The 244,073-nt window shown below is 45.6% G+C and overlaps 8 protein-coding genes across 41 annotated transcripts; 5 read left to right on the top strand and 3 right to left on the bottom strand.

Annotated features, from left to right (window-relative positions):
- The first annotated feature begins 5,247 nt into the window (after positions 1 to 5,247).
- LOC121597477 (neurogenic protein mastermind) lies at positions 5,248 to 9,838 on the top strand. Its single transcript, XM_041923257.1, has 2 exons — positions 5,248 to 7,760; positions 7,860 to 9,838. Exons 1-2 carry the CDS (start codon positions 6,333 to 6,335, stop codon positions 8,193 to 8,195), a joined length of 1,764 nt encoding a protein of 587 aa, XP_041779191.1. The 5' UTR covers positions 5,248 to 6,332; the 3' UTR covers positions 8,196 to 9,838.
- Positions 9,839 to 45,910: 36,072 nt separating this feature from the next.
- Positions 45,911 to 49,165, top strand: LOC121596540 (transmembrane 9 superfamily member 4). The gene is made up of 8 exons (XM_041921578.1): positions 45,911 to 46,070; positions 46,206 to 46,612; positions 46,680 to 46,835; positions 46,900 to 47,177; positions 47,253 to 47,462; positions 47,532 to 48,133; positions 48,201 to 48,339; positions 48,429 to 49,165. Exons 1-8 carry the CDS (start codon positions 46,047 to 46,049, stop codon positions 48,527 to 48,529), a joined length of 1,917 nt encoding a protein of 638 aa, XP_041777512.1. The 5' UTR covers positions 45,911 to 46,046; the 3' UTR covers positions 48,530 to 49,165.
- Positions 49,166 to 49,233: 68 nt separating this feature from the next.
- On the top strand, positions 49,234 to 52,913 carry LOC121596539 (DNA topoisomerase 3-alpha). The gene is made up of 4 exons (XM_041921577.1): positions 49,234 to 49,829; positions 49,898 to 50,531; positions 50,595 to 50,852; positions 50,914 to 52,913. Exons 1-4 carry the CDS (start codon positions 49,665 to 49,667, stop codon positions 52,881 to 52,883), a joined length of 3,027 nt encoding a protein of 1,008 aa, XP_041777511.1. The 5' UTR covers positions 49,234 to 49,664; the 3' UTR covers positions 52,884 to 52,913.
- A 4,318-nt stretch (positions 52,914 to 57,231) lies between these two features.
- Positions 57,232 to 92,142, bottom strand: LOC121595488 (phospholipid-transporting ATPase VD). Of its 6 annotated transcripts, XR_006005182.1 has the most exons (13): positions 91,938 to 92,142; positions 79,494 to 80,942; positions 62,976 to 63,156; positions 62,702 to 62,881; positions 62,489 to 62,613; positions 60,181 to 62,395; positions 59,938 to 60,108; positions 59,655 to 59,840; positions 59,366 to 59,566; positions 59,086 to 59,273; positions 58,924 to 59,009; positions 57,709 to 57,848; positions 57,232 to 57,503 (listed from the first exon to the last, which is right to left on the bottom strand). XR_006005182.1 is itself a non-coding variant. In XM_041919511.1 (12 exons), exons 2-12 carry the CDS (start codon positions 80,585 to 80,587, stop codon positions 57,458 to 57,460), a joined length of 4,728 nt encoding a protein of 1,575 aa, XP_041775445.1. In that variant the 5' UTR covers positions 80,588 to 80,942; positions 91,938 to 92,142; the 3' UTR covers positions 57,232 to 57,457. The 6 variants fall into 6 exon arrangements, 2 of the variants coding, with proteins under 2 accessions (XP_041775445.1, XP_041775446.1); XR_006005180.1 differs by lacking the exon at positions 57,709 to 57,848 and having other exon boundaries at positions 58,527 to 59,009; positions 91,828 to 92,142; XR_006005179.1 differs by lacking the exon at positions 57,709 to 57,848 and having other exon boundaries at positions 58,527 to 59,009.
- Positions 71,210 to 73,061, bottom strand: LOC121595490. Its single transcript, XM_041919514.1, has 3 exons — positions 72,947 to 73,061; positions 71,598 to 72,872; positions 71,210 to 71,506 (listed from the first exon to the last, which is right to left on the bottom strand). The coding sequence occupies exons 1-3, from the start codon at positions 72,986 to 72,988 to the stop codon at positions 71,321 to 71,323; spliced, it is 1,503 nt and encodes a 500-aa protein (XP_041775448.1). The 5' UTR covers positions 72,989 to 73,061; the 3' UTR covers positions 71,210 to 71,320.
- Positions 73,279 to 75,458, top strand: LOC121595489. Its single transcript, XM_041919513.1, has 3 exons — positions 73,279 to 73,506; positions 73,629 to 74,918; positions 75,006 to 75,458. Exons 1-3 carry the CDS (start codon positions 73,444 to 73,446, stop codon positions 75,195 to 75,197), a joined length of 1,545 nt encoding a protein of 514 aa, XP_041775447.1. The 5' UTR covers positions 73,279 to 73,443; the 3' UTR covers positions 75,198 to 75,458.
- A 2,355-nt stretch (positions 92,143 to 94,497) lies between the features above and the next one.
- On the top strand, positions 94,498 to 99,558 carry LOC121596289 (rab GDP dissociation inhibitor alpha). Its single transcript, XM_041921094.1, has 3 exons — positions 94,498 to 95,260; positions 96,535 to 97,010; positions 97,100 to 99,558. The coding sequence occupies exons 1-3, from the start codon at positions 94,867 to 94,869 to the stop codon at positions 97,559 to 97,561; spliced, it is 1,332 nt and encodes a 443-aa protein (XP_041777028.1). The 5' UTR covers positions 94,498 to 94,866; the 3' UTR covers positions 97,562 to 99,558.
- Positions 99,559 to 108,980: 9,422 nt separating this feature from the next.
- Positions 108,981 to 243,828, bottom strand: LOC121597665. Of its 29 annotated transcripts, none has more exons than XM_041923613.1 (81): positions 243,035 to 243,828; positions 217,416 to 217,449; positions 196,100 to 196,155; positions 183,695 to 183,908; positions 183,517 to 183,618; positions 183,324 to 183,440; positions 183,125 to 183,256; positions 182,681 to 183,052; positions 182,022 to 182,264; positions 178,954 to 181,338; positions 178,590 to 178,883; positions 173,869 to 178,491; positions 173,053 to 173,235; positions 172,845 to 172,976; positions 170,960 to 172,774; positions 170,792 to 170,884; positions 167,201 to 168,007; positions 164,218 to 165,519; positions 162,792 to 162,935; positions 162,565 to 162,714; positions 152,242 to 161,946; positions 151,740 to 151,958; positions 151,297 to 151,479; positions 150,719 to 151,210; positions 147,297 to 150,629; positions 146,780 to 147,106; positions 146,268 to 146,585; positions 145,764 to 146,087; positions 144,813 to 145,133; positions 144,381 to 144,695; positions 143,964 to 144,287; positions 143,530 to 143,853; positions 143,128 to 143,442; positions 142,702 to 143,022; positions 141,932 to 142,261; positions 141,511 to 141,822; positions 140,964 to 141,287; positions 139,836 to 140,792; positions 138,770 to 139,735; positions 137,675 to 137,995; positions 137,117 to 137,428; positions 136,022 to 137,032; positions 135,283 to 135,933; positions 134,725 to 135,036; positions 134,308 to 134,640; positions 133,630 to 134,241; positions 132,891 to 133,541; positions 132,333 to 132,644; positions 131,916 to 132,248; positions 131,238 to 131,849; positions 130,499 to 131,149; positions 129,941 to 130,252; positions 129,524 to 129,856; positions 128,846 to 129,457; positions 128,107 to 128,757; positions 127,549 to 127,860; positions 127,132 to 127,464; positions 126,454 to 127,065; positions 125,715 to 126,365; positions 125,157 to 125,468; positions 124,740 to 125,072; positions 124,062 to 124,673; positions 123,323 to 123,973; positions 122,765 to 123,076; positions 122,349 to 122,681; positions 121,671 to 122,282; positions 120,932 to 121,582; positions 120,374 to 120,685; positions 119,957 to 120,289; positions 119,279 to 119,890; positions 118,885 to 119,208; positions 118,320 to 118,652; positions 117,085 to 118,227; positions 116,777 to 116,989; positions 116,093 to 116,488; positions 115,032 to 116,000; positions 112,659 to 114,926; positions 112,143 to 112,580; positions 111,532 to 112,044; positions 110,947 to 111,429; positions 108,981 to 110,864 (listed from the first exon to the last, which is right to left on the bottom strand). In XM_041923613.1, exons 1-81 carry the CDS (start codon positions 243,035 to 243,037, stop codon positions 110,623 to 110,625), a joined length of 55,233 nt encoding a protein of 18,410 aa, XP_041779547.1. In that variant the 5' UTR covers positions 243,038 to 243,828; the 3' UTR covers positions 108,981 to 110,622. The 29 variants fall into 29 exon arrangements, with proteins under 29 accessions (XP_041779547.1, XP_041779546.1, XP_041779526.1 ...); XM_041923612.1 differs by having other exon boundaries at positions 133,630 to 134,640; positions 136,022 to 136,633; positions 136,700 to 137,032; XM_041923592.1 differs by having other exon boundaries at positions 121,671 to 122,681; positions 136,022 to 136,633; positions 136,700 to 137,032.
- Positions 243,829 to 244,073: the final 245 nt, after the last annotated feature.

Below are 244,073 nucleotides of genomic sequence, written 5' to 3'. Positions count from 1 at the left end.
AACTCGAGGGGGTCGTAACTCGGGGGACGCCTGTACTTCTTATCTCTTAATCAGCCACAAAGTACGACATCGGAACGATTTTTTGTTAGCCAGCCTCAAATCAGCTATAGAGTTCGAGCTGGTTATTTGGGAGATAGCTTGCTGCCATTTTAGCTTGTTTACGTACTGGTTTTGGTGATGTCCCAAGTAGCCTTAAGAAACTTTATTTGGGGTAACTGCCAAATAGAGCAGTGACAACATTTTTGGTTCCGAACCGAGAAAGCGTGGGTTCAAATCCTGATTTTCCATCGTTTTTTTCTTATTCTGTATTTGTTTCTATTTAAAATAATAGTTCCTTGCTATAATTAATATAAACAAAATTTATAGAGAAGCAAAATTAAAGTGCTACCTCTTCAAAAAACTTTATAATTTCATTATATTCACCATTCATTAGCAGAATGTGAGAAATATCCCAAGTGCCACAAATCCACTAAACGACCACTAAACGGCTTCTAAACGCCTCAAATTCTCTACCTAAACGGAATATAGAAAGACTTCGTTTAGCAGACGGCAAACGACTCATGCATTCTAAAAATAGCAAAAAAGCTGGTGGCGCCATCTGTTTGTGGGATACCCAACCTGTGGAGCTTCCTCGCTTGGAGGAGAGCTTTCTCATTTCCTCTGTACTGTTGTATGGTTTCGCATTGAAGTTATGCATCGCTAGAACTAGAACGGCGATACGATTGTTTAAATACTAAACTCCAACGGAAACCACCAGTACTGAAGCAAGTGAGATTTGAGTAATGGTCGTTGGTGTTGATACCCACGTATCTGACCACACGACCATTCATATAGATTTTTGCTCAGAAAGTTAGAAGGCTATATAGGTCATTATAAGATGAAACTTGTCGAAACACATTGCAAGAAAAGGATAGCAATATAATGATGAGTTGTAATACGCCATCTATTGATCAAACCAATGAAGCTGTGAAGCTTTCATTTTTTTCCTATGGATATTCAATTTTCCAGTCGTTTAAGCTTAATCTGTGGCGCTTGGGTGCTATCGAGATGAGTTTGATATATAAATACCATTCAACGGGTGGATATTTAAGAACTTAATAATGCAATCTATCTTTAATAAAATGAAATAGCTCAGAGCTTAAGGCAAGAGACCATAACACGTAAATTGTGCTATCAAATCGAATTCCCACACTTATCTGTGGGAATCACTACAACAGTGTAGTGTTGAAGACGCTTGTAAGTATTTCTTTGGCAGTTACAATTTCAAATTCAGAACGAGATTTTTCATGGAAATATTTCAAAGGCATTTAATTACTGCTAAATGCACTGCTAATCGTCTTCAATTCGTCGGCGATTAGAAGGCATTTAACGGAAATTTGCGGGTAGGGTTCTCTTTGAGAACTTTATTCTTCCTTCTGTACTGTTGTACAGATTCGCATTGAAATTATGCATCGTTAGAACTAGAATGGAATTAGAGGGGCAGTTTGCGTGCCACAAATCCACTAAACGACCACTAAATAGGTTCTAAACGACTCAAGATCTCTACCAAAACGGAATATAGAAAGACTTCGTTTAGTAGATGGCAAACGACTCATGCATTCTACAAATAGCCAAAAAATCTGGTCGCGCCATCTGTCGGTGAGATACCCAACTAGTGAAGCGATTTCCTCGCTTTGAGAGCTTTCTCCTTCCTTCTGTACTGTATGGTTTCGCATTGAATTTATAAACTAGAGGGCCGGTCTGGATATAAAGTCAGCGGTGAATCTAACGGTAGGCGGACTAGGCGGTCGCCAGGGGCCCCAACGATTATGGGGCCCCGAAGATTGTGTATGTAAAAGTGGACATATTACTAGCGCCAAGAGCATCCAAGGGGAAGTATGGATGTTGAGGCCCCGACGCTGGCGAATCATTAACATAACCCCCCCCCCCCATCAGCAGGGCTACCGCCTAGGGCCCCCGATACCCTAAATCCGCCACCAGCTGGAAGGCAAAAATTACACAAAAAACGTTCGTTGAACTGTACTCGATTTCCCGTAATCATGTGAAACGGTGACTGGAGTTTTCAAAAAGAAATCGTTCCATAGAAACAACTCAATATCTGAACCTAAACGGAATATAGAAAGACTACGTTTAGCAGACGACAAACGACTCATGCATTCTAAAAATATCAAAAAGCTGGTGGCGCCATCTGTCGGTGGGTGTACCCAACCAGTGGAGCTTGGAGAGCTTTCTTATTCCCTCTGTGCTGTTGTATGGTTTCGCATTGAATTTATGAACTAGATGGCCGATCTGGAGGTACAGTCAGCGGTGAATCTAACGGTAGGCGGACTAGACAGTCGCCAAGGGCCCCAACGATTATGACCAAGGGCATCCAAGGAGAAGTATGAAATTTGGGATCTCGAGGCTGGCGAATCATTAGCATACTCCCTACCCCTCCCCTCCGTCGGCAATTAAAGTAGACTGTTCAATACGACTGGCTCGCAACAGCAAGTTGAGTGTAACAACCACCTCTCTCCCCTCCCCACCAACTCAACTCGTCTTACCGCCTAGAGCCCCCTATCCCCTAATCCGCCACTGCCGCAAAAATTACACAAAAAACGTTCGTTGAACTGTACTCGATTTCCCGTAATCATGTGAAACGGTGACTGGAGTTTTCAAAAAGAAATCATTCCATGGAAACAAAGGTAATCAAATTTTTACTAAATATAGTTTTAAATTGCATATTCTCAGGCGCATGCCCAAATAGCCATAATTGCTTAAGCAGCTCATTTTGGCACGCTAAAGATCGCTGCTCTAATTCTCCTTTTGCAGTAGATAAACAGCATCAAAGTTCTATGTGGGTCTTTCAAACAGCGCCTAAGCAGCTTCCTTATGCCACGATGCCAGGGATTATTTTTCTTTGTGTTTTATTTTCAAGCAAGCGTCATTGGTGAAATAAACAACAAGATTTGTTTCGTTTAAACACATATGTATATTTTTAAATCCTTTGTATTGATGAATAACACAAAATTTTAAACAATTTACTGATAATTCACAATCACTTTACTCAATATTCATTCTTCAAATAACGAATCTAACTTGTGCAGCAGCAATGAGATTATTGCCGGCGTCCGTCTTTGACACTTTGACAAGAGCCACCTTGAACCGATATCATGCATTAAAAAGCTATAAAGTTCCACCAAGTTCAGTACCCTTTCTTAACAAGCCTTCAAGTTCCACCATGAACCCTACACATAGTGCTAATCAGCCGCAAAGTGCCAAAGAGTACCATGTGCCTGTTAAAAAGCTCCATAGTTCCGCAAAGTACCGTCTATCTCTTAATCAGCCACAAAGTACGACATCGGAACGTTTTTTCGTTAAACAGCCCTAAATCAGCTATAAAGTACCAGCTGGCTATTTGGGTGATGATTCTACAACTAATCCTACTAAATCGCATTAATCTGCACAACATCTAGTACAGACAATTCGAACTCGCTCTAGCAAACGGAGAGATTATGCTTTCGTGCACCTATTCGGCTCGTTTGGCTAGATTCGAGTTCGTTTCACCCAAGTATCGGACTTATTTTCAACTGCGACCTAACTCGCGGGTCGGAATCGATTTCGATAGGCTTGCATCTGACTCTGGTTCCATCGGTTGCATAGCCGTTCATTAATAGTGCAGGCCCTAAGCGGTATGAAAAGTTGTTTTACCCTTTTAGATGTCGGAGGAGGAGTGGAGGGAGGGATTCCTCCACGAAGTTCCGATTGGCCGCAGTAGCATGTACAATTACGGGCCCCTTGTGAGACTCTACCCACTATTCTACCCACTATAACATATGGACTTACTATGCACCATTCCTTATCATGAATATACCGACGAGGATTCCTGGCGGCACTTACCGTTAAACCCGATACAGGTTTGCAAATCCAATAGGACCAGCTGTAAATATTAATTTTCTCAACAGTTCAGATAAAACATGTTGGATACTGACAGATGGTCTAGCTATGTAGCAAAAATATGAATAAAACAAACCATACGTACGAATAGGAACTCGAGAACCATAGCGAAGTCTCGATAAGCTGTACCCCATGACCCCATTTCAACATTTTCCTTTCCTTTCTATACGTGTCCCATCAGACTAGGTCTAGTTAAGGCCTGACCAACCCAACCATAGGGACATTCTATATCCACGGGGACCCTGGCGGCTGCTCAGTCCGCCTACTGTTAAACCTGCCACCACCACCACGCCTCGGGGTGACTAGCTCAAATCTGCTAACCAAGAGTTCCATAAAGGAAGCTGTTGCATAAGGTAGATCTTTGTGAGCGTGGAGCATGCCAACATCAACTCCACTGAGTCTGTGAAAAGATGAGCTTCAGCTTTTAATGAAACGACACATGACAAAAAATCATCTATTAGTCCAAATTCATCAACAGTAAGTCATTACTTAATTGCTAATAATTGAGTGGCCAGAAAGGTACTAGAAACATATACTGGATGATTAAAATGGTTTTTTTGTAGTAGCAAGGTAAAGTAATTATTTTTAAACAAGACAAGTTGCATGTTAGACAAGTTGCATGTTACTTGTGTTAACATGCCAAGACAGCGACAGATGTTTTTTTTACAAATCACTCTAAAGTTTTCTCTTAACAAAAATACACTTACATAATATAGTATTTAGAAAATCGAGTGTTACACGAAAACATCACATACTGTTTACTTAATATGTTCTCCCCATGCTAAGACGGACAATTAAAGACGGCACCAAGTGTTTCCATCTGTTGAGCTGTCGTTTTTATCATACAACATATTACACCTCAGTTAATCACTTGTTATCTCATGTGTGTAATAGTTCGAACAGCTGATTGCATAGGAAGCGGTGGTTCAAAAAGTGGGGCTGTAAAAATTACTATTAGCAAACTCTTTCGAAAGATTATTGGTTGCTGGAAAGCTTGCTTTTATTATTTTAATTTTTTGTTCTGTTTTGCTACAACCAGACGGAAAGACATTTTCACATCCATCGGCTTGCGAATAAGACAAGTGAACTGGAAAGGAAAACACATCCCGCACCAGTGAAGGAATTTTGGTTCGTCGTCGCAAGCATTGCGCAAGTCCGCAAATCATCTCAGTGTGCTCAACGGCTCGGATGTTGTTGCTTGCTCCTTCTTTCATTCGCAGCCAAACCGGTTCGCTCCTCCCCTACGGGGTTGCTATGGTGGTCGAAGTGGGCGGAGCGATAAGCGCGCGTCTAAAATCGCATGTTCCGCGAAATCGGCGCACAATCAATGAAAAATGCCGGCAGGATTCTATTTGTTGCTGAGTGCGGACGGAAGCACATCATCTCGCAGCGTGCAGCGAAACCAGTAGTAGAGAGTGTTGTTTTGTTTTTCACACAGTGACACTACAACCGAAATACAATAGAACGGCGCAATAAATCAATAACGGGTTAGTTGCTTGCTCGGATCACGCACAAACTCACGTAATTCGTGTCGTACAGTGACGATAAGCAGTACTGTGGTGTGATTTGTGCGAGATGCTATAAATGACTGCATGTGGTTCGCTTCCTGGTTGGAATCACTGTTCGCTTATGCAACTTACGGTGGATGAATCACACGTTGGAGGGAGGGGATCCGAATAGAGTGCGAGAGAGGTAGTGTGAAAGTGGAGAAAGCAGTGAGCGTGTGTGGGGTGTTGTTCTTAGGCAAAAACACAAACAACCGCTACAAACAGCGTCTTCTGGCGGGTGGGCCCAGTGCCGTCGTTCTCAATTTCGCGAGATTGTTGCCAGTTGGATCGGTTGGAGCTGGCCGGTGGTTGCTGTAGTTCGGGGCTCGCGCACCCGCCGTGTTATTGTTTCCGTGTGTATTCTATTTGTTTTCGACGGAAGACACAAAGTAAAGCAAAGTGCCATTGTGTGCCTTGCAGAACGGCGAGGCACTGTGCAAAAGGGAAAGCTGTGTCTCCGATGTTGACCGTGTTGGAGGATGGTAAAAAGTGAGCTGGATGTCTAGATATTGTTTTCCCTCAAGTAGTGTGTGTTGTTTGTGTCCACAAATCTTGGGAAACTTCTTGGGCAGGTCTTGCGTACCTAGGACCCGTTAATGTCGGTCAGTGCTTCCGTGTGTATGAAACTGTGCGACAAAGTGTAGCCTTTCGTTTTCAAACTGGCCAAGCAGGCGAACTGTTGTAGCGTGAACGCGGGTAGTGAAACCAAAGTCTCGGGCGTCTTTGATCGTTAAACTGACATCGGACAACGGATATCAGATCGAACCGTTCTAGAACTTTTAAGGCGGAACGCCGCAGCTCTGTTTAGTGTAGTGGGTTAATTTTGGAGCCTGTGTTGAGTGTGATTCTATGCGGCACCAGCTGGACGAAACGAAATCATCCACTTTTATGAAACTGCCGTTCGATCGACTAGCTAGAGTGATGAATCTGGAAGAGCCCAGCTTCGGAGACAACTACATACAGGAGTTCGTACTTGAACACCTGGACCACGACACGGGACCGAACGTGAAGCGTGAGGACACTAGCCCCACAATCCTCGGGAATGGTGCCGGCTCGAAGCATCTGTGGAACGGTGCCACGACGATGGACGAGAACGGTGGCATCGTGCCGATCAGGTTGAAAGCGGTCAGCAATGGCGTAGTAGCCACGGGCGTTGGCAACGGTTGGCATCTGGAGGATGCTCGCAAATTGCATGCCGCCTGTTCGCCCGGTCCCGGAGACCTGTTCACACACGTCGGTGCACCGACGCACGGTCAACCGATGCTGTTCAATCCCCCGCTCAGCGGTGTACCGTCGACACCGCCGGAAACACCTCCGGTAATCGGATCTCCCAACTCATCCGGCGGTGTTGGTGGCACCGGTGGAGTCGTGAGCGGCGGTGGAGGCTACGTTAACGGCCCGTACTATGGCACTCGTTCCCAGACCGGTCTGGTCGAGGAGATGATGTTCCTACCACAGACGATGCGGGGTGAGCAACCGCTCGACCTACGACCGCTGCACTGTTCCATCGGTCCGGAAGGGGACTGGATCGATCGGAAGGAGTACACCGGCGTGCTGACCGTAGCAGGCGGTCCGAACGGGCAAAACGGTATGCTCGGTGGGGTTGGCGGTGGGGGTGGAGGCGGTGGTGCAGCCGGTCCCAATGGAGGAATCGTAACGGTGAGCAATTCAGCTGCGAGTGGGGGAGGTGGCGTTGGCGGACCGTTCCAGCATCATCATCACCATATCACAGCGGCCCAGCTGGAGTTTGGTCCGCTGAGCATGCACAATGTGTCGCATCAGCATCCGCACCACCATCACAGCCACCATCATCATCATCATCATTCGCTACACACGAACCGGCCACACTCCGTCAGCTCCACGAGCTCCACCATTTCACCCCGCCACGGTACCAGCAGCAGTGGTGGAGGTAGCTGCTACAACGGCCTGGGCGGATCGGGCTCCGGCAACGGGCTCTCCTCCGAGGATCTCATCAACGATGAGCTGCTGATGACGCTGTCGGTGCGCGAGCTGAACAAACGGTTGCATGGCTGCCCGCGGGATCAGGTCGTACGGTTGAAGCAAAAGCGGCGTACCCTAAAGAACCGAGGCTACGCACAGAACTGTCGATCGAAGCGGTTGCAGCAGCGCCACGACCTGGAGATCACCAATCGCCATCTCCATCACGAGATGCAACAGATGAAGATGGAGCTGGCCAAGATAAAGCAGGAACGGGACGAGCTCATCCAGACGCTGCAGATGCACCAGCGCGACCAGTCAACACAGCAGACGGCAGGCGTGTTGCAACATCAGCAACATCCACAGGCACACCATAAGCAACAGCAACATCAACACCAGCAGCAACACCAACACCAACACCAGCAACAGCATCAGCAGCATGCACACTATCAGCAGCAGTCTCGGCAGCAGCAACAGCAGCAGCAACAACAGCAGCAACAACAGCAGCAACAGCAGCAGCAGCAACAACAACATCATCTTCATCATCAGCAACAGCAACACCTAAGCTCGTCGCAACACAATGGTCCCTGTGGGGGCAGTGCCGGCAGTGGAAGTGCTTCCGGTGCCAGCAGTGCCGGCAATGGTGGTGGTGGTGGTGGCAGTGGAGGAAGCGGTAGTGGGGGCAGTGCCGGTGCTGGAGTTGGTGCGGGGTTAGTTTCCTCGGTGAAGCAGCTGATCGCAGAGAGTGTTACATCGCAGGAGTACTACGTATGACGCCAGACGACGCTCGGTAATCATCAAACACCTTCATGGGTTGGGCGATATGCCTGTTAATTCCGAGCTGCTTAGATTATTGCGTGCGCGTGGCCGCGTGTGGCCACACGTTGATGAGGTGAAGGTGAAGGGGAACGTGTATATAGTAGATGTTTTTGGTGTCTGAGGGCACACAGCCTTGGGGACTGTGAAGTGTTGACTTAGGGATCGTGTTCGTGAGGGGGAACTGTGGGCGCAGTGATGAACAGTGGCGATTGATTCATTTTGGGAAGCATTATCCTAAGGACACTTTTTTTATTTGATTTTTTTTATTTGGTTAACATTTCATTCATCTCACTTTGCGATTTTAACAGGATGTACTCATCTCATCTGTAATCTCATAAATATTTCCAAAAAAAATTGTTTGTTCATCATTTACTGACATCGTCGCAAATAATTTTGAAACAAATCCTCAAAAATTGAAACAGTCATTATATTGTGGGAAAGATTCAAACATATTCGGACCCTGGGACAAAATTAATATTTTTTGTCTGTGGGGAAACAGTAAGAAATATTTAAAAAGTGTTAAAAAAACTACGGGCAACTCTGTAATTTAAAATGAATCAAGGAGTTTTGTATAGGGATTTCTATTATGATCATCAATATAAAAAATAATATTTCGGTAATTAAGCTGTTAATTTGTTAATAATATGAGGCCAAACAGAAGTTGCTGATGATCAACGCTTGTTTGAAAGGGTAGGAGATAACTTTAGTTGGAGCATGTTGATTTTGTATTACTTTGTATGGGATAAGGGTTAAATACTGTTCACTTTCTTTCATTTGAAGAAACAATTAATTTTCAATATTAATCTTACATTCAGTGGAAGCCAGCATTGATAGATAAGCATATTACTAAACTTTAAATATTATCATTATTAATTCTCAGTTCGGTTTGATTTGTTTACGTTGTGCAAAGAGTACACCATACCTAAAAAACGCATACATTTTGTTGCATTTAAAATCACTTCACCACAGTTCCGATCTGGTGTATACGAATGTGTTGAAACGATCTTCTAATACTGCAAGTGTTGCCGTCTAGTGTGTTACTATGCGACAAAAGGAACACATTGAGCATAACGAGATAGGATAAAACCCCGTGTATAAACGAGCACGGCTACGAACGAAAGTAACTAACAATTACGATGATAATAATGATAATAACCGTAGCAAATGAAATACGTTGTAATATTCCCAGCAAAAGCGTTCGATAATTTGTCACTGTAACAGATAGGACAGCGATCGTAATAACTAAAAAAAAAATCACCTCGCTCGACTCGACTCGAGACGATGAAGCAATAATTAGATCATCGAAGCAAATATCATGTTAATGTAAATGAAATAAGCAAACAAGCGATCGATAGGGAATTGCTTTGATCAGTGTATTATTCACACCGTTGGTTGTATTCGCGATTGTGTTACCTTTTGTTGTTTGGTTTCTTTACGTACAAGTACAACACTGTAAACAAAATCGATCGATCGCTAACCTACCACTGGTGTAAAATATGGATAAGAAGTCAAAGCACGGCGACGTTTATCATTAAATGATGTTGAAGCAAAGTAAAACAAAGCAAAACAAAAAAAAATATTACAAAACATAAATACAACAAGCTGCGTACTGGTTCTTATTTCTTCTCCAATGGTTCTTCGATTCCAATTGTTCGATATTTTGTTGGTTCTGTCCCACTTGAATTTGGCCGCCCGCGTGTTTTATTGCGTATTCGATTGGCCACCACAAAGTCGACAGCGGTGGCAGGAAACTTGCGCCGTTGTTTGTTTACTCTCTTTCCATTGTTACGATGAGGATGCTTCGTGTGGTTCGCCTTTTACCATTCGCATGCAGGAGGTCTGCACTGTATGTTTTCTTAAGGCACTTTCCAGCACGGCAAATGGTAATCGTAAAGCGGCAGTTTGCCAATACAGAGTGAACGTATCGAATGAAGATTTCGCGCGGGTGGTATTAGCATTCGGAGGTCCTTCCGGCATATTCCGCCCACCACAGAGCACCGAGACAGAGAAACACCAAGCCCAAGAGGGTTGCTACCATGGTAGTGGTGGTGGTGTTGGTAGTTAGATCGGACACATAACTCTTGGATTTGTCAACAAGGATGGCCGATTCCGAGAAACCCGAGCGAAAACATTTCGCCTGCCGCAACTTGTTCGTCACTTTATTGTTTGTTCGGTGTCACTTCTGATGCTTACACATTGGGAGGTTGTGCAGTGTCCACTGCTAGTCTGCTGGTCTACCATCATCTGGGGAAGACATTGAAGAGCATTTCCTTTCCAGCGGTATAGGGCGTAACCGACCATTTACGACCTTTCGCATTATCTGTGCTCTGGTTCAAAGCACATTCGTTTAGTATCGTAAATTTGGTGTGACTGTAGAATAAAATTAGCTTTAAGGCTTTAAAGGCCGTTCACAAAAGCGCTTTAAAAATGAATACAAATTGCTTTTTTGTTGGATTGCAGATGTACGTCGATTTGTTTTAGAGTTGTAAAAGGTTTAGAAGATATGAAATCTTTTCATTGGGCTTTAGATTACGCGATGAAACCAAATAACAAAATGGAATCCCATTTCTGCATGGAGAGATTTAACATGGTTTCTTACATTAGCGTGGTTTTAACAGTAATATAAACACTAGACGCAAGCCGTATTCGATTGCCGTCTCTAAGCTTGAACGATTTGGCTCACCTTGGTGACTCAATTATCTAGCTATTTGTTTATGTCTCCAAACAGAGAACCTATCGTACTCCGTTCTTCACTAAATTGCTTAGACAAAGAAGTATTGTGAAGATAAAACAAACAAATACACTGCTCCATTCCATTCATTCCAGTGCCGTTGATTATGCGAGCGTTTAGTGGAGGATTAAAACTATTTCAAAACGTAAATACACCGATCGGATTGTGATCGTTTGTTTGGTAGCATAAATCAATGACACATTTTGCATCGTGAATGAATTCTTTTCCTTGCCCGTACATCGTACATACTCCGATCTTTGTTCGTGCAGCTTCGTTAGCTCGTTCTAAAAGAGCAATCAATTTGAAGTGTAAACACACGCGCGTAACTTAAGCAAGTGCAGTCGATTCAAGCGACATGAAGATTTATTGAAGCGTTTAGATACTGATTGTTTGGGGACTGTTTTGGGGGGAAATATTTGTACCGATCCTCAATCCCATCGATAGAGTGGCGTGAAATCAATTATAAACAGTTGCTTATTATAATTTATTCCTCTACTGCTCACTTGGGATAAACGATGGTTTGTATGACGGAGCTTCATTGAAGAGGTTTTCGAGTGAGTGTGACTATTGCCTACACTTATGGGAATGCAACCAAAGAGTTATGTCTTAAGTTTACGAGAAAACTTCCGTAAATCATCAACTTGTTAGGTTGGGCAAAGATTTTGAATACAATCGCTTGTGTAAGGCAAAGCATACCAAACTTCATCTCACCAGCCCTTACCAATTTGCAAAAAAAAGACAACATGAGTATCCCTAAACCAAAGTGCTAAACACCGGCTGGGGAAGATATCATATCACCCGATACGCTGCACACTCAAAACTGACAAGATAAAGTCCAGTCGGAAGCTAATAAAATAAAATAAAACACACATACTCAAACACCGACCCAAAAAAAAATCTCACAGTGGATCAAAGCGACGACTGCTCTACCGGAAGCAAAATGTTGCTAACCGTAATACTTCTTCTCTTCCCTTCCTTCTGATAGCACCCGCGTAGACACACACACACACACACACACATGTGAGGTAAATGGGTCGAGATGAAAATGGTAACGAGCTGGCCATTCTGGGTGGCCGACTGGACATGGCGGATGATGTGTTTCATCAGATAGCACATACACGCAGACCACTGCCGACAGGCAGTGACCAAAGGCTGCGTGATATTGGTAACGATGTACGAAAAAACGTGACCAGGATAATGATCGTGATCCGTTGCGGCAGGCGACGTTTTCACACCCCTTTTTGCCGTTGAAAACTGGGAAAACTGTTTAAGGCGTGGGTGGGGGGTAGGAGAGGGTGGTTGGGGGAAATGATATCGAAATTGGAAAAAGGCCAAATCAAAGACAGAGAACACTTGTACGGATTGTAGAACATTTGAATGCATCTGTTTCGATCACAGTTTTAGGAAATTGGAGCTAATGAATTTTGGAAGCACGAAAAAATCACATAAGAATTGTCTTCCAATTGATGAAATTATGCTATTTCATCAGAGCAATGACTAAAAAAACTCAACATGAAAAAAATCATTAAAAAAAACAATAAAAACCTACACACTCATAAATCATCCACTATTGAAGTCTTCCTTCCTGTAGGACAGCTTGGATTCGCGTTCCAAGAATAATAATAATAAAAATAACAACAAAAAACAAATATATTTGCTCGATATGTACCCACCACCCGCTATGAATGCGAGTTTTATGAAGATGGCTTTTAATCAAACTTTAGTACGGTTATCGTTTTATTGGTCTGCCTGCAACCAAAAAATGGTCAATCGTAACAGCTTAGTCGAAACATTGGCGAACGTAGCGCGCCGTTTTGGATCATAAAAAACGGAAAACAATGAAACAACAGCATCTATATACATCATGTTGACGTGCGGGAAACAGTGTAGCGTTTAGTTTTATTTGATTTCCCATCTATCTTTTCCGTACGGCTCGAACCCTTCATCCCACCCCTCCAGGGCAGATTCGATCGATGGAGCACGGTCGAACACAGTTTGCGGTGCCTGATAACGGGCTATCTATTTCGTAACTTTCCTACGCCTACCACCAGACAGCGACTACGGGATCTCGTCGCTTGCTTTGATGGCAATAAACTGCAACTGGAAACAACTTTTGCAACTCTGTTGCATTGCGAAAAGTTCATCGCTTCACTGATCACTGATTACTCGGTCACTAATAACGATCATGATAATGATCATGAGTTCTAAAGTGGGTCTGATTGTCATCAGCTGTTGTTTGACGTGGTGTGTTTGGGTTTGTTGAGCAGAGCAAGCCAGCTAATACAGCCACGATGAAGATGCATTTGTACAAGGGAAAATTAGATTGCGTCTGATTCACACTAATTAATGCTGTTTAAGCGCATGTTTAATCTTGTGCAATAAATCGTTGTTTTCGAAAATCGTATTTTACATTATGTTGTGCTGTTTGTCCGGCAGTGTATAACATGGTTTGAAGTACATTTGTTGGTAAGGTTTGTTATTATTATAGTTTAATTCTGGATGATAGATATCTAGGGGAACCTGAAGGCTGATGTGTTGTTATTGAAATATCTACCTGTATGTTTTATATTAAGAACGTAATTTAACTACGATATGAAACATCTCTTCAATGTACCACACATCCCCAATAATCCACCAAATTGTACAGAATCAAAATTTGAGTAGCCCGTTATTAGATATTATGCTAGCTTTAAGTAATATTTCAAACACAATCACAGGTTTGTTCATTTGCAGCATTAAAAAAAGAGGTACTGGCCATAACAGTGTTAATTTCTGGATTTAAAAATACAAATAAAAATCTAGAAATACATAATTGAAATCCATTTATTATAAACCTTTGCCTTGGATGCTGCTTATTATCCGATATTACGATACTTATTCCTCACAAATGATAGGTTTCAATGGGGTTGTTTGGACTGTGAATGTTACCATGCCTTTTAGAGTTAGTTATCCTTTTATTGTTTTTTTAGAATCACTGATAAATCAGAAACATATGGTTAGTTTGTGATAGTCTATATTCTACTTTTATTTGGCTGTTTTTTTGCTAATAAAATAGATTACGAAATTATCAGCATTGAGAGGAAAAAATGAAGACGTTTTGTAAACATGCTTTTGTTTACACATCAATAGCTGCAGACGTTATGAACAAATCTCATGTGGCGTAGTTTTTAGTTTTTTTTTAATACAGGTCACTCTAATAAAAATGTTTGCCGCCTCGTTTAAATGCTCGCCTGAATAATTTAAATGCTCGCCTGAATAATTTTTAGTTTTTTTTATTATTCATGTGCAGAGGCGGATTAATTTATCCTGATCGGGGCCCTAAGCCCTAAACGGGGCCCCTAGTTTCCTTATAAGTCCCCAAAATGTGTCAATATCAACAAACATTACACTATTCGCAATTTTAATAATATTTCGCATAACCAATTAGGACCGCGGAAACCCTACGTTGTGCTTTTTTATATTAGATAAGCTGGATTTATTTTATTATTAATTTTCACGAGATTAAACGTACGCTAATATAATTCGCAGCTCCTGATGGTGTCGTTACAATTTGCTGTGTACTAAATATATAATTCGACGATACGATACGATAGTCATTGACCTGTACATGCGTATTTGTGGACTTTTCGTACTTGCAATCGAGATCATCGACAAAGTTCTTAAAAAAGTATAAACTTCTTAGGAGCTTCTTCATGATTTATTGTAATGAGCGGTTTTATTACTGATATGGAAGAGTGCGAAAGTACGTCAAGTTTGTCAAGGCCTAAAACAACGATCTCCAAAGCTCGTAACAACTTTTGGTAGCTATAAACGTTATCAACACATTCCACACACTTACATTGTTAGAATGTACTACTTTGAGAAATATTTAGTTTTTCGTTCATATGTGCATTATTTAACAAAATCAATCGCTTATATAAGCGAACAAACGTGTGAAGGTTTCCTTATACCCCCCTTTATACCGGGGCCCTTTCCGTTCGCCCAGTCCACTTCTAGGAAAATCTGCCTCTGTTCATGTGTTTCAGTACCTATATTAAGCTTTCCAATGTCCAGTATACAACGACGCGGTTGCATGCACATCTGTTGCTTTATATAGCAAAGCCTATAGAATGCACTATTGTTAACGTAGAAATCAAAGCGTAAAATATCAGTCACCACCATCCCACCACGAATATTGATGATTGGATTTGAATGAAACAAAAGTATCTTAAACCATGCTCAAAAACGAAGCACAAAATCGAAACCCTTCGACCGATAAGCGCCAATGTACATTTGAGTTGTTATTCGCTACAAACTGCTGCTGCTCGCTTCAATAGAACTAGCTCTGGCAAGTAATTCCCGAAGGATCATTCAAACTGCCTATCCAATCTGGGGACCTGTGCTTTAAGACAGTGCAATTGCCCAGCGTGCCCTTCACCGAGGAGCATCATCGAATCATCGGCCATAACCACACGAACGCTGTACGCTCTCAGCACGTAGCAAACGTCGAAAACCTGATATCCAATTTGGTAAAATCACTTTTTATTGTTTAGTTCGATTTTTTTGTACTATCCTACTCGAATCTTTTGTTGCTACTGTTGGTACTATCCTATCGGTAGCGCTGACCTTCATCTTCTGTCTCATCATGAGACTGTGGCTGGCAGTATTTATCCACTCCCCCATTGGCTTGGTTTACTGGTAGGGGGCGAATGTCATGAAATGACTACAGAACGAAACGAAAAGAAGAAGTACTGAATCGTTCCGGGGGATTTTCCACAGCAATGAAGACGTTCTCCTGGTTACGGTTAAGTTTCCCTTTTTTTGCAGATGACCAAAAAACAAGAAACTGAAAACTATGGACAGCTTTGTAGACCTCATTACGGCAATCAACTGAAGAAGCGACCGATCAATGGCCGGGATAGGTTTTACTATCAGTCTGGGACGATAAAACTGTTTACGCGTTGCCACAGGACTTTAATAAATACTGTTTTTTTATTCTTCTTCACGGTGTCCCCGGTCACCCTAGTGCGATTGCGAAGGGCGATACGCTAGGGACGGGGATTTTTGTTTAGTTGCGTAACCCACCCAATTTGTTGTAGACAAAAAAGAGGTGTCATGATAAAAGTCAGTCAAAAGTACAAAAGTTTATCGTGTTCTTCATGAAAGAAATTTTGTATTATTGTTTAAATTAAAGTTGTTTCTTGTTTGTTAGTTTATGAGGAAAAGATATTTATTTATGTTTACCCGCATACGTAATTTAAAGATTGAAACATATGATCCGTTTAACGAAAGCATAAGTAGTAAAATGCTAAGCAAAAGTGCACGTTCGATTGAAGACGAGTGATTACACTCGACAACAAAAAACGAAGCCCTCCACCATTGTTACACACTTTCCTTTTACAGAGCCCACCATTGAATTCTGCCTCTCTGTCTGTACGGGATGCTGCCCGGATGGGACGCGGTGGCATCGAACCTAATCGTCGCCGGGGGGGAAGAAAGATGGACGGACTGGTCGGTGGACTGGTGGCGGCAAAATTAAATTCATAAAAGTCACGTTTGGCTCATATAAAGTGTCACAGTACGATACACCGAGGACAAACTAAGGACATTGATGACGAAGGCGCCGTGGGACTGGTGGTAACGGTCGGCTGTCGCATCGTTCCAGCGACGAAAGGGAAGAAGCGAGGGTTTAGAAGTACGTTCACACTTGTACCCTATTCATAGCGCGTGTGTGTCGTTTTTATGGCACGGTGTCCTCCTTTTTCTCGTTATTAGTCGTGCGATCGGTACTGGTCTCACTGACCAAGATTTACGTACCCCACCACCAGCAGGCAGCATCGCGACGAATCTGCTATCGTATTTTCATTCTGGGGAGAGCGCAAACCCTTATCTTTGGACACTTTTACTTTTTTTATCAACGCAGAAACAAAGCATATCCCGCTTTTTCATAGTTTTTCACTAGCCATGCTGTTGTTGTTATGTGTGTGTGTTTTTTTAAACGAATAGAAGTGGAACGTTTGCACTTTTTAACTATTTGATGAGCTGTTGAAAATGGTCGGGTGGGCACGTCGATCGATACACTTACGGCCGATGAACTCGAACAGGTGCACGGTGGAAAATCATATGCTAATTGGTTCGGCTGGCACCTTTACAGTGGACACAGTATTGTTTTGTTATGATTCAATTTCAATTTTGATGTGTAAAGCATTTCCACGATCATACGGGCTGTCGCGTGCACGGGTCATTCACCTTCAGTTCGATAGGAGTGTTGTGAAGCTAAACTGTAATGTTCTAGAAACGAGTTGAATCAATGCAAAGCAGGATGTTTTAAAAAATCTTATTTTATAATGCATTTGATCAGATATTACTACAAAATCACACCATTTATTTGTAAATTATTGAAATCTGCTGTTGTGAAATTATGTTACTTTTGTTCATTTACCAAAAAAAAAAAAAACATTAAACATTTTAGAAGAATAGTTGGACCAGTTATGTTTTTTTTCCTATGAATAGAATAAAAATTCTAACATGCTCACTTTTTATTTGTTTATTTCATTGAGAATTACGGCCTGGCCGTATTGTCGACGCACATGCTCACTTTTTACTGGTAAACTATTATACAAAGCTGTTATCTTCAATTCATTTTGAATGCATTATATTTGATTTTGGCAAAACTAAACTCTTCCACAGTGTCAGGCTAAACTGTGCCCAAGAAGAGAACCACATATGATGATGCTGTTGCCTTTCTTTCTGAGGTTTACTTGAACATTTTTTGAATAGTATGAATTAAAAGTATTCGAATTTCTTTCACAACAAATGATACAGCATTTAAAGAATTTTTTTTCAGACACGCACATGTGCTTAGAAAGAATAAAATTGGTATTAGAAGCTAGAATTATGAAAGAGCTCAGCGGCATAGCTAATGAGAAATCATGACTGAAACTAACTTTTAGCTAACAATTTATAAATGAGAAGACACTGACCAGCTAGTAAAGGTCCAACAAGACAAAATCAGTAAAATAAATGAATCAGTTTGAAATGATTTTATATGCACCTATTTATTACTAAATCCATTGCAAATCTAAGAAACTATTTTTGATTATTTTTCAGAAAAATATATTGAAAAAATTAGTTGAACTGTAGTTCAAATAAAAAATTTAATGCAAGTTCAAATTTGTGTGTGTGTTGGAAATGTCCAAACCATTTTCAATCCCAATGCCCCATCAAATTGTGAGTTGATCACCAGTGTAGGGTCAAACACGCTCAACTAAAATGAATTGCTATATCCTTTTTTTATTATAAATATCGTTGACAGGTAACACCTTTTGACCTCGTTATGTTATCTCGCTTTACGGCGGGGGTTACTAGGTGCTGTTTGGTTTCGCTTATTCTGGGAAGATAGCGAACCCAAACTTTACCCTCAAACATCAGATCTCTGGACGGAATTGCTACCACCGTACGCACAAAATTCGTAATTTACATACGGAACGCATAAAAAGTGCAGTAATATCCAGTGTCCGTGCGATTATGTTTCGCTGCTACCAACCATAAAGCCCAATTGCTAGGTTGTTTGGTCAACCGCAATCTCTTCGAAAATCGTTCGTGAAAGCTGTAGTGAATATAAAATCGATCGGTACTGCTACAGAGGAACGGCATAAAGGTGGGCGAGCAGCTTGAGCCAGGGGTGGAACAGTAGCGATGAAACCAATAAATAAAACGTCCACTAACCGCAAACGGTCCAGCATGTTTTGGGATTTGATTTGGATAGCCCGTGTGCCTGGTTTTCCATGTAGCTGGACATTGACTCGTGTGCCAATATGCTGAACTGCTTCCAGGGGTACGTAGAGGCACGACATCCACATATGTGGTGTGGAGATCATATTAAATTTTTGGAGTTCTGTTTTTTATTATATTTTGTCATCCACCATGGCCCGGATGTTCCCAAGTACGAGGAAAACGGAAAAAAAAACAAACAGGAAAAAACATAGGACACAAAAGTGTCAATAAATAATAAAGCATATAACGGATTCGATCTGGTCAAATGAAGCAAATTGCGAACTATCTTGACCGCGCGGAAACGTTTAGCATGAGGGGAGAATCTTGAAGAAACCATTGAAAAAGCCACTGGAACACTTGGTGAAGGAAATTATGTGCAGTAGGTTTTTATCAATCTACAGCCGCTTTGTGCGATACGAACAGGACCAAAAATAATCCCCCAACTCTCCGTTCCCTACCCACTGCGCAGGGAAGGTGCGGAACCTCCCGAAATAGAACAGAGGTTAAATATTATGATAATGGTAAGGGACTAAAGATAACGAGCACTAATAGAATCTTCAAAGATTCCTCTCCCTGCTGAAGCAAGGAGAGGACAGTTGAACACACTGGCCAGTCTGATAGGGGTACAGTGATAGGGAGCATTTAGCTTAAAGATATATTTAGCCAAAAGCTAGTCTGCCGGACACGGTTCCAAACAACGCGGAGGTTTATCATGGAAGATTTATGTGAAACCAATATGTGTGTGTCCTGGATAGTGTTCCTGCCCTTTTGTGTTCTGCTAGAAAGCATACGTTCTGTTCATCTGACGCTATCGTTCATTTGGGGATGTTTGAGGAAATAATAAAAAAGGTCAGTGATGTTTGTATATGCGTTAACACTGTCAAACTAAAACTCAAATTGTTGTTTTTGTATTTTATTTGTATACAAACATCACACAATACGTAAGTCACAGCTTTAAGCGACGAAAGAAATCTAACATACGACGATCTTTATTTGCTCCTCTGGATACTTTTAATAGTGTATGCGTTCTTGATTGCATTACATGAACATGGCTGTATTAAAAGGGCTACAATGAATTAATTTTAAAGAAAAAAATAAACATTTCAGATTGGCCATTGAAAAATAGGGTACAAATTACCTATCAATAAGTGTACAGCCATTCCTCGAGTTACGCGAATGATGCGTTCCGGGGACATTCGCGTGAGTCGGATATCACATTTTGCAGCCAATTTAGTTTTGTTCTTGTATGCACTTAATTACGTATTTTATACAGTTTGTGTAGAAAATTATGTTATTTTTGTAATTTCGCGATTTCAAGCTCTTAGCATAAATGCATTTTATTTTGCATTTGCCAATTGTTGGAGAAATTGTGCTGATTTGACTCGAATTCGCTCAACTGTACCGTGTGACTCGGGTAAAGACTGCATTGCAAAGTACGAGGTTAATTAACAATTATTTAGATCATTTGAGTGCTTTCTAAACATCGTTAAAATAATTCAATATATTATTCTGTTTAAAATCATACACATCCCTTAGGTGTTGTAGTTATATAATTTTTTTCGACATAGAACAGTGGCGGATCAAGGGTATCGGGGGCCCTAGGCGGAAAGACGAGTTGAGGCCCCCTGTAAATGGTAAATGTTGTTGTTGGTGGGGGGGGGGGGGGGGGTAGCGGCACTAAACTTGCTTGATGATTCGCCAGCCTCGGGGCCCCAACGGCCATCCTTCCGGGGGCCCTTGTCGCTAGTACTCTGTCCATACGGCATACTATAGAATACTATAGGGCCCCAGGCGACCGCCTAGTCCGCCTACCGTTAGATCCGCCACTGACATAGAATGATTTTCTGAAAATTTGATTTCGAAAGCACCTAAAATGAATAGTTTAATAAACTAGCAGAAGGGGATCTTTATTAACTATTTAGTGTTATGAAGATTATAAATTAATTTGCATTGCTTATGCTGTAGAAGAACTACGGAATAAATTCTTCTGATGCAAATAAAGATCAAACTAGATCTTTTTTTTTATGCGCTGCTTCTTAAAAAAAAAACAAAATACAGCAGCATGCCTTGGTTTTCATCCTGAAAGGCCTCTATAATTGACTGTTTGGTTGTACCGATAGTCCCAAGATACGCAGTCATACACAGTGTGTATTTTTACATAAGCTACTTAATGGATCTATTGATGCCCCGTCCATTCTTGAACATACAAAACTTTCGTGCACCTAGTTGAACCCTTAGGTCATGACCATTATTTTGTACTGATTTTAGATCGGTAGAGTTAACCACTAAAACAAACTTAAATCAAGTGCATTTTAATAAGATTTTGTTTAACGTCTTTTGTTGCATGTATTTTCTTAAATCTTTATCTTATCTCTATCATTTTATCAGTGATGCAAACTAGCGTATAGAAATAAGGAAATATACAAAAAAATAATCAATAAATACGCAGTACCACTTACATGCCAAGGTCAAATCGGGGACCGCCTGTATTGTGCCTATAATATAATAATATGTGCCTTGTTATTTGGTGCAATAACAGCAGTCATTTCTTGAGAATCAAAGAGAGGCAGTACCTACCAATGGCAACTAGAACCCAAATTTTGCTTGTTCTTTGGTCGTACAACTGTATCACGCGTACAGCAGGACTTCTAGAATGCTGACATGAGTGCTTAGCTCGTAATCAAAAGAAGAATATCCGCATATGAAACTTTAGAATGTTAAGGTATAACTGTTAGTCATCAACTATTATATTTGTTTCAATCAGTTATACATCAACTGACATTATCATCATCATCATCATATTAAGGAATTAGATCATATTAAGGAAGCGTAATATTTATATTTGCATGCGCCATAATAATTAGACAAAATTTAGAAACAATCGTAAAATAAAATAAATATAAAAAGGAATATTTAATTTTATATCATTTTTGAATAATTAGTTTTGAATTAATTTGGATCTTTAAAACAAACCTTACATATTTTTTTAATGTTTATTATTATAATTTTAAACATATTGTGCAGACTTTGGTCGTGAATACTCTTAAATTTCATGAAAAGATTGTGTTCATTTTACATTAATCTAAAGATTTCTAAAGAAAACGAAACCTTATATTTAAGACCAGACGTATCTTAAAACTTTATCTCCCTTCACTGTAGGAAGATTACATGTTTAAAATATACTTTCAACAAGAAACTGTCACAATTATCACGTACCGAGTGAAATCCCCACGGTATCAGGCAAAAAATGATTGATAATATGCACAATCCAAGATGCTACTTTTCACTTCGTCGGGTGGACTGCTGTAAGAAAATAAACTCTACATCTAGGGCGCTGAGTAAACCAAGTGTAGCGCAATGCATCACAACGTGGTGCTTAAAATAATAGCAGTAGGTAATGCGCATGGAGAATGAAGCGTGAAATTTGTACGAAATCAAAATATCGCATGCCTTTTTGCTATCCCTTTTTTATCGATCGAGAAGTTTTACGGGAAAAGAGTTGATTTGGTGTGTACAAGCGCCAGACGCGTAAGACACACTAACGCTTTGAATTTTCCCATCTGCTCAGGCCCACCCACGTGGCAGAGCTGGGTGTATGTAACATTGAGCAAATTTATGATACGTTTAAGATGGTAACTTTTTTTAAAAGAAAAAAATACAGAGTAGGGAAATAATACAAAGCACATACCAGATATTGACCAGAGATAATAAATAGATTTGAATTTAAATTCAAAAACATTCACGCTTCAGCGAGTGCGTGCCTAGGCTCGCGACCCACAACCACGCACCGGGTGGATTGTTGATACGGGCCAAAAATTGCATGCACACTTTATGATAAATCGGATTCGTTTGCTTTGTAAATGTGCCATTCCGGAGTAGAGACGGAAATGTTATTTTGACCAAAGAAAACCCACCACCACCACCATGAACAACAAATTACTTTTCCTTCCTCCCCCCATCCACCAATGCTCCCGTGTCCTTTGCTGGGCCCATTGGAACGGTTCGGTCCGATCGGGTCTAATGCAAAGCGTTTAAAATTTTAATGAAATTTACTTAAGACGTCTATTATGTGTATCATTTCTTAAGACATCTAATCCGTTTTCGGTTTGCTGGCGATGGCGAGCGGATCGAACCATTTGACCACTCACGGGTTTTTGCGGTGTCCGCTGTACGCTACTGAACGGTACGGTTTGGTATCGCCCGGCAGCCCTATTTACGACTGTTTACCATCATCTTCCACGCCTCTCCGATGTCCACCCGTGTATGTGTGTGTGTGTGTGTGTGTGGAGCTTAGTTTTCCTTGTTTTTTCCTTGTTTTGTTTTCGAGGTAAGCCTTTTTCTTCGATATGCCCGCTCAAAGTGTTTGCTCCGAGGGACTCTCATTGCCCATTGGATGGGTTGATTTTTGACTTCTAATGAGTGAAACGTGACATTGCAAGCATCCTAAAATGTCCAGCCAGCTGAGAGAGCTCGGTTTACAAAACGGTTTACCATCTCGGCCAGCGTTAGGAAGATAATGGGAGGATGGTTATGTGGTGTGTGGCTGGTGTGTCGATTGGGATTTCTTGTGCGCTAATGTGCATAAATTTGTCGGACAAAAAAAAAACGTTCATTGTGCTGCGATCGTATCGGATTTGATGGGTGACCGGTGGTCTTCCAGCGTAAACATAATAAAATATCAACCAAATGGACGACCGTGTAATCTAGCACGGTCCGGGCGCGAATATGTTTGATAAAAGACCCTTTCCCTAGTGTGTCGCGTGTCGCCAAGGGGCTGTGGCCATTAATCCCTCCAAGATACGACACAGATCTGTTGTTTACATTGATTGCCGAAATCTGAAGCAATCACGCCGAGGCGTAGGGAAATAATTCGGGCTCAAAACAGGGTAAACACTTTTACACTTTTGCAGCTGTATAGCTTGTGGGTTATGTTGTGCTACGAAGCAAGACAAATTGTGACAACTTTCCGAACAATGCGCAGCCTCGCTCCCAGCTCTACCAGCGTTGTAGGGTAATTGGATTCCTCTATGATATGGATTTGATTGGAATCAATTGCCCGTCTGCGAATATGACTGCTGATTGAAACAATTTGCAGTGCTGACATTGGTGGAGACAATTCTCCGGGTGCAGTGACAAAAGTCGTGTAAACTTTTCCACAACAGTACAATTTCTCAAACATCATCAGCAAATCGGCGACGAACGTGCCATCAGGAACGTGCAACGCGTGGTGTACGCGTAGTGTATTAGCGAAAGCGCTAACGATTTGCGCGAGGATTTCGGGGCACAATTTTATGCTCCACTGAACTGGCGCAACGAATGATGGTAGAAAGGATGTTCCTCGGTTTATCTTGCTTTGCATTTGATCGGCCCCCGGGGGCTAGGTGACGATTTCGATCACGTAGTAAGTATGCGGGTTGACAAACCAACCTGGACATGCAGCAGAGTGCAAGGGTGCGTGTGAGTTAGAAAGTATCCTTTTTTTGCTACTATAACACCCCTGTAAGAGTTTGCCTTGTACCCACGAAGAACGGGTAACGACGGATTCGTAGGGTGATTCTTGACTGTCTTAGTACACGCTTGAGCATGTTTTTTTATTTTTTTCCTTGCTCCTCTCCAAATTACCACAACAACTCGAAAAACCCGTTCGATTACTTCGACACACCGATACTCTTCTAAAAAACGAAAATTTTCCGATAGGGAACACAGATTGAGCACGAATAGGCACAAATCCAATCGGGCGGAAAATAAATTGGGAATCGCGCCAGGGGTTGAGTGTTTCGTTCGGAAAATTTCCCAACGAGTCCTTTCTTGGCCAAAATTCACCTGTGTCTTGAACAATACCTACCACTCCAGATGAGGAGTTTTGCATGGAAGTAGTTAAATTAGATGACAGTGTAGAAATGGAATGCTTTTACACTTCCAAACAACACATCTTCGTATTTCAAACAAGTTATAGTGTAAGGAGCTGACTAGTTTGTCTAGTGGAAGACGTAGAGTTCGATTTCTATCTATACCGCCTGAACCAGCATTTAAGATTGACCATCTGTTAATGTGGTACAATAAAGCTCGGCAAGCTTGTATTGTATCATCGAAAATACGACGTAATTCAAAAAAGAAGATGTAAGAAGTATAATAATATATCCGTTTTACAACATCCGATTGCCATTAAGCATAGAATTCAATGAAGAGAGAACATAGTTTCGTAATTCGAAATTTAAATATCGAAATAAAAGAACTAACTAATTAACCTACGCGTACATGCCGGTCCTAAACAGACTTTCGAGACTTATTCACTACCACGCAACCGGACAGTCAATCCTTACTAGAGGGGAACGGTCCTTATGAGGCTTGAACCCATGACGGGTATGTTATTAAGCCGTATGAGTTGATGACTGTATTACGGGACGGACCGCCGACATAAAAAATATTTAAAAAAATATCTTAACTTAAAGACTTAAAAGTTATATAAATGTATCTGTGTGGATTAGAAAACTGATCAAGAATTACACATTTTTTTGGTCTGTCTGGTGCTTACGACATGCATATTTAGAGATATCTTTTCTACAAGTTGCAATTACTGCTATTGCCAAACATGAATATATATCAATAGCCCAAATGTGTATAAAAAAGTGCAAACGAAAATATTTTTTGCTATTAAATGTATCTACCAAATTGAATACTCTAAAAAAATTAAGAGACATAACTAAATCTTCCCATTTGCCAGGGTCGACCTGGCGCAAAACTCTTCCATGGGACATGAGCATCAAATTACGAAACGGCTGCACATTTAACCTTACACGATACACACGCCAGGCAGTCAGTCAACCGATTCGCGTGAGGAGAACTATCTGGAAATATTATCTTTTGGTTCCTTTTTTGACGCCTAGCGTTCAGTTCGGTCAACGCGACCCGAGGCACGTTGCCGGCCGTGCGTTACCAACGGGAATTTTGAAATTGCCAATGTTGCAGTTAGTAACAGTCAGTATGCCGGCTACGAGCGAATTATTTCGCTTTTTTAATCCAAGCTGATCGTAAGTAGGTAAATGACCCGAAGGGTATGCTGCTGCAGCACGATGTACGCTACAGTAGCAAACGTACAGTCTTTATCGGTTAAATTAAAAGTTAATGCATAGTTTATTTATTTGTTGGATAAATTATCATAAAATTTTATGATAGGGAATAAAGTATGTATTGGTAGTGAGCAAAATTTCATTTAAATAATTTAGATTAGTTTATGAAACCAATATGGTTGTCGTGTAATGACGGCTTTTAACATGAGTCGTTTATCAGGCGTTCAACGTCATCATTCATGTGACGTTTATGAGGTGTAGTGTTTCGTCAATCTAGCAAAAGTTTAAGAAACTGACGCACCTACCGACCAGGGAAGACCAGCGGTCAAATTAGTTTTTTGCCTTATGCTGGCGCATGTGTCGCGTTCAGTTGTCAGCTCGGTACGCATTTTTTTCTAACGTTCGAAAGGTTAAAAACAAGCAGAGCTTTCAATTTTACGATGTATTCATATGAGCATTTCATGCACAGTCGGTATATTTGGCGTATGTCTAGGCAGAACAGCTGTGGGTTGCTCGTGCTGGATTGCCGGCCTACAACCTTTCCGGCGTCATTGGTGAATCATGCCGAAAATAATTTGGTAAAGCAATTGCACAGAATTATTCTAAATTATTCTATTCAGCAGTGTAATGGAGGTTGATTAAGGAGTAAAATAATATAAAAATGCAAGGATTGTAATGAGGGAATTATTGAAGGAAAGTTATGAAGTTTTGTGTTGACTTTTAACATGGCAAGGCATTATATCGTTGCACCCGATGCTCTTATCTAAATTAATATTCATTCAACCATAGACCAGCAAACACCACTACTATAACCTCCCAGTAGCGTATCTTTGCGGTATAGTTGAGGTATGCTAATTAGAATCATATGCTAACGATTTGCTCTTAAATTGAAGCAGTCAAAAATTTCACCGGCAAGGTTTTCCCACTGCAGTCCATGGTTGAGCTCACCAGGAAGGGAAGGTCCTTTCGGTTAGAGAACTAATCGCCTTCATTCTCTCCAACCAAGAGACGGCCACCAAATTCAACAAGCAGATGATAATTAAATAAACCCCTTTGGCCGTCCACGAGTGCGATTGAACTCCAAACTGAGCTCTTGTCGAAATTTAACAGTAGGATAGTGCCTAGAATCGTTTGTTTATCATTGTCTGATTGATTGCTTCGAAAGTGCCAGCAGCTGGCACGCTTACTGATGAAGCTGATAGAAATGACGCGAAAATCCCTGGAAGCGCTGGTGGACGATTGGATGCAAACGGTACAGCAGCGTAACGGTCGGTGGCAAAGGGTTAAAAAGAGTTTCCGTGACTTCATGCCTGCCTGCATTGAAGCGAGAGTCCTGGTCCTAACCTCAACCTGGAACAATGGCTGGGAAATCAAATATTTAATGACAATTATTTACACCCTAGCGATTTGCGTAAATACTCGTCGTACGTATAATGTGCGCCACAAATTGCACGTGGCACGTGGTTTTGGTGGATCCGGGAAGTGATTTGATGAAGCTGTGAGAATGCCTGGATGATGCGCAGTGATCCAAAGGGCTGAAACAGGTCGTGGGTATGCGAGTCGCACTCAGGTCAAAGTTGAAAGTTGCAAAGACAGAAACCAGGCGCTCGGAATATGAGCAGCAGGATGCGCCTTTTCAATTACGTTAATTGTTAACAGTCGTCGCAGGTCAACAATTACTGGCGAAATGGTTGTTGATTGTTTGCGGCGTGCATGGAAGCGTTTGGGTGGGTTAGCATCAGTACACATGTTAGCTATGCAAAACGCCTAAGAAACCCATTAAAATGAATCAACAATTACTACAAAAGCAACTTTTGTAAGATCTCTTCTTCAAAGTGTATTCTAAAATGTATGTAGATTGTGTACCTAATTTTTATTATTAAAAAAAAATCCTCTATAAATTAAGAAAATTGTTCAAAGATAGGGTTCATATTTTACAACAATAGATTGAACATTCTGGGGTATTGTCATTGCCTTTTTGATCTGAAATATTTCTAACACATACACATGTTTCATTGAGTTTCATTATTTAATCTATTTTCGATTTTTGTTTAGTTCTACAGTTGATGATTCACTATTCTCTACTAAACCTTATTTATCGTGGACCGGTCTGGTGGTACAGTCGTCAACTTGTACGACTTAACATCATGCCCGTCATGTGTTCAAGCCCCAATAGACGTGCCCTGATACGTAGGACTTGACTATCCTGCTATGGTAAAAATAAGGCACTGAAAAGCCAAGCTCACTTCATTAGTGGGTACAGGCAAGCCTTGACCGACAACGGTTGTTGTGCCAAAGAAGAATAATTAATTCGTCCTTTGTTGTAATCGTAATACAAATTGCATACGATTCTGGTCCCGTGACATAATTCTTTCGACAATATTAGAACAAACCTACACTACCCTTTCCTTAACTTGGAAATGCCGTACCACCAGTGCCCAACAACAACAACTGGTGGTAATTATGATAAAATCAACAATCAGCCGTTATGCAGTTCCCATTCCCATCGCTTCAATAAGCATTGAATTGTGGTACGAAAAGTTGGTAAATCAAGTTCGATTAGTTTCGCTCGTAGCCTAATTGCTAGGACGTAAAAATTTCGCTTCTCACAGAGCCGGGGGTTGGGCGTGGGCCTTTTGCTCAGCACAACCCAGGAAATGGATGCTATCTGTTGTGGCGCCACTCGTTCAGCACGGGGAAAAAAGCATAAATTCATACAAATCATATTAGCCAATATTGGAATCGCTTCGAATCGGTAGCAAACGGAATTTAGCAACGGAAATGAATTAATATTTATAACCGATTCGGAAGCTGCTGCGAACCGGATAGGATAATTTCCGTTCATTTCCAATGCTGCTTTTGGTTGCCAGCAGCGTGGTTGTTTTATTTTTCTCTGTTCTGCCCTTTCCACGACACCGAACTCGTTTTTGTACGACTCCAGATTATACTTTCAAATGGAGGTAGAATTGTCCTGCTATTTATTCGACATTCGATTTGTGGACCTGCTAAAGTAAGATGAGAAGGAAACAACCTAATGAATGGTACCAATCTAGTCGATGAACAATTAAATGTTTCACTTGCTTACCGTACCATATTGGATAATGGTGCCCAGTTGGAAGAAACACACCGCCCTCAGTATATCTCATTTTTGGAAACATTCCAGCAACAAATGTACAAGACGCTGCCGGTACCGATCGACCAACGTGCTAAAGTAATTGATGCATTTGTGCCAAACTTTCCGTGGGCGAGACATTGGATCGATTAGTTTGCTCGGACAGAAGAGTCACCTACGCTGGTGCTAACCTTCCGGGCCTGAAGCCTGAAATGGAGTCCTGTGCTTCCCCCTCCTGTGCCTATCCGGCGCTGAAGGACATTTTCTAATCTATATAAATATCAATGACACACAACAGTACCAAAACATAGCGAAAGAATCGAAGGGAGTTTTCCACTGTATCGATTCCCATAAATAACTCCGCGTGCAGTATAATGCCACACTTGCGTCTCGAGCATAAATCAAAACGGACAATTCCGTACACTGCCGCCTCGTTCTGGGACGGGAATAGAAGAACCTTAAACAGTGCGCAACATACGGGATAGAAGTTGTGAGAAAAATCCAAGGGAAAGAGGATAAGAAAAAAATACGGAACTCAGAGACAGGATGGTCAACTGGACACCAAAGTTACCGGAAGAAAAAAAGTAACCAGGCGTCTCGTTGGTGGTAAATGGGAGGGGCGAGGAGGGTTTCGGAAGGGGAAACAGTAGACAAGCGCCGGAATTAAATCGCCGGGACCGCCTTTCGTCACGGTAGCTGCTGACCTTTGGGCATAGCCTTTCGGCAATCGTTTATCCGTTAGATTTGTGTAGAGAGCACGGACAAGGGGAAGGATAATCTAGTGCTTACAGTCAACCCCCAGTCAAAGCAAGTGAGGAGAAGACCCCGAGAGGATGTTTGGGAAGCAGTCGGGAGACGGGTAGCAAAAAGGAGAACATAATGAACTAATTGTCCCAAGGGAACCATTTATTTGCTTTTACCATTTCATCACAAGCACCTTCCTGTAGCACGCGACAGTCATTGGAACGCGTAACCGATGGAAGTCAATCGCCAATCGTTTGGTGATGAGTTTTGATTTCGTTGCGGAGTTGTTAACCTTCTGCATCCGTCTCATTGACCGCAATTTGTTTAGGGGTATTGTAATGACAATGTAAACTTTTTTTTCTTACCCGTAACCATTATCAGAATTGTGATGTCGATGTTTTGGAAAGTACGCAAAAAAAGCAATCCTTTTACAGACTATTAGTTTGTTTTCACCGAGCTGGAGTCATGGCCAATTAGTTTTGCATAAAAAAGAGGACAAAGCATAAAAAAAGGTCGTAGCTCTAAAAAAATAGAGCACCATAGAAATATGGGACAGTTTTTACGTTTCCGTTCATCCCCGTATGTCTGGTACGGTTGAGAACGCGTGCCGGGCAATAAATTTCCACGTCAGTCTTATCATCGGCTATTGTCCAGCGGCTGACGTTCTCCAACTCCCCCCCCCCACTCCACCCCTCGGTTGGGATGCAACACATTAGAGCGGTGGCAAAGCGGGCGTCCATCAAGTCTGGCCAGGAGATGGTCAGTTTTTATGGAGTGGAATGTGATAATGCCCCCCCGTTGCCCTTCGTTCTGTGCCGTTTCGTTCCTTTGCGTTCCCTGTTGTCCGGTGCGCTCGTGTGGCATATTTTGGGCTGGCGAACCCCGACCTGCCACTGTCATTTCCCTAACAAAGCGTACCTTCCCGGCGATTCCCGACCGTTTCGAATTCAAATGGATGGCTGGGAAATTTCTGAAATGCTGCTACTCGTGCACAGTACAGCGCACAATCTATTTATTGTTATTTAGTGAAGTAAATCGCCCATATTCCTTGCTGCTGCGTAGTGAAAGCAGCAGGGCAGTCTTTTCTAATCAGTCGTTATTTATTTTTATATGTGACTGAACGCATTAGTTTGACTTGGCATTGAATAGCGATGATGGTAATCGAATTTATAGCATTTCGGCCAAATGAAGCGTGCGGGAATGGTTATTTGATTGTACCTTGCAAACAAATGACCACACAGGGGAAGGTGTTTAAAATTATTTAGAATGATGTAAAAGGTCAATTCAGAAAAAATATATCGACAATAAACTATAAAAATGTGAGGTTAAATCAATATGAATAACTTTTGTTTTACAGAACTTGTACACTTAAACTGCTTAAAATAGGCTAATTCTGGCCATGTAGTGTTCTGTGTAAAACATCTGTATTTTTATTTAGCTTTATTATCCACTGTATTGCTACCTCGCAATCGATGTACTACTGTGTAACAAACCTGCCATTTGTCAACAACCGGTCAAACATGTCACTTTAATTACCCATCTAATCGGAGCCTGCAGCAGCAGGATTCCTTACTTGGCCCTCCGGCCAATCTGGATATGTTTTGGATAGGAAAACGAAGAGAAATAGAAAAAAATACCATCATCGCCAATGGGCACCGAGAGGTAGTGGACGTGCTTACACAGGGTTACAAGCACGAGGACAACACCATCTCGCAACCTTTCAACAACATCTTTCACTTTTTTCCTCATGTGCCTTCAGGAATGAGTCGACAAGAGCAGAAGAACTACTAGCACCGAAATGTGCTCGGAATAACAAACACGTCTTCGAAAAACGTAGCAATTGACGTCCTAAAACGGGCGGTCAGTGCCTGAAGGTGCCTCGCGTCCTTGTTGAAAACGATTCCGTACCTTGCCGTGGACCGGTTGGTCGGTCAAGTCGGTCGACGCTAGAGCGGCGTGGATTGAAATAGTGGCTACCAATAAAGTGATTGGAACCGATAGCGAATCTTGTACAAATAATGAGGGTGCAGATAATGTTTTATCCATGATTGCGTCCTTGCTGGAGTGGGCCACTAACAAGGAACATCATCCGTGGGTAAACAATTGCCACAACCGTTCGGTATCGGTGTCGCATCGGTAGGTGGAAATGTTTCACCTGCAATCGGACGACCCGGAGTAGCCCTGGGTGTACTACTACAGGGTGCAGGGGCCAGATTAAACGATGTGAACAAAGATGTGGCGAGAAAACACGGTTCGTGAAGGCACACGAACGAAGCGAAATTGTCGTTTGCAGAACTGACCGCAGCTTCCGGACGAAGGTTCGACAAATGCCGTCGCAAACCCCCCCCCCTCCCCCCGGCCGCCCACTCCCGGATGACAAGCGTTTGACAACGTGCCGGGAATTACGAAGGTGGCAATTATTTCTATTTCATCGCCCGATTCATCAATTGCATTATCTCAATCACGGCGAACACGATCGGAAACGGAAGCATGAGAGAACTAAATTTAATTGTCAGTGAAGGCAATTGAAAGAGTTATCACTCACGGCGATTGATGCGTGCGGAATGCGGATGTTTATGGGACGGCGCAAAGGATGGTGAAGTGTGTTTTATTTCCTACAGTGTCTTTCTGCTTACAAGCTATCGATAATGGTACACGATGACTTCATCAACATAATAATATGTATTATTTGTAAGAGAATATGATATATTATGAAAGAACTTACGCATATTATACCGCAGTTGATTGATTTGATGAGTGAGAAGATAATCATGATTTGAAGATTTCTTTTCTCTATAGTGCATTCATTAAAGGATGATGGTTTTAATGAATAGCCCAGCGTTTAGCTACTCGTTGACATCTGGCATCTCTGAAATGGAACCTCCTGCGGTGCTCTTAGCGGAGACAATCTGACAATCAGATTTTGCCGGAAGATTTTTGTGAACCGTATTTATCGTTAATTTTTTGAAAGTCATTTATCAACATTTGTGTGTTTTTTTCTATTTTTCAATTTCAATTTTTATCAAATGACTATAACATATTAGCACAAATGTGTTTACACATACGTCATGCCTACAGGTTACATCAACCTATGGCTGTAAAGATGCAGTTGACAAGCTTGATATTGTGCACTTCTTTTCTTCTTTATGATAAAATCGTTCCCGGGGTTTATTGTCTCAAGTATAGCTACAATGAGACGGGCAAAAGATCGAAAGGAGACATTGAAATCGTAACAAACGATTATGGATGCGTTCGACATTTGTTCTGCACTTGATTTTGCCTCTTGTCATGCGTAATGTTGCTATATTGAATTCTCATTTTGTTTCTTCCTCCAAACATCTTAGGTCAGGGGTGAAAGCAGCAGGAGGTCGGTTAACGTTGCGGTTAAAAATCTCTGTGAACAAGTATGCTAGAAGTCGATGGATGATATTTGGCGTACTATTTGATTGCATAAAGCAGGCTGAATGAATGTTGCAATTTGTTTATTGCTGTGACAAAAAAAGCAATTGTCAGTTTAAATAAATAAAAAAGCGATAACATCATAGAAAAGTAATTATAAAATTGATAAAATATTTAGTAAGAATAATTTTTTATACAAAACGAAAGAAAACAAAAACAAACAACATAAATTTATTCGTGTTTTACACGTCTCCACATTGTTTTTCATGTGTGAGCAGGTTAAATAATTAAACATAATTAGTTACCTAGCCTTGGATTCATGGGTTCAAATCCCATATGGACCATGCGCCCTATACCAGCGGTTTTCAACCGGTGGGGAATTCGCTCCCCAACGGGGTATTTTGACTTTTAAGGGGAAAATTTTTATTAAAAATTTCGCTAAATATCATGGGTTGCCACGATCTTCTTCCCCCGCTTTTGACATTTTGAGTGGGGAATGAAATCCTACATTCGCCCTCCAGGTGGGAAAGGCTACAAAAAGGTTGAAAACCACTGCTCTATACGCACCTGACTGACTATTATGCAATAGTGATAAACAATTAGTCGCTACTAGCTAGGCCCATCAGTGCTACATGCTTCGTCTGTTTTGCAAATAAGAAAGATTTAAAACAAGTAATTGAACATAAAATTGCACGAGCAAATGTATAACATTGATTTGAAAAAGAGCTGTGGGATATACAAGCATGGGTTTACTTAGTAATCCTTTAAAAATCAGACAAAAATCTTTAAAAATTACACTTAATAAAAAAAGAGTTTGCAGCATCATTAACCCATTAGAGTTGATACATGAATGATCGCTGATTGAAACATATTGACAGAGAGTTGATAGCTACAAAGCTTGCATGAAACAAAGTATTCCATTGGCCATTGAGTGCTTTTCTAAAGAGAACAAAAATATTCACTAACAAAAAAGGATAATGCTAACGCGGCAAACCCCATTCTTGTTGCGTTTACCCGCCGATTATAAATTATTCAAGTATGACAACATTATGCTAAGTGTATCATTGTAATTGAATTAATTATCCACGCTGCTGTCGATGTCTTTCAGGGTGAGGCAGCCCGTGACGAAATCGCTATAACAGATAGTGTCGGTGCATGCTTTGCATGCGTATTTGCACGCCTTTGTCCTTGTAGCCCTTTCACCAGTGTCGACTTTTGCCCTCTTTTTCTCCAACGGCAAACCTTTTTCGCCGAGGGCAAGGGAGTCGCCCTTCGGTCTAAATTATTCATTTGTTGTTCCGGTTATGTCCCTAGATTTCCGGAGGCCCTTGGTGAATTAAAAGATTGCGTGAATTTGACCGCAAATCCGATAACGTTTGTGGCTGTGCTGGCATGGCGGGAGAGCAGGGCTACAAAAGGATGGCTTAATATCTTGGAGATGACTCTTGTGTTTCTTTAAGAAATTTTTATCAACTGCAAGCATACCGTAGAAATGTTCTCGTAAGACATAACACCGACAAGCTCAAGTCGGTAAGTAGCTACGAAGGATAGGAAAAAAGCGCTCAGGAAGATATCGGCTACGGGCAGTCTTGAGCAGTGTAAAATATCATCACTCTATAACGCTATCATTGACGTGCATTGCTCCGCTTACGAGCCACGAGCCCTTTGAAATTTATTGTTTTATAAATAAGTCTTCTCATTCCTTGGGAATGGAGTTGGGGTGGTAACACGCTTCCCCGTTTTTGGCGTTGATGAGGGTAAGGCTCTTCCGGTGGTTAGTTAGTGCGACATCACCGTCACCCTCCTGCTCACTACTATCGCGCCAATGCGTGCCGTTCCAGTAGCCGCCAGACAATTAAAGTCCTGTTAAAAGACGCGTTTATAAAATCACTTCATCAGTTTAGGGACAGGAAATCCTTCGAACCCTCGCCAGTGAAGGTGATTCCAGGGAAAACATGAATGGGATTTTCTTTCCTCCGTTGGGATTTTCTTCACCGCGGTTACTCGGTAATGGTGTTGGTAATGGATGGTTGACGATGCTGGTAGTTGATTCCGGAGTACGAAATCGTAAGGGAGCCCCGAAGTACTTCAAAGCAAATCCAATTTGGATCAATGTTCATTTTGTTACGTGTTCGTTTTGTGCAATTTTGTTCTAATGTTGCCCATTTAATAAGTTCGGTATCACAGCACGATTTAAGTGTAAATACCTTTTTTGAACGATCTTGCATAGATTATTGTTGCACAATAATGAAAAAATTTTTTTAACATATTCAACAAAGATTCAACTGTTTGAGGCACAACAAAAACCTATATGAAATAGTTATTGATTAGTTAGTTTTATATTAAATAGTTATTGATCGTAGTACAGCCGGTCTCATGGTACAGTCGTCAACTCGTACGACTTAACAACATGCCCGTCATGGGTTCAAGCCCCAAATAGACCGTGCCGCCATACGTAGGACTGTCTATCCTGCTATGGGGGGAAATCAATAAGTCACTGAAAGCCAACCCCACAAGTGGGTTAGCAGGCCTTGACCGGCATCGGTTGTTGAGCCAAAGAAGAAGAAGAAGATCGTAGTACAATAATTTCATCTACAGAACAAAGCGAAACATTCCTTTAGCTCATGAGTGAACGTTTAAATCTCGTTTTTGAAGTTACTATTAACTGAATATATCTTCAGTTCTCCCTTATTAAAGCTTGATTTACATCTTCAAAAAGTAAAAATTCAAATGTGATTTGAATAGTCCAAAAAATAAATATTTATTTTATCCTTCACAAAGTCATCGCGGACGGTATTTTAGGCTCTCGAGGGCCGTAGATTGGACCCCTGATGTATTCCATATATGCTTTGACTCCTGCCGGACGAAATCTTTTCCGAATCGGATCGTTCAGCCGTAGTAAGAACTATCCAGTTGGGTCTTGGTTCTCAATCTAGGTCTCGAAAGCCTGTATAGACTGGCATGATTGCGAAGTTCTTTAGGCCAAAAAGAAGATGAAATGTTTAATAAATGATTCACAAATAAAAATCTCTACAACAAGTAGTGTGAGTATACGAACCCTGTGTAATACGTTCACTCTATTATCGGTTTCTGCGTTGTTGGCTCGTTTGAATCATTTGTAGAATTCAAGAATTTCATCAGTAAATGAGTTATTCTCCTTAGCGGTACTTTGGGGAAGGAATAAATCAATTATGCTATGTGTTATTAATAATAGAGCCTAATAATATTGTTCGTGATCGGCCCTACGTTGTGATATTTTATGTTAAAGTGCAGTGAAAATTGCTCAGGGTTTAAAGGTGACCGTTTGGCGTACGCGTCAGTATATTACGAATCCATTAACGACAATTTTGTTATTAGCCTAACGGACCTAACACTAATACATCGACAATTCAAAACGCAACGCTAACGCTTCACCCAATGAAAATACGCACACAATATGATGGATGAACGTAGCCCTAGCTGTCAAGACGCAACAATACAAAAAACGTAAACAAATATCAACTACTTTTAAAAATTATTAACATCTAAAATTTTCTAAAAAAAATCAACAAAAACAGTTTTAAACTCCTGAGCAAGTTGAGGGCGTGCAGTATGGGGTGGATATTTTAACGCCATAAATTCTGATTTGGATCGTTTACGCATCGCGACACAAAGGGGAGGTGGAAAATCACACCGAAAAATTTACCAACTCTGTCTGTTACTTCATTTAGCATCCCCTAGCACAGAAATGTTCTTCGCTGCAATGATACGGAGGTAGATCTGTAAGATACCAATGCCACTCAATGTTACAAATCGTAAAAATAAAACATTTTTAAGCAATTCTCCAAAACTACTGCAGCGAGAATTAAGTTTTGGAAAGTGAAAATAAAAAAAATCGAACCTAACGCTTTCAGGACAAACAACGTGACCAAAACATGCGCAAAGTACTTTTCAACCAACCCACTAACGTAACACGGATTGTCTCCTCATTGTTCCCGTTTTGTTGCCGCGCGCCGGTGCGTGAACTGTGACCAATGACTTGGTAGGAGGAAAATTGTAGCCTCGCTTCCCTGTTGGTGGATGATAAAACGTGAAAATTGGACCACCCACTGGGCAGGAAATCGCTCTTCAACGAAGGAGACAACCGGCTTTGTAGTCCGGTTTGTGTAAGGTCACCCCGTAAGTAGGATACTTCAGGACTAGTTACGGCACCACCACACAGCAACAGCACACTTCAGTTTTTACTGAAAGAAAGCCGGACCACACCGACAACATGGGACGCTTCGACCACAAATCACATCACTTAGCCAGCGATTTGTTGTTTTAAATTCGATTGCTCCTCTGGTCGGTGCCATCGCTTGTTGCCTTGTTACTTTACCGACTTCTAACTAGCGGAGTTACTGGGCAAGGGGCGTGGAACTTAAAAACACCCTCAGCGTTGTAGCAACTGAATTGCCACTGTAGAAACGGATTATGTCCAATTATTAGAACTCAATCATCTATCATGGTGGCAGCACGCAGCACTCATTCGCGTTAGCTAGACTTTAATGACACCAGGGCAGTTCATCACGTGTTTGTTGGATTTGAAAAATCAAACAGACACATGCTCCTTGTCACAAGACATCATCTGTAAATCTTTGCTCTGTTGTTATTATTAATGGTTCAAAAATTGGTTGTATTGTTTCGAATACGTACTTTGCTTATCGGTGTATAATGTGTTTTAATTATAATCGTGGCGCGTTTGGTACGAACGGTCACCTGAAGAGCTATGTTCCAATGAAACTTAATTTGTTTATTATTTCATTTACTTTTCATTAATATTTCAGCCGATCAAAAATCATAAGCTACAAAATTCGGATTTGTATTCGGATGCGGATTAAAAAATATCCTACTGTCCAAGTACACCCGGGATAAGGTGTCCTTCCATAATGGCGTGAAGGAAATGTCTCGAAACTATTTGAATTATATAATTCTACTCTAAATTTAAGCAATACGGCCGAAGCCGTTTTTCCTGGATAAAAAAAATCCTTGCCATTTTGGTCAGTTGGGGAGTTTTGCAAACAAAAAAAAAAGTAAGAAAAATTTTTGATTAATAATTTTGGAAACCTTTCTGCAGTCATAATATATAGATATTTAGGACTTCAATGCTTCGTTTTGCAAAATAAAAAATATCAAAATGATTGTTGTCATCCGAAGGGGTCATCCATCAATTACGTAACTTATATATGTTAATTGTTTTGTTTTGAATGGTACTTTCTTTTGAAATAATTAAAAAAACATTTATTTTGTAAGAACTGAAGACTGTCTAAATAAAGTGAAATCTCTCTAAACCGAATCTTCAAGGGACCGTCAGCTTAGAGAGTTATGCATGTTGAGGAAAACTGGTGAAGGTGTTGCTATGAAGTATCCAAGAAACTGCGGGGAAAATATATCCTTTGACCAATATTTTTATGAACAATCATCCAAAAATTCATTTTAGAGAGTTTGGGCGCTCAAATAGCATATGCAACATAAAAAATATTCGAGAATATGAAGGGACCGTCAAAATGTTTATCTTAAAGAAACAATTAATCTTGAAGAGACTACATCTTACAGAGATTTCACTGTAACGTTCTAAATGATTAGATTAAAATTTTAAGAATAGCATCAAATTGGTTATATATGGGTAAAATGTTTGTTTTTTATGCGCAATCAATAACTTTAAAAGTTGTACTTCTTGAAATGTTGTTTTGTTATCGTTAAAAAAACCAGTTCAAAGTTCGAAAAAACATAATCAAAGTTTTTTATCCTAAATGTTTTATAATCGAAAGCTGGTGTTTTTCATTCCAGTGCCCTATGGATCGCTTCATCATTGCTCCCCTTCCCGGTTGTAAGACACATTCCGATTGTTTTCTGGTGCCAGCTAACCTTAGAGCGACAGATAAGTTCACGCCTTGCCAGTTCAAGTACTTCCTGTCGCTTGGTCGAACAAAAACGGCTCCGCAAATCTCAAGACGACTCGCCAAACAACGACCTCGAAAGTAAAAAATACCAACACCAAGACAGCGTTCTGGCTGGCCAGAGCGAGCTCGCAGAATACGTTCCGCTTAAATACTGTGTGTGAGCCGGTCTCATGGTACATGGTCTCATTGGTAGGCCTTGACCGGCATCGGTTGTTGAGCCAAAGAAGAAGAAGAAGAAATACTGTGTGTTTGGACACATGGTGTGTAGATTTCCCTTCAATAGATATACGATTATACGGTCCATTTGAATCAATAAAGTTTATCAATTTATGTACTTGTTATCCTTGATTTTGTTCCACTTTTTTCTTGTTGGTTGTCGCAATCCTCTTAGACAGAACGGCTTTGAGAGGATGTGTGTGTGTGTGTTTTTTTCGAGCTCACTTTCTTTTACTGTTTCTGGCGCTTTTCTTTTTGCTTCAATCTTGCCCAGTTTATGGAAGATTTCAAAATTCCACGGCAATAATTTTCGTGACTTCCTCCTTCGCCCGTGATATCCGCTCATTTTACCAGTCGAGTGTGTGTGTGTGTCTCCCCTTCCTTGTCACCGTCCCTTCGTCACAAAACGGAACCAAAGCATGTCTTAGATGACATACAAGATTGGATGTTCATATAGGCATGTAATATGATGACTGTATCTGTCTCTTCGGTGCCGTTCTCGCCTTGCACCACAACTGCGCCATATTCGCGCTCAACCCCCTCATAGAGCGACCCCTTTCTAAGCGGGGTAGCGTATGGTTTTGCGGAATCTATGCTCTTTTGGCTCCCTTTGGCACAAGAAGACCGTCCACGCTGGAGAAGTGTTTTCCTTTTTATTGACATAATACTCCCATAAGTAATCCGCCTTAAACGGCACATACTTGTTCATATTTCTGTGGCGGAACCCATTACCCACGGGCCGGCCGGGACTCAGGGAGCAACGCGAGGGAACTAGATACCACGGGCACGATTGAGATCCGGCCGCACGGAAAGATGTGTCACGGGCAAGGATGGGAAAGATTTGTAACTTACTCCTCCGTCGCGTTCGTCTAGATTCCCTCAATACTGTGGGAAAGTATAAACATTCCTTCGAGCACTCGTGTTTAAAGCGAGCGCGTATTATATTGAAGATTGTTTCTTCGTTTTGGCTCAATCCGTGGATGCCAATTCCAATGAAATCCACCACTCATCCGTTGCGATTAGAAACGATGAAATGAAATAGAATGGAAAATATATTTTCCGCCACGAGGCGACATGGCTCTCTGATCGTATCATGCGATCAATTTGGTTCGCCGATTTGATGCGGGTTTTATTGGTTTTCCTTGGCAGAGCTGCACTTACCATGCAATTAAACGTTCACATAAACATAGCACGACGTTTGTGTTCATTTATTTAAAGCTTAAACTCTTTTTGGAATGTGAAAAAAATCAGAATATTCTCTAAACTCTCATTGAAGGCAAAAATAAACAAAAGGTTACTATACTTTACGGTATCATTCCCCAATTTAATTGTTTTTAAAGGAAAACATTCTCCAAGGACTGCTCCCAACAGAGGTGAAAGTGATGTATCGTGCTAATAATGATTGCTTCAAAATGCGCCACCTCGTACATCTTGCCAACAGCTAGCAGAGGGAGCTCTTCTGTCTGGCAAAAATCAATGTCCAAATGTCCCAACAGTATCGTCACATGTCCCCAGATCGTACGATGCCATTGCAGCGATAAGCTACTGCCCTCCACTGCCAAGCGGACGCCTTGTTCAAGCGCACGAACAAAAGAAGTCAATGAAAATCGATAACCGAAGTATCGAAGACTGTGGATCTGAGCCGTTTCCACCCATGTCCCTCTTGCATCGCATGCACACGGCACTACCTCCTGGCATGCGGGTGGTTGTGCGACGGTGCTTATGTGCTTAAAACGGCACACAGTGAAACACGCAGCAGGATACGAGCTGGCTCTTGGCCACCCTCTAGGAAGGCACTGATAGCTGTCTAATTTATGGATGACAACCATCCGTCCAACGCCGCCTCCAATGCACCGACCTGCTGCTGCTGCTGCTGCTGCTGCTAGTACTGCCGCCACCATTTACCGGCAAATACTATACACTAGGGACGAGATGAGGAAGTCGATTTTTAAGAAGCGTTCCCGTCCTTCCAACATCCCAGTGACGTCACTGATGAAAGGTCACTGGGCATCACCGTGTCATAAAAGCGTAATAAAACTCCTGATTCTACTGCTACTGGTAGACAGAGAGAGAAAAAAAGAACGCCGGAAGGAAGATTGGTCGATTGTCGGACAATTTGTAGCGCTAGGGAAGTGCGGAGACGGTGGGACAGGGGGAGAAACCGGTGTGGCAATGAAACGTGTTCAATGTTCAATGGGCGTGCAGGATAGATGTCAGTCAACGTAAATGAGATATAACCAGATCCGTCCAGATCCTCAATGTACGGAAAGTACGCCAACGCCGTACACTGATTGGAATAAAAAGAAGCAAGGTGAACGAGAGCAGTCCCATTTTAGACTTTAGATGTATGTACATCCTTTTTCATAGCACCAAAGTTGAATCAATGTAGAAACATACAATTTACATTGAGTACATAATTACATGTAAATTATACCGCGCAAAGGTTAGCAAAAACATACACCAAGAAAAAAATCCACTTTTTTATAAAAAAACAAAAACCTCAACTGTTTCAAACGTAGAAATTTTTTACTTAATTTTTCATCATCTTATATTGTGAACTCAGTTCACACACTCGCTTTGCGATTTAATTGCACATGTCGCAATCTACAATTGAGCCATCAACGCGACGAACATCAGACCAACACTGCAGACACTCCACCGCATGGCGTATGTGGTGGCGTATTGAAGTATTGATCGATCGCGAATAAGAGAACCGAGACGATAAATTCATTATTGAAGTGAATCAACTGAATTCATTACGGCTTGCGGTTGGTTGCATCGTAACCATCGTCCTGGTAGAACACTGCACGATGGTTGTTGTACTGCACGATGCAAGTTTAGAAATGTGGTTGCATTTAAAAATTACATGAAATATCTTATGTAGAATTATATTTAATATTTCAGTAAAATTATTTTTTTAATGTAGAACGATGTTAATAAATAAAGGCTATTAGTATTACACATAAGTTAATGAGTTGATAAGTGAATGATTCTAGTACCGTTCCTCTTGAATAAAAAAAAGTTAATGAATGAATGTAGCTACAATGTCAATCAAAGAAAAAGTTAATAAAAAAAATAATGTTAAAATATTAATTACTGTATTAAGAACTGTTTTTGATGGCGTTTGTTGCTAATTAAAAATGTTTAAAATAAGAAATTTTTATTTATTTTTGTTAGAGCATTTTTATCTTAAAGTTAATTCATGGATTCCTCATTAGTAGTACTTCAATAGTTAAGCACTTTATTCTTTTTATTTTAATGCTGCAATGCCTGCCAAACAAAATGTTGATTATGATTGAAAAATAATTAGACAACTTTTTTGGGTATATTTGTTTAAATACTCGGTTCATGATTTGATTTTTTTACACACTGCAGGATACTCCGATTAACAAATGGTTCTTTCTTTGAAGGAACAACGCGTGTTTGTCCATTAGTTTAAAACAGGATCGATTCTATTCAACGTTGCATTTTGAAGCAAATAAGCAAATAACAAAATCATTCTTTACATACATCGCAAACTGTAATTACACTAACAATAATACATACAACTCATTCAAAAATATATAAAAGAAACGTAGAACAGCGAGGTGATTTGTACTACCAATAGTGTTCAAACATATCGTTGAACTAAATTCACTGCTCTTCGTCCAGATGTTTGTAATGTAATTGTAATTATTCACAGTAAACGATAAAAGTGTACCTTTTTGCATGCATTTCAACTGATAAAAAATTCGATCCTTCAAAATATGAAAAAGTCCCAACACAGACAACCTTCATAACTGTTCGCTTTTCAGCCAAACAACGGGCTGAATGTCGTGGAAAATTGTGGGCGGATCCTAAAGCGAGTTCGATTACGAATGGTAGTGTGTGTAGAAATAGCAAGTAGTAGTAGTAGTAGTATTACTCGAGTTGGTGTTATTAGCGACAGTATTGGTAGTAGTGATGGAAATGCTGTGAATCTCGTGTCCATGATAGTGATTTTGTTCTCTTCTGTCGCTTACTGCAATCAACGTTGTTGGTTTCGATTTTTATGAATAATGGGGACACAGGTGCTTGATTCCCGGAAACGTGAGAGCTGGTATTAAAAAAAACATAGATTATACAAACATGTGTAGCCCCAAGCAGACATCCAATGGATGGTTAAGATCGAAACCAGAACTACTGTTAACCGCAGTTGTTGCTCTGCATTCCTTTGTGGTCCTGTTTCCTCGCTATCTATTCCGTATCGGCCGACGGTTCACATTCCAGTGGTATGCTTTCCCCAAATCATAACAGGGAGGATCAAATATACATAAACAGTCGCTAGGGGGCCGCACCCGTACCTGATACTAGGGCGAGGCAAGTCTTGGCGACACAATCAAATGTTATTGTTTGCGGTTGAGATTTCCTGCCATTTTTTTTTTGTTTTCTTCTTCCAAAGGCTGCATGCAAAATAAGCTTCCGCGATAGCATGATATAAGAACGCGCGCAAACATTCAAGCGAATCTACATGATGCGCCGTTCCTGTGGGACGACTCTTGCTCGTCTCTAATGAACACTTGACGACAGTTAGATGATGCTACTTCCAGGAAAGCCGTAGCAATAGTTTCGTAAACCGTACACTTGCTTCTAACCCTTTGTCCATGCATTTTGTCTGGGCTCTGGGATGGTAACAAGATAGCGAACACACACACAAAATGTGACGATAGGAACAGGCCGTCGAATCAACAGGAAGTTGCTTAATGAATGAAGTTTTGCGGAAGAATTCTAATTGGTACTACATTTATTAAATGTCACTTGTATGCATAAACAATCTATTTCATATATGAACGCATTGATAATGTTCCGAATAGGTTCATGAAAGTGAGAGGATTATTATGGAAATGATCACCAACACTGTTTCGGGTTTGAATGAGATTTAAAGAACATTGAGATCCATTAAAATATTGTTTAAATTGGCGACGGTTCTTTTTGATGATCTACCTGACCCATAGCACCAATGTGAACCATAATTAATGTTTATAAACTGTTTAAAATTAATGGTGAGAATTCCCCAGCAATGGCACCCAAAGTAGTAGTAACCGCGCAACGTTGAAAAATATGGGACACTCTTCGCTAAGACGGCCAATTATTCGTAAGATATCTGATGAACTTACACACCTTCTTTAAGGTTGCCGTACCGCCATTTAGTATCCCGTGGCAGAAAATGAGAAAAGCTAGGACCATCGGAAGGGGAGGCTTGCTTTCGAAATGAGGGTAGCGCACTATCTGATTACGATTATTCAAATTGACTGCAAGCACCGGACATAATTCATTTTCTAAGGAGACTTAATTGTAAATTTATAGACTTGTCTTGAATATAATTTTCTTCGCACCTCTCGGGCTGCGGCTTAGTTGGTGACATTGGAAATAAAATCGGATTTGTATGTGATGATCATTGCTTGCTATCATTGCTTGCTGCTACCGGTTGGTTTTGCTTATAGTCATAAGAATGTATTGTTCGTTTTGAGCAATATAGTAAGACATGCTAGGAGAACATCGTATATTGGCTTAAATCAAATCTAGAGGGAATAAAATTTAGAATCATTCTTTATAAAATATGATCTTCAGGATACAACTTTATCGCAAATAATACATCATACTTTCAGAAAAGATCTTATGATGAGAATAAGCTCAGTGTATTCTTAAAAACAAAATTGTGGTAGCAGGTAAAATTACATATTTAAAAAAAAATTAAGAGGCTAACAGAGAACAGTTGAAATTGATACATAGGGTGTCATCAAAAACAAATTTACGTACAAGAAGATTCTACGTGCTGAATACATATGGGGCCTCGATGCCCTAGTAGCCATCAAGCTTCAGTTATGGGTGGAACGGTGAGCGACGCGATTTAACAGGGTTTGAGGTTGATCGATGAGCCAGTCTCGTGGTACAATCGTCAACTCGTACGACTTAACAACATGCCCGTCATGTGTTCAAGCCCCGGAGTCAGTTCCGTGTACCTCCGTAAGTAGGACTGACTATCCTGTTATGGGTAATGAATACGTCACTGAAAGTCAAGCCTACTAGTGGTGCAGGCAGGCAGGCCTTGACCGACAACCGTTGTTGTGCCAAAGACGAAGAGGAGGATGATTGAGGACTCAATGGGAAAAGGAGTTTTCTCTTTCAGTAGGATCCCGAGAATCAGAATACTAGCGATCTCCTCCCACCTCCCCTCCACGTTCATCGTTACCTACCCATCCAAATTGTCAAGCGAAACTTTAGAAAATTCAACTTGATCGTGGCACGTGTGCCTTTCATCAGTTGGCCTAGGCTTTTAGTTTAATCTGAACCAATGCATAATTGCATGTCGAACTACTTCGTATAGATGTGTTCGTTAAAGGTGTGATTTTCTTTGTTTAATTAATAAGCTTCAAGTTGAGTAAAACAACTATTCACAGACCACAAAACCACAAAAATCACTATCACTATAAGCTTCAAATAGAATACCCCCTAACACAAATTGTTACTGCTCAGAAGATAACAATGTGTGCACACGAGGTCATTTTTATTTCACCAATATTAAAATGTGCCCCCTAGTGATGATGATAAAACTCAACCAGCTCATAAATCATGATATTTGTGATCAACATCCTTCACTAAATTAAGAAATTAATAAAAATATGAAATAATTAAAAGACAAATTCCCACAACAAAAGTCAAATCTTCCTACTGTCATTCTTTATGACAAAAGTAATGACCAAAGGGCGCGAACGTAGTGCTGCGTACGTAAATTGTTTTTCTTTTCACACATCGAAAAAGGACCGTGCAGTGGTGGAAATCCTTGTTTTCGGTCGTTGGGTTCGGTTTTCCGATGTATTTCTTGATTTTTCTGGCTAGATGAAGCTAAATATGGAAAACCAGGTACGTAGTACAGTGTGACCAAGCGCACTTTGCGCCTTTCGGTACGAAACGGCACGTGCGATTTTTGGCGACAGAAAGTAAACATTTGCAGGCAGTGAAATAGAATAATGTTCCTGTTTCCTCCCGTACCTACAGAATCGACGATGGACCGTGCAATGGTTGTTGGGGTTAGTGACCCTCGTGCTGGTGGTTGGGCAATGTTCGGCGTTCTACGTTCCCGGCGTAGCCCCGGTAGAGTTTAAAAAGGGCCAAAAAATTGATGTGAAAGCCGTCAAAATGACCAGCACCCACACGCAGCTGCCGTACGAGTATTACTCATTGCAGCTATGCTTGCCAAAGAACGGCACGTTTGTGTACAAGAGTGAAAATCTCGGCGAAGTGCTTCGTGGTGATCGGATCGTCAATACACCGTACGAAGTGCGGATGGCGGAAAACGTCCAATGCAAGCTGCTATGCAATGCCAAGGATCGGCCTATGAACTGGGACCACGAGCAATCGGCCAAGGTGGCTGAACGTATTCGCCATGAATACTTTGTCCATTTGTATGTATTGAATTGCATCTAACCGTGCTGCAAGTCTATTTAAATTACTCTACTTTTTTTCTCCTAGGATCATTGATAATCTTCCAGTGGCCACAAAGTTCGTGAATCCAGATACGATGGAACTGCAGTTTGAACATGGATACCGTCTAGGGCAAACCAATGGGCCAAACGTGTTTATCAACAATCATTTAAGATTCCGATTGTTTTATCATCTTCACAGCGAGTAAGTTGAAACATCTAATTTAAGAATCAATCGTGCCTGATAAACTCACCATTGTTTTCTACAGAAATCAGTATCGCGTGGTTGGCTTCGAGGTGGAAACGCTTTCGATCAGTAAAAATTCACTCTCTTTCGATGGTGATACTTGCATTTTCCCGGACAATCCCAAACCACAAGCGGTAACACCGAACGGTAGGACGGAGCTATACTTCACCTACTCAGTAGTTTGGCAAGAATCTTCCGTAAAGTGGGCTTCCCGATGGGATATATATCTTGGCATGAACGACGTGCAAATTCACTGGTTCAGCATCATCAACTCGCTCGTTGTGGTATTTTTCCTGTCAGGTAATTAACAATGATTGCTTTGATCGAGTAGTTTTGTAGCGGACTAAACTGTTGCTGGTTTTGTTGCGGTTTCAGGAATACTGACGATGATTATGGTACGTACACTACGTAGAGATATTGCCAAATACAACACCGATGATAGCATTAGCATCGAGGATACATTAGAAGAAACCGGATGGAAGCTGGTCCATGGAGACGTGTTTCGCCCGCCCCGATATCCAAGGCTTTTTGCGGCTGTTATTGGCAGCGGAATACAGATATTTTTCATGGCACTCATCACCATCTGTAAGTTACATAGTCGTTCAGATGAGTTTGAACTTCTTCTACTACTGCTAACCTTTCCTTTTCATCCAGTTATTGCAATGCTTGGCATGCTGTCACCCTCTTCGCGAGGGGCGCTAATGACGGCTGGCATCATGCTGTACGTGTTTATGGGTCTAATTGCTGGCTACTTTTCGGCTCGGCTGTACAAAACGATGAAAGGACGCAACTGGGAACGAGCGGCCTTCCTCACGGCCACTTTTTACCCGGGTTTGGTCTTTGGTACCTGTTTCTTTTTGAACTTTTTCATCTGGGATAAAGACTCGAGTGGTGCCGTTCCGTTCGGCACGATGGTTGCGCTGTTGCTGCTGTGGTTCGGCATTTCGTTACCGTTGGTGTATTTGGGCTACTATTTCGGCTACCGCAAACAAGCCTATCAGCACCCGGTGCGTACGAACATGATTCCCCGTCAGATACCCCATCAACATTGGTACATGAACGTTGGTCTGTGTATTTTGATGGCCGGCATACTACCGTTCGGAGCCGTGTTTATCGAGCTGTTCTTCATATTCTCGGCAATCTGGCAGAATCAGTTCTACTATCTGTTTGGGTTCTTGTTTCTGGTGTTTTGCATACTGGTCGTGAGTTGTTCGCAAATATCAATAGTAATGACGTACTTCCAGTTATGCGCCGAGGTAAGTGCAATACACACATGAACACAGCGTGAAGTGATTTTTTGATTACATTTACCATGTCACACAGGATTACCGATGGTGGTGGAGAAGTTTTATCGTTTCCGGAGGATCTGCCGTGTACATACTGTTCTATAGTATATTTTATTTCTTCACAAAACTCGAAATAACGGAATTCATACCAACGCTACTGTATTTGGGATACACAGGTAAGTAGAGCTATCAAAGTGTATTGATACATTCATTCTTGACTGTATGCGGGCGCAACCGTTAACTGTTTTTAATCCGTATTCAACAGGTCTCATGGTTGTAACATTTTACATCCTCACTGGTACGATAGGATTTTTCGCAGCGTACAGCTTTATCAGAAAAATTTATGGAGCTGTAAAAATTGATTAAACCAACATTAAGGTCACAGTTTTCGTTTCAACATTTTAAAATTTTAAATCAGTTGCTACCCATAACTTTCACTTTTAACGTAATGAAATTCAGAAAATACGATGCCACTACTGACTTTTGTAGCCCTCAACGCCGGAAATCTTTTTTTGTGATAGTACATCGAACATACCGGATGCAGTTCAATTTTTAGCGCGTAAGATCAACTCGAACGGAGAAGCACTTAACGTATTGGAAACGAATGGATTAAACGACAAGACTCTTCTCGAGTAAAGGATAAACGTTTCATGTACGTTGAGCAGCTGCAACTGTCATAGACCAAAATCCAAACGAAATGAATGGTGAGTGTAGTGTTTCGATACAAGTAATGTTATACATATTTGCTATGCGTCATCCATGTACGGCCATTGTTGCTGGACAAACTCAGTTCAGTTATAACGCTCTGGGCAGACAGACAGACAGAAAGACAGATGCGCCCAGACAATCGGTTATCAGTTTGCTGAAATAATGATAAACTATCATTTACATCTACATGAAATTACGTCAAGACTCTGCAATTTTAGTTAGTTGTATGATATGCTAAGACTAAATGTAACTAAACGATGAAATAGATAAATAAATCACAGTCTTGAATGAGTAGTACGAGCTTTTACATATCTTAAGCAAAAAAGCAAAAAAACACAAAAAAGAAACATCGAAAAATAAGCAATACGATCACTTCAACTAGTTTTTCTCGGTTTGAAGAATTGTTGATGACGATTCATCCCGATCCTCTTCGAGCTATTGATTACTGCAACGATATCTCTACTTCAACCTCATATTTTGTCGCATGGCTTTTTCTACGATATGTGCCCAAAATAACACCATCTTACATGTCTTCCACTAACCAATCATCCTGAATGCTTGCCTGTACATTGCATCTCCAATGTATTTCCAACGGCCACGAGCCGCACCGATTCAAATGTTTTCCATTTTTGACGTTTGAACTGTCAACGTCGGTGTCTCGAAAGGCGCACATGGTGAAAAAGCGGCAACGTCGGTGCTGTCCTGAATATTTATGTTATGTTGTGTGTACAAACAAGAAAGACTTCCCCGCCGATAGTGCCCGTGAATTTTTCGATGTTCAACTGGAAGTTGAATGTTGCGTCTCGCAAAAGCCTCGATTTCCTTCATCCGACGCTACCCCCAAACACGTGCTTTAGCCAGTGCATGTAGTGCCAATATGAAATACTTGAACGTAGCAGAGAAAAATGATGCAGCGAAAACGATTGCCGGTTTGTTATCGCGAGGATCGTCCCAAAGGGTGAGTTGTCGGATAGTTGACCTTGTGCTGTGAGCATGTTAATGTGTGTTTTTTATTCATTTCCCCAGAGAGAAGGATACTCGCCGTACAACAAAATATACGAATTCAGCTACAATCTGCACGGTCAAAGCATTCAAATGATAATGACATCCGTATCGGGCCATCTGTTGACACACGAGTTTTTACCCAGCTTCCGCGGCTGGCACAGCTGCAGCCCGGAGGATCTGTTCGACGCACCGGTACGAAAAAATTGTCCGGAACAGTATGAAAAAATCAAGAAAACACTCGAACGAGAGGTACGCGGTTGCTCAGCCCTCATCATCTGGACCGATTGCGATCGAGAGGGTGAAAACATCGGCTACGAAATCATTGAGGTGTGTCGTGCGGTGAAACCACAGCTGCGAGTTTTTCGGGCGAAATTTTCCGAAATCACTGCACCATCGATAAAGCGCGCGATTGAAAACCTGGTCCAGCCGGATGCTCGACAAAATGATGCAGTTAATGTGCGCAGTGAGCTTGATCTGCGAATTGGGGCCGCATTTACTCGGTTTCAAACGTTGCGGTTGCAGAAATCATTCCCTCAAGACATATCGAACAATCTGGTCTCTTACGGGAGCTGTCAGATACCGACGCTTGGCTTTGTAGCCCAACGGTACAAGGAAATTGAAAATTTCATACCCCAGACGTTTTGGAAAATCAAGCGTAAGTAATGATTCATACAACGGCAAGTGTCCATAATATTAATTCAAAATCCACACATTTCAGTCACACACACGATCGATGAATTAACGGTCGAATTTCATTGGTCGCGAAATCGGCTCTTCGACAAGCAGTGCTGTGAAGCATATCTGATGCTTTGCCAAACCAATCCGACCGCGAAAGTGGTGAACGTTACGCAGAAGCCGAAAAACAAATGGCGTCCCACGCCGATGGATACGGTAGAGTTGGAGAAATTGGGCTCCAGGAAGCTAAAAATGAATGCCAAGCAAGTGATGACTATTGCGGAAAAACTGTACACCCAAGGTTAGTGATTGCGGTAATCAGGAACGAACTCAATTTTCAAACGAAATGGTCAATTTTTCAGGTATTATCAGTTATCCGCGTACTGAAACGAACATGTTTACCGGCGATATGAAGCTAGCGCCGCTAGTGCAAGCCCAAGTTGCCAGTGATCAGTGGGGCTCATTTGCGGAAAAGGTGCTCCAGTGGGGTGTCAATCCGAGGAACGGGAAAAAGTCCGATCAAGCCCATCCTCCCATACATCCCACCAAACTGCCTACCAATCTTTCCGGCGATGAATGGCGCGTGTACGAGCTAATAGCGCGACACTTCCTTGCTTGCGTCAGCCGCGATGCAACCGGTTCCGAGACGATCGTAAACGTAGTCGTTGCCGAGGAGGAAGAATTTACCGCTTCGGGGCTTTGCATTCACGAGCGAAATTATCTCGAGGTTTACCCGTACGATCGGTGGAATGCGAAGGAAATACACTCCTACCAGGTCGGACATACTTTTGAGCCGACCGAGTTGGGTTTGCACGAAGGTTCGACGACAGCACCGAACATGCTGACCGAGGCGGATCTGATTGCGCTCATGGAGAAGCATGGCATCGGCACGGACGCAACGCATGCTGAGCACATCAACACGATCAAGGAGCGTGGCTACATCGGTGAACGGGATCGTGGATTTCTGGTGCCCGGTACGCTTGGCATGGGGTTGGTAGAAGGGTACGAAATGATGGAACTACGGTTGGCCCATCCCGAGCTCCGAGCGGGTCTCGAAGCCGACCTAAAGCTGGTATGCGAAGGGCGTAAAAATCCCAACGACGTGCTAGCGGAGCAAATTGCCAAGTACAAGGAAGTGTACCGAATCATGTCCCAGAAGGCGAGAGCGCTCGATAGAGCGATGGGACAGCGGTTAAACCAAACGCCGCAAGAACCACCGCCAGATGCGGGCGCATCGGCTGCAACCGCCACCGGCACCGCACCTATGCGAGAGGTCTGCAAATGTCCAAAATGTGGCCACAAGATGTGCCTTCGAACGAAGCGCGATTCCTCCGGGTACTATCTTGGATGTGTCGCCTTTCCTGAGTGCAGGAACAACATCTGGTTCGACGATTCGATGCGTGAAATCAACGTGCTCGACGACACTTGTACCCGATGTGGCAGCAAAAAGATGACCGTGAAGTTTCGCAGTGTACGCTTTTATGCCCTGCTGCAAAGTACGGACATGAACGAGTATCAGTTTTGTATCGTGTGCGATGATAAGTTTCGAAACTTATTTAACATTAACGAGTCCAGCGTTCGCGTCGCGGCCGGTGCACGCTTATCATCTAATACGACTACTGTACCTGTAGTCCAACCTGCTCGCAGCTCGACCAGTACCTGGGGTACCGGGAATCAAAGCGAACGACGTCCAGCTAACACTGCACACAACACAACCAGCAGTGGAATTGGGCGGTCGAACAGTTCGGCAGGCACATCATCGTCTTGGGGAACGGGACAATCCACGAGCAACAATTGGGGAGGAAGTCAATCGTCTAACCGTGGCGGTGGATCATCCACCACTTCCTGGGGAAAACCAACGAACAATCGAGCTGATGGTCCAGCTAAAAAGGGTGGTGGATTTGGCGATGCGGGAGGCGCGAAGCAAAATTCTTGGCACAATCCTTCAAATAGCTCACGCGTTGGCATAGGCGAAGAGGACGGAGAAGTTATGTGCCGTTGTGGTACGCCGGCATCACGTTTCACGGTGAAGAAGGACGGACCGAACAAGGGAAGGCCTTTCTTTAGCTGTCCCAATCAGGCAAGCTCCTGTGGGTTCTTTAAATGGGGCGATGAAAACATGCCTCCAGCTTCGTCGAATAATGGCGGGACGGGCGGTGGATCGGTCAGTTGGGGCTCTGGTGGCGTCAGTAACAGCGGATCGAGCTGGGGACGCAGCAGCAATGACACCACCAACAAAACATCCAGAACGACTCGAAAGTGTGGCCTTTGTCGGCAGGAAGGACACACGAAAAACAAGTGTCCACAGCGTGGTGATTCAACTGAGTTTTGAGCCAATAAAGCAGAAATGTGTATCATTTTATTCAGCGTTTTCTCAACAGATGCTCTAGTTGCATGGCTGAGATCATAGCTACTGGGCCGTACTTATTCCGTTAGAATGGGCCCTATCTCTCTAGATCCCTTCGTGCTTCATAGGGTGTCCCTCAAGGCAGCAATCTGGGACCCTGTCTATTTGTCCTTTACATAAATTATGTTTCCACGATCCTTCCTGGGGATAAACACCTGCTCTACGCGGACGACACCAAAATCTTTCGGTAAATCCAGGAACCAGACGACCATCGGATACTCCAGGCTTCACTGGAAGACTTCGATAACTGGTGCACGCGAAACTCCTTAAGCATTTGTGTTGATAAGAGTGTAACCATTACCTTCAGCCGTTCGCGCTCTCCAGTGCATTTCAACTACACGCTAAGCAGGCAAACTTTGCAGAGAGCCGATTGTGTCAAGGACTTGTGTGTTTCGTAGACACGAAACTCACGTTTGAGCAACACCTTGATCACGTTGTGACAAGATGCAGTCAATAGCTAGGTTTAGTCTTTAACAGGATTCGCGAGCTCTCTGACCCAATCTGCACCAAAACTCTTTATTGTGCTCTTATTCGGTCAGTGCTGGAGTATGGCAGCGTTGTTTGGTGGCCCTCCTCTGCTCGAAGGGGTTGCGCGTTTGGAGTCCATCCAGCGTAGGGCTACCTGTTTCGCGCTCCGTTCGTGGTGGAGCAACAACGACTACACGATAAGGTGTTTGTAGCTCGGCCTACCCCAACTCGACGACCGGATACGACATGCTAGGCTGGCTTTCATCGTTGGGCTTCTCAACGGTAGCATCGATTGTCCGGCTTTGCTTTCGTCATACAGCTATACTTGCCTGCAAGAACCCTCCGCCCGCGGGCGATGCTGGCCCGATGGGTCAGGAATCCGGTAAAATCTGAACCATTTGTTCCGCCGGAATCGGGCAGAATCGGAAACAAACTGGAGTTGGAGTCACTGATTCCGTCACACTTACACGACATAGGCTCGAAAGAGCAGCGCATCGATCCGACTCAGAAAAAAGGTATTTTACCTATCACTACTCCGGATGACTCCGACTCCGCAAGATACCGGACTGGTGGGATCCATCCTCCACAGTCGGATCGGAGTCGACTCGGTATTTAATAATATCCTTATATAATGCTAATAACCAAGCCCATTAGTAGTTAAGGCAGGCCTTAGACCATTTATGGTTGTTGTATCTAATGGGCTGCTAAGGATAAATAATCAGTCAAAGCGGCCACCGACAGTTTAGGTAGGATTCGCTATGTTTGTTGCGTCAAATAAGAAGAAAAAGAAGAATATCCATGATCATACGCGGCGATCTCTTTTTTTATGTTTTCTTAAATTGCAACTATTTCAGCACTAACCGCGGTGGTGGAAGTTTGAACTACATAGTACATACATGAAAGCCGCACCATACTCAAATCTTAACGAAACTCTTTTTGCTGAGTGTGAGAGGAAGAACAATGTAAAGAAGCTGAACGAGCTGAACGAAGATCTCATTGTCGAAGCACATTCCTTCGGCTTCGGAGAGCTGGCCATGTTGTACGGTACTGGACGAACTAGTAAGTGAATTCTTTTTCATGCCGGCGAGGTAAGCTCAAGCTGAGGTGGTTAAATAACCCGGTTGCCCAGCGATCGAGATAACGGATTAACATATTATTTGAAAAACCCTAAGCCGTCTCCAGTCACTTCTATCCTTTAGGTCGTGGTGGAGCAGCTGTTATTCCTTTATTTCAAATTTTGGGTTGAAACAGTATCGGAAATAATCGAACAATGATCATAATCAGATCCCGATAACAGTTCAGCAACTTCAGTATTGGTGTGAGTAGATGATCAGTTAAAAATGAGTTAAGGATTAGTTTCAAAAGTTTGGTAGACTGGATGTTAGTACTAGTGATGGGCGTTTCGGAGCGCACCAACGGCTCCGGAGACGGCTCCGGATCCGGCTCTGCTCCGACGGCTCCGGAGCCGGCTCCGGACTAACGGCTCTGCTCTCACGGCTCCGTTCCAACGGCTGCGGAGACGGCTTCGGGCCCACCGTTCCGGAGCCGGCGACGAATCAACGGCTCCGGACCAACGGCTCCGCACTAACAGTTCAATAGAGACATCATTGTATAATAGCGTGATAAAAAAACGAATATATATTCTCGCACGTGTGGAAGCTAACACACGGTATGATTGCAGTATTGATATGCATGACGTTCTGTAGCGTTTTTTTTTGATTAATTCTTTTAAACATGACCTACTCCACTATTTACGAATTTCCTCGATTACAACTTCATTGAAAAAGTTATTTTGGTCCTTTGTGTTAAAACCGGCTCCAGAGCCCTTGGAGCGGAGCCGTGGCTGCGAAGCCGGCTCCGGAGCCGTTGGTGCGGAGCCGGCTCCCGAGCCGTTGGTCCGGAGCCGGCTCCGAAATTGTCTGGAGCCGGTCGGAGCCGGCTCCGGCTTCGGAGCCATTTTGCCCATCACTAGTTAGTACCAAGACCGTTATAGATTACGAATTTTAGGACCGATAGAGGTACTGCAATCGTCCTGAGAACCATACAGTTGCATGATCATTTCGATGTGTTAAGCTCATTTGACTTTGAACATTTGTTGACCCAAAAATCCATTCGCAGGCCGAAATATCAACGTCGAATATTGATGCCAAAGGTGTTCAAATATGCAACGGCCCACGGTCACATGCCGCCCGTGGGCCGCTAGTTTGACATTACTGGTTTCCAGGACCGAGAAAGGTTCAAAATTGATATGGGTCCACGGATAGTTCAAAAACTGTATCAATTCCTGTACGATTCCGGTACTGAGATGAGTTTAAGTTTAGTTTTAAGGTCAGTTCATTGTTCATTATCACACATCGTTATGTTCAGGATTAGTTTAAATCCCGCTATAGGTTTCGTTCCAAAACCGGAACATGTACAGAATTAGCTCCAATATGGGTTCTAGATCCGAAGTGGATATATGTTTTGGGATCGATTCAAGGACCGGTATGAGTTCGAGATTAGTTCATGGACTGAAATAGGATAAGATCGGGATTATTTCGAAAAGAAAAAATGGTTTTCTAGTTTTTTTTTCTGTTGGTTTTATTTTTGTCACTGTGTATAAAAAATATTTCATCTTTTAACGGTGCAATAATTCCCAGTTAGCCAGCGTACACACACGTTGCAATGCTGCTGGTCGTCTCATCGTACAATCTATCCATTTACAGATATAAATATACATATAATGAAGGGTTTTCATTTTACTTTTCTTTTCCCATTCCTACGGGTGAGGATAATTTTTGCTATTCCTTACTATCTGTCCATACAGAAATAGAGCTATCCAGGTGTGTGCCCGTGTGCGCACCAATAAATTTCGAATAACCGCTCAACCGTCCTGCATGAACACAACAATCTGAGCTGTACGAACAAAAAGCTCAAGAAGCAAGAAATTCGCGCAAAGTATTAACATTTCTACAATTTAATTAGCTGTATCGGTTTGCATATCCTTGCGATCGATGTTATCAATCGTTGTTCCTACCTATAACTCGTTAAGCTTACATTTGTTTATTTGTTTCCTAGTATCTTCTTTCCAGCATAGACAGTAAGCCACAGTTAAATTATAGATGTATGTGTAGCAATTATGCACATTAGTCAATATAAAGCGCGTCCTCATGAACAGCAAGAGGCACTTGGTCGTCTTTTCATTTTCCATTCAGCTATACTAGTTCTGTGTTATTGGTCTACATTAAATGCATACTTCATTCTATACAAAGGGTTTTCCAGGATGATGCGACCGCTATTTTACTTTTATTGTCATCTAAGATAGATTTAAATTATTGTATCTTTCTCCCTTCCCACAAACTCCAATAAACAATCATGCTCGTGTGTCGCAAAATCGCAGTTCTTTTCGGGAGCGCTCCAGTTAAGCATTCACATTCACAGCCGTGGTCGCAGCATTTACTTTTACCTATCCGCGCTTGCGTGAGCTCTTTAACTCTCGCAAACAATGAAACATCAAAAATTTTATTGAAGCATTTACTCTTCTACCTTTTTGCTCACATGTAAAACCAGAATTTTGTTAATAAATTACACTATTGCTCTCACGCAATGCTTCTTTTCAATTATCGTATCCCTATAAAGTGTCTCACTTACAAGCGTCCATTGTTATGATACATAAAGGGTGTTAGGATATGGACGATTAGTTCATTTTGCTGTATGCTCTTCTTCTTTGAGAAAGAAATTCAGTACATGTAGCATATACTACGTGATAAGGCCGCCAGAACAATGTTCCTTTAAAGTTACTTTTTGTTTGATTGATTGTTTTTTATTTTTGGGTATCACTGGAAAGTAGCATCGTTTGTTTCTATGCGTAATTTGACGTTCTATCAGCGTAGAGTTTGTGTTATCTATGTTTATCCCTTTTAAACAGCCATTGGACTGCAAAGCCGCCCGAATTGGAAAAGCTTTTGATACCAATGCAAAGAATGACAACGGAACGGGGCGATTGGCAAACATTTTATATCTGTATACTTAATTTTGCTGCAAGCGCCATGTTATCTGCCGTCTACAGCCTTATGCGAAGTCCTGTAATGGGAGGTTCTGCAACGAAAATACGTTTTACAATAAATACAAGAACATACATTATTATGATTGCCATTGAAGTGTGTAGTTCATTTTGTGAGATTGTAAAGCATTGAAAAATTGAAAAGCGGAAACACATCGTTCGAAACATTTGCAAAAGAACAAGCCAAAAACGGCACTCACAGCAACATATAAATTAAAAAAAGAAATCATTCAAACACACCCCAAGTGTCCCGTGTTTGCATCTAATATATTTCACTTGTTTTTGTACAATCCGTGTAGTGGTTCTTTGCTCTCCGAGGATAACACACACGAAAATGTATAGAAAGTGAAAAGTGATCCTAATTATACAGTGATTCTAATCTAAAAGAAAGAAGTCACAATGTGAACGAAAAAAAAACACACTCAAAATATAGTGGAAAAGGAAAACAGTGTAGGTGTAATAGTGTATACGGTGTAGTCGACTGTTGAAAGACTTACCTCAGCCATATTTAGGGTAACAAAACATCACAACACACACAACTTCAACAAAACTCATATGCTACAGGTGCGTTCGATGAAAATATAAACAAATGCAAATCATATGGTAAGTGGTTAATTTTAGCTAGAATTTACATTATCTAAATGAGCATGCAAACGGAAGTTTAGTATAGTTAGGTGTCTCGCATACCTACCGTGTATAATTGAAGAAGAAGGATTTTGTATTAAAAATACAATGTTAGTGTGGAATGTTTGAAATATGTTTAAATATAAATATGTCCATAGACTTAATAATCAATAAATTAATGGAAGAAAGTGAGTTGAAATAGTACCTAAAAAAACTGTAACAGTATACAGACATTTTGTCGAATATGAAAATAAAATGCATGAAATGAAATAAATGCACTAAAAAAATAACATACACCAAACACTACTCGCACAGTCCACCACCAGAGTGATACACACACACATAATACACACACCGAATAAGAAACCAACCATGGAAGCACAACATTTAAAACATTTGTGAAAAGCAGTACAAAAGCATCAAAAATTATTTACCCCCAGGCCTGTTAACAAATCGCTTTCTACTGCAGACTGCTTGTAGTGATCGAAAATAGACACAGAGATTGAGGATTGAGGACAAATGTGCACATGCTGATATGCGCGCGTTTCCAATTCGTTCCCAACATTCCACTGACATTTCATTGGGATCTGTTGCTGGGTTCACGCTGGGTAGAAGCTATGGCGAGACCGACATCGACATTCGCCTAATAGCCAAATCGCTGCCGTGGAGCGTTGCGCTCGAGTATTCCACCGACGGCAGTGGTCGTAGCGGAACGCTTTCTCGTGATCAGCGTACTGGATTTCGAGTGATTGCTTGAGGTTGTGTGTGTTAAGTACCTGAATATGGATGAGGCAGACGTCGAACGAGACCAGGTTACCAGCAGATTCTCACCTCTTCGTTTTTCTTCTTTGTACTGCAGTGTCACCCGTACACCTTCGCAGGGCCAAATGGTATTTTTGATGACACGATACGTGAATCTGAGGGAAGGAAAGGCATCGTATCAATTACATTATTCAAACGCATTTGAGCACGCATCGGTAATTATACACGTACCGTGGTAGCAGGGCAAGTACGGAAGTAAGCAGCGTAATCAGATAATACTGTATTGTACTCATGCTCATATGAATAACCCAATAATTGGACGGCAACCCGAAGCAGTTGACACAAACCGAATTGTACGCAAATGCAAACGCATAGAACGACACTAAACTAATCACTATCGATAAGACATGCAAGATTGTCTGTTTGGAGTAGATATATATATATATAAAAAAAACAAGAAAAAGATTAATTGCATGAAGTTGATGTACATAGTTCCAATGCGCCTACATACCCATGATTTAATTTCTATGGCACAGTGTAGCAGCATCGTAAACAAGCAGGAGGACGTAATCGTTGTGCCAAACACCCATAAATCCACGTCCGATCCCCAGTACGCTGCCTTTGCTACGAAAAATATCACCAAACTCTGGTACACTGCATCGAGCATCACAATCCAAAAGGTAGACCACTTGTAGCCTTTCCCCCGACGTCCCTGTGACACGAAATCAATGAATGGTGGTAAGAAATAGATCGTGAATAATTTGTCAGTCCACCACGCGGCAGCACAGCGGTACACTTACATGCTGATACAACTGTGGATACGCCAGAAGAAGGTCGTCAATAATCTTCTTATCGTACACCCCAATTGCCAGCGGGGGAAGGGCCGTAAACAGCAAATTATAGATCATTAAGTACACTTGATCAATCATGACAGCACCGGAAAATCCACAGTAAAATTGGTACCAGAACAAAAGAAACACGAATGCCTGGCGAATGGAGTGGAGGGAAGGACATTAAAATAATTTAACAATGAGTTATTGCGCAGCCAGCGCATGGCAAATTGCACAGACAATCTATACGTACCGCATTTTTATAGAAAAAGTAGATGATCATGCGCGCCAATCGATCGTAATTCCAGTGTCCATGTACAAGCAACAACTTTTCCAACATTTTAAACTTGGCGATTGAAAAATCGGATGCCATAACTGCTTGCATGCCTTCCTGTCCGCAAATACCCACGCCAACGTCGGCCATCTTTGGTTGAAGAGAAAATAAATGCATGTCTTTGAGATCTAATAACAGCACAAATGTACAATAGGCACCAACCTGAATCATAGAGACATCGTTTGCACCGTCACCGATGGCAAGCGTGCTGATACGAAGCTCCTCTTTCACCACCTTCACGAGGAACGCCTTCTGCAGTGGTGTCGCCCGACAGCACAGCACAGACGAACAGTAACGGGTCAGTCTTAGGAATGGCTTGGTGAGGTTGGATCGCAAATCCAGTATAAAGGTGAGCGTTTTCCCATCCACGACTAGTGCGCGTGCTTTATCCAGCTGATCAAACGCATCGTCTGCATCGCTGGAGCCACCGTTGGAGTTGAGCTGCTTTTCTATTTCGTTGAGGTAAAAGTTTATACTCGCTTCCGCCGAATCGCGCGATCGGGCAGTCAGTTTAAGGATGTCCATCTGCGAGTTGAACAGCTTCGCCGAGTAGGCAATGTTAATGGCCGTTTCGGCTTTATCGCCCGTCAGCACCCAAATCACGATACCGGCTTGTAGCAGCGAGGTGATTGTCTCGGGAACGCCCTCCTGCAAACGATCCTCAATGCCGGTGGTCCCCACTAGCGTCAGGCCTCTTTCGAGCAATCCGAACGATTCTCGAATCTTGCGTTCCCGATTCTCCATGCTTAGTTCGCATTCCTCGTGCTTGCTGTACCATTCGCTAAAATCGGTCGCATCCAGATTGCGCTTGGCCATGACTAGCACACGCAGCCCTTGCCGTGCGTACACATTCAACTGATGCTGCGTCTGCTCTCGCAAACGATACTCTTCCGAGCCCGGCGTGCAAGGTACCAGATTCGGGATGATGCTACTGTCCGCACCCTTCGTGTACAGTACCACATCCTGCGTCCCCGTTCGCCGTACAACCACGGACATGCATTTGCGGGCAGAATCGAAGGGAAGCACTTTCAGCACCTCGTACTCTATGACGCCTTCACCGGGCACACTGACGAGGACGTGGTTTGGGCTTCGGTTCACCAAACAGCAGTCGTAGCTAAAGGCGGCATTGACAAGCGCCAGCTCATCAGGACTCTCTGCTTCGTAAATTGGTCGACTGGAGGCATGCGATGAGGAGCCCTGTGAAAAGGACTTTTGGAATTTCGATGCGCCACTGCTGCTGTTGTTCGAGGCGAATCGATTCTTACTGCTACTGGTGCTGCCCGTACTGCTCCTGTCGGCGCTCTTAAAAACGCCACCGCCCTTTGCGCTGCTCGCCACGTTGCCTAGCTTTGCTACGAGCGATTTCACCTTCGCCGTAGGCGTAGTCAGCGATTTTATCCGCATCGGCGGACTCTCGGACATGGGCGACGTTTCGGCCGAACTGCTAATCGGTGACAGCGATGGCACATGAGCCGCCTTCAGAGGCAACGAGGATGGTGCGTTCGGTGGCGGAGAAGGTGTTATGGACCGAGACTCCGTCAATCGGGCATACCGATCACCGATGGTTGGGTCGCACGCCGTCAGCGGGAGACTGCCACCGTCCGTGTCCACCAAAGCAGGCCGCACAAGCGTAACGCTCGTATCGCTATCGTTCATTTCGATCACGCCGCTCGCATTCATGTTATCTCGGTGCGGAGTCGCACTAACCACCACTGTATTGCATATAGCCAGCACCAGAAAGAATTCCTGTATTTGATTGGTGACGGTTTCGCTTCCACCATCGCCGGTATTCCGACCACCCACCGCTTGGTTTGCTGCCGTTTCTAGCGAGGACTGGGAATTTCCGCGGAAATTCTCCAGCAAGTTCAGATTGGGCTGAAGAATCGGTACCGGTGCACCGATTTTGTTCAGCTCCTTTTCTTCCTCCGTTTCCGGATGGTTGTAGTCCACGCCGACGATCGTGCACCGTCGGAATATCATGCGATTTTCTGTCAACGTGCCCGTTTTGTCCGAGAAGACGTACTGTATCTGACCAAGCTCCTCCGTGATGTTCATTGCACGGCATTCGGTTCGCTTGTTCGAATCTGGATCGTAAAGCTCAATGTTGTTGTGTATGTGGTATACCTGCATCAGTTTGCACAGCTCGATTGTAACATACAGGGAGAGCGGTATCATAATTTGCAGAATAATAACGAACGTCCAGAACGCTAGCAAACCCTCGTAGTCGGGATTGATCTCGAACGGTAGGAAAGGTATGCGGAATGTATCGTTGTTCGTACCACTGGACGTACCGTCGGAATCGGTTGCATAGAAGGAAAGCCACAGCTTGCATCCCACCGCACCGACGATGCACAGCACAATCAGTATGATAACGCACCTATGGAATTAGTGCCGCAGTGACATTAGTAGTGTAAACCGTGCTTACGTTAGGAGTTTCTTGTGTTGAAAAAAGACTTCGGGGTAAACCTACCATATAACATCGATGTTCATCTGCTGCTCGATACGGGATCGCTTATATCTAGGGCCACTGTTGTTGAGCATTGCCTTCGTTTCGTGTCCAGCGTACACAACGATTCCTTCTGCGTAATCCGTGTTCTAGAAGTGGCAGAAAATAAAATTCAATGATACTAATTTCTATGTATACTGCCAGCAGTCACATCATCGTTTGTCAGCATCTCCGTACCTTTAGTCGACTTTCTCTAAGCAGCAAACTCTCCGTCGAAACCGGTACTCGCTCCCCGGAAGGATGTATCACAGCACCGTGGAAGCGGTAGATTTTCGTTGACGGTGCATCGACTTCGATTCGGCTGGTGAACTTGTTCGGTGCGAAGCTGTGCTGCTTCTCGACGAAGCCTCGTACCACCTTCGAGAGTAAATTCAGGGCAATTGTTCCAGATCGTTTAGAATCAGCAAATGGAACGATAGAGAATGACATAAAAAAAGGTTCTACAACTTACCTGGCGTCTTTTCAGATTGGTTTCTCCGTCCAGATCACAGGTATCGATGTAGCACACACCGTGCGGATCGCTCGACTTGAGCAGCAGTATGTCAGCCGGTACACATTCGTTGTTGGACAAATGTACGAGATCGCCCACACGAACATCCTGCCAAAGGACTTTCTTGTATCGTTCTGATTCACTGCAATCATGGAGAGGAAAAAACAGTTATCATATGATTAAAACTATAATATCATTGGTTCATTGATAAAACTATTTCCACCTATGAAAACTATGTAAAAGTCATTTGACCAAATGGATCAAAATGATACTCAAAATTTTATCGCGAGGTGCACACTGATTTTTTGTTGGAATAAAAAAAATTATATCACTTCATACTGGAATTACAGATTTATAACTACAGTAAATACTTTTATAAGACACGAGCTTTCCAATTTGCCATATTCTGATTTCTTCAAAACTTCGATCGAACGCTGTTTGTGTTTATCCCAGATCGTCAGAAATAGGAACTTGATCTCAATTGTATTATTTTATACACAACTTAGTATCTTCTTCTTTGGCACAACAACCGCTGTCGGTCAAGGCCTGCCAGTACCCACTAATGAAGTGAGCTTGGCTTTCATTGACTTATTGTTACCATAGCAGAATAGTCAGTCCTACGTATGGATGCACGGCCTATTTGGGACTTGAACCCATGACGGGCATGTTGTTACGTCGTACGAGTTGACAACTGTACCACCAGACCGGCCCCACACACAACTTCGTATAGCTTGGTAAAAATGTGATAAGTTTGTATGAAAATCATGTTTGTTTAGGAAACACTTTTATAATTTTCATTGAATTTTATTGTTTTTCGTGGTGATGGTATTTTATAATAACTTTTTTTTCAAACCTCCGAATTGGCGTACCATGTCACTTTTGCATTTGTATGTAATTTATTGAACAATCTATATGTAATTGGATATTTGGACAATCGGTTAAACGCTCCACTTTAAATTGAGAACGCATCATTTCCGCATCTTCCTTAGTTGGCACCACTGATAGATAGGCTATGGTCTCTAGAAAAAGTTACTGAATATGCTGTTCTTCCGGCCTGCTGCCTCATCGAAAGCTTAGGATTTTACAAATGATTCCATCATAGGTGTTTTAGCTGTTTTATATTTCAGCTGCTTTCCAATCATTTCGTCCAAGTCCAAGTCTTCGTCTATACGTTTCGTATTTTTATTTTTTTGCATGAGCCATGGTGTAAATTTTTCCAGCCACACAGAACGTCCCCGAAAACTTGAAAGCGCAAGATTGACATTTCTGGATTCTATAGCATGTGCTGCCTTTTGTTCCTTTTTCTGTACGCAAACAACATCATTTTACTTGTACGAGGGGCGTCACAGTTATAGCTGACTGGAATTTTCAATGTATATGCTAATGGGTTAATTCAATCTGGTCAAAAGTTCAATTCAATATTTTTCCTCAACTACACGCGAGCGGGTGCGCGCGCCACTTAACAGTCACTGTAAACGTGGATAGTTCCTACTACAGTTAGAGCTGTTTACAGTATCGTCACCTATCCGATAATCATAATTCAAGAGTTGACGATTAAAGAGGCGTTTGAAACAAAACAACAAAAAAAAACCGTTCAGTTGTTACGCTCGTTGCAGGTCAGTGGCCAGTGGTGAAGGAACGGTAATAACAATTTCAAGCACGTACTACTTGTTATTCAACTTTAAGTGTCAAATGGATCAAACGTAGCGTTTCTTTCTATTGCAATGAATCAATGCATGATGGAGAGCAAAAGAGGCGATTGTCCTACTAATACAATATGATACATTTTACTCAACTCAGCGTTTGCCGCATTAATTGAATCCTTTGTTTTATTTACAATTTTGTAGCAATTCGTACAATTCAAAAAATACATTTAAAAAAACGTAACAAGTTCTATGACGAACAAATGAGCGCGTTTTACGGCCTTCGCATTGTACAATTATCGCATTCATAACCCTAATGCCCAACTATTTACTTCCAGATGGTTAGAAACATCAACGGTTGAATGATACATGTCAACCTTTAATTATTCTGTTTGTTGAATTATGCTTCTGATAACGGCGCGTGTGTGTACGGCAACATTACCGTAAAACGCATGACGAGGTCTAAAAGTTATACATTATTTATGTCTCCATTGCTTAGAACCCAGTCACTAGTCACCTATTTACCCAACACGACCAAATACTTAAAGCTTGATCGTTTAATGGCACAACGTTCCAGTAACCGTTCGGCAGTATTCACTCGTGCATGTGTATTTGAACTTCTGGACAATGAGTCCTTGTTCGGTTGTACCGCACCACCCATATAATACCCCCTCCCCTTGCTATTCTGAGACACGCTAGATGTTTTCCTTTGATTACTTATTCAATCATTTACCGAACGTTCTACCTCCCTCCCTTCCACCCGGGTGTATCGTTATCAATAATTCATACAACCTCGCTGGCGCGGATTTATTTGCTCGAGCGGAACTTGCCGAGACATTTTACCGTCACATCTTTACCGACTTTCTGCGTTGAATGCTTTCCAGGCGTGTGTCATTCCCCAACCCCCAAGGTACAGGGCGAAAAGCACATGTGGCCAAATGAAAATTCCATTACATATGGTGTATGTGGTGTGGTGCACGGGGTCTTATTAGCGCGAGAATCCAACGTTCACGTTGATCGATATCGATAAAAGATGTATGTAGCTTATGATGGAGTAACAACACAAAAAACATCATCAAATGAACTAAACTTCTCGCACTGCAAATGCCATTTCTTTCCAATGCTACATGGGAAACATGAAATGAAGCAATAATGTACTAGAATTATTAATAACACACTGCGGGGATGCAACAAACACCAAAAGGTCTGTGAAATCTGGATCATTCTAGAGACTGCAGGAATCAAACCACTACGCCAATCAAACTACTCTTCCCATAGGAAGGTTCGTTAGCAGGGGCAAAAGCCTCAATCAAAGACACAAAGGCCGTGATACATTGGCACGGTTCCATCAGTGACGGAACAAGATATTGTGCACATCGTAAAAAAAATATTTTAAACTTTCCTGCAAAAAAAAAAACGAAGAAGGCAAATGACATAAAACCGAGGTAGTATCATTACCTCGCAAGATGCATCAGCTTTTTGTTTTGTTGGCAATATGGACCCAACACATATCGCTGCATGGCATCATATGGCTTTGGTGGAGGGCCATTCTGACGCCATGTCCACGCTGCGGTTGCCATTGATTGATATTTACTGGTGACATCGTGTGTAAGCTTTCATTTGGCCTAACTTTCCCTTTCCTGTGTTCCTCGCATTGCTCGGGTTGCTTTCCATGTACTGGGGACTTTTCTACACGTCTTTATTTTATTGTGTGGGCTCTGACCCTCTCGCACCTCGTAGGAATGTCACATTCAGGCGGCGTGAAAATGTGTACTTCAGCGCGTACGATAGCCTTACTACCGCGGCAAGGTTTCGTCGTGCATACATAGCCCTTCAAGGACAATTTACGGTTGACACACGCTTAGACCCCGTCCTTGCAATCATTCGCACATGATACGCGTTATGGAACTGGCTCTATGTCATCGGGTTTTTGTGTGTGTGTATGTTGTAGTCTAGTGAATATAGAAAACAAAAAACGATTCCAACATTGATTGTGCACATTGGCGGTCATACGGGTCAACGTGGAGTGGGTCTACGAGAAGGTCGTGATTGAACATTCCTTTCAAGTTAATTGACGCCAATTGATTATAAACTATGTTGTTACATTAATGTCACTTAAAACCGGTATTCAGAACAGAATTAAAATAGTTTATTAAAAATAAGTCACTACTAAGATGTAGCTAGAATCAGTAGACGCAATCTTTCAAGTAGTATAGACGTTGATAATACGTTCATTGATAACATCTCTATAAAGAAGTGAATGAATTTTTAGTTTAAACAAAATAGTTTTTGAAATCTAGGATCACTTGTAATAGAAATATTGTCAGTGTCTTAAAACTGAAAGTTAAATTAATTCTAGAATTGCCGTTGTCCCAAATAAAACGACATATTTAAGGTCATCTTCATAGCATTGCGAAGAACATTGTTTTACCAAGTGCAAGCCTAAATTCGTTCCCCCCACGTTTGTGTTCCAAGTATTCAATATTAGATGGCCCCTTCCTTGCGCCTTTAATAAATATTTATGTGTCAATAAAGCAGGTACGGGGGCACGTACATATGCACGAAACTTACGATGTATCTGATGATAGGTGGACCACCACACTTTACTTTCACTCACTCGCCATTGACCGATTGACTGACTGTAGAAGGATGGGAGGCAAGTTGGCCCTCTTTCCTATGTTGATTTCTTGCGGTCGGTGCCGGAAGCACGATACTCGCGTGATCGCCCGTGAACATAGACAATTATGTGTAGGAATTGGTGTCCAAGGAAAGCAAAGAAGACAGCAACAAAAAACGACGCCAACATGCCCTTCCAATGTCTGTCCTGCCCAGTGTTGAAAACTCCGTCCGGTCATGGTCAAATCGCCGCGTGTATTTTGCAGCACGGTGTTGAATGTGGTAGTGCCCCGCATGGTGCTGTTGTGGTGGTGGTTATGGGGCCTATATGAAGGTAAATTACTTTACACCTGCGTTGCCACCGTTCGTCGGGCCCCAACCATCAGCTGGATGTTCGTGTGTATGCGTCGTCGTATGCCCATTTAAGCGCAACCGCAGCCAACGATGACAATCGGTGCTATAGCTCTAAGGGTTTGAGATGCAACACTCCATTTCCTGTACAACCAGTGAGCACAGTGTGAAGGTGCACGTTTATTCGGTACTGGCTCACGTTCACTTCCGCGAGCGGAACAGAGCAAAGGATAGACGCGACCTTGAACCTTACCCAGGTTGCCAGTTACTAGCCGCGAAGGCACCTCTAGACAGCCGTTCGCTATATCATTGGGGCCCTGGGGAACAGAAAACTGGTTTGTGGTACAGTTTCGAGGTTCAATTCGGGGAACGACTATGTGAATATGAGCTGCGCTTTTTGTCGTTATATGACCGAGCAGGACGGCGAGTGAAGGACATGCCAGAGTAGGGCCACTCCACTAATTACGGGCAAACACACTAAAGCGATTGTACTCGTCACGTGCATGCTCAGTACACCGTACCTCTAATCCTTTCGTCAGCTCGATGCACGTTCGCACATACATGTGACAACAATGCGAGTGCAGTGCACACACGCAACCATCTGATCCGCCATCTGGTCAATATGCGCATACCTGACGCTGAATCAAAAGCAACTGCACGAACTGTATGCACAGCCAAACTAACCGTCGCGATAGAAAAAGCAATGAAAAATCCCAGCTTTAGTAGACGCTAGGATGATGCCACTTGACAAAGCATTATTGCAAAAATTAAACGATGCAAAAAATTTACACAAAATAGTACTTTAAATACCTCGTCATGGTTACACAGTTACTCATGGAGCAACAGTTCATTAGAAGCGGCAACTTCATTGTAAATACACGCTCTGTTCATGACTTATTGATGGCCGGTCAGTAAGCCACACTAATTGACGGCACAGCGTGGGAGGTGTAGAAGCCGAAACAAATGCGCGTCATCTTTGTCAGATCTTTGCTCCAAGTTCATGGAAATTCCCACTACTGCTGCTCCTGCTTCTGCTAGTACTAAGCGCTATTTTATAATTCTAAGAAAACTGTAACTAAATTTACAAAACATTATTCGTTTTAGTAAAGTCTTCTGTAAATGTAGTAAAATCTTCCTCAAATGATGGACGCACACTATGGTGTCACGAGACATCGTTGTGGGTATCAGCAGCTCAAAGAGCTATGAATACATTATGCTACTCCTGGTATTGCGAATCAAACATAATACGATTTGTCTAAAAGCATCGCAACACACAATATCGACCATAACGAAGAAGGGTGGCCCTTGAAGAAGCAGGAAAAGGAAAATGTTTTTCCTCCCCCAGAAGCATCGATGCGCAAACCGCTTTTTCGCCACCAAACGGAACTGAGAGAGACGATGGTTATGGCGATTATACTGATGATGATGAAGCGTACTAACTATTCACAAACACAACACTTTGTTGTTATGGTTATTACTCTTCACCACACATTTCCGTGGTGGTGGTACCACGTTAGCGCACAACACGGAACCCGGACAGCATCGGCAAACAGGCACACCACAAATGACTTATTTTGTAATTTACCATACGGTAAACAAATGATCTCTAGCTGTCCAGGGACGATCCATGCCTAGTTTCAACACCAAACACAAACCGTATGTACAGCACACAAATACTGAAAATGGTGTTTTGAGTGCAGTTGGTGAGACCTTTTCCCGAACGTTCGGGTGTTTTTCTTTCTTTTAAACTCCAAAGATATTACAAAATTTTTGACACACCATCCTAATTGTAAGGAATGTTTGTAAATAAATCGATCTTGTTGCATCAGTTGTTGTCTATTGAAAGTGGAATCAAATTCGGGTCATTTTTCTTTTCCAACCTCATAGTGGTATTTATTAAGCCTAACCAAATGCACCACCCCGAATTTAGCGGTTGGCGACAAGCGAGACAAACGCACACCATAGCGGAACTTGGGGCAAGTGTGCCACCTTAAGCATTTCAAGTTATAACTCGCTAAAACGTGTTTTTCAAAAGCCGATTTAAATCTCATAACCATTTTACATCTATTTCCTCACTTATAAATGAGTTTCGCTTGAAAAAAGTGCAAACAAAACAGTTTTTGAAGCGTTTTAAAAAGGGTCCAAAAAGACGTTGTTTTTTGGGCTATGGGGCAAGAGTGCCACTCGTATGGGGCAAGACGGCCACCTGGTTAAAATAACCGTGTTTCTTAGATAATTGGAAATTATTACGTTTATACCACTAGTATATGTATTCCTACATGTATTTAGTCCTCAATGAACCCTTTTTGACCACCAACTGTACCACAATATGGTTTGTTACTGTTCTGTTTTTCCGGGGTGGAATCCGCTCACAATAGCGCACCATTCTGCAGCACGCTACAACAATGTTTACATTTTTGACAGCTCGCGCCTATGAAAGATGGTGGCACACTTGCCCCAAACAGAGATGGCACACTTGCCCCAAAAGCTGTAACTTTTTTGAAATTGAATTTTTCAGTGACAAAAAGAAATTTTTTTTCAACTAACCCCACAAAAAATTTCACGTTTTCTCAGCTATACGGTGGTGTAAATATTTTCTCGGTTGATTGTTCGCACGATTTTTGAGAGCTTATTTGGTTGGATTAAAAAATTATAATATTCTGCTCACTTTTGAAATTCAATATAAATCAGTTTAAAACAATGGGAAATATCGATTGGTCTATATGAAATTAGGCTCAGAATACCTAGTCATTGGAAAGCAACCAACTGTATACACAATTGATCATTAAATTAAAGTTTTTATGGAAAAATGCTTGGTGGCACTCTTGCCCCGTATGGCACACTTGCCCCAAATTCCGCTACCAGTTAAGGAATTGCTCTTGCGTCATAAAGGTGTGGCCAGCAGTTCGTCTCGTGAAGATTTTACTTGCACGTGGTTGTACATTCCTATGCTATACGGCCTTGTTGCATCAATCATACTGACCTAAGATTTGATATATTAGAGCTCGATTCATATTGCCCATTCTTTGCTATTTTACATTCAGTCAATTTTCAGTTTGATTAACAAATTGAAACGAAGAGGCAAAATAAAATCATCCAACGAACAATTGGGAGTTTCCTTTACATTACTATACCTCCATTTAACTCTCTCCTTAGGGCGGGGTTCCATGTTATTGCTGTGACGTATGACATTCAAATCGTAATCGCTACGTTACGTCCTGCGGTTGTTGAGTCGAATCAAAACAACCAATTACCTCTCTGGCCACTTTAAATGATTACTACGATCCACGATTACCGGATCGCAATGCCCTGGCCGAGGTCAAGGTTCGGGGGGAATGATTGCAGGAGTTAACAACAATACACGACGAGGGTTACCCCGATGCGTCATTGATAATGGTGGCATTTACGGCATTTATTATTCATTGAGCATTGAGGCGGACCGTTCTTTAACGTCTTGAAAGCATCTTTCTTCGCTGGAAAATTATAAATTATCTACTCCACTCACCGTACTCCGTGACTCCGTATAACAACCCAATCCTGCTTGGGTAAAAACTTTATACTATCATGTCAAGATATTACACCATATCCGAAGAAAACTTTTTTTTATTCTCTAAAGAAGGCCACATATTTGTACTTTACAAAACCGGATGAATTTAACAAAATAAAATCCATTACTGTGTATACACATTCATTTTACTACGATACGCAGGCAAATATTGCCTGAGGAAAGTTAGTTGCCAACCGGACTGCTACTGCCTTGTTCATCGCCAAACAGTAGCGAGATCGACCGATCAAAAGAGCGTAATTGGCCCCAAGATCTGTCGCCATGTTGACCAGCTGCTGCAAAATGGTGGGTGTGATGGTCTTGCTTTCACTAAAAAACTGCAACAACAAACAGATTTAACAATTAACTGGCAAGTCGGAAAAGGAGACGCCTGTTCGCCTCAAACTGTTTTTGAAACTCTTATCCTACCGCAGTGAGAAACATGTCCAGCTGCATCCGCGCATTCAAGGGGCTCGAGTTGGCGAGTCCTCCAACAGCACTGACCAGCTGATTGAAGTACTGGGCAACGTCTTTCTGGATGTCCTTTACCGCAGTAATCTCACCACTGACGGGTGCCGATACATCGTAATCGCTGCCGGAAAAGCATTCGCTTAACTTCCGCGAAGCGCTACTGAAATCGCTGATGAATTTGTGCAAAACCTGATCGGTGCAGACCACTTTGTTCGTGGTGGTGGCCTGGCTTAGGATGGTTAAGATTGAATGCGTCATGGCCGTAAAGCCCGATGCAAGTGTGTCTCCGAAGCTTTCCAGTGCATTATCACTAAAATTGTTCCGTACTTTTTCTAGGCTATTTGATATCACCTTCGTCTGCTGTACAATCGTACTGAGGTAAGAGTTGTACATGTCGTTCGCTGTCAATGCATAGTCCGCGGACGATCCTCCCACGTACAAATCATTGAATTCCTCCATTCGCTTGGAAAACTGTGCCACACTGGACTGAATCGAAGGCTGCATGTCATTTGCTTCCGAACGGAACGTCCTGTTCAGCTCGTTGAAGCGTTCGTACGTGGAGCACAATGTTCCGTCGATGCTTTGGAACGCACTGTCCATGTTGCTGAGAAATTGAGCCATCTTATCAGAGGCCCAACGCATGGTACTACCAAATCTGTTGAAATATGGCAGCACCACCGACTCATGATACACGACCATATCGGTAAGCTTTTGCGCGACATTGACGACTGTCTGCTTTGGGATAGTGCCGTAAAACGTGGCTTGCGTAATTCGGTTGGAAGAGAAGCGTAGCATACCTGGTTGCGCCGTGTTTTCGAAAAAGCTAGTCACATCGTTCAGCGTTTGAATGATGGTTGAGAAGTCGGGCGTGAAAGCGGAATTCTGCAGTATCAACCATTTGCCAAAACGTTCATCGATCGTGACTGCGGTAAAGGATTTCAGATTGGTAAGCACAACGGAGAAAATGGTGTTTAGATTGCCTGTGTTCGCATTCGTCACCGTGTTTACTTCTCGTGCGATCGCAGCGAGAGCTGTGTAGGCCTGTGGTACCGAGGTGACGAACGATGTAGCCCCACTTTGCAGCAGGAATGTGCCGAACGACAGTTCTCCGACACTGCTGACTGAGTTGACGATCTGCTGCGATACGATCATAAGCCTCAGGCAGGCATTCGTTATGGTTGCAGCTTCCGGAATGTTGGGTGAAACATCGATACCGAACAGCGCCTCGCATCCCTTGAACAAAACACATATGCGCAGTATGAGCAGATACTAAAACAGCTATGCACATTTATGATCACTCTACTTACAGCTAGTGCATAGAGCAGCAGAGCAATTTTTATCAACTTCATTTTCGTCCCTCAACTGTTAACTAAAAACGCGTGCGATACCGCAACGCAATCTAACCTGCGGATGTACACGCTCTCACACGCTGCTGAAATGCGGCCCATCTTACAACAGAGGCAGCAGCAGCAACAGCAGCGAAACCAGCTGACAAAATAAACCATTCAAATACATGATTGATATTGACGCAACACCACTACGAAATTTGGTCGAACCAGATTCTGATTCAGAGAAGCAAACACAGAACTAAGAACACGATTTTCTTCAAGCAGACAGTGGCCAGGCACCACCCGTAGAGGTATAGTTCTGATTTTTTTAGGTCTCCCAAACAGTACAAACACTCCAAGCCGAACGACCGCGACCAGTGCTGCCACCGCCTTGCCTTAGAAGCCGCGTGTGTGATTTACTTTCTGACAAATTTTGGTGCATTGAAATAATCCTTCTAATACGACGGTGAAAAACGATGGGTCTTCGATGGGGAACGCTTCGTTTGGCAGCCCTGTGGGCGTTGTTTGTGTGCTTGCAGGTAAGCTACGTGTACGGCCGCCGCTCCCCCGAAAAAAACCCCGCAAATTGTGCCACCGTTTGACATTTAAATTGGACATGCAACGATTTCTGCTTTCCTTTACATCTTCCGCTCCCGTCCAGCTTGCGGGTGGTTCTCCCTTCTTCGGTGTGTCAGTTCAGGGAGGCTTCCAAGCAGAAGCTGACATAGCAGTGGCAGCACGAGCTATTCGGTTGGTGGCCGAGTCGTCCCAGCAATCGATGGTAACCTTTTCGACGAAGCTACCGTTGAATACCGCAGTCCACAGCGTTACCGCCGGCGCCGTACTGCAGCTGAATACTATTGCACTTACCAACGTCGCCAACCTTACCGATCGCTTAAGCTGGGCGGCGATCAACAAAACCAACCCACCGGCCGAAGTGTTCTCAGCGTTGAAAACTGTTTACACTGATGTTGTAACCAGCATGCAACAAGCAGCACCCGCCGCCGTCGAATTGATTACCTCTTATTCCGCTGCCAATGGTGCCGCGATTGCGAGATCCAGCAACAACATTTTGCTTATCTTGGCCGACATTGCCAAAAGCCTATCGCTGTTCAGCAGCACTATCGACACGTTTCCCACACCAATAACAGCGAAGGAAGTGTTTGAGAAGCTAACCAAATTTCAAATTGCCAACATTGTCGGGGCACTGGATGCACTTAGGGCCGAGCTAACGGTGTTGGCCGGTAAGCTGAAGGATACGGCAATGACGCTGACCGACTCGGACGCGCTCATCTCGAACTACATCAGCATGCTGTCTCAAGCATTTGGTAATATTGACTTTAGCCTGTCCAACGTGTTCAACAGGTTGAGTGGGCTGTCGGCTGATTTCGAGAGGCAACTGCGAGCCTCAGAATTTACCATTATGAATGATGTGCAGTCATTCAACGCCAAGATCACCGCTTTCAAGGATAACATTATCGCCCCAGCGGCTAGTCAGATCCTCTCGATCACGAGAATTTTTAGCGAGAAGTACAGCGAATCCTACACGATTATAAAGCCAAACGTCGAGGATCGGCTACAGCTGGTGGAAGATACCGCCACCGATACGGTGCTGAATGCGGTGCAGAATCTGCTCTTTACCACCTATCGCGTGCTGGAAAGTGCAATGCGCCGCATTCCGAATGCGCCCGTGCGGGGGAAACCTTGTGCCAGCGAGTTTATCAACCCTTACGTGCAGAATTTGTCCTCCAACATGGCTTCATCGCTTACCGGTTGCATCTCTTCCACGGCGGCCCAGGTGGAAGCGGTGCTTCGGGCGCAACTTCAAGCAATCGGTGCACTGGTAAAGGACCGACAGACATACTTCAAGATGTGGAACGACGCCATTAACGGAGTCAGCAGTACCTCTGACGTTACTACACGAACTGTCGCCTCTATAAAGCTGACTGCGGTTAGTATTGAAAAAAATGTTTACTGACGAGAGTAGCATTGTTATCAATCATTTATTTTACTTGTTCTGCTTAACATTCAATTTCAGCGCACGGCTAATCTACAGCTCGATACTCAGGCGCCAATGTTGGCGACCCTGTTTTCAATCTACGCACAGTTGGTGTCCAATTTGGATGCTATACTTAACCGCAACAAACTGTGTATTACAATCAAAAGTGCAGAACTGTCTGCCCAGCTGGTTATGGCCTCGGCAAGCTTCAACACTTGTATAGATAGTTAGAATATCTTGTAAGTTGGAGAGGTATCTCAACTTAGATTGTTGCAAACTATGCAATCATATTATGAACTACATGGCGCTATGCACGAATAGTTTACAATTTTATTATTACTTATTTTTATCATGAGTAAATTAAAAGTAAACTCAGCCAAAATTAACACTTAAGAAATTTGCTATGAATTTTTCACATCATGAGAAAACTTTGTTTTGTCAAATTATAGGTAATTTTCATATAATTTGCTTGATGTGGTAGGTTTTAGCCACTAATTAGTTATTTGATCTGATTTCAATTAAATATTTCATTTCTGCATCTTTTAAAATGGTTTTTAAAATTCGACCAAGGAAATTTATTTTGGATTTGACATTTGATGTGTCAAATGAGTACAATTTGTTCGAACTACTGTCAAATTTAGAAGTATGGTATGGCGTATATCGGGGCATGCATGTAATTTCATAATAACTTTTCGTAAAATAAATTTGCAAAATAATTTAACAGATCGCAAACAATCCAACAGAATGTGTAAATTTCAAAACTTAAAAACACTTATTCACGAGTAATTAATATTATTAAATAAAATAAATGGCGTGATCCGCTAAATAAATGAATAATAATAGAAAAGAATCATGTTTAAGCAAAAAACCAACAATTTTACCTTATCTAAACATTAACAAACATTAGTCAAAGCTAAAATAAGCAGACAAAACAAATAACAGTTTTTTTGTTTAGTGATTAGGTTCCAATATGTTTCTCTGAATTTGCTACGCCCGACAGGAATCAGGTCCAACCGAATTTATAACAAGATTGCCCATCGGTACTAATTTCGTCTAATCGCCCGATAAGCCAGCCAATAAACTGTGCCAGATAGCAATGGACGTGAGCAGATACGGACGTGTAATCTATGCCCCGATGGAGTTTGTTTGGACGTTGTTTGGATATTTCCTTCTTCATCATTGCGGCCCTTTCCTCCTACAACGCTTATCCGCCTTATCGGTTAAACCATTGCCATCGTGACAATTCAAATTTAATGATAACAACCACAACCCAAATGCGCAATAGAACGCTTTCCATTGATCAAAAGAGTATTTTTACATTGGGTCACGGAAACAGTTTGTGCTATGGAACGGTGGTTTGCAATGGTCCGCCGTCGTGTGCGTATCGGAAAGCCGGCAACTTCTTCTACCGACACACAAATGACTATCAGATTCTGCCCCATCCGGTGTGCTATCAGCTACCATCAACTGATTGTTTGGTCCTGTAATGTTGTTATTCGTTCTCGATCGATAACACCAGATTGTGATGGACAGGCATGGTCTGTTTAAAATTGGTCCACGTTTCAACTGCCTGCTGGTAAGTCAGTGACGGTAAGGTAGGTTGAACAATGAAAACTTTTTTATAAAAGTGTGAGAATTGTGCTATTGAAAAATAACTTGTAATCTACTTATTTTAAACAACCGACACAAAGTAAGCATTCCTCGTTCGGTGCTCTTCAAATCTTGAACGGGCAGAGCAAAGCACACGCTAAAGCCGCCCTGTAAAAGCCGCAACACATGACCACACGGGACACTAGCGCACACCAATTTTGCACCAGGTTACGAGAAGAAGTATAAATAATAATAAGGCACGCTCGTAACGCCGGAGACGCTACAACTGTGCGACAATGTCACGAAGTGGCAAAAATTTGGTTACGCAATACTCACGCTTAGCTTCACTTGCAGAGATTCACAGTTTTCTAGAACTAGAAACCGAGAACGGGCGACGAGCGAAGACGTCAACCAGACGGCGACGAAAATGAATGTGCTCGTCCATCTGTGACCGTATAAGAACAATTTGTGGCAGAAAAAAAGGCCAACGCTAATTATTGTGTTTCCGTTGCTTTCTGTTGTTTTTCATGCTTCTTTCTGTCGGCGTCCGAAAGGTGCACCCCGGTAGGTACCCATATGATGATTTATACGGCTTTGTTTCTATTTATGAAACGTTCACTTTCGTCACTGCGGTTCGGTCTCTAAGTATTTTCAACTGCTTCAAGCGGACAATCCCAGTCTGCTGATTGCTGCTGTTATTGTTGTATAATCCATTACTGTTGATTTAATTTACATAGTGTTTAACAACATTTTCTTCCACTTCTTCGGATTTTTTAAAACAAAAACCAAATCCTGGATGTTGTTTTTGGGCCACCACCAACAGCAAATGAACATTATTCTGATTCGATCGATCATCGTAGGTGCTGTTTATCTTAGAACGTTCGATAGCTCACACACACACACACACACACACACACACAAACACACGCGCGCGCGGGAACATTGCGTTTCCTTCACGTCAAAATCTAAACCCATTGAAGCGACTAAAAAGGAAAATAAACCATGTACACCCGGAAAAAAAACATTGAAAATAGTGTTGGTGGCAAAATCAACACCCCGCATGCCTCAGGACAGTGAGGAAACGTAAATATAAAACAATCTATAATTATGTCGTGAAGCGTACACTTAGTTACCACACAACACCACACTATCATCATCAGACTTATTGTAGCGTGCGAAGGGTGGAATGTGACCAAACTGGAATAGCGTGGTGCTTCCTTCTACCCAGCAAGGTACACACTAATGTGACATATTTATTGCTTGTGGTCGCGTCCACGAGCCAAATGCCATCCTAACTCGCACTCGATGTACTATCAATGTGCGGCAGAAGGAACGATCGTCTGTAGCCGCCTATCTCTGTGCCACATTCAACCATTCGCTCATCCATTGAACGGTGGACACGTGGACAAGCAAGCAATATGGTTCGAGATTATCCTGCCCATATTTGCACGTACCGATCATGGCGGGGCCAAAAGAAAGAAACACCGCCGAGAGCTTTGTATCCTGCAAGGCCCCATTGTCTAGGCGCTGAGGCAATAGAAAAAAGAAAAAAACACAGCCAAGGAGAAGCACATTTCAACACACACAGAAACGGATGTTCGAAACCGTACCGTTGCAAGATAGCGAAAACAAGGCATGATTTGTGTATATATGACAGAACAGAGCAGAAATGGTGGAACCGATAAGTGAAAACACGTTGCCCTGTCGCGTCTGTTGGCTCGTGTTGCTAGTTTTTTAGTTTGACATTGAACCACCGCCGCCGTTCACTGTCGTCCCCCCGCCAGTAAATGACGCGAGCAATGGGGCAACGTGTGCTCTCTTGCAATGTGGCATTTGAACAGCTGTTTGCTTGAACTACCCTTGGCAATTGGATTGGCTGGTCCGGTCTGGGAGTGGTGTAAAGCTTCTGTGTCTAATTTCAATGAATTTGAGTGATTTGGTTCAATGAAGACAGAGCAAAACGATATATTTACGTTAACCGTGACTTTTCCTTGCTTTACATACAGCATACTTCATCTTGCAACTAGCGGAATGGACGATTAAAAGAGGAAAATGATTCACTTCATGCGATCAGCAATCGTAATTGCTATTTGTAGTCTACGGAAGCGGAGCTCTACCACCAAACTCTATAATTCAGATCAAATTGAAATAACCTACACTAATTTAGTGGATAGACGTGTTTTGGTAGAACAACCAATGCGACACACCACCGTGTCGCTTAATCATATATCAAATATTGAATAGAAATTTACCACAGCTGTGTGATTGCTTCCTGTTACGATGGGTTGTAATGACCTTCTAAGCAGAGAACAAATGGAACAGAGCAGCACGGCTCGTTGCATGACAAAACGAACCCATTTCCACGCCAAACCACCAGAGTTGGGCCCGTTTTTACGTAAACCGGATCCATCAAATCCGAGACAGCGGACACAACGTGCCCAACGATACAACATTGATAACGGGAAGGGTTAAAATGGTCACCATATTTCGCTAAACATAAGTGAGGCGTGATTTCTTGTGCAAACTTTATCACGAACGCATTTGCGTTTGTATTCGTATGACGTGGGTTTTCCCATACCAAAACCATTGCATTCCGCCAGCTCATTCCTCCGGCATTCGAAGAAATTGTATGGACCGGGTAGTGACGTTGTACTGCGATAATAGAGCACAATTTATAAGCTTTCTTAAAGCTCGCTTAAACGACATGAAGGGAGGAGGCACACCAAATAGCGTACCGTTTATCAAACCATGCTTTAAAACCTTATTACAAGGGTTGAAGCAACCAGCGCCATCTAATCGCCGAAAAGCGCAAAACAGAGAAAAGTTAGCTCTAATCCCCCGTCCTCCCCACCGGAAATGATTATGGCTGTGGGTTTTCCCAACAAACAAACGAACTAAAATAAAATACAAAAAAAAAACATTCAATCTTACACTTACCCGTTGTACACGCGGCAGGTCGAGTTGTTGATGCGCTTATCGGACGCTTTCCGCCGGCGATCCTCAAACAGATCCTTTATCGCGGTCACGCCGAGCACAAACAGTACCGGGATCATGGCAATCTCCTTGCCGAACGCATTGATCTGCGGGAACCAGTTCAGCAGCACGATGAAGATGAAGTACAGATTCGCGATACGGTGGAACTGTTCGAGCAGATTTTTCGGCACGAACGAGAGCAGCGTGTACTTGGTGGTGCGAATCTTGTTACCACACAGGCGCCCATTCGGGTGGTCCCGTTTGGGCGTTTTGGGCGGCACCGTATGGTTCGGGACCACGATCCGGTAGCCTCGATCCTCCAGCTTGCTGCTGGACGTGCGACAGAACATCAGACGCTTCCACCAGGGCGGCTTGTCCGCCCGGCGTAAGGTGTAGATCGATTCCGATCGTGACGCTTGCCGCGAGTGGCCCTTGATGGAGGTGGCAGAGTGGGGAGCGGCAGTATCGCGCTGCTCCGATTGGTCCTTGTGCCCGGGCGGTAAAATAAAATCCGTTTTCGACCCAACCCGGCTGTGGCCCCGCGTGGCAATCGTTGGGGCATCCATGATTTGACCCTGCGAGAGAGCCCGCTGGTGACCGCCCTTGACCGCCGACTTCAGTGCTGAAGGTCGGCCGGCCGCGCCACCGCTTCCCACCAACGATCCGCCGAACGAACCTTCGCCATGACTGACCGAGCGCGAGTGGCCACCGCCAGTGGGTCGTTGGTATTCTAGCATTATCCGGCCGGCCAGCGGATTCGCACCGATACCCACTCCGCCAGAGCTGACACCGCCACCGATCAGCTGGGCGGCCTGCGCCGCCTGAGATCCGGCGGTTTGGGGCGCATTTCCCGAAAAGACGTACTTCATGTGATCTTCCGCCAGCTCGAGCGGATGCTCCTTATGCGGAGGAAGTGATTGTGGCGGCTGCTGGTGGTGATGATGCTGCGGCTGCGACGGGTGATTATGGAACCCGGTTGCGGCACCGACACCGGTACCGCCGCCTCCGTCGCCCGCCGGCGTAACATCCTTGGACAGCTCCTCCTTTACATGCGTCATTGCTGCTGCTGCTACTGCTGCTGCTGTTGGCGACGAAATGCACCATTTAGATGAGCCCTATGAGCGAGAACACTTTCACTTTTTGCCCGCACGCATGCACGCACGCACTAATCATATGCACATGGGGATGCTTCACCGACTAAAAGCGCCGCTGGTACACATCGACTATTATTTTTTTAACCACTAACTAAGCACATTTCGTAATCGCATTCGGAATCGAAACGACGCCGGTTTTTTTTTCGAACACTACCGCCTCTGTGTATTGGACCACACTATTTTTTTACGGTGTCACCACACTTTCAGGGAATTTACTCATAGCACTGCACTTATTAGCAAAGAAAAACCGCACACAATTCTGCAGAACAAAAAGAAAGAGAGAATGACATTAATGTAAGGTTTATCTTCTTCCTTGGCACTCCAAGCGCTGATGGGATGGGTCATCCCACACCAATAATGGGTTTTGACTATCAGTGACTTATTGATTATTCAGAGCAGGATAGTCAGTACTACATGTTCACGGGTTCATTCTGGTCTTGAACCCACAACGAGCTTGTTGACTATAGTATACTGTACGACGGAGTGATGGGTAAATTTGGCAAAAATCAGGAGTCAACTCCGATCCAACTCCGATAATTTTGGAGCCGGCTCCAGAAGGTAGGTCTACCTTGCATTATCTGCAGTCGTTCGGAATCGTCCGATATCGGACCGAACGACTCCGACTCCGAACGACTCCGCCAGACTCCAAACGACTCAGGTCAACTGCGGACGACTTCGAAAGACTCCGGATGACTCCGAATGATTTCGGACGACTACGAATGACTTCGGATGATTTTCCGACTCCGAACGACTCCGGGCGATTCTGGACAACTCCGACGGAATCCGGGGGACTCCGGACGACTCCGACTCCTGGCGGAACTAGTGGTTCGGATTTTGCCGGAGTAGGAACCGGACTAACAATAGCCGAGCCGGAGGAGTCGGATCGGAGTCGTGGGTGAGCTCCATAGAGCACATCACTAGTACGACAGTACCGACCAAAGTTAATAACCGACCCGAATGTGCCTGCAACAGTGTACACTAGAAGACTACTGAAAAAAAAAAACATTTTAAGTAATATTCTTTTCAGACACGCCGTTGGTCTATTGTGTTAGATAATGTAATGAAATATTCCATTTAAGCATTACATCATTGTAATGCTTGTCAATAACAATATAGTTTAGTAGTTAAGCAATTTTCCCCTAACAATAACATTTAGATCGAAACAAATAAAGAGACATTTAAATTTGATTTAAAAACAAAAACCTTTTCCATGTAAGTATGGTCGACCTTCGAAATACATTAACAATCAACAGGAGCAACCACAAAAATAGTGCCAATTTTCACTTCAGCCGAGAGGTAAAACACATCATCATTGCTTCAATCTCTCTTTCACGCTCTTTCACCTTACTACACCACCAGCTTAACTCATTTACTCACACGCTCTTTAAACAGTGATTCGTACTATATTTTTTGCTGTATCTTTCTTCCGGCCACCTCAGCCACACCGGATTAAGGTTGTCGTCGTTCCAGGGTTTCTGTTTTCACTAAAGTTAAGAAAAGTGGAACACGACGAACGCTATGTACGCTGCTGCCAGCTGTATTGGGGCTGCTACTGCTGTTTCTGCTGGGTGGGTCCACTTGGGGGTAGGAAGTGAATGTTACAGTAAAGAAACACCAAAAAATACAGTGTTCAAACATCGTCGTCGTGTTGGCCTAAAATGCGATGGATTTAGTACAGTCAATCTCATTGCGACACGGTTTACCCCCAACCGGCACACACACCCCCATGGGAGGTTGAACGTCCAACCCAGACCCGAAAAAGATGGGATTGTCACGGTTTGCTGTAAATCGCAACCGTACCCACAAGACCCCCATCTTTAATGAAACCCCAAATGAAGAAGGGAAAACTTTCTTGAACGCCCCTCTATCTCTCTTTCTCTCTTTCTCTCACTCTCTAACAGATCCGTAATTAGTTAAAGCTTTTTGTAGAACGTGAAACCGATTCATTCCGACGATTGAATATTACTCATTCGTCAAATAAAATGGCAAGAGAAACACTTCTTCTCTCCCATCCGGCTGCACTGATCCAACTCCAAACCCCAAGGCCACTAACCCGCCGTTGGGCCCGCGCGGTCAAACATTGCTTGGGGGAATATCCGCGCGACATAGAAACCGGTTCCACCTGGCAAATGAAAACTTCACGATTGTCTTCTTAATGTTTGCTCAGCAGATATACAACACTCAGCACTGACACACTCACAGCCGCACAGGACCATTGCTGAAAGAGAGAGAGATCACCGAAAAACGTCGATGGAGAAATAAATATCAAACACAGCAAAGTGATCTATGCAATAGTGCAAATTTTATTTAACAAAACATAAATTTTATGTTTTCGAATTCGTACTACTTATTACCCATTACTTATTATTGTCTTACTAAGTGATACTCAAGACGCAGTAAAGTCCTTTTCTATCGATGTAGAAGTCTTTAAAAAAACGATATAATCGTTAAGTATTTTTGTTTTACCGTGCAGCCTGAAGTGGTTCAAACGGAACACCGTGGCCTGCCAGTACCAACACAAACACAGTAGTGGCACTCGGGCAGTGAGCGACACAAAGCATCGGGGGACTATTTTACACCACCGCTCGACAGAAATCAAGCAGCGGTCCATGCAAATTGCCCGGTCACCGCTTTTGCTGCGGTTGTTGCGGTGGCGTTTTATTGTTTGGCCAACCCGTACTTTTGGGGCTGGGAAAGCGATGACGTTTTCCTTTACACCACCATCACCGGCGTGTGTGTGTGCGGTTCCGCTTTAACAAATGGCCCACACCCTTACCGAGGACGGTATGGGTCGCCGCTTCTTCCTATTTGTCCGGCGTTGCGAAGCGCTTCTTGGTGTTTCGGCTTTTCATCGAGCCAGCCAGCCAGCCAGCCAGCCAGGGTCACTGTACAGCGCGCGGCAAGCGTTTGTGTGCGACACCGTAAATATGTGTTTGCGTCATTTTAAATGCGAATTTAGCGAAATCCGCTTTAGCCGACTAATGGGATGGGGGAAAGGTTGTGCACTAAAGCAAACCACACCACCGCAACTAATTTGTGCCTGTTTCCTACGATTGTTTTGTACTGTACTAAAGATGGAGAGGAAGAATGGTTGTGCAAAACAGAAAAGAAACAATTCAATTTCAATAGCAATATTTTGCTATTTGTTTCTACATTGTTATCAATCGGTTTTCTGAGCGTGTGTAACGTCATTCATTTTCTATTCATTTATAATTATATTAGATTTATAATAAGAATAATTCTAGATATCAGAGAATAACAATATTATTATTTAAACGCTTATTTCACAAACATTCACAATGAACTAATCCTCCTATTTATTCTTGCAGGAAAGTGAAAGACGCCAACTATATAGGACAACGCGACTTGAACACACACACTCACAGGCACATATACATAATAACATCATTTGCCAATGGTGTGCAGCTACTAGACATCCCCTGCCCCTTGCTTCCAGTCAGCCGTCTTGAGCGAACACACAAATCTTCATTGGCCCGATCTTTGGAACTTCCTACTTCCCCTACCCGATGACTCTGACGAGGGCAGCACCTCTTGAAAGACGGTTTGTTGTATGCTTCCCATCCTCTCGAAATGACTTCTACTACTACTACTTCTACCATCATCATCATCATCATCATCATCACCACCACCACCACAACTACTACTACTACTGCTACTTCTTTGGTGGTTTCCACTAACCCAAGCTCCTTCCTTCTCGTTCCTTCTCGGCCACGTAAGCGTTCCGCATGCTACTGCCACCGCTCGCCGGTGATATTTTTGCTCGGCCAACATAACTCTACCGCGGTGAGCGGTGAGTGACCTAGTTTCTAACGGGCCGATGAAGTCAGCCGCCCCCTTGTGAGCCAAACACCACCCCGCATATGCTGACCACGAATTGGGGCGACCCTTTTTCTTTTCTTTCAACCTTTTTTTTCATTGCTTTGCATTTACAGAACCGTCCTCGGAACCGACAACTACGATTACATGGAATGCATTATGCAGGTATGTTTCGTTCTGGAGGCATTTGAGGACGGGAAACGTTCATATTACATTCCATAGATTTTAAATTTCCTTCAATAAAATTGCAAATCCTCTTATTCTAATCTATATTATTGCAAAGCTGCCAAACACGATTGCGTTAACAAAATATAGACAAAAATTTGACAAAATTAGATGTTTATTTTTGTTTGCAAAAAAGGGAAACGCACGTGTAACGCAAGGAAGAAGTTGCGCTATTACAGAAGTTGTAGAAAACTTGCCCAATGAGACCTACACTTCCCGCCAGTCGGTCTCGGTCTTCCGGTCAATATACTGAAGCTTCATTTCTCTTCCTATCCCTCATGTTACTACTGCCACTTCCACAGTATCCCGCATCCTCCTCATCAGCTGCTCTGGCGTCACTTTCGATTCGAAGACGTATATATGAAGCAACAGCGACGCTACCCACTACAAATGTGATATTATAATTCGTATAATTCGTAGTTGTAGTAGTAAGAGGAGTAGTGGTTGGACCAAAACCTTACAATAGTTGTACACTTCTCGCTCGAGCTGACTCAGCCCGCTTAAGGAAAAAGCACCATCCTCACAAATGCGCAGATTCTATGCGTCGTGCAGAGTGTGTCGCACACGATCGCTGTGGAAGTGTGCGTTCATTTGTGACTGGCAGCACTGTGGAGTGGGAGAAAACATATGATTTCACCCAATCGCTCGTCGGCTTGGGGATGAAAGTGGTGGGCATTGTTGGAAGCGTACAAGACGCTACAGGGAAGCAAGCAGGAAGGTGATCCACCGTTGTGGCAGCTTACTTTTGCCGAATAAATGTCATGCTGCGCTTTACGATGGTTGGCCTTTGGATGAGATATAAATATATGGACATCTCTCTCTGTTTTCGCATTGCCTAGGCGCCAGCGAAACGCTACGAGTAAAACAAATGATCAAATTACTGATGGATGACGCTGTTCCCACCAAGATGGCGCGTACCTTCACCTTTCACGAATTCTGTACAACACGTCCACCGACACGATCAGACAAAAAGCATGAAAACTATGACAATACTCTGCTAATCGTGAGTGAGATCCATTCCTTATACTTAAAGGTACATTAAGCACACTCTTCAATGAACGAAGAAATCTGTTTCATTTAATACAATTAGTAGTAAAGGAATAGACACACATACGCGAAATCCTATATAATATAGAATAACTTATATGATAAATTTAACAACAACCATCTTTCAACATTACAATTTCTACCTGGCACTGAAATACCATTTTAAAGCAAACGAAATCGTGCATAAACCGGCAAAAACTGTTAGCCATGCAGATTTCAGAAGTAACGACCTTTCCTTGACTGGCCAGTTTGCAAGAGAAGCACAATCGGGGGGAGGAAAAAACCCCAACGTTGGACACAGAAGTCAACAAGCAACAAAAACATGCAGCCGACTTAATTAAATCCCCCAAAATGACCATGCAGTGGAACCGTCGAAGGGGCGGCGGGGGGCTCGGCAGCGCATTCGTTTCACTTGAATTGGAACAGCGCTCAATGTCGTCCGCGTGCATCAGCGACGCAAGGCAATCCGGAAAGAAAACACAACACAATTTATCTAAATTTAATCGAATGTTGTGCGTATTTCGGCCTGGTAGTAGTGATTGGCTAAGGAGAATCCACACAGTCTCGCTTTCTATTTTTGATTGATCCTATGGTACGACTGTACCGAGACGACGACTATTCACGCACTCGCCTCCAATCTTAGTTTGTCGTGAAATGTTATAGTTTGTCTTTTATTGTCTTGAGGAATTCTTCCGACATCAGTACTGATTCTCATAAAATATGTGAAAAGAGATCATTCTTCTCGGCTTGAGATTAAGTCTCATTTGAATTTACAAATAAAAGAACTACACCAAGAATAATAAATTTGAGGAAAAAAAATAGATTTATCATGCTACACACTGAATAAAAAATAACCAGAAAAGTATGGAAAATTAAAAGAAAAAAAAAAGATAATATTATGTTTTCCTATTTGGCGGACAACAAGATCTTCTTTATTGAGTAGATCTCGTAGGACTCCACATTACGGACATTATAAGTGGAGCGAATACACATTTGAGAGCAATATTTTTCTTTACCAAATCTCCCCACTGGGAAATGCGTAAGCTGGTAATGTGTGCACAATAATTTCCACTTAAATCATACAACCTATCATCCTCCATTAGCCCTTGTGTTGTGAAGAAAGCTGCGTTCTTTTCTATACCCCTGCGCTCCCACCGTTCTTCTAGTCGATCCCGCTTCCCGCACCGATCTAATTTCTAACGATTCAATGCCCCGGCCTGATCATCCGCCTTCAGTAGTAAACGGCGGGCTTACATACACACACACACACACATATCCACCCAACAATAACAAGTGCACACGCGTTCATTCTAGCCGTTTCTAGCCGCCAACCACATGCCACAGCTATCAGATAATTGTCCGATATGGTTACGGACCGAAACTCATCAGTCAAATCTACGTACCGGAACCTCAGAATAACGGAAGTCCGTTCCTTTCCGCCGATGTGCTGGCCTGCTCCTCCTCCTCCTCCATAACCTCCCCATAAATGTGCGCTTTATTCGTGCCACTAAGCTTCACAGCAAAATCGATACACACTGTTCAAATTCATATGGGGTTTCCCACTTGCTCCTTCCACTGCCACTGTGTGGCTGGTAGTGTGCTGCTAATGGTGCGGGCGTGATTAGTTTACGGCTTTTGGCCAAGTGTGGAAAATCTTTCCGATTTCATGCGTAGCAAAAAGGAGAGCGCACAAGAGAGGCAAACCATATTGGAACTTATTTCTGATTAGTAATACACCTGAACGCAAAGCAACAGCAAAAAAAACGCACACCTGGAACTAACGTGTTAGTAAATAAGATGGCAAAAATCTCATCACAAACATATGTTGAGCGAAAATGTTTTTCCACTTATTTTTTGCTGTTTTGGAAATCTCGACCAACACCGACGTGATTCGTTTTGTTCAAGGTGGGTTTAAGAAGCCGGTAGGACATGACGTCGTTTGACATGAGCAGCATCACTATACTCGATACTATGATGAATATTTTGGTTAACTAAAACCACCACGGAGAAGAATTTAAAACAGACAAGAATGACTTTCGATTGTTCGCGTAACTTAGTTTCTCAATGAGCCAAAACGTGCAGTTGCAATAAGAGAACCAAGCCTTCGCTCTTTAATTTGGTACGAACCTTATGGTTGAAGTGTTGCAACATAAGTTGGAATAAGATAAACCATACACCTAAAACAATCAATCACATGATACTCTACCTTGTGAGTATTTTGTGCGAGTAGTATTTGTGCTATTTGTGCGCGTTGGTGTGCGTGCTTGAAGCAACATTAAACGGCAAACATTGTGTTTGACGAAACACGCACCCCCATACAAATAGCAAAAGAACATACAAGAGCCAGCTATAATGTGCATTCGCCTGAGATTCAATTGTTGTACAAAAAATCAAAACAAATTCACACACAGCTAGCAGACAAACGGCCCAAGAAACTCGCTCGCGGATAAGCGATGGCAATAGAGAGGAACAATGGTGCAATAGAGAAGCATAGGAATCGAAAAGGCAACCGTTATGAAAAAAGAACACAAACACACACATACATACATACATACATACTGCATGAATGGGTTTTTTTGCCTGAGATGGAAAAATGAATTAATTTTCCTTTCACACTCGCAAGTCCGCCGGTGGGGGCTAAGACTAACGCTATGTAAAACAGATTAGCAAAGAAAAAGAGAAAAAGATAGCCAATCAAACATTAGACGGAGGCGCTTTCTTACGCATAGGCATCGGATGTTATAACAAATACCCCTTTCTATTCGTCCCGGGGGGAGGGTTGGTAGGTGCGTTGAAAGATGATCATCGGTAGCAAACAAGAAATGCTACCACCCAGGCAACCATCCTCCTGTAGTGGCTGTGAAACCGAAAACATGCATCTGAACTTTCAATGGAAATTGGCTTCCTTCAGCGGAAAGACCGTCGTCGTCATATCCGACACATACACACATCTACACAACACCTATCCTCCCCATCATGAACAGCATCTTGCAAGCGGCAAAGAAAAGCGCACATACACATTCACAAAGACCACACACACACACACACGCACGCTCATTCGACTGGTCGGAAACAAACAGCGATAACGACACCGTCCTGAAGGTGCGGAGGGGGGTGGTGTAAAATCAATCAAAAGAGTTGCAATCACTGGTATCGAATTGCAATCTCTTCATGAGGCGTGTGCATGCTTTTTTCCCTCTTCCGCTTCCTTTTGTACATAGCAGACCGAGGGTAGAGGGTAACAGGCGATAACGTACTAATTGAAAATAAAGCGTTTTCAAAGTGCATTGCCAATTGATTTGCCTTGACTCAACCATTCGTGCCAGTGTACATGTGCGCCCCCGGACGGTTCCGCTGATTTGTTGAAGCGCATTCCGGCCGTATAGAAAATAACAGCACGGTTGCTTTAAACCATATGCAGGCAGATGTGCCATATCAATTATGTACCAGATGATGATGATTGCGATCAAAAGACGACCACTTGGAGTCGCGGCAGCAAGTCAAGGAGTTGTTCTATTACAATAATGGATCGCATTGATAAATCAGTTCCACGAGTATGCTGCTATCAATGACCGCATGTGGTAGTGCATTTGCACAAACACGGAGGAAGGGTATAGCAAAAAAAAAAAAACCAACAGACACTACACATGGACAGCGAGAAGTGGCTGTGTCCAAATCCTGCTGGTCAAGCCTTGAAAAGGTCCGGTTCGCGTTTTTGTCGGAACTTGCCACCCCTAGCACAAGGGGTTCTAAAGTTGCCCAGTTTTGCACGGAATATTATTCACAGCACACAGAAAGTTGTCCACCTTGGGTTCTCGGGTGAGGCAAAAATGGCACACCACACCGCGAATGCTTGCTTAGTTTCCGATCCGGCCTGATACGACGCTGCTGGCTCAAGTACGTGGGTAGAAAAAAATAAATTAATGCTCGGTTCTTTATAGTTTCCTGCTAGTAGAACTGGTAAGTTCTACTGCGATACGATCTTAAGCACGATCTACATTTACATACTGGGACTTTTAGTGATAGATTAGAAAAATAAATATGTTTGCCTACAAGCTTGAAACAGTATGGGAACTCAGAAGCATGCAGAATTGTTTGCCTTGGCTAGACTGGCCGCTTGACGGGGCACCAAAGTTCATACTAAAACCGGAATAGCCTTTCTTTGCTAATGCCGGGAGCGAGAATGATAACTGCAAATAAACATTAAATGAGAACAGCTGTCGCGTCTTGGGCGGTGCACACAAGATAGCCCACACACATACTTGCCCTCTTGCCACCCCCTTTGGAAACGCATTCGCTCGCGTTGCTAAGGCCATGCTGGTAGCACACAACCAAAGAGAAACGAAACACGATATTGTGAAACAGACTCCGCAAAAACCCGTACAGTTGTTCTTGCCATTTAACACAACCGTTTACAAAGCAGGCGGGAGCGAAACAATCGGCATCCGAGCAACAACACACGGCAGCGCGATCATAGTAGCATGATCGTTGTAGCATGCACGTTAACCAAAAGGTCAGGAAATTTGGTCCCCGTTCATAACTGCCAATGTAGGCGATAAATGTGCGCCGCAAGGGGTTTTAGGCTGCAGGGGACAGTCAAGGAGAATTTAATTACAGTTTGTATGTACCCAAAATTAAGCGCCCAATCCGAGAAGTATTCTATGAACTGATCTTGAAGGGCACTTGTAGTAGACATTCGCACATGGAACAATACTTCATACAGCAAGGGACAAAGTTCAATAATCGTTCAAATCGTTCCAATTTTTTGTGGTATCACATTTGTCCGTAAACCATTGCTTCCTATCGAAACATAATTGTAGCAGAAATGGAATGATCCGTTTCTGGTGCTACAATAAAGAAGAGCAAATTCCTTATTGCACGTACGAGAGTATTACACCTAGAAGCAATTGAAGCTCACAAACTGCGAGCTATATGGCACCTTCGCTTGGCCGGACAGAACAAACCTACTTGCAGACACCTGCAAGAGCGGCAATCCGTATGATGCTCTCTGTTTGGGAAGCAATCTCGAGTGTATTGCTGGGTAAGATAACGGTTATCTGATAAAAACCAGCTCACCTCAATAGTCGAAGCCAAACCTACATAATAATGCAATCGCAGCTCCGGCAAGGGAAAAGGGATTTTTGTGTTGAGTTACATGACTTTTGGAAAGTAATACAATCCCCTCCGGCAATCTCATCAATGTATTTAGCTCAGTTATAAGCAATATACGAAGGGAACTTGAGCTTACTGGACATAGTAAGGAAAGTATTGTAGTAGAGCTTGAACGGAAAAGTCCAGCAACAAGTTTACAAACCACAGAGTAATAACACTGCCGTTCTGTGATGTGGTCTCACTTCTAGCTGAATAGTTGCGGTCGTGGCGATCTGTTATTGTTCTATACCGTTTCACAATCTCCAGCCAACTCCGCTCCTACGCTTAGATGCTTGAATGTAGCAGTGTTTGGTATGTATGTTGGCTGCCTTTATTCTCCCCGTACGGTTTCGGAGCATTGGAAGAAGCATCCAATACCATCACATCGCGGCGAAGAGATGAACAGCCGGAGAAATCGTGGATAATCAAAAGGAAGAAAACGACAGAGACGCCCGCAGCAACGTGGACGGCTGATGGAGCGAGCTAGAGACCATCGAACCGTTCAGCATCCAGCCCATGTGCGTGAATCACACGGCATACGTAGGAAAGCCAAAGGCCGCACACACACATACACGAACACACACTTACAGCGACTCACACAAACACGTACAAAGAAACACACGGATTTTTTCTCTTATGCTTCTAGCGATTTTTTTTGCACTGAAGTGGGTGAACGATTCCACGACTGCTTTGCCTTTCGTTTGCCACCTTTACCTCAGCGTAAAACCACAAGGACTTTTGCCATATGCAAGAAGCCACTTTTCGCCATGATCACCGAACTAAATTTGCACTTTTACACACCGATCGTTGTAAATAAAGCACCTGTTCTGGGGCTGGGGCAGTAATTAAAATAGCCGTGAGAGCTGATCCACAGAATGGCTTACTTTCTTCGTCACTACGCTTTGCTGAGCTAGCATTCGCCCGCAGACATAACGGTTAAAACGGCCACTGCACCCGTGAACGACGGCAGCGAAGGCATTTGCGTTTAGCTTACTTTTCGTTTCCGGAACTTAAACTGTAACTCGAGCACGAGCAACGTAAGATGGGTAAAACAAATACGACAACAGACACGGTAACACAGCAGGAAGTATGGAAAACTTGAAAACTAACACAGTCCCTCAGCGCACGACAAACTTAAACTTCCACCATCCGATGAATACCAGCGACATCGTCAAATGCACACACTCAATATAGGCCAGCAAGGTACTTCCATTGCGGTCGATTTGACAGTCGCTGACCACGAACCGGGCGATTTAGACAGATTGACCCGGCGCTCTAGCACCAATCGAACACGACATCGAACATGAAAAATGTATGGGATTTGACATGTTTGTCTTGTTTGTTTGTTTGTGTCTGACAGTGCACCTCCATATGATTATATAGGTTTGTTCGAATCGGATGTCGTGTTCGATTGGTGCCAGAGCGCAGCCTGAATTGTCGCTTCAGCACTTTGCTATATGGACCAAAAGGTGCCTTCAACATTCACATTGACTTTGGATCATTAGATTGAAACAATTATTTTTTTTTAATGTTGACCTTAAAGTCTCTTATAAACATACTAAAACTCGCAAACATATAATTTTATTTAATCTTACAGATTTATTTGCAATCCCAAGTGCCACAAATTCACTAAACGAACACTAAATGGGTTCTAAACGACTCAAGTTCTCTTCCCAAACGGAATATAGAAAGAATTCGTTTAGCAGACGGTGAACGTCTGATGCATTCTAAAAATAGTAAACTAGCTGGTGGCGCTATCTGTCGATGGGATACCCAACCAGTGGAGCGCCCAAACAGCCAAAATTGCTAAAGCAGCCAATTTAGGCAAGCTAAAGATCCCTGCTTGCCCAAATAGCCAGCTCGTACTTTATAGCTGATTTAGGGCTGATTAACGAAAAATCGTTCCGATGTCGTACTTTGGGGCTGATTAAGAGATGAAGCGGTACTTTGCCGAACTATGGAGCTTTTTAACAGGCACATGGTACTCTTTGCAACTTTGCGGCTGATTAGCACTATGTGTAGGGTTCATGGTGGAACTTGAAGGCTTGTTAAGAAAGGGTACCGAACTTGGTGGAACTTTATAGCTTTTTAATGCATGACATCGGTACAAGGTGGCTCTTGTCAAAGTGTCAAAGACGTACGCCGCCAATAATCTCATTGCTGCTGCACAAGTTAGATTCGTTATTTGAAGAATGAATATTGAGTGAAGAGATTGTGAATTATCAGTAAATTGTGTAAAATTTTGTGTAATTCATCAATACAAAGGATTTAAAAATATACATATGTGTTTAAACGAAACAAATCTTGTTGTTTATTTTATCGATGACGCTTGCTTGAAAATAAAACACAAAGAAAAATAATACCTGGCATCGTGGCATAAGGAAGCTGCTTAGGCGCTGTTTGAAAGACCCACATAGAACTTTGATGCTGTTTATCTACTGCAAAAGGCGAATTAGAGCAGCGATCTTTAGCGTGCCAAAATGAGCTGCTTAAGCAATTCTGGCTATTTGGGACATCAGGCTAACCAGCTGCCAGGTTCCAAAGAGTACCGAATGCTTGTTAAAAAGCGCCATAGTTCCGCTAAGTACCATCTATCTTTTAATCAGTCACAAAGTACTATATGGGAATGATTTTTTTTAAACAGCCTCAAATTAGTTATAGAGTTCAAGCTGGTTATTTGGACTTTGTCCAGGTTTACTATCTTACCCCAAGTGCCACAAATCCACTAAACGACCACTAAACGCCTTCTAAACGCCTCAAATTCTCTACCTAAACGGAATATAGAAAGACTTCGTTTAGCAGACGGCAAACGACTCATGCATTCTAAAAATAGAAAAAAAGCTGGTGGCGCCATCTGTTTGTGGGATACCCAACCTGTGGAACTTCCTCGCTTGGAGGAGAGCTTTCTCATTTCCTCTGTACTGTTGTATGGTTTCGCATTGAAGTTATGCATCGCTAGAACTAGAACGGCGATACGATTGTTTAAATACTAAACTCCAACAGAAACCACCAGTACTGAAGCAAGTGAGATTTGAGTAATGGTCGTTGGTGTTGATACCCACGTATCTGACCACACGACCATTCATATAGATTTTTGCTCAGAAAGTTAGAAGGCTATATAGGTCATTATAAGATGAAACTTGTCGAAACACATTGCAAGAAAAGGATAGCAATATAATGATGAGTTGTAATACGCCATCTATTGATCAAACCAATGAAGCTGTGAAGCTTTCATTTTTTTCCTATGGATATTCAATTTTCCAGTCGTTTAAGCTTAATCTGTGGCGCTTGGGACGTGTGGTAGGAACCTATAAGCAGCTTGATTTCAGCTTCAACAAATAGTCATATGGAAACATATTGTAATTTATTATCTGTACAAAAAAAGACTCATAAGTTGAACGACAATGGCGTAAATCATAGCATTTGATCGTTGTTCGGATCTGTGCAAAAACTGTTCATTCAATTAAAAATACATGTCCAGATGGGCGCACACAGTGCAATGTCAAAGCAAGAAACTGGATAATCCGTGCCGGTTGGTTGGTTCGTGACTTCATCATCATCATTTTTTCATCTCATGTTTTTTCTACAGTAGCGTAGTGGTCGATTTTTGCAGCCTCTATTTTCCTGTGCGGTGGACAGCCGAGTTTCTCACCGAATTGGGCAGTGTGCATTATAGGGAATATTGTGCGGTTTGGTGCAGGTTCAAGTCGGCAGGCTTACACGTGCAGTGGTGTGGTCAGCAGCGTGCAATTGTAGCGAAAACCGATCGGTGGTTGAGAAATTTCCAGCAACTCTCGAAAACTTATCGACACCTCCCCGTCATTGCGTCGAAATCGTGTGCGCGCTGTGCAGTAGACTCCCTTCCCGTGCGAGCAGTTGAATTACTAGTCCAGCAAAAGGCCATCGTGTAACGCACCGTCATCATGGATGAGGAATACGACGCGATCGTGCTTGGAACCGGCCTGAAGGAGTGCATCCTCAGCGGAATGCTGTCGGTTTCGGGCAAGAAAGTGTTGCACATCGACCGCAATAAGTATTACGGTGGCGAATCGGCCTCGATTACGCCTCTCGAGGATCTGTTCTCGCGGTTCGCCGTGGATCTGCCGGAAGGAAAGTATGGCCGCGGTCGGGACTGGAACGTCGACCTGATTCCGAAATTCCTGATGGCCAACGGGCTGCTGGTGAAGCTCCTGATACACACGGGTGTGACCCGTTACTTGGAGTTTAAGTCGGTGGAGGGAAGCTACGTCTACAAAGGTGGCAAAATCTCCAAAGTTCCGGTCGACCAGAAAGAGGCGCTGGCATCCGATCTGATGGGTACGTAATATTTTGAGATGCGTTGCGAAAAGTTCGAGAAGCTGAGCCCCCTTTGTTCGTCCAAACACGGGGGCTCCAGCAAAAATTTCGGCACTTTCCAACCGTTTGTTCTTTTTCTTTTTCCTGCATCCAAAATCTCTCTTCGCTCGGTTCATTCGTTCGTTCGTGGCTGCGGCGTACTCCCATACACGCACGCACTCGCTCATGTTGATTGCACGTAATCTTCCGTCCTATTCCGTCGTGTTGGGGCGGTCTTATCTCGCTTTCGCGTTGTCTCTCTCTTTCTTGCTTTCTTTCTCTCGCTCCATCGCTATCTCTTTCTGTAAAGCTCTCTCTAGCTTGCTTGGTTAGCTCTTTCTGAATTATATTGTCCATTTTCCAATTGCACAGTAATGGGGCGCACAAGCCGCAACACTCCACCAGCCAGTCGGCGAAGGAAAGAAGAGCAATGCGCGAAAGAAAACACATGAAAACACGTAATGTGTTGTGGGGCAGGGGTTTCGGAAACGTAGGTCGAAGAGTACGAAAAGCGAACCAAAACGAATTGACGGAAAATGACACGTTGCTAGATGGGCTCGAATTTTTCCTGCTAGAACCCACCCGGGAAGCATATTTGCGCTCTCGTTCACACATACACGCTCTATCTCTTTCTTTCTTTCTTCATCGATATGATTGTATGTGTGTATTTATGTGGTGACGATGATGGTGATGTTGAGGGCATAGGGCATATCTTGCTTAGGCGAAATATGCATGCATTGCCATCGTTTTGTAGATATGGAGAAAGCATATCTTCTCGCATATTGACCACGAAGAATCAAAATCGTTGCATAAAATTATATTTAAAAAATCTAACGAAGCTTGAAATGAAGTCGCGCTTGCGAAAACGTGCAGCAAAATTACTCATTTGAACGTCCACACGCGGATGAAGTGTGTTATGACTCGTCAGCGTTTCCAATCGTACGATACTTATCTTTCGATATTGAACATGAGACACATGAACCAAAGATGAAATTCGTCATTATTAAACGATACATTTTTAGTAAATTATCACTACTACAGGCGGCTTCCTGTCCATGACTTTACTGCATTCGCTCAGTTTTGTCATCTTTTGTAAGATTAACTACATGCGGGCCTGGAGGTCTAACAGTAATACACAAACTGGGTCGTAAGGCGAAAAAAATGTTCCTTTTGCTATTAAAAAATATCTAGTTTTCATTAAATGTTATGGAAAAATAAAACTGACTTAACAGTAATTTGCAATTGACTCTTTACAGGGCTGTTTGAAAAACGCCGCTTCCGCAACTTCCTGATCTACGTGCAGGACTTTGTCGCTGACGATCCGAAAACGTGGAAGGACTTTGATCCATCCACCAAGGACATGCAAGCCTTGTACGAAAAGTTCGGACTGGAGAAGAGCACCCAAGATTTCACCGGTCACGCCCTGGCCCTGTATCGCGACGATTCGTATCTGACCGAGCCGGCTATCAAAACGATCAATCGCATCAAGCTGTATTCGGACTCGCTGGCTCGTTACGGCAAGTCGCCGTATCTGTATCCGATGTACGGTTTGGGTGAGCTGCCCCAGGGCTTTGCCCGGCTGTCGGCCATATACGGCGGTACGTACATGCTGGACAAGCCGATCGACGAGATCGTGTACGACGCTAGCGGCAAGGTGGTCGGCGTACGTTCTGGCGAAGAGGTGGCCAAATGCAAACAGGTCTACTGCGATCCCACCTATGTACCAAACAAGGTAAGAAAGTTTGGCCAAACGATGGTGGTGGTGTTGCTGGGGGTTTAATTTCACACTCACACATTTCCTCCCGCTTGCCATCCCAACAGGTACGCATCACGGGAAAGGTTATTCGCTGCATTTGCTTGCTGGATCACCCGATCCCGAACACGAAGGATGCTCTTTCGACTCAGATCATCATTCCACAGATGCAGGTCGACCGCAAATCGGATATTTACGTATCACTCATCAGCTCGACACATCAGGTTTCGGCCAAGGGTTGGTTTATTGCCATGGTGTCCACCACGGTGGAAACCGGCAATCCCGAGGCGGAGATTAAGCCCGGTCTCGATCTGCTCGGCCCGATCGCACAAAAGTTCTTGTCCATCACGGACTACTACGAACCGACCGATGACGGTCTGCAGTCACAGGTGTTCATCTCGCAGTCGTACGATGCAACTACGCACTTCGAGACGACCTGTCTGGACGTGCTGGACATTTTCAAGCGCGGCACCGGGGAGGACTTCGACTTTTCCAAAATCAAGCAGGAACTTGGTGACGAGGAGCAGTAAACAGGTTGCAGGCAGTTGGAAGGAGCAGGAAGCATGGTCAGAAAGCATACAACAAGCATACAAAGCATAGTCTGAGCGGATAGAAAAGCGCTTCGGTTGCGTTCTGAAGTGGAAATGGATGATGCGGGCGGAAGGCCAATAGATATCATCATCTACCCTATCATTTATCAATCATTATTCCAAGTAGGGCTTTTTGTAATCTTTATTTGTTAAATTGTGCTTCGAAATATCATCAGTAAAACGCCGAACGTACAGCGGCCGGAAAGTGGCAACAGCTTCCGTGCTGAGTGTAAAGCATATGCGTGATGTGAAATCTACTATAACTTTAATTCGTTTGCGCTCCTCAAACGATTCTAAATGTGTTTCACCTTCTTTCATCCAACTTCCCGACAGTTGAAAAACAAAAGATCTATATGCGCATTTGGGATATAAAAGGAATCGCAATGAAGCAGTCGGTATCATCTTCTTGCGAAAGACTAGCGCAGAAGACGAATAAGCACATCGACATCGTGGATAAATGCGTTCGATCGTAGTTGTTCGGAGGCGTAAGCATTACTCTATTATACATTATCTCTTATTGTGAATGATGAATAATCAATAACAAAAACCAGCCAAAAAATACTAAGAAAACTAAAACGTGCGAAATGTTCGAATCCCGATTCTAAATCTGCTCCGCCATCGTCTGCTTCTCTGGCGTGAGGGAAAGGGTTGAGCAAGAATGAAAGAAATGTTGTTCACATCGATTGGTACGGCTCTGCTAACGCGCCAGAGATTATTTTCCTGTGAGAAGAAACCTTTAATTCCTTTAGTTCATCTATCTGCTACTTTGCTAAGCAAGGGTGGACCTGTCTCGGTTTGCACAAGATCGAGTCGCTGATGTACGTACGTTTCGTATGCATGAATGCTGTAAGCAGTCAGTCGTCCGTTTAACCAACGGGATGGCTAATGCAAATAAATTGTCAATACTTTTGTACAACGCCTGTCCCTGGACAAAACGGTTCAACCAGGCCTTTCTGGTGATAACCTTGAATCGGTCAAAGTCAAAAGGTATAGTTGCTTAAGAATCAATGAACAAAAACAAAAGAGAGAGAAAGAGAAACAAAAAAGGCGATGCATGCAGTTTTGCGAAACTTAAAGCGTTTTTTTTATTATGTTGATGATCGAATTGAGAAGAATGGAAATACTAACTGTTGCTAAAGCTAATTACGATGAAAATGTATGTAACAACGAGTAGTGAACCGTATGTGTTATTAGAAACCAACATGTGAACGTCAACATCATCAAAAGAGTTAAACTACAAATTCAATATCTGCGCGTGCTGTGCCCTACCGTCAGAAAAAAGGGAAGGCTTAACAAAATGGCATTAGAAAGCGTTTCACGAGCATTCCTCCACCACGCCATTTAAACTGCAAATTCACAAACATAAAAAAGAGAACAAAATTAAAAGAACTGCGTAGCACGCACGCATCATGAGTGTATCTGCAATAAATCCGAGAGCTAAACATGTAACATCACTCTGCAATAGCGAAAGGATGTTGAATCCTAGTGTCCGCTTGTAACTTGCATGGCGTGGCATAAATGGCGATATCGAAATAAACGATGTACCACAGATTATATGAAACTTCTTTCACTTTGGTAAAGTCCAGGTTGTTGAAGCGAGGAAAAGATGTTTGCATTGGTTGTTTCACTCCGTTAAGCCTTCCGAAGATTTTTGCTTTCAAAACGAAGTTTTGTTCTTTGGTCCGAATTGCCTTTCGCATCAAGCTGATTAGATTTTTTTAACAAGGGTAATGAAACATTCCTTTGTAGCTTATACTTTCCATACACTAAATTTCTTCCTACGATAGAAACTAAGAATGTGAAAATTGTCAAATTATTTTTTTTCTTCATATTTTCAGGTGCCGGCGTGTTGTGCTATCAGTAATTATAATTACAAATTATGGTTTTGCAATCGTGAGAATAGAATATCGATTAATAAAAGGTACAATATCTACTTACTTTGGGAGTTTCTTTTATTTCCTACCAATCCCTTTGCATAATGAGGGATACATGCCTGATACATTTGTTGAATTTGTTAAACGAATATTGGTCCCATCCGGAACTCGAGGGTGGAGACTTTGGGAACCATCTATAAGTCAACCCAGATCCAGGCATACGCTGATGGTATAGACATCATTGGTCTGCGGCTCTTCTATGTAGCAGAAGCCTACCAAGCGATCAGGCAGGCGGCAGAGAACCTAGGATTGCAGACAAACTAGGCAAGGACCAAACTGATGGTAGCAACATCAGCGACCCTACCAATAACAAATCCAAATCTTCGTAGGCGTGATGTACTGATAAGAGAATACACTTTTGAAGTCGTCCTACCTATACTGCACCTACCTATTCACCTATACTGTAGAACCGTTAGAACCGGTCATTCTACAGCCTGAGACAGCAGTTCACCTAAAAGAACTTGTCGCGACGGAAGAAGCTTGAACTATATCGCTTTTATGTAGTACCGGTACTCACATACGCCTCTGAGAGCGTTCGAGAGGAAGGTGCTCAGAAGGATTTCTGGCCCAGTATGTGTGGAAGGACTCAATGTGTGGAAGGACATATGGACGAACCGTTATAACGACCAGCTATACGAAGTCTACTGTACGAAAAGTGTGCACTGTGCTCAGAGAACGCACTGTGCAAAGAGTGCTAGCACTTCTGCACTGGGCTAGCACAGTGCTAGCACTCCCTCAGTGTTCGTGTGCGCACAGCACACTTTACCCATTACATTAAACTAGTATCAAGTTCGCCAGGGTCCGGTGAGCAGGCCTTGTTGTACGCATGGAAACGGACGACCCAGCCCGTAAAGACCTTTTAGCCCGTCCTCAAGGACAGAGGAGGGCCTACCCCAAATTGAGGTGGCAACAGGATGGCGTGAAGGTGTATGCCATTTAGGCCGGGATAACGGATTGGCAGACGAAGGTACGAGACAGTGAGCGGTTTTGGATACTCCTGAGGAAGACCAAGCGGTTGTAGCGCCGGATAAGTAAGTAGTAAGAATTCAATAGTTGAACACATTTTAGCTAGCATGCTCTTTAGTTGAACGCTTGATAGTTGGTTGACATTTCAATTAAGAAGCAAGCGTTTGTATGAAATACCGATTTTGGAACAACTTACAATTTTCTCATGGGATGCCGAGAGAAATTAAAGATTTTTTTTCTATGCAAAAACGTGCCAACTAAAAAGCACTTGTTCAATAGTTGGTAGGGAATCGAAGATCAACCAGTGAGTTCGGACTGTAATACAGGATCAGATATGCATGATTCCAATATTGAAATCAAAGTCTATATAATATAGAGATCGATGCATAGCTCGATTTTGGTCCACCATTTTGAAAGCTTATTTTTGACAGTTAGATGAAAAAGCTTGTGAACGATTCCACACAACCAAACACTTTTAAGGGCCAATTGTGCTTTTTCTGCACAAAACCTAGTGTAACTATACATTTCCTTCTCATGTATGTGGCATGGAGTAGTTTTTTCACTAATTCATCAGTTAAACACGACCAAAATCAGGAAACAAGCCTATTAGCTTTGGTCCTTTTGAGCTGCACATGATTTCGTCCTAATTTTGGGCACTGATCTTGTTATAATCAATAATTGTACTATAATTCTATCTTTTCTTGATATTCGTCAACTTTTTAAGTGCAATATTACGAACAAACGATGTAAAAATGACCGAAAATGCATTCAGACCACTGCATGCACACCAACTAAAACCTCAATGTATGCTGCGATGAAACTATTTAAGCGTTAAACGGTTAAACGGTAGACCGGTGGATGAAAAAATCCAGCTGTCAAAACTTTCCCACGCTTTTTGATCAAATGTTCTGGACGACTCGACCTCTGTTTTATATGTATAGATTGAACTTGATTGAAATGAAAAATAGCAATATGTAGATCATACCATCAGATCAAACCAATCTTTTTTGGCAAAGCTTTCGTCTTGTGGTGGATTGCGTATAGCAAAATTTTAGTTGCAAAATAGTTGCCATTGGTTAAAGCCACTGGGGTAACACCGGATACTGAATAAATGTAGTCAGTCTTAGTTTTCTCTTAGATCGATTAACATCACTTTTATATCGCTCTCACAGACTCAAAAGCAATAGTCAACACGGAAGATACCGCATTAGACGACCGTTTTCTTTTGTGTTTTCAACTCAGTGAATAATCTGCAAAATAATTGTACATTTGAAAAACTGAAATGACAGTCTTAGTTTTCTCTTAGATCGATTAACATCACTTTTATATCGCTCTCACAGACTCAAAAGCAATAGTCAACACGGAAGATACCGCATTAGACGACCGTTTTCTTTTGTGTTTTCAACTCAGTGAATAATCTGCAAAATAATTGTACATTTGAAAAACTGAAATGACACGTTTATCGTGACTACATTTCTATCTCCTTTGGCACAACAACCGTTGTCTGTCAAGGCCTGCGTGCCTGTACCACTAGTGAGTTTGGCTTTCAGGGACCTTTATTGATTACCCATAGCAGGATAGTTAGTCCTACATTGAACCCATGAATGGCATGTTGTTAAGTCGTTCGAGTTGATGACTGTACCACGAGACCGGCTGGTTGATTACATCTAGAGCAGCGGTCGGTAAACTTTTGAGGTAAAGGGCCAAATTAAGTAAATGATCAAGTGCCGCGGGCCAGGAGAATGCGGTTTTTTATCATTGCGCTTAAATTATTACAATTTAAACTTTTAGAAACCTCTTAGGTATTATTGTTGTTTTTCTGTAATTATATCATCTAAGCATGGTTCAAAATTGATGATACCTACTTTAAAAACTAATTGTAATCTTTAATCATGTGAGAATCGGCAATAGATGGCTAAATAAATATCGAAGCAAACGTGGAGTCAGTAATTATTAAAATGCTTTGTGGACAAGTCATGCCATGTCAGATAGATTGATAAATGATTCCTTATGATAAAGCACTTTGACAATCGTTGAACTCGTAAACAGCAACAGTGTGGAATCGTCGCTCTCGTTAAAACAACAGGGGTTTTAAATGTTCGCTTTTGCTTTCAAATACGATCAAAAATATCGCTCAAATAGTTTGAAGAGAAATCAACTGATTTGTGTGAAATTAAGAAGAACGAATAAAACAACATAAAAAAATTATCGCGTGAAAATGTATGGAGCTATTTTACTATATTTAAAACATTGTATTGCATGTATTGCGTTGGCGAAAGTCAAATGCTCTCCCCATCGCAAAGTCGCATGCAAAACTTTAAATAAAAATATTGTAACCAGGCTTTAGTGTATCTCATCAACATACAATTTCGTATGCGATTTCCTTCATTCCGAAAATCTTATTGTCGTGTTAAAACAATGTTAAAATTATATAACGGTTGACGGTTGAAAATTGACAAATTTATGGGATTATCAAGGGATTATCTTTACCCGCTTTAACAAAATGTTATTTGCACTTTGAAAAGTAGTATCCAATGAGACAATACAAACCTCTTTCAGTCACCTTACCTTAACACCTCTATCAATCGAACTCTAACCATGATGGCCCAAAAAGGGAACCAACCAACTTAGAAGCGTGCGCGATCAACGAATAACATCCCGTAGCGTCTAAAATTTACTTAGTACAAAAGTTTGTCGTCGCATAAGAACGTTACGGCGTTTTGGTCGCCAACATCTTAGCACTATTAGGCAACCATCAAATCATCGAAAGAAAGCCCAGGTTCATTTTTGAGGTTCCAAAAGATGCAAAAAATGAAGACAGAGGGACAAGTGTCTACATTAATGCGTTATCTGGATCAGGAGATCGATACAACCCGCAAAACAGTGAAATAGTTCTTGATAAACATGAACATATGTATATATCAGGAAGCAAAAATCGCGTCCACTGGCTTCGCAGCGGCAAACAATGACGCCAAAACTCACTGCTTTCATTTTAGGTTAATTTTGGCAGAATTTGGATATGAAACCTTAGTCTCCAAACTGGTGCAACATCCGTCACATGTGTTCCATCGATTTTTTCTGGATCAACATGATGGAAAAGCTTTTCTCTAAAAATTTGTCGCGAAAACTTAGGATGCCTTCGTGCATCATGGTAAAAATTCGGGATAACTGACGAAAGGCAACTCGCAAAGTCTGAGATTAATTTGTGCAAGTAAGCTTAAATAATTACCTTTCAAATGATGTAAATGTAAAGAAATTTTCTCTCCTAGTTTTTTTTTTCTACAGCTATCGAAAAAAGGATACGGAACAGTGTCGTGTATGAAAAATGTGTTGTTGGTTCGCGGGTTCGCGTCATAGGCCTGGTGGCAGCGCTGAGTTAGCACTTCGCGATGGCGCGGTAAACTAATCGAACATGACCTTGCGTAACAATTGCTATCGATGTGATGCGTCAGGTGAAAAGCGGACTTTCAGTTATGCCAAACCGTGGGAACTTTCGACGTTATGCCACCTAGCATACGTAAACCTTTCGGATTGGAGTTTTGCTCACCGGCCTGCTGATACACGTTGCGTTTGTTGGAGACAGTAAAGCCTTACCTTGGGTAGGGGGACAACACTGCTCATAAATGAGTTGAAGGGATAAGATGTAAGATCTTGTGTCCGATCAGAACTGACCTTCTGTCCGTTCTGGGAACTGGACCTTCTGGGTGGTGCTTCCACCATGGTAAAACACGGAACCGCAGTAAAGCACGGGACGCATGTGCAGTGTTTTACCCGGCTGTGCAGTGCGTTAAGCGGGTACGCGATAGCATGGATGCTACAACAGTAAAATCGTGAAATTGGCTTGAAGTTACCTGCCGTTTTATGCATAGAACTTCATATTTTATTCGCGGTTGCTAGCAAATACAGTATGACCTCACTGGGTGGAAAACAATTGCGAGTACGCACTCAATAGTTGTGTTGTTTGACAGACTGCGAATGTGATGAATAAAAAAGCCACTGAAAAATTTATTCAGACAACGTAGCGATCTAAATTGAAATGTATCGCAAGGCTTTTCTTAATAGCTCCATGACTACCACGCCGGTGTTTCTTTCTGTCAAAGCTACCTACAATGGTTTGGAGACCCAACTACAGTCAACTATCTCTTATTTAAGAGGCGATGGGACTGTCGAATAAGAGGGGGTTTCAAATTACAGAGGTTGAAAGTGAATGAAAGGTCCGTACAAACAAGAAGGAGACAGAACATTTAGTATGCAGCCTTAACTTTTGCTAAAGGAAACTGTGAGCAGGATTGCCAATTTGAGCTTACATCATTCAATAACCATGGCAACACCATACACAAATAAGAGGGATACAGATTTCAGAGCTTTTCCAAATTAGAGCGACAAAAATGTACTCGAAATAAAGGGACTGTTTTAAAATGTTCAAATAAGAGAGGTTTTTTTAAATTGGAGAGGTGTCAAATAACAGAGGGTTCACTTTATTACGGTACCAACTAGTGAAAAAACTAATTAAAAATTACCCAACTAATGAGGCTATAATGCAGCGGTTTTCAAGCGGTGGAGAAATTCCCCCACGGGGGGAAATTTGACTCTTTTAGGGGGGATTTTTTTAATCAACTTTTAGCTAAATACCATGGATTGTTAAGTTTCGTCCCCTCGCTCATGAACTTGAGTGCCTATGCCTCAAAGTGAGTGGGGAATGAAATCCTACATGCAACTTACATGGGGGAAAGCTGGAAAAAGGTTGAAAACCACAGCTATAATGTATAACCCGAGCCATCATATCCAACATGTTCAATTTAATATTCACGCTACGTTTAACCATTGCTTTTGAGGTCTTAAAGTTTTCAGTAAAAAAGGGAGGCAAGGCGAAAACTTTACGTCAAAAAGATTTCAGTTTCGCGAGCTATAATCTCATCCGAAATCTTTTTGACATGAGCCCGAAATCTAAAAATGATCGCATTGTAGATGTGAAAAGGGAAAAGAAGAGCATTGTTACAACCAAACAATTATGTTGTCACGCAACCCGGCAGTCAACCACTCTTCACTCATTAAAAAGAGTGAGTCACCACTCTTCATTAAAAGAGTATCTATTTTCATTTGGTACAATTTTTTCACAAGTCTTCACTTGCGTCAAATGACAGCGGATTTGTGCACTCCGGGTGTCCAAAAGGCGGCTACACGAACAGATATCTTTTTGACATAAAGATTACAGATATTTGAGTTTTCGCCTAAAGTTTTCGGTGTACCAATGCCTTTAGTTTTGGTTCTTCTATTTGGCGTAACAACCTACTCGGCCATGCGGGCTTATACATGTTCTCCAGATTTATTTGTGCCATGCAGCCGGATAGTCAGTCCTTTATACGAGGGGACGATCCATATGAGAATTGAACCCATGACGGGCATAGTATGAAGAGGTACGAGTTGACGACTGAACCAAGGGACCGATGCTCTCGGGCCATATTTTTCCTTTCACTCTTGTTTTCCATATACAGTGGTGGCCACCTAAAGCCCGCGTTAGAGCTTCAGTAAAATTGAACGCCCCAACTATTTAATTTAAATTTCTCAACTATCTAGAGTATAAAAAATGTTTAGTAATTAAATTAAATACGTTTCCTTGTGATTACCCGATTTGTTCACGGTAAAACAATCATGGTCAGCGGAGAATCACAAGAAAATGAATTTAATTTATTAATTCAATATTTTTTAAATATTTAGATAGTTGGGGAATTGAATATCCTTTTTTTTGGTGTACAATAAGCCATATTCTGATAAATATTTGATGAAATTTTGCAAAATAACCCAAATTTCACGTTCTCTTTCACGCAAGGTCGAAAGCTACCTTAAAGTCAGACACCTTGTATTTTGCCATATTACCTGAATTCGGGGCACATTGGACAGTTCCTTAGGCCACTTATTGGATTTTTTTAACTCATCTTTGAGAACACTCTTGAGCTATGCTCAGGCATGAAATAAGGCCGATATCTTAATAACGTAAGAAAAGGTATGACAGTCATGCGGTCTACCAAAAGTCGGATAGTCTCGATTTCTTAGTAACATGACCACGTAGCTTGCCAACATTAGCAAATGTTGTTCTACAATCGTATAATATCAGTTAATAGTAATAAATGAATGATTAGGATATCTTTCGATACAATGATGTAGAAAAATATTTAAAAAAAATCCCTTTTCGTGGGTGGTTTCAAAAAAATCATGTTTGTGCCATCAAGCTGAAATCTACGTGAATATAATTAATTGATAAGAAAAAAACAGAACAAACTATTTTGAAATAAATTTATTTAGAAGCCAAGCATCAATAAAAAAAAATAATTTGGATGCGATAAACTTCGCGCAGGCTGACGAAATCTAAAAGAAGCATTCATTATTAAAACTGTTGAATCTCAAATCTATGGGACAGAATGAGCGCTTATGCCTCAAAGTCTTTATCATTATCTTGCCAAAGATGTATACTATTTACTTTATTAACATGTTCAAACATGCTATGTTACTAAGCCTGAAGAAAAAATGTTCTAGCAATGCAAAACAGCAATTTATACTATTTGAATAATAATCAATAGCATTGAGGCAATTAGGTATTTAATGGCAAGCAAGACCGTAAATCTTTATCCTTATTTCATTACTGAGGGTTTTAACAGATATTAAAGATTTAACATATACAAAATTATGAATTATAATAATACCCTCTTTAAAATTATCTTTTTATTTTATCTGCCTAATTCGAACCATAAAACGTTTGGACCTAAAACGTTTGGCAAATTGGTTGATTGACCTCTATTAAATGATATTAAACGATGTTAGAACCACATTGGCCAATGTTGGCAAGCTACGTGGTCATGCTGCTAAGAAATCGAGACTGTCCGCCTTTCGATGGACCGCATGATTATCATACCTTTTCTTGCATTTATGCATAGTTTTTAGAGGTTTTTCAAGTTATTGTCCTGATTTTATGCCTGAACATAGCTGAAGAGTGTTCTCAAAAACGTGTGAAAAACATTCCAATAAGTGGTCTAAGAAACTGTCCAGTGTGAATATGGATAAATATAAGGTGTCCGACCTAAGGCTGCCGCCACTGTAGATTCTCTCTTTCTTCTTTTTCACTTCTTCTCGTTTTTAGTTACATGTGGCTTAAATTTTGTTTAGATTTGTCCTCCCCTGTATTGTTGTTTTTGACTTTCTCGTAAATCTGTTCTTCTCTGAAATTAGATCGCTTGTTAGAAGTAGGAGTTAGAAATTTTATTAGAATTTAGAATTGAAATTCTACTTTTTAGAATTTTAAGTGTTAGTAAACCATGAGGCCAACTTTCTGAAACAAACTAAATTAGTGAATTATTAAATTACAGTTCATTTTGCTGTACATTTCACTTCATTGCAGCCACGCGGTAAGGCGAATATTCTCTGAGCTGCGTATGCGATTTGGCAGCTTAAATTCTATGAAAAAAATTAACGACAGTCCACAATAATATTGGTTAAAGGATGCTAGGTTTTCCCCGTGGTTTTTTGAATACTTTATTACTCTTCCTACATCAATCGACTTTTCATTTGAAGAGTTTAGTTATGTCCCCCTTCTTCTAAACTCCAATGTTTCAAGTAAGATAATCCCCTTCAGAGTCTCTATGAACGGCTGGACGATTAATTGTCGAATGATCCGCCTGGAAACAGTATCCACCTCAGCGAAATAGGCAGTCGCCAAAAAGATGACCTTCTTTAACGATGTTTGAAGACCACCACGGCCAGCGCGAGCTCAAAGTTAATACATGGTAATCATATTCATAATCAAACTTACTAACGTTGCTCTACGTCGATTAGACTAGAGCCTAGCTACAGTTCCATCAGATTAGGGCCATCACACTACCATCATTCTAATATTTACCATGAGAATCATCATTGTCATCGTTGTCATCATGATTATTGTCACTAAATTTACCAACCGATGAGCCTTCCATAGTTGACCACATAGTAGTGTTTTTGAGATCATCTGAATCTTCAATAAGTTATAGAAGCTCATTTTTATCCTCCACGGTTTCTACGCCGATCGGCAAATAATTACATCCACATTGGGTGTTTAAAAGAATCGATTTAGGTGTAATAGGGGATCAAACACCTACCATTACTCTGAAATCCTAGATTCGCCCGTAACGAAATAGGCAAGCATTATTATTGAACAAGGAACACACAAAATTAAGCACACCAGGTATTTGATTAGTATTATTGTTTATTGTCACGTTTTTTTCTTTTTCCTATTAGTGTAGATTCGTTTCGTGTTTTTTTACTATTCATATTCGTAAGAGTGCCTTTCAGAATGTTTTCAGTACGGCTGCATCGAAAGAAAACGAACAACTAAATAACTAAATGGAAACGTAAAGTACGCCGTGCGAGTGTCGATCCTGCTGTACAAAACAAGGAGCATACTTGTACGGTTAGTGCTGTGATCAGTTTTGGTGGCAGTCTTCTAAGAGAACCTGAATACATTTATACATTAGCTACTTTAGGCTGACAGTTACTGTAAAGCATAGGGCAAACAAAGCTTTGCTAGTGAACGTCTGATCCGAAAATGTGATTGCTGTACGTTTGTTTGTTCGTATCAAATTTGAACACTGGTTTTGGTACTTTTACCGAGCCTTCCGGAGCAGTCAGTGGTTAGCAAGCAACAGAAATTTCGATACAAATGAACATGGCAGTAAATTTTGTAGTTGGTGAAAGGAAGTATACTTCATACTTTTTGCCGTATCCGTTGGCCTTGCTACACATATTCCGGAAAATATGCAACCAGTTTGGTCGCTGCTCCTCACATGGTGATGCACATTGACCGGTAGCGTATGGTAGACAGACGAAGCGGTACGGCAGAAGTAAATCTTTTCGCAGCAACGGTTTAAATCGTTCATGGCAGTAAAGAGTAGTGAGTGTCGTTATAGCTTCAAAAAGGTTTCAAAAAGAGTTGGCATCACTTTTCGCAGCAGTACATTGCATTTTGTTCCAAGACGCTCTAACGCTCTTTTTTTTGTATTACGCCCGCAGGCCAACAAACTACTATACAACACCAAGTAAGTGTTTCAGATGAACAAAACACTGGAACAAAAAGGAAAACAAATTATTATTACATATGTCACTAACATTCCGTCGTCAAATCCTCCGCCGATCGTCGTTCATTCGTTCAGCATATATGAAAAGCATACTTTAAAATATCAATAAATTATAGTTAAAACGGAACGGAGCCATTGCTGCCAATACGACACGACACTCGTACGCGGGCACACTTGCCAAACACACACGTTGCGGTGCTGATGGTGTGACCCTGGTGGACAGCCCATCTGCGGAGTGCACAGGATGAGCACTTCCCTAAACATATCTGGCAGATTATTTCGGGGAAAAACACGCTCACCCATTGATATTTTAACCATCATATCAACATTAATAAATAAAGGACTAGGAACGATCGACGGAGGAGATGGTATGGATGCGCTGGAATGCGATCGACCATAGCTGCAAGCGTTCGTTTGTGGTGATTTGGCTGTTGAAAACATACCGTAATGCTCTCATACGCGGGACTGCTGCTAACTCTGATCTTGCGCATTCCATACTTTACAGTACGCTAGTAAGAATTTGCAACTATGCTAACTAAATGTATCTACGAAGGACACTGGTTTCGAGTTTCTACTACATTCGCAAAGATGCTTTCCGATAATTGTGTTGGGGTTCGTGTTTTCCCCTTCTTCAAGAGAGCATCCTTGGCGCTCTTTGAGCAATTACCCTTTCTTTTGCGCTCCCCTTTGGGTTTTAATTTAATACTATTTACATATTCCTTCCTATCTTGTATCTACCCTTAGCTGGTGTGCGAGGAGCCACGAATTTCTTCCACGCTCTTCGTCAGCTATCGAATCGTTTAATTTGAGTTACTACAACTACATCTAATCTCAGATTAGTGGTCGATGTGTGCAGCACTAGTATTCTTGTCTTTAAATTAATTCTTTACATTTTGTTTCGTTTTGTTTGTCGTTTCGGTTAGTCGAGTTTCGATTTGTTCGTTTATGTGTTTCTGTGTTTTGTTTCGTGATAGTTTTTGTTTTGCGCGATTTGCTAGATCTATCCCATGAAATCATGATGCGACGGTTCCGACGGCTCATGGTGCGCAAAGAGTGGATTGGGAAATTCGGGCGGGTGGGGCAGCGGTCCAGTGATTGTTGGTCGTCGTCGATACGCCATCAGCCAGCAGGACACGGCCACGGCAACGGCCACCAAGGCCAACAGTGCAGTAATCACCAGCGCCAATATCAACCCAATCATCGATACACAAATGTCCTCCACACGCTGTGCCGCTGGTGTGACTGTTAAGATAAGAAAAGAGGAGAAAAACAAGAGAAATTTAGCGAAATTCGAAAAGCCATCATGCATATGTTCACAACTTACTGTTGTTCGAGTCGTACGATCGTTCTTCGCGCTTCTCTAGCGTAAGAATCGCGTTGGACTGGATCGTAATTTCCTCCCGCAGGGTGCCTTCCATGCCAAGCGAGTCGTCCGTGGCAAGTGCCGTATCGTCAGCGGCCCGCTTGGTACGATTGTACACCACCTCGATCGTACTCATCATATCGATGCCAAGCGCTTCACGGCGTCGACGGCGCTTACCGTACGCATTCGCGCCATGGCAGTTGACCGGTTGGCACTTGCCGAAGCACACCCGAATGTTACACTGGAAGCGGATGTTATCGCTCGAAGGGAACTTAAACGCGTTGAAGCTCGCCAGTAGGCTGTTCGTTTCCGCGTTGTACTCCCAATCGCCAAAGATCGAGGGGTCTGTCGCACAGCCATCCTCGTCCGTGACGATGTATTCGTTTTCGACACTTTCCTCCATCGTCTTGGCTACGCAACTGCGTGCAAATCCACCGTAGATAGCTGTGAAAGAACAGGTCAATTAGTTAGTGGCCACGCCGACAACAACAGGGACGACCCATTGTAATTTGCAAAAGCATGATAGGAAAATAGCATGACACTTACTTGCTGGCTGTACCTCCACCTGCAGTCGCAAGTTGTCACCGATTTCAGCCGAATTGATTTCCTCGCCATTGAACGCGACTATGCGCATGGCACAGGTAGGCGGCGGCCCGGTGTTTGCGATCGTTCCGGCCGTCGTCAGCATCTGCACGTTGAAGCCTAGCGTAACGTTCTGTTCGCCCGTTTGATAGACACACTTGATGTGGTACGCCTGTGCCTTGTACGTCACCAGCTTCGGGTGCTTCTGGATGACCAAGACGAAGCTCGCGATGCCATTGACATGGATCAGCCCACAGCTGCCGAAGTGTACCTTGAATATCTGTGTGCGCGCCGAAGAGGTGTCGCCGGCCAAGTTCACGACCCGCCGACACTCCTCGTCCTTGCTGTGGCCCTTCACGTATAGCACACCGTTGAAGTTCGATTCGGCCAGATCGATGACGACTTGCACACCGTCAGCTTGGCAGGTCACTACCATCTCGGGCTGCGGGAAGTCTGTGCGGAAGTTGGTTGTTTGATCTGTAACAGTATTCACATCGGGGATTAGGATCTACATTCCACAGCATATCGGAGCAAAGGCGCATGGAAAGTCTGCAACTAGGCAACGGAATACTTACTGCAATGTTCCTCTGGATTGCCAGTGTATCCCGTAATGCACTGACACACTGCTTGATGGTTCGTGGCATTGCACAGCGCATTTGTACCGCAGATCTTCCGCTGGCACGGATCATCGCACGTCTTGGACTCAAGATTACAGTACCGCCAATCGGCGCAGTGTTCATCCCGTTCACATTCGGGCTTCTCACTGCGTACACATTCGCCCCGGCTAGTCAACCGGTAGCCGTACTCGATTGGACAGATACAACGACCACGCTCGTCAATGATGAGCCCTCGCTCCAGCGCACAAACGCACCGTCCCGTCTCGTCCACCTTGAGTCCATCCTCTTCGCGACACGGCTGACAGTCGTCATACAGCGAGAGACCGTACCCTGGCGGGCAAACACATTCCCCGTTCGAGTTACGCACGAACCCACGGTCTGTAGGACATAGCGCCACTGTATGGATGGTAAGAGAAACACCAATCATATTAATGCCTGGCCAAAGGCACTGACAAAACGCTTGAGATTACTTACTCTTGTCGCACTGTATCGCCGCATTGCCCTGGTATCCTGGCAGACATTCGCATATCATCGTGCGCACCGGCAGCGTGTCCAGCACCTTGCAGTTCGAGTTCACGCCGCACGGTTCCGTCACATTGCACGGGTTAACGCATTCGCCCTGTATGCACGCCGTCTGCGACGGACACTCACCGTCCGTCATGCAGCGATCGTCGCGCAGCACGCAACCCTGCAGCGGGTCGTTTTCGAACGGTGGCGGGCAAGCACACTCCGGCCGATGCTGGTACACCTGGCACTGCTCGTTCTGGGCGCACACTGCCTGCAGCTCGCACGGATTACCGCACTGGCCGTTGACGCACGCCTTGTCCAGCGGGCAGTCCGAATCCCGACGGCAGCCGATCAGTTTGCATGCCACCTTCGGATTGCCCTCGTAGCCCGGCACACACTCGCACACGGCACGATGGTTCACGCCGATACACTCCGCCTGCGTGCCGCAGCTTTCCATCGAGCAGGCCGGCACGCACTGTCGGTTGTAGCACGTGTGCTGTCCCGAGCAGTCGCTATCGGATCGGCACTCGATCTTGATGCACTGCGTCTCCGGATCACCGTCGTAGCCCTGGGCGCACGAGCAGACCGGTTTGTGGTCCTTCACGCGACACTCCGCGTTCGGGCCACAGTTGCACGGGTCGCGGCAGATGCTGTTGATGCAGGCCGTGTCACTCGAGCAGTCCGAGTCGGAGATGCAGCCCGCCTTCACGACCGGCTTGCAAGTACCGCTACCGCTGCTTACGTAGCCGTCCGGACAGGTGCATAGCATTGTGCGCACCGGTGAAGATGGTACCACTTCACAGCGGGCCGGCTGATTGCAGGGCGTTAGCGCACTGCACGGTTCCGTGCATTTGTTGTCGATGCAGGCCAGATGGCCCGGGCAGTCGGTGTCATACTGGCACTCTGGCACCACTTCCGGCCGGCAGTCGACGTACGGATTGCCCACCAGCCCAACCGGGCAGCGGCAGACGACCAGATGGTTCTGTGCGCGGCATTCGGCGCGCGGCGAGCACGAGTTCTCGTAGATGCACGGATTGACGCACTGCGCGTTGCGGCACTGCTTGTCGTCCGGGCAGTCGTTGTTGCTGCGGCACTCGACCACATTGCACTGCTCCAGTGGGTTGCCCCGGTAGCCGCTCAAACAGCGACATTCGGCCCGATTCGCCCGCCCGAAGCATTCCGCCCCGATACCGCACGGGTTGTGGTCGAGACACGGGTTGACGCAGTTGCCGTTCACGCACGCCTTGCTGGTTTCGCACTCCGAGTCGACGCGGCATCCAATCGCACGGCATGCCACGTTGGGATTGCCTTCGTAGCCGTCCTCGCACGAGCAAACCGCCCGATGGTTCTTAATCGTGCAGATCGCATTCGATCCGCAGTTGCACGGATCGCGACACTGTCGGTTGATGCAAGCCTCCTGCTCGGAGCACTCCGAATCCGTCGTACACACACCTACCGGTGTCTGCAGCACAATGCGCCTACATTCTCCAGCACTGTCTGGCACGTGCAGTGGTGGACATTCGCACACCATCGTGCGCACTGGCACCGAGTCCTGCACCGTACACAGTGCGGACGCGGCACACGGGCGCAGCTCGTCGCACGGGTTGAGGCAACGGTTTCCGATGCACGCCATGCGGCTCGGACAGTCGCCATCCACACGGCACTCCTCGCGTTCCACGGCACGCGGTCTGCAGAAGGAGTACGGATTGCCCTCCGGCATCTGCTCAGGGCACTTGCACTGCGCCTGGTGGTTGCTCACGAAGCATTGCGCATTCTGGGCGCACGGTGAATTGGCACACGGATCCACGCACTGCTCCTGCTGACAGGCGAGGGTTTTCGCGCACTCACCATCGTAGTGACATTCCACTCGGCGACACCGCTCGAAGGGATTACCCTCCAGTCCGGGAAGGCAGCGGCAGGCTGCTCGATGTCGATCGCCATAGCATTCCGCGTTCAGTGCGCAAGGATTCTGATACAGGCAGGGATCGACGCACGCACCGTTCGTGCACTGCTTGTCGTTGGTGCAGTCGCTGTCCGCCTGGCACTCCAGCTTGAAGCAACCGGTTTGCGCGTTGCCTGAATATCCCGGACGGCAGCTGCACACCGGGTAGTGGTCCTTCACGAAGCAGTCCGCATTCTGGCCGCAGTTGCACGGATTGGCGCATATCTCGTTAACGCACGTTTCGCTTCGCGTACAGTCTGAGTTCGAACGACAGCGTGGTAGATCGCCGGCCGCTGCATTGACATGGGGAGGGAGCAAATAAGGTAAGGAAACGGTTTTCGTTAGTAAACAATTTCGCAAACAAGAATCCCCCATCGGAACAACCGGATGATACTTACGTGGTATACAGTTACCATTGCCGTCCATCGTATATCCACTTGGACAGTTGCACACCGCCTTGTGGTTGCTGGTGCGGCACAGCGCGCCCCGTCCGCAAGCATCACTTACGCACGGGTTCACGCAGCGATCGTTGAAACACGCCCGATCGTCCGAACAATCGTCATCCGCGGCACACTCTTTCGGCGATGTAACGCGCGGTTCCGGCAGACACTCGATGTGCGCATTTCCTACATAACCCGGCGAGCAGGTACACTGCGCCCGATGGTTCGCGGAAGCACACTGCGCATTGATGCCGCACGGATCGGCCTTGCACGCCTCGACGCACTGTCCGCGCAGGCAACGGTCCGTATCGGCACAATCGCTATCCAAGCGACACTCCTCAATGACGATCGGCTTGCAGCTTCCGGACCGATCCATCAGCATGTCGGTCTGACAGGCGCAGATGATGGTGCGCAGCGGCAGCGTGTCTATTACGCTGCACTTCTGCTGGCTCGCGCACGGCGTTAACTCCGTGCAAGGGTTTACGCATCTGTTGCGTATGCAGGCCTGCTGCGAACCGCACTCACTGTCCATGCGGCACTCCGGCTCCGGCACATCGCGCATGCACTCGACGTACGGATTGCCCCGCATTCCCGGGGCACACTCGCAGCTCGCTTGATGATTCCTGGCCACACAAGTGGCGGTACGAGCGCACGTTTCGTCGTCGCACACTGGGCGGCAGACGCGATTCAAACGGTCGCACGCCTCGTGCTCGGCACAATCCTCGTTGTACTGACACATTCCCGTGACGCACGATACGAACGGATTGCCCTGCGTGCCCGGCGGACAAATGCACACTGCCCGGTGGCTTTGGGCCACACAGTCAGCCCCACGGCCGCACTGAGTAGCACCGTACGTGCACGGACTGATGCACTTCTCGTTGAAACATGCCTTATCGAACGGACACTCCGCGTCGATCTTACATTCCGCTGCAAATGCAAATGTCAATGTTTTGCGAATGAGAAAGTTGTCCCTTTCATACACCTCTTTTGGCGAGCGTTTACGTACGCTCGATACTTACGCTTGTAACATTGCGTCTTTGGATCTCCACCCCATCCGATGGGACAGGTGCAGTGCGGTCGGTGATAGACGGCACGGCACTCCGCGTTGCCTCCGCACGGATTGCTGCCCGCGCACGGATCCTGGCACCGTTCGTTGACGCATGCCATGCTCGATGAGCAATCGGCATCGACGACACATTCGGGCGACACAACCGGCGGCTTGTAGCAGTTCTGGAACGGATCTCCCACCGTACCGACAGGGCAGGAGCAGATGGCCTTATGGCTTTGCGCCAAGCATTCCGCGCTCGATGCGCAAGGATTGTAGTCGCTGCATACGTCCACACAAACTCGTGCTCTGCAAGATTCGGTCGGCGCACACTCGACGTCACTGTAGCATCCCGGCTCATCTTTTGATACTAAAATATGAGACGAAAATCCATTAGTAAAGGCACCACAAGGGTTTCCGGGTTTGAAGCACACTACGAAGCGTAAAAGTAGGGCGAGGGGAATTGAAGGGGGAAATGAACAGGCTGTCTAAAGGAAAAAAGAATCTATTATAGCTATAAATAAGAAAAGGGATTAAAATTCGTTTGCAAGCTGAAAAGAAGGGTTAATGTTTGGGAAATGGCTACGTTTCTACAGGATCAGTTACGGTGAAGCAGGAAAGCCGTTATAAGGGCAACTCTCTAGAGTGCTGAAATTACCTGGAAGGCACTGTCTTTCGGCATCGCCCGCGTAACCTTCCTCGCAGACGCAGTACATGGTTCGGAGCGGTAGCGTGTCCTGCACCGTGCAAACCGCATGCTCTGCGCAGGGTTTCGTTTCCGTGCATGGGTTCTTGCACACGCCCTCGAAGCATGCCAGCTTACTCGGACAGTCTGCGTCCATCGTACATTGGGCAGGGTCACGAACCGGAACTGTTACAATGAAAGACGTATAATTAACATTTGCTACTTTACAACCACTGTAGCAATGCAGCTAGACAGTTGTGGTAAAGCGGAGAGATACATACTCTTTTCACACGAAAACAGCGGATCACCCGTGTATCCTGGTGGGCAGCGGCAGTTGGCCTGATGGTTGTCCACCCTGCACTGTGCGTTCGGGGCACAGTTGCACGGGTCACGACATTGCTCATTCTGGCATGACTGGTGGTACGGGCACTCGTCGTTGCTGGTGCACTCTGGCCGGGTGCAACCGACCAAAGGATTGCCCCGATATCCATCTATGCAGTGGCAGCGGGCATTGTGATTGTAGTCCGACTTGCAGTACGCATTGCGGCCACACTGTGTGTGACGGCACGGATCGATACAGTTCTTGTTCACGCACGCCTCCGTTGCTGGACAATCGCTATCGCTGCGACATCCGATCTCGTAGCAGGCTAGCTGCGCATTGCCCGTGTACCCTTCGCGGCAAGCGCAAATCGCACGATGGAACTGCACGCGACACTCGGCGTTCTGGGTGCAAATTCCTGTGCTGACGGTGCAAGGATTCTGGCACTGTCCACCGATGCACGCCTTGTCATTGGTACACTGGCCGTCGCTAGTGCATTCCGGCTGTGGCTGCTGCGGTTCGTCGCGTTGCGGTACGCACTGCACGAACGGCGAACCAGCATGGCGAGCCGGACACGAACATACCGGTGAGTGATTGATTACACTACACAGCGCATTGATACCACATGCACCGACGCAAGGATCCTGGCACCGTTGATTGTAGCATGCTCGATTGGTGGAACAGTCGGAGTTGATGATACATTCCGGATACTGGCATTCTGCACGATCACCAACCACACGGCAAATACCGTTGGTACGGCAGGGCGACGGGTTACACGGATCCTTCGGCGGTGCAACCTTGCACTCGACGAACGGATCACCGATCATGTCCCTCGGGCACGAGCAGACCGGACTGTTGTTGATCGCGTGGCATTCGGCTCGGTAACCACATACGCCTGGACAGGGATCGACGCATTTTTTGTTGACGCACGTTCTATCCCTCGGACAGTCGCTGTTAATCACGCACTCGGGGTAACAGCCCCGGCCGAAAGGACTTCCCTTGAACTCGGGCAAGCATTCGCAAACAGCATTACCGTTGAACACACGGCACACTGTGTTCTGGCCACAAGGCGATGGATAGCATGGGTCTGATGGCGGTGAAGTGACTGTGTGAGTGGTAAATGGGAAATGATATTAGCATATTAGAAACTGTTAACTCTAACCTGATTGTTAAATCCTCCATATTCTTTCCCCTTACCTTCCTCGCGCAAACATTGCTCAAACGCGTTGCCCTTCATTCCATCGGGACACGAGCAGACGGGAGTGTGGTTAACTACGGCACATTCTGCATTCCTGCCACATACGCCAGGGCATGGATCCTTGCAGCGATTGTTAATGCAAGCCAAGGACTTTTGACAGTCTCCATTGGCAACGCACTCCGGTCGACAAGATTCGTACGGGTTTCCGAAGTAGTTTTCAATGCATTCACAAATCGCTGTTTCGCCATTTGCCGGACGGCATCGTGCATTAACACCGCACGGAGATGGATAGCATGGATCTCTCGGTTCAGCCTGTGGCGGCGGCGTGGTAACTGTGAAACATCAAAGGAATTATGAAGATTTATTACTTTTGTTTTTTTATTCAGAAGGAACGGTTTCGGTTTCGGCCGTATTGCTTAATGTAAGAGGAATAATTGTGTAATTTATCCATAAATTAGATTTTTTCTTTTACATCTGTGAATTGCATATAATTAAAATTTATAATATAATAATTATAATAAAATTGTAAACACACACACGCTACAGCAAAGGTTTATCACTCACTTTTTAATGTACATACGCGGAACGGGTCCCCTTCGTATCCGTCCGGACAGAAACAGTTTGCTACATGCAATGAAACGTGGCATCTGGCATTGGAACCGCACGCGTTCAGACAAGGATCAACACATTTTTGTTTGGAACATGCCTGGATACGTGAACAGTCCGAGTGACTAGTGCACTCTGGGCGACAATTTGGCGGAGAGCCAACCATTTCTGGCTGGCAGCTACACGATGGTACACCGTTGTTATTCGCACAAAGAGCATTGGGACCGCAGGGAGATGGTTGGCATGGATCGGCGGGTATGTTCAGAGGTGGAGATTTTTCAGCTATAAAGTGGAATCATTCGTTTTCATAAGTAAACAGGAGAGGGGCTATTTGAGAAAAACTGTATATTACCGATTTCATAACATCTTGTGAACGGATCGCCGGTCATTTTTGGAGGACAAGTACATATGGGGTTGTGGTTGACCGTTGTACAGCGCGCAGAATATCCACAGCTACCAGGACATGGATCCGCACACTTGAAATTGATACACGCCAGCGAAAGCAAACATTCGGAGTTACCAGTGCATTCCGGACGGCACATGGGCGGGCTTCCGAAATAGCCGGACAAACAAGAGCAGACGGCTTGTCCATTGATTTCGCGACACTGGCTATTAGGTCCGCAAGGCGATGGACTGCATGGGTTCGTCACAACCGGTGCTTGCTGTGGTCGACACTGCACGAATGCATTTCCGGCCATTCCATCCGGACAACGGCACATCGGAATGTGATTGATCACCTCGCACAGTGCATCTTGACCGCACGTGCCCGGACAAGGATCTACACATTTGCTACGAATACAGGCCCTATCCCGAGCGCAGTCCGAGTTCAAGACGCACTCTGGCCTGCAGCCTCGGTACGGATCGCCCTGGTACTCTGGCAAACATGTGCAAATACCGTTCTGGCATTGCGCATTAGCCCCGCAGGGCGAAGGATTGCACGGATCATCATTGACGGGCTCAGGCGCTGTTGAATGAAGGGGATTCGTTATGAAGAGATCTGGAAGCCAAAGATTGGGGGAGAGTTTCTTACGTGGTGGTGGCATGGGTCGACAGCTTGTGAAAGGATCTCCAGTGTATCCTTCCTCGCATGTACAAATGGGAGTATGGTTGATCACATTGCATCTTGCATTGATGCCACACGATCCCGGACAAGGGTCCCGACACTTCTCGTTCATGCACGCCTGATTGCTTGGACATTCCGCGTTAATTGTACACTCTGGGCGACAATTAGGCGGAGATCCAATGTAGTTGATCAGACATGAACACGAAGGAGAGCCGTTTACATCACGGCACTGTGAGTTTGGACCGCACGGAGAAGGAACGCACGGGTTCCTTACAACGATCGGAGTATCTTGTACCGGAGCTGTTGTAGAAAAGAACAACGATACCATAGGGTTGGAGATGGCAAGAAATACGTCGTGGGTGTAACGAAAGGAGAGGATCTTACGTGGTATGGGGTAGCATCTTGTGAACGGATCACCAGTGAATCCTGATTGACATGAGCAAATGGGGCTGTGGTTATTGACGTTGCACCTAGCATTGGTTCCGCACGTTCCAGGGCACGGATCAACGCACTTCTGGTTGACACAAGCCTTATCCAGGGCGCATTCCGAGCTCACCACACACTCTGGGCGACATCCCGGAGGAGAACCAACATAAGTGGGCAGACACGAGCAAACGGCCTGTCCGTTAACCTCTCGGCATTGACTGTTGGGACCACAGGGACTCGGTTGGCAAGGATTGACATACTCTTGTACCGCTGTAGTGAGGGAGGGAAGACACAATGTATGATTGAACAAAGCTTCGCAAACAACAGATACAGCGAAAAGCAATGCACGGGGAAAGGGAGCGGTAAGGTCGATCGTTCGTATTTTGTGTGTTTTGTCGAGGTTGTCCAAGAACAGGGCGGGTCAGCGGAGATCTATGATTGTCGAACTAAGCTTGGTCGAGTGAAGCAAGGTCATAAGCACGCAACAGGCGAAGAAGTGGGCAAAGGGTTCCTTACGTTCTCTTTGTTGAATGTTACAATATCGGAACGGATCTCCTTCGTATCCGGGTAAACAGGTACAAGAGGGCAGGTGATTGACGACCTGGCAGTCAGCATTCTGACCACAGGTTCCTGGGCAAGGGTCTTGACATTTGTTCCTAACGCAAGCCCTGTTCGATGGGCAGTCGGAATTGAGCACACACTCTGGACGGCATCCTTCGTAAGGGTTTCCAAAATGATCCTCAATACATGTGCATGCTCCAGCACCGTTTTGTTCCCTACATTGAGCGTTGGCTCCGCATGGGTTGGGGAGGCAAGGCGTCGTCTGATCCTTGGGCGTATCTTGTTGGAAAGGTACGCACTGAGTGAAAGGATCGCCAGTATATCCAACGGCACAAATGCACATCGGAGTATGGCTGACAACCCTACATTCCGCGTTGGCTCCACACGCGCCAGGACAAGGATCTTGACACTTTTGTCGTATGCATGCTAAATTGTTTGAGCAATCGGAGTTGCTGATGCATTCCGGGCGGCAATTGGGTGGTGCGCCTATCATACCCTCTATGCAAGTGCAAGATGGCGAATCACCCACTGCGCGGCACTGTGCATTTGGTCCGCAAGGTGACGGTTGGCAAGGGTTGCTGGGGGTCATTTGTACTGGAGGCTCGACTGAAAGGGATCAAAGATGACAGGAGATGGTGATCGTAAGCGATCTGGATTCTAAACGACTGAGGAACAAAATGGGAATGAAACATACTCATGGGCTGACAGCGTACGAACGGATCGCCTGTGTATCTTTCTGGACAGCTGCAAATTGGATTGTGATTCACAACCGAGCACCTGGCTCCTACTCCACATGTTCCAGGGCATGGATCCCTACATTTCTGGTTAGTGCACGCTTGATTCTGAGGACATTCAGCGCTCACAACACACTCCGGACGACACGTCGGAGGGCTTCCAATGTATCCCGGAACACAAGAGCAGACGGCTTGTCCATTGATTTCGCGACACTGGCTATTAGGACCGCAAGGCGATGGACTGCATGGGTTCGTCACAACCGGTGCTTGCTGTGGTCGACACTGCACGAATGCATTTCCGGCCATTCCATCCGGACAACGGCACATCGGAATGTGATTGATCACCTCGCACAGTGCATCTTGACCGCACGTGCCCGGACAAGGATCTACACATTTGCTACGAATACAGGCCCTATCCCGAGCGCAGTCCGAGTTCAAGACGCACTCTGGCCTGCAGCCTCGGTACGGATCGCCCTGGTACTCTGGCAAACATGTGCAAATACCGTTCTGGCATTGCGCATTAGCCCCGCAGGGCGAAGGATTGCACGGATCATCATTGACGGGCGCAGGCGCTGTTGAATGAAGGGGATTCGTTATGAAGAGATCTGGAAGCCAAAGATTGGGGGAGAGTTTCTTACGTGGTGGTGGCATGGGTCGACAGCTTGTGAAAGGATCTCCAGTGTATCCTTCCTCGCATGTACAAATGGGAGTATGGTTGATCACATTGCATCTTGCATTGATGCCACACGATCCCGGACAAGGGTCCCGACACTTCTCGTTCATGCACGCCTGATTGCTTGGACATTCCGCGTTAATTGTACACTCTGGGCGACAATTAGGCGGAGATCCAATGTAGTTGATCAGACATGAACACGAAGGAGAGCCGTTTACATCACGGCACTGTGAGTTTGGACCGCACGGAGAAGGAACGCACGGGTTCCTTACAACGATCGGAGTATCTTGTACCGGAGCTGTTGTAGAAAAGAACAACGATACCATAGGGTTGGAGATGGCAAGAATACGTCGTGGGTGTAACGAAAGGAGAGGATCTTACGTGGTATGGGGTAGCATCTTGTGAACGGATCACCAGTGAATCCTGATTGACATGAGCAAATGGGGCTGTGGTTATTGACGTTGCACCTAGCATTGGTTCCGCATGTTCCAGGGCACGGATCAACGCACTTCTGGTTGACACAAGCCTTATCCAGGGCGCATTCCGAGCTCACCACACACTCTGGGCGACATCCCGGAGGAGAACCAACATAAGTGGGCAGACACGAGCAAACGGCCTGTCCGTTAACCTCTCGGCATTGACTGTTGGGACCACAGGGACTCGGTTGGCAAGGATTGACATACTCTTGTACCGCTGTAGTGAGGGAGGGAAGACACAATGTATGATTGAACAAAGCTTCGCAAACAACAGATACAGCGAAAAGCAATGCATGGGGAAAGGGAGCGGTAAGGTCGATCGTTCGTATTTTGTGTGTTTTGTCGAGGTTGTCCAAGAACAGGGCGGGTCAGCGGAGATCTATGATTGTCGAACTAAGCTTGGTCGAGTGAAGCAAGGTCATAAGCACGCAACAGGCGAAGAAGTGGGCAAAGGGTTCCTTACGTTCTCTTTGTTGAATGTTACAATATCGGAACGGATCTCCTTCGTATCCGGGGAAACAGGTACAAGAGGGCAGGTGATTGACGACCTGGCAGTCAGCATTCTGACCACAGGTTCCTGGGCAAGGGTCTTGACATTTGTTCCTAACGCAAGCCCTGTTCGATGGGCAGTCGGAATTGAGCACACACTCTGGACGGCATCCTTCGTAAGGGTTTCCAAAATGATCCTCAATACATGTGCATGCTCCAGCACCGTTTTGTTCCCTACATTGAGCGTTGGCTCCGCATGGGTTGGGGAGGCAAGGCGTCGTCTGATCCTTGGGCGTATCTTGTTGTAAAGGTACGCACTGAGTGAAAGGATCGCCAGTATATCCAACGGCACAAATGCACATCGGAGTATGGCTGACAACCCTACATTCCGCGTTGGCTCCACACGCGCCAGGACAAGGATCTTGACACTTTTGTCGTATGCATGCTAAATTGTTTGAGCAATCGGAGTTGCTGATGCATTCCGGGCGGCAATTGGGTGGTGCGCCTATCATACCCTCTATGCAAGTGCAAGATGGCGAATCACCCACTGCGCGGCACTGTGCATTTGGTCCGCAAGGAGACGGTTGGCAAGGGTTGCTGGGGGTCATTTGTACTGGAGGCTCGACTGAAAGGGATCAAAGATGACAGGAGATGGTGATCGTAAGCGATCTGGATTCTAAACGACTGAGGAACAAAATGGGAATGAAACATACTCATGGGCTGACAGCGTACGAACGGATCGCCTGTGTATCTTTCTGGACAGCTGCAAATTGGATTGTGATTCACAACCGAGCACCTGGCTCCTACTCCACATGTTCCAGGGCATGGATCCCTACATTTCTGGTTAGTGCACGCTTGATTCTGAGGACATTCAGCGCTCACAACACACTCCGGACGACACGTCGGAGGGCTTCCAATGTATCCCGGAACACAAGAGCAGACGGCTTGTCCATTGATTTCGCGACACTGGCTATTAGGACCGCAAGGCGATGGACTGCATGGGTTCTTCACAACCGGTGCTTGCTGTGGTCGACACTGCACGAATGCATTTCCGGCCATTCCATCCGGACAACGGCACATCGGAATGTGATTGATCACCTCGCACAGTGCATCTTGACCGCACGTGCCCGGACAAGGATCTACACATTTGCTACGAATACAGGCCCTATCCCGAGCGCAGTCCGAGTTCAAGACGCACTCTGGCCTGCAGCCTCGGTACGGATCGCCCTGGTACTCTGGCAAACATGTGCAAATACCGTTCTGGCATTGCGCATTAGCCCCGCAGGGCGAAGGATTGCACGGATCATCATTGACGGGCTCAGGCGCTGTTGAATGAAGGGGATTCGTTATGAAGAGATCTGGAAGCCAAAGATTGGGGGAGAGTTTCTTACGTGGTGGTGGCATGGGTCGACAGCTTGTGAAAGGATCTCCAGTGTATCCTTCCTCGCATGTACAAATGGGAGTATGGTTGATCACATTGCATCTTGCATTGATGCCACACGATCCCGGACAAGGGTCCCGACACTTCTCGTTCATGCACGCCTGATTGCTTGGACATTCCGCGTTAATTGTACACTCTGGGCGACAATTAGGCGGAGATCCAATGTAGTTGATCAGACATGAACACGAAGGAGAGCCGTTTACATCACGGCACTGTGAGTTTGGACCGCACGGAGAAGGAACGCACGGGTTCCTTACAACGATCGGAGTATCTTGTACCGGAGCTGTTGTAGAAAAGAACAACGATACCATAGGGTTGGAGATGGCAAGAAATACGTCGTGGGTGTAACGAAAGGAGAGGATCTTACGTGGTATGGGGTAGCATCTCGTGAACGGATCACCAGTGAATCCTGATTGACATGAGCAAATGGGGCTGTGGTTATTGACGTTGCACCTAGCATTGGTTCCGCACGTTCCAGGGCACGGATCAACGCACTTCTGGTTGACACAAGCCTTATCCAGGGCGCATTCCGAGCTCACCACACACTCTGGGCGACATCCCGGAGGAGAACCAACATAAGTGGGCAGACACGAGCAAACGGCCTGTCCGTTAACCTCTCGGCATTGACTGTTGGGACCACAGGGACTCGGTTGGCAAGGATTGACATACTCTTGTACCGCTGTAGTGAGGGAGGGAAGACACAATGTATGATTGAACAAAGCTTCGCAAACAACAGATACATCGAAAAGCAATGCATGGGGAAAGGGAGCGGTAAGGTCGATCGTTCGTATTTTGTGTGTTTTGTCGAGGTTGTCCAAGAACAGGGCGGGTCAGCGGAGATCTATGATTGTCGAACTAAGCTTGGTCGAGTGAAGCAAGGTCATAAGCACGCAACAGGCGAAGAAGTGGGCAAAGGGTTCCTTACGTTCTCTTTGTTGAATGTTACAATATCGGAACGGATCTCCTTCGTATCCGGGGAAACAGGTACAAGAGGGCAGGTGATTGACGACCTGGCAGTCAGCATTCTGACCACAGGTTCCTGGGCAAGGGTCTTGACATTTGTTCCTAACGCAAGCCCTGTTCGATGGGCAGTCGGAATTGAGCACACACTCTGGACGGCATCCTTCGTAAGGGTTTCCAAAATGATCCTCAATACATGTGCATGCTCCAGCACCGTTTTGTTCCCTACAATGAGCGTTGGCTCCGCATGGGTTGGGGAGGCAAGGCGTCGTCTGATCCTTGGGCGTATCTTGTTGGAAAGGTACGCACTGAGTGAAAGGATCGCCAGTATATCCAACGGCACAAATGCACATCGGAGTATGGCTGACAACCCTACATTCCGCGTTGGCTCCACACGCGCCAGGACAAGGATCTTGACACTTTTGTCGTATGCATGCTAAATTGTTTGAGCAATCGGAGTTGCTGATGCATTCCGGGCGGCAATTGGGTGGTGCGCCTATCATACCCTCGATGCAAGTGCAAGATGGCGAATCACCCACTGCGCGGCACTGTGCATTTGGTCCGCAAGGAGACGGTTGGCAAGGGTTGCTGGGGGTCATTTGTACTGGAGGCTCGACTGAAAGGGATCAAAGATGACAGGAGATGGTGATCGTAAGCGATCTGGATTCTAAACGACTGAGGAACAAAATGGGAATGAAACATACTCATGGGCTGACAGCGTACGAACGGATCGCCTGTGTATCTTTCTGGACAGCTGCAAATTGGATTGTGATTCACAACCGAGCACCTGGCTCCTACTCCACATGTTCCAGGGCATGGATCCCTACATTTCTGGTTAGTGCACGCTTGATTCTGAGGACATTCAGCGCTCACAACACACTCCGGACGACACGTCGGAGGGCTTCCAATGTATCCCGGAACACAAGAGCAGACGGCTTGTCCATTGATTTCGCGACACTGGCTATTAGGACCGCAAGGCGATGGACTGCATGGGTTCGTCACAACCGGTGCTTGCTGTGGTCGACACTGCACGAATGCATTTCCGGCCATTCCATCCGGACAACGGCACATCGGAATGTGATTGATCACCTCGCACAGTGCATCTTGACCGCACGTACCCGGACAAGGATCTACACATTTGCTACGAATACAGGCCCTATCCCGAGCGCAGTCCGAGTTCAAGACGCACTCTGGCCTGCAGCCTCGGTACGGATCGCCCTGGTACTCTGGCAAACATGTGCAAATACCGTTCTGGCATTGCGCATTAGCCCCGCAGGGCGAAGGATTGCACGGATCATCATTGACGGGCTCAGGCGCTGTTGAATGAAGGGGATTCGTTATGAAGAGATCTGGAAGCCAAAGATTGGGGGAGAGTTTCTTACGTGGTGGTGGCATGGGTCGACAGCTTGTGAAAGGATCTCCAGTGTATCCTTCCTCGCATGTACAAATGGGAGTATGGTTGATCACATTGCATCTTGCATTGATGCCACACGATCCCGGACAAGGGTCCCGACACTTCTCGTTCATGCACGCCTGATTGCTTGGACATTCCGCGTTAATTGTACACTCTGGGCGACAATTAGGCGGAGATCCAATGTAGTTGATCAGACATGAACACGAAGGAGAGCCGTTTACATCACGGCACTGTGAGTTTGGACCGCACGGAGAAGGAACGCACGGGTTCCTTACAACGATCGGAGTATCTTGTACCGGAGCTGTTGTAGAAAAGAACAACGATACCATAGGGTTGGAGATGGCAAGAAATACGTCGTGGGTGTAACGAAAGGAGAGGATCTTACGTGGTATGGGGTAGCATCTCGTGAACGGATCACCAGTGAATCCTGATTGACATGAGCAAATGGGGCTGTGGTTATTGACGTTGCACCTAGCATTGGTTCCGCACGTTCCAGGGCACGGATCAACGCACTTCTGGTTGACACAAGCCTTATCCAGGGCGCATTCCGAGCTCACCACACACTCTGGGCGACATCCCGGAGGAGAACCAACATAAGTGGGCAGACACGAGCAAACGGCCTGTCCGTTAACCTCTCGGCATTGACTGTTGGGACCACAGGGACTCGGTTGGCAAGGATTGACATACTCTTGTACCGCTGTAGTGAGGGAGGGAAGACACAATGTATGATTGAACAAAGCTTCGCAAACAACAGATACAGCGAAAAGCAATGCATGGGGAAAGGGAGCGGTAAGGTCGATCGTTCGTATTTTGTGTGTTTTGTCGAGGTTGTCCAAGAACAGGGCGGGTCAGCGGAGATCTATGATTGTCGAACTAAGCTTGGTCGAGTGAAGCAAGGTCATAAGCACGCAACAGGCGAAGAAGTGGGCAAAGGGTTCCTTACGTTCTCTTTGTTGAATGTTACAATATCGGAACGGATCTCCTTCGTATCCGGGGAAACAGGTACAAGAGGGCAGGTGATTGACGACCTGGCAGTCAGCATTCTGACCACAGGTTCCTGGGCAAGGGTCTTGACATTTGTTCCTAACGCAAGCCCTGTTCGATGGGCAGTCGGAATTGAGCACACACTCTGGACGGCATCCTTCGTAAGGGTTTCCAAAATGATCCTCAATACATGTGCATGCTCCAGCACCGTTTTGTTCCCTACATTGAGCGTTGGCTCCGCATGGGTTGGGGAGGCAAGGCGTCGTCTGATCCTTGGGCGTATCTTGTTGTAAAGGTACGCACTGAGTGAAAGGATCGCCAGTATATCCAACGGCACAAATGCACATCGGAGTATGGCTGACAACCCTACATTCCGCGTTGGCTCCACACGCGCCAGGACAAGGATCTTGACACTTTTGTCGTATGCATGCTAAATTGTTTGAGCAATCGGAGTTGCTGATGCATTCCGGGCGGCAATTGGGTGGTGCGCCTATCATACCCTCTATGCAAGTGCAAGATGGCGAATCACCCACTGCGCGGCACTGTGCATTTGGTCCGCAAGGAGACGGTTGGCAAGGGTTGCTGGGGGTCATTTGTACTGGAGGCTCGACTGAAAGGGATCAAAGATGACAGGAGATGGTGATCGTAAGCGATCTGGATTCTAAACGACTGAGGAACAAAATGGGAATGAAACATACTCATGGGCTGACAGCGTACGAACGGATCGCCTGTGTATCTTTCTGGACAGCTGCAAATTGGATTGTGATTCACAACCGAGCACCTGGCTCCTACTCCACATGTTCCAGGGCATGGATCCCTACATTTCTGGTTAGTGCACGCTTGATTCTGAGGACATTCAGCGCTCACAACACACTCCGGACGACACGTCGGAGGGCTTCCAATGTATCCCGGAACACAAGAGCAGACGGCTTGTCCATTGATTTCGCGACACTGGCTATTAGGACCGCAAGGCGATGGACTGCATGGGTTCGTCACAACCGGTGCTTGCTGTGGTCGACACTGCACGAATGCATTTCCGGCCATTCCATCCGGACAACGGCACATCGGAATGTGATTGATCACCTCGCACAGTGCATCTTGACCGCACGTACCCGGACAAGGATCTACACATTTGCTACGAATACAGGCCCTATCCCGAGCGCAGTCCGAGTTCAAGACGCACTCTGGCCTGCAGCCTCGGTACGGATCGCCCTGGTACTCTGGCAAACATGTGCAAATACCGTTCTGGCATTGCGCATTAGCCCCGCAGGGCGAAGGATTGCACGGATCATCATTGACGGGCTCAGGCGCTGTTGAATGAAGGGGATTCGTTATGAAGAGATCTGGAAGCCAAAGATTGGGGGAGAGTTTCTTACGTGGTGGTGGCATGGGTCGACAGCTTGTGAAAGGATCTCCAGTGTATCCTTCCTCGCATGTACAAATGGGAGTATGGTTGATCACATTGCATCTTGCATTGATGCCACACGATCCCGGACAAGGGTCCCGACACTTCTCGTTCATGCACGCCTGATTGCTTGGACATTCCGCGTTAATTGTACACTCTGGGCGACAATTAGGCGGAGATCCAATGTAGTTGATCAGACATGAACACGAAGGAGAGCCGTTTACATCACGGCACTGTGAGTTTGGACCGCACGGAGAAGGAACGCACGGGTTCCTTACAACGATCGGAGTATCTTGTACCGGAGCTGTTGTAGAAAAGAACAACGATACCATAGGGTTGGAGATGGCAAGAAATACGTCGTGGGTGTAACGAAAGGAGAGGATCTTACGTGGTATGGGGTAGCATCTCGTGAACGGATCACCAGTGAATCCTGATTGACATGAGCAAATGGGGCTGTGGTTATTGACGTTGCACCTAGCATTGGTTCCGCACGTTCCAGGGCACGGATCAACGCACTTCTGGTTGACACAAGCCTTATCCAGGGCGCATTCCGAGCTCACCACACACTCTGGGCGACATCCCGGAGGAGAACCAACATAAGTGGGCAGACACGAGCAAACGGCCTGTCCGTTAACCTCTCGGCATTGACTGTTGGGACCACAGGGACTCGGTTGGCAAGGATTGACATACTCTTGTACCGCTGTAGTGAGGGAGGGAAGACACAATGTATGATTGAACAAAGCTTCGCAAACAACAGATACAGCGAAAAGCAATGCATGGGGAAAGGGAGCGGTAAGGTCGATCGTTCGTATTTTGTGTGTTTTGTCGAGGTTGTCCAAGAACAGGGCGGGTCAGCGGAGATCTATGATTGTCGAACTAAGCTTGGTCGAGTGAAGCAAGGTCATAAGCACGCAACAGGCGAAGAAGTGGGCAAAGGGTTCCTTACGTTCTCTTTGTTGAATGTTACAATATCGGAACGGATCTCCTTCGTATCCGGGGAAACAGGTACAAGAGGGCAGGTGATTGACGACCTGGCAGTCAGCATTCTGACCACAGGTTCCTGGGCAAGGGTCTTGACATTTGTTCCTAACGCAAGCCCTGTTCGATGGGCAGTCGGAATTGAGCACACACTCTGGACGGCATCCTTCGTAAGGGTTTCCAAAATGATCCTCAATACATGTGCATGCTCCAGCACCGTTTTGTTCCCTACATTGAGCGTTGGCTCCGCATGGGTTGGGGAGGCAAGGCGTCGTCTGATCCTTGGGCGTATCTTGTTGTAAAGGTACGCACTGAGTGAAAGGATCGCCAGTATATCCAACGGCACAAATGCACATCGGAGTATGGCTGACAACCCTACATTCCGCGTTGGCTCCACACGCGCCAGGACAAGGATCTTGACACTTTTGTCGTATGCATGCTAAATTGTTTGAGCAATCGGAGTTGCTGATGCATTCCGGGCGACAATTGGGTGGTGCGCCTATCATACCCTCTATGCAAGTGCAAGATGGCGAATCACCCACTGCGCGGCACTGTGCATTTGGTCCGCAAGGAGACGGTTGGCAAGGGTTGCTGGGGGTCATTTGTACTGGAGGCTCGACTGAAAGGGATCAAAGATGACAGGAGATGGTGATCGTAAGCGATCTGGATTCTAAACGACTGAGGAACAAAATGGGAATGAAACATACTCATGGGCTGACAGCGTACGAACGGATCGCCTGTGTATCTTTCTGGACAGCTGCAAATTGGATTGTGATTCACAACCGAGCACCTGGCTCCTACTCCACATGTTCCAGGGCATGGATCCCTACATTTCTGGTTAGTGCACGCTTGATTCTGAGGACATTCAGCGCTCACAACACACTCCGGACGACACGTCGGAGGGCTTCCAATGTATCCCGGAACACAAGAGCAGACGGCTTGTCCATTGATTTCGCGACACTGGCTATTAGGACCGCAAGGCGATGGACTGCATGGGTTCGTCACAACCGGTGCTTGCTGTGGTCGACACTGCACGAATGCATTTCCGGCCATTCCATCCGGACAACGGCACATCGGAATGTGATTGATCACCTCGCACAGTGCATCTTGACCGCACGTACCCGGACAAGGATCTACACATTTGCTACGAATACAGGCCCTATCCCGAGCGCAGTCCGAGTTCAAGACGCACTCTGGCCTGCAGCCTCGGTACGGATCGCCCTGGTACTCTGGCAAACATGTGCAAATACCGTTCTGGCATTGCGCATTAGCCCCGCAGGGCGAAGGATTGCACGGATCATCATTGACGGGCTCAGGCGCTGTTGAATGAAGGGGATTCGTTATGAAGAGATCTGGAAGCCAAAGATTGGGGGAGAGTTTCTTACGTGGTGGTGGCATGGGTCGACAGCTTGTGAAAGGATCTCCAGTGTATCCTTCCTCGCATGTACAAATGGGAGTATGGTTGATCACATTGCATCTTGCATTGATGCCACACGATCCCGGACAAGGGTCCCGACACTTCTCGTTCATGCACGCCTGATTGCTTGGACATTCCGCGTTAATTGTACACTCTGGGCGACAATTAGGCGGAGATCCAATGTAGTTGATCAGACATGAACACGAAGGAGAGCCGTTTACATCACGGCACTGTGAGTTTGGACCGCACGGAGAAGGAACGCACGGGTTCCTTACAACGATCGGAGTATCTTGTACCGGAGCTGTTGTAGAAAAGAACAACGATACCATAGGGTTGGAGATGGCAAGAAATACGTCGTGGGTGTAACGAAAGGAGAGGATCTTACGTGGTATGGGGTAGCATCTCGTGAACGGATCACCAGTGAATCCTGATTGACATGAGCAAATGGGGCTGTGGTTATTGACGTTGCACCTAGCATTGGTTCCGCACGTTCCAGGGCACGGATCAACGCACTTCTGGTTGACACAAGCCTTATCCAGGGCGCATTCCGAGCTCACCACACACTCTGGGCGACATCCCGGAGGAGAACCAACATAAGTGGGCAGACACGAGCAAACGGCCTGTCCGTTAACCTCTCGGCATTGACTGTTGGGACCACAGGGACTCGGTTGGCAAGGATTGACATACTCTTGTACCGCTGTAGTGAGGGAGGGAAGACACAATGTATGATTGAACAAAGCTTCGCAAACAACAGATACAGCGAAAAGCAATGCATGGGGAAAGGGAGCGGTAAGGTCGATCGTTCGTATTTTGTGTGTTTTGTCGAGGTTGTCCAAGAACAGGGCGGGTCAGCGGAGATCTATGATTGTCGAACTAAGCTTGGTCGAGTGAAGCAAGGTCATAAGCACGCAACAGGCGAAGAAGTGGGCAAAGGGTTCCTTACGTTCTCTTTGTTGAATGTTACAATATCGGAACGGATCTCCTTCGTATCCGGGGAAACAGGTACAAGAGGGCAGGTGATTGACGACCTGGCAGTCAGCATTCTGACCACAGGTTCCTGGGCAAGGGTCTTGACATTTGTTCCTAACGCAAGCCCTGTTCGATGGGCAGTCGGAATTGAGCACACACTCTGGACGGCATCCTTCGTAAGGGTTTCCAAAATGATCCTCAATACATGTGCATGCTCCAGCACCGTTTTGTTCCCTACATTGAGCGTTGGCTCCGCATGGGTTGGGGAGGCAAGGCGTCGTCTGATCCTTGGGCGTATCTTGTTGGAAAGGTACGCACTGAGTGAAAGGATCGCCAGTATATCCAACGGCACAAATGCACATCGGAGTATGGCTGACAACCCTACATTCCGCGTTGGCTCCACACGCGCCAGGACAAGGATCTTGACACTTTTGTCGTATGCATGCTAAATTGTTTGAGCAATCGGAGTTGCTGATGCATTCCGGGCGGCAATTGGGTGGTGCGCCTATCATACCCTCTATGCAAGTGCAAGATGGCGAATCACCCACTGCGCGGCACTGTGCATTTGGTCCGCAAGGAGACGGTTGGCAAGGGTTGCTGGGGGTCATTTGTACTGGAGGCTCGACTGAAAGGGATCAAAGATGACAGGAGATGGTGATCGTAAGCGATCTGGATTCTAAACGACTGAGGAACAAAATGGGAATGAAACATACTCATGGGCTGACAGCGTACGAACGGATCGCCTGTGTATCTTTCTGGACAGCTGCAAATTGGATTGTGATTCACAACCGAGCACCTGGCTCCTACTCCACATGTTCCAGGGCATGGATCCCTACATTTCTGGTTAGTGCACGCTTGATTCTGAGGACATTCAGCGCTCACAACACACTCCGGACGACACGTCGGAGGGCTTCCAATGTATCCCGGAACACAAGAGCAGACGGCTTGTCCATTGATTTCGCGACACTGGCTATTAGGACCGCAAGGCGATGGACTGCATGGGTTCGTCACAACCGGTGCTTGCTGTGGTCGACACTGCACGAATGCATTTCCGGCCATTCCATCCGGACAACGGCACATCGGAATGTGATTGATCACCTCGCACAGTGCATCTTGACCGCACGTGCCCGGACAAGGATCTACACATTTGCTACGAATACAGGCCCTATCCCGAGCGCAGTCCGAGTTCAAGACGCACTCTGGCCTGCAGCCTCGGTACGGATCGCCCTGGTACTCTGGCAAACATGTGCAAATACCGTTCTGGCATTGCGCATTAGCCCCGCAGGGCGAAGGATTGCACGGATCATCATTGACGGGCTCAGGCGCTGTTGAATGAAGGGGATTCGTTATGAAGAGATCTGGAAGCCAAAGATTGGGGGAGAGTTTCTTACGTGGTGGTGGCATGGGTCGACAGCTTGTGAAAGGATCTCCAGTGTATCCTTCCTCGCATGTACAAATGGGAGTATGGTTGATCACATTGCATCTTGCATTGATGCCACACGATCCCGGACAAGGGTCCCGACACTTCTCGTTCATGCACGCCTGATTGCTTGGACATTCCGCGTTAATTGTACACTCTGGGCGACAATTAGGCGGAGATCCAATGTAGTTGATCAGACATGAACACGAAGGAGAGCCGTTTACATCACGGCACTGTGAGTTTGGACCGCACGGAGAAGGAACGCACGGGTTCCTTACAACGATCGGAGTATCTTGTACCGGAGCTGTTGTAGAAAAGAACAACGATACCATAGGGTTGGAGATGGCAAGAAATACGTCGTGGGTGTAACGAAAGGAGAGGATCTTACGTGGTATGGGGTAGCATCTCGTGAACGGATCACCAGTGAATCCTGATTGACATGAGCAAATGGGGCTGTGGTTATTGACGTTGCACCTAGCATTGGTTCCGCACGTTCCAGGGCACGGATCAACGCACTTCTGGTTGACACAAGCCTTATCCAGGGCGCATTCCGAGCTCACCACACACTCTGGGCGACATCCCGGAGGAGAACCAACATAAGTGGGCAGACACGAGCAAACGGCCTGTCCGTTAACCTCTCGGCATTGACTGTTGGGACCACAGGGACTCGGTTGGCAAGGATTGACATACTCTTGTACCGCTGTAGTGAGGGAGGGAAGACACAATGTATGATTGAACAAAGCTTCGCAAACAACAGATACAGCGAAAAGCAATGCATGGGGAAAGGGAGCGGTAAGGTCGATCGTTCGTATTTTGTGTGTTTTGTCAAGGTTGTCCAAGAACAGGGCGGGTCAGCGGAGATCTATGATTGTCGAACTAAGCTTGGTCGAGTGAAGCAAGGTCATAAGCACGCAACAGGCGAAGAAGTGGGCAAAGGGTTCCTTACGTTCTCTTTGTTGAATGTTACAATATCGGAACGGATCTCCTTCGTATCCGGGGAAACAGGTACAAGAGGGCAGGTGATTGACGACCTGGCAGTCAGCATTCTGACCACAGGTTCCTGGGCAAGGGTCTTGACATTTGTTCCTAACGCAAGCCCTGTTCGATGGGCAGTCGGAATTGAGCACACACTCTGGACGGCATCCTTCGTAAGGGTTTCCAAAATGATCCTCAATACATGTGCATGCTCCAGCACCGTTTTGTTCCCTACATTGAGCGTTGGCTCCGCATGGGTTGGGGAGGCAAGGCGTCGTCTGATCCTTGGGCGTATCTTGTTGGAAAGGTACGCACTGAGTGAAAGGATCGCCAGTATATCCAACGGCACAAATGCACATCGGAGTATGGCTGACAACCCTACATTCCGCGTTGGCTCCACACGCGCCAGGACAAGGATCTTGACACTTTTGTCGTATGCATGCTAAATTGTTTGAGCAATCGGAGTTGCTGATGCATTCCGGGCGGCAATTGGGTGGTGCGCCTATCATACCCTCTATGCAAGTGCAAGATGGCGAATCACCCACTGCGCGGCACTGTGCATTTGGTCCGCAAGGAGACGGTTGGCAAGGGTTGCTGGGGGTCATTTGTACTGGAGGCTCGACTGAAAGGGATCAAAGATGACAGGAGATGGTGATCGTAAGCGATCTGGATTCTAAACGACTGAGGAACAAAATGGGAATGAAACATACTCATGGGCTGACAGCGTACGAACGGATCGCCTGTGTATCTTTCTGGACAGCTGCAAATTGGATTGTGATTCACAACCGAGCACCTGGCTCCTACTCCACATGTTCCAGGGCATGGATCCCTACATTTCTGGTTAGTGCACGCTTGATTCTGAGGACATTCAGCGCTCACAACACACTCCGGACGACACGTCGGAGGGCTTCCAATGTATCCCGGAACACAAGAGCAGACGGCTTGTCCATTGATTTCGCGACACTGGCTATTAGGACCGCAAGGCGATGGACTGCATGGGTTCGTCACAACCGGTGCTTGCTGTGGTCGACACTGCACGAATGCATTTCCGGCCATTCCATCCGGACAACGGCACATCGGAATGTGATTGATCACCTCGCACAGTGCATCTTGACCGCACGTACCCGGACAAGGATCTACACATTTGCTACGAATACAGGCCCTATCCCGAGCGCAGTCCGAGTTCAAGACGCACTCTGGCCTGCAGCCTCGGTACGGATCGCCCTGGTACTCTGGCAAACATGTGCAAATACCGTTCTGGCATTGCGCATTAGCCCCGCAGGGCGAAGGATTGCACGGATCATCATTGACGGGCTCAGGCGCTGTTGAATAAAGGGGATTCGTTATGAAGAGATCTGGAAGCCAAAGATTGGGGGAGAGTTTCTTACGTGGTGGTGGCATGGGTCGACAGCTTGTGAAAGGATCTCCAGTGTATCCTTCCTCGCATGTACAAATGGGAGTATGGTTGATCACATTGCATCTTGCATTGATGCCACACGATCCCGGACAAGGGTCCCGACACTTCTCGTTCATGCACGCCTGATTGCTTGGACATTCCGCGTTAATTGTACACTCTGGGCGACAATTAGGCGGAGATCCAATGTAGTTGATCAGACATGAACACGAAGGAGAGCCGTTTACATCACGGCACTGTGAGTTTGGACCGCACGGAGAAGGAACGCACGGGTTCCTTACAACGATCGGAGTATCTTGTACCGGAGCTGTTGTAGAAAAGAACAACGATACCATAGGGTTGGAGATGGCAAGAAATACGTCGTGGGTGTAACGAAAGGAGAGGATCTTACGTGGTATGGGGTAGCATCTCGTGAACGGATCACCAGTGAATCCTGATTGACATGAGCAAATGGGGCTGTGGTTATTGACGTTGCACCTAGCATTGGTTCCGCACGTTCCAGGGCACGGATCAACGCACTTCTGGTTGACACAAGCCTTATCCAGGGCGCATTCCGAGCTCACCACACACTCTGGGCGACATCCCGGAGGAGAACCAACATAAGTGGGCAGACACGAGCAAACGGCCTGTCCGTTAACCTCTCGGCATTGACTGTTGGGACCACAGGGACTCGGTTGGCAAGGATTGACATACTCTTGTACCGCTGTAGTGAGGGATGGAAGACACAATGTATGATTGAACAAAGCTTCGCAAACAACAGATACAGCGAAAAACAATGCATGGGGAAAGGGAGTGGTAAGGTCGATCGTTCGTATTTTGTGTGTTTTGTCGAGGTTGTCCAAGAACAGGGCGGGTCAGCGGAGATCTATGATTGTCGAACTAAGCTTGGTCGAGTGAAGCAAGGTCATAAGCACGCAACAGGCGAAGAAGTGGGCAAAGGGTTCCTTACGTTCTCTTTGTTGAATGTTACAATATCGGAACGGATCTCCTTCGTATCCGGGGAAACAGGTACAAGAGGGCAGGTGATTGACGACCTGGCAGTCAGCATTCTGACCACAGGTTCCTGGGCAAGGGTCTTGACATTTGTTCCTAACGCAAGCCCTGTTCGATGGGCAGTCGGAATTGAGCACACACTCTGGACGGCATCCTTCGTAAGGGTTTCCAAAATGATCCTCAATACATGTGCATGCTCCAGCACCGTTTTGTTCCCTACATTGAGCGTTGGCTCCGCATGGGCTAGGATTACATGGGTGCAATACTGGAACATCCTCTGGAAGTTTTGAAACCAAACATTGCGTTGTAGTTTTGTGACCTTTCCCTTATTTTATAAGTTCATGTGAAGACTTTTTCTGTATCCCGGAAAGCTCCAAGCAGCTTTGCACTTTTTGGCGATTTGAAAGCAATTGTATACCTTAGCGTAGCGTGTGTTTTATTTTGCAATTTTGGGTGATAAATTTTGTTTTTAGGATGCTGCATGCGTGGGTATAGTTGGAGAATTCAATAACTTACCTTTGTGAATTCTCTATAAAGAAGCGGAAGCTTGAAGCTTTTCCTCAAACCATTGTCCCAAGCTTTATCATATTTATCCATCAAAATCTCTTATTTATATGCATAACTTTGCTTACAATATTGGAATTTTTCTGATTTCTTCACACAGTTCCATTTTTGTACAGTATGACAAAAATGTTGACATCAGTTTTTTTTTACATAGATTTTATAGATATTAAAATTTTCGATATGTCAAATCTCGAGATGTGAAAATATAAATTGATGACTGTCTATTAGTAGCTATATGTCAAAATGCAAAATTTAATGTCAGATTAATGCAAAATTTAGATTCTATATTTACCAACGAGCGATACATTGTTTGATCTTAACACAGTCAAGCGTAAACAAGATATAAGAGAATGTTATGCAACTGTGTTCAGTGACAGAAACTGTGCCTAACATTTATAAATATAGCAATACTATACATACAAGCAATATGTGATAATATGCATAACAGAGTGAGAAAGCAGTATATTAAAAATGTTTAAGTACTTACCAATTATGGCTTGACAACCTGTAAATGGATCTCCGGTAAATCCAGCATCACAACTGCAGCTTGGCGTATGTCGCGATACAGAACATTTTGCATTCAGACCACAAGATCCCGGACAAGGATCCTCACACTTTTGCCTGATGCATGCTTGGTTATCAGCACATTCCGTGCTTAAAATACACTCTGGCCTACAGCTTGGCGGTGCTCCTATATAACCTGGTAAACAGGAACATGCCTCTCGGTCGCCGATAACTTTACATTCAGCATTTGGTCCACATGGTGATGGTGTGCACAATGCTCTTGGAGCCTCTGTTGTTGAGGTAGTTATAATTTCTTTGTAACATCGAGTGAATGGATCACCGGTGAATCCAGGAGCACAGCTACATATTGGGTTATGGTTGATGATGTTACAGTTGGCATTTTGTCCGCACGAACCGGGGCATGGATCTATGCACTTCAAATTAACGCAAGCCCGGTTGACCTCACAGTCACTATTTTGCTGGCATTCTGGTCGACAGTTTGGTGGGCTACCAACCATATCTGGCTGACATTTACAAACAGCAACACCATTTTGTATACGGCAAATACTATTTGGACCGCATGTATACTTGTCACACATAGGTGCTGCAGGTGTAACTGGATCTGCCATCCGTAGATTGCACTGTACAAAAGGATCACCAACTGTACCTTCGGGACAAATGCATGTTGGTACATGATTTTGAATTTCACACAATGCTTGAGCACCACAAACACCTGGACATGGATCGACACATTTATACTGTACGCATGCCAGTTTGTCTGGACAATCAGCATTCACGTCACATTCACGACGACAACCCGAAAAGACATCATACGGATTGCCTTCATAGCCCGTTAGGCAATAACATGCTCCAGCATTGTTCCGTTCTCGGCATTCAGCGTTAGGTCCACATGGCGAAGGAGTACAAGGTGTTAGCCTCTCTGTTGTAGCTGTATCAGAAAATATATTCAACAGATAATAAATAATTCATTAGCATTAGTAACGTTAATTAATTATTTGATTGTGTATGTAATACTTTGGAGTACTTACGCGGCAGAATGCGACTACATTGTTCTAGCGGATTTCCTTCGAAACCTTCGTCACATGTACAAACTGGCTTATGATTGATGACTCGGCAAACTGCATTAAATCCACAACCAGCCACGCAAGGATCCACACATTTTTCGTTCTGACATGCCAAATTACTTGGACATTCGGCGTCTCTGGTGCACTCCGGTCGACAGTTCGGCGGTCGTCCTATATAGTTGGCGGCGCATGAACAGGCAGGCTGACTGCCAACAGTTCGACAGTTTGAATTAGGCCCGCATGGCGAAGGCACACAAGGATTTACAGGAGTAATGTCCTTCTGTTCTTCTTTCTTTGCGCACTGCACGAATGGATCTCCAGTAAACCCGGGAGGACAGCTACATATTGGATTGTGATTAACAACTTGACACCGTGCCTCGGCACCACACGTTCCTGGGCATGGATCTACACATTTCTTGTTTACGCAGGCGCGATCCTGACTACACTCCGAACTGACGACGCATTCCGGACGACACATCGGTGGCGTTCCAATGTAACCCGCCAAGCAGGAGCACACTGGATGTCCATTGATTTCTCGACATTGACTGTTTGGTCCGCACGGTGATGGTTGGCATCCAGGAGTCTTAGGACGCTCGGTTACAATCTCGGCCAAAGTACAGGTACTGGCCGGATCACCTGTGTATCCTTCTAAGCAGAAGCATACGGGACTGTGGTTTTGAACGACACATTCAGCATTCAACCCGCAAACACCTGGACACGGATCGCGGCATTTGTTGTTCATGCATGCCTTCGACTTTTCGCAGTCTGTGTTCTGTACACATTCCGGACGGCATCCTGTGTATGGGTCACCGAAATATTCTGGCATACAAGTACACGATCCAGCTCCATTTCTTTCTTTACATACTGCATTGGCACCGCACGGCGATGGATTGCATGGATTGACCGGTTCCACGTCACGTACTGGTGAGGTAAAATTAACAAAGAGAAAAATTATTATAAAATTCCTTGATGTTTTGAGAAAATCATAGTTGGTGGACGATCAAACGTGCATCCAACGAGTAAGTTTTTCGATGAATGTATTATTTGAGTAAAAAAACATCTGCAAATGTTTTAAAAGTGAATAATGCTTACTGGGAACAATTTCTGTACAGACAGAGAACGGATCTCCGGTAAATCCAGCCTCACACTCACAGATCGGATTGTGTTTCACTACTGTACACCGTGCGTTAATACCACAAGATCCTACACAAGGGTTAGTACATCGTTCGTTTACACATGCCAACGTGGCTGGACATTCGGCATTGAGCATGCACTCTGGACGGCAGTTTGGTGCTCGGCCGATGTAGTTTGGCAAACAAGAACATGCAGGTGTCGACCCAATAGCTCGGCAGACGGAGTTTGGCCCACAAGGTGATGGAACGCATGGATCTACGGGATCTTGTACGACCGGAGCTTCTACAGCGCGGTCATTGGTTGAAGAGTAAGGCGATAAGAGTAGAGAGCAAGAAAGCGACAAAGCAAGATAAACAGATGAAAAGAGCGAAGAGCAAAAAAGCATTGGGAAAAGAAAGTTTGTATATGAAGGAAAAGAACAGTTGTGCATGAAGTTGATTGGTACAATCACATCTATATCGTTCCAGAATGCTAGCATTCTGTCGATATGGTTCAGGATGCTTACTTTCGACTGGTACGCATCGAACAAACGGATCTCCGGTGAAGCCAAGTGAACAGCTACAGATTGGGTTATGATTAACCACTTGGCAACGTGCATTCTGCCCGCAAGTACCAGGACATGGATCGTTACACTTTTGGCCAATGCAAGCCTTATCAAGAGCGCACTCCGAGCTGACGATACATTCCGGTCGGCAGTTTGGTGGCGTTCCGATAAAACTGGCCTGGCACGTGCAAACGGCATGCCCATTCGATTCGCGGCAGATACTATTAGGACCACATGGAGACGGAGTGCATGGATTGATCGGTTCATTTTGTTCTAAAATAATGGCAAAATGGACAAAACATATGGATTTCAGTGGTAAGAAACACTGCAAGGAAATAAAAGCAACACCCTAACGAGTGAAAAGCTCAACGAATAGTCTTACTAGGTTGCTCTGGTGGACGACATTGCGTGAACGGATCACCGGTATAGTCTGGTCGGCAAGCACAACTTGGCGAGTGATTGACTACATAACATTCTGCGTCAATACCGCAAACACCCGGGCAAGGGTCAGCGCACTTATTATTCACGCAAGCCCTCACACGAGGGCAGTCGCTGTTGGTAACACACTCCGGTCGACAGCCACTGTACGGATCGCCAAAGTAATCCGGCAGACATGTACATGATCCAGCACCGTTCCGTTCCTTGCATACCGCGTTCGATCCACAGGGCGAAGGGTTGCATGGGTTTCTAGATTCTTCGCGAACAGGTGTTACTACAAGAAGAAAGGTATATACATAGAAGATTGTTCCACACCATAAAAATAGATTGTACATGTTATAATAAACATAAATAACACACACACTCACACACACATAAGCTCATTCACAGAAATTAAAACTATTCTAAGCAACTAATGTTTAAAATACATACATTTATGTACAGGCTCACATGTATGTGATTTTTGCGTTGGCTGATTCTGCTTGATATGTCTTGTGTATCTGGAACAGCTTCGCAAAAACCGCGAGCCAATTTTTTTGTTACACATACTCATGCAAACAATTTGTACATAGATATAGGGAGGGCATGAGAATCGTGAAAGTATAATTCATTGTCCTGTCATATGAAGGTTTGGATTATGCTTTCACAATACTTCACACACAGTGCATGAAAAGAAGCAGTAGAAGATAGTAGGAAAGTGAAAAGAAATCTTACAAGGAATAACTGTACAGCCGGAGAAAGGATCTCCCGTATATCCGGTTTGGCAGGAGCAGGAAGGCGAATGTTCAATCACGCGACAAACAGCATTAGGGCCGCACGATCCCGGGCATGGGTCGGCGCACTTTTCATTGACGCAGGCAAGATTACCAGAGCATTCCGCATTGATCGTACATTCGGGCCGGCAGTTCGGAGCTCGACCAACATAGTTGGGCAAGCACGAGCAAGCCGGCACGTTTCCGACAGCTCGGCACTGTGAATTTGGTCCGCACGGCGATGGAAGGCAGGGGTTCGTAGGTTCAGCTTGAACCACTTGTTCTAGAAACGGAGCAGCGGATGGACGAAAGGACGAGCGAAAATTATTGACCGTGGCAAATTTGCGCATTTCGATGCGGTGTATAGCAAAAAAGGAGGAAAGCTTACTTTCTTCTGGCACACATCGTTCGAATGGATCTCCGGTAAAACCGGAGGGACAGCTACAGATAGGATTGTGATTGATCATCGTACAACGAGCGTTAAAACCGCACGTACCAGGACACGGATCCAAGCACGACTGCTTGATACAAGCCTTATCCAGTGCACATTCGGAGCTAACAGTACATTCTGGACGGCAAGCCGGTGGCGAACCAATGTAATTGGCCTGACACGAACAGACGGCATGTTCGTTCACATTGCGGCACTGGCTGTACGGGCCACAGGGCGACGGACGACATGGATCGATAGGAGTGTGTTCGATTTCTGTAGTGCCGAAGGGGAGGGAGGAACAAATGATAGTGAACATTAAAGACCTTGGCTTTCTAGCAGCAAGTATAACAAAACACCTACGTTTCGGTATCTCGCGACATGCTTGTGATGGGTTTCCAGTGTAGCCCGGCAGGCAAGAGCAAGAAGGCGAATGGTTCATGACGAAGCATTCCGCGTTCAGACCACACATGCCCGGGCACGGATCGACGCATTTGTTGTTCAAACATGCCCGAGTATTCGGACAGTCCGAGCTGAGCATACACTCAGGCCGGCACTCGTGATAAGGATCACCGTAGTAATCCTTCACACAAGTGCAGGAACCTGCGTTGTTGCGTACATTACATTCCGCGTTTATGCCACACGGGGATGGATTGCAGGGATCTACTATTTCTGGTTCACGGTGTACTAGAGTTGCGTTAACGTTAGAATTCATCCCAAAAAGGAGAGAGAAAAAAAATACAGTCAGAATGGCGGCCCTCACTCTAGGGTACGGGTTTTGCAAACGTAATTCTTACTTATAACAGGGTTACATGAGGTATATGGATCGCCTTCGTATCCTTCAATGCAACGACAGTTGAGCTGATGGTTTTGGACTGTGCAGAGCGCATTAGAGCCACAAGATCCTGGACAAGGGTCACCACAGCGTTCATTGATGCACGCCTTCATCGGCGTACACTGAGAGTTGGAAGTACACTCGGGGCGACAGTTCGGTGCGCGTCCGATATAATTTGGCAGACAAGAACAGGCCGCCGTATGACCAACGGCCTTGCATTGAGAATTTGGTCCACAGGGAGACGGAATGCAAGGATCGGTAGGGGTTTCCTGTACGACAGGACGACCTGCACGTTGAAAAAAAGCGTTCGATGGGAGAGAGGGAGTATTGTATTGATTCTGTGAAATACACGTAGCAACATGCGGCAAACAATTCTTACGTTCTTCCGGTATACACCGTACGAATGGATCTCCTGTAAAGCCAGCCTTGCAGCTGCAGATAGGATTGTGGTTCACTACTTGGCATCGTGCATTGAAACCGCATGTGCCTGGACAAGGATCCACACACTTGGTCTTAACGCATGATTTGTCTAGCGGACACTCCGAGCTGACCACACACTCTGGACGACAGTTGGGTGGTGAACCAATATAATTCTGCTTGCATGTGCATACGGCATGATTGTTCAGCACGCGACACACGCTGTTCGGGCCGCATGGTGACGGTTGGCATGGTTGAACTACAGGCTCATCTCGAACTGCGCGAAGCATTCGAAAAATGGTTTAAATGAGGGAAAAAATTACCAAAACGGTTAAAACGTGTTCCAAACACGGTTGTTTATGAAACAATTTTATGGTTGCAAACGATATCTTACTTTCCGGCTGAGGTCTACACTCCGTGAACGGGTTCCCTATAAATCCTGTCAAGCAAACGCAACTTGGAGCGTGCTTCACAACATGGCACTCGGCATTTACTCCGCACGTTCCTGGGCACGGATCTTGACATTTGTTGTTTATACATGCTCGTGTTCTAGGACAGTCGCTGTTCATTACACACTCCGGACGACACCCAACGTATGGATCGCCGAAATATTCCGGCGCACAAGTGCATGATCCCGCACCATTGCGCTCCTTGCAGATAGCATTTGCTCCGCATGGGCTCGGATTACATGGCATAGGAGTTTCTTGTTGTACGACTGTAAATCGAATGAAATAGGTGAGAGAGAATTTGTCAAAGTTAATGTTAAAAAACTAATAAAAGCTTGAAGCGCAAGATCTGCAATGGGCTTCATTCATCAAAGCTGCAAATGCATAATTGTTTTATTTGTTCAAAACTAAACGTTTGCCGTTTGAGCAGTTGTTTTGCAACACTGCTAATACAGTGTGTTGTTATTTGTTACTTATTGTAGCTGTGTAGGGACTGTATTGTTTTGTTCAAACTTCCCTCGAATTAATTTGGAACAATACATTAACATGTGTTATATTTGCGAAAAAGATAATCCTCCAGTAAAGCTGCATGTAGTGTGTAGTGATTAAACTTCTGTTAAAAGCCTCTGAATGAAGTTTCATCAAACGATAGTGTATACCAGTGTGCGCGTTTGTGTGTAGTGCAATGGAAGTGAAATTGTGTTGGGTTTTATCCATATTGCCAATAAAAAAGTTAAATGTTAACTCCATAAATAAGGATCTTAAGCATATTCAATTTTTATGCATATTACATCAAATTTGATTAGCTTCTTAAGCCTTTAAAGCAGTTGTTATTTTCATTTCAATTGAGCGCTGTTTGCGTCAAGCAAATTTGTATGCTGCAGCTGTAGATGGCTTACTCGGAATAATGCTGCATCCAGCAAAAGGATCTCCACTGTAGTCTGGTGTGCAACTGCACAAAGGTTTGTGAGCTACTACAGCGCATTCGGTATTAACTCCACACGATCCAAGACAAGGATTGCGGCACTTTTCATTAATGCAAGCCAAATTCATGGGACATTCCGAGTCTACCGCACATTCGGGTCTACAGCTTGGCGGACGACCCACGTAGTTGGGCAGACACGAGCACACAGCTCGATTGTTGTGTACTTTGCACACGGAGTTCACTCCACACGGTGACGGCTGACACGGATTCCTGTACTCTTCCTCCAATATCGGTTGTGCTGTACCGACCATAAGCACAGTGGTGAGGAATTGGAGTTGAAGAAAACGGGAAAACAATGTTGAACAATCAGAAAATCACATTCCACGAGGGAAGAAAGCAGCAATTGCACTAAGCGAAAAGCAACAGGGTTTAATGCTAGGCAAGTAGCTTGCGTGGTGGCCATTGGCCAATATCTTACTTGGCTCCGGTGAGCACTGCACAAATGGATCACCGATAAATCCAGCGTTACAGCTGCAAATTGGATTGTGATTTACCACGCGGCACCGTGCATTCATTCCGCACGTACCCGGGCACGGATCGATGCATCGTTGATTGATACATGTTCTGTCGCGAGGGCATTCTGCGTTTATGAGACATTCTGGACGACAATTGGGTGGAACGCCTGAACAACTGATTTGGCATGAGCAAACCGGATGACCGTCCAGCACCCTGCATATGCTGTACGGACCACACGGAGATGGTGAACAGGGGTCTATCGGATGACGGGCAGGGAGATCTAATATTACAGATGAAAGATAGTGCGAAACCATACCGGTTCGTGCAAAAGATGGAAGAGAAGAATACGAGACAGAGGGTGTGTATAATACACATTAGTACAAATGGTTCCATTTACCGAGAGAGAAGAGAGAGAGAGAGAGAGAGAGAGAGAGAGAGAGAGTGATAGGACAGGTTCTACGGAACGTATCTTACTTTCTACCACGATAGGACGGCAAGCCTGTGATGGATTGCCCGTATAACCAGGACTACAGCTACAGTACGGCGAATGGTTATGTACACGACATTCACTGTTAAGCCCGCACGTGCCAAGACATGGGTCAATGCAGCGCATGTTGACGCATGCCTTGGTAGACGGACATTCCGAACTTTGAACACATTCCGGTCGGCAGTTGACGTATGGATCACCGAAATAATTGGGCATGCATTTACAAGAACCAGCACCGTTTCGATCCTTGCAGATCGCGTTCGACCCGCAAGGGGACGGATTGCATGGGTCAATTATTTCGTCCCGTTTAATAGCTACGAAAAATGTATAACATTAGGTCATCGTTTAGGAATAGTAACATTGAATTATTCATTTGCTTTGTTAATGGACGGTCACCGATCAATCGATCAGTTCTGGCGTGGATATTTGCATTAGATTGTGATTTGTTGACGAATGTCTGGTATAAAAGCCTGATATATGGGAGATAAGGGAATAACGACTTACCGACTGGATTGCAACCACTGTACGGATCCCCTTCGAACCCATCAACACAATAACACTCGGGTCGATGGTTACGGGTGCTGCACTGCGCATTGTATCCACAGGAGCCCACACAGGGATCACGGCACTTCTGATTGAAGCACGCTCGATTCGACGGACAGTCTTGATCTGTTTCGCACTCCGGTCTGCAGTTCGGTGGTGTTCCGAGCATACCAGCAGCACACGTACACACTGCACGATTGTCAATCTCACGGCATTCCGAGTACGCGCCACACGGGCTTGGCTGACATGGATGCACTGTTTCCGCCGGTTTCGGATAACACTGTTCGAACGGATTACCAATCATGTCACGCTGACAACTGCAAAACGGTTTGTGATTGATCACTTGGCATTGCGCGTTTATACCGCACAGCCCAGGGCACGGATCGGCACACTTCAGGTTAATACAGCTGCGGTCGTGCGGGCATTCTTCACTGCTTGAGCATTCCGGCCTGCATGCTGGCGGTGTTCCGCGGTATCCCTCCGGACAGGAACATGTTGGTCGGCCTCCTACTACTCGACATACGCTGTTCGATGGACAGGACGCACACGGATCTTTCGGTGCCACTGGTGGTGGTACTTCCCGACGACAGCCACGGAACGGATCACCTACGTATCCGCGACTGCATTCGCACACCGGAATGTGATTGGCCACGGTACAGTCCGCGTTCGTACCGCACACACCCGGGCACGGATCGCGACAGTGTTGATTGATGCACGCCGTGTGGCTGGGACAGTCCGAGTTCAGTACGCACTCCGGTCGACATCCCGTATTGTACGGATCTCCCAGGTACGGCGTGATGCAGGTACACTTGGCGGCGCCATTGTGCTCACTACATACCGCATTTTCTGCACACGGGTTCGGATAGCACACATCCTTCGGTGTGTCCTTCGGCACTGCAGAACATCCAATGAAAGCATCTCCTTCAAATCCAGCACGGCAGCTACAGAACGCAGAATGTGCCACGATGTGACAGTCAGCATTAGCACCGCACGCGTTAGCGCATGGATTTTGACACTTCTCGTTGATGCACGCTTTGTCCTGGGGACATTCGGAGCTTAGTACACACTCCGGGCGGCAGGCCGGCGGAGAACCGATAAAGTTCGGCTGACACGAACACACCGGCCGTCGACCACGTACCTGACAAATTGAGTTCGGTCCGCAGGGCGATGGATCGCAGGGATTCTTCTGCTCCACTGGTGGTTCGTTTTGTCGTGCCTCGCAGATCACAAACGGATCTCCCTGCTGGTTGGCTCCACAGCTGCAGATCGGATTGTGATTCAGCACTTCGCAGCGTGCACCGACGCCGCACGTACCCGGACATGGGTCGGCACACTTTAGATTGATACACGCCTTGTTCTGCGGACACTCTGCATTGATCATACATTCGGCTTGGCAGGCGGGTGGCACTCCACGATACCCCGGTAAGCACGAGCAAATGGCGTACCCATCGGGTGTAGTACGGCATTTACTGTTCGGTCCGCAGGGGTTCGGGTCGCACGGTGTATTGTCCGGTGGAAGGTACGTTCGTTCCGTGCATGCAACCAGCGCATCACCGGTGTGGGTGGGCGGACAGAAGCAAATCGGCAAATGATTAACCACTTTGCACTGCGCGCTCACCCCGCACGCATCTACGCACGGATCGACGCAGCGTGAATTTACGCACGCCTTACTGATCGGACAATCCGTGTTAACAACGCATTCTGGTCGGCAGCCTATCAAAGGATCTCCGTAGTAGTTCTTTTTACATACACAAGCCAAGACGCCATTCTGCTGTTTGCATTGCGTGTTTGCTCCACAGCGAATACTATCGCACGTTTCCCGTGGACTCTCCTGTGGCTTACACTGTTCGTAAGGGTTTCCATACATCTCCGGCAGACAGTAGCATACTGGTCGGTGACGCTCGACGGTGCACAGTGCGTTGTATCCACACGATCCCGGGCAGGGATCTCGACATTCCGACTGCAGGCATGCCATATTGAACGGACAATCCGTGTTCAGCACACACTGAGGTCGGCATCGGGGATTATGTATTGCATCCGGAGCTACGCACGGATCGCACAGAGCGACATCGTTACCATATATTGAACAAACCTCTCCCGGACCGCACGGATCCGACGAGCACGGTTGTCTGGTCATGTTGCGATCCTCCGGTATCGGCACGCACTGCACGAACGCATCGCCCGTATATCCCGAAGGACACTTACACATCGGTGTGTGATAATTAACGCTACATTCTGCGTTCACGCCGCACACCGTGCCCAATGCACACGGCGATACACACTTATGGTTGACGCAAGACTTGTCCGGTGTGCAATCAGAATTGATGTCACACTCAGGCTTACAACCTTTACGCGGATCTCCATGGTAGTTCGTTAGGCACTTGCACACTGGCCGTTTGTTCCTCACGCTACAACGAGCATTTGCACCGCACGGGCTGGGGTTGCAAGCATCGCGAGGCCGTTCATCTAAGCTGTAGCACTGTACGGCGGGATTGCCTGTTAAACCAGCGTCACAGAAGCACACTGGATGATGTTTCTCGACACGACAATGCGCTCCCGCGCCACACGATCCCGGACACGGATCAGCACATCGCAGCCCGATGCAAGCCTTGTCCGCAGCACACTGATCATCGCTCAAGCATTCGAACGCATGGCATCCCGTTGTCGTCGGATCGCCGCTAAGCCCTGGTGGGCATCGGCATCCCGGTGCCCCATCTACCAGCAGCACACACTCGGCTCCCGGACCGCAGGGATTCGGTTCGCATACAGACCGTGGCTGCTCAACGCATCCTCCATACGGATCACCGATAAAGTTTGGCTTGCAGTAACACTGCTCCCTGCCTTCTGCGACATAGCAATCCGCATTCGCACCGCATGGTCCCGGTTGACATAGCTCCGGTGTCATAACTGGCTCGAGGCAATTACGATAGGGATTGCCTATCATCGAATCTGGACAGTAGCATACGGGATTGCGCGTTGCGTCGCAGATCGCTCCAAAGCCGCAGGGATTCGGATCGCACGGGCTTGACGGTTCCACACAGCCACGGATCGTGTTGGGACTTTCAATGTACCCTGGCACACATGTGCATTTTGCATACCCATTGCTCAGTATTGTGCACTGAGTGTTGGGCCCGCACGGTGACGGGACACACGGGTTTTGTGGCAGCGTACATGGCGTCTGGGGTGGATTTCCTTCAAACTCGGGCAGACAGAAGCACGTCGGTTTACCGTTGATTTTGCGACATCCCGAGTTGGGTCCGCATGGATTTGGTGTGCACTCATTTCCTTCAGGAACTGGTAAAAAAGAGTTGTATTTCATTTGGTAAGTTAATGTCAACGCAAGAGTGTGTTTACTGGCGAACAATTTCGCTAAATATACTTACTGCAATTCTTGAATGGATTTCCAGTTAATCCGCGCGGACAGAAACACACCGGGCTGCCATTGTCGATTTCACACATTGCATTGATTCCGCATGGGTTTGGTTCACACGGATTGCTTGGCGGATTGCATCCAGTGCGCGCATTACCACCGTATCCCGGTGGGCAACGGCACACGGCTTTATGCCGTTTCACATCGCACATAGCATTCGGTCCACACTGGCAAGGTGATGAGCAGCGGCCCTGGATACAAGCTTCATTGTCGTTGCACTGCCGATCCGAGAGACACCCTTGGTGCTGTGTACACTCAATGTAAGCATTACCAACGTACCCTGCCCGACAGCGGCAATCAATTCCATGATTCACTGCAAAACACTCTGCATTGTCGCCACAAGAGTCGGCTTGGCAAGGATTGATGCAGATGCGATTCAACCGATCGCAAAGCTTATCGGGCGGACAATCTTCGTTGTACTGGCACACTGAACCTACAGTCGTTACTGAAAAGTTAACTTATGCTAATAAGTATTGGTTGTCCAATGCAGCAAAACATAACCGTTTAACTGTGAGCTGTAATATATCCTACCTGGTACGCATTGTACAAAACCGTTTCCATGATATCCGTCGATGCAACTGCAATCAGTACCATGATTGGTATTGATGCAAACTGCATTCGCCGTGCAAGTGTTCTTTACATCGCACGGTCTTTGACACACGTTTCCAACACAGGCTTCCGTAAGTGAACATTCATCATTTGTGGTGCATTGTACTGAATGGTGCAAAATATGTAAAGAAAGTATTTTGAAATTTGTGAGAAATGTGCAAATATATACATAACATACATGAACGATAATTTCCATGCTCGTGATGGAAATAATCAGAGAAATTGAAAGTGCAAATTAATGATACAAATGCGTTTTATGCTTTGGCATGATATCAGAAGAAAATGGATGGTTTGTTTAGTTTGCACAACTGTCGTTATAAACAAAATAATTGGCAAAGAAGCAAAAATTAGTTTGTATTCCTTACTTGACTCCAGCACGGTGCACTTGATAGTCGGGTTACCCTCGTGTCCAGGTGGACATGTGCAAATGGGACGATGCATTTTAGCCTGGCAGGTAGCAGTTTCTGCACAAACGCCGTCAAATAAGCAAGGGTTTTCGCACAAGCCCATGTAGCACGCTTCGTTATTCAGACAGTCGTTATCAGATTGGCAAGGCTCTGGTGTTTTTGGAGATCCTGGGGGTTCTAGATTAGTTAGTAATAATAAAAGCAAATATTAATAAGTTAAGTGCATTTGTTAGGTATAAAAAGGCAAACAATTTTAGAAGAAGAACTCCAAAACGGGGTAAGAAATGTTCAAAACAGGGAATTGAAAGATTACAGAACATAACAGAGGTTACAGAACGAAAAATTGTAAGGAATATAGAAACTGAGTTTCAGTTAAGTAGGAAGAGTAAAGATTAGAGAATAATATTTACAGAGATATATACAGGAAATATTTAGGAGATTTGAAGGCAGCTGATAATACCTCTTGCGCAGGGAGTGTTAGGGGGGAGATTGGTTGAGTTACAAAGTAAGAAACATTGTGATTTAACACAAATTTCATTCTCAGTGCACTCATTGGTGGATTGACAGGCTTTGGTGGCTGGTGGCATATTTGAGTTATTTTGCATTTCACTTGGATAAGTAGCGGTGGTTATAGATCCTTCGTTCGCATCGATATTTTCATCACTTGTGAAAACGATTGTTGAGCCCACGAAATTATCCACAAACGTTGAAAGAGTAGTCAAAAGGTCAGGTGAAGTCATCATGTTATGTGCTTTCATAGCAAAACTATTTGTCATTAAGTCATTAAATGTCGGTGTTATGGATGATTCTTGATCAATCAAAGTCTGGAAAACAGTTGAGGAAAACGATCGTGTGGTTTCTGTATCGTGTTGAGTTGTTCGCTCGTCAGGATAAGACGTGGTTGTATCGGAGTCAGCTACTCGAGTTGTTTGATCATCACGAATAGTGGGCCGAGCTGTAGTATCGGTTGTGGTGTACGATCGTGTGGTTTCTGTATCGTGTTGAGTTGTTCGCTCGTCAGGATAAGACGTGGTTGTATCGGAGTCAGCTACTCGAGTTGTTTGATCATCACGAATAGTGGGCCGAGCTGTAGTATCGGTTGTGGTGTACAATCGTGTGGTTTCTGTATCGTGTTGAGTTGTTCGCTCGTCAGGATAAGACGTGGTTGTATCGGAGTCAGCTACTCGAGTTGTTTGATCATCACGAATAGTGGGCCGAGCTATAGTATCGGTTGTGGTGTACGATCGTGTGGTTTCTGTATCGTGTTGAGTTGTTCGCTCGTCAGGATAAGACGTGGTTGTATCGGAGTCAGCTACTCGAGTTGTTTGATCATCACGAATAGTGGGCCGAGCTGTAGTATCGGTTGTGGTGTACGATCGTGTGGTTTCTGTATCGTGTTGAGTTGTTCGCTCGTCAGGATAAGACGTGGTTGTATCGGAGTCAGCTACTCGAGTTGTTTGATCATCACGAATAGTGGGCCGAGCTGTAGTATCGGTTGTGGTGTACAATCGTGTGGTTTCTGTATCGTGTTGAGTTGTTCGCTCGTCAGGATAAGACGTGGTTGTATCAGAGTCAGCTACTCGAGTTGTTTGATCATCACGAATAGTGGGCCGAGCTGTAGTATCGGTTGAGGTGTACGACCGTGTGGTTTCTGTATCGTGTTGAGTTGTTCGCTCGTCAGGATAAGACGTGGTTGTATCGGAGTCAGCTACTCGATTTGTTTGATCATCACGAATAGTGGGCCGAGCTGTAGTATCGGTTGTGGTGTACGATCGTGTGGTTTCTGTATCGTGTTGAGTTGTTCGCTCGACAGGATAAGACGTGGTTGTATCGGAGTCAGCTACTCGAGTTGTTTGATCATCACGAATAGTGGGCCGAGCTGTAGTATCGGTTGTGGTGTACGATCGTGTGGTTTCTGTATCGTGTTGAGTTGTTCGCTCGTCAGGATAAGACGTGGTTGTATCGGAGTCAGCTACTCGAGTTGTTTGATCATCACGAATAGTGGGCCGAGCTGTAGTATCGGTTGTGGTGTACAATCGTGTGGTTTCTGTATCGTGTTGAGTTGTTCGCTCGTCAGGATAAGACGTGGTTGTATCGGAGTCAGCTACTCGAGTTGTTTGATCATCACGAATAGTGGGCCGAGCTGTAGTATCGGTTGTGGTGTACGATCGTGTGGTTTCTGTATCGTGTTGAGTTGTTCGCTCGTCAGGATAAGACGTGGTTGTATCGGAGTCAGCTACTCGAGTTGTTTGATCATCACGAATAGTGGGCCGAGCTGTAGTATCGGTTGTGGTGTACGATCGTGTGGTTTCTGTATCGTGTTGAGTTGTTCGCTCGTCAGGATAAGACGTGGTTGTATCGGAGTCAGCTACTCGAGTTGTTTGATCATCACGAATAGTGGGCCGAGCTGTAGTATCGGTTGTGGTGTACGATCGTGTGGTTTCTGTATCGTGTTGAGTTGTTCGCTCGTCAGGATAAGACGTGGTTGTATTGGAGTCAGCTACTCGAGTTGTTTGATCATCACGAATAGTGGGCCGAGCTGTAGTATCGGTTGTGGTGTACGATCGTGTGGTTTCTGTATCGTGTTGAGTTGTTCGCTCGTCAGGATAAGACGTGGTTGTATCGGAGTCAGCTACTCGAGTTGTTTGATCATCACGAATAGTGGGCCGAGCTGTAGTATCGGTTGGGGTGTACGATCGTGTGGTTTCTGTATCGTGTTGAGTTGTTCGCTCGTCAGGATAAGACGTGGTTGTATCGGAGTCAGCTACTCGAGTTGTTTGATCATCACGAATAGTGGGCCGAGCTGTAGTATCGGTTGTGGTGTACAATCGTGTGGTTTCTGTATCGTGTTGAGTTGTTCGCTCGTCGGGATAAGACGTGGTTGTATCGGAGTCAGCTACTCGAGTTGTTTGATCATCACGAATAGTGGGCCGAGCTGTAGTATCGGTTGTGGTGTACGATCGTGTGGTTTCTGTATCGTGTTGAGTTGTTCGCTCGTCAGGATAAGACGTGGTTGTATCGGAGTCAGCTACTCGAGTTGTTTGATCATCACGAATAGTGGGCCGAGCTATAGTATCGGTTGTGGTGTACAATCGTGTGGTTTCTGTATCGTGTTGAGTTGTTCGCTCGTCAGGATAAGACGTGGTTGTATCGGAGTCAGCTACTCGAGTTGTTTGATCATCACGAATAGTGGGCCGAGCTGTAGTATCGGTTGTGGTGTACGATCGTGTGGTTTCTGTATCGTGTTGAGTTGTTCGCTCATCAGGATAGGACGTGGTTGTATCGGAGTCAGCTACTCGAGTTGTTTGATCATCACGAATAGTGGGCCGAGCTGTAGTATCGGTTGTGGTGTACGATCGTGTGGTTTCTGTATCGTGTTGAGTTGTTCGCTCGTCAGGATAAGACGTGGTTGTATCGGAGTCAGCTACTCGAGTTGTTTGATCATCACGAATAGTGGGCCGAGCTGTAGTATCGGTTGTGGTGTATGATCGTGTGGTTTCTGTATCGTGTTGAGTTGTTCGCTCGTCAGAATACGACGTGTTTGTCTCGGAGTCAGCTACTCGAGTTGTTTGATCGTCACGAATAGTGAGCCGAGCCGTAGTATCAGTTGTGGTGTACAATCGTGTGGTTTCTGTATCGTGTTGAGTTGTTCGCTCGTCAGGATAAGACGTGGTTGTATCGGAGTCAGCTACTCGAGTTGTTTGATCATCACGAATAGTGGGCCGAGCTGTAGTATCGGTTGTGGTGTACAATCGTGTGGTTTCTGTATCGTGTTGAGTTGTTCGCTCGTCAGGATAAGACGTGGTTGTATCGGAGTCAGCTACTCGAGTTGTTTGATCATCACGAATAGTGGGCCGAGCTGTAGTATCGGTTGTGGTGTACAATCGTGTGGTTTCTGTATCGTGTTGAGTTGTTCGCTCGTCAGGATAAGACGTGGTTGTATCGGAGTCAGCTACTCGAGTTGTTTGATCATCACGAATAGTGGGCCGAGCTGTAGTATCGGTTGTGGTGTACGATCGTGTGGTTTCTGTATCGTGTTGAGTTGTTCGCTCGTCAGGATAAGACGTGGTTGTATCGGAGTCAGCTACTCGAGTTGTTTGATCATCACGAATAGTGGGCCGAGCTGTAGTATCGGTTGGGGTGTACGATCGTGTGGTTTCTGTATCGTGTTGAGTTGTTCGCTCGTCAGGATAAGACGTGGTTGTATCGGAGTCAGCTACTCGAGTTGTTTGATCATCACGAATAGTGGGCCGAGCTGTAGTATCGGTTGGGGTGTACGATCGTGTGGTTTCTGTATCGTGTTGAGTTGTTCGCTCGTCAGGATAAGACGTGGTTGTATCGGAGTCAGCTACTCGAGTTGTTTGATCATCACGAATAGTGGGCCGAGCTGTAGTATCGGTTGGGGTGTACGATCGTGTGGTTTCTGTATCGTGTTGAGTTGTTCGCTCGTCAGGATAAGACGTGGTTGTATCGGAGTCAGCTACTCGAGTTGTTTGATCATCACGAATAGTGGGCCGAGCTGTAGTATCGGTTGGGGTGTACAATCGTGTGGTTTCTGTATCGTGTTGAGTTGTTCGCTCGTCAGGATAAGACGTGGTTGTATCGGAGTCAGCTACTCGAGTTGTTTGATCTTCACGAATAGTGGGCCGAGCTATAGTATCGGTTGTGGTGTACAATCGTGTGGTTTCTGTATCGTGTTGAGTTGTTCGCTCGTCAGGATAAGACGTGGTTGTATCGGAGTCAGCTACTCGAGTTGTTTGATCATCACGAATAGTGGGCCGAGCTGTAGTATCGGTTGTGGTGTACGATCGTGTGGTGTCTGTATCGTGTTGAATTGTTCGCTCATCTGGATAGGACGTGGTTGTATCGGAGTCAGCTACTCGAGTTGTTTGATCATCACGAATAGTGGGCCGAGCTGTAGTATCGGTTGTGGTGTACGATCGTGTGGTTTCTGTATCGTGTTGAGTTGTTCGCTTGTCAGGATAAGACGTGGTTGTATCGGAGTCAGCTACTCGAGTTGTTTGATCATCACGAATAGTGGGCCGAGCTATGGTATCGGTTGTGGTGTACAATCGTGTGGTTTCTGTATCGTGTTGAGTTGTTCGCTCGTCAGGATAAGACGTGGTTGTCTCGGAGTCAGCTACTCGAGTTGTTTGATCGTCACGAATAGTGAGCCGAGCCGTAGTATCAGTTGTGGTGTACAATCGTGTGGTTTCTGTATCGTGTTGAGTTGTTCGCTCGTCAGGATAAGACGTGGTTGTATCGGAGTCAGCTACTCGAGTTGTTTGATCATCACGAATAGTGGGCCGAGCTGTAGTATCGGTTGTGGTGTACGATCGTGTGGTTTCTGTATCGTGTTGAGTTGTTCGCTCGTCAGGATAAGACGTGGTTGTATCGGAGTCAGCTACTCGAGTTGTTTGATCATCACGAATAGTGGGCCGAGCTGTAGTATCGGTTGTGGTGTACGATCGTGTGGTTTCTGTATCGTGTTGAGTTGTTCGCTCGTCAGGATAAGACGTGGTTGTATCGGAGTCAGCTACTCGAGTTGTTTGATCATCACGAATAGTGGGCCGAGCTGTAGTATCGGTTGTGGTGTACGATCGTGTGGTTTCTGTATCGTGTTGAGTTGTTCGCTCGTCAGGATAAGACGTGGTTGTATCGGAGTCAGCTACTCGAGTTGTTTGATCATCACGAATAGTGGGCCGAGCTGTAGTATCGGTTGTGGTGTACGATCGTGTGGTTTCTGTATCGTGTTGAGTTGTTCGCTCGTCAGGATAAGACGTGGTTGTATCGGAGTCAGCTACTCGAGTTGTTTGATCATCACGAATAGTGGGCCGAGCTGTAGTATCGGTTGTGGAGTACGATCGTGTGGTTTCTGTATCGTGTTGAGTTGTTCGCTCATCAGGATAGGACGTGGTTGTATCGGAGTCAGCTACTCGAGTTGTTTGATCATCACGAATAGTGGGCCGAGCTGTAGTATCGGTTGGGGTGTACGATCGTGTGGTTTCTGTATCGTGTTGAGTTGTTCGCTCGTCAGGATAAGACGTGGTTGTATCGGAGTCAGCTACTCGAGTTGTTTGATCATCACGAATAGTGGGCCGAGCTGTAGTATCGGTTGAGGTGTACGATCGTGTGGTTTCTGTATCGTGTTGAGTTGTTCGCTCGTCAGGATAAGACGTGGTTGTATCGGAGTCAGCTACTCGAGTTGTTTGTTCATCACGAATAGTGGGCCGAGCTGTAGTATCGGTTGTGGTGTACAATCGTGTGGTTTCTGTATCGTGTTGAGTTGTTCGCTCGTCAGGATAAGACGTGGTTGTATCGGAGTCAGCTACTCGAGTTGTTTGATCATCACGAATAGTGGGCCGAGCTATAGTATCGGTTGTGGTGTACGATCGTGTGGTTTCTGTATCGTGTTGAGTTGTTCGCTCGTCAGGATAAGACGTGGTTGTATCAGAGTCAGCTACTCGAGTTGTTTGATCATCACGAATAGTGGGCCGAGCTGTAGTATCGGTTGGGGTGTACGATCGTGTGGTTTCTGTATCGTGTTGAGTTGTTCGCTCATCAGGATAAGACGTGGTTGTATCGGAGTCAGCTACTCGAGTTGTTTGATCATCACGAATAGTGGGCCGAGCTGTAGTATCGGTTGTGGTGTACGATCGTGTGGTTTCTGTATCGTGTTGAGTTGTTCGCTCGTCAGGATAAGACGTGGTTGTATCGGAGTCAGCTACTCGAGTTGTTTGATCATCACGAATAGTGGGCCGAGCTGTAGTATCGGTTGTGGTGTACGATCGTGTGGTTTCTGTATCGTGTTGAGTTGTTCGCTCGTCAGGATAAGACGTGGTTGTATCGGAGTTAGCTACTCGAGTTGTTTGATCATCACAAATAGTGGGCCGAGCTATAGTATCGGTTGTGGTGTACGATCGTGTGGTTTCTGTATCGTGTTGGGTTGTTCGCTCGTCAGGATAAGACGTGGTTGTATCGGAGTCAGCTACTCGAGTTGTTTGATCATCACGAATAGTGGGCCGAGCTGTAGTATCGGTTGTGGTGTACGATCGTGTGGTTTCTGTATCGTGTTGAGTTGTTCGCTCGTCAGGATAAGACGTGGTTGTATCGGAGTCAGCTACTCGAGTTGTTTGATCATCACGAATAGTGGGCCGAGCTGTAGTATCGGTTGTGGTGTACGATCGTGTGGTTTCTGTATCGTGTTGAGTTGTTCGCTCATCAGGATAGGACGTGGTTGTATCAGAGTCAGCTACTCGAGTTGTTTGATCATCACGAATAGTGGGCCGAGCTGTAGTATCGGTTGGGGTGTACGATCGTGTGGTTTCTGTATCGTGTTGAGTTGTTCGCTCGTCAGGATAAGACGTGGTTGTATCGGAGTCAGCTACTCGAGTTGTTTGATCATCACGAATAGTGGGCCGAGCTGTAGTATCGGTTGTGGTGTACAATCGTGTGGTTTCTGTATCGTGTTGAGTTGTTCGCTCGTCAGGATAAGACGTGGTTGTATCGGAGTCAGCTACTCGAGTTGTTTGATCATCACGAATAGTGGGCCGAGCTATAGTATCGGTTGTGGTGTACGATCGTGTGGTTTCTGTATCGTGTTGAGTTGTTCGCTCGTCAGGATAAGACGTGGTTGTATCAGAGTCAGCTACTCGAGTTGTTTGATCATCACGAATAGTGGGCCGAGCTGTAGTATCGGTTGAGGTGTACGATCGTGTGGTTTCTGTATCGTGTTGAGTTGTTCGCTCGTCAGGATAAGACATGGTTGTATCGGAGTCAGTTACTCGAGTTGTTTGATCATCACGAATAGTGGGCCGAGCTGTAGTATCGGTTGTGGTGTACAATCGTGTGGTTTCTGTATCGTGTTGAGTTGTTCGCTCGTCAGGATAAGACGTGGTTGTATCGGAGTCAGCTACTCGAGTTGTTTGATCATCACGAATAGTGGGCCGAGCTGTAGTATCGGTTGGGGTGTACGATCGTGTGGTTTCTGTATCGTGTTGAGTTGTTCGCTCGTCAGGATAAGACGTGGTTGTATCGGAGTCAGCTACTCGAGTTGTTTGTTCATCACGAATAGTGGGCCGAGCTGTAGTATTGGTTGTGGTGTACGATCGTGTGGTTTCTGTATCGTGTTGAGTTGTTCGCTCGTCAGGATAAGACGTGGTTGTATCGGAGTCAGCTACTCGAGTTGTTTGATCATCACGAATAGTGGGCCGAGCTGTAGTATCGGTTGTGGTGTACGATCGTGTGGTTTCTGTATCGTGTTGAGTTGTTCGCTCGTCAGGATAAGACATGGTTGTATCAGAGTCAGCTACTCGAGTTGTTTGATCTTCACGAATAGTGGGCCGAGCTGTAGTATCGGTTGTGGTGTACGATCGTGTGGTTTCTGTATCGTGTTGAGTTGTTCGCTCGTCAGGATAAGACGTGGTTGTATCGGAGTCAGCTACTCGAGTTGTTTGATCATCACGAATAGTGGGCCGAGCTGTAGTATCGGTTGTGGTGTACGATCGTGTGGTTTCTGTATCGTGTTGAGTTGTTCGCTCGTCAGGATAAGACGTGGTTGTATCGGAGTCAGCTACTCGAGTTGTTTGATCATCACGAATAGTGGGCCGAGCTGTAGTATCGGTTGAGGTGTACGATCGTGTGGTTTCTGTATCGTGTTGAGTTGTTCGCTCGTCAGGATAAGACATGGTTGTATCGGAGTCAGCTACTCGAGTTGTTTGATCATCACGAATAGTGTGCCGAGCTGTAGTATCGGTTGTGGTGTACAATCGTGTGGTTTCTGTATCGTGTTGAGTTGTTCGCTCGTCAGGATAAGACGTGGTTGTATCAGAGTCAGCTACTCGAGTTGTTTGATCATCACGAATAGTGGGCCGAGCTGTAGTATCGGTTGTGGTGTACGATCGTGTGGTTTCTGTATCGTGTTGAGTTGTTCGCTCGTCAGGATAAGACGTGGTTGTATCGGAGTCAGCTACTCGAGTTGTTTGATCATCACGAATAGTGGGCCGAGCTGTAGTATCGGTTGTGGTGTACAATCGTGTGCTTTCTGTATCGTGTTGAGTTGTTCGCTCGTCAGGATAAGACGTGGTTGTATCGGAGTCAGCTACTCGAGTTATTTGATCATCACGAATAGTGGGCCGAGCTGTAGTATCGGTTGGGGTGTACGATCGTGTGGTTTCTGTATCGTGTTGGGTTGTTCGCTCGTCAGGATAAGACGTGGTTGTACCGGAGTCAGCTACTCGAGTTGTTTGATCATCACGAATAGTGGACCGAGCTGTAGTATCGGTTGTGGTGTACGATTGTGTGGTTTCTGTATCGTGTTGAGTTGTTCGCTCGTCAGGATAAGACGTGGTTGTATCGGAGTCAGCTACTCGAGTTGTTTGATCATCACAAATAGTGGGCCGAGCTGTAGTATCGGTTGTGGTGTACGATCGTGTGGTTTCTGTATCGTGTTGGGTTGTTCGCTCGTCAGGATAAGACGTGGTTGTACCGGAGTCAGCTACTCGAGTTGTTTGATCATCACGAATAGTGGACCGAGCTGTAGTATCGGTTGTGGTGTACGATCGTGTGGTTTCTGTATCGTGTTGAGTTGTTCGCTCGTCAGGATAAGACGTGGTTGTATCGGAGTCAGCTACTCGAGTTGTTTGATCATCACGAATAGTGGGCCGAGCTGTAGTATCGGTTGTGGTGTACGATCGTGTGGTTTCTGTATTGTGATTTGTTGGTGGCTGTCTAGTTGTTGGCCTTGTTTGTTGCTGATTTATCCAGTTTTGTATTGTTATGGGAATAGTTATCGTGAAATCTTTTGCAATCTGAGGCGTAGTGGGGTTCGAAAATGTGTCCGTATTGGTCGTGTTTTGTTCGTTTGGGAGGTGGTCGGTTATCTGTGAATAATTTGTTAGGGCATATGTTTTCTGGGTGCTTGTTTCGATATCGTAGAGTGACTCATTTTCAGATGCTTTTTCTGTGATATAAATTGTTGCTTTCGGGGCAGTGGTAAGTTTGCTTGTGTCAGGTGTTAAATTTTCTATATCACTCTCAGGCATAGGCGTTGTTGTTATTGCTGTGTTTGTTACGTTGTTAACTGTTTGATTATTCCCTCCTTCGACAAATATATTTGTATTTGTGCTATTTACATCAGGATAAGTGTCGGTGGTTGTGTGTGGTTCTGTGTTATTGATTTTTTAGATATAAAACAAAACAAAATCATCGTTTAATTGGATGTAAATTTTTACATTTTTAAATTGATATACTGTTTGATGTGTGATTTCTGATGATATGTGTTATGTTATTGTGTTATGTAGCGATATGTTTTTAATGTGTGTTTTCAAGCATTTATGATAAATATTTGTTGGTGGCGTGAAGTGTATGACAGGAATATTTTGTTCACAGATTTTTTGCGTGAAAATACAATGCTCAATTGTGAATAGAGTTAGATGGTTAAATTATGAAGAAGCAAATTATAGTCAGTCAATAAATGTTAATGTAGCGAAAACTTACGATCACGACGCATTTTTCTCGAAGCAATTCCATTTATAAGCATAGCGACAGATTTTAAGCAAGCCAGGAGAAAAGGGAGATACGAACTAGCTAACTATGAATGGGACTAGAAATGAGTCTAAACTATTGATAAATATATATCGACGAATCGTGTGGAAAGAACCGTCCTTTGTAAGGGGAGGAGGTGTGTGGATTTACGCTTCGTAGTGCGGAATGAGGAAATGACTTTTGAAGAATATTTATGCGCGAAGATGTAGATGTGGATGCAAACAATAAAAATACTTACCCTTGACGCAACCGCCAGTGATAGGATCACAAGGAATGCCCGGTGGGCAATGCTCACAACCAGTTGTTCTATCGGTATCTTTTTGAACACAGTTACAGCCATCACATATCAATCCTCCTGCACAGTCTGATGCTTTTTCACATTGGCATACTAGAGAAAAAAGAACGAATAATATTGCAATATGGTACTCATAGCCATTAGTCAAACGAATTAAACTGTATACGTACGTTTCACACAAACTGTTTCGTGATTTTGAACTTCGCATTCTTCGCCAATATCGCAAGGATTGCCCGATCGGCATGGATCAACACAAATACCGTTGATGCATGATCTTTCCAAAGGACACTCGTTGCTATGCCTACATCCCAGTTCTGGAAGTCGTAAAAATATTGTGTTAGTTATAATATTAAAACATGTGTACATATCCGATTTCGTAGCAAATTGTTGAAACTCAAGTGATTGAGTTTGCACAGTAAATGTGGTTGGAAATTTTAAAATTCACTGGATTGAAACACATTGAAGCAAACCAATAGCTAAGCTAAACCCCATTCCTTGTCATTGAATGATACATGTAAGTAATTAAGCAAAGCCTACAGGTAATGATTAGATCCAAGTTTTTATGATATCCACCACCAATAATAACAAACAATATGCAATACCAGAATACATGAAACCACAATCAAAAATACACGTAATATATGTGCAACATAGATGGTTGAACAGAAGAGTTAATTTACATACTGATAAAAAATACACTCATCAGCATAGTTTTCCCATACATCCCACTAATTACACTACGCACTACGTTGATTCCAAATCGGTTCCGATGAAGAAGGATAATTTATGGAACTCTGATCTCAGCAGAGCTTATCATGCGGCTGCAGTAGTCCGTTCTGCAGTAAGGTGAAGTCTTTGTGTGGGAGCCACTGGATGATACAAACTCCATACGCAATACTCAAGGGTCATGACGGTAGAGAAAGATGAATCAAAATACGGTAATGAGAGCATTTTCAATGTCATTCCAGATTGATTGTATGGTTTCTTCAACTCTAACCAGACAAACACCCGTTTTATCGGCACGTGGATCAGCAGTGCAGCACCAGCAAAGCTCATACGCTCGCAGTAATTCTTCGAATGACAGAGTGTACAGAAATAGTGTAGCACTGTTGCGCCTCAGTTTTGGTCAAAGATGCAATCAGTGCCAAAAGACATAGAAGAAGAATAGTCAGGTAGGTATCTAAATGTGTTGACTACTACAAAACAGAGCTGCTGTAAAATGAAGTCTCCGTTTTTATGATTCTAGGTAACAATACGACGATAGTGATGAGCATGTGAAAGAGCATAAATCGCATCACGTATATGTATTTTGACCTACTATAGCTTTGGTGATGGTTTTGGCAAAGCTGTGGTCAAATACATTCCTGTGGCATGCAAGTGATTGCGATTGCTAAATGCGAAAACCCCATCTAACGTACAGATCATGCAGAGGTACAAAGATACGGAGGTAAAATCCAGTACGGAAGTGGAAATGATGAAAGTATTGAAATGTTCGTAAGATTACTGCTCGCAATCCACGCACCGAATCAAACCGGCTGTCTACTAAACGGGATAGATAGTTGGTTGCGTTGGATGATTTTTTTGTGTATATATTACCTGATTTTTTCATACAATCAACGCTGTACCCGGTATTGGTATCGCTATTGCACAAGCACATTGGGACATGATTCAAGGTTTGACAAGGAACATCCTGAGGACAGGGATTAAATTGAGCACATGGATCGATGCAGATGTTACCAGCACAGGTTTCGTTTGCATTGCAATCGTTTTCGGCACGGCACTGAATGATTTCAATGATCGGTTCCGCCGTTGTTCCCGTAGGATAGGACTCGTAGGTCGTTTTCGCTGCTAAGGTCGTTTCTATCGTCGATGCTGTTGACGTGCTCTCTTCATCTATGTAATCGTCTCCGTCATATTCGGATGTTGAAAGTGGTATGCTGCGATCGTCCAATAAATACTGTTCAGTAGTGGTATTGATATCCGTTGCAGATGCAGCAGTGCTAGTAGTAGTCATGCTTGTAGTGCTGGTCTTCTTTCCCAATGGCGTAACGGTAGCCTCACTGTTTTGCATGAATTCGTAATGCTTAGAGGTAGATGATAACTCTACAAAATAATCATCGATTGGTGTGGTTACAGTTGGTAGTTGATCAGTCTCTTCCAAATCAGTGGATTTGCGATCTTGTTTTGTGAGTGTATCTGAATGACTATTTGGCTTTACCGTTGCATTGGTCGTTTTCATCGGAACATTAGTCGTGGAAATAATCTCTTCAATTGTTGTCTCTGATATGAAATCACCAGCTTCTGTTGTGCCAGTAGAAGTAAATGGCTTCAATGTGGTTCGAGTATCATCAGTTTCAGTATTTGGAATAACGGTTGAAATAGAATCGAGTACTATTGTGCTCGCATCGCTAAAGCTTTCGTCTCTTGCAGTTGACGTGCTAATGTTATTTACATCCGCGGTTTGATTCATAGAAATCAAATCTTCTTCGTGTGCTGTAGTGCTTAGTGTAATTGGTCCATCCATGAAGGTGGTAGTTGTATCCACTGTGGTTTCAGCTGTGGTAAACTCATCTGATCGATCAATTTTGTGTCCATCATAGTACTCCTCAGGATATTCAGTCATACCTTCAGGCATCAGCGTGACAGAAGTGTTACTCTTAATGCCGTCCAATGGTACACACCGTTCGGATGGGTTGCCAGTGTAACCGAAAGGACAGGAACAAATGGGAAGATGTGCTTTCACTGTGCAAAGCGCCCGTTCACCACAACCAGACCTACAAGGATCAACGCAAAGGCCGACTAAACAGTGTAATTTATCGCCGCAGTCGGAGTGCACCGAACAGTTGATACCCTGCATTTCATGAGTTTTTTCTCCTTCATTTTTATCTTTTTCAATCGCTGTGAAAGTAAGGTTTAAGTAGTTGGTGTGAGGTTACAATAAAGTACACATAATAATGTTCAATTAATATATATGTAAATAATGTACATGTAATTTACATTTTAACACAACTGAGACAGGCATACAAATGGATAGAACAGATTGAGAGAGTGAGAGGGGGCGATAAACATAGAGACAGAGGTAGTGGATGTATTGTGTTGAGGATGGAGGAGAAAACAATCTCAGATCAAGTAAAGAGAAGGCAGAACGCAAAAAAATAATATAATACTTCAGCCGTTATCAATAAACATAGCACGACAAATATGGCCACCAATGTTGAAGAAATGGCATTTATAGATAATACGCGCATGTCAATTATAGAGATTATATACAAATATAGGCACCGTTGGTATAAAATTGTAATTGGTGCTAGTAGCATTAGAGAACATTGAAATAACACATACTGCACTATATAAGCCAATAGATGGACAGTAAACAGCGACAGACAGAAGAATGAATAGTTACAAATTGTTGACAGCTAACCAACACAGAGTGAGATAAATAGACAGATAGACAGATAGACAGACAGACATAAAGACAGACAGACAGACAGACAGACAGACAGATAGACATACGGACAGACCGTGATAGAGGATAGTGCGATACTGGATCTACAATGCTGAAGTATGGCATATAGTATAGTAAAGGTGAAATGTAGCGCTTTCAAATGCTATCAGCGTTTTCGATAGTTTTGATTGGTTTTCCTTTGAAAATTTTGTTTGCTTTAAAATTCAACCGTTTTAACAGCTTGCTAACTGGTTTACACTGAACATGTATACGATGCAATCGACGTGAAACGTTTCTGTTATACAATATAAAAAATACAATTTTAAGATCGGGATAAGGAGAGTACAAGGAACAAAGGATATTCTGAAATCGAAGTAAGGCATAAGCATGTGTGAATGTTTGTGATTCACTATCACGAGTGATCGTAATGGCCGTTGCGTATGTACAGTAACTTGGATGTTCGTACTGCAACTCAACGTTCCATCAATATGGCAAATGTGAACCAATGTTTGCCTCAGATACTGCAGTTCGATCGTACTTTAGAACATATCTGATTAGAAGAGGGCTGATAGCATCAGATAGTATAGACAGAAGAAAGAGTGAAAGGAAAAAAACACAGCGATATTGTGAAAAAATTCTAACGTACTTGGCAAGGAAAGGAAACCATGTGTAATGACGGTAGTAGTATTGAAATATAATATAGTACACCTTCAATTGGGCAAAATTCATATAATGAGATATTGTTGTTGAGATGATTTAGCTCTATTGGAGATTAGTAAGTGTTGAAAGGAATCAAAGAGACGGCAATGATAAAAACAGAAAAGAACCAAAATGTTTACAATAGAGCATGGACAATGAATGGAAAAGTTGATAAAATGTGTGAATGATTTGAATAGAGCAAAAGATAAGGTGAACAGGATCAGAAAGTCGATAGTGTTGTAAGTATGGTCGTGTACTATTCCATTCTTTGGTGGATTGTAATCGCAAGAAAAGGGATAAAGACAAAGAAACAGGAAACGCAAGTAGCGGAAATGAATCGGAAAAGAAAAAGTCGACTATGGTTCAATGCGCTAATCGCCACTAAACGAACAGAAACAGAGGACAGAGTGGTTTTGGGGGTTGTGTTTATGTTACCTTTCAAACATCCATGTCGTACATCTTTAACGAAGCCGGGCGGGCAGAATTTACAGATTGGTTTGTGATCTTCGACATAGCATGGTGTGTCTTCGGCACAAGTGGTCGTCTCGCACGGATTGACGCACTGATAATTTCGGCAGGCCAACTCGTCCGGACAACCGCTGTCGCGCAAGCAAATCGACAGTGATGGACTGCAGTCCTTCATGCATACGCATGTCGGCCTGTGGTCCACCACCACGCAAGCCTTGTCGTCCGGGCAGGGCGCACTGCGCCTACCGTTGGCAAAGCACGGATTTACGCAACGGCCATCGAGGCAGGCCATGTTCGAGGCGCAACCATCGTCGCCGAAGCATTCGCGCTTTTCCGGAGCGCACACCAGCTCGCCACTGTCATTCACGATGAAACCGTGCGCACAGACGCAACTGGGCCGATGACGGCGCGAGACACATTTCTTGTTGGAGTCGCATACGAACGGTGCCGGTACCGTGCACGGATCGCTGCACTGCCCGCTGGCGTCGCAGCGCAGGCTTTCATGACAGTCGCCGTTTGTCTCGCATGCCACCGAAACAATCTTCGGGTCATTCGGTCTTGGGGTGGTCACTTCTTCGCATTTGGGATCCGGTTTGCATTCGACGTTCGGTCGTCCGATGTAGCAGTTCGGGCATGAGCATCTTGGTCTGTGCAGCACCGTCTGACAGAGTGCATTGTCACCGCATGCGCCTCGCAGCGAGCACGGATCGGAACATTTGCCTCCTATGCAAGCCTTATCATTGGCGCATTGTAAATCGTTCGCACAGGATTCGTCTAGAGGTGTTGTTATATGATGATAAGTGGATTGTTGATGATAAATAGTGTGCTCTTGGCAGATATATGCTGTACGAATACAAAAAGTCTTGTGTCGATTGTTGTTGTTGGGATCGTCGCAGTCCAGGTCGTTAAAGTCGTACTGAAGTTTTGCTGCATGTACTTTGTATTGGTTTTTTCCGGTTTACAACCGAGTAGTTTGGCCGAAACGATGTAATTACATATCCTACCCTCCTAGCAAATAGTCAGTGTGTCTTTCGCTTGCAAACTGGTGCATTGGCCAATCCGTTGATGCAATCCTGTTACATAGCCTCACAACAAAATAAAACAAAACGAAAGGAAACTATTCCCTCTCACACTTGCCATCGTCGTGCGAGAATGGAATTTGTAGAGAAATTATTTCAAACTCAAACTACAGGGCGAGTATGTTGCAGCCTTCGACGAACCAGATAGACGCATTTTTTTGCGTGAGGAACTGTGGTATCGAGGTTTCGAAACCGATAGACTAAGCGGATAATACTATCGATCACTGTTTTAGTTCTCACAATAGATATACATCCAACACATGCGTTCTGCCCGGGGAATTTATTTGGGTGTAAGGAAATAGAAAAGAAGAGGGATCGAAAGTTGGACGAGTTGGGAAAAATAGGTTACAGTTATCAGAGAGTTGAAAACAAACATCTACCTCTGACACTAAGGGAGCTTAACGGGAGGAAATAAATAAGACGGCTTTTGTTTTATCGGCACTGTCCTAGTAGTCGATCAAAATGGTAGAACGAATCGTAAGGGGAGGTATAAAACGGGACGTATTCGTATGTACAGGTGAAGTACAACTTCATTTCTATGCAGATTAAGTACACAAGCTATAGTTAAAGCAGAAGTAAAACACACGAGCAAACAAAAGAAACAAACGCGATAGACATTTCATCAATCACAATTCCAAAGGTGTAGAATAGCGAAATGCATTATAAGGGAAATGAAACAAAAGAAAAAATTGAACAAAACGAAACAAAACAAAAAAGAATGATAGAGGAAACAGGGAAATAGGAGAGGGAAGAATAAAGTCTGAAAATAAATTTGAATACTAGGAAACGAGTGCGAAATAAACCAATATTTGGTGTGTGTGTTTTGATATCAAAAGTAAACAGTAGTAATACGAAAAGTATGAAAAACAAAACGTGAAACCCCCATATTAAACCTTATCTTGTTTACACATACAAAACCCGAGGCCTAACACGTGCAAGTAGTGAACTATTTGTGAGAAGTGTCCCGTCCACAGTTCCCAATCTGGCGAGAAGCAATCCGATACACAAAACAATACAAAACAACGAAAATAAAAGGGGAAAAATTCCATTAAGTAAATAAGTAAGAAGTGACAGAAAGAGCTAAAACAACTACGACAACTGTTTTAAAATTTGAAATAATTTCTTCTCCATTCGCTAGACGGGGAGTGTGTTACACTACGTACAATTTTACTCGGTAACAGGTACAACAATATTCGGAAGAAGGACAATGCACATGATGCTGCATTACACATGTTTACATTTATGATTCTAGCTCGGTGCGCTAACGAGACACAACGAGAGCAAACAATGTAGAAAGAGACGAACGAAACGAGAAATTTTGTAGGAAATATAAAAAAAACAAATAAAACTAAAACTTGCTTGCACACGTTGGTAATGCGGAATGACATCGGTGCAGCATTCCCAGACAACAGAAATTGATGGAAACAAATGTAAACTGTGAATGTAGCGCAGATTGGGTAACCGCGATTCTGACAGCGACAATTCTGAACAATAGATCGATTGGTTTTTATTTTATTTTACCAGTTATCGTGAGTTTGTTTAATATAACGAAAACAACAACAATCCCGTAAACGGAAACATATGGTTTAAATTTGTATATATAAGGATCAGACAGGGTGTGACTTTGCATGTAAACAGAGTTTGGAAGATTAAAACGTGCGAAAATTGCGGTATTTTATACAGGAAAAAAATTAAAAAACAACAAAGTTTCAAATAACTAACCTAAGTAAAGTGAGAGGCAAAGTACGGTTTGGTAAAGTGTACGGTGGAGGGTGTATGTTCAGATTCAGTGTTTATAGTTTGTGAGGTACCATTTGCAAATTGTCAAACTTCGCTTTCCGCGTGGCCTGTGGTAGCCAACACTATTCAAACAAAATAGCGTTCACTGTCGTTAAATGAGCAGGCTTAGGAGCGGAATGGTTCAACAGCATTATGAGCTTCAAACTTTGAAATATTGCAATTAAATGCGGTATATGTACTCGGAAAATATGTGTTCCATATATAATCTGTTCGTTAAATTTGAAGTGCCCGATTTAAACCAAAAAAAAGGTGTATAAAACAAAACATACATCAGCGCGAAGTAAAATCATTTAAATTGTTCAAACCAATTTGATTGTAAATATTGAAACATGTTATTTTAGTTTTTTTTAAATTGGTAATAATTGTTATGCTTAAATAAAATGGTGGGTATTTAAGTTTATGAATGGTGTTGTTATAAAAAAAACACGCTATTTGAACGAACTTATCAATGATTGAAACGTTAAATGATAAGGTGATAAATCACGTGATTTCGTTATCGTCGCTTCGAGATGCTGAACGGTTCTATTAGCGATGGTTGTTGGATTTAAAACGGTGAACGGTGAAGTTCTGACGGTGTCCACCCGCTTCGCATTCGCACACACTGTGGAAGTAGCACCAAGCGGTAGGACGCCGCCAAGAAGAGGTAGGACAAAGTGAGACACAAAGCAAACCGACTTACCTTTGCGGCAGATGAACTTGGCACCGTCACGAACACACTCTCCTTCCGCACAGCCAGTCGTTCGACAGTCGGTCGCGGTATCATCTTGAGTGCCTGTCGTAGAAAATGAAGGACAACAATTCGTTATTTTCCGCTCTTCGAGTGTAATTGGTCCGCCCCAGTACTTACACGACATGTACGGGTCACCGTGCGGATGCGTTGGCAAACAGACGCACGACGGTGCACCCCATTCGGTCATGCGGCAGACCGCATTCGTACCACAGGCGTACTGCTCGCAATCGTCCTTCTTGAGCTTTTCCTCGCACAGGCAGCCCTGTCGCGGATCACCCACGCAACCCGGCTGACAGGAGCATTCGTAGCCATTCTCATCCTCCCGGCAAACGGTATTCTCGCCGCAGGGATTCTGAGCACAGCCGTTCTTCTGTACCGGCTGGCACTCGTGACGCGCATTGCCGAAGAAGCCGGGAGTGCAGCTGCACTGCGCCTGCCGGTTCACAACGCGACACTGCGCGTTCAGACCGCACGCACCCGGGCTCAGGCACGGATTGATGCACTTTCCGCTCGCGCACTTCTTGTCCAGCTCGCAGTCGACGTTGGTTTGGCATTCGTACTGCACACAGCCTACCGACGGATCACCCTGGAAACCGTCGGGGCACAGGCAAAGCGAACGATGGTCAGACACCTGGCAGAGCGCATTCTTGCCGCACGCTCTACCACCGGCACACGGATCCACACACTTGCCGTTGGTGCAGGACCGCTCACTGGGGCAGTCGGCGTTCGTGCGACAGCCCGCCACACAGGCCCCATTCTGACAGAGTAGTCCCGCCGGGCAGTTGCCCGGGTTGCATTTGCTGCGGCACTTGCCCCGGTGGCAGGTTTGTCCACATCCGCAGTCCTTCTGCTGGCGGCAGGCCTTCACGCAGTACATACCGTCCTCGTCGCAGGTACATTGCGCGTTGCACTTTTCTGCCGGCGGACTGCACGACAGCAGCGGATTGCCCAGGTATCCCTGCGGGCAGCTACACTGCACACCGTGATCGATGACCTTGCACTCCGAGCACGAGCCACACTGGCCGAGCGTTGCGCACGGATCCGTACACTTCTTGTTGATGCAGGCCTGCGTGTTGCTGCACTGGTTGTCCGATCGACACCCTGCTTGACAGATGCGTCCCTCGCAGATCAATCCATCGCCACAGGCCGCATCGCTGTTGCACACTGTTCGGCACGTTCCCCGAACGCACCGCTCGTCGGCCAAACAGTTCTGATCGTTGCGGCACGTCTGCATGCAGGTACCGCCGTAGCATGCCTGCCCCTTCGGACAGTCGGTACGCGCCTGACAGAGGCGCGTCTCCTGCCGGCAGCCCAAGCTGAACGGATCGCCCACCAAGCCGGCCGGGCAGCTGCACTGCTTCCGGTGTCCAATGACCACACACTCGGCGTTCGTGCCACAGGCCATCGGTTCCTGGCATGGATCGACGCACTGCTGCCCGCTGCACGTCAAATGGTCCGCACATCCACCGTCCGATCGGCAACCGATCATACACGTTTGACCTTGGCAGATCTCGCCCGTACGGCAATCGTCATCCTTGCGACAGATCGGCTTGCACGAACCGCCATCGCAGCGTTCGTTGTTCAGGCAGCTTTGATCGTTCGCACACACTGGCCGGCAAAGCCGGTCGATGCAGGACGTACCGTCGGCACAGTCGCGATTCTCCGTACACTGTAGGGCCGGAGCTCGCACACAGCCTACCTTCGCGGTCGGGCTGGGCACCATGCCGCTGAAGCAGGAGCAGCTGGCCCGATGGTTCACCACGGTGCATGCGGCATTCGGTCCGCAAGGATTTTCCTGGCACGGGTTGACGCATCGATTGTCGCGGCAGGTTTCGCTGGCACTGCAGTCACTGTCTGCGTGACAGCCGTAAACGCATCGCCCCGCCAGACATATGTGTCCCAGGAAGCAATCGTTATCCAAACGACACGTCACTGTAATGCAAAGGTATGTTCGATTAACACTAGATCATCGTAGAAGCGATCTTTAGTATGCAATACTTACGCATACAGCTACCCTGCAGACATTTCTCGTTCAGTGCACACTCCTGATCGTTTCTGCACCGTGGCAAACACATCGACTCCTTGCAGATGCTGCCATCCGTACAGTCCGTATTGGACGCGCACGATATCGGAACTGATGAAAACGAAAAGCCAATCAATCAATGAACCATAGACACAGACACAACCATCGATCGATCAGTCACACATACCTCGCACACACTCGACGGCTGCGTCACCGGTGAAGCCTGCCGGACACGAGCACTGCTTTGCATGCGCTCCCATCAAACACTCGGCATTCATACCGCAGGCGTTCACCTCGTGGCACGGGTTAACGCACTGCCCGTTCGAGCAAACCTCGTCCTGGTTACATTCGTCCGTTTCAGAGCAGGCCGCTACAAAATGGACGATAAGAGTTTGTTTAAATGGCTTTGCTTTGCACACTGCGTTTAGGGGGCAATTTGTACTCTACAACTCTACTCTAACCCGAGAGAGAAAGATGATATTCCCCGAGTGGAGTGAAAAACTGATGGGGTTTATTAATGCTACGAATTCATGAAAATTAAGAATTATGTCCGGACGAGTTGTAGTCAGTATCGGTTGAATGAACATTACTAAATGATTACGAGTTTACTGCTAGTAGAAGTAGTAGGTGCAAAGATTGCATTATTAAATGAAATGAATTTTGTGTTGTCACGAGAATCAGTGATTTGCAAATGATTGAGTTTGTTGAAATTTTGTGCTAGTGTAATGGGGTTTGTTTGTTGGTATTGGTATTACTTTTGATTATCAGTGAGTAAACTAGAAAAAGGTAAATAAATAGTAAAGTTTGAACTTGAACAACATCTGGGAAACAAAATGTTTAATTAAAAAAATTGTTTTCATTTTTCGACTCGACGAAACTCGAACTCGAACCTCGAAACCATTGATTTCTGTCTTTTCTTGGCCGTACCATGCAGGATTGCTGCCTACTTCACACCTGGAACTCCCATCCCACCTGTCTCCCCCTTCCCCTTTTGCTGACTTACGTTTGCAGATCTGCCCGTGACAGTACGAGTTCTCCGGACAGTCATTATTGCGCTTGCAAGACATCGGTTTCGGCTTGCAGCCATTGGTCAGATCCTTCGGATCGCCCTCGAACCGCGGCCGGCACTTGCACTCCGCATTATGCTTCCGGGCGGCACACTCCGCGTTCGGGCCACACTGAACACCGGCACAAACATCGCGACACTTCGATTCACCGTTCTCCTGCACACACTCGGCCACCTCCGGGCAGTCACTGTTCCGCTCGCATTCGGCCGCACGCTTGCAGCCGCCCTGGTACGGATCCCCCACCAGCCCAGCCGGGCACGAGCACCGGTACGAGCCTCGGCTGTTGCGACAGTTGGCGTTCGGTGCGCACGGTCGCTCCTTGCAGAAGTCGATCAGCGAGCAGCCCCGCTTCGGGTCGCCGGTGAAGCCCGGCTGACAGTAGCACACCTGGCGATGGTTTTCGGCCGAACAGAGCGCATTTGCGCCGCAGGGCGCCTCGCCCGTCAGGCAGGCGATCTTGCACGCGTGGTTCTCGCACACCTTGTCCGACGAGCAGTCGTCATCGCGCTCGCACTCCACCTTGCGGCAGATGCCGCCCGCATCCCGGTAGAAGCCCTGCTTGCACTCGCACTCCGCCACATGGTTGCGTGCGTTGCAGTCGGCATTGCGGCCGCACAGAACGCGCCCACTGTTGCACGCATTGCGACACTCAGACCGCCCGTTCGCGTCCGTGATGCACATCTCGTCCGCGCCGCAATCATCGTCCGCCCGGCATTTGAACTCCTTCGTGCAGATGCCGTTGTGGCAGTACTGGAAGTCGGGACAGGTGGTGTTGGAGCGACAGGTCGGCTGGCACACGCCCTGTATGCACAGCTGATCGTCCAGACAGTCGCGGTTGGTGCCGCACAGCGAGCAGCACACCCCAGCGCTACACTTCGTGCCGGTCGGGCACTGCGGGTCGTCGTTGCAGTACTGCAGCGGCACACATCCCAGCAGCGGATTGCCAGTCGTGCCCGGCTGACAGGAGCACACGGCCAGATGGTTTTTCGACACGCAGTTCGCACTGCTGCCGCACGCACTCTTGAGCGAGCACGGATCGATGCAGCGATTGCCAATGCACGTTCGATCCGCCGTACACTCGTCCGCCGTGGTACACTCGAGCCGCTTGCAGGCTACCTTCGGATTGCCCCGGGTCGCTGGGGGACACTCACATTGGGCCCGCTCGCCGACCACCGTGCACAGTGCGTTTTCGCCGCACACATTCGCCTCGGCACACGGATTTTGGCATTGGGCATTCACACACACTGCACCGCTCGGGCAGTCTTCGCTCGACAGACATTCATCGGCCCGCTTGCAGCCAGCAGTCACCGGGTCGCCCACCAGTCCGGCCGGACAGGAGCACAGATAATTGCCCGGCAAATTCTCGCACAATGCCGTTTCGTGGCATGGGCCAGGGGATTCGCGCGCGCACTCGTTGATGTCTTCACACTTGCCGTTGGCGAACGTGTAACCCTGGTAGCAAACGCACACCGCCTCATGGTTCTGGATCTGGCACGTTCCCCGGCCACAGTTGAGCTGCTCGCAGGGGTTGACGCAGCGGTTCGACTCCTCGCTGCAGGCCCGCTCCACTCCGCAGTCCTCGTTGTGCACGCACTCCACCTTGAAGCAGCCGATGCCGCCGATCTCCCCGTCCGTCGCATCGCCAAGGTATCCCGCCGGACAGAAGCATTCCGCCCGGTGGCCCACCACCTGGCACTCCGCATTCCGGCTGCACTGCTTCGTGCTGCACGGGCTGCGGCATTTGCCTCCGATGCAGGCCAGCTCGTCCGCACAGTCGACATCCCGGCGACACTGGCTCGGCTTGCGGCAGCCCGGACTAGCGTAAGCGTCCCCAACTGCTCCCTCGGGACACTGGCAGCGATAGGAGCCGGGAATGTTCTCGCAGACCGCGCTCGCATGGCACGGCCGCTCGGAACACTCATCAATATCGGCGCATCCGAACGGAGTCCCGATGAAGCCCTTCATGCACTTGCACTTGCCCGCCTGGCAAACGCGCTGCGATGGGCAGTCGGCGTCGGTTTCGCATCCTGGCACGCATACACCCGTCTCACTGCATACCTCGCCGGGAAGACAGTTGTTGTTGGTGTAGCAAACCTTCGCACAAACGCTGTTAGCGCACCGCTCTCCAATCGCACAGGATGGCGACGTCTCGGTGCAGGGCAAACTGCACAGATTGCCGATGCACATGTGGCTCGCGGCACACTGTGCCGAAGTTTCGCAGCTGGTCGGCATCCGCACGCAGCCCTGGTCGGGCGAAGGATTGCCCTCGAACCCGGCCGGACAGGTACACTGGGGCACGTGATCCACCGCCGAGCAGAGCGCGTTCGGTCCGCACGCATTCCTGTCCGCCGTGCACGGGTCGGTACACTTGAAGTCAATGCAGGCCGTCGTTCCGCTGCAGTCGCGGCTGCTGCGGCACCCGATCGTACAGATGCCACCGGCGCACGCCTGCCCCTGGCCGCACTGGCTGTGATCGGAACAGGGCACGGCACAAACGTTGCTAAGACAACGCTCTCCAGGCGAGCAGTCGTTGGTGTTGCGGCACGCAACCGCACACTGGCCACCGTGACACACGTCTCCGTTGCAGTCGAGATCGCTCATACAGCCACTGCTCGATCGGACACAACCGTCTCGTGCCGATCCCGTCGCGCCAGGGACGTACTTCGCCTTGCAGCTACACACCGGTTCCCGGTTCACGACCGTGCACTGCGAGTTGATGCCGCACGCAGCCAGACACGGATCGATACACTTTCCGTTCACGCAGGCCGCACCGTCCGGACAGTCGCGATCTCCCCCGGGACAGGCCCCTTCCTGTCGGCATCCCGTCAAAGGGTTTCCGATCTGTCCTACCGGACACTTGCACACGTACCCATCCGGGCCCGGCTCGCAGGAAGCAGTCGGATGGCACGGGTTCGGATCGCACGATCGCACCTGCGCACATTCGACCTCGGCAATCGGATTCGCCCGATATCCCGGCGGACACTGGCACACGGAGCGGTGGTTTTCCGCAATGCACACCGCATTCTCGCCGCACGTATCCTCCTGACACACGTCCACGCAGCTGTGCGTCATGCGATTGCACAGCTGGTTCGAGGGACAGTCCCGGTTGTAGACGCACGGCACCGACTGGCATCCCTTCGCCAGGTCGTATGGATCGCCAGCGTACGAGCCCGGCGGACACTGGCACTGCGCGGCGTGATTGTTGGTGACGCACAGTGCGTACGGGCCACACTGCACACTCTCACAGGCCGGTCGGCAGGACAGGGCCGCACCGTCGTGCGCAACGCACGCGTCCGACTCTGCGCACTCCGCACTGGTGAGGCAGGTATTCTGCTGCTCGGGACGGCAGCCATTGCGGTCGTTCGGGTTGCCCGTGTAGCCTGGCAGACACTGGCAGCTGCCGCGATGATTGGACGACACGCACACCGAGTTCGGCGGGCAGGTGAACTCCGTACACACGGCAATGCACTTCAGCACGCCCACGGCATCCGGCCGGCAGGCTGCAACCTGATGGCAGTCCGCGTCCGCTGTACAGTCCGGGATCGAGGGCTTCACACACCCCGAGGTAACGGGATTCCAGCGGTACCCGCTCTGACAGTGGCAGACCGGTTGATTGACCGCATTGACCGTGCACACCTCGTGCACGCCACACTCTACCGCGCTGCACGGATTGACGCACGCCTGGTGTCCGGTCTCCGTCACAGCCGTGCACACGTGGCCCGGCTTGCAGTCGCCGTCGGTTTGACACTCCGCCACCAGCTTCGCCTCCTGCTGGCAACCCACCGTCAGGTCGCCCGGATTGCCCACATAGCTCGGTGCGCAGATGCACGTGCTGCGATGATCGTTCGACACGCAGAGCGCGTTCGGGCCGCACTGCACCTTGCTGCACGCATCCACACAGCGTCGCACGCCTTTGCTCGTTTGGAAGCAAATCTTGGACGCTTCGCAGTCCGCATCACTGTCGCACTGGCCGTCCGGCACGCAGCCAGTCTTGCGGTCGGCCGCATTGCCCGTGTACCCGGGCGGACAGACGCATCGTCCCGCGTCGCAGGCCGCCCGTGGGCCGCAGCTCGTGTTGGCGCACAGATTGTTGCACACGCCACTCACGCAACCGTACCCGGGCGGACACTGCATGTTCGCGCCGCACTGACACTGGCGTGGATTGGTGCAAACCGTTTTCTCGATCGCGGAACACATCACGAACGGATTGCCGCCGTACCCGGGCCGGCAACGGCAGTCAAAGCTGCCCTCCGAGTTGATGCAAATCGCGCCCTCACCGCACACACCGACCGCCGAACATTCGTCCACGTCGCGGCACGCCACGTACGGGTTGCCGCTGAACCCGCCCGGACAAACGCACTCCGCCGAGGCGAGCGACTCGCGGCACTCGGCGTTCGTTCCGCACCGCATCCGGCTACACATGTTGCGCTGCTGCGGCTCGCATAGCCCGTACGGATTGCCAGTCGTGCCGGGGTTGCACACACACACGTTCTGCACGACGCCATACTCGCAGTGTGCGTTCTGGCCGCACGAAGGTTCACAGGCAGGCGATGAGACAGCTAGAGAGAGAGAGAGACAGGGACAAAACAAGCGTTCAATTAATATCGATCGACAGGGGGAAGAGTTTGGCGTGCGTTTGCAGCAGGGAGACACTTACGTGGCATGCAAATCAGCTCCGGATTGCCGACGAAGTACGGCTCGCATATGCATTTCCCGCTGGCAGCGTCGCAGGTGGCTCCGATGCCACAGATCACCCCGTCGCACTTGTGCTTGCAGCGTCCGTTAATGCAAACCTGCGGATCGGCACACGGTCTGCTGGTGGAGCATTGGTCCGTGGTGCAGGCACCGCCCGGGAACGGGTTTCCCATCTCTCCCGGCGGACATTTGCAGGTCGGTCCGGTGTTGGAAACAATGCACATCGCTCCCTGGCCACACATGTACCCTTCGCATTCTGTGGAACAAAAGAGAAGGGTTGTTAGAGCTGACGTGCTCGTGATGCTGCGATGTTTCGTCCGACTTACGTGATACACAGTCTCCTCCCGGGCCCTCGATGAAACCGGCCCGACACCGGCACCAGGCCGCATGCTTCTCCGGCTCGCAGAACGCGTTCGGTCCGCACAGCAGGCTCGCGCACGGACTCACGCAAGTGCCCCGCTCGCAGGCCAGCGTATCCGCGCAGTCCTCGTTCCGCCGGCACTGGCTCTTGACCGCGCCCTGCTCCAGTATGCAGCCGCCCTTGTACGCGTCACCCACCATCCCGGCAGGGCAGACGCACTTGTAGCCGCCCCGCTGGTTCACGCAATGCGCACCGTACGCGCACGGACTGTTAGCGCACTCGTCCTCGTCGATGCAGCCGGTCAGCGGGTCGCCCTTGAACCCGACCTCGCACATGCACTGGGGCGGATCGGACGGCGTGCAGCGCGCATTCATGCCGCACGGGAACCGCTCGCACGGGCTCTTGCACCGGTTGCCATCGTACGCGTCCATGTAGTACGGCGGCGGGCAGACACACTCACCCGGCTGGACGCACCGCTCGTTCGCACCGCACTCCCGGTCCGCAGCGCAACGCTTTTGCGCCAGCGTGCACAGCCCATGGTACGGATCGCCCGAGTAGCCGAGCGGGCACTTGCACTCGAAGCCACCGATCGTGTTCAGACAGATCGCGTCGTACCCGCACACCTGCTGCCCCTCGCCACACTCGTCAATGTCCTCGCAGTGGCCATTCGCGAGCGTGCGGAACCCTTTCGGGCAGGCGCAGTAGCTAACGCCGCCCGTAATCGTGATGCATTCCGCGCCGCCCGGACACTTGCCGTCCGGCGAGCAGCTGTCCAGCACGCAGTTGCCCTCCATCAGCTTGTACGGCGCGGCACAGCGACACTCCGCACTGTGGCACTCGTCGCACGACTGGTACGGATTGCCGTTGAACCCGGCCGGACACCGGCACTCGTAGCTGCCGGGCAGGTTTTTGCAGAACGCGTTCACACCGCACGCCGTCTTGCCGCTGTCGTCCGCACACTCGTCCACATCGCGACAGCGCCCCTTCGAGTCGCGCTTGTAGCCCTGCCCGCAGATGCACACACTGTTGCCGCTGTACGCGTCCTGCACACATTTCTCCCCCGCCGGGCAGGGGTTGCTCTCGCCACACGCGTTCAGGGCGGACTTGGAACAGCCGCCCGAGTACGGATCGCCCGAGCTTCCGCCCGGACACTGACAGGTGTAACCGCCGGGGAGATTCGTACACACCGCTCCACTCGGACACGGGTTGGCTCCACACTCGTTGATGTCCACGCATTGACCCGGCTGGCCGGTGAAACCCTCGCTGCACAGACATTGGGCGCCTCCGCCCGGCACCAACATACAGTGGGCGTTCGGCCCACAGGTAACCTTCTCGCACGGATGGCGACAGTCATTGCCGACGTTCGGCTCCGGACACAGACAGCGCTTCTGCTGATCGCACACCGCATTGCCGGGACAGTCCGCGTCCTTTGCACAGGCAACCACACTGATACACCGCACACTCGGATCCGGATCGGCAATCGAGCCCGCCGGACAACTGCACTGATGCGATCCGTCGAGGTTCTTGCAGAGTGCGTTCGTGCCGCACGCACCGGGGCGGGCACACTCGTCCACATCCTGGCACTGGCGTGTCGCATCGCCCGTATACCCGGGCGGGCAGGTACAGCTGTAGCTGCCCGGGTGGTTCGTGCAGACCGCGTTCAAGCCGCACCGCCCGTTCGGGCCCTGGGCCGGATCACACTCGTCAATGTCGACGCAGCCGGCCCCAATGTCGGCCGGGTTGAACGTCCACCCCTCTTCGCAGATGCAGAACGCTTCCTGGCCCTCCGCCTTGCAGTACGCGTTCTTACCACACTTCACGTCCGCACAGGGCGGTTTGCACGGCACTCGGGGCGGCGTTCCGATGAAGCCCGCCTCACACTCGCACCGGTACGAGCCGGGCGTATTCACGCACACCGCCGACGGTCCGCAGGCGGGCTCCTTGCGCAAGCCCCCCGCGCCACTTCGACACTCATCCACGTCGACACACACCGAGCCCTGTGGCTCGAACCCGTCCTGACAGAAGCACTGACCCTCGATGCACTCCGCATTGTTGGTGCAGTCGAAGGCGGTCGTGCACAGCACGTTCACGTCCGCCTGTTCGCAGGCCACTTTCGCGTTCGGCCGACCCACGTACCCTTGCGGGCAGAGACAGTTGTACCCGGGCGACGCGTTCTCGCAGATCGCGTGCTCGCCGCACGGCTTCTCGTACGCGCTGCACTCGTCTATATCGACGCAGCCCCGAAACGGGTCGCCGGTGTATTCTGGTTTGCATGAGCAGATAAAGCTTCCCACCGTGTCCGTGCATAGCGCATTTTCCCCGCATGGATTATCAAGGCATTCGTTTACATCTAGAGAAGGTGAAAACAGAATCATGTGTGTGGATGTGGGTGTGAGTGTGCGTGTGTGTTCATGTGTACGTGGGATTGTGTTATGAGATGTGCGCAAGACATTAGTAGATGGAAGCTAAAGCGTACTCAGAACCAATCTCGGACGATCGACTGCCGGAGTGTGACAGGGCCAATGCTAGCGAGTAGTGATGGGAAACTCCCCGAAAACTCCTTATCGAGTAGGAACGGATAATGATCCAAGTATGGGCTCACAGTTTTGCATAAATACATGCTTACAAATTTTTAAGCAAATTACTAACTACTTTCTTTCAAAAGAAGTACAGTTTCCGTTGAAACGTATTGATGAATTTCAGACAGCTGAACGAGATATAAATTTCTAGCCAATATATCACTGTCATGAATTTCAGTCTCCAAAAAGTTGTAACAAAATTACAGAAAAATTGAATCAACTGAAGAACTCGTTTTAACCTTTTGAATCATAAGTAAGCTCAAAAAAAATATTTTGTAATATGATTGTGACCTAAGCTTTGAAAGTTCCTTTGAACGGACGGAACGAACCTCGTACGTCAATTTGATTTTCCCATCACTAATAGCGATCATCTTTCGTCAGTCGATCATCGAGGATGACTCGAGGAAGTCATTGAGGTAAGGGTATGGGGGGTATGAAAGCGAATAAAACTAACTTTTGCAGAACAATTCACCGCGTCCCTCGTATCCCTGCGGACACAAGCATTTGTAGGATCCGGGAAAGTTGATGCACTTGGCATTTTCACCGCAAGCATGGGCCTTCGCACATTCGTTGACGTCCGTGCACTGACCGTCGTCTGAGGCCACCAATCCGGGCGGACATTTGCACCGGTAGCCGCCGGGCGTGTTAATGCAAATCGCACCCTCCGCGCACGGATTACCGGAACACTCGTCCACGTCTACCGGCCGAGTTTGTCGATGGTTCGTGGTTGTGGTGATGTATGGTGGTGGTGTGTGATGTTTGTGATGTTGCAGCGGAACAATGAGCATGATGTTTTGCCCGTGGCCGCGTGTGCGATTGTTAGTAGCCGGCAGTTTGGCGCACCATTGCCCGATTTGCCCGCACGTGTGATGTCGGCGAAGAGATCGGTCGGTCCCATGGCGATGAAGAGTGGTAGGTGATGAGAGTGTGTCATGTGTGGTTCCCAACAGGCGAATATGATTTATGGCAAAATGCAAATTGAGAGTTAGAATACCGAATGCGTTAGTCGGTGAAGCATGGTGATTGGTAGGCGTTGGCCTGTTTGGCGAAAAGCAATGGTCGGCGGACCATAACAGTTCGACCCGCACTCCCCACACACCCCCGGCCACTTACCTTGACAGTCCGTCATCGGGTCGCCTGAAAAGCCCTGTTGACATTCACACCGGAAGCTGCCCACCTCGTTGCGGCAAAGCGCATTCCGGCCGCACGGTGAACGTGCGCACTCATCGTAATCCAAACATCCCTGAGCCGAGCGTGCATCTCCATCGAATCCTTGCGGGCAGTCGCAGCGATAACCGCCCTCAAGGTTCGTACATATGGCACCTGGTCCGCAAACGCCGGGCTGAACGCACTCATCCACATCGACGCACCCGTTGTACGGATCGCCGTAGTAGCCCTCCCTGCACTGGCAGGTGTAGTTGCCGGGCAGGTTGACGCATTCCGCGTTCAGGCCACACGCTTGCGGATCCAAGCATTCGTTGATATCTGTCCAAGAAACGAGCAGTAAGGTTTGTTGAGATCGTTGCTTTTAAGAGATAGCTCCACGCACTCTCTTACCTGCACATCGCTCTTCACCGTCGCCTTCGAAGCCGGGTTTGCATTTGCACACAAAGTGCGCTGGTAGGTTGCAACATTCGGCATTCTCAACACAACGCTGTGCGATGTTTGGATCCTGACACTCGTCGATATCTGCAGAGCAACAAACCAGATTAGCCACCACCATCGAGGGCGTGTTCATGTTTCGCTGTTCACTTACCTTCACAATGAAGACCGTCGCCTTGATAGCCAGGAAAGCACGTACAGGTGAAGCTGCCTAGGGTGTTTGTACAATGGGCGAAAACGTCACAGGGTCGATATTTACATTCGTTTTCATCTGGCAAAGAGAATGATTTATAAGTGTTTTTAGTACCTTTTTATGAAACAATTGAACAAAAAGGAAGTAAACTTACCCGGAACTTGGCAGTTACAACCACCAAAACCATCATTGCAGTGGCATTGGCCGTCTAAGCACACTCCATTCGAGCAAGCGGTGCCATCTTTATCACAATCATCTGAAAGGAATGCAATGAATGAAAGGAGTTTAATAACAATACTGCTGATTGCCAAAATCGCGTTAGGAATACTTACTTGTACACTTTAACTTATTTCTAAGTTCATCGGAGCCCATGTAGCAATCCGATGTACCATCACAAAGTTTGGACAGCTCGTACAGCTGCAGATAATCTGTCGATTCGTTGACCTGGCAACCGAAGTAGCCATCTTCAAGGTTGAGAAAAAACACTTCGTGTTTCAGACCAAAGATTCCCACGTGCTTACGCGACGCTGAGAGTTGTGCGTTTGTCTGCAAACAGAGAGGAAGAACATTATTAATTAGGATTTAGATAATTCAACTAAACTTACAATAAATCAATTATAATCACAACAATCGTCAAATTACCGAGGTATACTCCAATTGATATTTTTTGTCTGTAATGTAAATTCCTGTTTAAAATCCTCCACACTGATTGTCGATGGTATACATAATTTTCGTCAATCCTAACACCACAAGTTCAAGTCTACCGGGCATGATTGTGTCGTTTTCAATGAAAAAGTGTAATTCAGCTGCTGGGAATTGAGATGCGCTTCGGACAAATTTTCAATTTACGCTGCCGTTTCCATTAAGAAACGAACACCCGTTGTACCACAAATTATAATCCAACTCCATCCAGGAACAAGCACACACAGGCCACATTACAAAAAAGCCAGCTGAATTGTCTGGGTGATCAAATAGTGCTGGTGGCAACGATGGTCCGACTGAGTTACGATGCGTTTCACTGTCACGCGTTGGGTGGCTCGGATGTACTGGCTGCGACTGGCGAACGAAGATCGCTTAAAGAACATTCCAACAATTACCCAGCCCAATGCCGCAACCATTGAAACAGGACTGACAACGATGACGCGTAAAAAATCGGGTCCCTCATCGTAAGGGAAGATCGCGCCCGTTCATCAAGACTGAGGCGAATGACTACACAATCCCACCGGGCAGTTGGAGGTTGGAGGCAGCAATCTCTCTTCAAGGTGGTACGGTCTCGTCGCCACGGGGTATTGATTATAATTTTGGTTTACTGCCAAAATAGGAAAACTCGGCTACTCGCCACTGAGCTGCGGGAGCTTCTGCTGTGAGTATATCAAATGATGCTTTCTCTAGTTGACATCTAAATAGGCCTATCATTGGAGGCTTCTCTTGGCATGCTACTGTTCCTGGGCTTGATGCGATCCTCATCCGTGGACGCCCGATCCGGTTCTTCTCGAGTGTAGAGTTTAACGAAATGGTCCCAATTGTTTAGTGTAACCTTTCATGTCAAGGTGCATTGATCTGTACGTCATTCCATCAACGGCGTGGTGTAGATTGGCCGTGAAGCAGGAAGCAATCAGGAGAGAACATTAGGTATAAGGTACCGAGCAAACCGAACACACGAGTAAGGTGCACATTAAGTTACGTCTCTAGGAGGTACAATAAGTGGATCTGACCATTGAACTGAAGCGATCGATCGATAATTGTGTTTGAAGAGTCATAAAATTCATAATCGATTCATCGCAAAAACAGCAATACGCCAGCTCTAGAAAAAGCGGTGCTTAAAAGCTGATTGCAGCTATTCGCCGATGCTCTAGGCTAACGTTTCTGGGTAAACTTGTTAGCAAAATAAATACCTATACACACATACGTGCACATTCGTTGTTACCGGTTTCTGTATGTTTTCCCGGTGCCTTCGAACAAGCTGCTTGATTATGGCCAGCGTTGAAGCGACGAAAGACTTGACGGTAGAAGGATAATAATTGGAATTCGATGTTGGTGATGATAGGGTACTATTTTCTTAAATGCGAAGTTTAACACTCGCCCGACACCATCGCTGGACGGCAACTATCAGCACCAAGAGGTGTTAATATTGGCAGCCTATGATTATTCCAGATATTGCTAAAAATGATGCAGCAAGTATTGGGGGCAGGGGAGTATGTTTTAGGATTAAACGAGAAGCCTGGTACACATAAAAAATAAAACATGAAGAGATCAAACTTTTTTTAAACATTCAACGATCGTGTCTCCGATCAAAATCAAATGCCTGATTTTTTTTTCATTCTTTTTAGAAAAGAATGTATTTATTTACAAACCAGCATTAAAATTATCTCCACGATTGCGAAATTGTAATGGAAGAACATGGTCGTTTGATTGTTCCTACGCTTCTATTTATTGGAGGAATTTTTATGGAAAGAGCTTCAATCGTTATAAAATACTTGTTGATTCGACCAGAATGGATAGATAGAATCCACTTAGCAAATTGAAAACGTGGGTATCCGTATTAGAATGAGCTTTAAAGATTAAAGGATCATACACATTGCAACTATGATCGTCCCAACAAACATGATGTTTAGTGCTGTAGATATCGGTATATCATCACCCCGGCTGATAATGCAGATACATCACCCCGAGCAAATGCTCTTGCACTTTACACTTTTATGACCTTCTGAGAGAGAACTGAATGAACTGTAACATTAACAATCTAGGTACAAGCAAGTACAAAGCTATTCATGGCTATAAATTTGCGTGTACAACCACTTGATCATGATCTTTTTTTAACAGAAAATATTACAATTTCTACTAAACACTTGCCAGTACAAGTTTTCATATAAGTTAATTGTTTTAAACATATTTAATTATAAAAAGTTTTCTAATCAAATTGATCGATTTTCATTGCATGTTTATATAATGGACAATATTAATTAAGCTTTATAAAAAAATCCTTGTATTCTGTAGGTTCATTGATAAGCAAATAATTTTTTTTCCACGAGCCCGCAAGTCACCGTCTCTGATGTTAGTATTGATCGGACGGTGTGTCGAAGCATGATACGGAGAAATGATGTAAAGGAAACCGCCTTATTTAGAATGAGATTCAAACGTTTCAAAATTTCTAATTGATTGCTTGTTTTGATGTTTGCTTATGCTGGCTCTCACTGCATCTTCATATTACTGAAGAAAGGAAATCATTAATTTCGAGAGAAATAATCAATTCAATGCTCATCAGGAAGAACTCCACCCAGCCAACAAGACACAAGCGATACTGTCGAACGACGAATGCACGGTTTTAAGCTCATCAACACGTATTAAAGCTGTTCTCGAATACTCGAATGATGATTGTTAATTAATAATATTTAATGTTCGCAGTACACAATTACGACGATCAGTAAGCAAACAGCAGGTTTGACTAACGGTGCAAGGCAGCTCACATACCTCCCATAATGTTTTGGTTCTGTTCAGATTATGGCACAGGTAATGGGACGCAAAGAATACGTTATAACGGGTTCTAACACGCTCCTGGAGATGATTTCTGCCGTCAAACGATGTTTTAATTTGCGCTACAGATGTGTAGGAGCATTTCAAACAAACAACTTGACTAGTGTCAAATGGTTTTCTCTACCCGTCTCAACCATAACGATCAGGCATAGGGTTTGGCATGAAGTGACTCGTTTCTTTAAAAGGTAGTGACACTTGTTGAAGCATTAACCAAACAACAGTTAAACACTGTCAAGACGGTCTATTTTTTGGATAAAATGTCTCTGCAAGAAAAGTTGCAAACAAACATGCGTGAAAGTAACCAATTATCCACAAGCTCTGTACGCAACTAGGCATCAGTACATTCTTCACATTATTAAAACGTACATCTTTCGCACAAATCTGAATCGTTTGACGCAAGATTATCATTGTATTCGAGTTGTGCTTCCGATTCCTTGGTCCGTTCACTCTAAGCAGACAAATTGAAAGTGTTGCTGCAAACTTGTATCATAATCTTGAAAAATGATAATCCATCTCGAACAGTGTAATATTGCAGTATAACTATTATTACTGTTTATAGTCCCCTCTGCAATGGCCTTTCGAGTGACAAATGACATCTCGAGTAATGCATACGATATGAACGCAATTTATTGCTTCATTACGTCGCATAAAATACTGGTGTAGGTACAAAGCATAACAAGCTGTAGAATATCATTCATCGATCGAATTGGCGCCACAGTCGATCCTTCATTGTGAATAAATAATAGGTCTGTTTCGTTGGAGGAAATTAATCCGAGAATTTTTCCTCCCAAAGGTCGAGAGGCGTCAGACCAGCTTCGGATGATGGTGGTGGTGATGATGATTATGGTGATGATGATGAGAATGTGGTAGATAATAGTCATAATGGTAGCGTTGTCGCTTCGGCAACTTTGTTGTTTTATCGAGCGTGTTTCGTTCTGGTTGTGGAAGCTTCCGTTTTCAACGACGGCGCAACGGTGGGCATCACTGGTTGCGAATCGTGGACATATATTAATCGATAAATTACACGCAGAGTCAATTCGCATTGCTCACCGCTGGCATGCTACGCCTGGACAAAGATGTATCGGTGGCGGCAAATTGGATTACGATGTTCCCGTTGTACACCTACGTTTGCAAAGGCCCGCGGCTCGTTCTGGTCATTTTTCCGGCCAGAACATGTTTTAATCCTTGTCGGAATGTGCACGTGAAACGTAGTATCTATCAGCAACCGTGTGCAGCTGAGGCACGTAATATAACTCTTATAGTTGAAACAGTTTCGATCACACAAGGACATTGTAGCAACATAGCAAGAACAGCGATCAGAAGCATTCTTAGACCAAAAAAGTGGGGAGTTTTGCTGAAGTGCTGCGTTCTTATAACGGTAGAAGCCAATGCTATCACCCTATCGGTCTCTGATCGGTTCTCCTCAATCTTTCCCGCGGTGTAAAACTGATTGTCACGCGACTTGATTGATTTTGGTCCGCACATCCACGATGAGCTCGGCTCGGAATGGTGTTGCCATTGATTGCATTTAATTACGATTCGCTTTCGACATGGTAATTAGCCGGTTTCTATTGCTATCGTTCCTCCGGGTCATTGAAGTTGAAGTGATACTGTAAATAATGGAACGCTCCCCAAAGTACATGCGTCCCAGAACCGTTACTCGAACGAGAGGTATTCGATAGAAAGGCATTCCTATTCTACAGCATTATGCTGGCAGAGCACTAAATCAAGCCGGGTGGTAATAAAATGATCATACGGTACCATTAGGACCCAGAATAGTTGGTAAAGAGGAAAGCAAGCTTATTAGTTTGAAGCAACGTTCGGTTCTTTTATGGCGCTACAAACATTTATTGCACTTCAATTGGAATTTATTGGATGGAAAGAACAATAAGAAAAAAACATTTCGAGCTTTGGTAAAGGTGGCGCAATGATTTTTCTAGTTAATGTCAATTTTAAGAATTTCTGCAGACCCTATTCTTTGGTCAATTTTCTCCCATCTGTAGGGTTTCTTTCCGATTGACATTCTATTGCCTGGTAGCTGTTTTGGCGCTGTTCTTCCTCAAAATGTGACTTCAATCGAGTTCTTTTCATAACGCAAAAATGTGAAATCCTACCAGTGGGCCATTTCTCATCGTCTTAAGTCTCACACAGGCAGGCAAACGAAAAAAAAAGAACTAAGATGATAAACGAGCAGCCCAAACATGATGCCTCAGAGTAAGCCATTTATTCTCCGTTTTGAGTGCAAAATTCGTACGAATTGTTTGTGGAATCGTTACACGGGGAACAGGTTTTGAAGAGGCAACAATTTTCTCTCCGGCGAATGTGTGTGCTCATGTCCGCAAGCATGGTCGATCTTTACGACCATTCTGACCCGAGACCCCTTTTTAGCGGCAGACGAACGCCGAGCGCTGGTGAACTCCATCCAGCCGCAACGACGTACACACATAAACACAAAAAAACGAAAGCGAATGAAAGAACGAAAATATTTTGTCGGTGTAACATGGAGCGAACGACAAGCGTCAAGCAAGTCGCACGTAACGTGAGCTGATCTGGTCATGAACCCCGGGTAAATGTTTGGACGAGTTCAAAGACATCCGCCCAATAGGACGGTTATCAAATGTTCTTGCAATTACATTGTGGTGTGAACACCTTACTTTGGTACATTAACATCAAATGACTACTATTATGGCGCCCTAGACCTCTCTGGACCAGAAGACCCCGTGTACAAGGGTTCGGCCAGCAACTCATAGTAGCAGACACGGTGCACAGGGATAAACGCATCATCAGCTGGCAGTGGACCCCAGGAAAACAATGTCCATTGAGTAGGGCCCATTAATTTAATTAGGTTTGAAATGGTCGCCTAGCTAGTGCGACTAGTGTATCACGTACGAAGAAGCACATCCACGAAGAAGCACAGGGATGAAGAAAATTGCGCATAAAAGCAACTTTAGTGCAAATTAAAGTCTGATTGGGTCTAGAAGGTGACCTGTTTTGGTGGGTTTCAAAGTTATGAAGTTATGAACTTGGCCATAAGAAGAAAAAAAGGATGATCATTATTTTAATGTAGTTCATTTATCACATAGCTCGTGGTGGCTTGCGTGTATCGTGCTTAGAACAGCATTAGAGTCAAATTGAAGAAGAATGTTCCAATGAAGCAAACGCAGAAGCAGACGACGGGAGGCAAGTCTCATCATTAAATCGTCCAATTTAAAGGAATTCAGCGCCCTCCTCAGGTAGCTGCTGGGTTACCACATTACCTTAATTTAAGTTTGTGCACACTGTGCAGCTCTGATAAAGAAGTGGCGGACAGATACGAGTAGCACAAACGAGGAGAAGAGTGCAATAATCTTGCAATAAACCAACATGCGAAATAGTGGCTGCAAAAAATAAATCAGCCTGCGTATTAAGGCTCTGGGAGGAGGTGAGATAAATTCAAGGTTAGGATGCTGGATGTGCATCATTACGCGCAAATATTTGCGTAAGCTATGGCGGCAGGCAAATAAAGGAATTCTTCCATTATCCGCAGAGGCTTTTGTTGCTAAAACCATCCGCAAACAGGGAGCGCACACTGCTTTGCTTCATCGCGCCGGAATCCTCGGTCGGAGAATTGTGTGTTGCATACTGCACAACGACGTGTGTAATCAGCATCCTGGAAAGGGAAAATGATAGCAGCCAAGGCTTGTCGTTGTATTGTGCTGCTGCCAATTATTCAATTAAATCACTTAGCAACTGGACAGTTTGGTTAATTATTCTTAACCGCTCCAGCGTGCTGTGATTGTTGCATGAGGCTCATCGAGCGCAGCTCAAGTTCCATTTAGACGAATTCCATTGGCCTCAGTGCTGTAAACCGGTTAAAACCCAATTGATATAAAACAAGGTTTTACTCGAACGTGGCAAACGTGTGTATGTGATGCTGTAGGGTCGCTTTTGCATGTTACGAACGACTCCACCCTTGCGATCGTCGTGAAGTGAAAGTGAATCATAACTATGCAAAAAGGAAAGTGAAGCCATTACAATGCTGTAACGAGTGAGTCGTGTGTGTTTCAGAGGGCTGGAAACCATAGACACTGGAAGGTCAACTGGAACGGAAATGTATAAAAAAGTTTTCGTTGCTGTAGGATACACTCCTCCCTTTGGTGTGATGATGTAGAACACTGGAAAATAACAACTGTTTTAATATCTTTTTACACCTCCCCGATTCAGCAAGCAAACTACAACAGCGACATAATTTCGTTCGTTCGTTTACACGCGCCATGTTGTTATCGCAGATGCTTAATTACACACCTTGTATGGCGGTACAGCGGTACTTCCACAATCATTAGATGTGTGCGTGAGCATGAATCGGTGAAAAATCAAACATAAATATCACTTAAAAGCGTTTTGTAGCACCGATATCATTGATAGAATGTGGGTTTTTGAGGCTGCTGAAGCAGCGTTAAGGATGAGGGAGACAGCGAGAGAAAAAAAAGACTTCACATCTACCATCCCTTCCACCGCTCCTGTCCTACTCAACCCAACCCAACTTTTTTATCCCATCCGATTGATTGCGGGCAACTGCAGCAACCAAATGCGAATGCGAAGCATCGAAAATCCTGCACCAAATCCACCAACTCCACCTCTAACAAACATCAATTAACACTTGAAATTATTCAATTTTCCATTTGGCATTTGCTCGATAGCATGGGCGCATGTTAGGTGGGTGCGGAGTGTGTAGGAAGCAAAAAAAAAAAAGGTTTCGGCCGCTGTGATCTGGCCAACCACTTTTTTATCACGTTTGATGAAGCGCGCCCAAACTGTCCGGGAGAAGAAGGCGGTGGTGGTGGTAGTGGTGGTGATGCGCGTAGGAAATTGAAAATTACAACAACAACAAAAAAATGTTGATCATGCGGGAAAAGGGATCGAAAACGGAGTAGGCAGACGGTCAGATGCGGTCAATATTCTCTCCATAGAGGCTCCATAGGTTCAACGCCCCCCGAGAGACTGCGCCATCTTGGTAGCGTTAGTCTTGATTTCTTGCCGTTTAATTTCTGCTTTGTTGGCAGAACACTTTTCGGAGGGATGGCGCACGGACCATCGTGCGATCCTTTTTCACATTTTTGTTTATTCTAGTAGCGGACATTAACCGAAAGAAATAGTTATTAGCTAATGATTCGAAGCATGGCTGGTGAGGTGTAACCGATTGGATTGCAGGCAGAAAGCAGATTAACAATAACAGCAGCAACAGCAGCATCGCCGTAGAATGCAGAAAGAAACTACGAGAACAAAAATACGGGAGGAGATCAGTGCCGCCTGAGCCATGGACCTTCCAAAAACCGGTGGTGGCACTGCTGTCAGAGGCGTACTCCGGGCTCCATTACGCGCTAAATTGGCACCCAGAATTTCCTCAGTGAGCTCAGCAAGAACAGTCAACAGCCGCTGGCCCGCGGCAAACTTGTAACCGCTCCTGAGCAGATCCTAGACGATCGTTCGCCGCACTCTCATCGTCCAAATTTAATGAGTTTCACTGAGGTGTCGTTGCCGGTGTTATCTGCTATACTACAACATTAAGCCACAAACAGTGCCGCCCTTGGGCGAGTCACTGTTTTAAATTGACGATGATAATGTTCTGATTATAGCATTAAGCTTTGCAAGCGATTGCAACCACCTATTGGCCATGGCAAGGATTCAATTTAATCAGCGCCTTAGGGCTGGCAGGGAAAGAGATATTACAAACAATGTGTACGTGTGTGTGTTGTGCTCAATAGAAAAGCTACCAAGTAAATTGATTTCGCTGGGCTTATACGAATATGTTGTTGTAAAGTATGTCTTCCATACTCCAATGCTTCAAGCTTGTCTAAAGTAGCTAAAGCCGTACGATCTTCCAGAAACGTTCACTACAAAACCTTCCTTCCGATCAGTTAACCGTCATCAACCGGGTCATTGATGACAGTTTAAGATCGCGCACATCCGTCCCAGTCATTAATTACGTCTATCTGCAGCAGCCATTGTTTCGCGCTAGCTTGTGTGGCGTTACCTTTTAGGGCTCAGTTTGAATAGCCGCTCTTTCACTCATTTTCCAATAGTTTTCTGACCCAGTTCGCTCGCCTTGGAAAAGCCGAAGCATTTACAGATGGCGCGTGTGTCTGTGTGTGTGTGTGAGAGAGAGAGAGCACTTGCGTGGAAAAGATAGATAGGACCAGAAGCTAGGCGTACCGATTTGCCTTACCACAGTGCCACACTCCCGTTTTGGATTTGCGGTGGAGTGAACCGGTTTATCTGCTTTCTTCGAAAAGTGTGTTTGCTGACCGGTTTTCGCCAGCGTAATGCGAGATACAAACTTCCACCAGCTCCGTACGTTGCAGTCGGCCACTTCCGAAACGGAAAAGCCGACCCGCGATGCACCATTCGCAGGCTCCGTAGGTTTAACGATGTACGGCGAGATTGTTTGTGTAAATAGGCTTTGGCGTCGGGTGTGACTGGTAGTGGTGGCAGCAGCACTATGACATTTGGCTTTTGCTACCCATGCCACCCGTCCCAAAGCCGTCCCCGTCGAGAACGTGCAACGGCCTACATAATTTCACCGCGCTGGGAATTCCGCACCACAAACCAGTGGGACGTGGCCCGTGCATCTTCGAGAATTAAGGGCAACACCACACGGGGATGGGGTTTTTACCGACGTTAGATAAAACACATTGCTGTGGCCCTGCTCCGGGGCTCGGGTAAACCAGGTAGCACAGCGTAACACTCTTACGTAGCAGCAGCAGCAGCAGCAGCAAAGCGGTGACGGTCGAATTCGACGACGTCGGGAGAAAAGAACAGTTATTCTTTCTCCCGTCACTTGTCTGGGATGGCGTGCAGTGTGCCCGCACCGCCATACTGGTTCTATACCGTCTGCATGCTGCAAACACGGACCTCACTTACAACCACGGCAGAAGATCGAGCAATTGGATTGTGTATGACCGTCGTTTGATCAATCAAACGAATCGACCGGTTCTCCCACGGTAACACGAGGAGTCGGAATCGTAGTAGTAGAGGTAGTAGTAATAGTAGTAGTAATGGTCATAGAAATGCTGACTGACTTTGGTGTCGTTTAGAGCTGTTTGGTACGAGCTGCAAACCGGAACGAATCGGCTAATGGTATGACGTTGTTTGCAAAAGGAGAGGAGTCAGATCTTCCTTGGAGGAACGAACGATCGTTAAGCTAATGGCACAGTTTCTGGACGACGAACATATGCAATATGTGGCTGGACCGTTTTAGCCCTTCGAAAGATATGTTGCTTGATTAACATTCTTTTTACCAAAACGAAGTCTGAGCGATTTGTATAAGAATGATTGAAAATAACTTTATTCTCGACCTAGTTAGGTCGGAAGCAAATGTAGAAACCATCGCATTTAAGGGTTTTAAGCTACTCAAAACAGCACGTTATTTCAATATAAAAGCTTGTAATATCGCTCTAAATAAATTGGAAAGGTGGTACACATTGTGATACGATTAAAATTAAATGTTCTGCAGATATAAACAATTCCATCATCGTGATTAATATGCTTCCAATTATAAAAGAGGCCAATAAAGTTCCACTATCATAACGTTCGGAGAGCTCCAGATTGCCAAAGCCATTTTAACAATAACTCTCAATTGTGTTAAATCACATATCTACTGCAAAATTATGTGAAGGAAAAACGAAAACGATTTTTTAGTCTTAGCCCATCTGCTAGTACGGGTACGTAGTGTAGCGTCTTACACAGCTCATCATCCGTAACGACCGGCCTTGAATTCATCTTTTCCTACGGTTCGAATGCTCAATGCACAGTGAATTCCTTCGCGCGGTCGTGTTCATTGAATATATATTTGCCACAATATTGGTGCGACACGACACTGTTTGGCCACAAGGGATTGAAAAAAGGTAAAATGTAGCCGATGCCGAGTTAAAACCGAGTCGTTCAACTCTGAGGTGCGAAGAGGCGATAGTAATCGTTTACTAGCCGTGTTACACTGCGTATGAAAAATGTAACCCTTAGCCGGAGCTTTGCTGGAGTTGTGTGCTTGATTACTGCTGCAACCGTGATCAACACTGCAACCGTGATCAACACTGCAACCGGAGCCGAGGAACAAGTACTAACTAAAGGTAAGGGATTTTCTTGTTTACAATCTTTGATTTAAGATCACGCACAGTGCTGCAATCCTAGACGCACATGTATGAATATGTTTCGTCGTGAGTGTAGGCATATGATTGTTAAAAGGTACATTTTTGATAGAATATAATCTGTTATGTACTAAAACTGTACCAAACTATAATGTAAATAAAGAACAAATTCGACAGTTGGAGAGCGATTAAAGTGAAGTAAAGAACAAATGTTCATATAAAAAGGATGAGCTTCACAACTTCGTTCTTGTATTTAAAGAATTAAATAGCGATTTTTATTCGCAAATGGTCACAAGGGATCGGTTTCCGTCCACGCTTTATCCGCATACCCAACGCAACGATCGAAGAGGAAACAAAAGAGAGATTTTCGCGTTTTCAATACAACTCTTTCCTTCACGCACGCGTCGTCCAATAAAATTCCAATTTAGCATACATACACACATGCACACATGCACCACATTTCAGAAGTCCACTGACTGCATCTTGTTAATTCCTTGGCCAGGGTATCTCGATACAGTCGCACGGTGAACAGGGCGCTAATTACGAAAACGTGTGGCCCGCTCTATTCGTTTACTCACGCAAACCGAAAGCAGCAAACAAGACAGAAATATAGATATAAAAAAACAACGCACTACAAGAAACTTAACTCAAAAGATGCTACATGCACGCTTAGTAAGCGATACGCACGGTGACGATAGCCGCATGCGCAATATAAGTGTGTGTGCAAGGGTTTTGAAGAGGAGCTTTGTTGGGTATGCGACGGTCTGCGTTCGTGGGTCGATGGGTTTTCATTTTCAAGTGCAAGGTTGCACTCTCCTGATCTTTTTCTGCTGACCGGAAACCCATCGGTAATTGCAATTGCAGCCACAGTCAAGCAATAACTATAGAGAATGCATAAAACGCCGTAAGGAATGTCGTCAATGAATTGGCGAGGATTCGCTTTCGTTTTGACATGAAAAATGGTCGTTATCAGTTTATTAATATAGGCGATTTATGCTTGAACCTATGGTACTTTTGTATTCTAGCAATGTACACACAACATCATTCTTATGCTAATTCCATTTAGCTCATTGTACTTACCGTTCGAAACAGAAGAATTATCCACACCACTAGTGGCAAAAATATTTTCATTTTTGCTGCAAAGAAAAAAGAGATAAGAAAACCAAATTAATATTGCGTGGAAAGTAATGAATGTGGTGCTGTATTATTTCAATATTAACACAAAGTCACGATCAAACAGTGAATAGTTAGTGCACCAGTCGTATCCCTTGTATTTGCTTGATGATTTGAGCTGCATGTTTACAGTTATTCCCGTACGTCCGCCGTCGTTGCGAAAAGGCAAATGTTTAGCCTGTGAAGATGAGAGCGTACTACACCAAAACTAGCACTTTGGATGTTGGGTAGGGTTCACCGGCTATTTCTCTCTTCCGGGCTGCGAGACGCTTAGGTGTAAAGTGGCATGCGTGACTAACCCATTACTGGGAGCGTTCCAGACTGCAGCGAAAGACAGCACGAGCACGAGGCCACCGTTGTCGCGCCACTGCCTATTTCCTTCCCAGCTTCCATACCACCACTCCCCTTCTGGAGGACACAGTCTTTTGTGTGGTGGTTTCTTTACGCCTGTTCGAAGAGGTCACAAAGCGGTTGATGATAGTTTGTGACGATCGTGTTTCCCGTTTGGGCTGCTACCCTACAGCACAAATGGGCTCTCCAGGAGCAAAAACTTTGTGGTGTAAACTTTTCCCCATGAAGCTCCGGCAACGGCTGCAGCGTTGCAATATCTCTTTTCCCTGCCAGCATTGCCCTTTGCACACCGTTACTCATTCACTTCGTTGAGCCGCCCGGTCGCATGCGAGATGCGTCGACGGTGCTATCTTACGCTAGAAATCGGTTCAATTTTGCATAATAATAGCTTCGCTGGGTGCCAAAACACGGGCAAGTGAGGTTGTTACGCAATGGCCAGCCATTGCTTGACAGATCCGTGCCACAGCATGGCCATGAGATGCGCCGGTTTGATGCATTGTCCGGTGTTCAGTGAAACCGTTAAGGTGTGTCGCAAGCATCTGCTGGTGCTGTGGCTGTTGCGGCTGCTGCGACTGCTCCTGATATGGCACCTTGCCCACAGGCAAACTGTTTCCAAATGTTTGACCACACACGCGGACATCTTTCGCAACGGATAATTGCAAAACAATCAACGTGAGTGAAGGAGCACGTTGGCCCAGTGTGTTATTGTTGTACGAACATCACTACGAATGCACTGTTTTGTATCAGGATGTAGGTGATGGACCGGTCGTTGGAACAAGTTGAAAAGGGTATGGCGGTAAACAAAAAACTCGGCGTGACAAACACTGATTTACCTTATCTCGATGGCCGCCTCTAACGGCAATGGTACCAATCCAAACGGATACTGTCTCAATATCCGAGTGTCGAGCACCGGATAGTGTTATAAAAGTGTATCTACTTTACATATTTACTGTTTCCGAACGTATCGCTCTCGATCAAGGCGTACTGCACACTCTTTCACGTGCGAGAATGTACCGCACCATTGGGGGAAAAATGCTGTTTACACACGTTCATTCACCTTTTCGTATCTTCGGAAGATGTCTGTCCACGGTGTAACAGTGTGCACTAAACAAAAAAAAACACACACACACACTCACTCGGACGAAGAGATTGTAATAGTACGATCGTAATGATGTATGTAAAATACAAATTTGCCTCACATGGAGTCGCTGGAGCGCTGACCCGTACCTAAGAAACTGAGCAAGCCTGCAAAGCGAACGTGCGGCTGAACCAATAACCGGCCAACCATTCTAAAATGGGGCTCGAGCGGGCCGGTCTCAGCCCATCCGGCGTGTTTATCTTTTTACAACTTCTTGAGCGTACCAAAGAGGACCATCCAGAACGAACCGGCCATCGTACGCGGGATGAGAGAGTGGACTATCAATATTTATGATTGCAGAAACAATGAATTCCCTCCGCTTGTTAGCACAGAAATCGATCACTGATTTATGACTGTGACTGGCGTGGTCCCGTGGCGGTAAGCATATAATCTGTGTGGAATCTGATGCGATCCCTCTTCTGCGATCGATGCGGAATCGTTCGGAACATCTTAACGCCATACAAACGATGGTCTTGGGGCATTGGTGCGCCTCAAACTATTATCAAAAGCTTAGCCGCCCGTGCGTATCCGGACGATCGCTGAAGACACACAGGATCAAATCCGCAAGCAAGCACACGATAACTATTCGATAAGATAAAGAGTGCAAGGTACAGGATAATAATCATATTAGCATACAATCTAAGCAGCCCGCACGCATGCTTTCTAGGCGATCGTTACAGATCGGCGTCGGTCCGGCCAAAGGTATGGTGTGAATAAACATAGAAAGGACAAGGCATGATTTATGAGTGCTTTCCTTAATTACACTCGTCTAGGAATCGATGCCGAGAAGCTGATCGTGCATGGCAACAAGAGAGTGCATTGCCAATAATCAGAGTGTTGCATTCCATTTGCGGCGCAAAGGCTGTAGGCGCACATCAATTGCTTGGACAACGCATCATCTATAACAGAACAGCGGTAAACATTTGGTGGAAGATTTATTGAAGTGCAAGCACCCCACCGTTGAACGGTATGGGAAAATGAGCTGGGTGGGTGAAACAATGTGAGCAACCTAGAAAAAGCCACCCCGGAGACCACGAGCAGCATAAAAGGAAAAGGGCTTTGCCGTCAAGTGAAGGGCAAGTACAATGGCCCATGTATGGAATTGCTCCCGATGGCTAAGGTCGATCGGACACCGGGCGACCCGGACAGTGTTCGCGCACAGCTCATCTCACCGATCCGGTGGTCCGGTGATGGAATTAAATTAAGCGTGTAAAATTCATTCCCAACCAAAACCGATCGCATCGTGGTAATTTCCACCACAATTTATTACGCCCAGAACGGTGGTGGCGAAGTACCAAAGTCAACCGGACGGAGCGTAACAGCGATGAAGGGTTAAATTCAATTCCAGATCGAAACGGATTAATCGCGGTAAACGGGGATCGGGAGTGAGTGCAAGGGAGTGGACGAAGCTAGAAGTCTAAAATACACATACACACACATACAGTACAGCATCCATGTACCAATATTTAGTATTTGTGTAGGATTTGGCTACCACTCAAGCTGGAATACCCAATGCTAACCGAAGGAAAAAAGCAACCCGAAGAAAGCCGGTTCATTAAAAGGGTAGTGTCATAGTGCCGTACGAAGCGTTCTCCATAAATTTCGCTACCCAGCCAAGAAGCACACGACGACGCGTCTGTTGTTGAGAAAATGAACGAAAATATCAGCGCTCGAGCTGAAGCCGCTTCGGCACATGGGCACACAATTAACGTGCTCTCCATTTCACCACGCGCTGTTTAAGCTTGCGTCGCCCATCGTAGGCGTTGATAAAAAGGACCATAATTCATTAAATGTGATTTTGCGTTTTTGTTGCTTTTTTGCTCCCTAGCTTGCACTAGCCAAGACAGGAATGGATTTTACTTGGCGTGAGAAATGGTACAGCAACGTGGCAAGACGTAACGTTTCTTTTATTACGCGAGATTGGGAATGTTTTTCTGATAGCACAAGTTACTGTAGCCCCAAGAGGTGCAGCCTCGTTTAGATGCTTTTAGCACACGTTGCTCGAGCAATTTCCCTTGTGGTGGTGTCTGGTCTATTAAAGCGGGCGAGCGATTCAGAGAATAGAAGCTAGACGGAGCAAAGTGCCAAGGAGAACACTCTATATGTCGGGTGGAGAAGCGACACAGAGACGACAGAAAACTAGAGTTTTCAATAAGCGAAGCATGACCGTTCATTAAGCCAGCGTAAAAGAAATTTAATTTATTGGTTGACAATGAGCAAGTGGACAAGTTACAAATAAGACTCGTTTAATCACATAACCACAAACTATGCAAAACCAGCATCAACACCGATCGATCGTTTCAATTGTAATAGCAAAACATTCTTAACTTAGCGGTAAATAAACATATATTTTCTGACTAAAACATTTCAAACGATCGATATCCTTCGACGAGTTTTCAACAACGACAATCGGAATGTCTATGATCGGGAGCAAAAAGAAGAAGCATCGTCTCGAAGCACCGGTCCATTAATCCATAATGGAAGAATGTTAATTGCCCAAGAATGCGATGCAACGTGGTGTGTTGAATGATTGAATTATTTCGATACATTTGATACACATAAATAACGCCTCCATCAGCCACCTTCCTTCATGCATCATTCGACGATGGGCACACGCTTGACTCGGTTGTTTCCTGTTTGTCACTGCATAAAAATACCACCAGCAGCAGCATGGAGACACATTTTCCAATGCAAGTATGCTTACAATTTTATGCCATGTTAATCACACACGCCAACAAGAACTCGTCGAACAACCATACCGGGGCGACGTGTAGTCCTTGTGGATGCGGGATTGCTTTCATAAATAAGTTTTTATTGTTTTTTGTTATTTCATTTGTATATTATTATTCAGCGAGAGATGCGCTGCTGTGCCAGCCAGTACCGTCATCGGTAACATCAGAAATGGCATTATTCTACGGCGTTTCCGAATGGAATGCGGTGCCGTTCCTTTTGAAAGGGTAGCATAAGATCGATGTTGAAACGCGTGGACCAGTGTTTGAATGTATGCTTCGTTATGAGCGCTGGAACGTGTTTCGCCTTTTGTGGCAGTGGGTACAACATTGGCGATGGATGTGTTTGCACTCATCCGGCGATGGAAACGTGTCTACGTTATGTACGGACATGTACGTGATTGAACTTTCAGTGCCGTGCCCGCGTGCTCGCTATCAATTAGCGATAAGCATTATTTTTAGCTTTTGATTTTGACAGTCCTTTTGTGTCATTTATTTAACTGTGATAACAACGGCTTCGTTTTATTTCCATTAGCATTTGCAAACTTGATGAGATACTAAATTATGATGCCAAATTAGTAACCCGCACACCGAAGACGATACATGGCAGGCAGATTAAAGATCACTAACCCCGAGCTCACAGAGGCGAGTGAACTTGAAGAAGCCACCAACCATGTCGCTAAGCCCATCTACATGATCAAGAATTCTAATGAAATCTCTTAACAAACGAAAGCTCTCCTCTCTCCGCTTATTTTATGGAAATCTGCTTGACAAACATCCTCCCCCTCCCGGTCTAGAAAACGAACAAGAATAGAGAAACGACCATACATAGGAGAGGGGGAAAAAAACTGTAAAGAAACCAACATATCAAAGGCTGTTTCCTCAAGCTTCAGGTGTTTCAATGCCGGGGAGGTCCGGATCGCTGACGACGGCTGACGATGGCCAATGTTCGCTGTCTTACAACCTCGTGACAGAAATAAAATTGCAATAAAAAGTTGAACTTTTTTCCGTACCACCTCTCCCTTCGCTGCACAGCTGCTTCGCTCCCTTGTGTTTGCGAGGTGCAAAGAAAGAGAGAGAGAGAGAGAGAGAGAGAGAGAGAGAGAGAGAAGGAGAGAGAGTGAGACCTTCCGCGATCCCTGATTTTGCTAGTGTTCTGTGTCGAGTTTATCGTATTGCTTCTTCATCAGCAACAGGCGCAGCAGTCATCGTACGCCTGTAATTTCGTTGCCAATAGGGCAAATGAAGGCATGCCGAACCAACGAATCGAACCGACGATCTACATACACACACATAAGGTGAAAAATCGTGCGATATCTCTAGTTTGTCGGTGCCGATTAACAACCAATTCACTTGATTTGTTAATAAAAAAGAAATAAACGTTCTTTTGCGAGTTCGTGAGCCGTTGGCGTTCTTTTGTCTCGATGGAGCTGCTATTTACGTTGGATTAATTTAAGTAAATCTGTCCATTGAATTGTAAATGCCTTCGGCATAATTTATTACGATTGTGTAAGTGAGCCTATGTCTCCTGTTTTTCGTTCCTCATTTTTATTACTTGTGCGAATTTAAGATGAAGAGGTGTTCGCGATCGATAAAAGATCGTTTCACAAAGAGCTCATACTAAAATGTGTATTAACAAACATGGGAGGCTTCATGAGTCTTCTCTCCATTTTGCATAGAATGATTTATGCTTCCCCACCCAATAAACGATCAAGATAATCGATACACCTGGCAGTCGTAAAACAGGGAATGGCTCTGTTATGCGTATGTTTTCTACGGGAGATCGTCGTCGCTGATCGTAAAACTACCTAACGTAACATGATTGCCTTTCGAATTCTGGTAGCGTCTCGGGAATGATTCGTTACAAAATCTTTAGGTCACTCCACAAATCATTAAATATACTGCTGTTTTCAGAAAGGAATGTCGCATTAATCATGTATAAATCACTCTCGCAGGGTTGAATTGCAATTCACCTCGCAGCCCAAAGCCAAAACCGGTTGGTGATAAATAACCGATCGTTTGACACCCTCACCTTTGTTGCGAGCAAAGCCAGCGGGGAAAGACCATCATCCAAGGGCAAAGAAAAGGCGTTATGTACATTCTTTCGTCCTCTGTTTGCTTATCCTTTTTCGAAGCTGAACGTTACGGTCGACGTCGCCAGTTCTATGTGTTCTAGGCGGCAATGGCCCAAACCGAACACCATTTAACGAACCGTCCTGTGGCGAGGATCACATTTCTGATCGCACGGATGGGTGTAACTCTGACTGGTACGTGGTGGTTCTGCTGGTGGTGCTAAAGTACCTGTTGTGAGCAGTTGGTGCTACTGTGACCGTGGGTGTTTGCACCGTAGGATGGTAGCCGAAGGAAATGAGTAAAATAAATCACATCCCATTTCACGGGTCCTAAAATTGGATCATATTTCATCAGTCACCCGTGGTGAGGCTCTCTACTAACCCTTGCAAGAGGCGCGTATCATATGAGGAAGTGTGGCAGCACTGAATGAGGTGTGAAAAGATGTCCTCCTTTCTGTCCTGTGCGCCAGGGAACGTCCAGGAAGCGTTTTTGTTTGCTGGATCCGGATCAGGAACGGAAAGGTGTATAGAGCAAGCCACAGGTAAGCTCTAAAGCGTGCGCTAATGATCCACTGGTTGAGTGGGTGATAAGTGCAGCAATGATTTACGGTCGATTGACTTCGAATGTATAGTGATGGTGACCTTCACAACACAAGAGTGGGCGTTCTGAACGATGGAGGTGCGGGAGGCTATGCACCACCATTGCTGTGCGAACAGCCTTCCAAGTTGTTTGATCAGGAAGTCAAAGACCAGACTGATCTGTTGACTGTCTAGCGAAGTCTTGTCGGCTTTACTGCGAAATTCTACAGGAAAAGATTTTCATAACCGACCGGACAGAAATAAAGCACAACAAACATGGAAGATTCATGATGGTAGATTCAACAAAATCCTCGACACCGACGTATCGGCAAACAGCTTTTCGCAACCGAGCTGATTATTGACTGTTGTGAGCAGAGCGGTGCTATCGACACAGACCCACACACAGGCGACATTCAAACAGATGTACTCGTGCGCGCAGAACCGAGCAGCTTACGTTCCAGATAATTGATAGCCAAGGACGTGCGATGAAGCTGCCATACGGACGGCGTGTCACGTTGTCTGGAGGGAGTTTTGTCTTTACCTCTTCATTAATTCTACTCTCGTCGGATTTCGCGCACAAGTACGGTTTTGTCTCCCCTAAGCCATTATCATTAGCCGCGCGCGTGTAGACAGCTCTATCAATGGTACGCACAGTGTCCACCGTTCCACGTGATTCCGTGCGAGGATCCCGATCACCATCCGCTCCTGCAGATCCAGTCGCCGGAATCGATGGAATGTTGCACCATTGTGCTTGTGTGGATGTGAGTCGAAACGACTGTCTAGCTACGTTAATCGGGATCGGTGTCATGTTTCTGGTAGAACCGAGCGCCTTATAGAGTTATACGCTAGCCATTTGACGGCACACCGGGGAAACGTCATAAAAATTCTACGCTCTCCCGCTGTCCATTGGGATAGAGTGTGTAGAAAAGATCCATCGATCGCCCGTGGTTATATGAAGAGATGCCTGTTCTGACTACTTTGCTCAAAGCTTTAGTGTCCCCTACGAGGTAGCAATCTAACAGTAGTCCAAACTAGTGCGGGACAAAAAGATGACAGATTAATTTACCGTCCAGGGCGTCGGATTTTACCTCAATGGCGTTAGCCGCTTCAATCGCAACCATCGATTCGGTTGGCTGCGAAGGGATCAATCTTGCTTATAAAGAACTCTTTGCTTGCACTCAACTAGCGTTCCTGATCGCTCTTACACAGCTTTGATGCTTTCGATGTTGGGTTTCGCCCGCGCAGACAGCAGTCCACTGCTGAAAGGCCTCCGAACAGCCTTGATGCTTATCAATCTTCTACCCGACAATTCCTTGTATTTTGTCCATGGAAAACCTGAATACGAATGTTATAGAGCTGTGCCGAGCTGTCAAACATATACGCCAGCCTTCAAGTAGTATATTTCATCTCTTCGCCGACCACGACCGCTCCTTCCCTTCCTCACAGCCCAAATGGTGGCCGATGTACAGACGACAAAGTTCATGATTTCTGTGAAACGGGAGTTTTGAGGTCGAAGAATGAAAAGTCAACCATTTTTTTAACACGATCCCGTTACAGATTGTTCGGTGTATTCTTTTCACCTCTTTTCCACTGCCTCTGGAGCTATTGTTTCGTTATTTATTGCCATTGCTGTCTGGGTTAGTGACTCTAATATGTTTTTTTTTTGTTAGTAATTTGGTCTGCTCTCTTCAGCTCTCGGTCCGACGGTCAGGTTTTTGGATATCTGATTTCGAAGATTTGTAACTGCTCGTATATGAAATCATAAATGCACATATCACGGTTGAGTTTTAAAAAACACAGTTACATTACACCAGATTATGATCTTGCTTTACAAACTTCTTTTATCAGTAATTTAAACAAGATTACATTATATTATGTTATTCAATTTCATGAAAGCTATCATTACATCTTCATTTATTTCTCATTGAACATACCTTTAGTTCCATTTCGAAAAGAAATACCTCAAACATGAGTACCAAATGCATAAAACAGCAGGAACAAAATCACACCAGTTCGATGAACTTTAGAGCGAATGAGATTTTCATGGATTCTGCCGTTGGAAACTGATGCATAGAGACAAGAAAAGTAGAAGCGTTTGATACGCTTCATAAAGAACGTCTTAATCAAAGAGTCTCTACATCAAACGTGTCAAGAGAAGGTGCTCGTCAATTTGAGACAATGTTTTTTGGGCGCAATGACAAAATTTGTTCATTTACTGGAGTGTATATGTGGTTCCCGCCTTGCTGCTAGACAAGAAGTACTGTTAAGGTAGCAACGCACTAGGCACCAGCAAGTTCAGTGTCCCTTCTGGCGGGTAATTTTCCGCCTCTCGATTCTCGTTGCGATCGATAAAAAAGTTTATCTCTTTTTTTCGCTCTTCCTCCCTTTCATTCCGTGTTTGTATCTTTGTGTAGCGATTCTACCGTTCTTGTTCTTACATCGAGCTACGCCTAGGGTAAGCGCAAGCTGCCAGGGGAAGTAAGCCGGTCGAGAGTGAGTGAGTAGTTATGATTACACTTATTGCATCATATCTTCCGTTGCCATTCACCCTATCGCTGGTATGATCGCTCGTTCCACGGCAGCCCGTAATTCCAGTGCTGGCTGGGCTGCGTTGGACGGTTACACAACAACAATGCCGTTTCGTTTCGGTTCGCGCTGTATGCTACAAGATGCACCCGACTGATTCTAACACAACGTTCTTGCAGCCTTCCATTAGCGGGGTCCCCACACGGTCCTGCCGGAACCTTCATCATATCATCAGAAGGTAATCGATGCAACCCGATGAAGGAAGCCTCCCGGACACCCGATCGTCTCGCAGCTGCGTCCTGCTCCCAGCCGCTCAGGTAAGAGGTCACTGTCCCGTGGGCACTTTGTCGTTAGTTCGTTATTTTTGTTTTCGTTCACTCCGCGCAATTGGCTCAGAGTGTCCCGCGCTCGGTGTCGTGATGCAACGGTCCCGCAACTACATCATTCTTGAGAGTAAAATGGGCAAAAGCAGTTCGCCCCAAGGTTCTAGCGCTCTGCCCCAGGGCTCCCTTTTCCTTATCCCAAGATGTTCGAAAAGATGCTCCGAACCCGTTAATCCAACGGAGCACTGCGGCTGCATGATGTATGGGAATCTCGGTACCTCACGCCGGTCAATTGAACAACAGGCAAACCAGTGAGTGCACAATCCTGCTCGTGAACCTCATCATTTCCAGATTAGATCGGAGCAATGGCGTAGAGGAAAAAAAGGAGCTCAAAGAAATCCTAGAGCGAACGTCAAAGCGTTTGGATGAAGCCTAAACGTTACATTTCCGTGTGCTCGGGCGCACGTAGTTCCTGCGGGAGTGGCGGGAACAGTTGTAATTTTCGTTTATCAAACGAACGAACTTGAGCTGCATCCTACAGAACAACGAGGAACCGGAAAAAGGGGTGCACGATACGCGTTCGCTCGCTCAGTTCACGATCGCTGCGCGTTTTCATACGCCTCTCCAGCGATGATTGTCATTGGCAAGGATGAGTTGGAAGAAAGCGCCTTTTAGACACGTATTCTTCCAAGCGTCATGATCTTTCGCGAGCACGATGGAATCAATTTGTTACGAAATAGGTATACGAGGGAGGGTCATTGGAGTGACTCCAATTTGGAGTCAGCAGAAACAGCAGCAGGAAAGGACGCTGCCATGTAACGGTTCACCGGTGCGATGCCTCCCATCGGAAACAAGATCGTGAAACTGGACCATACTGGGTTGAGACTTGGGAAGATGTTACAGATACTGGGCGGTACGGATTGGTGTGAAGCGTAGTCGGGCGTGCAGCCTGAACCGACGGGCGTAAGAGCATAAGACAATCCAAGAAGAGCATGGACACGATCGAAAGAAAAAAACGCAGGAGCGAGGGCAATGAAAAGGAAATGACTAGCCACATTCTATGCATTCGACATTGGCAGAGGCATTCAGGGTTGCCTCGAGAAGACAAACATGCTAAAGACCCTCGCGTGGACGGTTTGTTGGTGTGTATGCTTGTGTGTGTGCAACATAGGGCTCTTTTCTTGAGAACCAGGAAGCATACGATCGAGCCGAGTGTGGAAGAAAAATTGATCCATCTTCACATAATGTTCCGCTGGGGTGTTGTGCAGCACATGAAAGCTTGTGGTATAACGTAACCCTAGCTTGTAGAATTAGTCAACGCTGATGATTCTTTTTGGCTGAGGCAGTCACCAGTAGCTAGTCCGTTTGTCATTCACGAATGTCGAGTGTGCCTCTATCTTGATGATACCCTTCCGAGAGCATGGCTTTTAAACCGTGTGCCACAATGTACATCCCTTTGGAGGGTAGGGAGATTAACTATTAAAATCCTAATAAATAAGAAACCTCACTATAGAAGATATACTTTTTGTATTAACAGCAACCTACGGAGCATCCTATGTAACCCATTTATTTCAAATGTTTCAATCCTTGCTACAGCGTAACAAAAAACGATGCGCTCTAGCATGGAGCAATGAGGAAGCGGCACCTCGGCGAATCCCCATGATGACCCGCGAGCAACATAATGATTACAATAAAACAACCATGACAAGATCGCTGCCACGGTGCCACCGCTTGGATTTGCTGAGATCGTGATTACAGACCCTGTTCGTCCCCGGTTCGGTCGACGAAGGACGAAACGGTTCCTTTTAGATGCCGCTGCCCACCTAGAATCGAGTGAACTAATTCATATAATTTTGCTTCGATTTGTCGGACGGTGTTTAATTCCCTCGATGCTCCCTTTTTTTTTGTTCTGTTTTGTTTTCGTGGTCGCAGTGTTGTCGGCGAGAATGATTTTATTTCAATTTGTGTGCCTTCGCTGCATCCACCAGCAGACCAGCCGCTTTGGTTCCTGCTGCTCCGGTGTACTCTCCCTATAGGGCGGCTTTGCGCGATCGCTACCCCCCGATAGCGCAGGAAACCGTCCGAAGGCGCTGGCTTTGCATCAACACGCTTGCGCTTGATTGTACGGTGAAAAACGAGTTCCGCGGAATGCGTAGCGGAGCAACGTTCGACGACGGTTTTGTGGCGGCGGCAGTGCGAGGATGGCAGCGGATTTGTGTGCTAGATTTGTTCGGTTCGGTTTGTTCCCCTTCGTTCGTGCTATAGTTTAGTCGTACCATTTTCTAACGGGATCCGGAATGGGTTAGCATCGTTGGGTGTACATTGCTGGGCTGTGCTGCACCCGACGTCTTTCCCTGTCCCATTGTTTTGAAGCCACCCTTGACACCCTTGATGCTCCAAATGCACTCTTTACATGCCGAAAGCCATTCGCCATGCGTCTAGATTATGGAGCAGACCTTGTTTTCATAATTAGCTTAAGATGAGGAGACAATCCGGTTCATTATGAAACACATCACTCCCGACCGTGCGGCAGAGACTGTTATGTTGAATGACTTAACTAGAATGCGATGATTTCGTAAGTCATTTAGTGTAGGCTTGATTGGGATGTAGGTCTGCACTTGAGCAGGTTTTAGACATTTGACGGCTTTAACTTGAGCGTGTAGTTTAAACTGTCATTTAAGATGCTACAAAGCACAGAAATTGGCTAGAATTGAACTAAATCGTGCTCCTTCTCTACTGAACACTATGAACGTTAAAAAATAAACAAAACATGTACAAGTCTATTTCCGATTTACGCTTGCGCTCGATTTGCTATACACATTTATGTTTCGATGTTGCGACCTGTGCGATGTTGAATGATTGAACGATTCCACTCTGAACGAACAAGCGCGCCCCTCGCATGCGCCCTAATAACATGCATACAATTTATGTATCGATTATTTGCACTGTCATGATAGCATGTACCAAACGTGAGGTCTTGCGTACCATCGCACTCGACCGCACCGATCGGGGTGGGTACAGCGGCATAACATTGGATCCCTTTTACGCGACAAGCATGTTACACACGGCAAGTCAACATATTAACAAGAAATGCGACAATGAAAGGTTAATGCAAATTTATTAAAACCACTACATGGCCCAGCAAGCAGAACGGAAGAAAAGGAACAACTGGAACAGACAGTGGCAGTTGGGGCAGCACGCGCCCAACGCCCCTGGTGCTCGCATTGATATGACCATTTTTGTTCACAAGTTTTTTTTTGCATCTTAGCTGCATACCCACTGCACTGTACGCTTCAAACAAACAAAAACATACAGCTACACTTGAAAGAAAACGGTCTGAAAACGAAGAAAAATGAAACACAAAATCAACACTAATTGTCTCGGCTACATCGGCAGCAGGTGAAACAGGATCAGGTCGTATAAAAACTTTAAAAAAGGAAAGAAAATCTCGACACCAGAATGCGCTTCGCACGAAACACTTGACTGACTGCACGGGGTACCCGGGCACTGGGTGCTGAAAACCCACTAGGAGGGTGCGCATTTCCGTTGCGGAGCGACTGCAGCACCGAGCACGGCTCGGAACCATGCAATAATACGCTGACACTGTTCTTGTCATTTGATGCTGTCCCACACGCTTACACATCTCTCGATGCCGTACAGCATGTGCGCATCGCAACGGGTACAAGAAATTGGCTTGTTTTAAAATCGTTTTAATTACGCCCGTAAATCAGTTACAGGGGCAGTAATTATTCCAGACCCACCGCGCGATGTTTGGAAGACATTTTAGCATCGCTGGGTGCAAACAGGGGTAGACCGGCATGCTTCGTTGCAAAAACAATAATAACTTATATGTAGGATGAAACGCGCGCGCGCATAACGAACATCAGGCTCAAATCATCAACCACCAAATGCCATTCAATCAGAGTGTTGTTCTAGCAGCATCTAGCCAAGCCAGCTTTCACATTCCACATGCACTGCATCCCGCCCGAGGATACACCAAATCCGACCCCATTACGGGTGCAGAACGGGTTTGTGCGGGCTGGGTAAGAATATGAAAAGTAACTGCAGTTGTTGCGGGATCCGCCGTCCGTGATGGAATCTAACATGGCAAAACTAGATTCCTTACAGTTTTGAGAACATCTCCTTCGACGGTCTGAACGTCTAACAACGTCGATCGTCACCCCAGGGAACGTGCACAGGAAGCGAGATGGGTGGAGTGAAGGAGAGAGAGAGAGAGAGAGAGAGAGAGAGAGAGAGAGAGAGAGCCGTACCATTAGAGAGTGTCCTGCAGGACTGGTTCGAAGAACAGTTAGATGGCGCGAAGAAAATATGAATGCTAATTTTCCTACAACCACTCTCCCCACCCTCTGCAGCAATCGGCCTACACCGGCAGCTTGCGGGAAAATTTCCCTCTGATTACGCTACCCGACGCAGCGTAGCGACGCAGGGTAAACGGCACGACCCGGCTGTGGCTGTGATAATGGCTTAAGGATACGGGAAGGTCGTTCATTTACCTTCCGCAGATACCGACGTGCCCGCGCTCGATCATCGGTGGAGATTCATTTTTCCGCTAAAACCCGTTGGACGTGACGTGTTGTTCGAGCGCGATCGCGATCGCCTCGTCAGTCGCTCTGGTCTGCGTAAGAATGTGCGATAAGAGCGAACGCATCGTAGGATTGTGTGGCAAAGCGAAGAGAAAGAGTTGTACAGCAGCAGCAGCAGCAGCAGTAACTTCAGAGCATCGCTCATCCATCTCGTATCATCAGGCTCATGTTTAATGTATAGCCAAACATATGTTTATTCATATTGGATCAGAACAATCTCTATCGGGCGCTGGGGTTTGATCCACACACTCACACACACACACATTGGATGTACCGTCGAAGATCTAGGATCGCATCCCGTCTGGCAGTGCAGCGGTCTATTAAAATTATATGTGTTTATAAATATTTGCTTCCCCCTTTCCAGGTGCTCATCGTGTGCTCTTCCACCGCTGCGCCACTCCCCACCGTAAAAAAAAACAGCTTCCAGCCGATGTTGATGCAGCAGAAACGGAGCTCTCCAGCATCAGCTACGAGATCTGCACGAGGTACAAGGTTGCGTAGCGAATGCCAAGCGCACGTTGAGTATGTTGTTGTCTGCTTTGGTACTTTTATTTCGACCGACTGGTCCGTGATTGTTTTTCGCTCGCCAGCGCAAAGGTGCAGCCGGTGTTCATTTAGTTTGAGCTGCAGCTTCAAATTCCTACACCACCGTGCCGCCGTCCCAACAATCAGTGGTCCATTTGGGGTTGCCAAAGGAAACATAGACGTCGAGGAAAACCGCCAAGCGCGCGCGGGCGCTCGCACGCGTTTGCACCACTCCGTTCCGGGGCTTATCTCGCCGATGGATCTCTTATAAATAAATGATTTAAACGAAGCGAGAATTTCATTTTCCTTATCACTCAACAGAATCTCGTAAACTGTACGAACCGAAGGCACCGGAATCACAATTACGCCACGCCGGGAATGAGGCTGTGTCCTAGCTGTAACAAACACCGCGCTCTACCAACCATCGGTCTCCCGAAAAACAAAAACGAACTACTCAAAGGAGCCATTTCGAAGTGGCGGAGGAACTTGCAGGGAAGAGGTAAAAGTGCAGCAACTACCACTTTAAATACACTGCACGGGATGATTTAGTGTGACGTGAAGGGAATGTTGGTCGTGCGGCATGTTATGAGGTTGTTTGCATAGAACGTTTAAGTGGATGCAATCGTGTGTAGCCATTAATTAAAGCAATTTAGCACCTTCCTACCGTGCCAGGGCGTACGTGGCCCACCGTTGCTGCTGTAGCCACTTAACGCCCCAAACGCACACGGGATCCTACACAGAACGCGCATTCCTTCGCGCACGATGTTAGCAAAGGGTCAGTACACTTTTTGGAAGAGACTCCCTCTAAGAAGCTTTCTCTCTTATTAGCTCGTTAGCTTTGAAGCCTTATTGCAAGCACCATTATTATCGATTGGGCCTGTGCACATGCCAGACAAAATGATGTCCATGGCAATCTGGCACATCACAAACGATTATGTCCCGTAGGATGTGGGGAATTATAGAAAAAAGCCACTCGGGTTTTCCATTCACACCTCTCTTTGCAATGGCTTCGAAGACACGCAAGTCATGTTCGTGCGTTTTCTGCATTTGAAGAACGTTTGATCGATCAAACTAACATTTCAAATGGGCCAAAAGTAAACAGACTACGGGGAGGGTACAGCACGAGCAAGCAAACGGGGGAGAGTATGGCAATGCTGGAGAAAGAACCAGGTACACCCGCTACGGGATTTTCTTGAAACAGGAAATTATCGATCTCGATGGCACTTAGCTCTTCATTGTCGAACGTAGGAGATGAATCAGTTGGACGGGGCAAGGTTGGCAAGTTGTGACGCTATCCAAATGCCTACGGCGTGGAAGAGAGGCCACAAAACCGCACGGGTGTGCCCGGATGCTCGTCGTAATACAATCGTGTACGTCGTCGCGCCGAACGGTTGAAAAGCGGGGAAGCAAAATAATCATGACAATTGTTTGTAATTTCTGTCCCTGCTGACGATAAAAGGCAAAGACGATGAGGATGACGATGATGATGACATGCCGTGGACAGTTCCGAGAAGAGTGGTACGGCATAATTAACATGTTTCATGCCCGTAAGGTGTAGGAAGTGTGTTGTATGTCTTTTTAAAAGCATTGACGATTTGATATCCACTGCTAAGCAGCTCCTTTTAATTTTCTGTGACTTTCTGTCCTATAATGCATTCAAATAAATCTCAGCTACTTTGCAGTGGTAAAAACACACTGAATCCCTCTTCCTTCTATGTTTGAAAGGAACCCGCCCGAATGAAGGGATCCCATAAATGGCAGCCGATTTAATATACCTTTTCCCGCGGGGTCCAATGTTACCCAGTGATTAAAAACAGGAAATTACTCTATAGCGATTTCCGATTTGATGTACCACACGGCGTTTGCTTGATTGAGCTTACAGCGATTGTTTTTTCCTCTTTCGTTCGTAGCTTTACGACGACTGCGTGGAGGAAACAGGAAACACCTTCGCCCCATCGTACGCTTCTGTCTTTCTCTCATCTACATATCATGTGCCTGCGGGCGACGGCTTTGAAGAAGACTCAAATTTCCGCAGCAATACACGCAGTCACTCGAGCGATCGAGCGATGGTTGACAACCGTCAAAATAGTCTTAGTGGAATAATTTGAGGTTGAATTCAATCGCTTGCCTTGCGGTGGAGTTTTTCAGCTGTATGTCGATGATCCGGGTGCGAATGCAAAAATGGGGACAAAAGTCGATAAACTCCATCCATCCATTCCGGGTGTCACCGAATTGTTCCTCCACCCGATTCCTGTAGGAATGAGGGCTTTGGCGGGATATCATGTATTCGATACTGGTACCGGACGATCATTTCACCACAGGGTTATCGATTGGATTACGAAACCCATTCCGAATTCCCGTATTATCCCGTTATTTTGCTATATTTTCCACCATATGCTGCAGTGTGTCGATGTGTTGCCCTTGTCCGAAAACATAAAAAAAACAACAAGACAACGAATACGGCGCAAGACGTGACGCCAGTCAACGGGTGTATGCGTTCGTCACCACTTTGCGGACGTAGATTACGTAAACAGTGTGCGAGAGAGCGAGCGAGCGAACGTGCGGCCAAGTGAAGCGGCCAAGCAGCTTCTACACCACCCGGGACACTGTGTTAGTGTGTTGCCGTGTGCGGTTTGTCTTTTGGGCACACGCACACGGAACACTTAGTTCGCTTCTTGGGCGCACTCACAGGTACAGGCACGGCACGAACGGCCGCAGTTTGGCGGATGCGTCTATTTGAATGTTTAATTAAAGTTGCGAACGAATGCGCCACCACGCAGTGGGTGCGACGCGAAGACCTCAATGCCGCAGATGCAAGAAACCCGACGCAGATTTGCCAGTGGGTGTTGTTCAAAGTCACACTTGTTTGGTTAAAAGCCCAAAATCGGTGAAGTTTTGTTGCTTGTTTCATACGCGGTGAGAAAGACGATCCCAGTACCGTGAAATTTATGCGATATGGTAATGTCAAAGATTGCTTTTCGAGTCTACAAACTGACGGAAAGGTGCACGAAGCAAAGATGTGGCACGATTCTGCGGAAGATACCGAAAAAACAAAACGCTCTAAGTGATGCAACTGATGCTTAGCGAGAGCGAAACGGGTTGAAGCAACGAGTTTGGACTGGACCGGTAGTCGGTATGGCTGACCACATCAGCTCATCAACTGCTTCAAACAGTCAATCGAGCAACGCAACCGCTCGTTCCGGGAGAGTTGAAGAATGTTTGTAACTCAGCACGCAGCGCAGGCTGGCTTCAGGTTTGAGATTTTGCTCTGAAACAAGAAAGCACCGTTTGACGGTAATTTTTTTTTTTTGGTGCTGTGCCTCGGGAGATTATCTTTCCAGGGTGAAAAAAAAACTCCATGTGTTCAGTCAGAGTCGTTTCTGGGTTTACGATTCGTTTCGTTGGGTTTGTCCGGTGAGATCATTTGTATGGCGCTGCGATAATCACGGTCGCAGTTGTTTTTTCAAAGTGTGTTTCATTAGTTTTTACTGTTTTCTATTTATTTTCTAACAGCATGGAGTACACAAACCCGTCTGGCATGAACAACACATTCAAATCATGTCTCTGGCCAATCGGTTGTTCTAAATACGTGAGCGCTATTAACTGTTCTTCTCGATTAGAGAACGGAATCAAAGCTCTAAACACTGGCGAACTGCGTGACAGCAAAATCATGTAAAACAATTGGTTTATCTTTGTAACACATCTAACATATTGAGTTCCACATGTTGTCTGAAACATTAAACTGCATTGGATTTGAACACAATTTTTTTACAAATACTGTACTGCCAAACGTCTCATAGCTTTTCTCTGCTACGTGTATAGCAATTGAGCTCAAGGTAGAGATGTTCATGCAATTAGGTAATATGCAAACTCACCATCACCAGCAGCCGAGTCACTGTCACATGGCTATAACAGTACATGTGCGCAAACAGAATGCAACCGTTCAACAGTAACAGTGGGTGAGAGGTTTTATTGGTTGATAAAATACTCGTAGGTGTTGGCAGCGTCTGATGCGTACTCCATGAGAAATTAGTCGCGGCGCATGATGCACGTATACTCTCATGCGATCGTTTATGACTGTGTGTGTGCGCACACACGGGCACAGTGTCAAGAAAACGGGTCAAGCTCCAACTAGCTAGCTAGCTAGCTCACTCGCATCGTATTAGGCATTTGACAGCGGGACCCGATTGGAAAGCTTAACCAATGAAACACTTCGATCACCTTCCTTACCGTACACAGAAAGGTTTAGTTTAAATATTAAACGTTTTCTAATGTAAAGCACCGTTTGCCTTTCAAGCCAAGAGTGCCCCGAATCGATCTACCGAGAGCGAGCTAGCAAAACAATCGCATTCGCTAGCAACAACCTTGGGCTACACCTACTTCGTGTACGGTTGGAATTATGGTGAACTCATGTCTGTGCTGCTTAAGATCCGATTTACAACCGGTTTATGGTGAGTGGAGGAGTGTTTTCAATGCATTAAATACTAACAATATGTGAAGAAAACTAATTCATTACAATGGGAAATTTATGAATGCAGAGAACATGCTTAAAGTTAGTATAGAAACAAACGATTTGTATTGTGAGGGATCCTAATTTCTTGTGTCCAAATAACAGTGTTCCATTTTTCACATGAAAGATCATGCTTTAGCAAAAAACGTGGATTCCTTTTAGTTACTTGCGCAAACCACTAATCACGCCCTCGCTTAGTTTCACATGTATTATGTAAATAAGCTTTGACCAGCAATCCAAACAAAACGAGCAAAGCGACGCTTGACAATATGAAAGACTTCAACGCCCGTACGTCGCTTGCAAAAACTCCCAAAAATCAAGCGATGAACCTGAAAACCCCGCCAGCACACGTTGCTGCTGCCTTTGCAACAATTTGTTTCTGCAATTTCGTTTCATTTCTTCGTTTCTTTAGTTTACTCCCCGCACAATAAATGCACTATGAGCATGTTTTCGTTTGTTGGTTCCGCTGATGTTAAATCTCACGAGTAGGCATGCAGCACGATCACACCCCACAGGATCTCGGGTGTGGGCTTAGGCAAAGAAATTCAACACGCCGTCACGATTTTTCCTTGCTCAAGGCAGGTCAGCGCAGGAAGGACTGCTGTGAGGCGCGAAGGGCCAATGGCAGCGCCAGAAAAAAGTACCTACAAAACATGACCGGCCCGTCACCAGGGTCGAGGAATTAATCAGGTTTCTTTTTTATTTTGCTTATTATTATTTGCCTCATTTTGTTCACCCAAAAACACTTTCAGTCCCGGCTGCACGGCGAAGAGTGGAGTTGATTGTGTGCTCCAGGAAAAAAAAGTCGAGACACTGCATTCGAGACTACTATTACTCAATACATCGTTTGAGCGAGCGAGATTGTGCGAGACTTTGTAACCCCGTGCAATGATACTTTTACTTTACGGTTGAGTTTCGGTTCACCACGAAGTGCACCTTAAAAAACTGGTGTAATGTTCGAACCACACCCAGCCTGGCAAAAGTTTCACTTTTATACTACGCTCAGCACTGCCGCCGGCTTCCTGCTGCTGGTTGTATTTAAATCTGTTCTCGGGATCTTGGTAAAGCCACACATGCATAATGCCATTTTCAACGTCTCGCCTGCATCGTTACGATCGCGTGGCTTTTGCGCTGGCACAAGCGCAGTTCCTTGCGTTGAAAATGCAAAAATGAGATTGAGTGAACGTGGCTGAAATGTAGCTTAGCCGTGCTGGAATCGGTTGATTATAAGTTTAATTTTGCCATACGTTAACAAGTTCATTTAGTGATACGCATAAGCCGCTCTGGGCGTCTAGTAGATAGAATTGAACGCTAGGGCTCGTGCAGAGAATGATGATCACGTTGATGCTGCACCACCCATGTGACGAATGAGGGAAATTTATCACTGCCACTAGAGATCGTGCCGTCTCATGGATCGCGTGCAATAACCAGTCTCGTAGCTTCCTACATACCGACTGTCATATTGGCCAGAGCATCTGTGTAATACAATAGCTTCTTATTGTGGCTTTAAACATAGTTTTATGCGATAAAAAACACCAATCTCAATTCGCAGTTTTGTAACCTCATATATTACGTACAAATTTGAATTCTTCTTCTCAGTCAGATTAAAGTCACTTCTATCGAGGCCGTAGTCGTTCCTTAAGTCGTGCTTTGCATATAGGCTTTGTTTTGTCTTCTCAAACAGCAAACAATGGCTTAAGATGCGGGGAAGATTAATTTTGCTTTCATGTTGAGATTTTTCTTTCGCCTGTTTGCAACAAAAAACGGAACCTTCCACCTCAATACACGCTTTGGCGCTTTGGCACGCGCAAAGTTACCGTGATGCAAGTAAATGTTGAACCTACTAAAATAAAACTGAAAACTTACCCAATATTGATGAATGTTTCCTAAGCGTTTGCATCTGGAATGAAAAAAAAACGAGGAAAACGATTGAGAGGTGATGGCAAAATGGTAAAACTATCATCGTTGCATCTATTGCATAATGTGAAATGAGAAAGACAGTCTAGATGACATCACATCCGATGCTAGCAACGGCTAGCAATGGAGAGTGTTAGGAAAACGAGCCTCGGGCAAGGCGAGTGTGTTGCAGAGGAAATCGACACTAATATGGTAATGAACTATGCACGATGCCCGGCCGGCACTGGTAACGAGAGTCGGAAGGCAGTAGCAGCAGCATCAAGCAGATAGAACTCGGTAACCCCCAGCTACCTGATAATTAATATGCACTTATTGTCATCGGCTTCACCCAGCACTCGCGGGCACGTACAATCAACGAGGGAGTGTAGGTGTGTGTGTGTGTGTGTGTGTGTGTGTGTGTGTGTGTGTGTGTGTGTGTGTGCGCGCGCGTGTGTGTGTGTGTGTGTTTGTGTAAGTGTGTTCCCCAGTAGCGCATCGGGTGAGGTGCACTGCACATGTGTAAGAGGCCAAACGCGTCGTTTCGATCCTGTCGATCGTTTGTTGACAATCGCCACCCTTTGCTAGCCGGTAGCGGCCCGTCCACATACGTGACGTGTCATCATCACACGAGCAGCATGCAGTGTAAATCTTTTTCTCGACTTTGAACGTGTCATCAGCAACCAGCGACGGTCAAAGCCATTGTATTTATATTCAGGCTTTTTTGTGTTAGCACTGAGGCAAAGGTTCGGTGTAGGTAATGCTATTGAGACCCAACGAAATTTATTCATATCGCAGCATTGGTCGCCGATAGAATATAAATGTACGCACACATACATTAAACACTAGAATGCTAAAGCGTTGCTAGTTTGCTTCCCGCCGTCTAAGTGGCAAACACTTTAACGTTGGTTATTTTTAGAGCTCTCCAGAAAGCCGATGGTAAAGTAATTCGGAACTTCGGGTGAATCATACGCACCAAGTGATGTGCTCCGGCCAGTACTCGACCTGCACTTAACATTAGCATCAAAGGCACAGGAGAAGTTCGTTGTTCTCTCTAATTTGGTCTACACATTACCGATACCATCCCAAACATGCCGGTTTGAAACATTCATTCAAGCTTATTCTTTTATTCCACTTTAAAGTATCCAATCGTCAAACGGGTCTCTCTGAGCGCGCGCGCCCGCTCGCGCATTGTATAAAGGGCGCGAATAATTATTACCAGCGTTTCGTGATGTCTTAACATAACGGCATAACGGCACAACCTCACCAGTGGAGTCGTGAATGCTGAAGGTGCTTGAACACGGTACAACCCCGAACCCGGGCGCGCTGGTGGTATTTGTGCATGGTTCGCTCCGTCATTAAGCTGATAGTAAGCGGCAGTGCGCGCCCGGCAGAGCGACAAGAGAAAGATCATGAAAAAATAGGCAAACCTACAAGGCAAACCGACGGATGTAGTGGGAAAATATGAGATGCGTCTTCATTTTTCTGCGTTGTACTTGGAAAACAATGGAACATAATTTTGCATACTTAAATACCATCACCATTACACGCACACACATACACACACACTTCTATTTGCTTCGGATTGCTGGGCAAAAAAGCTCCCTCGGTTGGTTCGTTTCGTACAAGCCCGGGAAATCATCACAACCGTCAAAGAGCGCTGCATACAGCAGCTTGCCTACAAGATCTCGTACCTCCCGACAACCGATCCACTCCTAACTCCCACCCCGCTTTTCCTCAGTGACTAACAATAGCTTCTCCGGTAGAGATGAAATAACAAACCAAAAACAAAAAATAACTTAAACATCCGCGATGAATTTGCGCAGTGGGAGAGAACATGCCGGCAGAACTCGGTTTGCTGCTTGCTCTGGCGGATTGTGGTTCCGATTTTCGCCATGTTCTGTATCCGCTCCGCCCGTTGGACCTCGCTCTCCCACCGCTTTTGTTTATCACTCCCTCCCGCTTTTCACCAGTTTTTGCTACGCCACGCTTGATATATCGGTGATTTTTCACAATACAAAAATGCATGAGAATTCTCAGCCACTCTTGAGCGCCCCGGACCTGGAGGTCACTTTTATGATCAACTATATATGTGAGCAATCTTCTCCACCTTTTTCCTTTAACATTTTGCTTCTCGACAATCAAGCATCTGCACCTCTGCAGTATGGTGGGTGAGTGGGATGTGTTTTTTTTTTTTTACAATTTAACTTAACCCTCTATGCCCCATGCGAAAGTCTTCTGCTGAGGAGAATATCACTGCACCGGTTACGATCGGTTGAATTTGTTTGTTTGTAGTAGTAGTGGTAGTTGGTGTTGTGATGTAGCGAAAAGAATATCAACAAGATGCATTCAAAGTCTTTCGTTTGTAAGTGTAAGACGCATTCATATAGCCAAAGTCATCGGTAGCACGTATAATCAAGCAACAGGGAAGCAGTCACGGCTTCAACAGCTCCATTTATTTGCTGATATTGTGACCACAACAATACCGTTCTACCGAACGTCCCACCAATGCGGCTGGAGGAAAGGTCTGTCTTCGGGTAATGAACCAGCGTGCTAGTGGAGAAAGTTGATCGCTGTTGCAGAAGACTTCTGTCATCATTATCCTCGGTTACGTACCTCTTGAACCTTCTTGACGGTATCCACGGCGCGCGCATACACACACACACACGGCCCGCCATATCGAGTGTCGGACATTACGTAAGCACATTATTTAGCCATTTTCCGCTCAATATCCATACCGGGCGAATGACCAGATGGGCTGGGATCAGCGCGCAAAACCGCACCCCAGCTTCACATTGGCATGCCGCAGTGGCCGCAAGAGTTTTTCAAGTTCATCGAAACCGAGAAATGATCCAACGCCGATGCCGATACCCGAGTGGCTGGAGACATCGCGGGGAGGAAGCGTGCACGGGAACAAATGGAAGTGCGTTTGCTGAAGTGAGAAGCAATTTAAATTCTGCTTTCAGCTTCGATTCTTCCGAGAACCCCATTACACCCCATTGCCATTGAGCGTGCCGGTGGAAAAACACTTCTACCCGGGGATGCCCGGTCACAGCTGGAAGAGCGCACCCGGGTCGCAGTGGTAGGAGAGAGCGGGCGCAAACACATGAGAACGGGGTTTGATAGTTTCCTGTTACGAGACCGGCCCAGTTGAAAAGAAAAACCGCTCAAGTAGCACACCGCGTGGATGCGCTACTAGACAGACCGCTTCATTCTCGAGTGCAAAGAATTGAAACGGGTGAAACCGTCGTCACCACCGCTGGTGATGAGAGGTTGACCATTTGTTGAGCAGGGGTGGCATTTCAACTGCCAAAGGAAAGACCTGCAGCCCTTTGAAAGGGTTCGTCGCCTTTGCGCCCGTTCAACACTTACGAGAAGGTACCGCCGTTTCGTTCTCCGTTGCGCCCATGCAGCTTGATCGAGATTAATCAGTTCTGCGGTAACGTACAGTACGATGCCACATCCTCTCTACCATTACTCTTGCCATACAATTTTTAGCTTGAGGTAAAGTGAAAACTTGATACATGCTGTAGAAAATGAAAGCAATAGAGTCTAGAAGCGACACATTTTTTGATCAACCGTTACAGTTTTGTTAAGTAACTATTCAAACAACGCACGTAAAATAAATACCATTTTTACATCAGTAGAAATAATAGGCAACATATTATTGCACTTCGTTGGATACAATTCGAACAGACATTCACCGGATGGTAGATGGTAATAAATTCCATTTTATAACTTCATCTCCTGAATCAGTACGAAAACCGAGCTCTTCTGACTTTCATAAATGGAAGGCTGAGAACGGCTAGCATTTGTTTCAGGCATTGGAATCTAATCAACCTGTCAAGAAAAACATGGTTTACGCAGCTGTGGTAGCGCAATAACCCAGCACTTCAATATCACCGCAAAAAAATTCCTCTGAGAGCAAAGCCTCGGTTATTTGCACGATAAATGCTTTCCACAAGTTCTGTGAATATTTTTCTTAAATAATTATTTTTAGATAGTGTTTGTTTTGCTAACAATTCAAGACACTTTGTATGGTATTGTGAAGCACTAACATTTAGCAATAAAATGTGAGCCATGTAACACATGGAAGTATTTATCCTTGGATAACAATACACAGTTCCACTTCATTGCAATTTACCTCAAGGCACAGCCATCAATTCATTACATACCGATCGGTGAAATCTTGCAAAAATACCGCCAAACATACAATCGAACCGGATTCCAGCTGCGACACCAAAGAAGGACTTATTTATTACCGACCTCAATCATAACATGTTCCTCTCCTGCCCAAGGAGATACAATAAACGATCGACCATCTGCCGTAAGTAACAGTAGTCCAACCATCAAGGTGAAAGTTGACATTTGTGACGTAAACCTTTGACCAGTCGATCATTCACAAACTTGGCAAAAAATGGCCCCAGCTACGAAACTGGTGTGCGTTGCACAAAGAGAAATTTTACCTCCAGAAAAGCATCCTATTGTAGTGTGCATGAGCGTGTGTCTGCTTGTGGTTAACTTGAGTTGTTGTTGTTTTTAAGCCTATAACGGTGAAGAACTCGTCGTAGTAGGCGTTTTATATTGAATTTCTGTCATAGTCGCCAAGGGCAACGCGGTATGACTTCATCCCATAGCGATTCGAGCTGTAGCGAGCGAAGGTTACAGCTCGACTGAAGCACAGCATCTGCGACTGATGGTTTGTGACATTTGGAGAAAAAACCCTCCACTTCTCAGACACGCATTCGTGCATACATAAACCCTAGTACACCCTTGGTAGAGCTTCAAGGTCGGGTCGGAAATGGAAATGGAAGTTACCGGTGGGTTGCCTATTGGATCCAGCGGCGATCTGTGTGATGCGGGGAGGAATCTGTCTATAGTGCACCGAGCAAACTTGACTGGTAAGCGCCACCACCCAATAGAAATGGGTGTAGCTTGAGCCACAGTGTTCCGGTACTCGCAACGACATAGCGAACTAAGGAAATCACACTTGAAACAATGGCCTATAAGACGCTGGTAGTGTCTCGAACTCAAGCGGACACACCAGTTCTACCATTGTTGGAGGTTACGGACGGCCTGCGAGGTCCACGGAAGACCCGGTTAGCAATCATCAATTTTAATGAGCTGAACAATTGGTTCAATGCTTTTGTCCTAACTATCCTGACCTTGCTTTGGTTCATCGCTTCCAGAAGAATAGCGATGTCCATGAAGGTAAGATATTATATTATGCAAAACAGTTGTGACCGCTCATGGCTAACGTACTGAGGAAGGAGAAAATTAATAAAAATTACCTCATATGTTATTGCTTAAAAAAGTTCACCGTCACGTTTATCAAAAACCCTCTGGATTGTCTTAACAGAACGGATATACTTTACTAGACCATGGTGGAACCATTTCCTTAATCCACACGTAAATACTACAAGGTTGGCTGTGATTAACGAGCAAAAAAGCGTACAGCCTAATGCCCTAAACACAATGTTTTGTGATGGGTCATAGTGCTTGAACCTGACGGCACGACAAAATTTGTTGAACCATTAAAAGATGCCGCACTTCCCCTCCATTAATGATTTGCGAAGGCACTTTGAATCGTTTCCTTTACGCTGTGAATAAAACGCTTGCGTGATGACCACCACAGAAATTACATCTTGCGTCTTCTGGAATATATTGGAAGTACATTAAACCCATTCGCAAAGTATGCCTCGTTGCCGCTTCCTTTCGGTACCAGCAAGCGAAACCGAGCCAACTAGTTCCTGGAACACAGTGAGGTCAGTATTCCATGAAAAGTTCAGTGCAAAAAAAGAAGAAGAAATATCCCCACCAATAGTACGCACTAAAACTGTATGTCTGCAAGTTGTTCGAATTTCCTCTATAATTAAGGTCAATCAAGCAAAACAGAATACACAAATTACATAAAATCTAGTACAGAATACCAAACCGAATGCTGAGTGAGAAACGATTGCCAAGGTTCGTTGCAGCACGCGCTCAACCACGCCTCTCGAACTCGTTCAAATCGGTCACTTTCAATTTGTTCTCGATCTTCGTCCTTTATTTAGCGGCTTAAAGCCGGCAGCCGACAGCTAACGATATTCGTAATTAACGTACTCTCTTATTGCTGCCACGGACTCAACTGCGCTCTTCCAGCTACTGGGCCAATGTACATTTGTCCTCCGTGAAAATGGAAACAATAAATCTCCATAAGAGCTTAAGATTAGAGCTAGTGTTGTAGTGTTAGTGTAACATTTTGAAATAAATTTGCCCCGTCTGAAACATGTACAATGCGTGGTGAGATTTACTTCCCCACTACGAGTCGTTTCCAAAGAATCGACTTAAGCTCATCCCTCTCTTGCGGCTAGCCGTGCGTTTGGATTCCATTACACATACCACTTTCTCCCGAGATTGTGTGATGATTTCGCTTCGTTTCTATTTGAACTCTCACTTTTACGAATGGGCAGATATTCCAGCCCACGTTTGTCTTTCACATGACTGGTTGTTTGGATCATCTTGCAGAAAGCAAGGCGAAAAAAAAATCAACAATCACGCAAACAAGCAAGGCCGACTCGGTGGTTACTGCTACCATCGCTTCTAACTTCACTCCCTCTTCTCACACTCCCCAGGGCCAGGTTTTGCATGAGATCCAACCAATCATTTCTTCCACCCCAATAGACATCGCTTGTCAGATGGGCTGACGTTTGATTCGAACGCTCTTAGAAGTTTCAAGGCAAAAGGCAAGGAAGCAAAGCACAAAGCCAACAGAAGAGATGGACGCATTTTTCTCATTCGTTTGAAACCGTCTCATTGTTTTGCTTCACGCCTTGCGGACGTGTCTGCCGAAGCTGTTGATCGCTGTCGATCATCCCGACCGATCGTCGAACAAAATCGTTCGAGCAATGTTAAGCCGGTGCAAAGCAATGGTTGAGAAAATATTTCAGAATCTTGGTTTTGTCAGCTTCCTTCTTCGCGGTCTACATTGAGCAGGGCAGTTTATTGGATACTGAAGATACAAAAAGGGCGGTAGTAGTGGTAATTTGTAACTTCCCAAGATCGATAATTAGTACCTTGAATGCTAGAGCAAGCCGGGCAAGCTAAATCAGCGAACGTGAGTGCAATTAGTCCGTTGCGTAGAGCTGTAGAGCTGTCAAACCTAGCGCAACAGGAACGGGCAATGCATGTACGAGTCAAACTCATACGCTCTCATCGACTCGTACTCGGATGCATTCCATAGCTTCAGCTGTCGATCTCTCCGCGCTGGCGTTGCTTACGATTCCTCCCTTAGACAACTATTAAGCTCGATCAAACAAAAACTTCAACCACCAAACAGATGTTCGACAACACCTTCCTCGCTCTTTGGTACCCTCTGCTTGCCCCTCTGCTGCAGCTAATCAGTGTAGAAAAACATACTTTTCCGCTAAATCCGAGTCCATTCGAGAAATGCTCCATCCCTAGCTCTCTACGCACCGATGCTTCCGACGTCTCGGTTATGCTGCAATTCTTCCTCTTCGCGAGATGCACAACCGCGTGTATGTCTTCTCACCTGCAACCTTGATCTCGATTACATGCTCGCGAGCACTGCGGCCTGTGCCAAGTGGCTAAAGAATCTTCATGCAATCATGTGCACCACCTTGCACGGCTCCGGTACGGCCGCCCTTGCTCTGCCACTGCCTAGGATGATCTATTTTTAATGAACTAAAGCACTCTGGTAGGAGTTTATCGGCTGAGACATTTGCAGTGCAGCCATTCTATTGGCCACGCGGTCAGGTTTTTTTGTGCAGTGTTTATTTTCTTCATTTAGCTACCTTTTTCTTACTAGCTGTTCGGCTGCTTGGAACGTGGTTGATGTGAAGCGCAAAATGTTTATGCAATCGTTTGCACCACTTCGCTAGAGAACGTTGTGTTTTTCGCTCTTTTTTCTTTCTTTTTCCCACTCTAGCTTGCTGTGAGTGGAAAGTAAATAAGCGATTTGGCCACAGTGGTAAGATCCGAAGAGCAGACGTGGCGATCACAACGCAAAAAGATCATTGATCTATTTCTTCGATTGCTCCATAATCCTAGTAGATGATGGCACTTTGGCTAGGATCGAATGGCGATTAACAAGAATGCACCGGGGATGGAATCGAATGGTGCTCATTAGGCCGAGATTATTTCCAGTTGAAACAAGAAACCACATCCTTCGGGAAACCACAACTGATGATCGTAAGCAGCGCAGGGAAGCTATGATGATTTATGACTCTTGCTAACGCCTATGTTTTGAAAACATGTAGTGGCCTTCTTTCTGTCATCTTCAAACTAATGGCTGGCAAGAACAGTAACCATTACGAAGAGTCAGAGCAATTACTTACACTACGCCTCCAACTCCAACGTATTTCTAACACAGCTGTACCGTGATAAGTGATGCTTAGGAGCCAAGGCTATTGCACAGTTAATTGGGCTTTTAACATGTACTCGTTTACACAATCCTATTTTCGAAGAAGTTTTAGCTCGTTATCAGCTTACCGATGGTATGGGAGATAGCTCATGCGCTTTTATTTTTCGTAAAGCCCCCATCAAACGTGTTTATTGTCTGTTGCCATCATCGCCCGACCAAGACGGCAACCAAATTCAGCATGCTGGGGTAGCGTGATGAACATGAACATCTTTTTTTTTGTTCTTTCCCATCAAGAGTCTTCATACAAGGACCTGCCCAGAATAGAACAGCAGACACTTGCAAGTCACATACCTTCTATTCAGTTCAAAACACCATACCAGCGCACAACTCTCAGATGTTGCGCAATCAAGAGAAATTTCACAACATTAAAAAAAAGAGTTCTGTTTCGTTGAGCTTTTTTATCGCTCTCCTTTCTTGTACGTTTCTTTTACACAGCACAGCACGGCGGATTGCTACGCGGCTGTAAATATTATCGCTCGCTGGTGGCGGTACCCACCGCTACCCATCGATTTCGAACGGTTTCCGTTCGAAAACGTCAAGGTTTGGATACATAATTCTTCCATATTGGGCAGTGTGCTCGCGGACCACATATGGAGAATGGCAGCTCAGCACAGCATTCGAGCGTCCGCGCATTGCAAACAGCGCTTAAAGAGATAGAGAGAAAAAGACAGACAGAGAGTGAGAGATAGAGAGAGAGAGTGAGAGAGAGAGAGAGAGAGAGTTGTAGGGATGGAGAGAAGGGGTATGGCCGCAGCATGAAACCGATCGTCCAGGCACATAGTGCACAGTAGTAGAAAGGAATGGAAATGACTTGTATGTGTTTGTGTTTGGGAACAGGTACGGAGCAAAAAAAAGGAGGCCGTCAAGAAATTGAGGTAAAACCGTGGTTCAACAACGGCCAAAGAAACGTTCGTTATTCAACACACCTCTTGGGGTTGTCCAATTTCCACCTCTCCTCAGTGGTGCACCATAATTTTATGGGTGAACTATGGCTATGAGATGCTGTTGCCAACGAAGAAGCCGAAAGGTGTATGACGCCAGCAGAACTGGTACCGACTCATACAGCCCGTGCCCATCCGTAAGACGGCCGCCGCTCGTTAGAGCCGAGATTGTCAAAATATCCACCCGGATCGATGGCGATGGCGTAGATTGGACTGGAGGAAAACAAACGCACTGAAGAAATGAAACACTATCGCTATGGGTGTGATCGTGGTTTGATCGAAATTCAGCGCACAATTCGATCGTAATCCATCGCTCAATCATGCGTTCGTCAACGGCCTCAATAGTGCAGCTAATTCAAACCAGCAGGAAAGAAAGGGAGTACTTTCCTGCGTTTCATTTTTCCTCTCTTTTCGCTAGTGTGTGTGTGTAGTGAATTCATAGGCTGGTGATTGATCACGAATCACTATGTGCGATGGTGTCGATCATCGTTTTAATTGAATTCATTGTGCGAGATCATCTTGCGTGATCTTGCTCATTTCACCGCATCTGTTCAACGAATGGATTCCTCCTTTTGCCCCGTACTTCGCGGTGGAATTTCCTTCCATTCTTTCGAGCGCTTCTTTCTCGATTCTCGATCGGATAGTTATCGCACATGAACTTCTCACTTTCTGATCGATCAGACCGGGGTGAATGGCTGCTGATGAATGTGCCGTCATCTCTCACTAAAGCCACACCATCCCAACCCCGCCCGAGCATTGGCTTACCACCCAGCTTGATGTTTGCAGAATCGGCAGAATCAAGATTTGTTCACTTCGATATTACTACACCCGATCTTACCTGTCAAAGAAAAAGAGACGTAGAGAAAGAGAAAGAGAGATGAGAATAAATATAGCAAATCAACGTTAAAAAGTGATACTATTGGCTGTGTTAACCGAGACGACAGATGACGGTATGACAATAGCTCGAAAAGGCGCGATTTAACCTCGTTCGTCTGTTATGAATTGCTCGCAATCCTCGCCAACCTTTTTGTGTGGCGTAGGTGTTGGGTTGGGGGCCTCGGGCACGATCCGGCGACAGTAACTACCACATCAACCCTTGGGGCGCTCCAACACACGCAATCGAAAAATAAAGAAATCACGCCTTTCCAAAACCGAACAGGTCGAGACATCTAGGGAAACTTGCTCCGTACGTCGGCGGATCCAGTCTCACTCATAACACTCGCTCTGATCGACCTTCCTTTCCCGCCTACCTCGAGTCTTGCGGCTCCATTATACATTACGCTAGTCACATTTGGTACGGGCTTGAATCAGCGCCGTAACGGACCCGGACGCGCACAGATGGTGGATGGAATCCAGTTTCCCACTAAGGCGCATGGGTGTGCGTTAGTTACCAGCATCGAGGCGTTACTCTCATTTGCATTTAATAATCTGCACCAACGCTGAGCCCGATGGGGCCGCTTTCTCGATCAGCGGAGCTTGATCTGGCCAGGGTGGTTTGATTTGTAGCGAATTTTGTGCTGGCTTTTTTTTCGTTTCTCCGATACTTTCTCGCGGTAAAGAAATGCTGATAATTCATCCAGCAAAAAAGGCCGTCATGAGTAGTACGATATCGAAATGGAAGAGCCTCTGTTTAGATTGGTCACTTCAAAAGTTTGTTCATTCACAGTGTTATTGCAACATAAAATAGTGTTTTGAACGACGATTGGTAAAGATTTGTATCATTAGCACAGTTTTTACCACAACCAATAACTAAATTGATGACAACGGGGGCTTTTAAAGCTGTTCCAAAAACCAAATCATTTGCTACGGTTGTAGCCATTAGAAAATAGCACAATGATGTATTGTATGCTTATAAGAGATTCCCAGCGATCTCGTCACAGCATCTCGGTTTTCGGAACAGCATGACCTCGCTGCTGCTAGTTCGTCACGTCATTTGCGCAGCCGTCAGAGCCATGGCGGACCGTTGTCAGACAGGGAAGCTTCCACGTCCATGCTGAAGAGTTCATGCTACGTTCAAAGTTCTTGTATAAATACCATCCACGTTATCTAATTAATGCTGACCATTCCCTCAGCAGGAATGCACGTCCAGCTGCCACACACTTCGGCAGCATACTGACGGGGGAACATTTTCGACCAAATACTCAAACAATCGCTATTTCTACAAAGATGCGATCTACTGCTCAACATGCCTAGGAAGTTCAGAAAGGAGAAGCTAATCATTTAAATCGTTACGAGCTAGGTTTATGGGGCTCCCGGGAGTACCGTAGGGATTTGAGAATTTTCTTGATCGCTTCGCTCTGCGGAAATCTACAAGACCGGGCATTTCGTGCACGCGCGCTCCATGGGGTGATGTTATAAAATTCAAATTTTACGACTCAGCTTCTTGTCGAGAATAAGCTATTCAGGCTCGTGGTCGTCCGAGGTGCAGTATCGCAGCTCAACAGTATGGTGGAAAGAATAATGTGGCCGTTTTTTTTCTAATTTGTTGCGGTACAGATAGCAGTGGTGCTTATGTTTCAACACTGTTCTAGCCCGAATTAATTTATATTAACGTTTTTTATCGCTCTTTTCTTTACACACACCAGTAGAGCTAATCGGTCGATATATTGTTTCCCTTCCTCGTTTGCTCGCGATAATTGGGTTGCCCTTTTTCTAATCAACAGATTGATGTTTCCAATCCAATCGGGGTTTGCTTTAGTGTGAATGCTACCGCTACCGAACCCATCCCATCACAAAAGGGCTTAAAGGTCATGAATGGCGAACCAACAAACCCATCCCCTCCTTAGCTCTCGTATTCGAACGAACGGTAAAAATCTGTCCGCTATTATGTTGGCTGCCCGTGAACGAAAGCCCTTCTCAGCCGAGGCTTGACCGATGCCGGTCTTGCGATCGACGCTCACGAAGTGTTGCTGTTCACTTGACTGCACGTACGGCACGGTTAGGTAGAGAAGCGAAGCAAGAAAAAAACAACAACAACATTTTGATCATGTACTTAGGCTTTTCTAAAAATGTTCCGCACACCAGCGCGGTGTGATCAATTCCATCGAGGCCTTACTAAAAAAAATACACGATGGAATGTACTGAGGAGCCAGAAGGGAACGAGAGCCTCACGATGAAGTTAAGCCACAACAGCAAGCCACAGCAACAAAAACTAAAACTTGTTCTTTAGCTTCGAACGAGCTCAAGTATCTTTGCACGACTATTAACATAACTGTTTTTAAGCAGCGTCAGACGAAAAGACTAAGTAGAAACGGTTACAAAAAAAAACAAATGGAAAGGGAAGCAAAAACCTTCCCCAGCGATCGGCCGGTGTGCGATGCACATGGGTAGGAAGAAAGCTCGTAATGCGTCCTAATCTGTTTGAGACTGTGCTGCGAAGCTGCGGTAATCGAACACATTGAATTCTCCGAATGATTCAGGTGGCGTACGGTCGGGAGCAAAAAACAAAACAAAAAACAAAATTGGGAAGATATAGTTTAGTGTAACCATATCAATGTTTGGGGTAAATGGAATTAAAATTGAAAAGAAAACCTCCAACATACTTTCATTGAGACAACAAACCAACAGCGTAAAAAAATGCTTTTCTCCCGTTTATTTCTCTGTTGCTCTTGCACAGTTCACCTGATGCTTGCTTTGGTCAGTTATGTAGTCAGTAGAAAAGGCGCAGCGCAGCATCGCAGAAACTTTTCCTAGACGATTCGAACTATGTGAAACCTGAGCCATGGTGGCATGTACAGCGCTGCTCAACAGCTTCAAGCCTTCGGTCTTACTTTGGTAGCTAATTGATCGTGAAAATGTTATCACGTGAATATCCAGTCTTTGCAGTGAACGTTTTGTTAGGACACGCACACACAAACACATGTTGGAAGTGCCTGCGTTGTTCTGTTGTGCAAGTGCAGCCGTTTATCGAATGCAATCGACCATTCAAGGGTGCAGGCAGTGACTGTGGAACAACACTTCTGAACGCACCGTCAAAGTGGCTCTGAGCAATCGATATCAATTCTTCGATATCATCAGAATCGAATGGACTGAATGAAGGAAACAAGTATTGGGATAGATACTCAGTTGTTCCGTTTTCGTTTCTCGAAACCTGTTTAATAGTATTATACTTATTTATCGTACTAATAGTTTCCCACTTAATGAAAACACATGCTTCATCTCCAAGCATGTGGTAAAGATCAGTCACGTTACCAGCACACCTTTGGTTCCGATGCAAATGCAGGCATCATGGGTTAATCGCATAATACTTTCGAAGAAACATGCACAGCACCAAGGTAGCTTACCACATCGCCGGTACTGAGGTAGTGTGCCCTTAGCGCCCATCGAAGTGATTTATGTTACCTTATCATGTCCTTTATGCGGCGTCACGCACACCTCCATGTGAAGGGCGTGTGCAAACGCATTTTCGCTGTTGTGACAATCTAAAACAAACACCACACAGCACACAGCAAGCAGTCACGCTGTCCTGCCCGATGCACGCCACCAAGACCACCTTCATCGACACCAAATTCTGCCCCGTACCGATGCAACCAGGCTCGCAAATAACAGTTTGCGTTGATTATGTCCTACAAATAACTGTTAATACAGGCCAGCGCCATCGCCTAAAAATGCGCACGCCATGCGCAGCGAAACTAGCTCCACGGGCTGCATTCGCGGCTGGGATTGGTATTCGTTCTGCACGAGAGTAGCACACTCTCGGTATTTCCCCTCCCCCTCTGGCCGTACCAGCCCTGGGTGCCGCAGGTGGTGAATACCGTTAGATGCGTTTAAGTCATCCACCCATCCGGCCTGTCATCCGGGGCTCTGTTACGGCGAAGGAAGTTGGCTCGCGTTATCTGCCATCTTGTGGCTGGTAGGCGCTGCTACTCATGCATGCACGCACCCGGCGATAAACCTGTTGCATAATGAATTTAATTGATTCGAAGCGGTGCGTACCTAAGTCGATTAAGTTTGCTGAAAAAGGAGACGCTTACGCCTCAGGTACTTACAGTGTGTATATGTGTGTGTTGGTGTGTGCTGATGCTAGTGTTTACCCAAGTAGTAAGTGTAACTATGGCAGTGCAGAGTGAGAGCGGCTCGTGTGCGAGTGTGCTGAAGTAGGTCGTGACCTTTTTTTTATTCACTGATCTGCTCACACACTTGGGATGTACGGATTTTTTTTATTTTTTCTCCTTCGACAAACAACACTGCGCGAGAAATGTTGCAGAGAGAAGGCGCCATTTTACTTCATCAGCGGTGGCAGCGATGGACCGTGAGATAGGGTAAGAGTGACTCAGGAAGTATGGGAATGACGGACCTCCTAGTATCAAGGGAGGCGTATTTTTATTTTGCCGATGGGTAAACAATAAACCTTCCGGACCATTTTGACTTCCTTTCAATGGGTTCAATGCTGCCGTTGTGTTTACATTCGAATGGAAATACCGTTGCAGTGCTTGAGAGTCATGTAATGATGGCGTGTCGTTATTTTTGCAGCATCTCCTTAGTTGGTTGGATCCATGTGTTTTGAAAACAGCCTGTGCGAATTTCTTCAAATACATGAGTAGTGGTATTATTTCACTTCAAGCACTGCTAAAGGATCAAGCACTGCTAAAGGAGCTTCATGCTCCCAACCACATACCGATGACCTGCAAACTAGCCCTCAGTCATCATGAGGCTGTCGAGCAAGAGTAAAAGCAAATTCTTGTTCTAAGCACGTTGCCTCTTCTGAATCTTCGCTTTGGTTGTTGAACACTCATCTAGCGACTACGATAACCATGCCTGGGAACGATTAGAAGCTAGAGCTGATGGTACAATGTATCGGAAAGAAAAGCACATTTCTCAGCATCTTAAAAGATACCAACCAACAGTGAGGCGCTGGTACGACCATAAATAAGCAACCGAACCGCTGCGTAATGGTGCTTCCAAAAACGAGAGCATCAATCAATGCCCGATGGTTTGCCGGGCGTCCCCTTTTCGAGTTCGGACACACACACTCTCGAAACGGCTTCGAACGAACGTGAGTGTGACAGGGCACGGAAATCCGTGTCCGGTTGCATGCATACAGAAGCTACCAGCTCTGACAACCAATTAGCCAGCTGAGCTGATGATGATTATGGACGCTCCAGAACGCGAGTGGACTCGTATAATACAATCACAATGAAGCCCTATCACTCAACGTTTTATTCCTCCGCCGGAGCTATTGCATGTGTTACGCGGCGGAGACAAGAGTCGATCGTGAAGTGCGTGATCGAGGTCGTCCCGAAGTCCAAAGACGTTTGAGTTTGGCTTTCGGATTGAGGTGGCCCCAACAGTGCGTCGCTGTTGAAGGCGCTGCAGTCGACAGCGATGACGATGATGACGGCTATAATGAACATAACGATCACGCTGGACACTACAACATCTTCGCCAGCAAGGCCGGTTGCCGGTTCGTGGCTCAAGAGCTGCGGTCTAGCCCGAACCGACCGAAGCAGCTTGCTTGCGAGAGTGAATGTGAAGTAACGGCCGCATAAGTAGAAGTCACGTTCAGAACGTTCTGAATGATTTCTCCCTCGTTTTGAACGCCAGTTCCTCGACCTCCGATCGCTTTCGGATGTGCGTGGATGAGCGAAGGTGCGTGGATACAGGTGGATAAGGAAGACCGAGAACGATAGTTATAATTTCATCATGACCCTAATAGGAGCAAGATTGCGCGTCTATCATCCAGCGCTGCCAGCACAGGCGGGTGAGTCGATAATGGACATGGGGATGTCTTAAAGTTGTCTTTACTGTCAACCAATCACTAAAACAATTCGTAATTACTCCGATTGTTGGTTTGATGTATACTGCTCGGCCGTTGGAACAGACTTTTTCTATTCTTCTTTTTGAAGAATCATCTCTCCAACGCGCGGCTAGCGTAGAGACAGTGCTAAACTGGGCAACGGCGGTCGACCTGCTGCTTCCAGCAAATGTACTTGTCATCGCTGTCAGACGGAAAACGACTTGGTTGAATTGAATTGCCATCTTCAAGATAGTTGATAGAAGAGTGCGGTGAGTTTCGCTCATTAGTGAAACCAAACTAACCTCCAGCAGTCACCATTCGGACGTTGTAGACTCTTTAATAATGTTGTTGACGATTTTCCCTCCTGCCAATCGGCATTGTTTTACGCCTGTACTACAAAATGTGATGCTACGAGCCATCGTGTACTCCACTTTTGCGATTCCACCGTCCACCTTTTCTGTATTGTTGTGCCGAAATCTCTTCTGGTCGAAATCGTCTACACGTCGATCGTCGACAATTAATTGGAAAAGGTACAGACGTCACAATCCATCATTCGGCAACAACGTAACACTTGCGCCCGGTGTGCCTTAACACACACGCACACACTCACAGATACAGCACATTAAATTAAAACCACAGTTTTTCTCCGTTTTGAGTGAGCTGAAACAGCTCAAAATGGACTCGATAAGCTTTCCGCATACATGTTGCCCCGTCCAGAACAGTTCTTCCTACGCTCTTCCGGCTGCTTAATAAGATCATCGATCATGACGATTAACGATCGTTAGCGGGCGTTTAGCTGGCGTCATTAGAGTAACGGCAGCCGATAGAGTGTGTGCCGTTCTAGCCTAGCTAAGTGGTTCGGCTTCAATAATGAATCGATCGGTGACGTTGATCGAGAAGCTGGAGCTCGTTGTGGGCGCAATGCAATCGGAATACAGCAATGCCAAAGTCGCACAAACATATCAAATGACAATTTCATTAAAGACGTCCATCAACTGAACGACCTTCAGCGATAGGATTGTCGCTCGGTCTGGAAGGAGCACCGCGCGGTGTGTCGGCCATGTCAGCCGCCGGCCAGTGAAGCTTGGGCCAACAATAAACGAAGAGAACTTTCGTCACACACACATACATACACACAACTACATGAGACCCCAAAATGGACTCAAATGTTGGGCCGGTGTGAAAGGAGGCAAGGAAGGGCTCTAAAGTTAATTAGAGGAAGACTAAAGGGAGAAACCCGCTCTCTTGTATAGCCAACCAACATCCGCATCCAATTCCAAGATTCCAAGGGAAATCTTTTTTTTCATGTGCAGGGGAGTTGAAACCCTTGCGGCAAAATTCGTGTATACGATGAAGATTCGGTAGGTGAGTTAAAAATCCACTGTTCGTTATGCTATGCATTCGACGAACTTGTGTACCGTGTAATGCAAGCATGTAATTAACCAAACGTACCAAACGTTCGTTCTGCAGTGTATAAAAGGAAGCGAGTGAAGAAAATGCTCCCAAAAAAGTATATTGCATTGGCGTTTCGGTGTGGCGTTTGTTACAAGCGGAGGAAGAACTTTAAAACGCATTAAGACGCATTGCGCTTGATGATGCACACTGGTCGTTGACTTGGCTTTTTCTTGATATGGATGTTTGTGTCGGATATCGGGCGATTGCGGTTTGCGTGTGCATGATGTATCGTTGTTGTGTGTGCCATGTTTTTCAGGAACGTCTACATTACCCCAAAAGCGGCGGGTTGCATCAATCATGTGATGGTTTTCATCGCACAACAAAATGAGAAATCATGCACCGCTTGGCCCGCTGGTATGTGTGTCATTTTGCGGCTCCGGTTGGTAATTTTATTAACCGCTTTTCAATCATCCAGACAACCAAGCACGACTGCCAAGCAGCAGAAATGGTACCACTCCCGTGAACCGTCCCAAAGGATGGATCCATAATTCATCAATATTCTAAGTAAAATAAATGGAAACCTGCTTCTGGCGGCCTGCCGGTGGTATGCGATGCTATCGGGAATGGATCGCTCGTATGATCTTTGCCATATTCTCACTGCCATCTCGTGTGTCGGCTCAACTGATCGGTTCTTGCCTGGTAGGGAATATAATCCAGCGTTTAAGTGGCACAAGCGCGGATCTTCTGGACATAGGATCGAGCCATGGCAGCGTGCGTGTGCGCTGTGGTAAAGTGCAAATGAACGCCCATTTACCGACAAATGTGCAGCGATTATGAGTTATAAGCTGTGGATTCGCGCCATTTACATCGCAAGCCCGTACCGCACATCTTCCCATCTCAGCTCGCAAGAAGCGCACGAGTATGTATGTATGTCCGGGTGTGTGTGTGTCTGTGTGTATCTGTCCATGCCTGAAGAAGGCGCCTTGCGGTTGCCATTTGACGGATCGGTAAATAATAGCTCGAAAGCAAAATTGATGCTCCGTGCCCTGGCACATTGTAGGATGTACTGCAGCCTCTACGACCACGTACTGATGTGAGCAGGACGCAGATGAATCAACTGTTTGCCTTGCACACATTTGCCTAAGTCGTTTGGTTGGGTGGCTTGAGTAAAATGATGTAAAGTGCATCTTAGAGGCGCCTGCCGGCAAACGCTTCGTCATAGTCTAGCCACCACCATCTAGCCGCCGGTCCGGTTGACCGTATCGGTAAGTATCACTTATTCATCGCCCATTTGCGCTGCCGCCGCGCTGCAAGTGCAAATCACATTCAACTGAAGCTAAACCACAGCTCTTTTTAACGCACACTGGTAGGATTTGCCTTCAAATGTCGTATCGTTCATCAAGCAGCGCTACCTGTACTGGGAGGGGTAATTGCGATCATATAAAATAGATCATACCAGCGCCGGTTTAGATGTGTTGAATCCATTCCATTGCCAGGGTTTTAGCTCGCCGAGAACAATTATATGCTTATGGAATATACATCCCCATTGTATTACTTTTAACATTTGGCCTAAGCACACAAACACGAACTACATTAAACGAATTATTCATCCAAGGATATACGACAAAATGATAATTCCTACCGCTCACGGACGTGGTCAGTCCCTCGCCAGCGCGTTTACTGTCGACTTTCGAAACCAAAAAGCAGAAAAGAACATAGGCCATTTTTAAGCCGCTAGTGAAGGGGACAGTTAAGATTGCCTTGAATAAAATCGACCGGATTCGAGCGCACCTAAACGATCGTACCACCCGGGGTACGTGGCATCGGAATCCGTCCAACACCTTGAAGATCGATTGCACCGCATAAACCGGGAACGACCACTTTTACTCTCGCAACTGCTGCAGCTAATCAAACACTGCCACGACCAACCTAAAACAAACGCTAAACCGCAAACGCAACGAGCAGAAACTGATGCAAAACTGACATTGATGGGCGAATGCAGCAGCAGCAAAGCGCATCGCGTCGGGTGTCGAGGGCGTGGGTGACTGCGGTACGGCACATATTTGCACTCCAAACTCCAATGCCGCACCACACCGTGCACCGGTACAGCTCGACACTCACAGAAGCGCGTGCGATCGACAAGCTGCACGGGGATGACCTCATTCTGCGTAATAGGCCTACTTTGTTCACTGTACTGCACTCGCACGCATGCATCTCTCTCGCGGATGGATTGGGATGGTTGCGCAAAACGCTCGACCGGAGGCTTCTCTAACCACCACTCGTGGTAATGAAAATCTAAGTCAATGCTAATGAAAACCGGCCAACCCACGACCCACAACAGACAGCTGCTTCTGCAAACACGGTACTCAAAGTAGTCAAAATCATTCACAAACTGCATGCCAATCGCTCGCACGTTCTTGGATGCGCACAGCTTGCGTTCCTATGGTAAGAAAGTTTTGCATTTTTCGTCAGCGTGTCGTCGCACTGCGTTCAATGTGCTTTGGATAAAGGATTTGACCTCTGGCGGTGATGAAACAAGTTTACAGGCGGGCATACAGTCCCGGGTTTGTCGTTTGTATGGTGTTGCTGTGAGTGTGTGTGATCCCAGCGAACAAGATATCATGGCCAAGGCGCCGGGCATGTTTTTTCGCCCCGAAGGCATCAAAAGTTGTATTGAATTGACGATAATGACGATGCCCCTCTCTTGGATCGATCGTTCGATCGATTGGATGGAGTCGATTATCGAGCGAGAACATGAAACAGCCACTCGGTGAAGGACTAAGGGACTGCGCGAAGGGAACGGAAGCGGGCCGGGGGTAAACGCAATTGCGATCAGAACCATTTACATACGCCCAGAAGGGGGCTCACCCATTCACCGTTCCCTGTAAAAGGCGAAAACGGACGAACCCGTATTGAAGGTGACTGTTCAGCATCTGCATCTTTAAATCGGCAATAAATTAGTCTAGGCTCGGTGATTATCACTCTGCCGTGTAGCGCCTGTTTTCATGTGCATTTTTGTGTGTGTGTGTGTGTGTGTGTGTGTGTGTGTGTGTGGTGTGTGTGTGTGTGTGTGTGTGTGTGTGGTGTGTGTGGTGTGTGTGTGTGTGTGTGTGTGTGTGTGTGTGTGTGTGTGTGTGTGTGTGTGTGTGTGTGGTTTCATTGCACTGCGCAATGAAAAAACAACTTACACCAACGCTCAATGAAAAAAGGGGATATCGAATGCAACCGCTAAACCACACATGCGTGGTGGTTGCATTCTGGCAGCTCGCCATGCATACTCCGCGGCCCTGGTGTGTGGCCATGCGGCCTGTTATCATTCTGTCTGCCCCGCAGCGAATGCATCTATCGCTGCGCCCTGCAACTTAAGCACCTCCTGCTGGTTTTTGTTTGCGACCTGCACCGCCCAACAAAACAGCCGCTGGCTGCCCGTATCGGTAGGCAGCGTGAGTTTTACACGGCTGGATGAAAATACGGAGGTTCGTCACCTGGGCGGCATTCAAATCCGATGACATCTTTTGTGTTGACCGGGGTGCGAACTGCCGTAATGAAGAAGCCCCGCTACTCAGGATGTCAACCGGTTTTTCGGAATGATTCTGTTGAACCCGCTGCAACTCGCTGAGAGTTCGTTCGGGATCTCGTTCGCTAAACGTTCGCTAAACAGCCACGTCGGTCGATCCCGGCTGAATCGATCGGTGCGGTGATGTCACCAGGGTATGATAATCTGGTTTCTGCACACGTTGTTCTTCACTTTTCTGCCTGTATTGTGGTGGGTTTCTTCTTCTCTGCTTTCCAATTCAGCTTCCTCCTGGGTCAGCGGCCCGTGTTCAGGCGTAATTTTGCTGAACGGCAAAAGACAATTAGCGTTGGAGCTTCCGGAGGAAACCCGCCATCGCTGTAGCCCGCTGTCATGGCGCTGAAGGCCGAACCGGACACATGACGGTATCTTAGTGCCACCTACTCAAGACACGCACACAGCCCAGCGGCATGTTCAAGTTCTGTGCGGTTTGGTGTTGACTTGCCACGTCATAAGCCTTTGGTGAGTGTGCTCCACCGTTGGACCGTACGAAACCGCCCAAATCGGGCAAACTGGTAGCGTGCGGTAAGGTTTGCAACAAACAACACTAAAGTACCCCGCACACAATCCAAGGCCGTTCGGTTTACCGTGCGCGATCGATCGACTTTTTGCAGCCACGCGCTGCGCACCTTTTTACCGAACGGCTTCATACGCCCGTAACGCCTACCTTAGTGACATTTAAAGCGAGCGGCTGCCGTAAGCCGCCTGCGACATTTTGGACTAAATCCGTTTGGACACTTTTTGTGCGCTGCTATATTGCGCTTCCAGCACGCTCCGGTTGGCTGACTTTCGAAGGTGACGTTCTGCTTGTTTTGTTTTCGTGAATGCACTTTGAAGACATTTATATTTATCCATTTTTTGCCTTCCTATAATTTTCTTCCGACCCTCAAGTGGCTAGAGAAGTGGTTGACTTTTGCAAAACGCCAAATTCCACCTCATACTGCGACCGTGGGTTTGCGCAGCGAACGGAGGAAGAACAGTCGAATGCGCCAACCAAACAACAAACCACCAAACCACTAGCGTACCAGTGCAAAAGCGCAAACTTCTCCAAAAAGGAGACCCGTTTCACAAATTTTGCTTCTGACATTTCCAGCTGCGCTGCGATGTTTTGGGGCAATTTTCGAAACGTGTCTCGACCAAATTCGCAACCGGTTTTGTGGTCGCTTAATTTCGAAAAGCCAGACAACAGGATGCTGGAAAGGGAAATGTGTTGTGCTCTCTCTCTCCTTCGCTTATTTCTTTCATTCCGCGGTTAAACAAAATCAATTATGGCCTTGGTTAAATTTAGCCCCGTCCGACGAAAGTTATGGGCAAACCTGTACGCTAAATCATATTTTGATTTGGTTCGTTTTATTCACGCTGAGTCTAGATGAAGACATTCTTTGCGCGTTCTATCGGTGTGCCCCTGAAACTTGTTGCTTTTAGGTGCTCTTTGCTCATTCAAAATTTAAATTTCATTGGATCATAACTTTTAAAAAATCAAACCATTTCCAAAAAGTTCACAACTGATTTAGGTGCCTGAAAAAATGCTTCTACATGCAGGTGGAATGTTGATGACCTCCTAGTTTCCGTCCCCATCTCATCGGCATCCTATCTCGTAGGGCAAACAATTAATGTAAAGAAGACAAAAAGATACTACTCGATAATTGTAGATAATTGACGCTACCAGGTGTGTGTGTGTGTGTTCCTGGCCTGTTCCATTGCCAGCCACGGTGTGTCATTACTGCAACACTGCACGACAAATCTTCTGCAGTTTAAGTTACTGTACCCCCCACACGAGCACAGCTAGGCTGTTCTAGCGCAAAGCGCGGTTGAAATTTAACACCGACCACCAAAGGCAGCGCGCCACCAGGTCGTTGGCAGCAGTTGAAACGTTGATAGTTTAATTAGCGAATAACGAATTAGCCAAACCGTGGCGCACTACACGGTAGGAAGCTGCTGCTTTTTATTCTTCATTTATTTGTATTCCATCCACAGACACAGACTGTTGCTGTTGCTGCGAAAGCTTCCGAGTGCACTTAAGAACTAATTGCGATACGATTACAATTAACTTCGTACCCAGTACTACCTCGGTGCCGTCTGTGGATCTCATTTGAAAAGCGAAAAAGTCCTCCCAGTTCGTCACCCGATTGCAAAGGTGATAATTTGTATCAAGGAATGCAAAGGGCCTTTTGCTGCGCGTTCCGAAGGAGCCCTTTGTTCCTTAAAGGCAAAGAGGGGTTATTAAATCGAGACCGCCAACATGCAGCCGGCAGTTGGTTGATATCTTGATTTTACTACATCTTTCTCGCTATTTATACATCATTGAAGCGCAAAAGCTTGTCATAATTATTGCGGCTATTGGCAACACATTGTCCCCATGGCTGGGATGAGATGTGGTCGATTTAAAAATGTACCTTCCCAAGCGATAACTTCCTTCTTGGCAGGATAAGAACATTTTGCGTTGATGGGGATGGGAACAATATGTTCACAACGCCCTTATAATTGTTCATGTACTGCTGGTCCGCTGTTGTGCTGAGTTGTGCTATCGGTCTGACCCTGAGGCCAAACATTACAACAATGTTTCCAATTTGCTAGAACTGTGCACTACGCCGACAACACCATGCTACACAAAAAGGAGTGCTGAAGATGTTTGCCGCACGTTCCATGACGAGGAGCAAAAATTGCTCAGCCACTGCTACACTTTGCCCGGCTTGCAGTCCGTCAGCAGCGTCCCGCGCCCAGCCGTGCGAGCATCGAACGAGTGGCAAAAGGCACACAGAACATGCAGAGACAACCGGGACTGCCCCTTTTAACACCGATATGTCTCGGGCTTGGAAATGGCGATGCTGCTGCACACACTCGGATGCTCGAATGCCCATGATGGTGGTGCTGCCCGCTGGAATGCGCGAAATGGCACGGATCAGACACAACCGGTCACGTCAGTACACCACTGATAGCTGTCCATCTGTCCATTCGTCAGCCGTCTATAGTCACCGCCCGTAGGCTCGCTCGGCCCAGGGTAAGCTACCGATGTGTATTGACAACTGACGTTCACTACATTTGCCACCATCGTATGGCAAGGCGAAGGATCGGCCGTCTAGAGCAAAACCCTTTCGGAAAGCTCACTGTGTTTTTTTCTAGACTTTTTGTTCCGTCCGTTCTGCACGCTGCCTGGGTGTAGGAAGGGACACTCTGAGGGCCCGCAAGAATTAATAGATGTCGATTATGTTGCACCGGCCAGTGGCAGACCGCATTGAATCGAAGCAGAAGATCAAATTAAGATAGTGAGCCGGGTGAGCGTTACTGTATCGAGACTCGTCGAACGAGGCACCTAGATTTGTGCGAGCGCATCACCGACTCTCGCAAGTGTTTCACATTGCACTTGGACGATACCACCTGACACGGGAAGCATCAATCTGGTGGTCACTTTTTTCTGCTTCGAGTTGTGCATACCGCCAGACACCACAGCTCGTCTAAGCGTCGAAACCACTCGAATGTAACGGAGAAAGTATACAAATCCTCCCGTAAAGTCTGTTGCCGTTTGCTCGCAGACTGTTTGCCAGGTTTGTTGGCGATGAGTGAGAGTTGGAATTTATATTTTCGTGATCGTCTTTTTTTTCGCTTGCCACCGCTGCTGCCTTACTTTTTTGTTCCTCTCTGTCTCTGCCGAACAGAAGCCAATCTTCACCGTCGACGCTATGTAGGTTAGCGTTTGAGCGTAATTTTCGGAATTACACGCCACTACACGGATGATGATGCGGATGGTTTCTTATGCTTTCTAATGCTGAATATTAATGCACTACCGATGGCCTCCGATGGCTTTGTTCGGGCGCCTTTGGCACACTGAACGAGTGGAACAATTGCATAGCAATGCAGTGCAATAATTTGAAACACAACGAAATTCGTAACAGCACGAGTTTGGAGGAAAATGATGGATTTAAAGCATCATTGCTATTTGTTTTAACAAGCTACGGAGCAAGCAGACATCTTCGAGGGTTGAAAAATTAGAGCAAGTGCTACTAGGTCTTGTGACATTCATTTTCGATGTCAAACAACATAAATGTTTTACAGTTTACATATATTTTTGCAAGAACTTCCAAAACCATGACTTAAATCGCTTTATCGTTGAAAAAAATAGTATTTTTTACCATAAACTTGTGCAATTTGCTGACATAAATTATAAATATCGACATAGTTTTGGATATTCGCTTTGAATATGCATAATTGTTAACATTTCCTACTTTCCCTAATGTAATGACTCACATTTTTTGCCTTGCTTTGCTTGTACCTTTCGGAAACCACATTAAAAACTGATTAACACTGTTGGACAATTCTTCGTCTTCAAAGGAAAAGATTGTTCATCATAATTTTGCAGCCATTTTTAACAACTGCCACGCAAAAAAAAAAAGATACTGCAGATGAGCCGAACACAGATTGAGCCACCATTTTCTGCTGTGTGTGCTTTGTGCTCCGCTTTTTGCCTTTTTGATACGATTGTTTGTCTGACGGAGAAACTCCTCTCGCGATCTTGCGATTACTTACCATTTTTCACCATGGCTGCTTGTTGCCGTCAACGAAGGCAACCGGAAAGGAGAAGATTCGGTTTGATTCGTTGCTCCTCTGGTCACGAAACGATTTACCGCGGTTGCTCAACAGTCAGCAGCGATATTGTATCCACAGTAAAACGGCACAGTATCCGCAAAAGCAATCCGATCGATCGACAGCGATATGTTCCAACTTTCCAATACGGCACCGCAGCGCTTTCGAGCTGTTTTAACCCAATCGCTAACGCTTTACTATCAACCTGCGTTAAAGCGCTATATCGCTCGCGCCACTTTGACACTAAGCTTCACTTGCTGTTTTATTCAGAATCGTGCACCTTTGCTGCACTGGATTGTAACGAGCACAGACAAAAATCTTTTCCTTTCGCTTTATCTAAACACCGCAACACGGTGAAGAAAATACACTGTTTTGTAAGATTCTAAGAAATCTCGCACCAATTTTATTTTCACCGCGAACAGGCTTTAAAAAAATCACTCTTATTACACTTTCAACACGATTCACAGCTTGATCATATACTTTCGTACAGCATCAAATCTCGCGCACACCTTTGCACTTTGTGTCGGTTTGCTTACAGCCAAATGTTGCTCACTGTTTTCCACACCCTGTCCAAGGGAGCTTCCAACTCTGGCCAACTTGGTGCTCTTGCTCTGCCCAAGGCTCTGCAGCGCTTTGCTTTTTTTCTTCCTTTTTTTACTTTACGGCCACTCCACTACAAACTAGAGGGAAACACTTCCAGTTCACTCCAAGTCTCAAGCAAGACTGATCTCGTGGTTTTCTCGTGCTCGGCCACTTCGCTACCGATGCGTGGCGTCGATCAAGAGAGTGCGTCCAAAAAGGTCGTCGACGAACCGGTGATGTGGGAGTTTGCTCGCGTGCTGTAGAGCTGCAAGCTTAAAGGAAGCTTAGCAACGGGAGAGTTGGTTGCTTGCGTTAGTTGCGTGTCTTGGATTTATATCCCAAGAAAGAGAGTGAGAAATTGAGAGCAGGAGAGTAAAAACGATGTTTCGTCGATCGATCG

The sequence above is a fragment of the Anopheles merus genome, chromosome 3R, assembly GCF_017562075.2.
Source record: "Anopheles merus strain MAF chromosome 3R, AmerM5.1, whole genome shotgun sequence".
NCBI lineage: Eukaryota > Metazoa > Arthropoda > Insecta > Diptera > Culicidae > Anopheles > Anopheles merus.
This window is presented reverse-complemented; position numbering and strand designations above follow the sequence as displayed.

Excerpts from the sequence above, each read along its gene's own strand:
- LOC121597665 (XM_041923587.1), bottom strand. Across the intron at positions 183,257-183,323 it reads CGACGGTCTTCATTGTGAAG|ATATCGACGAGTGTCAGGAT; the intron begins GTAAGTGAACAG and ends GTTGCTCTGCAG. Across the intron at positions 144,288-144,380 it reads ACGGTGTATACCGGAAGAAC|GTCGTCCTGTCGTACAGGAA; the intron begins GTAAGAATTGTT and ends TTCAACGTGCAG.
- LOC121596540 (XM_041921578.1), top strand. The coding sequence starts at position 46,047 with ATGAAGCTAAATATGGAAAACCAG. Across the intron at positions 46,613-46,679 it reads CATGAATACTTTGTCCATTT|GATCATTGATAATCTTCCAG; the intron begins GTATGTATTGAA and ends TTTTTCTCCTAG. Across the intron at positions 48,134-48,200 it reads ACTTCCAGTTATGCGCCGAG|GATTACCGATGGTGGTGGAG; the intron begins GTAAGTGCAATA and ends CATGTCACACAG.
- LOC121596289 (XM_041921094.1), top strand. The coding sequence starts at position 94,867 with ATGGATGAGGAATACGACGCGATCGTGCTTGGAACCGGCCTGAAGGAG. Across the intron at positions 95,261-96,534 it reads GCTGGCATCCGATCTGATGG|GGCTGTTTGAAAAACGCCGC; the intron begins GTACGTAATATT and ends GACTCTTTACAG. Across the intron at positions 97,011-97,099 it reads CCACCTATGTACCAAACAAG|GTACGCATCACGGGAAAGGT; the intron begins GTAAGAAAGTTT and ends CCATCCCAACAG.
- LOC121595488 (XM_041919511.1), bottom strand. The coding sequence starts at position 80,587 with ATGACGCATGTAAAGGAGGAGCTGTCCAAGGATGTTACGCCGGCGGGC. Across the intron at positions 63,157-79,493 it reads ACCTGCCGCGTGTACAACGG|TGAATCAGAACGATACAAGA; the intron begins GTAAGTGTAAGA and ends CCATGATTGCAG. Across the intron at positions 62,614-62,701 it reads TTAGAGAAAGTCGACTAAAG|AACACGGATTACGCAGAAGG; the intron begins GTACGGAGATGC and ends TGCCACTTCTAG.
- LOC121595489 (XM_041919513.1), top strand. The coding sequence starts at position 73,444 with ATGGGTCTTCGATGGGGAACGCTTCGTTTGGCAGCCCTGTGGGCGTTG. Across the intron at positions 73,507-73,628 it reads CGTTGTTTGTGTGCTTGCAG|CTTGCGGGTGGTTCTCCCTT; the intron begins GTAAGCTACGTG and ends GCTCCCGTCCAG. Across the intron at positions 74,919-75,005 it reads CCTCTATAAAGCTGACTGCG|CGCACGGCTAATCTACAGCT; the intron begins GTTAGTATTGAA and ends ATTCAATTTCAG.
- LOC121595490 (XM_041919514.1), bottom strand. The coding sequence starts at position 72,988 with ATGAAGTTGATAAAAATTGCTCTGCTGCTCTATGCACTAGCT. Across the intron at positions 72,873-72,946 it reads TGCTGCTCTATGCACTAGCT|GGATGCGAGGCGCTGTTCGG; the intron begins GTAAGTAGAGTG and ends GTTTTGTTCAAG. Across the intron at positions 71,507-71,597 it reads TGGACATGTTTCTCACTGCG|TTTTTTAGTGAAAGCAAGAC; the intron begins GTAGGATAAGAG and ends TTGTTGTTGCAG.
- LOC121596539 (XM_041921577.1), top strand. The coding sequence starts at position 49,665 with ATGTTGCGTCTCGCAAAAGCCTCGATTTCCTTCATCCGACGCTACCCC. Across the intron at positions 50,532-50,594 it reads GACGTTTTGGAAAATCAAGC|TCACACACACGATCGATGAA; the intron begins GTAAGTAATGAT and ends CACACATTTCAG. Across the intron at positions 50,853-50,913 it reads GGAAAAACTGTACACCCAAG|GTATTATCAGTTATCCGCGT; the intron begins GTTAGTGATTGC and ends TCAATTTTTCAG.
- LOC121597477 (XM_041923257.1), top strand. The coding sequence starts at position 6,333 with ATGCGGCACCAGCTGGACGAAACGAAATCATCCACTTTTATGAAACTG. Across the intron at positions 7,761-7,859 it reads CAACACAGCAGACGGCAGGC|CATGCACACTATCAGCAGCA; the intron begins GTGTTGCAACAT and ends CAGCATCAGCAG.